This window comes from Oncorhynchus clarkii, chromosome 25 (genome assembly GCF_045791955.1).
Source record: "Oncorhynchus clarkii lewisi isolate Uvic-CL-2024 chromosome 25, UVic_Ocla_1.0, whole genome shotgun sequence".
NCBI classification, from domain to species: Eukaryota; Metazoa; Chordata; class Actinopteri; order Salmoniformes; family Salmonidae; genus Oncorhynchus; species Oncorhynchus clarkii.
The window spans coordinates 22816406-23078965 of NC_092171.1; the positions used below are offsets into that span (position 1 = coordinate 22816406).

Here is a 262560-nt window from a genome sequence, read left to right on the forward strand (position 1 = left end):
AAAACCCAGTCAACTGCCCGAAGCGGAAATGACCCCCCTCCCTAAGGAGAGCGAGGGGAATGTCACATCCTTGGGTCAGGAAGAGACGGGCTCTGAGTTCTCAGCAGCCCCCTCCGCGCTCTGACTTTAAAGGACTCATTGAGCGGGCCACCTAGAGATTACACTGCCCCCTATTCCCCCCAACCCGGAGGTGGATATGATGGTGGGCGGCCCTTAATCTAGACCGAGACCGGAGGCTGTGCCTTTGGCACCTGCCATGCCCTCACTGGCGAAATATGTGGAGGGTGCAGTGTGGACGGAAAACAGCCTAAGGAGATCCCTAGGCTAGAGGACGCCCTAGCCGCGTACCTCGTCCCAGGTTAGAGCTCCTGGCCGTCGTTCCGGAAACCCACATTACCTACGGCAGACTCACAGCCCAGCTGATAGGGAAGTCCTTCGCTCTAGGTGTACAAGCTGTAGCAGCAGCTGATAATATTGCGTTCCTGGCAGCCTCCCTCTCCCGTCTCACCATGGGTAAGACTGAGCTGTCGGGAGAGAAGAAAGAGGAAGCATCAAGGATTTCCGGTGCCATCCTCTGGCTGTATGCGCAGGGAGGATGTAGTTAAGGGTTTAAAGAGCAGCGTACACACACAGTCCCATGTTGACCCATGATGACGCAATCGCTGTTGGGGGCCGGCGCACTAACTCAGGCAGGCGCCTCAGTTAGTGCAGCTCAGGCCCATGCTGTGTTCACGGAGGGCTGGAACCACAAGGTTACACATATAACCAAAGTGTCGGCACCCCCGTTTCTCACAGAATGCTCCAATATTTCCTCCCCCTTTCGAGGGGGGCCCACCCTGGGCTATCCCAGCACTTCAGTGTCGAGGGACAGCGGTGGCTTGGGCCATAGAGGAATACAGATCCTTTCTACTGTCTGTACCACAGCTTCACGCTCTCAGAGCATTACTCGGAGTGGCAGCGAAGCTGCACCCTCTCCCCCTGGCTAAGTTGGACCCTGCAGAAGGGTTATGCCATCCAATTCCACCAAACTTCTCCCCCGTTTTTGGGCGTGGTGGAGGCGGTGATGAAGACGCCAGAGAAAGTAGCCACTCTTGTAAGAGAGTTTACGGAAATTTTGGTGAAGGAGGCAGTCACAGTAGTTCCCCAAGAGCAAAGGAACAGCGGGCTATATTCACCCTACTTCCTAGTGCCAAAAAAGACTGGGGGAGAACGAGGCCAAACGGCCCTTTCTAATGTTTACGACAAAACGTCTGCTGGACGTATCCACACCAATACTTTTGTATAAGCATAGATCTAAAGGACGCATTCGAGTCACAGGAAGTTTCTGCATTTCGCCTTCCAAGGGGTGCCGCGCGAGTATGCCATTAGAGGTACGCCACGGCACCTCATACCTTTTCCAAATGCATGGAGGCAGCATTGGAACCGCTGCTTTGTCAACGGATAAGGCTACTAGCCTACCTAGACAACCTACTGGTTCTCGCCCCGTCAGCAGAGCTGGAGATCGCACACACGACAGACAGTGACCACACGTCTGGGATTCGCTATGAATTGGAAAAAGAGCACGCCTTGGCCCAGTCATCAGATTGTCTACCTGGGATTACAGCTAGACACTGACTATGAAGGCTCAAATTTCGGATCCTCTACGGGATGTCTTGTTGCAAGCCCTACGAAGGTTTATCCGAATCATATGGTGATGACGCATTCCGTCATGACACTCCCATGTCGTCTGCCCACTCCGTGGTTCCGCTGGGACTTCTGCACATGCACAGAGATGGTTTGCCCAAATACGACTGGACCCAGTGAAGCACTTTCGTCGTGCGTCCTGACGTAAAGGGGTCCCAATAGGCAGTGTCCTCCTACAGTTTGTACGTTTGCCCACTGACAAAGAAATGATCCGTCTATAATTTTAATGGTAGGTTTATTTGAACAGTGAGACAGAATAACAAAAAAATACAGAAAAACACATGTCAAAATTGTTATAAATTGATTTGCATTTTAATGAGGGAAATAAGTATTTGACCCCTCTGCAAAACATGACTTAGTACTTGGTGGAAAAACCCTTGTTGGCAATCACAGAGGTCAGACGTTTCTTGTAGTTGGCCACCAGGTTTGCACACATCTCAGGAGGGATTTTGTCCCACTCCTCTTTGCAAGTCATTAAGGTTTCAAGGCTGACGTTTGGCAACTCGAACCTTCAGCTCCCTCTACAGATTTTCTATGGAATTAAGGTCTCGAGACTGGCTAGGCCACTCCAGGACCTTAATGTGCTTCTTCTTGAGCCACTCCTTTGTTGCCTTGGCCGTGTGTTTTGGGTCATTGTCATGCTGAAAAACCCATCCACGACCCATTTTTAATGCCCTGGCTGAGGGAAGGAGGTTCTCACCCAAGATTTGACGGTACATGGCCCCGTCCATTGTCCCTTTGATGCGGTGAAGTTGTCCTGTCCCCTTAGCAGAAAAACACCCCCAAAGCATAATGTTTCCACCTCTATGTTTGATGGTGGGGATGGTGTTCTTGGGGTCATAGGCAGCATTCCTCTTCCTCCAAACACGGCGAGTTGAGTTGATACTTATTGCCCTTGTTAAAATGCGTTTGACATTTGACATGCGTTTTTTCTGGATTTCTTTGTTGTTATTCTGTCTCAAGGTTCAAATAAACCTACCATTAAAATGATAGACTGATCATTTCTTTGTCCGTGGGCAAACATACAAAATCAGCAGGGGATCAAATACATTTTTCCCCTCACTGTACATTCCAGTGTTTACAGAAGCTTATCTGACTGGATGGGGAGGGACATGTCAGGCTCGGGATGCCACAACCTCCTGGAGTTGGAGACCGTTTTACTGGTTCTGACCCACTTCGTGTCTACCCTATGGGGTCAGGATGTGCTGGTCTGGTCAGACAACCGAACAACAGTATCCTACATAAATCGCTGAGGAGTCAGGTCTCCTGCACTAAACCGGCTGGCGGAGAAATTGTGGCTGTGGGCTCACGAGCACATTCGCTCGTTGACAGCAGCACACATTCAGAACGTCGGAGCAGACCTTATGTCTTGAGGGGGTCCCCGAGACGGCGATTGGCAGCTGCACCCCGACATTGTTCTCTAAATATGGGAACGGCTCGGGAGAGTCGAGGTGAACCTGTTCACGTCACGTGTGAACGCGCAGTGTCCCCTATGGTTTTCCCTACGAGCCCAGGACGAACCGCCACTAAGGATTTTTTTTGCGCACCAACCATGGCCAGATGTTCTCCTGTACGCATTTCCACCGCTGTCCTGCATTCTCCCACTGCTAGCCCGCATGAGAACAGCAGGGCTGTCAATCATATTGATAGCTCTCAATCGCCCAGGTGCTCCGTGGTACGTGGAGATGACTCAAATGTTGATTGCGCCGTCATGGCCAATTCCAGAGAGAGGATGCACTGTCTCAGGCAGAGGCCATGATAAAAAGTTCCACATCCATGATGTATGCCAGCAGATGGAACGTGTTTTCACAATGGTGTGCCACAGAGAATGTAGATCCCGTGTGCGGCCAGGTCGAGAGCGTGCTCTCTTTCCTACAGTTCATGTTTGACAAGCAGCGCTCACCCGCCACCATTAAGGTGTTCATGGCAGTGATTCCAGCTTGTCATTAAGGGTTTGGCAGAGACAGTCTTCAGCCACCCTCTAGTGAAACGGTTTCTATTGGGAACGCGGCGGCTTAGGCCAGCAGCTAGAGCCACGCTGCTCCAGTGGGATTTAACTTTGGTACTCGAGGCGCTCCGTGAGATGCCGTTCGAGCCATTGAATCAAATTCCCCTCATGATGTTGTCTCTGAAGACGGCACTGTTGCTTGCCTTGACTACAGCCAAGGGTGTCAGTGATTTGTGTGCTCTTTTGACGAGACATGCCTGCCTTGCCATCAATGGCGACTTGAGCAGAACGGTGTCACATCCTAACCCGGGATTTATGCTGAAGATTATTAAGAGCCCATATAGGTCACAGTCCGTTGAGTTATGGGCCTTCTCCCCCATGCGGAGCAGAGAGGAGAGGCTTCATCGCCTGTGCCCGGTGTGCGCCTTCGTGTGCTAAGTGCAGCACACGGCGATAATTAGGTCATCGCCTCAGCTGTTTGTGTCACGGTGCTAGTATACTTGGTAGACAACTTTCAAAACAGCGGTTGTCTCATTGGCTTTGCGAAGGCATTGAGATGGCTTATGAGGCGACAGGGTGGGCACTGCCTCAGGGCGTCAGAGCCCACTCCACTCATGGAGTAACGGAGTCTACGGCCCTTTTCAGAGGAACAGCAGCGGTAGAGGATATTTGAGCAGCGGCGTCGGGGTCGTCACCGTCTCCTTTTATCCAACTCTACCGGTTAGACATGTCGTCTAGCTTTCTAGCTCGTTCTGTGCTCAGCATGGCTGAAGGGAGAACTTCAGTTAAGAAAAGATGCAGGACGATTGGGCAGGGTTCCCATTAGGTCCACTCTTTTTTGTCAGGGAGTGAGACACGTACGACATGACCTTTGTCTGACACTGTCAGTACAGCAGGGAATGTTTAGACTGCACACCAGTGTATCACTGTATAGGGGCAGAGTGATGAGGGAAATAGTGCTGTAACTAGTATTACTTTACTATTAAACTGGTCACTGAAATTTATGGAATATCGAGGTATCATCTATCTGCTTAGGCAGAGTAGTTGGCCCATATTCTATTATCTGCCCACAAATCATTGGCTTTGCCTATGGATTGAGTGTGGCGGGTTACACTGAGAAATCAGTGAGTAGGTCTTCTAAATTGGTTCAGCCTGTACTCATCTTTTCTGATGGGAAGGCTAGAACTAAGGCGGGAAACGTAGGATCAATGGACAGGGTTTCCATCAGGTCTGCTTTCTCTTATTAGAATGACTACATGACATGACTCCTGGCTGGGGGTTCATGTGTTGTATCTTACCCACAAGTCTATGACTATGTTTGGGCAGAAGGATTAGGGATATCGTTTCTGTAACTGGTGTTACAGTACTATTTGACCAATCTTTAATACTTAGAGTTTGAGTTCATCGATCTGCTTGTACAGATTAGTATAGCTCATTCTGTTTTATCTGCCCACTAGTCATTGGCAGTGTCTCTGGACTGAGTAGGGTGGATTAGACCTATTAGGTCTATGAGTGGAGCGGAGCCCCATAGGACTTAAGGCCCTGCCAACCCCCATTCTCGCTGAAGATAATTTTTCAGGAGGCTGTTTGTGGGGAAGCATCCCCTTATATTGGGACACCTGTACTCCTATTAGCTGCAGGTGTGTGCATCATTTCTCAGGCTGTTCGCTGCCTAGGCAGCGGGGTAATCCACTAGGAGCAGAGCTCCCCTATGGGGCTCCGCTCCACTCATAGAACTGGAGTTAAAAACCGATAGTTACCGGAGTTGTAAGTGCTGATATCTACTCTGCCGCTTGAGCATGCTGTTGGGGCAGTCGATAGTGCTCTGGACTTCGGGCTAGAAGGCAGAGGGTTCGAGACCTGCTCCCTGCCTGTTTCCAGCAAAGTGGTTACGTGAAACTTTACCAAATAGGGGGAAAAAACAACCATATGAATTTAAAAAACAATGACCTGAACTTGGGCTAATTCAGGCCAAACTTCAGAACCGGACATATTTCGAAGCCTTTTACCAAACTTCGCAGCCTATTATTTTGAAAGCTGGTTTGCCCCTTAGGGCCACTGTAAGAAGGGGAGTGGGTGATATTAATCCTAAACCTGTTTCACAAAGATTACTTGACAGGGCGGCCATTTTACATATCATAAAACAGTACATCAGATGAGGTCGTAAAATTATACTGAAAAAAGCTGAAAAATAGCTTACGCTCCAGGCTTTGATGGCTCTGGAGGAGTTAAATGTGATATCTACACACAATGGTGCTGTAAAGCCCCCATCTGAGTGGGAGGTTGGGTTCAGCTGGCAATGAAGAGAGAAGAGGATGACGTGCCTCTGAGGTGAGGTGTGGTAATGTTCTAACATGTCAGCCCAGCCCAGACAGACCAGACCCTCTCAGTGACAGGGTTTGATGGGCAGGGGCGAGGAGACCCAGACCTCTCCATAAAGTTAACTGTTCTCCTCTGCCAAGGGTGATATCTGATAGCCTTGAAAACCAACACCACTATAAAAAGGACAGGAAAAAAATGGAATAAGACACCTTACTTTCTCTAAACCTTGCTTTATCCATTTGGAGATGCTAGGATGAGGATGCCTTTTAGCCAGCAGCTAAGTTACTGTACCATTTAACTCTGTTGATGTCACAATTAGAGGAGACTGGTCACTAAACCCTGTTGTTTCATGTACTCATGTCAAAAGCAGTTCTTACACTTATATCAATACACGACGAAAAGATGATAGTAGACAAATTAGAAAAGAGAATAAGAACAAAGGTTTCCTGTTGGTAGGAGCTTTACTGAGACAGTCAATGCAAAACAAGTAACCTTCAACACAGACGGGTTAGTTGACGTCACGAAAAAGATGCGCACACTTCAAAATGGGGCAGAAGTCTGTTGTGATTCTGGATGGCCAGATAGCTAGCAACAATGACAAGAAACTGCCATGTGGGGAAATGTCGGTGGCTTGTTCAGCTAGTTTTACTTAATTCTTGATACCATGTCTTGTTTTTAGGTGTTTTCACATCTATGCTAATATGGCCAAAAATGTGCTAGCTAGCTAACCAACGACGTAGTGATCATTGTGCAAATGTATTTATGTTTTCAATAACACTGTAGACAAAATATAGTTTGTCAACAATCTAAGCCAACCTTGTTTTTCCCCATAGTTTTGCACGCGTCGGTTTTGTTGCTAATCAACCAACCCGTCTATATACAGTAGCAGCAAAGTGGAAGGAGAGGCTGTGAACATTAGCCACATCCTAACTTCTCCTTAAATACAGTTGTGTCAACACAGTGAACAAACCACCAGTGATCCTCCCAGTCAACATTTTCCAAATAAAATTCTAAAAGCGCATTTACAAAATAAATCCATAACACAATGTCATTCATTTGGAATGGATAACATTGCATAGTTGATCATCAACAATGAATATATTTGGCAGCTTTTTGTACAATTAATTAAAGCTAAGATGTGCGGTAGGCGCAACAAGCAATCCTGCATCATGGTAGAAAAAAGAAAAGAAACGCAGTACATACTATGCTGTTCTATCGCACGTGCAATGAAAAGTGTTGTTTGACGTAATGTCTTTGTTGTTGTAATACCCCAAACGGACGTGGCAGTATCACCGCTATGGATTCCAGCTTTAACACTTTAGTGATTATCCAGTCCAAAATAGTTTGCAGAATTCTTCTCCATAAAACAAATAATGAGAAATCATACCACATTAAATAAATAGCAGCTGTTGAAAAAGAAATCCAAAACCAAATCAAAATGCTACCAGTTCAAATTTAGCTAATCCTATAATACAGGTTTCAAGACTTCATTGGCTGAATGCAACTTCATCACCTTGATTAACATGAGCATTTAAACTGAAACATACTCCATATGATTTGACATATTCAAGGCATGATTATAGCAATATTTTGGCTTCAGACGCAAGCTTGCATACAGCTTCTTTCATACATGATTTTTGAAATACTGATTGGACTAATACCTATCTGTTATGACTGTTCCCAACACATTAGGTAGTGTACTTCACTTTCATGTAATTACAGACATACTTATCCATGATAGAGGGGGGGGGGGGGGGTCAACAAGCTAAGGCAAAGTTAACATACACTACCGTTCAAAAGTTTGGGGCCACTATCTACAATAGTCATTTACAACAATAATGCCTACTCTGTATTTCTGATCATTTTGATGTTATTTTAATGGGGAAAAAATGTGTTTTTCTTTCAAAAACAAGGACATTTCGAAGTGACCACAATCTTTTGAATGGTAGTGTATACTTGAGTGACGTGAAATGTAGGATGAGACATTGCGGTTAGTCTCTTTGTTCGATCCAGCTCAATACTACCCATAATCTCTTTTCTAGATAAAGGAGATATCCTGAGAAGAAATGGATCCTGTCATCATCTCCATCCTCTTCACCATTCTGCGAGCATGAAAGGTGTCTCCGCCGTCTCAATCAATGAGTCACTCTCTCCAAATGGGACAGGGGGTTGGAATAGCACAACGGTCCAGACAAACAGGCCAAACCCAGTAGTGCTAGAAACCATCATCATCATCACATCCATACTCTGGAGTAAAAGAAGACCAAATGATTACTCAACTGCTCTCAAAATACATGATTTCAAACATATGTAGACACCCTGGTAGCCAGACAACATGGCAACCCAACCAATGCAAGATGAGTTGGATAATGCCGATCAAGAGATCTGGCTAACAGGCTAGTTTGAAGTATCTATCTTACTGACCGTTGCCTCCCAGCAGCTCCATGGCGCTGACGCAGGGCTCCTCCTCATCCTCCTCTTCCTCATCTGCCACATCGTCATAGACCACAGGCCCACTCTCGACCAGCACAGAGTGGGGCGACACCTCAGAGGCCACTGGCAGGGGGATGGCTATCTAAGGAAACAATAAGGAAAAATCCACTAAATCAGTCCAACTAGTAATATGATTCTGCACACTGAGCCTGAAAGCCTGAATAGATGTTTAATACGGAGGTTATAGCTAGCCTGATCCCCCCCCCATCCGAGTCCTACTGCATGTGGGTGTGGGAGAGGCAGGTGGGGGATCCATTTCAGCTCCCTCTGCAGCAGTGTGTTTAAGCTCCTGCTGGGCTCTCTTCCCTCCCTCTCTCCATCCCTTCATGGTCACCCTGCTGGGCCTAGCCTCCCAGTGCGGAAAATGTCTCCTCATAATAGGAGCTGGAAGTCTCATTAATTATCATCAAAAGGAGGAAGAAAAAATTATATAAATTATTCTCCAGACTAATTAGTGGGTGGGTGGCCACTGGGTGGTGAGGAAGGGTCTGAGTCCTGGGAAGGAGCTACAGTGCCTTGCGAAAGTATTCGGCCCCCTTGAACTTTGCGACCTTTTGCCACATTTCAGGCTTCAAACATAAAGATATACAACTGTATTTTTTTGTGAAGAATCAACAACAAGTGGGACACAATCATGAAGTGGAACGACATTTATTGGATATTTCAAACTTTTTTAACAAATCAAAGACTGAAAAATTGGGCGTGCAAAATTATTCAGCTCCTTTACTTTCAGTGCAGCAAACTCTCTCCAGAAGTTCAGTGAGGATCTCTGAATGATCCAATGTTGACCTAAATGACTAATGATGATAAATACAATCCACCTGTGTGTAATCAAGTCTCCGTATAAATGCACCTGCACTGTGATAGTCTCAGAGGTACGTTAAAAGCGCAGAGAGCATCATGAAGAACAAGGAACACACCAGGCAGGTCCGAGATACTGTTGTGAAGAAGTTTAAAGCCGGATTTGGATACAAAAAGATTTCCCAAGCTTTAAACATCCCAAGGAGCACTGTGCAAGCGATAATATTGAAATGGAAGGAGTATCAGACCACTGCAAATCTACCAAGACCTGGCTGTCCCTCTAAACTTTCAGCTCATACAAGGAGAAGACTTGGCTGCATCTCTGATCAGAGGCCCATGATCACTCTGGATGAACTGCAGAGATCTACAGCTGAGGTGGGAGACTCTGTCCATAGGACAACAATCAGTCGTATATTGCACAAATCTAGCCTTTATGGAAGAGTGGCAAGAAGAAAGCCATTTCTTAAAGATATCCATAAAAAGTGTTGTTTAAAGTTTGCCACAAGCCACCTGGGAGACACACCAAACATGTGGAAGAAGGTGCTCTGGTCAGATGAAACCAAAATTGAACTTTTTGGCAACAATGCAAAACGTTATGTTTGGCGTAAAAGCAACACAGCTGAACACACCATCCCCACTGTCAAACATGGTGGTGGCAGCATCATGGTTTGGGCCTGCTTTTCTTCAGCAGGGACAGGGAAGATGGTTAAAATTGATGGGAAGATGGATGGAGCCAAATACAGGACCATTCTGGAAGAAAACCTGATGGAGTCTGCAAAAGACCTGAGACTGGGACGGAGATTTGTCTTCCAACAAGACAATGATCCAAAACATAAAGCAAAATCTACAATGGAATGGTTCAAAAATAAACATATCCAGGTGTTAGAATGGCCAAGTCAAAGTCCAGACCTGAATCCAATCGAATCTGTGGAAAGAACTGAAAACTGCTGTTCACAAATGCTCTCCATCCAACCTCACTGAGCTCGAGCTGTTTTGCAAGGAGGAATGGGAAAAAATTTCAGTCTCTCGATGTGCAAAACTGATAGAGACATACCCCAAGCGACTTACAGCTGTAATCGCAGCAAAAGGTGGCGCTACAAAGTATTAACTTAAGGGGGCTGAATAATTTTGCACGCCCAATTTTTCAGTTTTTGATTTGTTAAAAAAGTTTGAAATATCCAATAAATGTCGTTCCACTTCATGATTGTGTCCCACTTGTTGTTGATTCTTCACAAAAAAATACAGTTTTATATCTTCATGTTTGAAGCCTGAAATGTGGCAAAAGGTCGCAAAGTTCAAGGGGGCCGAATACTTTCGCAAGGCACTGTATAGGAGAGGCAGGGAGTGTTGAAAGACCCTTTCAGAGGGAATGAGAAGACATACTGATTCAACAATCTTGACCCCGGACAGTTTTAAAGGTGAGAGAACTGGGTGACCTTGGTGGAATCAGGTCAGTCATAACAGTGTGATGAGTCAGTGGTTCTCTGCCATAGCTTACACTGGGGGAAGGGCTTGATGAACTTGACTAGCCTCTCAGCTTTAAAGCCAGGAACAGTGAAATTAGGCTAGTCTCTATTCTATTGCAGAGGTTTATCACAGGAGCCTGCCAGTTTCTCTGAGCTTGACATTGAAACAGACATTTATTGCCAAGACTGTCAGGCAGAAGCACTGCACTGGGTAACTCAAAGTGCCATTTACTCCTAGGACATTTGTTTTGGAAATACAAAGAGAACCACAAAAACTGCCAGGCAACAGCAAAGCACACATCTCCTTTCTCTCTTCTGTGCTCCTTTTCCTTTCCTTACATAACATGAATTCCAAGCAAACCCGGACCCAACCAATCAGAGAAGCCATTTGATGCCAGTTCCCAGGGGGTGGTGAGGGGTTGCTTAGTAACAAGCTTTGTTGACCCAGCCCCTCGTGGCAAATGTTTTCTTCCTGGTTGCTGTAGCCTGCACTGGGAGATTCCATTCATGGCTGCCAACACCACATGAGTGAGAGAGAGCGAGCAAAAGAAGGGAATGGAGCGAGACACAGCAGCAGACGGATGAAGAGTGGGTGCAGGAGAAAGTGAGGCTCCCTCCTGTACTTTCCAGCCCACACCGCTTGAATGCATGTGAACAACTCAGCGGGACATGGCCGCAGTCCTCTCCCATTAGTGAGCCTGCTGCTGAAGAAAGTCTCTTCCCCCCCGGTCCATAGGAGACTAAAGGGTTGGTTAAAGAAAAGACTCACCCAATTTAAATATTATATCGTATTTGTGCATCTCTGAGCAATGTTCTATCGATTCCCGGGGTCATTTCATGTTTTCATGTGTATCTGAGCCATCATCGTGCAAGCAGGCAGAAATACAGCCCGTAAGATGAGTTTTGCATCCTATGAAGATATAACATTCAAAATGGGTGAAAACCATAGGTCATGATTCCTTTCCCCCCTTTTTTTCTCAAGATATAGTGTTAGCGATAGTAGGCTTGGGCGGTATACCGTATATAGCCTTTCGAAAAAGCCAAGGAATGGTTTTTCAATACAGGCAAAACTATTCTTATACAGCTTCTTTCTTTAAAATTTTACCCCGTTTTTTTCTCCCCAATTTCGTGGTATCCAATTGTTAGTAATTACTATCTTGTCTCATCGCTGCAACTCCCGTACGGGCTCGGGAGAGACAAAGGTCTAAAGCCACGCGTCTTCCGAAACACAACTTAACACAGTGCGCATCCAACCCGAAAGCCAGCCGCACCAATGTGTCAGAGGAAACACCGTGCACCTGGCTACCTTGGTTAGCGTGCACTGCACCACAGGAGTCGCTGGTGCGCGATGAGACAAGGATATCCCTACCAGCCAAACCCTCCCTAGGCCAATTGCGCGTCACCCCACAGACCTCCCGGTCGCGGCCGGCTGCGACAGAGCCTGTCAGCTATATCACTTATAAATTAACTAAGATGTGCCAAATAAATTATCTCTAACTGGGTTTTGCTAACGTTGCTAACTTGCAAGATCAAGCTTCTTGGTAACAGCAGCAGAGACAATCCCCTCCTGGATTAAGATTCCTGCTGCCTAATATATGTTTTGTGTGTGCTGCAAACAGCGTTTTGAGATACTTGCATAACTTTATGAGCTGGGTTGTCTGTCTTAGTAGTAAATGTTTGCAAGTGCTCGTTACCATTTACCTTGCATCTGCTATGAGAACTTCTTAGTACTTCTTAGCATTCTGGTAAGTGACTTTTTTACGTTTATATCTTTTTCAATAGCACCCCTTGTGTGCACTACCGGTAATACCGTATATCCCGGGATGGCACAGACACAGTATGGAAATCTGGATACCCTTATCGATAGTAAAAGTGTATGTAAGAGACAAAAGCATGTGTAACATCTTACCTGGTCTAGAGCCAGCTTCTTAGGGGGGTGTCCTGATATGAAGGGCCGTAACCTGAGAGAAACAAAAACTTTGAAGAACAGACCACGTGGCTGCAATGAATGGCAGAGATGACCGTTCAGAAAAAGGACATAAAGGCTGGAGCGACAGACCGACACAGAGGGAGAGAGAGAGATATTCTAACAGACAGAACACAGAGAGAGATGCAGTTGAAGTCGGAAGTTTACATACACTTAGGTTGGAGTCATTAAAACTTGTTTTTCAACTCCACAAAACTCCACAAATTTCTTGTTAAACTATAGTTTCGGCAAGTCGGTTAGGACATCTACTTTGTGCATGACAAGTAATTTTTTCCAACAATTGTTTACGGAGAGATTATTTCACTGTATCAAAATTCCAGTGGGTCAGAAGTTTACATACACTAAGTTGACTGCCTTTAAACAGCTTGTAAAATTCCAGAAAAATATGTCATGGCTTTAGAAGCTTCTGATAGGCTAACTGACATCATTTGAGTCAATTGGAGGTGTATCTGTGGATGTATTTCAAGGCCTACCTTCAAACTCAGTGCCTCTTTGCTTGACATCATGAGAAAAATCAAAAGAAATCAGCCAAGACTTCAGAAACAAATTTTTTGGGACCTACGCAAGTCTGGTTCATCCTTGGGAGTTATTTCCAAACGCCTGAAGGTACCACATTCATCTGTACAACCAATAGTACGCAAGTATAAACACCATGGGACCACGCAGCCTTCATACCGCTTAGGAAGGAGACGTGTCCTGTTTCCTAGAGGTTAACGTACTTGTGTGAAAAGTGCAAATCCATCCCAGAACAACAGCAAAGGACCATGTGAAGATGCTGGAGGAAACAGGTACAAAAGTGGGGGCAGCAGGTAACCTAGTGGTTAGAGCGTTGGACTTGTAACCGAAAGGTTGCAAGATTGAGTCCCCGAGCTCACAAGGCAAAACAAATCTGTCGTTCTGCCCCTGAACAAGGCAGTTAACCCACTGTTCCTAGGCCGTCATTTAAAATAAGAATTTGTTCTTAACTGACTTGCCTAGTTAAATAAGGTAAAATAAAATAGTATCTATATCCACTAGAGGTCGACCGATTATGATTTTTCAACGCCGATACCGATTATTGGAGGACCAAAAAAAGCCGATACCGATTAATCAGACAATTTTTTTAAATGTATTTGTAATAATGAAAATTACAACAATACCGAATGAACACTTATTAAGTTAAAATATAATACATCAAAATCAATTTAGCCTCAAATAATGAAACATGTTCAATATGGTTTAAATAAGTGCAATATGTGCCATGTAAAAAAACTAAGGTTTAAGTTCCTTGCTCAGAACATGAGAACATATGAAAGCTGGTGGTTCCTTTTAACATGAGTCTTCAATATTCCCAGGTAAGAAGTTTTAGGTTGTAGTTATTATAGGAATTATAGGACTATTTCTCGCTATACCATTTGTATTTCATTAACCTTTGACTATTGGGTGTTCTTATAGGCACTTTAGTATTGCCAGTATAGCTTCCTTCCCTCTCCTCGCTCCTACCTGGGCTCGAACCAGGAACACAACAGCCACCCTCGAAGCAGCGTTACCCATGCAGAGCAAGGGGAACAACGACTGCAAGTCTCAGAGCGAGTGACGTCTGAAACGCTATTAGAGCGCACCCCGCTAACTAGCTAGCCATTTCACATCGGTTACACCAGCCTAATCTCAGGAGTTGATAGGCTTGAAGTCATAAACAGCTGCTGGCAAACGCACGAAAGTGCTGTTTGAATGAATGCTTACGAGCCTGCTGCTGCCTACTATCGCTCAGTCAGACTGCTCTATCAAATCATAGACTTAGTTATAACATGATAACACACAGAAATACGAGCCTTGGGTCATTAATATGGTCGAATCCGGAAACTATCTCGAAAACAAGACGTTTATTCTTTCAGAACCGTTCCGTATTTTATCTCATAAATCTATTGCACAACCTTCAATGTTATGTCATAATTACGTAAAATTATGGCAAATTAGGCAGCCCACACTGTTGCATATACCCTGACTCTGCGTGCAATGAACGCAAGAGAAGTGACAATTTCACCTGGTTAATATTGCCTGCTAACCTGGATTTCTTTTAGCTAAATATGCAGGTTTAAAAATATATACTTCTGTGTATTGATTTTAAGAAAGGCATTGATGTTTATGGTTAGGTACACATTGGAGAAAAGATACGCACTGCATCGATTATATGCAACACAAAGACTAGCTAGATAAACTAGTAATAACATCAACCATGTGTAGTTAACTAGTGATTATGATTGATTGATAGTTTTTTATAAGATAAGTCTAATGCTAGCTAGCAACTTACCTTGGCTTACTGCATTCGCGTAACAGGCAGTGTCCTCGTGGAGTGCAATGTAATCAGGTGGTTAGAGCGTTGGACTAGTTAACTGTAAGGTTGAATCCCCCGAGCTGACAGGGTAAAAATCTGTCGTTCTGCCCCTGAACGAGGCAGTTAACCCACCGTTCCTAGGCAGTCATTGAAAATAAGAATGTGTTTTTAACTGACTTGCCTAGTTAAATAAAAGGTGTACATTTTATTTTTTAAATCGGCCAAATCGGTGTCCAAAAATACCGATTTCTGATTGTTATGAAAACCTGAAATCGGCCCTAATTAATCGGTCGACCTCTAATATCAACAGTAAAACGAGTCCTAAATCGACACAACCTGAAGGAAGAAGCCACGGCTCCAAAACCACCATAAAAAAAGCAACTGCACATGGGGACAAAGATCGTACATTGGAGAAAAGTCCCCTGTTCTGATGAAACAAAAATAGAACTGTTTGGCCATAATTACCATCATTATGTTTGGAGGAAGGGGGAGGATTGCAAGCTGACGAACACCATCCCAACCGTGAAGCATGGGGGTGGCAGCATCATGTTGAGGGAGTGCTTTGCTGCAGGGGGCACTGGTGCACATCACAAAATAGATGGCATCATGATGCAGGAAAATTATGTGGATATATTGAAGCAACATCAAGACATCAGTCAGGAAGTTAAAGCTTGATCGCAAATGGGTCTTCCAAATGGACAATGACCCCAAGCATACTTCCAAAATTGTGGCAAAATGGCTTAAGGACAACAAAGTCAAGGTATTGGAGTGGCCATCACAAAGCCCTGACCTCAATCCCATAGAAAATTTAGAGGCAGAACTGAAAAAGCATGTGCGAGCAAGGAGGCCTACAAACCTGACTCAGTTACACCAGCTCAGTCAGGAGGAATGGGCCAAAATTCACCCAACTTATTGTGGGAAACTTGTGGAAGGCTACCCTTTGACCCAAGTTAAACAATTTAAAGGCAATGCTACCAAATACGAATTGAGTGTATGTAAACTTCTGACCCACTGGGAATGTGATGAAAGAAATAAAAGCTGAAATGAAGCAATCATTCTCTGTTATTATTCTGATATTTCACATTCTTAAAATAAAGTAGTGTTCCTAACTGACCTAAAACAGGGAATTTTTACTAGGATTAAATGCCAGGAATTGTGAAAAACTGAGTTTAAATGTATTTGGCTAAGGTGTATTTAAACTTCCAACTTCAACTGTATATTCTAACAGACAGGCAGAAATAAATATAATTACTTAACACATTGGAAAGAATTAACAAAAACAGAGAAGATTAGAATGCTATTTGGCCCTAAACCGAGAGTACACAGAGGCAGAATACCTGAATTAAGATAAGCTTGACTATGTAGACTCCGTGACCATAGCCTTGCTATTGAGAGAGGCCGCCGTAGGCAGACCTGGCTCTCAAGACAGGCTGTGCACACCGCCCACAAAATTAGGTGGAAACTGAGCTGCACTTCGTACACATTTCCCATTCCAATAAAGCCCTATGAATTGACTTCAATTCTAAGAGGGCAAGAGACTAACAGGCAGAAGAGTGCCAACAGCAGCAGTAATTCCTGGGGAAGAATATCTCCAGTGGATGAAATTAGAATCTCTTGGAGGCTCTCTGCCCCCCCTGCCTGCCCACCCTCTGCCCCCCCTGGTGAGACCCACACCCCTGGGGGCTTACTGTAAGTGCCTTACTCACACTGATAAGAGTGGAGAGAGCACTTTTAATTAATCTGCTTCACAAGGAGGAGGGTGGAGGAGAGGGTGTGTGTGTTCACTGTTCAGCAAGCATGGCATCTTCACTCCCTTTGTCAGAGCTTATTAGAAAAGCATCCAGCAGCACCAGCCTATTCTGGGCTTAGTGGTGCTAGCCTACAGACCTTGTACTAGACAGGACTGGGTGAGCAGGGTTCCCCAATAGGTCCCTTCCACAAACACAGGATCTTAGAGGTACCAGCACACACAGTTATACACAAGGTAATCTATTCACTGTTGTGAGATGGAAAATGCATTAGTTAAATTAGTAGTATGAGGAAGCTATGGTATAAATATATGGACTATGATAAAAAAAAAAGTAAAAAATTAAATCAGGGCTTAAAACTACATTTTCCAGGCTGGGCCTGAAGTCTGAGGCAAAGTACCTCCCTCCTCACCATCAAACTATGCATAAAGATAAACTACCCACAAAAACACTGTTTCTCCCAGTTTCTACTTTGGCAGGGCAGGCTGAGCGCAGTCCATTCACCCTAAAGTGGATTATGGGACAGACATGCTGCCAAGCTCTGCTCTGAGACACTGATAGGGTCAAAAGAAGCTCCACATGGCACTGACACCATTCATACTCTACTCTAGCATCTCACTACAACACACTCAAACAGAAACATCTCCCACACACCAAAATACCTGCTTGAGTAAGAACACAAACTCATACAGTGTATGAGGGTCCAATGTTTATGATTGTTTAGGCTAGAAGACCAGCCTTGTTTGTTACAAAACAGACATGGCATTTATGAAAGGGAGATCATGGGCTTTATGAAAGGGAGATCATTCTGCGTGGCCCTGGGGAATTCTGACCTCTAAAGAGGATGTTGGAGACATATTGGGTCATATGTGGCCTTTTTTTTATGTCATGTGTGGCCTGGAGATTGGCCCTGCATTCCCATGTGCCTCTGGGTCTGGGCTAGATACACACACACACACACACACCAGAGGGATGTGGTCGGGGCTCAGGATGGTGGCATTAGCCAGTAGAGTGACGGCATCTGTCTGACCATGCCCACCAGGGGGAGGATCACAGGCTGATCACACAGACAGGATCAAAATGCTACTACTGTACTACAGGTTCACTACTACCATCCTGGCTTTGAGTATCACAGGCTCAGTATGATCACAGACAGCCTGGGAGGATCAGACACACACTACTACTGCATTAATATCATACTAATAACACACTACATGGACACTACTACCACGCTGACAAGGAGGATCACACAAAACACAGACAATGCGGTCAAAAAAGAGGAGCAGACTGTCTCACACCAAAAGGCAGGCAGAGACAATGTCAGAAATACCAAACAGTCCATTTACTCATTATTAGTGACGAAGGGTATACCGAAACATCGCTACTTTTTAAATACAACATAAAAAACGATTTGATATTAGAATTTGTGTTGCTTTCGGTACCCCAAATGTGTCCCACGGATCAAAAGCCTGTATCAGTGAAGGTGATGTCCCCCTAATAATGCCAGCCCACACTGCCTATTCCACTTAGCCCAGCACTGGGAGTCTGGGCTGCATCATGTTAGCTCCCCACTCATGCTGCACACTTGAATAATGTGACACGGCATTTAGAAATGTTGAAACCATTACTGTTGCAAAACAATGTCAATACAGGCTAGAACACTTTACAACGCAAGAAGATACCAGTAGCTTCCAGCTTTATAGGCAAACTTTCCTTGCTAGATTACAGCTAAAGCTGACATCAGTTCACCTCCCTAGTACTTTGTTTGTGATAATATGCCAACCATAACATAATATGCTGATTTTAAAGATAATTGCCACCAAAACTTTATTAATTCACTTTATTGGCCACTCACATTTCTCCCAAAGATAATTTATTGTCTCAAACAAGTAGGGTCTATCTGCAGACCGTGTTAACTACATGCCTCAGCACTACACTACAATTCAATTGATTGGACATGATATATTAGGTCTCACAGTTGGCAGTGGATGTCAGAGCGAAAAACAAGCAATGAGGTCATAGGAATTGTCCGTAGAGCTCCGAGACAGAATTGTGTCGAGGAACAGATCTTGGGAAGGCTACCACATAATTTCTGCAGCATTGAATGTCCCCCAAGAATACAGTGGCCTCCATTATTCTTCAATGGAAGAAGTTTGGAAGCACCATGACTCTTCCTAGAGCTGGCCACCTGGCCAAACTGAGCAATCGGAGGAGAAGGGCCTTGGTCAGGGAGGTGACCAAGAGCCCGATGGTCACTCTAACAGAGCTCCAGAGTTTCTGTGGAGATAGTTGTTCTTCTGGAAGTTTCTCCTACCTCTGCAGCACTCCACCAATCAGGCATTTATGGCAGAGAGGCCAGACGGAAGCCACTCCTCAGTGAATTGCACAACAGCCCACTTGGGAGTTAGACAAAAGGAACCTAAAGGAATCTCAGGCCATGATAAACAAGATTCTCTGGTCTGATGAAACCATGATTGCCAAGCGTCAGGTCTGGAGGAAACCTGGCACCATCCCTACGGTGAAGCATGGTGGTGGCAGCATGCTGTGGGGTGTTTTTCAGCGGCAGGGACTGGGAGACTAGTCAGGATCGAGGGAAAGATGAACGGAGCAAAGTACAAAGAGATGAAAATCTGCTCCAGATGCACACAGGACCTTAGACTGGGGCAAAGGTTTACCTTCCAACAGGACAATTTAACATTTTATTTAACTAGGCAAGTCAGTTAAGAACAAATTCTTATTTACAATGACGGCCTAGGAACAATGGGTTAACTGCCTTGTTCAGGGGCAGAACAACAGATTCTTACCTTGTCAGCTCGGGGATTCGATCTAGAAAAATGTTTGGTTACTAGTCCAATGCTCTAACCAACAGGCTACCTGCCCAATGACCCTAAGCACACAGCCAAGACAACGCATGAGTGGCTTTGGGACAAGTCGCTGAATGTCCTCGACGAGCCCGTACTTGAACTCGCCATAACATTTCTGGAGAGACCTGAAAATAGCTTTGCAGCAACGCTCCCCATCCAACCTGACAGAGCTTGAGAGGATCTGCAGAGAAGAACATGAGAAACACCCCAAATACAGGTGTGCCAAGCTTGTAGCATCATACCCAAGAAGAATCAAGGCTGTAATCACTGCCAAAAAGTGCTTCAACAAAGTACTGAGTAAAGGGTCTGAATACTTACAGTACCAGTCAAAAGTTCAGACCCACCAACTCATTCCAAGGTTGTTCTTTATTTTTTACAATTTTATACATTGTAGAATACAGTGGAGACATCAAAACTATTAAATAACATATGGAATCATGTAGTAACCAACAACAAAAAGGGTTAAACAAACCTAAATATATTTTGACAGCTTTGCACGCTCTTGGCACTCTCAACCAGCTTCATGAGGTAGTCACCTGGAATGCATTTCAATTAAGAGGTGAGCCTTGTTTAAAGTTAATTTGTGGAATTTCCTTCCTTCTTAATGCATTTGAGCCAATCAGTTGTGTTGTGACAAGGTAGGGGTGGTATACAGAAGATGCCCTTTTACCAAATAGGGCTGTCCATACTATGGCAAGAAAAGCTCAAATAAGTGAAGAGAAACGACAGTCCATCATTACTTTAAGACATTAAAGTAGAGGATAAGAGGATGCAGAGGATAAGTTCATTAGAGTTACCCGCCTCAGAAATTGGAGCCCAAATAAATGCTACAGACTTCAAGTAACAGACATCTCAACATCAGCTGTTCAGAGGAGACTGCGTGAATCAGGCCTTCATGGTTGAATTGCTGCAAAGAAACCACTACTAAAGGACACCAATGAGAAGAAGACTTGCTTGGGCCAAGAAACACAAGCAAAAGAGATTAGACAGAGTCCAAATTTGAGATTTTTTGTTCCAACCGCCTTGTCTTTGTGAGACAGAGTAGACGAACGGATGATCTCCGCATGTGTGGTTCCCACCGTAAAGCATGGAGGATGAGGTGTGATGGTGCTTTGCTGGTGACACTGTCAGTGATTTATTTAGAATTCAAGGCACACTTAACCAGCATGGCTACCACAGCATTCTGCAGCAATACGCCATCCCATCTAGTTTGCGCTTAGTGGGACTATCATTTGTTTTTCAACAGGACAATGACCCAAAACACTTTAAGGCTGTGTAAGGGCTATTTGAGCAAGAAGGCGGGTGATGGAGTGCTGCATCAGATGACCTGGCCACCACAATCACCTGACCTCAACCCAATTGAAATGGTTTGGGATGATTTGGACCGCAGAGTGAAGGAAAAGCAGCCAACAAGTGCTCAGCATATGTGGGAACTCCTTCAAGACTTTTGGAAAAGCATTCCAGGTTAAGCTGGTTGAGAGAATTCCAAGAATGTGCAAAGCTGTCATCGAAGCAAAGGTTGGCTTCTTTAAAGAACCTAAAATATATTTTGATTTGTTTAACACTTTTTTGGTGACTACATGATTCCATATGTGTTAGTTCATATTTTTATGTCTTCAATATTATTCTACAATGTAGAAAATAATAAAAATAAAGAAAAATCTTTGAATGAGTAGATGTCCAAACTTTTGACTGGTACTGTAAGTGATATTTCAGTTAAATTTTTTTATGAATTTGCAAAAATGTGTCATTATGGGGTATTGTGTGTATATCGATGAGGAAAAATAAATGTAATCAATTTTAGAATAAGGCTGTAACATAACAAAATGTGGAAAAATCAAGGGGTCTGAATACTTTCCGAATGCACTGCAAGTCCCAAATATAAGGGAAACAAATTGTCATATGTAGCCCCATCCCATGAAATCAGCCAAACAAGCTCAATAACTCAATGCATGCACACTGTTGAATATACATCAACCTGTATTGTGAATAGGCCTTGGCTACATCTAGATTTACCCAGTTTATCAATAGAGATTACCATTCAGATGTAGATAGATTGTTTTTACCAGTCAAATTGATTGTATAATTGATTAATTAATGCATACATGTTTGTCTCTGAAAATGTTTGAGGTAAAACAATTATAATGTAATAATACTGAACTCAAAAGATGCCCAACGATTGAACAGAGCAGTAGCTGAGTCTCACTGTCTGGATCAAGAGCCATTCTGTGACTTTGGCTAATATGTGTTTTTTTTTGCCGTGGGATTGTTTTGTTATTGAGTATCATGATACACAACCTGGTATCTAAGTCAAAATTATGGTATCGTGACAACACTACTCATTATTGCGACACCACCTCAGCTAGAACAGTGAACATGTTCTAAAAATCTACTTCCCCCTCACAGAAGAAAACATGTCTGACGTCTCCTCTCTAATGAGGGCAGGGGTGGTGTAGGTGTGACAGGAGTGACAGAGATGCCTGCACAGACCAGACCCGCTCCATCCTTCCTCCCATGGCATGTCCCCTCTCACACCTCATCCCCCATGAGCTCACACCTTGGACTGGAGTAAGCATGGACACAGCTCAGCTCATTTTGGGGAGACACACAGTAACACTGCTCTTTCATTAGGGAGCTGTACCACACCACCACCACACACCTCCATACTGTCAGATGTCACAGTGACAATCTATACATAGCCTTTGAGAAAGCCCAGAGGACATCAACATTAGCCGTGGCTCCTAAACCTCACAGAAAAATACATCTGTCTGGCTAAAATCTAAGGCTACAGATGTTCCATAAAAGCTTACATCCAAAGACAAACTACTTATCGACTTGTTGGTCCCCAGTGTGTCAATATTTCCATAGTAACCGTCTGTAGTTATTCTACATCCCAAATAGAAAAGCTTCATTCTGATTAAGCAGTGATCACTTTAAGCCTCATTAACCCAAAATATGCAGGCACTATCCTAGATCCTAGCTCCTCCTCCTGCAAGGGGACAGATCTTGTCTTAAAGTTCAGAGGTCAAACTGCTGTTCGAAATTGAGCCGGCTGCCAATAACGACAGCCTCCTAGGGAGCCCTTTCCCTCTGAACATTGATATCAGCAGTGGGGAGCGGCTCCTTGGACAGAGGAGATGTGACATGTATAAATCACCTCTCCAAAGACAATGGGACACCCCCCTCCACCTCTCTAAAAAGGTCAGACAGGAGACACTTGGGGAGACTTCAACACTCTCCCACTTTCACTCCCTCTCTTACTGCCTCAGTCTTTCCCCCACCACTGCTGTCCATCTCCAACTCTCTCTCTGTTAGACTATTAGTCTCTGCTGGGCTTAACACATTTCTAATCAGCTTACTGCCAATGAGACTAAGCCGGAGCTGAAAAGGCGATTGACGGAGAGCGTCTAGCCAGTGGCTGGCAACTGGTTAGAGCTGGGGGATGGCAACTATATAATTAGAAGAAAATCGTTAAAGCCAAGAGTGAGAGGAGCGAGACTAAAAGAGATGGAACCCTTGAGGATAATGTTAAGGTTACATCAGTAATATAACAAATTTAATGGGGAGATGATTACAGTGAATGAGAAACAAAGAAAGCATTTACCCTACATATGAATGTATAATCTGAGATGTTTGTGTACGGCCCAGTACATCACTGGGGCCAAGCTTCCTGCCATCCAGGACCTCTATACCAGGTGGTGTCAAAGTTATTTTCAACTTTCCCTTACGGTACTTGTCGACTATCGGTCTTGTGCCGGTATTTAGCCTTAGATGGAGTTTACCACACGCTTTGGGCTGCATTCCCAAACAAAGACTCCAGCCACCCCAGTCATAGACTGTTCTCTCAGCTACCGCACAGCAAGCGGTACCGGAGTGCCAAGTCTAGGTCCAAGAGGCTTCTGAACAGCTTCTACCCCACCACCTTTAAAAAAAAGATATGCTGCTGCTACTCTCTGTTTATTATCTATGCATAGTCAATTTACCCCTACCTACATGTACATATTTCCTCAATTACCTTGACTAACCTGTACTCCCGCACATTGACTCAGGACCGGTACCACCTGTAAATAGCCTTGTTATTGTTATTTTATTGTCCTTTTTTTACTTCTTAACATTCCATTGTTGGTTAAGGGTTTGTAAGTAAGCATTTCACGGTAAGGTCTACACCGGTTGTATTCGGCGCATGTGACAAATAACATTTGATTCTGTCACTATGTGATGATGAGCACTTCACACTGGCTGGCAGAGGGTGAGAAACCAGCAGTAGTGAGAAAAGGATTTGGCTGGTGCCAACAGTCAGTCCTTCTCCTCTGGGATCTCCAGACAGACCACTCTGGTTCAGACACTTTCACTGTTTAGTATGCCCCTGGGCTCACAGAACTGAAAGAATAATTGTCTGAGTGCTTTGATACAAGATGGCTCCCTTTGTCACCAAGGCAGGTGCTAATACATGAGTGGTGAGTATAAAACAATGTATAGTGAGAAAGGCACTCAGTGCATCCGTCAGTCCATGCGTTACTACTCAAGAGCGACTATTTGACTGGTTCAGGCTGTGGAACAATGAACTACGACTAATATAAACTCTGCCCATCTCAACGGTTCCCGTGGTGCTTCTTGGGCTGTAGATGGATATACTGTGGGATGGAGTCCAAACGGCCCACTTTGGAGCTCTAGTCCAAAAATGTCCAACCTTCATTGGCCCATTAGTTGTGGTAAAGCGTTAGTAGAACAAAGGTTTGGCTGTAGACAACTGTTTGAAAATCTAGAAGAGAGAAAGCTACTGCGAGCGGAGCTGGATGTCCAACAGAGAAAAATATGCAGTTTCCCAGCAGTCTATTGTCCTCCTGTCCAGCCCAACGTATGCCTCACGTAGGATGGGATCCCCTCTGGTCTGTAGCATTGTAACGGGTGGAGACTGCCTGGCAGTGGCACCCAAAGAGTTGGTTCCTGTGAGAAGCAAATCAAGAGAAATCCCATGGAAATACTTAGTGGTCACAGTCAGTCAGGGGTTGCAGGGCAGTGGGGGAGATCAGAGAGAGGCCAGGGAAGGGCTGGAAACCAGAGGGAGATTATACTCTCCCAATAGAGCTGCTATTATTAGTAGAAAAACAATTCTTTAGAGTGGACTGAAAATAAAGTGTGAAACATATTGGTCCATGTGGGGATGATCTGATGTCACTACTCTGCCGATGACACCTGCTCTGAGAGGCTGAATAGAAATGCAGAGAAAGTTGTTAATTCTTCACAGGCAGCAGAGAGAAAATCGATGGTCAAAAACTCTTGCCACAACCCTCTCCATTAGACCAGACTGTGGATCAGAGCTTCCACTAGAACTTTAGGGTTAGATTTACACTTCTGAAACCCAACACAGACCGAAACCATACAACCCCCTCCCCTTGGTGAAATATGCAGTCAAGTATTCCTCCCCAAAAAGTTGAATGGGGAAAAGGGCTTTAAAAAGAGAGAAGAAAGAAAAACAGCTTTGAATGGGAACAGATTAAGGAGGGAGAAGAGGGAAGAAAAAAAAGCACTGGAGGGCAATTATCTGGGCTATTTCTGGAAGAGTGCTTTTCCATCCTCCAGTCGGAATGAAGGGAACAGGGAGGCCCTGTTTGGCAGCTGGCTGGAGAGGCGTGGAGGAATATGGAGGGAGAGGGATGGAGGGATTGAAGGACTGTCGGGTGGGAGTCCTGTAAAGTACAGGCCTGTGACCGGGTGAAGGGCTGGGGAAAGGGGGAGCTCAGAGGCCTTCCCTGGAGGCCAGGCTGGCCATGACCGAGGATGGGAGACCCTGTATAAAGCAGGCTTGAGACTGTGCAGGAACGGGCCGGTTCCTACAGGGAAGAACCTTTAAGTGGAGTGGAGTGTGGGGGAGCAGAGCAGTGGTTGGAGGAAGGTGAGAAGGAGCACAATGCTTCAGTGTAGCAGTCAGTAAGGTCTGGAAGCAGGCAGCACAATGGACTTATTGTCAGCCACCGCTCTCCACTTTTCTAGTTCTCCCTGACTCGCCTTTTAAATAACCATACAGCAACCTTTTCAGGGCCCCAGTAAGGGTGTACTCGTCAAACAACCAGTGAAAGGACTCTTTCTGCAGTCAATGGGCAAGTCATGTTTTCATTTGAATGTCACCATTTCTGAGGTACAGCAAAGATGTCAAATTATCAACATAGTGATATAGAAAAAGTAACTGTTTGGATAAACCATGGTGTGATCCCGTCCTGTGGTTAAAACTATTTTTGTTGAGCAAGCAGAACTAAAGTGCAAAGTTCCGATTTTTCTCAGTCTTAAAAGCTACCTGCTAGCAAAAGCACTGTTCCATTCAGGAAAAACAAGTGTTGAAAGTGTACAATGAATGATTCAATAACCATAATGTACATGAATCATTTACTGACATGAATGCATTTTTTTTTTTAAATGTACGGGTGGACAGTTGGAGGGAAAATTGTAATTCTTAAAGGGGGGAAAGGTTCATCCATGAAGCCCTCTTCAACAGCAGAAAAAAAACACGTAACTGGAGATGTCTTGAGTGTGTAAACTACAGTAAACGTCAGCTTTCTAAAGAAGTGCTAGGCTACTCTGATTGGTGCAACTATACTGAACAAAAATATAAAAACGCAACATACTATATTTCAACACTTCTACTGAGTTACAGTTCATAAAGGCCCACCCACTGAGGAGCCAGGCCCAGTCAATCAGAATGAGTTTTCCCCCACAAAAGGGCTTTATTACAGACAGAAATACGAATCAGGTTGCTGGTCTCAGATGATCCCGCAGGTGAAGTAGCAAGATGTGGAGGTCCTGGGCTGGTGTGGTTACATGTGATCTGCGGTTGTGAGGCCGGTTGGACGTACTGACAAATTCTCAAAAATGACAATGGAGGTGGTTTATGGTAGAGAAATAAAGATTAAATTCTCTGGAAACAGCTCTTGACAACTGAAAAATGCTCACTAACAGGGATGTAAACACATTTGTGCACAACTTTTTTGAGAAATAAGCTTTTTGTGTGTATGGAATATTTCTGCAATCTTTTATTTCAGCTCATGAAAATGGGTTGAGAGGGTAGGATAAAGGGAGGAGCTGCAACCAGATGACTCCAGTAAAACTTACTGCACTAAGAAGAGGGGGGGGGGCTCTCCTGGATGTCACTAAAAGGCTGGCTGGGTCTAGGCTGAGCTGGGTCTAGGCTGAGCTGGGTCTAGGCTGAGCTGGGTCTAGGCTGAGCTGGGTCTAGGCTGAGCTGGGTCTAGGCTGAGCTGGGTCTAAGACTTGTACACCTGCAAGACGGTTCCACACAAATTAGATTTATTGAGTGTTTTTGAGGAGGTTTTTTTTATGGAAAGTTGGGAAACCAATTTCAGTAATACCAAGCAAACAGAAAAGTCAAAACTCAAAACTGAAGAAACTGATTAACTTCAGAAGAAAGCCTCACAGTGGATCATAACATACTGAATGTGTGTGTTGAGAAAGCGGTAAAGAAAGAGAGAATGAGATCAAGCAAATCCTGGCAGAAAGAAAAGGTAAATCTCAGGGAAGCACATGGGAGTGAGTGGCGGTCTGAGTGAGTCCACAGCCTTCCAGAAAAACTAAAAAAAGGAACGCGAGCATCTGTCTGGTTGTCGCTGGTGATTATTCCAGGCTAGAGGAAATGTGCAGCCTCATCATTATTGAGAAGAGCAGCAACATCGCTTCAACAGGCTGGGAAGTGGGCATGTTGCCCCTAGTGACAGACAGGAGGCTCAGAGAAGGACAAAAATACTGTTGCATCACTCACATTTCCATTCATCTCCCATTTATTCAACACTGCTGCCATCAGTCAGTCTTGAAGCTTAATCAGCCAATACTGAATATATTGAACAATATATGACAGTGAACAGCAGTGGTATTATTAGATAGACTGAGTCACCCTGTGGTTCTGATTCACCCACCTCTTGCCCAGGCTGCTGAGTGGTGTGCCCAGGCTCAGAGGGACATTGGTGGGTTTGCGGTATCGTCCAGTCAGCCTCTGGGCTCCAGGGGTGGCTCCTTTCGGAGACTCTGCTGTCTGGCGGGCTGGACTGGCGCATGGCTTGACATTCAGCTCCTTCAGGATATCGTAGTTGATCTTAGTGGAGATCTTCTTCTGCTCCAGCATCTTCTCTATGGCCTCGTCGGCTGTGTTGGCATGGATCGGAGCCCGCTTCTTGGAGGTCTTGGGCTGCAGGGCACATAGTGGGGTTTCAAATCACTCAGTATCCAGTCAAATGCAATTACTTATGCAAATTAGTGCTTTAGCTTAATGTACATTTGTAACTATACTTTGCACAACAAAGCGATGCTCTAGCTATGCGGCAGTATTATGGGAGGGGGCTGATTGTGAATTTGGACAACATGGCATAAGGTGGTTGGATCAGTGCTGTCAAAGACTCCACACCTCATTAGGTATCTATTGCGCTGCAGTTAATCCAGCTAGTGAAAACCAGAGAGCAGATGTTGGACCTAACAAGGAGGCTGGGCCTTGCCAAATACTGACGTGAAATGATAAACCCACTAGAGTGGAAAACATGCACACACATTGACACACCACAGCTTAGCATATATCCAGGCCACCCCAAGATCACTGCTTCTTTATACCAGTGGTTCTCAACTGGTTTAGTCTCGGGACCCAAATTGAACCAGGTTGTCTATCGCGATCCAATAATCCTGTCACGATTTTTTGTTGTTGCCAAAATGCAATCTGGAAAATGTTTAATGCTATATTGACAGTAAATGCACCAATTATATGACAAAGGAACAACAGTCCCACTTTTTTCCATTGCCAATAATTCCACTTCGCCCATATTCTTGATGAAGAATGTTAATCTCACTGGTGTGAGATTTTTTTTTAACCAAATCCACTAAAGGCACTGCTAATAATTCTAAATTGAGAACTGATTGAAAAAAAAAAAAATACATAAAAAAAAAATAGGTGCATTGTCATTTATACACACTTTCTACCTGATTTTAGTAGTTTAAGTTCAGACTGGTTTATTTTGACAAAAAAATTAAGTGTTTATTTGTATTATTCAGACACTCGCAACACATTCAAAACCTCCCAAGACCCAAATTTGGGTTGCAACCCACCAGTTGAGAATCGCTGCTTTAGATTGTCAGGATTTACCTTCTTGTCCTTGTAAATCCCCAGCTCCTTCTCTTTCGCTATCCGCTCTTCCTTTTCTGAAAGTATAAATGGATTGGGGGAATTCAATTGTAAATATAGTTATTTGTAAAGAGTCAATACAAAACAGTTTATTACAATATGTGCCTGGTGTGTTGTGGCCACAGGGGCTCTCTAAATAAATGCTAATTTAACCATTCTTCTAGTTGTTTAAAATGCAGTGGTAAATATGAAAATAAAAGCTTCCAATGAAATTAACATCCCCACCTGTCATGATTTATTTCTATGTGGTGGCACTGTCCACTCAGTTGTGCTGAATTTTGACCTCAGCTGAGCTCCTTCATGCATAGATTTTTCTTTGCACTTCCTCATTTTCACCATGCGTTTGTGATTAAAATAGCCTTTATTCCAATGCATTTAATTTATCGTTTGCTTTTGTCAGTCAGCTGTTCAGAGCGCACACTGCTTTGTTTTTCAGGTGTGTACAGATATCATGTTCTCCGTACCATCCGGGGCCAGAAGTAGGCCATTTATTTTGCTTTATTATTGTCTATCAATATTTGTTTTCTTTCCTGGATCAGCTGACGGTCGACAATATCACTAGCCTAGAGCTAGACACCAATGTACATCCAATAGGTATACGTTAATGATACTATGCCGATAGTTTCGGTTAGAAGCATTTGATTTTGCAATGACATAAGATTACATTGTCTGGGATTTGTGTGCCCATGGGAACTGTTTCCACGGCGAAACAAATCCAATTTAATTGGTCACATACACGTGTTTAGCAGATGTTATTGCGGGCGTGCTTCTAGTTCCGACAGTGCAGCAATATCTAACAAGTAATATATAAAACAATTTCACAACAAATACCTAATACACATCTAAGTAAATTAATGAAATCAAGAAAATATAAATATATGGATGAGCAATGTCAGAGCGGCATAGACTAAGATACAGTAGATAGCATAGAATACAGTATATACAGTTGCGGAAGTTTACAAGTCGGAAGTTTACATACACTTTAGCCAAATACATTTAAACTCAGTTTCACAATTCCTGACATTTAATCCTAGTAATAATTCCCTGTCTTAGGTCAGTTAGGTTTACCACTTTATTTTAAGAATGTGAAATGTCAGAATAATATTAGAATGATTTATTTCAGCTTTTATTTCTTTCATCACATTCCCAGTGGGTCAGAAGTTTACATACACTCAATTAGTATTTGGTAGCATTGCCTTTAAATGGTTTAACTTGAGTCAAACACGTCGGGTAGCCTTCCACATTCTTCCCACAATAAGTTAGGTGAATTTTGGCCCATTCCTCCTGACTGAGCTGGTGTAACTGAGTCAGGTTTGTAGGCCGCCTTGCTCGCACACGCTTTTTCAGTTCTGCCCACCAATGATGTGGGCAGATGTTGCTTCAATATATCCACGTAATTTTCACCACATAAAGTGCACCAGTCCCTCCTGCAGCAAAGGACCCCCACAATATGATGCTGCCAACCCCATGCTTCACAGTTGTGTTCTTGGGCTTGCAAGCCTCCCCCTTTTTCCTCCAAACATAACGATGGTCATTACGGCCAAACAGTTCTATTCTTGTTTCATCAGACCAGAGAACATTTCTCCAAAAAGTACGATCTTTGTCCCCATGTGCAGTTTCAAACCGTAGTCTGGCTTTTTTATGGTGGTTTTGGAGCAGTGGCTTCTTCCTTGCTGAGTGGTCTTTCAGGTTATGTTGATATAGGACTCGTTTTACTGTTGATATAGACAATTTTGTACCCGTTTCCTCCAGCATCTTCACAAGGTCCTTTGCTGTTGTTCTCGGATTGATTTGCACTTTTCGCAAAGTACATTCATCTTCTAGGAGACAGAGAACATCTCCTTCCTGAGCGGTATGACGGCTGCGTGGTCCCATGGTGTTTATACTTGCGTACAATTGCTTGTACAGATGAACGTGGTACCTTCAGGCGTTTGGAAATTGCAACCAAGGATGAACCAGACTTGTGTAGGTCTACAATTATTTTATGAGGTCTTGGCTGACTTCTTTTGATTTTCCCATGATGTCAAGCAAAGAGGCACTGAGTTTAAAGGTAGGCCTTGAAATACATCCACAGGTACACCTCAAATTGACTCAAATTATGTCAATTAGCTTATCAGAAGCATCAAAAGCCATGACATCTTTTTCTGGAATGTTACACTAAGTTGACTGTGCCTTTAAACAGCCTGTATGTAAACTTCTGACCCACTGGAATTGTGATACAGTGAATTATAAGTGAAATAATCTGTCTGTAAACAATTGTTGGAAAAATTACTTGTGTCATTCAAAGTAGATGTCCTAACCGACTTGCCAAAACTATAGTTTGTTAACAAGAAATGTGTGGAGTGGTTGAAAAACAAGTTAATGACTCCAACCTAAGTCTATGTAAATTTCCAACTTCAACTGTACATGTGAGATGAGTAATTCAAGATATGTAAACATTAAAGTGACGAGTGTTCCATTTATTAAAGTGGCCAATGATTTAAAGTCTGTGTGTAGGCAGCATCCTCTCTGTGCTAGTGATGGCCATTTAACAGTCTGATGGCCCTGAGATAGAAGCTGTTTTTCAGTCTCTCGGTCCCAGCTTTGATGCACCTGTACTGACCTCTCCTTCTGGATGATAGCAGGGTGAACAGGCGGTAGCTCGGGTGGTTGTTGTCCTTGATGATCTTTTTGGCCTTCCTGTGATTTTGGGTGCTGTAGGTGTCCTGGAGGGCAAGTAGTTTGCCCCCAGTGATGCGTTGCGTAGACCGCACCACCCTCTGGAGAGCCCTGCGGTTGTAGGCGGTGCAGTTGCCGTACCAGGCGGTGATAGTTTGAGGGTTTTAGCTGACAGGACAAAATTCTTCAGCCTGCTGAGGTTGAAGAGGCGTTGTTGTGCCTTCACCACACTGTGTGGCTGGACCATTTCAGTTTGTCAATGATATGTACGCAGAGAAACGTAAAAAAAAACGTTCCACCTTCTCCACTGCTGTCCTATTGATGTGGATAGGGGGTTCTCCCTCTGGTGTTTCCTGAAGTCCACAATCATGTCCTTTGTTTTGTTGGCGTTGATTGAGGTTATTTTCCTGACACCACACTCCCAGAGCCCTCACCTCCTCATGTAGGCTGTCTCGTCGTTGTTGGTAATCAAGCCTACTACTGTCTTGTGTGTAAACTTGATAAGTGAGTTGGAGGTGTGAATGGCCATGCAGTCATGGGTGAACAGGAAGTACAGGAGGGGGCTGAGCACGCACCTTTGTGGGGCCCCAGTGATGAGGATCAGCAAAGTGGAGATGTTGTTTCCTACCTTCACCACCTGGGGGTGGCCCTTCAGGAAGTCCACGACTCAGTTGCACAGAGCGGAGTTCAGAACCAGGGCCCAGAGCTTAATGATGAGCTTGGAGGGTACTATGGTGTTGAATGCTAAGCTATAGTCAATTAACAGCATTCTTGCATAGGTATTCCTCCTGTCCAGATGGGATAGGGCAGTGTGCAGTGTGATGGCGATTGCATCGTATGTGGACCTATTGGGGTGGTAAGCAAATTGAAGTGGGTCTAGGGTGACAGTTAAGTTGGAGGTAATATGACCCTTGACTAGTCTCTCAAAGCACTTCATGATGATAGAAGTGAATGCTATGGGGAAATAGTAATTTAGTTCAGTTACCTTTGCATTCTTGGGTACAGGAACAATGGTGGCCATCAATTTCACATAATGAAAAGTTACGTTGACAGTTACACTTACAGCGCATTTTCCAAGATCTCCAAGATCCATGATTTGTACAGGGTTTAAGTTCATGGTTCTAATTCAATTGTTAAATGCTTAATAATGACAAATAACTGTCATGTCATTGATGTAAGAAAAGGTAGTGCTATGTAAAAAATAATAATATTCAACTCATGTATTATATTGAATGCTTCCTAATCAGCGTGTGTTCATGAGTTTAAAATTGCCTTGACTGAGAGGGTAGGCTACTGGCAGTAGTGTAGGCCTAGCGAGGGTAAACTCAAGTAAATGCCGTTTACCCACCTTTTTTCAGAAAAATGCATTGAAATTACCGGGAGCATTACTTTTTTCACCGTTTACGACCTATAGATTTTTTTACTACTACACACTGGCTACCGGTAAGGCCTATTTGAAGTTTATGGTAATACACATTGTAGCCTAGTCTAGAAAGTTGACCGTGTGTGTTAGGGAGACGGTCCCGTTTTTCCCGGGACAGTTTAAGCCCCATTTCAACTGTCCCGAAATTTCAGGCTACAAGAAAGGCTCAATTTGTCAGCAAGACGCATCAATTAATTTATGCCTAATCAATGGCAATCGCTGAATGTCATTAGGCACACATTTTGGTGTTTTGTAACAGATGTTTATTTCCATTAATCAAATAGAGTGAGTAGGCTGTACATGCAGTTTGGATGCTGGAATTATTTGAGTGGGCGAACAAGCACAGGTAGCTACTTTGACGTGATTTATTTGACAGATAAAAATATCATGACTAGTTGTATTCCTGCCACATTAAAAGGTAATGTACAGTTCAAATGACGTCTATTACTAAGCACATGAATTTTGCAATACAGAGACCCCCTGGGTGTGGCTGTACCTTTCTGCTCTTTCAAGTAGTCTTCATTCTGTTTCAGCCAAAGCTCAGTCTTGATTTTCACCTCTTTGTCATTCAGGAGATACTGCAGAGAAGGGTACATAAATGACCTTAGTTATGCATTTCCAGGCTTTATTTGCTGGCAATCCTGTAAAGTCAGAATGAATAGATGGTTCAATATTAGGTGCAACGTAAATTAAAATACAGTACATACCAGCTCAATCTCATCATCATCAATACCACTCAAGTCCAGCTCTCCATTTTCAGCATCCTCATCTGAAAAATAAATTCAACATTATTATTATAAATGTTAAGTATTGTAGGTTCTCAGGTACGCCAACCCACTCTGGGAGAAAGATATCAATTCCACAGCAGATAACACTTTACAAAATTCATCCAGTGTGTTTCTGCAAAAACAATTGTGCCTGAAGTTTCAGTAAATAATAAGCACCACAAATGTAAAAAACAAAACAATAAGTAATAGGTTTAAGCCTGATTTAAGCAGATCTGCCTGTACAGATTGTCTTTTCAATTACAATACGCTTTCAAGATTGTGGTACGCTTTATTTTCATGGAGTTGCTGAAACGTCAATTTGCATTTTGATGCGAGACAATGGATTCCTAAGCCTCATTTCCATTTTTACCCTCCTTCCTCTGGTGATTGTTCAGGTTGTCTGAGAAGAAACAGCCACCTTTATGCCGAGACAAGACGTCTTGGAGTGTTCTCAAATCCCAGGGAACTCAACACTTCAATGATGGACTGGGAAGAAAAACGTTCTCACAAAGGAAAAGTCTGATTACCTTTGATAACAGAGACAAAATGATTGAGGGTTTGACTTCGGCAAGAAAAAAATGAATACAACAGCTTTCACACAGATGAATCTCCTTGATTAGCCATTTTCTAATAAAGTGAGACTCCTTCGCCTGCCTACACACAGACAGTCTCAGTCAAAGGGAAGAGAATCGCGTCTTAAGGGGCAACGTGTGACAGGTTTATGGGAGCCGTTTAACTTCTGTCACCTCTCTGTTTGACGTGTTCAGAGAGCCATGCTTCCCTAGGTTAACACACTCACCACAGAAGCACACTTCAAAGCCGTGCCACACACATCCAGACAGGCTTCCCAGATAATTAAGGAGAGACAGGTGCTCAGGACACGCCACACACACACCTGCAATATTACAGAAGTTGCAATCCAGTCAGTCGTGTTCAGTAAGTCCCAATAGGTCTGGCCCAGCCCTCTCAAAACTTCCCTTCAGTGAAGTGTGAGGGGAATTTTTTAAATTTAACTCGGTGAGTCAGTTAAGAACAAATTCTTATTTACAATGACGGCCTACACCGGACAAACCCGGGCGATGCTTGGCCAATTATGAGCCACCCTATGGGACTTCCAATCACGGCCGGTTGTGATATAGCCTGGATTCTAACCATGGTGTCTGTAGTGACGCCTCAAGCACTGAGATGCAGTGCCTTAGACAGCTGCGCCACAGACAGGAGACGGACAGAGAACACGCTATTCATCCAGAGGAGCATGAGAACAGGGCTGGTGACAAGTTCAATTCATTTCCTTAAACTAGGAGAATTACATTGCTTTTATCAAAACAAATTATTCAAGTAAATAATGATACTCTATGTGATGTGGAAAAAAACAAAGAAAATAAGAATGTACCGGAGAGTATAAAAAAATTCAAATAGGCAGTAAATCGAGACAAGCTGCAAATGAATTAAAGTGTTGTTTGCAGCAGGATAAAAGGCAGTGCAGTTTACATTATATTCTCCTTTAATAAAACCCTCTTAAAAATGACATCATGGTGGGAGATGGGCTTCTACAGTTTTTGTTCACACACTCTTGCACAGCACACCCTGCGTATCAATGCCACGAGCCCCAGGATTCCTTAGGCCTTTCCTTTCCCAATGAACACTTCTTTACCAGTAGATCCCCCTCCCCTGGAGCACTCTAGAACGCACTCCAAATCCACCACGGAGGGGAGGAACTAAGGGTAGACCACTGTCAGATCATCAACTGTGGGGGCTGTCCAGAAGCTAAAAACACCCAATTCTGATGTGATGTCAGAGATTAGATGCTATACCGCAGAGCTTCACTTTTGTGTGTGAGTGAGAGAGAGAGAGATGGAGAGTCGCTGGGCTCCTTGAGCCTATATTTCAGAGAGAGAAAAAGACAGGGGAGAAAGAAAAAAAGTATGGTCTAGCAAATTAGAAGGGAGCATCGGTGCTTCGAACCTGCGTCCTCCTCCCTTCTCCGCGCTCTGCCCAGAAACACTCTCCAGAGTTTGTGATCGTCAGGATGAATCAGCTTGTGGCATGGTGCTGCTCACGGTGGATCACTATTACCTAAACATCAAGACTCCCTTGAGGTCCCCAACAACACCGCTGTTCCAAACACAAGGCTTTCCCTTAACCTGAGAACATGACAAGTCTCATCATCATGCAAAACCAGCCCAGTGGTAAAGTCAAGCAGACTACATGGCAGCTCTGTGCTGAAGACAACCAAACAGAGCAGAGGAAATAAATAAAGTGTAATATTCTCCGACTGACATGGGCAGGCTGGTTCACCATGTTGAGCACATCTCTAGCACTAACCTTGGGACAGGGACCCACCAAGCATTACAGCCCACTTCATTATCTGTTCCAACCCTACCACATACATCAAACAGCATTCAGATATGTTATCATGGTGCCTTGACAGTCCTTATGACATAATCCTGTGTTTGTGCTCCCTCGTTTCCACCATGCTAAATCAATAAACAGGTGTTAGCCCTGATGCACGCACAGCGAGTTAAAACCCTATGTGTGTGTGTGTGAGTGAGAGAAAGTAACAGCCTGAGGCACAGGACTTCCTGCTCCTCCGTGGTAAACGGCAGCTGTCATCTCCACTCAGGCTGGGAGCTACAGACAGAGCATCTCCTTTTCCTCCCCAGTCCACGGAGACGGATCATGTCCAGTCACAAATCGCTCATATGACATGTGTCACAGACTATGATGCAGCATCTCACCAAGCCTAGGAGACACTACTGCAGCTCTTGAGAAACACATAATCAGCCTGGTTTTACATTTGAAATCACAAAGGAGCTTTGTGAGACTTCCTGACAAAGTGCAATAGGCCTGCAGAGATTAAAATACATACTAGAATGTTTTTATCCTAATCTTCCCGCTTTCGACATATGCATATCTTTATGATGTCATCAGTAGTCACCTTACCCCACCTTCCTCCGAGGGGCTGGCCATCCGGCCATCTGTCATGCTGGCCCTGGCCCTACAGACTGTACTGCCCCTAGGCATTGTAAAACACCCCACATCTCCGCCTCCTCACTGTGGAATTGAGGCATCTCCAGATGTCAGGCAGAGGATGTAAATGACAGAGCGGAGGACCTTTGTGTGTGTGTGTAGCTTCATCTGACCTCTATGATTGCCATTTTGTTAAATGTGAAGGAAGATAAACACCACAGTTTAAAGGCTAGCCCAGGTAGGTAGGTCGGATGGGTAGAGTGGTGCTGCTGCTGACTCAGTGAACATTTCATTCTATTCCACCTTGAATAGCTTCTAAATAGACCTTTAAACAGCCTAAAATTAGCAACTAGAGATGTTCTCACTGTTCACTTGGATCTGCCTTAAGACATTCACACACCAGAGGTCGTTATGCTCTCTGAATTATATTATGTTTAGCTGTAAGTTTACAGAGTAGTAACTGTAGTCTTAGAATTGGAGAGTCAGGAGCCATGCTTAGGTAAGCAGGAGCCTACTTATTTACCAATGACTTTAAGCACTGGCAGTGGACAACTCCAGTCCTTGAGCGCTTGGTTGTCCAATGATTGATTGACTTTCAAATCAAAACCTAGTATGTGGGGGAAAATAAGGCACAAGTTTGTTTTCTGCGCAAACATCTGAAATGGTTCAGGAAAGTGCCAAGATTCACCTAAATCCAGAGGCCCAACACCTTTAAATGGCCCTTGCTGAGTGCTGACATTCTCAGCCCATAAAAGCAGAGCCGTTTAAAAAGTGCCAGAGGCTGACTGTGCTCAGTGATGCTGTTAAGGTCAGGCCCAAAGTCATTGATTGGACTAAGTGCCTGGATGAAAACACAGGCCTTCAATCAATGCCTGCTCTAATGGTAAAGGACAGTGCTCCCTGAAGACAAAACTATATAGACGTTTGCGACAGAGTTATCATGTGGTTGCCGAGTCGCAAAGCATTGCCAAGACTGGCTGCTCTCTCCCTGACTCAAGTGTAAATTAATATGCCATTACTCAGAGACTAGAGCATCTAAACTACAGCACACCTATTGTAACAATCTCTAGTCATGCCTCTGGTTTCCACCCTTCAATTAGAAGTAATCTGTACCAGAGACCGGATCTGGGAGCAGAGAGGGTTCCAATCGAGATTTCTAAATAAAACCACGGGTCTGGGTCGGATCCGATATGATTGTCACGGGTCTCAGGTATGTGCAATTTTAACTGACTTGTCCGGAAGGGCCCATACAGATCCAAACACAACTGCTGCAGTATAGTGAAAGAGACATTTTATCATTCATGCTGCTGCTCTTGCTTTTCATGGATTGGAGCATGGCGCATGTTGGCCAATCATGAATCAAAGTGGCACAAGGCGACAGGTATAAAACCTGTGCGTGTGGCAAAAGTTAGAAGATATTTAATCAATGGAAGATGGAATAAATTACAGAATAAAAAAGTTATTGGAGAAGGATGGGCACCAATGACCAAGAACCACAACAGGTAGGCTGCTACTTAATATTCTGAACAGAGGTAACTGTAGGATGAGAAGGCATATTCACTGCAGCCTCAATTAGCCTAGCTAGTTAACTCCCGGGTTAATGCTGTCAAGACAGGTACTACATAATCATATTGGATGATAAATAACCTAACTATGGCAACTATTAGTCTACTATAGCGCGAGTCTGCTTGTTTGGTTGCAGTCTCATCTCTCATCTGCTCACAGTATGGCCCCTCCCTGCCTGCTAGAGCAGCACCCCTCTCTCCCTTTATCAGCTCCAGTTAATAAAGTAGCATAAATTACTTTCCCCACACTCTAGCTGTCTCTATGTTTTAAGAATTAATTTATGCATATCAGGTCCGGGTGGCAAAGCCCCAGGTCCATTTCGAAACGGGTCCAACATTTTGGACTCATGAAGATCCTCTCTACCTTCAATACAGGCATTAGGGATGAATGACAGATTGGTTTAGTCTACTCAACTCCATCTTTAGTATCTTAAACACATGAACAGACTCAAAAAGGACCCCTCCTCCCTTTCCTCTTAAGCCGTGCCCAAACCAACAGTGCACAAAAACATAACTGATCACACACACACACACACAGATGAAAGACACCGTACTAATGACAAGGTCCTACTCTGTCCACTTAATGCTTCAAACATTGAGCTGGGGACCCTTGAACCTCCGCTCCTCCCAAACCCGCCAGTTTTGGAGAAGCTACTCTAAAAATATAGTTTACCAAGCTACCAATTACTTCACACCGGAAGAAGTTAAGCTACACTAAAGCTACCCTTACGAAAAATCTAGTTTACTAATTAGAAAAATATAGTTTAAAAAAAATAACAAAAATATTTGGTTGAATTTTACCCCTTTTCTCCCCAATTTCGTGGTATCCAATTGTTTAGTAGCTACTATCTTGTCTCTTCGCTACAACTCCCGTACGGGCTCGGGAGAGACAAAGGTTGAAAGTCATACGTCCTCCGATACACAACCCAACCAAGCCGCACTGCTTCTTAACACAGCGCCATCCAACCCGGAAGCCAGCCGCACCAATGTGCCAGGCAACCAACACCGTGCACCTGGCAACCTTGGTTAGCGCGCACTGCGCCCGGCCCGGCACAGGAGTCGCTGGTGCGCGATGAGACAAGGGTTTCCCTACCGGCCAAACCCTCCCTAACCCGGATGACGCTAGGCCAATTGTGCGTCGCCCCACGGACACGACAGAGCCTGGGTGCGAACCCAGAGTCTCTGGTGGCACAGCTGGCGCTGCAGTACAGCGCCCTTAACCACTGCACCACCCGGGAGGCACCTAGTTAACTAAAGTTAATTAGAAAAATAGTTCACTACTTCCAAACTACATTGTGGAAAAAATATCCAAATCTGAAATGTCATAGACTTCAAAAGAACCATCGCTCTGTAGTCAGATGTTAACAGAATGTGTGATTTAGCCAATTAAAACACAAAGCGAGCATTAGGTTTCAAGTGTGAATTGGGCAGATCTGATGCCAAAAAAGGAAATTCTTGCCTACGTCGCACATTTTTAGGAAAAAAAAGTGATTATAGTTTTATTTCATTTAACCTTTATTTAACTAGGCAAGTCAGTTAATAAGAACACATTTTTGTTTACAATGACGGCCTACCCACGCCAAACCCGGACAACGCTGGGCCAATTGTGCGCCGCCGTACTCCCAATCACGGATGTGATGCAGCCTGGATTCGAACCAGGGACTGCAGTGACGCCTCTTGCATTAAGATGCAGAGCCTTAGACCTTATTAACCTGGCAGTCCTAATTCCAGCAGTTAGCTACACCAATGTGGCATTAAATAAATTATTAACTACTGAAAAAAACTACCAAGATTTTAATAAATTTCAACCACCACCAAGATAATGCAATATGTAATTCAAATATTAGTTGAACTACAGGTAGTTCACTACTCCAACACTACAATTAGCCAGGCCTGAGACACCACTGGCAGACTGCATCCATGACACAACCATTGCAGACACACAGCTCCATGAAAGCAGCCCCAAGAGGTACACACACCAACACTGACTTGCTGTAAATGATCCTCTGACTAGATCAGCCACATATTAAAAAGTATTCTATTAGAATGAGTCAAAAGGTCAGCCAATGTACAGTACCAGTCAAAGTCAATTCAAGGGTTCACTATTATTTCTATGTTGTAGAATAATATTGAAAACACAAAAACTAACACATGTAATCATGTAGTAACCAAGAAAAAAGGGCTATACAAATTAAAATATATTTTATATTTGAGATTTACAAAGTAGCCACCCTTCACCTTTTTGACAACTTTACACACTATAGGCACTCTCTCAACCAGCTTCACCTGGAATGCTTTTCCAACAGTCTTGAAGGAGTTCCCACATATGCTGAGCACTTGTTGGCTGCTTTTCTTTTACTCTGTGGTCCAACTCATCCCAAACCATCTCAGTTGGGTTGAGATTGGGTGATTGTGGAGGACAGGTCATATGATGCAGCACTCCATCACTCTCCTTCTTGGTCAAATAGCCATTACACAGCAATGACAGTGTTGGGTCATTGTCATGTTGAAAAATAAATGCCAGTGGGTCTAAGCGCAACCCAGATAGGATGGCGTATCGCTGCAGAATGCTGTGGTAGCCATGCTGGTTAAGTGTGCTTTGAATTCTAAATAAATCACCTACAGTGTCACCAGCAAAGCACCATCACACCTCCTCCTCCAAGCTTCACGGTGAGAACCACACATGCAGAGATCATCCGTTCACCAACTCTGCATCTCACAAAGACAAGGAGGTTGGAACAAAAAAATCTCAAATTCAGACTCATCAGATCAAAAGGACAGATTTCCACCGGTCTAATGTCCATTGCTCGTGTTTCTTGGCCCAAGCAAGTCTCTTCTCTTATTGGTGGTTTATTTGCTTATTTGAGCTGTTCTTGCCATAATATGGACTTTTACCAAATAGGGTTATCTTCTATATACCACCTCTACTTTGTCACAACACAACTGATTGTCTCAAACGCATAAAGGAAAGAAATTACACAAATGAACTTTTAACAAGGCACACCTGTTAATTGAAATGCATTCCAGGTGACTACCTCATGGCACTGGTTGAGAGAATGCCAAGAGTGTGCAAAGTTGTCAAAGGCAAAGGGTGGCTACTTTGAAGAATCTAAAATATATATTCATTCAACACTTTTTTGGTTACTAGATGATTCTTTATGTGTTATTTCATAGTTTGTCTTCACTAATATTCTACAATGTAGAAAATAGCAAAAATAAAGAAACACCCTTGAAGGAGTAGGCGTGTCCAAACTTTTGACTGGTACTCTATATCTTTCCCTTTCACGGACATGGAGGATGAGATCCACATGACAAATGTACATTGAGATAACTCAAACTCACATCAGTCAATAAAGCCTTTTGATACATTAATTTGAGAAGCATTATAAACTCAGCAAAAAAAAGAAACGTCCCTTTTTGAGGACCCATCTTTCAAAGATAATTCGTAAAAATCTAAATAACTTCACAGATCTTCATTGTAAAGGGTTTAAACACTGTTTCCCATGTTTGTTCAATGAACGTTAAACAATTAATGAACATAAACCTGTGGAACGGTCGTTAAGACACTAACATCTTACAGACGGTAGGCAATTAAGGTCACAGTTATGAAAACTTAGGACACTAAAGAGGCCTTTCTACTGACTCTGAAAAACACCAAAAGAAAGATGCCCAGGGTCCCTGCTCATCTGCGTGAACGTGCCTTTGGCATGCTGCAAGAAGGAGGCATGAGGACTGCAGATGTGGCCAGGGCAATAAATTGCAAAGTCCGTGCTGTGAGACGCCTCTACAGGACGGACAGCTGATCGTCCTCACAGTGGCAGACCATGTGTAATAACACCTGCACAGGATCGGTACATCCAAACATATTTTTATTTCACCTCTATTTATCCAGGTAGGCTAGTTGAGAACAAGTTCTCGTTTGCAACTGCGACCTGGCCAAGATAAAGCAAAGCAGTTCGACACAGTTACACATGGAATAAACAAACAATCAATAATACAGTAGAAAAATATATACAGCATGTGCAAATGAGGTAGGATAAGAGAGGTAAGGCAATAAATAGGCCATGGTGAAGTAATTACAATATAGCAATTAAACACTGGAATGGTAGGATGTACAGAAGATGAATGTGCAAGTAGAGATACTGGGGTGCAAAGGATCAAGGTAAATAAATAAATACAGAATGGGGATGAGGTAGATTGGATGGGCTATTTACAGATGAGCTATGTACAGGTGCAGTGATCTGTAAGCTGCTCTGACAGCTGGTGCTTAAAGTTAGTGAGGGAGGTAAGAGTCTCCAGCTTCAGAGATTTTTGCAGCTAGTTCCAGTCATTGGCAGCAGAGAACTGGAAGGAGAGGAGGCCAAAGGAAGAATTGGCTTTGGGGGTGACCAGTGAAATATACCTTTTGGAGCGTGTGCTACGGGTGGGTCCTGCTATGGTGACCAGTGAGCTGCAATAAGGTGGGGCTTTATACCTAACAGAGACTTGTAGATGACCAGGAGCCAGTGGGTTTGACGCCGAGTATGAAGCGAGGGCCAGCCAACGAAAGCATACAGGTCGCAGTGGTGGGTAGTATATGGGGCTTTGGTGACAAAACTGATTGCACTGTGATAGACTGCATCCAATTTGTTGAGTAGAGTGTCGGAGGCTATTTTGTACATCACACCTGCGGGACAGGTACAGGATGGCAACAACAACTGCCCAAGTCACACCAGGAACGCACAATCCCTCCATCAGTGCTCAGACTGTCCACAATAGGCTGAGAGAGGCTGGACTGAGGGCTTGTAGGCCTGTTGAAAAGGCAGGTCCTCACCAGACATCACCGGCAACAACGTCTCCTGTGGGCACAAACCCAACGTCGCTGGACCAGACAGGACTGGCAAAAAGTGCTCCTTACTGACGAGTCGCGTTGTCGTTTCATGGTTGGATTTGCATTTATCGTCAAAGGAATGAGCGTTACACCGAGGCCTGTACTCTGGAGCGGGATCGAGTTGGAGGTGGAGGGTCCGTCATGGTCTGGGGCGATGTGTCACAGCATCATCGGACTGAGCTTGTCGTCATTGCAGGCAATCTCAACGATGTGCGTTACAGGGAAGATATCCTCCTCCCTCATGTGGTACCCTTCCTGCAGGATCATCCTTACATGACCCTCCAGCATGACAATGCCACCAGCCATTCTGCTTGTTCTGTGCGTGATTTCCTGCAAGACAGGAATGTCAGTGTTCTGCCATGGCCAGCGAAGAGCCCAGATCTCAATCCTATTGAGCACGTCTGGGACCTGTTGGATCGGAGGGTGAGGGCTAGGGCCATTACAGCCAGAAATGTCCGGAAACTTGCAGGTGCCTTGGTGGAAGAGTGGGGTAACATCTCACAGCAAGAACTGGAAAATCTGGTGCAGTCCATGAGGAGGAGATGCACTGCAGTACTTAACACTGCTGGTGGCCACACCAGATACTGACTGACTTGATTTTGACCCCCCCCCCTGAGTTTATGTCTCAGTTGTTGAATCTTATGTTCATACAAATATTTACACGTTAAGTTTGCTGAAAATAAATGCAATTGACAGTGAGAGGACGTTTCTTTTTTTGCTGAGTTTATGATTCAAGCCGATGACTCATTTTAAATCACATAATGGTGAGTCTTAAAACCAACCCCATCTAATAATCTATTCTTCTGACATTAGATTATGTTTTGTCCTTAGTGGCTACACTGATCCTTCCATAGAGATTGACTCGGTTAGTTTTGAAACTCATTCCCGTCTATGACTAGATTTTCTTCACCTTCTCTCTACACTCCCCAGATGCCCACTACCATGAAAACCAATCTGCTTCACCACATCAGGACATAAAGTCAACATCCTCCCCATCTCTTACACCTTTGAAATCCCCCACACCTTGACATTTCTAGATATGAAGTAGAGGGAGAAGTGAGAGACAGTGGAATATCAAAATTAAGAAGGAGGAGTAAGGAATATTTCCGATGCAAACTAACAGCAGGACAAAAAGCATCTAGACAAGCAACAGGTTTGCTAACCGTTCTCCTTCTCCTCTCCGATGCACTTGCTGATAGACTCTGGGAGGCCGAGGCTGGCTGCGGTGGGCATGGGCCCCAGGAGGGAGGCCAGTGATGGGCCTCTGCGTGGAGGTCTCTCCTCCTGCCCGTCTCCATCCTCCTCTCCAGAGATCACCTGGTCACACAGCTCCTTATTGAGGTGCTGGGCCACAGCCTTTAGCTCCTCGTCCTCCCCATCAGGAAGAGATATTTCATCGTCCTCTTCCTCCTGGGGGCCTAGGAGAGGTGGAGAGAAAGAGCAAGACATCCAAATAAAATCCTATAAATCCTACATGCAATGACATTTCTTAATTAAACTGATAAAAACTAAATGATGCAGAGAACAAGTAAAGAGACTGACATTGCATTTCAAGGCAGATTGATTTAGTCGCTGTTGTGGCTGATTATGAGAATAATTTAAACTGTATGACATCTGTGTTTTCAATTAAGTCAAGAGTCCTTCATGTAGTTATGGGTGAATCTATCAACCCGGCTAATGAGACAAGGCACCTTATAAAAGAAGCACCTGGTTTAATTCTACGGTACCATCAAGCTGTCAGCCCTCTTAGTGTTGATAAAAGCCCAGTGTGTGTGTGTTATAATTGTGCTTCCCAGGCCAGGCAGAAGAGCAACAGGCCTACATCACGCTGACAGACAGCCAGCCAGCGGCCCCTCTACAGAGGGCGTGCAGAGATTAAGAATGAAATGCAACACAATCAGCTAGGGGGGCACAGATGGTTGGAGGGGGTTTAGCGCATCACAGTTAGATGGCAAATGTGCGTCATCATAACATTCTCATTTGCATTGAGTGAACAATTGTTTTGTTTTTTTCTGAGTATTTAGATAAATGGAAGTTTCAGGCTCTAGCGACAGACTGGCAGCATAGTGAGATAGGACCCCCTGGGAGGGGGGGGGCTGTAACTAGAGAACTTGCATGGCTGCTGAGCACGACCCCTGTGTCGTACCGGGTTTTGCATAGGAGGCGTACATCCCTCTCAACTTGGGCCGGCTCTGCTCCAGCTCCATCTCAATCTCATCTTGGTACTCATGGATTTCACCTGTTGAGATAAAATCCAGACAACTCTGTAAAGTCAGAGTGGAGTCGGCAATCTTTGCACATTTATCTTTTTAAATAGTTTTTTGGTTGGCACTTGACTAGACATTTTTCATAACCGTACCTTGAACATCATCAATCTTCTTCTCCAATTCTTCCTCAAGCTAGAAGGGAAAAAACTAAATATCAGGGTGTGAATGTAAAAAACAGCAGTGCCATATTGAGACAAAGCACCAGTTAAAACATAGGACAAGATAAATAAGGGTGGTACGGTTGTATCCTTCCTACAGTTCCTCACCAGCTTCATTCTTTTCTTCCTCTGGCCAGCGATGAAAGAGGGCGGGTCACACTCCTGGTCAAGATCCACTTTCATAAATTCCTCAATGGTCAGCTGGCTGGTGGGCGTGTCCTCAAACTCATTCAATCTGAACCATGAGAAGGAAAAGATTCAGCATACTCTTCATATAGATGACGGAGAACATGCCAGGCTAATCCGATTTCATTTGGAAGATGCTGTAATGTGCTTTTCAAGCAGCGCTCACCTCTTTCGTAGTGTGGCCTCGCACACCTTCACTACACTAATGATTTCTTTGATGGTACGGCGGAACTCGTGCATGCGAGCAGCGACCAACAGGGCTGAGAACAAAAACACACACAGGTGAAATACTCCGTCACAGAAACAAACTTTGCCGAAAAGTTTAATATCCACATATATTTTTCAATTTACCTACCAATTGTTGTAATATTCACGTTATAATAATCTATTAATGTTGGTAGAACATGTAGAGCTTGCAACGCCAGGTTTGTTGTTTCAATTCCCACGAGGGAACAGTGTGAAAATGAATGCACTCACTCTGGATACGAGCGTCTTCTAAATTACTAAAATGTAAATAATCTAAGCCATTAGATAAATCATCAATTCAGTAGTACTGTAACCCATGTTTTATGTAACTGACAGTAGCAAGGTCTGTTTGAAGATGGATGTAAGGTTATGTTCTTACGCAAGTAGTTTGAATGGTCTTTGAAGTTCTAGTAGCCTGCTTTTAGAAATCCCATGGTCTATCTCACACATTCACTTAATATTGAGTAACAAGTTCTAAACTTCTCTTCCCTCTATGTAAGTGAATCCTCTACATGATTAATGATAAGCAATTCATTCATCTGATATTGCAGCTGAGGAAAAGCAAGGCAGAAAAGTGGAACCAGGAACATAAATGTCCACATGCCTGGGGAAGTTGGTTCTTCAGTTTCAGGATGTCTTGCCAGTAATACATCTAAGCAGGGAGTGTTCTGTTCAGGTCAAGTAAGTAGGGAACAGACTGTAGTACATTGTCACTAATTGGAGCCTCTGTGGTTACTTATGAGTGTTACCTGTGATTCGGGGGTCACCTATGATCGAAGCTCGCATGATCTGAGCTATGATTACAGATCCCTGTGGTGAGCGATACCAGTGGACATGGTTACCCTGTAGTTTCTGTTATTCATGATAAGGACTAGCCTACCTGCGATTGTGGTGGTAACCTGTGGTGTGGTTTACCTGAGCTCATTGTTACCTGCGCCACACAGTCCTGAGGGTCTCCGTCCTGTGTGCATCCAGTCCCTTTTCATCCTCTGCAGCAGTCGCAGTGCTGTCATGGACACCTCATGGTTCTTCTCTCCAAACTCCAGCATGTGGGCAAAGCGAGGGATGTACAGGCAGGGGTCTGGAATGGGAGATTGAGAAACTGAGATCCAACCCAGACAAGCAACATTATTATGCTAATATATGAATTGCAGATGTCTAAATGGTGTACAGCAGGGTACTGTTTACAACTCTGTAGACATTGATCAGAAAGTGATGTGTCTTCTTTAATGAAAAGGTCAATATTATTGGATATACTCATATTATTCCCAGTGGAACACATTGTGACCAATAAGGACGAATACTTCTACACTGCATTTGCAATCCAAACTACCTTAACTCCTGCCTTTCCATCATCCGAGGCAAACTAGTGATATTCAATCTCCATCATGTCAATTTAAATGTGTTGTTTCTCCTTTTTATGCACTTTGTGATTATTTTCTGTAATGAAAAGCACTATACAAGTTAAGATCATTACTGTAGAATCAAATGACCCATTTGGCAGTGGCAGATCCTTCTGTTGGAAAGCTGGAATACATTCAGTTGCCAAACATTGCATATAAAAATGCCATGAATAGAGCTGACATGATTCCTTATTCTACTTGTCAGGGAGGAATATTTTTCTCTACAAAGAAATAGGCTATATCTGAACGTTCCAAAACGTTGCATCCTGCTGAATGCACTCCGGGTAGAGCAGGCTGCTGGTAATAGGATATGGTAGGAGCCCAACCCCCATCTCCAAATCTAACATGTCTCCTGTGCTGGCTCTAGTCAAGTCTCTACAAAGCAAACTTCAGGAACGGTCCCCTCTAATCTAACGCGCCAACATTCAGCCAAGGTAAACAGAAGTGCGGTCTTCTGCTGTCAAAGCTTTTGCTCGTGGCTTGCATCCAGTGGAAATAAAGTGGTGCGGCTGATGTTACTTAAACAATGCAAAACAGGATCAAACAAAGCTCAACTAATTCTGCATCAAACTTTCTCATTTCTGACGAGTGGAGATATTACAAAAGTAAACCAATCGGACATTAAATTACGAATGGTTTAAATCCAAATTAAGCAGTGATTACGCATAGGCTATAATCGGTCATTTAAATACATGTATCATTTATATCAGAAACAAGGACGTGGATATATATTTTTTTGAGTTGGAAATAGAAACAATATTTTCACTAAGAGTTTGTGCGATCTCAGTCCGATGCTTAATGTCCATATTTGGACTTCGCATTGAATTAATGCTGCATTCGTAACCAAGTGGGAATTGACCATATATGACAGGAAAATTTCAATAGAAAAATCCTCCAACTGGTAATTACTAGTTGAGAACTATCATCCTGAGCTCCCACTTCTCCTACATGCTAACATCACCTACTAAGGAAATTAGCTTGCACGCCTCCAACTCAATCATCAAGTTTGCGGACGACACCACAGTGGTAGGCTTGATTACCAACAACGACGAGACGGCCTACAGGGAGGAGGTGAGGGCCCTCGGAGTGTAGTGTCAGGAAAATAACCTGACACTCAACGTCAACAAAACAAAGGAGATGATTGTGGACTTCAGGCAACAGCAGAGGGAGCACCCCCCTATCCACATCGACGGGACAGTAGTGGAGAGGGTAGTAAGTTTTAAGTTCCTCGGCGTACACATCACGGACAAACTGAATTGGTCCACCCACACAGACAGCGTTGTGAAGAAGGCGCAGCAGCGCCTCTTCAACCTCAGGAGGCTGAAGAAGTTTGGTTTGTCACCAAAAGCACTCACAAACTTTTACAGATGCACAATCGAGAGCATCCTGTCGGGCTATATCACCGCCTGGTACGGCAACTGCTCCGCCCACAACCGTAAGGCTCTCCAGAGGATAGTGCACAACGCATCACCGGGGGCAAACTACCTGCCCTCCAGGACACCGACACCACCCGATGTCACAGGAAGGCCATAAAGATCATCAAGGACAACAACCACCCGAGCCACTGCCTGTTCACCCCGCTATCATCCAGAAGGCGAGGTCAGTACAGGTGCATCAAAGCAGGGACCGAGAGACTGAAAAACAGCTTCTATCTCAAGGCCATCAGACTGTTAAACAGCCACCAATAACATTGAGTGGCTGCTGCCAACATACTGACTCAACACCAGCCACTTTAATAATGGAAATTGATGTAAAAAAAATGTATCCCTAGCCACTTTAAACAATTCCACTTAATATGTTTACATACCCTATATTACTAATCTCATATGTATATGTATATACTGTAATCTATATCATCTACTGCATCTTTATGTAATACATGTATCACTAGCCACTTTAAACTCTGCCACTTTGTTTACATACCCTACATTACTCATCTCATATGTATATACTGTACTCGATACCATCTACTGCATCTTGCCTATGCCGTTCTGTACCATCACTCATTCATATATCTTTATGTACATATTCTTTATCCCTTTAAACTTGTGTGTATAAGGTAGTAGTTGTGGAATTGTTAGGTTAGATTACTCATTGGTTATTACTGCATTGTCGGAACTAGAAGCACAAGCATTTCGCTACACTCGCATTAACATCTGCTGTGACAAATAAAATGTGAGCTTGATAACAGCATTTTCGGCAGTTAAATACAACAAAACATTTATACAAACCAATCTATTAATATGGTATTTTAACTCTAATTTGTTTACAAAGATGATAGGTGTACTTTTAGTTCATGGTTTATATTGCTTGTTGGCCATTAGCCAATTGGCGTTTCTCAATTACTTCATAGCACATGAATGCATCCAACTGGTATTTACGACTTCACAACTGGTAAATTACCACCTCCCACTTAGTTACAAACGCAGCATTAGCGAGAGCTGGTCAGAGGCTTGGAGGAGGCGCTTCTGACGTTGACGGTATGCGTAAATCTGATTTGTTGTTGGCAGCGAGCTGGGCGTCCGAGATGATTATATCAAATAAAATAAAAAAAATTCACTGCAACTAAAACGCCAGACCCGACAAATTACAATTCACATCGTATCCACACATCAGCTAAGGAGGAACCCGCGCCTTTTCCTCGTTGATAAGTAGCTTTTGGAGAAAAACATCTGCCAGGATTTGCGCAGGAAAACAGCGAACTCCAAGCGAGCAACGATGATCTGTATTTACCATCAGCACAAAAAAGGGAAACAATACGTTTCGGGGAGAGCTCAGTGGCAATAGAGGATGAAATGAGAAAGGAGTATACTGCTTGAACTTGTTATACAACCTCAATCACTGGACGGATATTTTGTATGTTTCTCTTACAATTGATTCGGGGTTCGTAAGACTTCTTAATCGCTGAATTTATGCAACATTTGCATCTAAAGGTCACGATTTGTGTATCAATTGTCAACGCAGATTAATAGTAGATCCTGGAGTTCGTGGTTTATTTTTAGGGAAAGGGCCAACGCTTTGTGTGCCGATGCCAACGGCAGATTGCAGGTTGCTCCATCATGGTCGGATCATGAAGTGTCTGACTTTTTTACTCTTACTTCCAGAAACACTGAAAAAGTCTAAAACGACTGGGAAACACACAAGCAGGTTACCAGTATGCTATGAGATTCTAACCCTGTCCTTGAAGAAGAAGATGGCTGCAGAACTGTACCCTGCGACCAACAACGGTACTACGGTGACCGGCACTGACAAGAAAAGCAATGTGCAGGTCACCCAGTCAACAACCACTGCAACAACACCGACCACCCAGCAAAACATAAACAACAACAACGTCGAACCTCCGAGCTGGCAGTCCTCGCACCCCACGCTACGGGAGAGGTACTCAGCTTCTTACTTAGATCAAATTATTTCGATTTAGTTCAAATATGGCTATTGTAAACCAAGTCAATGTCCATAATTGGAATCACACTTTATAATGCTCCATTGTGTAGGGCAGGTTATAATATTGTCTTGCAAAATACTTTTATGGAATAGCCCAAGTTGTCATATCTTATTGACAAATTTCCTCCCTTCTAGGAACGCCTTGATGTTCAACAATGAACTCATGGCCGATATCCATTTCATTGTTGGTCCCTTCGGTGAATCTAAGAAAGTGCCAGCGCACAAGGTAATCTCCCTCTCTATTTGGAGAAATAAGTTGACTTTTCTGAACCATCACGCCTATGATGAGTGACTAATCATGTGTCCGTTTTCTTTCCCTCCAGTATGTGCTGGCAGTGGGTAGCTCAGTCTTCTGTGCCATGTTTTACGGGGATCTTGCAGAGGAGTCGTCCGAAATCCATATCCCAGATGTAGAACCTGCTGCTTTTCTAATTCTGCTGAAGTAAGCCACTCACTCCTCATATTAAACATGACCAGCACAATGTCACTTCAAAATAAATTCAAAGCAAGACAAGTGCCAAAATGCTAGATCAAAGGGCACGGGGAGCACTGTAGAGAACTGTAATTGCTTGTTTCTTTGCTCATCTTGAAACATTTCTTATTCAAAGCCAATGATTTACCCAGAAGGAATAAGCAGTCTAGAGGATAATGACTTTTTGTTGATACTATAACAATTCGTCATCCACGCCAATGCAATGAAACGTTGCTGCTTTTTATCCACTTGGGAGAATAGTGGAAGCTGTGCCAAGTCCACATCCTATTTTCCTAGAAGGAATAGCCGTCATGAATTCTCCACGTGCTGATTTGCCTTCTTTACTAAACTAGAATCTCATTCTATTCCTCCATTTTGTCCCCTTCAGGTACATGTACAGTGATGCAATAGACCTGGAGGCTGACACCGTGCTGGCCACCCTGTACGCTGCCAAGAAGTACATTGTACCCGCCCTGGCCAAGGCCTGCGTCAGCTTCCTGGAGACTAGCCTGGAGGCCAAGAACGCCTGTGTGCTGCTGTCCCAGAGCCGTCTGTTTGAGGAGCCTGAGCTGACGCGGCGCTGCTGGGAGGTGATTGATGCGCAGGCAGAGCTGGCCCTGGGCGCAGAGGGCTTCTGTGAGATTGACCTGCAGACCCTGGAGATCATCCTGCAGAGAGAGACCCTCAACACCAAGGAGGTGGTGGTCTTTGATGCTGTTATGAGTTGGGCCACAGCAGAGTGTAAGAGGCAAGGACTGGGAGAAACCACCCGCAACAAGAGATCTGTCCTGGGCAAGGCACTCTACCTGGTGCGCATCCCCACTATGACCCTGGAAGAGTTCGCTGATGGGGCAGCCCAGTCAGACATCCTGACACTGGAGGAGACGCATGACGTCTTCCTGTGGTACACAGCGGCCACCAAGCCCAAATTGGACTTCCCACTGGCACAGAGGCAGGGCCTGGCACCCCAGAAGTGCCACCGGTTCCAGTCGTCAGCCTACCGGAGCAACCAGTGGCGCTACAGGGGCCGCTGTGACAGCATCCAGTTCGCAGTGGACAAGCGGATCTTTATTGCTGGACTGGGCCTGTATGGGTCAAGTGGTGGGAAGGCAGAGTACAGCGTCAAGATTGAACTGAAGCGTCAACGGGTGACCCTAGCACAGAACCTGACCAAGTTTGTATCGGACGGATCAAGCAGTACATTTTCTGTATGGTTTGAAAACCCGGTTCAGGTGGAGCAGGATGTCTTCTATACGGTGAGTGCCGTGCTGGACGGGAATGAGCTGAGCTATTTCGGCCAGGAGGGCATGACAGAGGTACAGTGTGGAAAAGTGACATTTCAGTTCCAGTGCTCCTCGGACAGTACCAACGGGACTGGGGTGCAGGGGGGACAGATCCCAGAGCTGGTATTCTATGCATAAACTGAACTGGTCATAACGGACAAGTAGAGGACATATGGACTGTACATCCATGTGTTTAAGCCTTCTAAATAATGTAGCATTAAGACACTACGGTATGTCACTAAACAAAATACTATTTTTAAGTGAAGGAATGCTGTTATTTATTTTAAACTTATTTTAATTATTAACTGCAAAAAGCAGTCCCTTGTAAAAAGTCGTATTGCACTTGTGGACAGCCTCTGCAATGTTTTTTTTGTACATAAAGTACGGTTATATGGTGTGCAGCTTGATGCTGATCAATCCTGATGTTCTGTGCGAGAGCTTATGAACCTGCAGAAAATCATAAAAGTTATGCGAGATAAGCCACAGATGTTGCTGCTCATCATTATATAACTCGCTTGCATGTGTGAAATTTGTTTGCAGGGTTATTTTGTTGTTAAGAGCACCCTCTAGGTACACAGATGAGTGCTACAGGCAGGTTGGTAAAAGTGATGTGGTCAAACCTTCATGACGCCTTTGTTGGAGCAAAGTCACTAATTTGACCACTTTTAATAAGTGGTAAATAGGTTTGGTTCTCAGTGGCAAGACAACACTTAAAACAACAGCATTTCTCCAAAAAAATACATTCAACAGTATGGTCCTTTGTTTACAATAACACAGGGAGTATTGCAGGGAGACGGTAGGTACCTATGGCGGGGGCATTGATGCAGAGCTCTCTGGCCAGGACCAGGAAGGTTCTACCCAGGACGTAAACATTTACCTGAGGGAGGGAAAAGAGAATTAAGAGCAGAAATACAGGAGGGTAGTGCAACTTTCACTGAAACCCACCCTGTCAAGTCCACAATGTCCTCATAACATGATCCAGAGTTACTTAACAATTGAGTAGCTCGTGATCAAATCTGGTCTAGTAAGTGTAACTCAATGCTAAACTGGCGTACTATCTAGAAAGCCCATCGATTCTCCAGAACAGGGGCAGACTAAAGCTCTAGTTTGATCTCCGACCATCTCATTCTTTCCGGCTAACGCTCCAGACCTTAGGGCAGCGTTTCCCAAACAAGTCCTGGGGCCCACCCTGGGTGCATGTTTTGGTTCTGCAGCAGCAGATTCATAGCTTGATGAGTTGATGGGAGGTGGGTCACAATGCCTTCCCGTGGGAGAGGAGGGCAGTGATCACTGGCCTGGGTGGGGCACCACAAACTGGATTTGTGGAATATCTACCCATAGCACACTGATCCTTGACCGGATAGCACACTCCTACCCTTCAAATACCAGGGGGTAGGTTCAGCTCTTCCAAGGACAGCTGAGAGCATAAAAATACAACTGACCAGCTGTGTCTGAGAAATGTCCCTCCACCCTAACACTGACTTTATACACAGAAAAAAATGTGGGCCTATATTTATACAGTCCTTGGCTTTAGTTAAAAAGCTCAACATACTGCATAAGCCAACTTCCATCTTGTTGGATGTTATATCATGGTCAGTGTGGGGATGGGATTGTGTATACTTAAAAAATAAAAATAAACATCCTTGATGTATCGGACTGTTCAATTATATTTCAGAAGAGGTTTTTATTAATAAAACATATTTAAAAAGGGCTAAATGTCAACGTCGTGGTGCAAACACTCAGAGTTGAAAAAAAGATGGAGAAAAATTAGTGTAGGCCTACTCATTGGAAACTCACCTGCAGGAGGTCACTGAGGTCAAGCAGCATGTCTGTAAAGGGGGGGGGGGGGGTTAAATCAAAACCACAGGATAGTACACAATTACATAATTTGGGTTTCCATTCTCTGCAAATGGTACAGCCAAGTGTGTTTGTTATTTTCAATAAAAAGTATTTCAAACTTCCTAACCAGCATTCATTAATACAATATTACAGACGTTGGTGCAGTCAACAGTGTACATTAATTGAACGTGTCACCTCAGGCCAGCAGCATTTCTACATATACTGAGCAACAGCTTCTGGAGAATGAGCCACCCCCTTTAACCTCTGAACCCCCCCCCCCTGCATCAGTCTCTGTGGAGACACTCGTCTCCTGGTGACCAACACAGCCCCTGCATCAGTCTCTGTGGCGACAGGTGCACGTGTCCGGGGGCGGGTAAAGTGGATTAGCGACAACCCTTTTTAAAAGGCCTCACAATGGGATTATGGTCACCACTGAAATGGAAAAGATAATCATACAGTCTCGATATGAGATTACAGACAAGTCATCATAATAATGAAAACAAGTCCCTCTGTGCAGCTGATTTTCTCTGAGATAACAGTTGCCACAAGCATCCTGTTTTACCATTTCAGTAGTATGGGGAAGGAGTGAGGGAGGTTACTTCCTAGCCCTGCATGTAAAACGTGTGGAGGTTTCATTTTGACGTGAATACTTGGCTGTAATTCATCAAGGTCATGAATGTGACCATAACCTGGCCCTTCCCAACAACAACACCTGTGGGAATGATCCCATTAAATGTATTAACTAGCATTTAATTGAGGGCCCCCTGAGCAATCATTGCAAATATCCAGATGTCCCTTCACTGAGTGCCATGCCATTTCAGCTGCTAGACACTGAACAATGTTTGCCTCTTGATTCCTTTTTCTCTACTCATCATTCCAGTTCTCTGTGAAAGTTCTACAGATCGTTTTCCCCAACTGTGGAAAAGGAAGTGGAGTGGAGCCATGGTTACTTTATCCAACCCTCACCCACGACCCATGTAAACAATGTAATGGGAAAGGCTTTGCTCTGCTCCCTCCATCCTCTTGTTCTAGCAGATAAAACTGTCCCCTGCCCTTCCTGTGAAACCACCGGCTGTTACATAACCACATCATACTCAGTCAATGACAGGAAACGATAAACCAACAGCCGTACAAATGGGATATAAAAAGCTGATCTGCTTAACATTAGGACAGTACAGAAACGGGTATTGAGTGAAACACATGACCACAAGTCATGTCGAACTCCTGGAGATTGATGCTACAGCTACATATATACACTACATACAGTGCATTCTAGGGCTGTCCCCGACTAAAAAATAAATCTTAGTCGACCAAGAGTCGTCTGTTCTTTCAACTCTTTATACTCAGGTCTGTGAGTATAACAGAACTCATATGGCAGGTGAAAACCTGAGACAAATCCAACCAGGAAGTGGTAAATCTGAGGCTTGTAGTTATTTTTTTTTAACTGAGCCCCTATTGCAGATACAGCGAGATATTGGTTATGTTGCACTTCCTAAGGATCCACTAGATGTCAACCGTCTTTAGAAACTTGAATGAGGATTCTACTATAAAAGGAGGGGCTCATAAAAGCAGTTTGAGTAAGTGGTCTGGCAGAGAGCCTCGGTCTCATGACGCGCGGTCACGAGAGAGCTCTCGTTCCATTGCATTTCAACAGACAAAGGAATTCTCCGGTTGGAACATTGTTGATGTTTTATGTTAAAAACATCCTAAAGATGGATTCCAATCTTAGTTTGGCATGTTTCTATGGGCTGTAACGGAACTTTTTGAACTTTTCATCCGACGTTCGGCGCGAAAAGCGCTTTTGGATTTGTTTATCGAACAAATCAAACATTTATGGTGGAACTGGGATTCCTGGGAGTGCATTCTGATGAAGATCAAAAAAAGGTAAGTGAATATTTAAAATGCTATTTCTGAGTAATGTTGACTACCCAATATGGCAGATATCTTTTTGGCTACTTTGTTGTCTAAAGGCTTTACTCAGATTATTGCATGGTTTGCATTAAGGAGAAGTTTATCTAAAGTTCCATGTATAACAGTCGTATCTTTATCAATATTTATGAGTATTTCTCTAATTTGATGTGGCTCTCTGCACAATCACTGCATGTTTTAGAACTACTGATCGTAACGCGCCAATGTAAACTCAGATTTTTTTAATATAAATATGAACTTTATCAAACAAAACATACATGTCTTGTGTAACATGAAGTCCTATGAGTGTCATCTGATGAAGATCATCAAAAGGTTAGTGATTCATTTTTATCTCTATTTCTGCTTTTTGTGACTCCTATCTTTGGCTGGAAAAATTGCTGTTTTTCTGTGGCTTGGTGGTGACCTAACATAATCATTTGTGTTGCTTTCGCTGTAAAGCCTTTTTGAAGTAGGACACTGTGGCTGGATTAATGAGAATTGTATCTTTAAAATGGTGTAAAATACTTGTATGCTTGAAGAATTTTAAGTATGAGATTTTTGTTGTTTTGAATTTGGCGCCCTGCACTTTTACTGGCCGTTGGCGAGGGGTTCCGCTAGACAGGTTAATCAAATCAACTATATTCACATTCACTATATTGTCTGATGCTTTAAGCATACGGTTTGATTAATTGACTTGATTGTGCTGGGCCAGGCTCAGACTTGCTGCATTGTTAAAAAAAAAAAAAAAATGAAGACTGACTGGCACCCGTTGTCTCGCTCCCCTCCCTGCTGCAGCGACCACCAAAGACCAAAGTGTTTATCGCACTGTCCTTGTTGCTGAAGATGCAATATAATTACAGCCATTTCTGACAAAAAAGTTCTGTTACCGAAATTCCTAATTTGTTTAGGAAAAACTATATTCTCTCAACCCTGGCTCTTTATGTGACACGTATGCATTGCATGCACGTGTCCAAAGACCTATTCACACAGGACTAGTATTACTAGAACGTTGGTTATGTAATTATTACTCAAAAATGTCAGTTATTCCAGAGGATGATTCGTTTTTTTTCAAACTGCCCCCTGTAATTCTTTATTTTCTTCCCAATGAATTGACAGTTATGACGCAAGCCTGGAGGTTTTTATTCTAGGCGTGAAGATACAGTATTTCAACATGTCAAGGTGATAGGGCCACACTGATAACTCAAGCTTGGATCCCAAGTTTCTAAATCATACCAAACCATCTCCTCACTCTGCAGCTGCCTCCGGCATTGTTCTCAACACCAATATGCTGGTTAACTTTGCTATTATGCACAAAGCAACCTGGTCTAGGCGCCAATTCAACAGCGCACTGATGTGTTTCAGAACCGTGGACATCGAACTCTATCCAACAAAAGCGCATGTTATAAAATAATCTTATTTTTATTAGTGTTGCACCATTGTTCTTATGTAATATAACCATATACAATTTCAGTAGCCCATCTTAGACTGGACTGTTTCATTCCCACGACCTCCACAATGGATCAGTCAACAGCGCGAATCAGACATATCTTGTACACCATGAGAGAATATCTATATATTTATTTTTGCTCCTGCTCGACTAAATACTTTTGAATGCACTGGGGTCAGCCCTAGTACATTCGGAAAGTATTCAGACCCCTTCCCTTTTTCCACATTTTGTTACGTTACAGCCCGATTCTAAAATTGATTCAATTGTTTTTCCCCCTCAATCTACACACAACACCCCATAATGACAAAGCAAAAACAGTTTAATTTAAAAATAAAAAAATATATATATTAGAGTAAGGCTGTAACGTAACAAAAATGGGCAAAAAGGAAAGGAGTCTGAATAGTTTTCAAATGCACTGTGGACAAGAAGTATGTGGACACTCCTTCAAATAAGTGGATTTGGCTATTTCAGCCACACCATTTGCGGACAGGTGTATAAAATTGAGCAAACAGTCATGCCATCTCCAAAGACAAACATAGGCAGTAGAATGGCCTTACTGAAGAGCTCAGTGACTTTCGACGTGGCACGGTCATAGGATGCCACCTTTCCAACAAGTCAGCTCGTCAAATTTCTGTCCCGGTCAACTGTAAGTGCTGTTATTGTGAAGTGGAAACATCTACGAGCATCAACGGCACAGCCGATAAGTGGTAGGCCACACAAGCTCACAAAACTGGACCGCTGAGTGCTGAAACACGTAGCGCGCAAAAATGGTCTGTCCTCACTACCGAGTTCCAAACTGCCTCTGGAAGCAACGTCAGCAAAATAACTGTTCATCGGGAGCTTAATGAAATAGGTTTCCATGACTGAGCAGCTGCACACAAGCCTAAGATTACCATGTGCAATGCCACATGTTGGCTGGAGTAGTGTAAAGCTCGATGACATTGGAGCAGTGGAAACGCGTTCTCTGGAGTGATGAATCGCGCTTAATCATCTGGCAGGCCGACAGATGATTCTGAGTTTGGCGGATGCCAGGAGAACGCTACCTGCTCGAATGCATAGTGACAACTGTAAAGTTTGGTGGAGGAGGAATAGTAGTCTGGGGCTGTTTTTCATGGTTCGGGCTAAGCCCTTTAGTTCCAGTGAAGGGAAATCTTAATGCTACAGCATACAATTACATTCTAGACAACTCTATGCTTCCAACTGTGTGGCAACAGTTTGGGAACGGCCCTTTCCTGTATCAGCATGACGATGCCATGCCCCATGCACAAAGCAAAGTGCATACAGAAATGGTTTGTCGAGATTGGTGTGGAAGAACTTGACTGGCCTGCACAGAGCCCTGACCTCAATCCCATTGGGATGAATTGGAACGCCATCTAATCAACAAACATCAGTGCCCGACCTCACTAATTGTCTTGTGGCTGAATGGAAGCAAGTCTCCACAGCAAATGTTCCAACATCTAGTGGAAAGCCTTCCCAGAAGAGTGGAGGCTGTTATACCAGCAAAGGGGGGGACCAACTCCATATCAATGCCCATGAGTTTGGAATGAGATGTTCGACAAGCAGGTGTCCACATACTTTTGGTCGTATAGTGTATAATGGTAACAACTATTTGGTTGTAGCATAAACATTTTGCATTCCCCTTTTTTCAAATCAACCCCTTCCCTCCTTCCTCTGTTACTCCACCATCCCTCTCTGCAGTGTGTAAGGATACGAGGTGTTCCTTCCGTCCTGCAGACCAGGTAGAGGCATGCGGCCACCACGTGGGCCACCCTTCGGCCCCGTGTCAGGCGTTTACACACGGCCATCTTGTAGAAGTTGAAGGCCGTGTCCAGGCAGTGCTGGTTCAGCTGCAGCTGGTGGCCCAGTGTGTTGATCTGACGTCTCCCTGGAGACAAACACAGACATGTTATTACACACAGTTCGAAGTCGTACACACTCAGACGCACAATCATATGCACTTAAGACATATAATAAACAGAGTAGACAAAGATCCACACACGACAGGGATTGCAAATTACCCTGACGTTCAGGTCAGGTGTTTCGAAATCAGTGTGTCCTTTGCTCTCCTGATTAACTTTGCATGAAAACACTCAGACATTATACACAATCAGATGTCCCAGTGAATACACACAGGTACTGTAAGATGTGTGTGGCAAACAACTGCTTCTGAGGTAATGCAACATCTTAGTGATTAAATATTCCCCCTGCTTTGCTGAACAGATTGCTTCAGATTATAGGGCAGCCGCACATCACCAGCATTAGTCATACCTAGGGTTGTACATTTTGGGGAATATTCAGAGGTGGAAACTTTCTGTAGGAATATATGCAAATTAATATTACTACCATTTAAAATGTAGATTTTTTTTTGCATTGGATATATTTACCATATAACATGGAGACAGAAACATAAACCGTTTACCTAATAAGTAGACAATTTCAAATGATTAAATCCTGCCAATAGAAATAAAAAAAAGTTTAGTTACGAATTGACCTTAAATGAGTTGACTTCACATGGGAGGATTTCACTGAACAACAAAAGGGAATATTGAATGATCCCCAATGACCCATCGCATCTCCCAAAAACGTTTTCAACATACATCTGTAAAATGATAGTCTAGAAACTAAAGCTTTGGTTGTCTTCCTCTCAGGGTTCCATGTCTTTTCCCTGGACCTCCTCAATGTCCACCTCTTGAACATCAGACTCTGAGGCCTCATCTTCACTGTCACTTTCCAACCTTGAGGATGGCTCGTTGTCAGGCTCAAAAAGCCAAAAATTTGCCCGGATGGCCACCAATTTTTCAACCCTTGTATTGGTCAGCCTGTTGCGTGCTTTGGTGTGTGTGTTCCCAAACAAGGACCAGTTGCGCCCTGAGGGCAGAAGTCAGGCAGAAGTCTTCACGCTTTTTGATGCATTTCAGAACTGCAGTTTCCTCTGCTTGGAGCAACAGTGAAGTGGGCAGGGCAGTACGGATGTCTTCTCTTACATCTGCAAGCAGAGTCTGAACATCATACAGGATGGCATTGTATCCCTCAATCCGTGCAATGGCTACTGCTATAGGTTTCAGGAGTTTCAGGCTGTTTACCACTCCCTCCCGAAATGCATCATCCAGGAGGATCCTCTTGATGGGCCTATCCATATCGGCAGACTGTGATATGGCCATTTCTTGGAGAGACTCCTTCCCCTCCAGGAGACTGTCAAACATGATGACAACACCACCCCAATGGGTGTTACTGGGCAGCTTCAATGTGGTGCTATAAATCTTCTCACTTTGCTTGGTGAGGTAGATTGCTGCTATAACTTTATAACCCTTCACATACCTAACCATTTCCAAGGCTCTCTTGTAGAATGTGTCCATTGTTTTCAATGCCATGATGTCCTTGAACAACAGATTCAATGCACATGAGCAGCACAGCCAATGGGTGTGATGTGAGGGTAGGACTCCACTTTAGACCAAGCAGCCTTCATGTTCACAGCATTGTCTGTCACCAGTGCTAATACCTTCTGTGGTCCAACGTCATTGATGACTGCATTCAGCTCATCTGCAATGTAGAGACCCGTGTGTCGGTTGTCCCTTGTAGAATACTGGTTGAAGGGTGGAGATGTAGTTAATTTTTTCTTCCCCACAAACAATTGACCACCCATCAGAGATGACTGCAATCCAGTCTGCTTTCTCTATGATTTGCTTGACCTTCACTTGAACTCTGCATTCAGCAAATGAGTAGGTCAAGCATGTCTGGTTGGATGGGTGTATGCTGGGTGAAGAACATTCAGAAATCTCTTCCAATACACATTGCCTGTGAGCATCAGAGGTTAACCAGTTGCATACACAGCTCGAGCAAGACATTCATCAGCATTTCTCTGACTACGTTCCGCCATTGAGTAAAAAAAAAAAAAAATGTTTCCAGGAGGATCATGAGCTGTTGCTATGGATAAGGTGTCTGATTAATCTTTTTCACCTCGAATAGAAGTAGGGGGACTTTTGTCAGAGGTTGCTTGTTGTGAGTGCTGAGGGAACTTTATGCATTTGGCCAGATGATTCTGCATCTTTGTTGCATTCCTCACATATGATTTGGCACAGTATTTTCAAATGTACACAGCTTTTCCTCCTACATTAGCTGCAGTGAAATGTATCCACACATCAGATGTGGCATTTTCCTGTAAAGATTAGAAAAAATATAAATAGTTAAGTAGTTAGATTAAACAACTCCTTTGTAAGATAACTGTTTTCAAATTAAACATGTATGGAAACAGGTGAATTAACACTCAGTTAGCAGGCTCAAGCAAGCTAAAAACCCACATGGTAGCCAAAACTAACTAGCAGAAATTGTTAACAAGTTAGATATGATTTAAACACACTTTGCTGTAGGCTACTATTTACTAGTTAACAAAAAATCATGCATGTCATAAAATATATTAACCCCACCCAGTATTGTAAACAAAACTTACCAGAAAGCATGTAGTCCTTGGCTCAGACAGTGTAGTAGTGTGGGCTCAATAACATATAATTTGTGTGCAAGATCTTGAGAATCAGCTGTGATGGAAGAATGCACTGTGCATGTAGAGGGTTGCAATTCCATTGAATTAGGGATAGTTTGACCAAAATATGCCACAAGACCTAGAATTGCCTTGTGTATCCAACAAAGGTTCACTGTTATAAGCTAACTTTGATGAATTTAAGCAAAATTCCCTTAACTTCCCATGGCAAATTTCCGGAAAAAGTCCAGAAATTTACCGGAAAGTTTCCGACCCTTTGCAACCCTACTCATACCACTCCCTCCTCATTCCCCTCTCCTCCTCAAGTTGTGACAAACTAAATATCCTGATTTCTATACAGCTTTGTCTATGCATCTTCCAAACCCCAACCAGCATCATCATCCGGTACATTTATTGTGACAGCTGGATACAATTGGAAAGCCCAACACTAGCGATATATTGAGGCAGTTTGGGTCAAATGCAGGACATATGAGATTTCTCCAGTAATGGGAAAAGGAACCTGTGTTGGTCATTGTGAGGAGACGTGTTGAGTTAGAGTGGGGGTAGGGACGGGGGAGGCGGGAGCCGTGCCGGTGGGGAAGGATGATTGCATTAATCAGAGTGTGGGTGGGTGGGTTGGAGAGCAGAGGGTGGCCTGGCCAGACACTTGGGATGTTTATGGAGGAGAGCATTCCCTCACAGCACCACTCTTGTTCTCTCAGAGCTCCATAGACACTATATATCTCCCCGCAGCATGACAGACCTATTACCCCATACAAACTCACACCCGGCTGTATCTATATATGTCTGTTCTTCTCAGACACATATATTAGTCATCGTCCACAAAGTCTGACTAACATCTGTCTCATCCCTACAGACACACTCTGACAGTGCTATGTTTGCAAGCCCCCACACACACACACACACACTCCTGCTTAGCAGTTAGCCAGCACTATATTGATCATCAGGACCATGGGAGTAGCAGGAGCCACAGACGACTACTCACATTAGGTTACTGGGAGATAACTGACATTTTACGGCCGAGTAAAAGTAACTTCCAAATAAACGTGACTAAACAAGCAGGAAATCATCAAAACTAGGCAACACAGACTGAATGTGTCCGACCAGACAAAGGAAACGTATGACATCAGCCCTTTCCTGAGGCATTCAAGCATGCGATGGATGTTTGCTTGTGCCAACCAAGCAATGCTGTAGACACACCCTGTTAATCTCTCATTGGACATTAAAGGAAATGGGTTGTCCCTACCAAGTTTGTTGTGCTTCTGAAATAAGGTCCCGATACAGATGCCACTTTACGAGGGGATGAGGACCATGTAAAGCAGATGGCATCAGTTTAATCTGTCTAGTATAAGACTAAATGCTTTACTTTCAAGACATCATGAAACACAGCATTAAAAACAAAGGTTAATATCCTAGCGCACCCACATTTGAGGATTAGGCCTGCTGTAAGTATGATGCATGCACGCCAATGCTTTAGGAATGCAAGTGGTGACCCCTAATGTTAACTCACCGTTCTGCAGGGTCTGGGCCCGGGACTCCCTTCCAACGCCCGTATAGAGCCCTTCCCCAAAAGTGGGGTTCCTTCCAGAGGCTATAAATACAGGAGAAAGAGAGAAGCGTTACATCACGACACCAGGAGTGCAATCTTTAACATTTACAAAACAGTAGGGCTGTGACGATACTTCCTTTAAAATCCTGCTGTATGTAAGATATTGTGTGCAATAGCTTGGAAAATAAATACATATGAGACTGGATGACATAATGACATTAGGGCTGTTTTCCTAAATAAGTTAAATCTGCTTCATGTTTTGTTTCTTTTCCACGGTACTAGCGAGTTTCACGATACTGGTATCACACAATTTAGCAGATCTTATAGCAGGTCCAGCAAAATGCTTAGTGCCTTCAAAGTATTCACAACCCTTTACCTTTTCCACATTTTGTTGTGATTAAAATGGATTGAATTGTCTTTTTTTTGTCAACGATTTATAGAAAATAAATTCAAACATTTGTTAAAAATGTATGAAAAATTAAACACTAATATCTTGATTAGATAACTATTCAACCCTCTGAGTCAATACATGTTAGAATCACCTTTGGCAGCGTGAGTTTTTCTGGGTAAATCTCAAAGAGTTCTTCACTCCTGGATTGTGCAACATTTGCCCATTATTCCATTTAACATTTTTCAAGCTCTGTCAAATTGGTTGTTGATCCTTGCTAAACAACCACTTTCAGGTCTTGCCATAGATTTTCAACCAGATTTAAGTCAAAATTGTCACTTGGCCACTCAGGAACATTCACTGTCTTCTTGGTAAGCTACTCCAGTGTAGATTTGGCCTTGTATTTTAGGTTATTGTCCTGCTGAAAGCTGAATTTCCTCTCCCAATGACTGGTGGAAAGCAGACAACCAGTCATTCCTCTAGGATTTTTCCCGTGCATTCGGTTTCTTTCTTATCCTGAAAAACTCCCCAATAGTTAACAATTACAAGCACACCCATAACATGATGCAGCCACCACAATGCTTGAAATGGAGAATGGTACTCAGTAATGTGTTGTATTTGCCCCAAACTTAACACGTTATATTCAGGACAAAAGGTTAATTGCTTTGCCACATTTTTTGCAGTATTACTCGTGTGCCTTGTTGCAAACAAGATGCAGGTTTTCAAATATTTTTGTTATATACAGGCTTCCTTCTGTTAATTGGGTTAGTATTGTGGAGTAACTATAATGCTGTTGACCCATACTCAATTCTCTATTGCAGCCATTAAAATGCTGTTTTAAAGTCACCATTGGCCTCATGGTGAAATTTCAGTTTCCTTCCTCTCCGGCAACTGAGTAAGGAAGGACGCCTGCATCTATGTAGTGACTGGCTGTACTGATACACCATCCAAAGTGTAATTAATAACTTCATTATTTATATTTATTTAACTAGGCGTCAGTTAAAAACAAATTCTTATTTACAAAGAAGGCTAAAATACTCAAAGGGATATTCAATGACTGCTTTTTATTTTTATTATCCCCCCAATCTACCAATACGTGCCTTCTTCGCGAAACATTTGAAAACGTCCTTGGTCTTTGTGGTTGAATCTGTGCTTGAAATTCACTGCTCGACTGAGGGACCTTACAGATAATTGTATGTGTGAGGTACAGAGATGAGGTGGTCATTAAAGAAATCACGTTAAACACTATTATTGCACACAGAGCAAGTCCATGGAACTTGTGACTCAAGCACATATTTACTCCTGAACTTATTTAGGTTTACCATAACAAAAGGGGTTGAATACTTGACTAAAGACATTAAAGCTTTTCATTTTTAATACATTAAAAAAAAATGCAAACCATAATTCCACTTTGACATTATGGGGTATAGTGTAAAAAAGTAGACTTTGAGCATTGGCTTGCGAGAGCCAGAACAGCTCATAGGGCAGGATGCCTGTTTCTGTAGTGCAAGGCAGCTTGATGTACAAGTACACCACCTGGAGAGGACGCTAGTCTATCACAGGGCCTTACCACCAATCTATCTAAAAAAATAATAAAACATTTTAAATTCAGGCTGTTACAACAAAATGTGGAAAAAGTCAAGTCATGGATTGAGATTGGACTTCTGGTTTTTACTTAATTCTCTGTACAGGCCAATGATTATGACAACGATTCTGATCTAACCATAAATTAATATATTGCAGCACTGGCCTGAGAAGATTGAAGTTCAATATCTAGCCTAGAATTAGTCTAGTAGGCTCACGTTAACTAAACTGAACAAAAAATATAAACCCAACGCGCAACAATTTCAAAGATTTTTCTGAGTTACAGTTCATGGAAGGAAATCAGTCAATTGAAATAAATTAGGCCCTAATTTATGGATTTCACATGACTGGGCAGGGGCACTGCCATGGGTAGGTCTGGAAGGGCAGGCCCACCCACTGGGGAGGCAGGCCCAGCCAATCAGAATTAGTTTTTCCGCACAAAATGGCTTTATTACAGACAGAAATAAACCTCCTTCCCCCTCAGACAATCCCACAGGTGATCCCGAGCTGGCGTGGTTACACGTGGTCTGGGGTTGTGAGGCCGGTTGGACATACTGCCAAATTCTCTAAGAAGACATTGGAGGCAGCTTATGGGAGAGAAATTAACATTCAATTCTCTGGCAAAAGCTCTGTTGGACATTCCTGCAGTCAGCATGCCAATTGCACGCTCCTTCAAAACTTGAGACATCTATGGCATTGTTTTGTGTGACAAAACTGCACAATTTAGAGTGGCTTTATATTGTTCCAGCACAAGATGCACCTGTAATATCAGCTTCTTGATATGCTACACCTGTCAGGTGGATGGATTATCTTGGCAAAGAAGAATTGCTCACTAACAGGGATGTAGACAAATTTGTACACTAAATTTGAGATAAATAATCTATCCGTATAGAACATTTCTGGGATCTGTTATTTCAGCTCATGACACCAACATTACATGTTTTGTTTATATTTTTGTTCAGTATAGCTAGCTAACTCAGGTCCATTGTTGCCCATGCGAGGAAGTTAGGCTAGCAAGCATTTTAGCTAGGTAGCCTATGACAAAATGTAAGTGTACCGTATGAGCCATAGACCGTTTTGCCAACATGAAAGAGGAGGATGGCATTGGCGTAGGGTGAGTCCAAAAACATTTTGCGCATCCACAAAGAAATAAGTACCATGGACAAGCACATGATATTTAGCTAAATTGATTGGAATAAATTGTTTTTGGTAATTGGCATCTTTAAGTTTGTTTTCAGTGTATTAAACTTAGTATATATATAGCCTTGTTTTCATGATGTTTAAATGTTTAAGTTGAAATAGTGGTGGAATAGCGGATGCAGTGCTCCTGTTGTCTTTGTGCCGACTTGCCAACTCAGTGGTTCTAAATCAGTAGTTGTTTAGTAAACTGTCGAAAACATTAACTTAAACATGCTGCAGGTCATATAACTGTTTGGAACATGCAATATTTGCTTTGTGGACTGCTTTGTGGTTTTGTGATGAAACAAATATGTAGTTGAATTTACCACAGTGGCGTATGAACGAATGGGTTAGAGCAAACAATGCAAATATGACAACAACGGTTGTAATATGGCTTTCTTACTGGCTTAGCTTCCTCAGAGATATCACCCACGCACAGCTACTGGAAAGACTAGCCAGGGCCATGTACTCTGCAAAAAATACCATTCTGAAATCCAAGTGACTAACTTAATGTCATGAAAAACTGCAGGAATAAAGGGATATAAAAGTGTTTTATACTTCTTATAAGCAATGTCTCTTAGCTCTCAAAAACCTTTCTCTCCATAAGGTTCCACGGCTGGCTCTGTGTGAACTACAATTCCAATGCTGTGTTTTAACGTTTAGAAACTTCAATAATCATTGCTTGCTAAACGCTTTTGAAACATAACCCTTCTTTCATATCAGCAAGAAATATTATTTGAAATAAAAAAGACATGCTTACTGTATCTGATTTGCACAGATCCATACGCTGTGTGTGCCTCCAGTTGACAAACTACACTTCCTTCAGAGTTAAGCTAACACACAGGTGTTCAGAGCATTAGCACAGGTGGTCACTGGCTGTTTTTCGTAAACAAGTGCTGTAACATGGAGATCTGGCCATGTGGAAACACTAACCCTATAAAAGGTGTGTAGTAATTATTTTGTGCTGATTTGAAAGACATGTTCCTTATGCTTCCAAAAGGTACCGCGAGTGATGCGTGTTAACGTCTAGAGCAAGCATCAGGGCTCTTAAAAAAAGAAGATACCGTCATCAATAGGCACTAAAAGGTAGTCATCTATCTACCTCTCAGAATAATGTAGCTCTTGTCATTATAACCAACCTACAATCCATCTGCACATACCATCTCCAGCTACAAACTGTCCCACAGCAGAGGAGCCGCCCCCTCCTGTCTCCATGAACTGGACCTCGGACACGATAATGTTGTCCTCCAGGACCGAGCCACAGCCCACACACACCGCATCGCCTCTGGCCTGGTCCACATCGATGTCTGTGCCCCCACAGTTCTTACACACTCTTGAACTCATGGTGAAGTCTGCTCACACTGCTCAGCCTGGGGAACAGAGAAAAAAAAATGGGCCACATTTTTGTGGAAGTCCCATTTTGTAAGAGTTGCATTTATTGGCTACATAAAAATCTACACATGTCATGTATTCTTCCAGCCAAAAGGTGGTGGCCTACAAGCATAACCTACTGCCAACAACAATTAAATCAACTGAAACTGCATATCACGTTTGGAAATAATTACTATCACAATAATATGATAGCCTAACTAACACTTTCATAAATCCTCTGTAACCTGACCCTGGACGCTTGGGGTATAAATGCGCCACTACACCCCTAGCTAACGTTACGTGGCATAGAGTGGTGATCATTTATCTAACTAGTTTGCTGTACATTTAAGTGTCATTTGTGTCAAATGCGCTTGTACTGGTCTAATGCGCTTGACATTTCCGTCAATGATTGTTCCGCATGTTTAATCTCGTACCTAGATTAATGAAATAACGACCCCGTCTTAAATCTTTAATAGCCGTGAGGGTTGGAATCACTGACCGCAAACTTTCTACAATCTACTAGGTTAGGTTTTGGTATTAAAAAGAATTCTGTGTAGCCTAATGGGTAACATGGTTTCCAAAAGGTGGTGATGAATTGTTGAGAAAATACTGGATAATGAATACGCACCAGCCAATTCAAAGGCGATGCTGCTGACAGCGATGTGGCTAGCAAACTTTAGCTGATAGCAAGTCTCCCGAGTAGATTTCCAAGCCAGTGCGTCAGCTAAATCTATTTAAATGTTTTGTAGTGACTAGACAATGTATATAGCCTAAATGTACTGTTATTTGGATTCTAAACCACACATTATTTACTGTAATGAGGTAACAAGATAGACAGACTACCATGCATGCAATCCTTCTTGTAACCTCATTGCCAAGCCCACATGTGCGTTTTCATGCTTGACAAATGGATTGGTCCAAACTGATTTTCGAGGGTGATATGCCCAGTAGTGATAATTCTATATCCCTTTCTTACAGAAATATGTCATCAGAGAATGTTCCTGCCTCGTACGTGATTGGTAATGATATTTGTTGATCCAGTATATGAAGATAAAAATACTCAAAATCTAAAAAAATATCAAACTGCTACTACAAACACCCCCTTTTAGCTCCACATGATAGCGACCCATGTACACAGTTATATCGCTGAACGCAATGGACTGACATTTTTAAAGAGACACGACCCTAAATCCTTGTCTTGTGACTTGACATCTTTCTTTTCGGTGTCATCATAACCTCATTCTAAACATAAGATATACTTTTTGGACACCACACTCCACAAATCAATCTTGCAGGCTCCAGTTTTATATTTTTTTTATTGATTATTATCCAGTCATAGGAACAAGTGCTGAAAAGAATGATCTAGTATTTACATTTATTTTTAAAAAATTACCTTTCTTTAATTAGGCAAGTCAGTAAAGAACAAATTCTTATTTAGAATTCCGCCCACCCTGGTCAAACCCGGACGATGCTGGGCCAATTGTGCGCCGCCCTATGGGACTCCCAATAACAGCCGGGTGTGATACAGCCTGGATTCGAAACAGGTTGTCTGTAGTGATGCCTCTAGCACTGAAATGCAGTGCCTTAGACCACTGCGCCACTCGGGAGCTCAGAACTGCAGCTGGCCCATAACAGAGCCACAAGTCTATGTATTTATTTGTTCAAAGTGTGGTTTACATTTCTGTATTGATCTGACTTCATTGTAATCAGAGGGCTAATTTTAATACTATGCATGCGAGTCTCTCTTTGCTAAGAGCTGAGGAAAGACTGACTGCGTCACTTCTTGTTTTAATGAGAAACATTGTGTTGGAAATTCCAAATTGTTTGCATAGTCAACTTGCACACAACACTGACACACACACTTACCCCACCAAACATGCCACCTGGGGTCTTTTCACAGTCCCCAGGATAAGAACAAATTCACTACATGTTCATATTTTAAAATGTATGTCAATTGTAGTCTTTTGTCTGTAGTCTTTTCATTATGCGTCGACCCCAGTACAACTTGCTGTCGGCATCGGCTAACGGGATCCCCAAAAAATCCAAGTCTTTGAAGACTTTCCAGTCTTTAAAGTTAACATCCTAGTTTTTTTTTACTTAAAAAATAATTAATTAAAAAACGAGTTTTTGCATCATTACCCCAAGTTTTCATATGTGGGCCAAATATGACCCGTATGTATTTCCTATGGAATTCACTGCATTGCAATCGTCAAACTGACCTTTCAAATTTGCAAGTAGTCTGGGTAGCCATTTGATTAGATGTTCAGTAGTCTTATGGCTTGGGGGTAGAAGCTGTTTAGAAGCCTCTTGGACCTAGACTTGGCGCTCTGGTACCGCTTGCCGTGCAGTAGCAGAGAGAACAATCTATGACTAGGGTGACTGGAGCCTTTGACAATTTTTAGGGCCTTCCTCTGACACCACCTGGTATAGAGGTCTTGGATGGCAGGAAGTTTGGCCCCAGTGATATACTAGGCCGTACGCACTACCCTCTGTAGTGCCTTGCGTTCAGAAGCCAAGCAGTTGCCTTACCAGGCAACCATGCTCTCGATGGTGCAGCTGTAAAACCTTTTGAGGATCTGAAGACCCATGTCAAATTTTTCAGTCTCCTGAGGGGGAATAGGCTTTGTTGTGCCCTCTTCACGACTGTCTTGGTGTGCTTGGACCATGTTAGTTTGTTGGTGATGTGGACACCAAGAAACTTGAAGCTCTCAATCTGCTCCACTACAGCCCCGTCGAAGAGAATGGGGGTGTGCTCAGTCCTCCTTTTCCTGTAGTCCACAATCATCTCCTTTGTCTTGATCATGTTGAGGGAGAGGTTGTTGTCCTAACATCACACGGCCAAGGTGTCTGACCTCCTCCCTATATGCGGTCTCATCGTTGTTGGTGATCAGGCCTACCACTGTTGTGTCATCAGCAAACTTAGTGATGGCGTTGGAGTCGTGCCTTGCCGTGCAGTCATGAGTGAACAGGGAGTACAGGATGGGACTGAGCACGCATCCCTGAGGGGCCCCCGTGTTGAGGATCAGAGTGGCAGATGTGTTGTTACCTACCCTTACCACCTGGGGGCGGCCCGTCAGGAAGTCCAGGATCCAGTTGCAGAGGGAGGTGTTTAGTCCCAGGGTACATAGCTTAGTGATGAACTTTCAGGGCACTATGTTGTTGAATGCTGAGCTGTAGTCAATGAATAGCATTCTCACATAGGTGTTCCTTTTGTCCTGGTGGGAAAGGGCAGTGTGTAGAGATTGCATAATCTGTGTATCTGTTGGGGCAGTATGCAAATTGAAGTGGGTCTAGGGTTTCTGTGATAATGGTGTTGATGTGAGCCATGACCAGCCTTTCAAAGCACTTCATTTTTTATATTTTTAATTTTATTTAACCAGTTCTCATTTACAACTGCGACCTGGCCAAGTGTTATGAATAAACAATATCCCCATTTTAAATAGAACTGTAACTAAGTAAACTTATACTCTGTTTTATTATATCTGATTAACAATATGAGTTCATAAAGTGGGATTGTGAGACACGGACAAGGAGTAATTAAAGTTAATGAACACCATTCCAACTAGGAAGAAACGAATGGGTTGTGGACTGTGTAAACACATAAGGTCATTAACCTATGATCTAACCTACAGAAACTTAGCTCTGGGGGTTTTAGATAAGACAGTGAGTGCATTCCTAGGTTTTCTGTTAATTAGAACTGTCAGCTCAGTGGTGATCGATAATATTGAGGGGTCAAAAGTTACCTGGGAGTGTGTTATTAAGTTAGAATGAACTTTTCACCTCACTTTGTCCCGGTCGAGAGGAGGGGATTCTGTTAAAACAATGAAATAACGTCATGATTTGTATATAAACCGTTGCTCGTGGTAAAGTGGCAGCGCGCTCAGAGAATAAATTCTGTTACCTATTATTAAAAAGACTGGTCTCCGTCTATTTTATGAAAACAAGAATCTTACAAATTCTCATAAAATAGATTAAGGGTTTTCAATTAATGAAAGCACATTGGCATAATTAAATTACAGTAACACCAAGATAAAGCATAGCAGTGTGAACAGACAACAACACAGAGTTACACATGGAGTAAACAATAAACAAGTCAATAACACAGTAGAAAAAAAAGAAAGAGTCTATATACATTGTGTGCAAAAGGCATGAGGAGGTAGGCGAAAAATGACAATTTAGCGATTAACACTGGAGTGATAAATGATCAGATGGTCATGTGCAGGTAGAGATACTGGTGTGCAAAAGAGCAGAAAAGTAAATAAATAAAAACAGTATGGGTATGAGGTAGGTAAAATGGGTGGGCTATTTACCGATGGACTATGTACAGCTGCAGCGATCAGTTAGCTGCTTAGATAGCATATGTTTAAAGTTGGTGAGGGAGATAAAAGACTCCAACTTCAGCGATTTTTGCAATTCGTTCCAGTCACAGGCAGCAGAGAACTGGAAGGAAAGGCGGCCAAATGAGGTGTTGGCTTTAGGGATGATCAGTGAGATACACCTGCTGGAGCGCGTGCTACGGGTGGGTGTTGCCATCGTGACCAGTGAACTGAGATAAGGCAGAGCTTTACCTAGCATGGACTTGTAGATGACCTGGAGCCAGTGGGTCTGGCGACGAATATGTAGCGAGGACCAGCCGACTAGAGCATACAGGTCGCAGTGGTGGGTGGTATAAGGTGCTTTAGTAACAAAACGGATGGCACTGTGATAAACTGCATCCAGTTTGCTGAGTAGAGTATTGGAAGCTATTTTGTAGATGACACCGCCGAAGTCGAGGATCGGTAGGATAGTCAGTTTTACTAGGGTAAGTTTGGCGGTGTGAGTGAAGGAGGCTTTGTTGCGGAATAGAAAGCCGACTCTAGATTTGATTTTAGATTGGAGATGTTTGATATGAGTCTGGAAGGACAATTTTACTAGCGTTTAAGAGCAGTTGGAGGCCACGGAAGGAGTGTTGTATGGCATTGAAGCTCGTTTGGAGGTTAGATAGCACAGTGTCCAAGGAAGGGCCAGAAGTATACAGAATGGTGTCGTCTGTGTAGAAGTGGATCAGGGAATCGCCCGCAGCAAGAGCAACATCATTGATATATACAGAGAAAAGAGTCGGCCCGAGAATTGAACCCTGTGGCACCCCCATAGAGACTGCCAGAGGACCGGACAACATGCCCTCCGATTTGACACACTGAACTCTGTCTGCAAAGTAGTTGGTGAACCAGGCAAGGCAGTCATTAGAAAAACCGAGGCTACTGAGTCTGCCGATAAGAATATGGTGATTGACAGAGTCGAAAGCCTTGGCAAGGTCGATGAAGACGGCTGCACAGTACTGTCTTTTATCGATGGAGGTTATGATATCGTTTAGTACCTTGAGCGTGGCTGAGGTGCACCCGTGACCGGCTCGGAAACCAGATTGCACAGCGGAGAAGGTACGGTGGGATTCGAGATGGTCAGTGATCTGTTTGTTGACTAGGCTTTCGAAGACCTTAGATAGGCAGGGCAGGATGGATATAGGTCTGTAACAGTTTGGATCCAGGGTGTCTCCCCCTTTGAAGAGGGGGGTGACCGCGGCAGCTTTCCAATCCTTGGGGATCTCAGACGATATGAAAGAGAGGTTGAACAGGCTGGTAATAGGGGTTGCGACAATGGCGGCGGATAGTTTCAGAAATAGAGTGTCCAGGTTGTCAAGACCAGCTGATTTGTACGGCTCCAGGTTTTGCAGCTCTTTCAGAACATCTGCTATCTGGATTTGGGAAAAGGAGAAGCTGGGGAGGCTTGGGCGAGAAGCTGCGGGGGAGAGCGGAGCTGTTGGCCGAGGTTGGAGTAGCCAGGAGGAAGGCATGGCCAGCCGTTGAGAAATGCTTGTTGAAGTTTTCGATTATCATGGATTTATCAGTGGTGACCGTGTTACCTAGCCTCAGTGCAGTGGGCAGCTGGGAGGAGGTGCTCTTGTTCTCCATGGACTTTACAGTGTCCCAGAACTTTTGGGAGTTAGAGCTACAGGATGCAAATTTCTGCTTGAAAAAGCTGGCCTTTGCTTTCCTGACTGACTGCGTGTATTGGTTCCTGACTTCCCTGAACAGTTGCATATCGCGGGGACTATTCGATGCTATTGCAGTCCGCCACAGGATGTTTTTGTGCTGGTCGAGGGCAGTCAGGTCCGGAGTGAACCAAGGTCTATATCTGTTCTTAGTTCTGCATTTCTTTGAACGGAGCATGCTTATCTAAGATGGTGAGGAAGTTACTTTTAAAGAATGACCAGGCATCCTCAACTGACGGGATGAGGTCAATATCCTTCCAGGATACCCGGGCCAGGTCGATTAGAAAGGCCTGCTCGCAGAAGTGTTTTAGGGAGCATTTGACAGTGATGAGGGGTGGTTGTTTGACTGCGGGCCCGTAGCAGATACAGGCAATGAGGCAGTGATCGCTGAGATCCTGATTGAAGACAGCGGAGGTGTATTTGGAGGGGCAGTTGGTCAGGATAACGTCTATGAGGGTGCCCTTGTTTACAGATTTAGGGTTGTACCTGGTGGGTTCCTTGATGATTTGGGTGAGATTGAGGGCATCTAGCTTAGATTGTAGGACTGCCGGGGTGTTAAGCATATCCAAGTTTAGGTCACCTAACAGAACAAACTCTGAAGCTAGATGGAGGGCGATCAATTCGCAAATGGTGTCCAGGGCACAGCTGGGAGCTGAGGGGGGTCGGTAGCAGGCGGCAACAGTGAGAGACTTATTTCTGGAGAGAGTAATTTTTTTAAATAGTAGTTCGAACTGTTTGGGTATGGACCTGGAAAGTATGACATTACTTTGCAAGCTCTCTGCAGTAGACTGCAACTCCGCCCCCTTTGACGGAAAATGTTATAGTTGGGTATGGAAATCTCTGAATTTTTGGTGGCCTTCCTATGCCAGGATTCAGACACGGCAAGGACATCAGGGTTGTCATGGCTACAGACGTGAGTGCTATGGGTTGGTAGTAATTTAGGCAGGTTACCTTAGTGTTCTTGATCACAGGGACAATGGTGGTCTGCTTGAAACATGATGGTATTACAGACTCAGACACGGAGAGTTTGAAAATGTCAGTGAAGACACTTGCCAGTTGGTCAGCACAAGCTCAGAGAGTACACTTCCTGGTTATCAGTCTGGCCCTGCGGCCTTGTGAATGTTGGCCTGTTTAAAAAGGTCTTACTCGCATCAGCTGTGGAGAACGTGAATACGCAGTCACCCGGAACAGCTGGTGCTCTCATGCATGTTTCAGTGTTACTTGCCTCGAAGCGAGCATAGAAGTAATTTAGCTCGTCTGGTAGACTCATGTCAGTGGGCAGCTCTCGGCTGTGCTTCCCTTTGCAGTCTATAATAGTTTGCAAGGCCTGCCACATCCGACGAGCGTCGGCGCCGGTGTTGTACGATTTGATCTTAGTTCTATATTGACGCTTTGCCTGTTTGATGGTTCGTTGGAGGGCATAGCGGGATTTCTTATAAGCTTCCGGGTTAGAGTCCCACTCCTTGAAAGCGGCAGCTCTACCCTTTAGCTCAATGCGGATGTTCAAAGAAAATCAAAGCACTTATTGATGAAGCCAGTGACTGATGTGGTGTACTCCTCAATGCCATCGGAAGAATCGCGGAACATATTCCAGTCTGTGCTAGCAAAACAGTCCTGTAGCTTAGCATCTGCTTCATCTTACCACTTTTTTATTGACCGAGTCACTGGTGCTTCCTGCTTTAATTTTTGCTTGTAAGCAGGAATCAGAAGGATAAAATGAGGGTCAGATTTGCCAAATGAGGGGGAAGGGAGAGCTTTGTATGCATATGTGTGTGGAGTAAAGGTGGTCCCGAGTTTTTTATCCCTCTGGTTGCACATTTAACATACTAATAGAAATTCGGTAAAACAGATAAGTTTCCCTGCATTAAATTCCCGGCCACTAGGAGAGCCATCTCTGAATTAGCGTTTTCCCATTTGCTTATGGTGGTATACAGCTCATACATATACAGCTCAGCAAAACCTTGAGACTTCCTAAGATATCGTTCATTAGCTGTTGTTTACAAATATACATAGACCACCACCCCTTGTCTTACCAAAGGCTGCTGTTCCATCCTGGTGATACAGTGTATAACCCGCCAGCTGTGTTATTCATGCCGTTGTTCAGCCACGACTCGGTGCAACATAAGATATAAAAAATGTTTATGTCCCGTTGGTAGGATATACGTGCTTTTAGTTCGTCCAATTTATTATCCAGCGATTGTACATTGGCCAGTAGTATGGATGGCAAGGGCAGATTAGCCACTCATCGGCGGATCCTCACAAAGGCACCCCGATCTCTTTCCGCAATACCCCTTGCGTCTTTTTCTCCTGCAAATGACAGGGATGAGGGCCTGTTCAGGTGTCTGGAGTAAATCCCCCTATTTCGACTCATTAAAGAGAAATTCTTCATCCAGTTCAAGGTGAGTAATCGCTGTTATGATTTCCAGAAGCTCTTTTCGGTGATAAGAGACGGTAGCAGCAACATTATGTACAAAATAAGTTTTTTTTTAAACAACTAAATAGCATGGTTGGTTAAGAGCCCATGAAATGGCAGCCATCCTCGCCGGCGCCATCTTACAGTCCATCCAATATATAAGGACACCATGTCGGTCGGAAGATATCCATCGCTACCTGAGGCTTGATGACAAGAGGACCAGTGTTCAGAAAGGCAACAGACCACCTGGCAGCCTTCTGGTATTTATGGGACCTTTTCCTAGCAAACTGTAGTGAAAGGTTCATCCCCAGCGACTGTGTCACAGTGGATGAGCAGCTTTCCTACGGACCTGACACTTGGCATTCAGACCAAGTTCAATCTTGGTTTCATCAGACCAGAGAATCTTGTTTCTCATGGTCGTGAGAGTCCTTTAGGTGCGTTTTGGCAAACTCAATTGTTAGCGTTGTCATTTATATTGATGATGAACTTTGGATTTTCAAAAATGTTTTTAAATATTATAAAACATGCTTAAGGTGGATTTATTTTGTTGTTCACACAAAGGTTTAATGTGAAACTCTGTAATATTGATTGTAAGAAAAATGATATTATTTTTAATAGCCGTTATGAATTTATGTTATCATTCGTGCGAGTGTAGTATTTCACTACTCTCACATTAACATCTGCTAACCATGTATGTGACCAATAAATTGGATTGAAATGTGTATCAAACCGTTGAGACTAAAAACATTTCAAACAAAATATTGAAAAAGGTCAAAAACACTCAAAATAATGTCTCACAAAATGTATAATATTTCAGAGCCATATAAATAATACAGATATTACAGTAGGGGGTCATTTTGACCCAGCCTATGCATTCTTGGGCCGCCATGTTTACTATGCATCCTAGGGTTAAAATTATTATTGACCATTCATTTAATAATGCAACAATCATTGTCATGATTTGTAAATACAATTGATGAGAAAAGAGTTACAATTTAATGAGTTAAAATAATGGACATTTCTTGACACATATTATTAGATATTGTAATAGGATTACTATTAAGACAGTGGCAGTAAAAAGGGAGACCATAAAGAGCAGTGGTACTTACCAGAACTGCTAAACGTGTCATTTTGACAATGCCATCTAGTGCAAAACTACCAATTTCAACTTGAGTGAGTACTGAATGTAGATAACATAAATAATTGAATCTGGCCATCACAAATACTGATGCATCATGCAGAAACAGTTTATATGTCCAGCATTGGGGCATTAAAATAAGCCTGAACCGTAGGGCAAGGATATATACAAAATTTAGTGAATTCAGATAGTGGACATGAGGCATAAGATGCATTACTGAGTTCCGGCAGAAGTGATTCATTGTCAACGGAGCAGTCCCCAATGCTACGTTGGGGGGGGTACCACACTAGGCTGCGGTGAGTTCTGCGGTACGCATGCGTTTAATATTTTTAACTCGTTCGTGGCTTTACAGTGCGGTTGTACAAACGGAAGTACAACTAGATAAAAGCTAGCTAGTTGTACTTTGCTTTTCACAGACTCCATGTGTGTTAAGTACGGTAAATGCGGGCAAGACTTCCGGAAAAACAAAACGCATATGCATTTGGTGGACATCGGGCATTAGACAACATTCTTGTGAACTAAGCAAGGACTATCAAAGGTCCTCAAAGTGAATAGCCATAGTATGCATTTTTCTTGACACAATGCATCGTACAAACACATTCAGCAAACACCATGTCAACAGGCCTGTTACCATATTAATACAATTGATTAGAGTGCACCCTACTTGGGAGCAGTCCTGATACAAAAAATATATATATAAAACCTTCTAGATTCCGGCTAAATGTCCACAGTTCTCTGGTTTGATAATACAAATAATATTTCGTCAAAAATGAAAACCTGTCTTAAGTATTTTATTTGGTATGTGAAGCATAATACGTTGGATATAAGCCAACAAAACAGAAGAGTAAAAGTGTTACATTAAACAGCATATTGTACCCTTAGATTAAGGGTTAGATTGTTGGTGTTGTGGCTGTGCAATTCATTTATAAAAAGTAAAGCAACCAAACATGAAAACAAAATGTTTAAGTCATCTTGTAGTGTAGGAATAAACATTTTGTTATACAAGTGCTACAAAAACTATACTAAATATTTTAGCTGTAAAAAGTACATACACCGCATTGTGTTAAAATAGGAATATTTAACAAAATAGTTTATACAAAAATTCTATGTATGGGACTACATTTAAAGAATTTAATAAACTGTGTACACACACACACACACACACACACTTATGTGGAAACCTGCTCGTCGAACATCTCATTCCAAAATCAGGCATTAATATGGAGTTGGTCCCCCCTTTGCTTCTATAACAGCCTCTTCTGGGAAGGCTTTCAACTAGATGTTGGAACATTGCTGGGGGAACTCGCTTCCATTTAGCCACAAGCATTAGCGATGTCAGGCACTGATGTTCGGTGATTTGGCCTGGCTCGCAGTTAGCGTTCCAATCCATCCCAATGGTGTTCAATGGGGTTGAGGTCAGGGCTCTCTGCAGGTCAGTCAAGTTCTTCCACACTGATCTCAACAAACCCATTTCTGTATGGACCTCACTTTGTGCATGAGGGCATTTTTATGCTGAAACAGGAAAGGGCCTTCTCCAAACTGTTGCCACAAAGTCGGAAGCACAGAATAGTCTAGAATGTCCTTGTATGCTGTCGTGTTAAGATTTCCCTTCACTGGAACTAAGGGGCCTAGCCAGAACCATGAAAAACAGCCCCAGACCATTATTCCTCCTCAACCAAACTTCACAGTTGGCACTATGCATTGGGGAAGGTAGAGTTCTCCTGGCATTTGCCAAACCCAGATTCGTCCAACGGACTGCCAGATGGTGAAGCGTGATTCATCATTCCAGACAACGCTTTCCACTGCTTCAGAGTTCAATGGTAGCAAGCTTTACACCACTCCAGCCAACACTTGGCATTGCGCATGGTGATCTGTTCAGACACCCATTTCATGAAGCTTCCGACGAACAGTTGTTGTGCTGACGTTGCTTCCAGAGGCAGTTTGGAACTCGATAGTGAATGTTGCAACAGAGGACAGATGATTTTTATGCGCTTCAGCACTCATCGGTCCAGTTCTGTGAGCTTGTGTGGCCTACCACTTTGTGACTGAGCCGCTGTTGCTCCTAGACGTTTCACAACAGCACTTACAGTTGACTGGGGCCGCTCTAGCAGGGCAGAAATTTGACGAACTGACTTGTTGGAAAGGTGGCAATCCTATGACAGTTCCACGTTGAAAGTCACTGGGCTTTAGTAAGGCCATTCTACTGCCAATGTTTGTCTATGGCGATTGTATGGCTGTGCGCTCAATTTTATACACCGGTCAGCAATGGGTGTGGATGTAATAGCCAAATCCACTTATTTGAAGGGGTGTCCACATACGTGTGTGTGTATATATACCACTAGAATCAGTGACTAATCTGTGGATCCCTAAGGAAGGGGTAATGATCCAAATCTGCCAGCACTGAAAGTAGAGTATAGACAGCATGAACAAAGAAACTTAACTTGAACTATGTCACAGATCACATAAAAAAAATGACCTTAAAAGCGTTACGTGAAGGGAAATGGTTATGTCAAAGATAACATTAAGAATAGCAGCATTAGATGGGTGGTTGGCCAAATAGTTCAATGGATTGTTACTGAAATGCACTCTCAGCATTTAGAGAATGTGAGACGGAAGGGTAGGAAAGAAAACACTTGGTCTGTGCCATCACTCTCAGGCTCTGGGCATCTTAGCAATGAGTCACCGGTCCCGAGCTTCATACAGCAGTTTGGCAGCCTGTCAGAGAATAGACATAGTACAGGCAGAACTATTCAACCACATGCACAGTACGTAATGGCAGGTCTGAAGCTTGGATATCACAACATAAATTCCAGTAGTATCAAATATAATCTTCCTTTTAAAACACAAGCCAGCCTGTTAATGTGGTGTACCTTGTGCATGGCAGCCAGCCATGAGGAGGCAGTCTTCTTGTCATCTGCTGCCTCCATGCGTAACTGCTGAGGGTCCTGAGAGCCAGTGGGTTTGTAGTGGAGCAACATGCCACTGGCTCTGGAGTTTCCCCCTGGACACAACACACAGTTAAGCACAGCCTGGTCTCAGACCAGACGTAACATAGTAAATATGTTATGTATGGTTACATAAGACAGATGGTTACTTAGGGTGGTTGGTCGGGGTGGGTGAGCATATAACACAAACATCTACCAACCCAAATCTCATCACGTACAACTTTAGCATTTTAGCAACTACTGACTACTTTTTAGCATGTTGGCTAACCCTTTAACCTATCTCCTGAACTTAACCCCAACCCCTAGCTAACATTCACCACCTAGCTAGAATTCGTAACATATTCCACATTTTGCAAATTTGTAAAATATAATACAAATTATAATTCGTAACATATCATATGAAATGGGTGATGGACATCCACAAATATTTACCATACGAAACACAACATATAATACTAAATGGAGCGTCTCGGATTTTCGTACAGAATAATAGAAAATGCTATAAGACCAGGTTGTTAAGTAAGGTACAGTAACAACACTCACTATCTTGGGATGTACTCTAAAAGCTTCAGCTCAGACTTTGTAAACCAAAACTGCTACCTGGCTGGTGTTCAAACTAATGACCTTGGTGAAAAGAAAAAAAAAGTAACCTTACAACATATCTCAAAAGGACACAATAACAAACATTGATTAAAGAAAACATGCAAGTGCTTCTTTGTTAACGACTGGCATGTACCATAAATCACTAAGAAATCTATAGACTTGAAAAAATAAACAACATATCAGACGTTCACAGAAGAAGTTGATAGGAATGAGGGAATATGTTTGGATGTCTTGAGCTGTGAACTGGGTTGTGTTCAGTAGGCACAAAGTGGAAGAAAACAGCCCAAACAGAGAGAAACAGGAAGGTGCCACATGGCAACTGTCAAATCAAGTGTTTTGATATGGTGTTGCCTAATGGACACCAGCCTGGTCACAGTTAGAGGGGCAATGAGACTCACTCTGGGTGTTTAGTTACACACAATCCCCCCCATGGAAGCATGCATGGGACACGGATTTGAAGGACGTTGCCTTTGTTCTACCACTGATATAAAATGCATGTACAATGATAACAAAGGCATCCTTATCAAAAGCAGGGCAACAAACTCTGGAGGCAGGTGAATTTAAGATGGAGAGGAATAAGGGAGAGAGGGACGAGGGAGTATAACAGTGCTAACCTTCAGAGATATACTGACTGTCCAGCAGACTTGGGTAAGTGTGAATGTCATTCTCTAAAGTCATAAGGAGAAAGGCCAGGCCGCCCAGGGAGAGAGGGAGAGAGTGTTTTAATATTAAAGCAGAGAGGAAACAGTCAGGCACAACCACCACCTCAGTATACTTACCATGCTGTTAGATCAGTTAAGGGTTTTCAAATCAATACAATGAAAAGACAGTCAACAGAATTTTACTGTGGATTTGTGATTATACTTCCGGTCATAAAGAGGAGATGGAGCTAGTTCCTCCACCCACAGGAATCCATGTCTCTTAAATCAATAAGTGTTCAAGGAGCTGCACAGTATCGCTGCTGTACGGTCATACTGCTCTCTGTACTGAGAGCAATCCAGCCAGAGAACATCTGATCCAGAGCTTTACCTTCAGGAGTGGACTCCTCCGTCAACACCTGCATACTGGAGATCCGAGACAGTTCCACCTCAAAATGGCTCTCCCCATCAAAGAAAATATACCTGAGTGGAGAGGGAGATAAGAGACCAAGAGAGGTGAGAGTGATGTACTGAAAGTCGTTCAACTGGAAAATGTACATATTCTAAAGTGGTTCTATCAAAGCACAGATACAGTATATGTACTTCCAGCATTAACCTAAATAACTCCATTCTAGATACTTTCCCTTTGTGTAAAATGTAAAACACTCACGATACCTGTGGTTGTTGGAGAGACGACACATCATGGTCTCAGACGTCTTTGAGGTGCCCAAAGTGACAATAAAAGAACCACCTGAGTATGACAGAGAAGTCATTACCAGTGAGTGAAATTAAAAAAGTATACCAATCAAAAATCCCTCTATAAATTCATCCAACTGTAGATACCTCCCAGTCCACTGGTGTTGTACTAAAGGATAATCTTGGTTAACCCAGAACTAAAATCTATCTTAATTTGGTTGTTTACATAGTATAATCTCTAGTGGACAGACAAATGATACAGCATTGTTTGACCATGCTATCTGGCTAACATGACCCCATTAGTCCAAAATGCTACAAGGCTTTCTCTCCAGGTCCCTGCCACTGCAGCAGACCCTTGCCCTGGAGCTCACCATGCTGCAAATGGATTTTTAATTACGGGCCTGGCTGAGTGGAAGGGGCCTATTTATAACCACACTGGTCTGCACCAACACTCTTCACTAGCCAGGAGGGGGTAGAGCGGGGCAGGACAGCATCACCTCAGACCTAGCCCTGCTCACTAACCGCCCTAATAAATAGATAGATAGATAGATAGATAGATAGATAGATAGATAGATAGATAGATAGATAGATAGATAGATAGATAGATAGATAGATAGATAGATAGATAGATAGATAGATAGATAGATAGATAGATAGATAGATAGATAGATAGATAGATAGATAGATAGATAGATAGATAGATAGATAGATAGATAGATAGATATGATTCATTCCTTTGAACTCACCTCCCATAAGCACTTTGAGCTGTTTGTCGTAGAACTCCATTTCCTTCTGGGAGACCAGGCTGCACTCACCACACTGCCGGACTGGGTCGACGAAGCACATCCTGGGCAGAGCCACCTTCTTACTGCAGCACTTATCACAGAAACACCGGCCACACCGCCGACAGTGGTGCTAAACATCAACAGAACAAGAGGAAGGGAAGCAAAGGTCATAATAGGCAAAACTATGTATCCTATTGGCAAAAGTAACATTTTGGCTCAAAGTCAGGTAAAAAAAATTTTAAAAAAATACAGTTATCTGATACAATACATGACCAAAAGTATGTGGACACCAGCTTGTCGAACATCTCATTCCAAAATTATGGGCATTAATATGGAGTTGGTCCCCCCTTTGCTTCTATAACAGCCTCCATTCTTCTGTGAAGACTTTCAACTAGATGTTGGAAGAAAGACCCCACATCATTCAGCCACAATGGCATTAATGAGGTGGGGCACTGATGTTGGGCGATTAGGCCTGGCTCGCAGTCAGTGTTCAACTTAATCCCAAAGGTGTTCGATGGAGTTGAGGTCAGGGCTCTGTGCAGGCCAGTCAAGTTCTTACACACCGATCTTAGAAAACAATTTCTGTATGGACCTCACTTTGTGCACAAGGGAATTGTCATGCTGGAACAGGAAAGGGCCTTTCCCAAACTGTTGCCACAATTGGAAGCACAGAATTGTCTAGAATGCCACCGTATGCTGTGCGTTAAGATTTCCCTTCAATGTAACTAAGGGGCCTAGACCGAACTACGAAAAACAGCCCTAGAGCACTATTCCTCCTCCACCAAACTTTAGTTGGCACTATGCAGTCGGGCAGGTAGCGTTCTCCTGGCATCCACCAAACCCATATTTGTTCTTTGGACTTCATCACTCCAGAGAACGCTTTCCACTGCTCCAGACTCCAGTGGCGGCGAGCTTTACACCATTCCAGCCGACGCTTGGCATTGTGACCTTAGGCTTGTGTACGGCTGCTTGGCAAACACATTTCATGAAGCTCCAGATGAACAGTTATTGTGCTAACGTTGCTTCAAGAGGCAGTTTGGAACTCCGTAGTGAGTGTTGCAACCTAGGACAAACGATTTGTATGCGCTAAGCGCTTCAGCTCTCGATGGTCCCGTTCTGTGAGCTTATGTGGCCTACCAGTTCACGGCTGAGCAGTTGTTGCTCCTAGATGTTCCACTTCACAATAACAGCACTTACAGTTGAACGGGGCAGCTCTAGCAGGCCAGAAATTTCACAAACTGACTTGTTGGAAAGGTGGCAATTCTATGAACCGTGCCACTTTGAAAAGTCACTGAGCTCTTCAGTAAGGCCCTTCTACTGCCAATGTTTGTCTATGGAGATTGCATGGCTGTGTGCTCGATTTTATACACCTGCCAGCAACAGGTGTGCCTGAACTAGCCAAATACACTCATTTGAAGGCGTGTCCACATACTTATGTATATTATGGGATCATAGTAAATCAAACCTTTCTTGTAAGGAAGTCATATTTTTTGTCACACTGCATACAGCTTGGGCACTGAAAGAGGAAAAGGACATACTTTTGGTTCACTCAATTTCAAACATGGACACAACAATTTGATTCACAGTTTAAATGGATTACCAAAATGCCTCTCCTTTACACTAAGATGATCACAAACCTAAGGCTTACAGTAACATACCCACAGACTTTATTTATTTAACTAGGCAAGTTCTTATGTACAATGACGGCCTACCAGAAGGCAAAAGACCACTTGCAGGGACAGGGGCTGGGATTAAATATAAAATAAAAAATATAGGACAACACATAGCACAACAAGAGAGATGCTACATAAAGAGAGACCCAAGTAAAAGTTAGCCTAACACTGACTGTTTTAATGCCACCACGTCACAGCATCTTAAAGATCAGTGTACCATTCAAATACATGGGTGAAGAGGCAGTGGTGTGACAAGCTGCTGGACAGGTTTACTGTAAGGTTCACACACAGCTATGACTCATGGCCATCCCCCACTCAAGTGTTTTCCAAAGTGGACCCATGTCATAATCATGATTAGCCTGGGTAGCCGCTCGTGGTCTTTATGGATCTCGACTATCGTCTGGGCTTGATGTGCACAGCCTGTCCCCCAGCGACTGGTTTGTACATAAAACATTCTCCATTAAGGCAGCAAAGGCTTCGATTACCTCAACTTGATTTTTTTTTTTTATAAAAAAAAAAAAAAAAAAAAGTGTACTTTCTTTATGAAACACATTTTCCACCACCATACCAGTGGCTAATTAATAACTAGAATTATAGGAATGATACTTTCTGATGTTGTATGAACTAGGCAAGTCAGGTTGCATCAGACCAGTGGAGGCTGCTTGGGGGAGGACAGCTCATAATAAATGGCTGGAGTGGAGCATTTCATTAAATCCACTCCAGCCCTTACCATGAGCCCTTCCTCCCCAATTAAGGTGCCATCAGTCTGTTGTTTACCCCTGGCTGAATGCAGGGCACAACATCAAGAAGTAGCATTCGTACGCATTAGACACTAGCATGGTGGTGGATAATCAAATCCCCCCCCCAAAACATTTATTGGTCACGCACACATATTTCGCAAGTGTTACGAAATGCTTATGCTCCTAGATCCAAAAGTGCATTGATCCCTAACAATACATGCAAATCCCAAATATTAAAAAGGAAATATGTATACTGAACAAAAATATAAAATGCAACCATTTTAAAGATTTTACTGAATTAAACACAGTTCACATAAGGAAAATCTATGGATTTCATGACTCAGAATATAGATATGCATCTGTTGGTCACAGATACCTTAAAAAAAGAAAGGTAAAGGTGTGGATCAGAAAACCAGTCAGTATCTAGTGTGACTACTATTTGCCTAATGCAGCACATCTCCTTCGCATAGAGTTGATCAGGCTGTTGATTGTGGCCTGTGGAGGTCCTGGGCTGGCATGGTTACACATAGTCTGTGGTGGTGAGGCCAGTTGGAAGTACTGACAAATTCTCTAAAGTTACATTGGAGGCAGTTTATGGTAGAGAAATGAACATTTAATGATCTGAAACAGCGATGTTGGACATTCCAGCATGCCAATTGCATGCTCTTCCAAAACTTGAGACATCTGTGGTATTGTGTTGTGTGAAAAAACTGCACATTTCAGTGGCCTTTTATTGTCCCCAGCACAAGCTGCACCTGTGTAATATCCACTTCATGATATGCCACACATGTCAGGTGGATGGATTATCTTGGAAATGCTCACTAACAGAGTGGTAAACAAATTTGTGCACAACATTTCAGAGAAATAAGCTTTTTGTGCATTTGGAACATTTCTGGGATCTTTTATTTCAGCTCATGAAACCCACACTTCACATATTGCGTTTAAATGTTTTGTTCAGAGTATATCACGTGTATAAACATTATTGATATTATATGAATAGAAACATTTGTATACTATATAGAAAAGCAGTAGTTATATAGGATGAACCTTGACAAGAATACAATATATACATATGAAGTGGGTAAAACAGTATGGCTCATGTGGGGGAGGTCCTTGATGATATTCTTGGCCTTCCTGTGACACCGGGTGCTGTAGATGTCCTGAAGGACAGGCAGTCAGTCCCCGGTGATGTGATGGGCTGACTGCACCACCCCTGTGGTTGCGGATGGTGCAGTTGCCGTACCAGGCGGTGATACAGCCCGACAGAATGCTCTTAATGGTGCATCCGTAGAGGGTCTTAGGGGCCAAGCCAAATTTCTTCAGCCTCCTGAAGTTGAAGAGGTGCTGTTGGCGGTGTGGATGGACCATTTCACGTTGTCAGTGATGTGCACGCCAAGGAACTTTTCCCCTACAGCCCCCTTCGATGTGGATGGGGGGTGCTCCCTCTGCTGTCTCCTGAAGTCCACGATCAGCTCCTTCGTTTTGTTTACGTTGAGGGAGAGGTTATTTTCCTGACACCACTCCGCCAGGGCCCTCACCTCCTCCCTGTTGGCAGCCTCATCAGTAATCAGGCCTACCACTGTTGTGTCATCTGCAAACTTGATGATTGAGTAGGAGATGTGCATAGCCACACAGTCATGGGTGAACGTCAATAAAGTGTGCATATTTTCCACGCTTTTTTTTGCCTTCTCTTCATTAAATCTAGTTAAGGAGGAAATTGAAGCCTTTGGAGCCTGAATGAAAAATGTTTTACGTATGAACCGGATGCCGGTGGGCACAAGTGTTTCATCCGGTTGTGCACATCGAGCCCAATGGTGGCTGCCCAGGCTAGATCATGATGCATGTGAACATCTCGAAGAGACGGAGAGAAAAAAACAACTTCTAATTAACAGCAGTGACTTGCTGAGGCAACTTTGGTTCTGTATTTTGGTGGCACCTGATGCAAAGCAGCTAACGTTAGCTACTTGACAACGTAGTTACCTAACTAGTTACTGTATTGACGGCTCCATGTTGTCTAACTAACTTAACGTTACTAGCGAGAACACTACAGGCAGCTTTGGCATTTATAGCTGAACAAGCCACTTCGATACAACTACCACCCGAATGTATTTTTTTCGTAACAGATTAGGAGAATTAACCTAGTACTTTAGGAAAAGGGTTAGTGAAAATGCTCTCCTAACCTAGCTAAATTACATAGGAAAAGTCACTTCGCGACGTAGTTGTATCGAAGGAAGAGGCGTGTTTTTAGGGAATCACATTTACAGCTAGCAAACTGCTGAACATTGTTAAAAACAACACATGCCAAATGAAGTAGCTAGGCAGTTATAAAACAATGTTTAAAAAAAAAAAGCACACGTATATCTTTTTAATACTAATAATCATACGCCTTTTGGCATTCACTCGTGGGATAAGTAACGTTAGCTGGCTACTGTCCCGTACAGACATTATCAAGTCCGAGCGGCGTTGCCCTATTGTAATTTCCTCTCCAATAGTCTCTTACCTCTTTGTCCGGGACCCACTGGGGTTCATCTAACGAAAAAGGGCTGTTAAACGCTCCATTCTCCGGGACCATTCGAAGTCCACTTGGGCTTCGGACCAATTTCTTGCCATCAGGCACTGTAGACATTTTTTCAGAACCTCTTTTTTTAGCTCATACTGAAAAACATTCATATCGTATTTGATGGACAGAGCCGTTGTCCAATATAAATGCGTGGAGTATAATCACTGATGTCATGTGATGAACCGCAGCAAACGAAAAGCAATGTTGTTTTGGTTTTCTGATCCCACCCACATTTTTTCATGACATTTTAGGAAAAACATCTACACAAACTAGAGCTGTGTTCGAATACCCATACTAACATACTGTATAGTATATACTACATACTATTAGTTCAGCCGTGCGAGAGAGGCAAGTTGAGTTTTCCAGGGTTAGAGTAGTGCTGAAGTTGTCATGCTGAGGCAGTGAAGAAGGGTTAAGGGGTAGGAGTGGTGAGAGTAGCAGAGATATACCCGTACAGAAGGATAGGCCAAAAAGTGTTATAAGTTTCAGCAAGATTGGATTTTTAGTATTTATAGCAATGCTTATCGGCTGTACTACAGGGATGAAACGGAAGTCGCATAAAATGGAGGTTGCGGTGGCAGCTGCAGAGAGGTATTTGGGTGTGCGAGACTTGAAATCAGAAGAGTTCAAGGGTGTGGTGATGTCCCATCCTTTCAGAATGATGGCATGAGGTAGAAATAAATACATTTAATTAGTGGAGTAGGGTGGTGTTAATTTTATATAATTTTGAAATTAGTGAATGTAGTGTTAGATGGTAGGGTATTTATTTAGTACATTTTTATGTATCAAGCAAAGTATAAGGGAGTTGTACTCCGGTCTAGTAGGTGGCGGTAATGCAACAAATTGGATGCCAACCGCCGTTAAACCTCATAGAAGAAGACTATTAGTTAATTTTAGTACACTGTAAACAAACCGTATCCTTTCAGTTGAGCGCTTTGCCTGTCTTCCGGAAGTTTATGCAGTCTATATGCAACCTCTTGCTAGATTGTTAGCATAACAAATTACTAGCTAGACATTTTACGACGGTTGTGTTCTTATATTCAATCTGGAGTGCCAGAGCGCACGCTGGACGCTCTGGCCGAGGAGTAGGGTTGATTCCAGCGTTCTGACCTTAAAACCACAGTCACGCACCCAAGCTAACTGGCTAACTACTTCCAGAAGACACAAATGAGAACACCTCACTCTGACCATTCTACTCGCCCTGGCAGAGGTGGTTTGGCAGTTTTCATGTTATCCAGAGCGTTGGTGACTGTAACTACTACGGGCAACAACTTAATTACGCATTTTGCCGAGGTTTACTGACACCGGCCATATTCAACGGGTGTTGAACGTTGTACCGGTAAATCCATCAGTTGTTCTGCGCTCTGGTACATTGACGAGTGTTCTGAAATCGGAGTAGCTATTAGAGCGAATTTATGAAACCACCCAAATGTCCATTGACAACGCAGAAGGCACTTAGCTAAGAATGACGGGAATAATAAAGTCAATAAACGTTGGATAGTTAGTAAGCATATAGTTAATATACTGGCAATTTTGATGTATTAGTAGCCAGGTAACGTTAGCTAGCTAACATACCGGTACATACTTCTGTAATGATAAGGTATGTAAGGATAGCGTCGCTAACAAATTGTCAGACAACATAACGTGTAAGGTAACTTATTTGAAAAGTCCTGACTTTATTACATTACTTAACATTTGTCATAAATAGTTCAAGCAATGAATTTGTATCCGCTTTCGTTGGACTTCGGCTGCACATTTTCCGCCTTTTTCTTCAAAGCTGTGAAGCTACGCCCATTTCCCGAAATAATTGCATTATCGGCCCTAAAAGCACGGAAATAGTCTCCTCTTTTATACTTCGTATTTTGGCTTTTAATCGGCAGGGTTTCTTGTCATGGATCTTCAATTATAAGCATTTTTTTTTCTCCACACACATTATATATGGAATAATCTAGACACTTCTTTGTTTTTAGAATATTGGTTCAGCAATAATATCCTATTGGTGAGCCAACTTCTTTTATTTATTATAAGGAATTCTTATCACTTTACACCTAAATATTTTGCAATTGTTTTAGATACCATTCCCTCATGTGTTGCTTTATTATTCAGGAACGTGTCAAGACCTGACCCTTAGAACATACCTACAATTAATCCTGTTGAATCAGTAGGAAACATTTGTTTTTCTTTAGGTCCATTCAACAACAATAGAGCCATTCAAGCCTTGTTTCAGCAGGATGTTGTATCTATCTATACCTTACTGGAACGGTTTTATTGATATCTGTTGGAAAAAAAGTTTGGATGTTGCCACACACATACCTACTAATTAACAAAATTAAGGAAGTGTCTTTTAAAATTATTCATAAATATTATCCTGCCAACCACTATATGAAGAAGTTTTAAGAAAAACATAAATTCAAATTGTACCTTTTGTAATGACCACCCAGAAATGGTGTTGCATCTTTTTGTCATTGTATTCATGTAAGGAATCTGTGGCGAGACATCAGTAGATTTATAATTGAACACATTTATAAAGATGTTACACTATTATGGAGAGATGTACTGCTTGGATTATTTACCTACGATATAAATAAATTGAAACGATGTTATGAAAATAATTTAATTATTTTGGCCAAATTTCATATTAAAAAATTTACATTTACAAACAAAACACCACATTTCCTTACCTTACTAAAATAAATGTAACTATGTTTTAATACAATTAAATACTCTACCAACAACAAAGATGTTAGAATCTTTGGCATAATAACTATATCTATACTATGACCAATAAGCAAACTATATACTCAATTTACGTAACAAATAGTGTGGTTAGTATGAGTATTGAAACACAGTTTAGGTTTCCATCTAATTAGCAACAGATTTCCATGCGAAATTGCGAATATTAAAAAATCCGAATAAAAACGATATGCGCATTTCCCCACCAGAGATGTTTGCATCAAATTGAATTGTTGCAATTAAAAGGCTGTGAGTGATGACATAATACATAAACATACATTTTGATGTTAAGTTCTCATGTACCGAATAAAAAAACAAGTTAAATGGGTTTCCATCGCATTTTCAACTCAGCTGATGGTTTTCTCGCCATATAGCAAGTGTGCCCACTCTGGTATTAGCACGTGCGCTCTAATCAAGAGCGCGATCTCCTGTTAAATTCATTATAATTTATTTAATCTGTAGCCTAATAACTGCATTCTTTCCCGACGTGTCGTAGTGGGAGGACCACACAACATGTCATTGCGTGACTCCACGTTTACTTCGATATGGTTATTATATCAATATTTACGCATAAAAGCCTTTCCACCAATATTTCCCGCATAATTCAATATACCGACACAAAAAAAGATCCACATTGTCTATCTAGCGAATTTTGTTTTGTCGACATTTTTAAAGTTTATCGAAACATTTGTTTCCATTCGGCATGTCATTACTTACTCGCATAAAAAGGTTGGATGGAAACCTGCTTACATTTAGGAAAAAGTAGGAATAGTAACATTGATTTGCAATGGATAACACTACAGATTATTTTGATATGACATAGCAACAAACAACAATTGCTTCACCTATATGATTTCTAATCTTGTATCTTTAAAAAAAAAAATCAAGACTCATTAAAGATTTTAGATTCACTAAACAAGATCAGTTTTTGAAAGTTTATTAATTGATTGATTACAGATACAGTATGTATAGTCTACTTAAAATCCAGTAGGGGGCGCTGAGGGAATGATCATTATCCTGTATGTCTATCTCCCCTGTCATGCTATGATCCAATGCTCCTTTATCAGACCCAAAAATTATAGAGGGACTAAGAAAAACATTTGTATTATTTTATTCATACAATATATTTTTGAAGGGCAAACACTTCACCACTGTTTATGGGCTGATCCAGCCAGCACAGCAGGCAGCCTAAAGGAGAGAGGCTGGGAGTTTGATCCTATCTTCAGTGCATCTCAGGACATCCCCACACATACACACTCCAGGCCAACCCCAAACAAACAAACATTTCACTTTCAAAAACAAAGGAATAGATGGACAGTAGAGAGGCTGGTGCATTGACTGTTAAGACCCACTAACAATATGGTAATGTCATCATGAAGATTTCCCAACAGTGTTTCACTGGTGGAGTTAGTTTTGCATGGCCTGTTGCACCAGGTGGGTTGAGATTTCCCTTAAGAACCATTGGAATGGTCTAAAAGGATCAAGCGGGGGCACCTGGCCATGCAAAACGAATTCGACCATTAGTTCAGGGCTTGTTGCCCTTCTCCATAGGAATATGTGCATCACCTCAACAGTGACTCAAGAGTACCACTGCTCATAGGATTACTAATTTCAAATAATTAACCACAACGGTCTTTGAGTTTAAGAATAGGATTCATTATCGTTACTGTTTTGCCAGTAAAGCAAAATACGTCAGGATCAATACTTTGAAGAACAAATAATATCTGCCCAGGCATTTGAGGGATTTCATGATTATTTAAGTTTGTAAAAATATGGTCATAAACACAGGGTCAGGGGGTGATTACATTTCAGAAATTAGGGTCCTATTTTCTCTCAACACAGTATACTTGAATTAATGCTTCTGATATAAAGCATACATTTTGTCCTCAATAATTCAATGTCTAGCCCTATGAATTGATGTGCCTTTCTAATCAATTGGACACTGTAGTACCTTACCAGTAATTCTGAGCGAACACATAATGGAGAAAACACAAATAAAGCAGGTTGATGATTGACAGACAAACTGATCAACAGTCAAATGGGAGCATCCAACACATATTTAGCTTACAGGTTTGTGCTTAAATCAACGTTCCTTGCATTTGTATATTCTATTCTGACAAGCACAATGTTACCACAATGTTTTAAGAGTATGATGTTATATATACACATAACAAGGTAAGGCTAAAAGTTTGCACAAGTTAATCACATGCTTCGTTGTGTTACACATGTAAAAGTTTTTCAAATTACCAACTGCATTCTGCATAGAAAAGCCTATGCCCGTTACTGAGCCACTAAATATATATATTTTTTACAAACTGCAGTATAAAGTTAACTATACCACAGACCTCTGCTTGAAATGCTCAAACAATTTCTGGTATTTACTAAGCAAATTACTCACTACACTGTGGTTCACTCTGTTCATGACAGTTAGCTTGTTCATCATTAAAATAAGTCCTGTTCCTTGGACAGTCTAACTGGTGTTTTCCCTTTATCCCTAACTAGTGTTGTTCCTGGTGAGGGACTGGGGTCGACCCTGGTCCTATGCTTTCTAAAGTCAAATGTTAGTCACCTTCCTTACATAAGAGAACGATATCACACATCCCCATCAACAGCCCACATTAACACAGTCCACCAAACAAGCAGTCCACACCCATGTCAAGGGTCAGTAGGGTGATGACTGTGAACCAAAATAAAGCATGCTCCAGAAACAAAAAATCACTAATTTTAAAGTTTTGAGAACAAAGTAAAACGATGCAAATGTGGTGGTGACAGACCTGCAATAGATCTATTAAAAATGTTCACTTTTTGGTTGGCTATTCATAAAGTACAAGTCCTTTAAGATTAATTTCACTCTTTATACACAGTCTTACTCTTAATTCATCATTTAACATCCAGAAACAGACTGGTACAAATTGTTAAACAATGTTTCTACTCTAGATTGTAACAATGTTATTCACCTATTACTGGAAATTGCATTTGACCGTAACAGGTTGGTGTTAAATATCTTGTGCAGTCAGTGTATAATATCAAAACTAGCCTGGTTAGTGATCTTCTGTTCTGTGACAATCCTGAGAAATCGACAAGATATACTTCATGTGCCAACACAACGCTCCTGCCTCATAACTTCATATACATGGAGCAGTTTCTTCAATTGCAGTAAGTAATATCACTTTAAAAAGAGGCAGAACTATCAGTTTCTAGAACTCTGATGCCAAGAAACAAAAGATTCCCCCAGAGCAGCGTAGGAAATACAATAAAACAATTTACACAACCCAAATGTAAACATTAAACTTCATATAAGCACAGCTATCACTTCAATAAAGACACACAGGACATCATTTTGGACGTAAAGGGGAATGAGATACTATATTGCGACCTCCTGAACTGCTCACCTATTCCATTAAAGTGATAACCAAATTATTATTCTTTAGATCTGTGGAGGAAAGGTAGAAAAAAGCAACCACACAGAAAATAAAAATGAATGTTCTCTCTCATGAGCACTCAATCACAAAAATATATGTGCACACTTACATCCACTCACACTTGACTTAGCATTATACACTTGTCCTTCATTATAACTAATCTCATGTTGCAAAAATATATTTTGATATTAAGAGAAAACATTTCAATAAAAACACCCTCTAAGAAAACCAGCGACTAGATCAAAGTGCAATGAGATTGTTAAACCTACGTGCTGTAGCCAGCTGTAGTGAGCAGATGGACGGTTGTGTGTGGTTTAGGAAGGGTTTGTTTGGTTTAACCTGGGGGGGGGGGGGGGGGGGTAACAGTTAGTCAGCTATGTACAGGATTATATTGGAGGGGGATAGCTCATAGGGGGAGGCAGGATCTGAAGGTTGGGGGGGTGGGGGTCAGGAGACTGATCCCACGACCTCTTTCACCTCTCCACTCAGTTCTAATCTTCAATGTGCCAGGTCATTGTGGCTGGCACTCAGGTCACGACTGTTTGTCAGATGATTATTTTGCTCCTAGAGAAGACAACAGAGGGAATAGGATTCAGAATAGGTTGAAGAAATACAACAAAAAAACTATTCATGTAGAGGGTCCAACATCACAGATAAAACATCCTTCACATTACCATGAAGAAAGTGTTTTTCTTGAATATGGAATATTTACATTTGATTTAACTAGGCAAGTCAGTTAAGAACAAATTCTTATTTTCAATGACGGCCTAGGAACAGATTCAATATATATAGATTCAGTGCCTTGAAAACGTATTTATACCCCTTGACATTGTGTTACAGCCTGATTCAAAACCGATTAATTTAGTTTTTTTCCTCAACCATCTACATACAATAATACCCCATGATGGCAAAGTAAAAACATGTTTTTAGAATTTCTGCAAATTTATTGAAAATGAAATACAGAAATCTCTCATATACACAATTATTCACACCCCTGAGTCAATACATGTTAGAATCACCTTTGGGTAAGTCTACGAGCTTTGCACACCTCGATTTTACAATATTTGCACATTATTCTTTTAAAAATTATTCAACCTCTGTCACATTGGTTGTGGATCATTGCTAGACAACCATTTTCAGTTCTTGCCATAGATTTAAGCAGATTTAAGTAAAACTCGGCCACTCAGGGACATTTACAGTCTTCTTCGTAAGAAAGCATAGATTTGGCCTTGTGTTTTAGATTATTGTCCTGCTGAAAGGTGAATTCATCTCCCAGTGTCTGGTGGAAAGCAGACTGAACCAGGTTTTCCTCTTGGATTTTGCTTGTGCTTGGCTCCATTCCGTTTATTTTTTATCCTGAAAAACTCCCCAGTCCTTAACGATTACAAGCCTATCCATAACATGATGCAGCCACCAATATGCTTGAAAATATGGTGTGATAACTCAGTAATGTGATGTATTCGATTTGCCCCAAAAACATAACGCTTTGTATTCAGGACAAAAAGTGAATTGCTTTGCTAAAATCGTTGCAGTATTATTGTAGTGCCTTGTTGCAAACAGGATGCATGTTTTGGAATACTTTGATGTACAGGCTTCCTTTTCACTCTGTCATTTAGGTTAGTATTGAGGAGTAACTACAATGTTGATCCATCTTCAGTTTTTTCCTATTATAGCCATTAAACTCCAACTGTTTTAAAGTCACCATTGGCCTCATGGTGAGATCCCTGAGCGGTTTCCTTCCTATCCGGCAACCGTGTTAGGAAGGACGCCTGTATCTTTGTAGTAACTGGTGTATTGGCACACAAGTGTAATTAATAACTTCACCATGCTCAAAGTGATATTCAGCATCCGTTTTTATTGTATTTTTTACCAATCTACCAATAGGTGGCCTTTGCGAGACATTGGAAAACCTCCCTGGTCTTTGTGGTTGAATCGGTTTTTGAAATTCACTGCTCGACTGAGGGGCCTTACAGATAATTGTATGTGTGGGGTACAGAGATGAGTTAGTCATTTAAAATCATGTTAACCCTATTGCACACAGAGTGAGTTCATGCAACTTGTTAAGCTCATTTTTACTCCTGAACATATTTTGGTTTACCGTAACAATGGGGTTGAATACTTGACTCAATACATTTCAGCTTTTCATTTTTAATGAATTAGTACAAATAAAAAATAAACATAATTCCCCTTTGACATTTAATCAATGTTAAATTCAGGCTGTAATACATAACATGGAAAAAGTCAAGGGGCGTGAATACTTTCTGAAGGCACTGTTGAGTTTCGCTATTGAGTATTTGGGGAATGTGGTACATATTATAAATGAGATGTCAAAATCTGGAGCTTGGTGACAGTGATGAGTGGTGCACAGACCGGCACTGTATTCTGGAGTCACACCCTTATCGTATGGTGGGTTGGCAAAACCAGTATATCACCATGTAGAAAGGTCCCATTGTCCAGTGATGCATATTCTCAAATCAAACCATTCAGATGAATCTTTCTGAACAATTGATACAAGTCAGTTAATAACAGGAGTAAAACTTTTAAAAAAGGTTGCTGTTGATCATCCGGTTGCACACTATTATCCCTGGTTCATCTTTGATCTCATTTCTTCACTCATCATACAGCCACAGAAATCAACTGTCAAAAGGTGTTATTTCCCACATCTACCTTGCACATCATTCATTATTGCAAGTTGTGACTAAGGGGTTATAAATGAGAGAGAACACCATGAAAAACATGTTAGTCTGTGAACCACTGATGTTACCACACACATGTTCACCATTTCATTAGTGACCAATTTCTGAGATGACTGCCCAGGTGAAGAGGGGCAAGGGCCAGTTTGATCACAGATCACAACCAAGAGGACCATTGGGAATTTGAGTTTCATAAAGTGAGGTCTCAGAGAGTAGTGTAAGAAAATGAGATAAACAAACAAAGGGGAGGATGAGCGAGGAGAGACCCAGAAAACAATGGGGCAAGATTGGGTGATGTGAAAGATGGAAAGATGGAGAGGGGGAGATACAGTTGAGCTCCTTACTTGGTAGAGGTCTCCGGCAGCATTGTCCACCACGTTTAGAACACCTAGTGAACTGGCTCGCTTCATGCTGCATCCAGAACAGTGACATGCAAGGAGATGTCGGTGAGGGGTCGAGGGTCAGGGGTGAGGAGAAGGACATGTGGCCAATGGAGATGGTATGTGGGTTAATAACTATAATGAGACCCACTCACATGTTAGTTTCCCCAGACAATGCCCCCACACAAATACATAAAGCATGAGCTAAATCATACTCTTTAACCCTGGTTAAATTGGTGGTACCACACCTGTACATTTGTAAGTAGAATCTTTGAAGCCGAATGCGCTGGAAAGCACAGCAGACTTTTTTACAAAATATCCAAATCAGTAGTTCAGTCAAATGCCATTTTTTGGCTTTTCTTTACCCTATAACATGTAGGACATACTTAACAAAAGTTCATGAGTGTGACAAAGCAATTGATTAAAGGGAGTATTTTGAGTCAAATTAATTTGTGCCTGTTGCAAGGGGAAGAATATTGTTTTGTATTGATCAATACAGAGTTCTCTACTGTCTCCTGGATTAGAGAGAAGTCATCATAATGGGGTTAATTCAACATCGAAGAGTTAGAAGCAAAAAGAGGAAAATGAATCAAAGAATACAGAATTCCAGCAAACAGATGAGGCATGCTGTAGCCATTCGCTTGGAAAAGTTTATTTGTCGATAAAAGCACAACACAGCACAGCACAGAATATTAGAATATTAAAATAAAAGATGCCCATGCAGAAAAAAATAAGTTATGACAAAAAATTCTCCAAGAAACTATTGAAAATTAACACTAGGTGCTAATATTTGCACCTTCTTAAAATGTAGTTTAAAAATGGTGAAAAAAACAGAAGACAATATGGCAAGAAAATAAATAAAATACACATTTCAAAGCAGACAATGAGTAGTAGTAGTGTGGTTATCTAAAGCGCTCAGCCATTCTCTTTAGTCTCCAGATTGTCCATCACAGCTGATTGAGAGTACTCTGTGTACAACAGAATAAACTAGGCAGAGCAGCAGATGTGACTTTTTATACAAATTATAAGGACATTAAATAGAGAAGCTGCTGACTGAGGCACTTTGTGTCCTACTACTCTGCCCAACTCTCTCTGCCAGTCAGCTCGAAGCACTTCCTACACTGGACATATCCACACAGGCAACATAGTCTGGAATACTACCCTGCTTCTAGAGAGTGATATTGTGCCAGTGAGAGTCAGTACCAGTCACAATATGTGGCATTCATAGTGTATGCCAGTGAAAGTGCACAAGTATCAGCCGCTTGAATGTGTTAGTGCAACCCCCAGTGATTCATGACTTGTGCCAAACAGGACTCAGAGATACACAGTTAACCCACAGCAGAGTAGAGATCCCTCCAGCAGAGGGGTGGCTTAGTCTTTTCTAGGCAGATCTAGTGGCAGCACACCAATCCAGTGGAGCGAGGTGGAGAGGAAGGGCCTCACCCATGGGGCCCTCTGTGCATTAGGGGTCAAGGGTTCAAAGGTGAGGTGGATAGTTACCCAGGGTTTTTGGGCTCGCTCTCCCGTGAGCCACCGCCCTTCAGCTTGCGGACCAGTTTCTCGCTGCTGCGGCGAATAGAGGCACGGAGTTTACTGAAGGAGCCGCTCCGCTTCAGAGAACCAGAACCGTCCTGATGAGAGAGGCCAGAGGGTTACACTCTCACGCACACACAGAGATCTGGTTCAGTAAATTATTTTCATAGACATGTGTCTGCATGTGTGATGGACTGTGCATTTGAGAGTGTGCTTGTCATGTGCATCTGATTAGACTCTCTATTCAGACAAAATGTCATCCTAAGTGTGCTATTCAGAAATGATGCTATAAAGAAATCAGAGAAGCCCTCCAAACACCTCTTATGAGGTCATGCTGTCACAATAGTTCTCTTGGGTCAACAGAGCACAGCAATTAAATTCCTTCAATAATCTACTTTCATCCAAAGGCAGACATGTTGCTTTGCCTGCCTTATCTTCGAGAGGGAACAAACAAAGAGGCTACAGGCAAAGATCTGGGTGAGCAAAGAGTTAAGTTTTATTAGAAGTTAAGAAAGACAGTGTAAGATCTGATGCACAGACAGACAGACACGACAGAGTAGATTAGTAGAGCAGATTCCGCACTGCAGAGCAAGGCTTGTCCCACTCCTCTGTCCTTTACCCTCCCACCCATTCCACATTTGTCTATGTATATACAGTAATATACAGGAGCTGCCATGTCTTCTGATGCCCTCTCGTGATCATGACATCACAACACTTAAGTTAGACATCAATAGGAGCATATGGAGCACAGGATCTAACACTAAAGAAATCCGACAGTAGCCTGGTGCCACCATGGTGCACTGAGAGAGCATACAGTATGATTATCATGCCACCAGCTCATAGTATTTACAGTATGTTAGTTAAATCACTACGAGCAAGCGCAGTCCGGTATGCATCGGTCAGTATTAGTAAATGCTAAACACTCAACACCACCACACAGAGATAGTTAGAAACTCCTCAAGCGAGAGAGCGAGGAGACAGAGTATTTAAGTACAGTAAAGAGTAAGATAAGGTAATGGCAGGAAAGGCTTGGAATGGTTCTGGGACAGAGCCCAGAACCCCTGTCCCATTGACATTGGATAGAGCTGGGGTCAGCTTGGCCCAATGTGTCCCTGTAGAGTAACCAGACAGACAGCCCAGAGGAGAGCAGGGGACCAGAGTCTGAAGAGAGGACAACTGCAAAGCTGGAGGGGTGGCAGGCGAACAGGCGTCCATCATGCAGAAGACAAGTTTTTAGAACCACAACAAGGTATCTGGAGTTATGCCTGCCAGTCAGACATGGATGGAGAGAGAGGTAGACAGAATGAAAGAGACAGAGGGTATTGAAAAATAGAGATGAAGAGGGAGGTAGAATAAAGTGAGATGGGGAGAGAAAAATGTGGAGTTGGTAAAAGGAAACGAGAGGAAGTCAGACAGACAGAAGCAGTAAGCCAAAGGGTTTCCTCCTCAGAGACATTATTTCTCCACATAGAGTTGTGGATGTGCTTTACTACTGCAGAAGAAATCAACACTCAACAGTTGCAACAACTAAGGAGCATAACAGGAGAAAGGAATCTTAAAGCAACAAAATTTAAAAATAAAAATTGACCCAGGTAAAAGTAAGAGTGAAAAATCATGAATGAATGAATTAAAGAAGCCTTAATACATCAACTGATCATAAACATCCAACCCCCTCAAATATAGGCTGAGTGCATCCAACTGAAGCAAAGGTAGCATGGATCTGGGGTTTTAACTGCTGTTCCCAGTCTGACCTCAGAGCCTTAATGGCCAGTTAAAGAATCTCTCATAATATATAAAACACGGAGTTAACCAGTATGAGCTAACCAGTATGAGCTGGCCAGTATGAGTTAACCAGTATGAGCTGGCCAGTATGAGCTGGCCAGTATGAGCTGGCCAGTGTGAGCTAACCAGTATGAGGTGGCCAGTATGAGCTAACCAGTATGAGGTGGCCAGTATGAGCTAACCAGTATGAGCTGGCCAGTATGAGCTGGCCAGTATGAGCTGGCCAGTATGAGCTAACCAGTATGAGCTAACCAGTATGAGCTGGCCAGTATGAGCTGGCCAGTATGAGCTGCCCAGTATGCTGATCAATTTGGTAGTTATGTCATTTTTAAAGCAAATGAATAGAACTTCACTTAATGACTATAACAGACTTTTACTCAATTCAGTATATTAAAAAAAATTATATACACAAAACAGCCAACATGACTATTTACCCAAAATAAAAACCATTTAGATTCTTCAACTCCAACCAGCTTGTATATTCTAACCCTGTTTGGTTTCTATAAAAAAAATCTAGTCAATTCCCTGTACAAAGCCATCGGCCATTTTCCACAGCCAAGTTCAGAAGGCCTGAGGTTCAACCATAGGCAAATCAAATCACCGGAAAAAATGGAAAAGAGGAGAGATACTGTGTCTGGAGAACAGTCCGTCTTCACACAGTTATATCATAGTTGCACACACAATAGCACAGGTTTTACTCAGACAGGAGACAAGTTAGCCCACCACAGAATGCACAGACAAGGGGATGCAGACAGTAGACAATTAGAATCACTCAGAGTAATGGGACAGGCCCAGGGCGGGATGCTGCCCCACCTCTACCTGGTAACAAGCTGCCACTGGATGCAGATGAAAAGACAGCAGGAGTACTGTATCACAATCAACATGCATGTATAAGTCTGCCAATCTAGTATGTATTATGCCTCTGACAGAGGATACAGCTGTACAGGTCACAAACACATACTGTAGGTGCTTGAGCACACACACACACACACACACCTAAGCAGACACCAATAGGCAGGTAAGTACAGACAGTACAATAATGACATCCCACACCCAAACACACACATGATGAAAGTGTCAGAGGGACTCTGAAGATGTACAGTACAGAGCCCACATGCATCAGTAGTGATGAGAACATGAATAAGTCACCATGGCAACATTAGAGGTGTGGTTTACTGGATAGTGTGAGTGTCTGACAGACGCAGTCCAATAGGTGTGCAGTACAGTAGAGAACACAGTTTAAGAATGTGTCTGAGCCCAGTCACCCCGGAGCCTTGAGGTGCAGACCAGGCAGGCAAGGGACTCCCAGGAGGAGATGCTGATTGGTTATCTTGGACACTACAGTTACTGTTGCTACGGGAGCAGGAAAGTTCTGAATAGCAGACTACAGCAGTGAATGTTGTGTAGTTCGCAAACATACACTGTGACCAAGTGGACTTTACTGCAGTAATCAGATAAAGACAGAGGGAATAGCTGCTGCATGGAGAGAATGTGTTAGTTGTGAGTAAAATACTGCTGCTGCAAGCATAAAAGAAGCATAAAAAAACATATTGCTGACACAGAGGTCTGGGAAGAAATACGTTTTCCATAAGCAGCTGGAGTGTTCACTCCGTTAGTTGAGGACTATAAGCATCGGTGTAGACTACAAGCATTAATGTAGAGCTGAGGTGATTATTATCACATTCAATCAGCATTACAACTTATAACTAGCTTTCACACCAACAATAGGGAGTCATAGAGAATCTAGGAGAGTTCCCATCAATGATACCACTGGCAACTCAGCCCTCATCAAATAATTTACAATTTGAAGAGGATATGCACTTTAAGAATAGGTAAGAAATAACTTTTTCTCTAAGGGGTGTGTGTCTGTACCCCCTCCCTACACCGTGTGTGGCCTGGGCTGTGTACTGTACTTACCCCGTTCCACTCCACGCTCATACTCACTTCCTCGCCCCTATCCGGGCCACTCTCGTACTTGACCGTGGTGTCGGAGGTCAGACTCTCACGGCTCCGCTGCTTCTCCTGCTCCTCCGGCTCGCTCAGAACATCCGCCACACGCTGCTTGTGCACTGTGTCCAGACCCTGGCCACATTGACAGGAGACACACACATTAACAAACACATACAGACACATTATGAACCAAATAAACACGTACAAAGATGATAAAGACAGCAAAATAAAAAAAATCTGGAGCATTTTCATGAGCCATCTACAGTGATCAACATCATGTGTTGGATTTTGTTATGGATTTGTTTACAATAGTTGAAAGGCAGGACCTGCTAATTTCAGTTAAGCTGCTGGACCAATGATACTCCAACAGTGCGTTCACCTTGAGTTTCATATGACCCTGGCCTGGCAAATCTTATTCAAGCATGTGAGTGTCAGAAGAGGACAGTGGTCACGTCACACCTGTTTTCTGGAGCGCTTGGCTGCCTCCTCCAGTGTCTCTGCCGCCTCAAATTTACCCTGCCGCCTGTAGAGGGCGCCCAGATTCTTCAGGGTGGTGGTTACTGTGGGGCTGGGGGCAGACATTATAAACACATCATGAACTAATGATGTAATCACCTACAGAACAGTCCATGAGTTTCCAGACTCAACACAGACCTGTCTACTTTACAGGCCTTGTACCAGCCTCCATACTCTCCGAACAGGGAGCCGTCCTGCTGCTTTCCCTAGAGAAGAGAAGAACCACCACATCCATCAGTTGTCAGGATTTAAGGAATTCAAACGCTAATGACAAACACCCACCCCTATTCATGCGTTGCACGTTTGTGAGCATTCTACTCAATGCATCCTCATTGGGCGATAATTATTTGGTCTAAAGAAGATAAATAATTAGTAGGAAAAACCTTTGTCAACATTTTGATGTCGCCAGATTGACTTTAGATGCAGTATAACATTAGCTAACGTAAACTCACCCCATTCCGTACAAATGTGCGCAACCGCAACATTCAAACGAGGCTACAAAGAAAACTAATGGGACTGTAGCGACTGTGTTGACGTCAAAATCAGGGGTGTGAACTAGGTTTCTATTCAAGAGTTGATCCACATGGTAATGGCTCTATAGTATTGGAGAAAAGTTGAAAAGGACTGACCCTCCTCCGTTACATCTTGACGTGTCATGTCGTAACGTACAGCACGCATAAAGAAACTATTTCTGTCTTACAATCTCTCTCCACCAGGTGTAGCACTTCTCTCATCATTTAAAAACAAGAAATGGACAGTGACGGGGGTAAGGGGGAGATACCTAGTCATTTGTTGCGTCATCACTGCATGCGATCATCATTCTCAAAGCCGCTGTTTACTTCTAAGATCACTTTAGCACCGCCCTAAAAACCCGATTCAAATTCGACACAAACCTTCAAATAGGTATGTAATGACACATTATATAAACTATTTATAGTGTTTTATTTACATTTTAGAGGCGATAAGGTGATAAATTGGACAGATTGAAAAAAAGCAATTTTCCCACACAACATCTCTCCTTCTCACTAACACGCAGTAGTTTTGCTTCCCCACCCGCCATTTTTTAAAACGACCCGACGGGGCTCATTGCCGTCTTGAATTGGTGCGGCAAGGTAGCCTAGTGGTTAGAGCGTTGGACTAGTAACCGGAAGGTTGCAAGTTCAAATCCCCGAGCTGACATGGTACAAATCTGTCGTTCTGCCCCTGAACAGGCAGTTAACCCACTGTTCCTAGGCCGTCATTGAAAATAAGAATTTGTTCTTAACTGACTAGTAAAATAAAATGCAGAAACGGGTCATGTTATTGATTCTGTTCATGTTATTGATTCTGTTGGAAAGGGGAGAAATTGTGCTTTACAATGGTATTGACATTACCGTTGATCTGGAAGTATTACGTTTTTGAGGCGCTAAAATAAGGGCAACGGACCAAGGCGATGTACAAAAGTGAGTGAGTTTACCTTAGTTAGCTAAGATAGGTAACAAAAATCTGGAGGTCTCCTCTAATGTTAGCATTGCTAGCTATTATCTGACAAACTTTGCTAGCTAATGACAACATTGGCATCTGTCTAAAAGTACATTTGCCAACATAATGATAAAGTTGCTTCCTACTAAATATGTGCCTACTTTATCAATGCCATCGTATTCCCAAGCCCCTAGAGTGTAATTTAGACGACAGTCATTCGCCCCGGTTCAAATTCATTAGCCCCCTTTCTACTTTTGAGCATCAATATGGCTGCAGCATCTGTATAACATTGATAACAATGGCAACGACGCGACCGAGGTGCAACACATTAATAGCAAAACTGTTGGTCACAAAGAACTTGCCTAAATATTCCAGCTAATTCTGGACAAATTATACAGAAGCGTAAAATGAGATCTAGAGTAAATTAACCGATCTGAGACATGTCAATGTAACCTAATATACATAAGTGCCTAAAGAGAGAGGTGGAAAATTGAGAGATTACAGTTCATCACAATTTCTTCAGCAGTCTAAATTGATGACCCTTTCATACCGTGACTGAAACACTTTTCCCTGTCAGTTGTGAAAGTTCAGCCACAAGTCAGTAGTGACACATGCCATGCCCATTAGTGAAAGTGGACCCTCTATCATCCCCCTCACAAACACACACTCTCTCACCTTGCTATGTTCCTCTCTCTCCTCAGCATGCATCCAAATGGGTTTGTTCTCATCTGCAGAGCCAGAGACCAAAAACAACAATCAGACACATGCAGGTCTAAAAAGATATTGACAGACAGTCAGGCAGTCACCCAGGCAGCAGGGTGCTCGACCTGGTCTGTCTCAAAGTATTAGAACATTCAACTGAAAGGTCACTGTTGTTTTCAGAAGCGCATTTCCACTAAAATGATGACAGCAGCCTGAAAACATTAACTTTTACATGTATTTATTATTTAACTTCTTGGTGACAGGGGGGCAGTACTGAGTAGCTTGGATGAATAAGGTGCCCAGAGTAAACTGCCTGCTACTCTGTCCCAGATGCTAATATATGCATATTATTAGTAGTATTGGATAGAAAACACTGAAGTTTCTAAAACTGTTTAAATGATGTCTGTGAGTATAACAGAACTTATATGGCAGGAGAAAACCTGAGACAAATCCAACCAGGAAGTGGGAAATCTGAGGTTTGTAGTTTCATTTAAGTGATTGCCTATCCAATATGCTGTGTCTATGGGGTCAGATTGCACTTCCCAAGGCTTCCAGCAGATGTCAATAGCCTTTAGAAAGTTGTTTGAAGCTTCTATTGTGGAAGGGTGTCGAATAAGAGCTGTTTCAACAAGTGAACTAGGCCGAGGCCAATAGGTTGATTACTGCGCGGTAACGCGGGCGCGCCGTTCCTTCTTTTTCCTCTGTAATGAATACGCTATTGTCCGGTTGGAATATTATTGAAGATGTATTATAAAAAGACCCTAACGATTGATTGTAAACATCGTTTGACATGTTTCTACAAACTGTAATGGAACTCTTGACTTTTCGTGTGGATTTTGCGCTCGCGCATTGTGCCTTTGGAATAGTGAACTAAACGCGCAAACAAAATGGAGGTATTTGGACATAAATATGGACGTAATCGAACAAAACAAACATTTGTGGAAGTGGGAATCCTGGGAGTGCATTCCGACGAAGATCAGCAAAGGTAAGTGAAGATTTATAATGCTATTTATGACTTTTGTTAACTCCACAATTTGGCGGGTAACTGTATGGCTTGCTTTTGTGGCTGAACCTGTTCTCAGATTATTGAATATTGTGCTTTTGCCATAAAGCTTTTTTGAAATCTGACACAGCGGTTGCATTAAGAACAAGTTTATCTTTAATTCTATGTAAAACATGTATCTTTCATCAAAGTTTATGATGAGTATTTCTGTTATTTGATGTGGCTCTGAAATTTCTCTGGATGTTTGAGGCATTTCTGAACATTGCGCCAATGTAAACTGAGGTTTTTGGACATAAATATGAACTTGATCGAACAAAACATACATGTATTGTGTAACATTGAGTCCTGGGAGTGTCATCTGATGAAGATCGTCAAAGGTTAGTGATTCATTTGATCTATATTTCTGCTTTTTGTGACACCTCTCTTTGGTTGGAAAATGCTTTCTGTGACTAGTTGCTGACCTAACATAATGATATATGTTGTTCTGCTTTCACCAAAAAGCCTTTTTGAAATTGGACACTGTGGTTGGACTAACGAGAAGTATATCTTTAAAATGGTGTAAAATACTTGTATAGTTGAGGAATTTTAATTAAGAGATTTGTTGTTTTGAATTTGGCGCACTGCAATGAACAATCCCAGAGAGGTTAACTAGGCGAGTCAGTTAAGAACAAATTGTTATTTACAATAACGGCCTACCCTCCGACACCACGGTGCTCGACCTGGTCTGTCTCAAAGTATTAGAACATTCAACTGAAAGGTCACTGTTGTTTTCAGAAGCGCATTTCCACTAAAATGATGACAGCAGCCTGAAAACATTAACTTTTACATGTATTTATTATTTAACTTCTTGGTGACAGGGGGGCAGTACTGAGTAGCTTGGATGAATAAGGTGCCCAGAGTAAACTGCCTGCTACTCTGTCCCAGATGCTAATATATGCATATTATTAGTAGTATTGGATAGAAAACACTGAAGTTTCTAAAACTGTTTGAATGATGTCTGTGAGTATAACAGAACTTATATGGCAGGAGAAAACCTGAGACAAATCCAACCAGGAAGTGGGAAATCTGAGGTTTGTAGTTTCATTTAAGTGATTGCCTATCCAATATGCTGTGTCTATGGGGTCAGATTGCACTTCCCAAGGCTTCCAGCAGATGTCAATAGCCTTTAGAAAGTTGTTTGAGGCTTCTATTGTGGAAGGGTGTCGAATAAGAGCTGTTTCAACAAGTGAACTAGGCCGAGGCCAATAGGTTGATTACTGCGCGGTAACGCGGGCGCGCCGTTCCTTCTTTTTCCTCTGTAATGAATACGCTATTGTCCGGTTGGAATATTATTGAAGATGTATTATAAAAAGACCCTAACGATTGATTGTAAACATCGTTTGACATGTTTCTACAAACTGTAATGGAACTCTTGACTTTTCGTGTGGATTTTGCGCTCGCGCATTGTGCCTTTGGAATAGTGAACTAAACGCGCAAACAAAATGGAGGTATTTGGACATAAATATGGACGTAATCGAACAAAACAAACATTTGTGGAAGTGGGAATCCTGGGAGTGCATTCCGACGAAGATCAGCAAAGGTAAGTGAAGATTTATAATGCTATTTATGACTTTTGTTAACTCCACAATTTGGCGGGTAACTGTATGGCTTGCTTTTGTGGCTGAACCTGTTCTCAGATTATTGAATATTGTGCTTTTGCCATAAAGCTTTTTTGAAATCTGACACAGCGGTTGCATTAAGAACAAGTTTATCTTTAATTCTATGTAAAACATGTATCTTTCATCAAAGTTTATGATGAGTATTTCTGTTATTTGATGTGGCTCTGAAATTTCTCTGGATGTTTGAGGCATTTCTGAACATTGCGCCAATGTAAACTGAGGTTTTTGGACATAAATATGAACTTGATCGAACAAAACATACATGTATTGTGTAACATTGAGTCCTGGGAGTGTCATCTGATGAAGATCGTCAAAGGTTAGTGATTCATTTGATCTATATTTCTGCTTTTTGTGACACCTCTCTTTGGTTGGAAAATGCTTTCTGTGACTAGTTGCTGACCTAACATAATGATATATATATGTTGTTCTGCTTTCACCAAAAAGCCTTTTTGAAATTGGACACTGTGGTTGGACTAACGAGAAGTATATCTTTAAAATGGTGTAAAATACTTGTATAGTTGAGGAATTTTAATTAAGAGATTTCTGTTGTTTTGAATTTGGCGCACTGCAATGAACAATCCCAGAGAGGTTAACTAGGCGAGTCAGTTAAGAACAAATTGTTATTTACAATAACGGCCTACCCTGGCCAAACCGGGACAACTCTGGGCCAATTGTGCACCGCCCTACGGGACTCCCAATCACAGCCGGAAGTGATGCAGCCTGGATTCGTGTTGCCTCTTGCACTGAGATGCAGTGCCTTAGACCACTGAACCACTCGGGCGCCCATCAAACAATAGATTGTGTGTGTGTGTGTGTGTGTGTCCGTGGGTACCAGAAATCACCACAAATATAGTAAAACAAAGAAAATTCTCGCTCGTGGGGACATTTCCCAGGTCCCCACAAGGACAAAGGCTATTTTAGGTTTGGGGGTTAGGTTTTAGAGAAATATTATTTTGAATGGAAATCAATTTAATGGCCCCACAAAGATAGCAAAACATATGCTTTGTGAGAGAGTGTCTTACCGTCTACAGAGCCAAACTCCCTCTCATGTGCGCGGGTAAGGATCTCTTTGTACAGAGTTTCAGCCTGCTTGAACTTCCCCTGCTTCAGGTAACAGGACGCCTTGGAGAGGAAGAGAGAGAATGTAAGAATATGATCTTCAAAAAGTAAGAAAATCTTCTCATAACTCATTAGAAAATGTGCAGTCATTTTTCGAAGCCAGTGATCTCTTAACCCCTATGTGACCCTCTTACCAGATTGTTTTTGGTCTTGGCCACATTGGGGTCGTCAGGGCCCAGTTTGGTCTGGTAGATCTCCAGGGCCCGCTGGTAGTAGTACTCCACCTCCTCATACTTGCCCTGGTTCTGACACAGCAGGGCAAGGTTGTTCAGCTGCTTGGCAACGTCTGGGTGGTCCTTACCCAGAACCTGGACAGGAGGTGAGATGGGGAGGCCATGTAAATATAACAAAACAGTGGGCAATAAAGCAATAATGGGTCAGCTTCTCAAAGTAAGGGGGCAAGAAAGGAGTTTATCACAACAAAAAGAGACGGCCGGTGTTTTCCACAAGTACATAGAGTAGCCAAATAGAGAAAGTAGCCAGCCAGGCAGCCCTGGGCCGTTTTTTTCTTTCCCCACTGGGTAAATTCCTTTTTTTTTGCAGAAGGAGCTCTATTTTGGTGGCCTCTGGTACATTCAAATGCTTTAATTCCATCAAAACATTCTAATACCTTGATTCCATTTTTTTTCCTTCCATTTTTTTTTTTACCTTTATTTAACTAGGCAAGTCAGTTTAAGAACAAATTCTTATTTTCAATGAACAGTGGGCAGAACGACAGATTTGTACCTTGTCAGCTCGGGGATTTGAACTTGCAACCTTTAAGTTACTAGTCTAACACTCTAACCACTAGGCTACCCTGCCGCCCCATTTTAGTCGTTTAGTAGACGCTCTTATCCAGAACGTCTTAAAGTTAGTGCATTCATCTTAAGATAACTAGATAGGGGACAACCACATATCACAGACATAGAAATTATTGTTTTTTTTTTGAGGTGGCAGAACGAAGTGCTCGCATTGGGGTGTAGGAAGGTAGGGAGGGGCAGTTCCTCTTGTGTTCCATAGGTAAGCACCATGGTCTTGTAGTGGATGTGAGCTTCAACTGGAAGACAGTGGCGTGTGCGAAGGAGCAGGGTGACAGAACTTGGAAAGGTTGAAAACCAGGCCGGCTGCAGCATTCTGGATAAGTTGCAGGGGTTGGATGGCACAAGTGGGGAGCCCAGCCAACAGCGAGTTGCAGTAGTCCAGACGGGACAGGACAATTGCCTGGAGTAGGACCTGCGCCACTTCCTGTGTGAGGTAGGGTTGTACTCTGCGGATGTTGTAGAGCATGAACCTGCAGGAGCGAGTCACTGCTAGAACCGAGCCCTGTGGGACACCAGTAGTGAGAGTATGTGGCGCAGACACAGATCCACATCCCCTTGTAGGAGGGCCAGGTAGGATGCAATCCAAGAGTGTGCAGTGCCTGAGACGTCCAGCCCTGAGAGGGTGGAGAGGAGGATCTAATGGTTCAGTGTCGAAGACAGCGGATAGATCTAGGAGGATGAGAACAGAGAGAGAGTCAGATTTGGCAGTGTGGAGAGCCTGAGACGTCCAGCCCTGAGAGGGTTGAGTGGAGGATCTGATGTTTCACGGTGTCAAAGGCAGGAGATAGATCTAGGAGGATGAGAACAGAGGAGAGTGTGTCAACTTTGGCAGTGCGGAGAGTCTCCGTGACACAGAAGAGAGCAGCCTTGGTTGATTGACCCGTCTTGAAACTTGACCGGTTATGGCCAAAAAGATAGTTCAGAGAGATATAAGGAGAAAGTTGATCAGAGACGGAACGCTCAAGTGTTTTGGAAAGAAAAGAAAGGGATAGTGTATTTCAGATTCCATTTTCCATCTGAAATACAAAGCAAAATTGTTTACCTCTCATATCGGAAAAATGTGTTGTGGCATTGTGTAGAAATACATGACTAACATTTTAACTACTGGAATATTATAATATCTAAGTCTATATGACCAGGACTATTTTTAAGTAAGACAACATTAAACCTTTAACAGTCTTCTCTTGAGATTAAAGGCTTATTTATAGTGTTAATGCAAGATATGAATTGCCACAATATTTGTTCTTCATTATGTACAGTATCAGGTTTGGACACACCTACTCATTCAAGAGTTTTTCTTTATTTTTTATAATTTTCTACATTGTAGAATAATAGTGAAGACATAACTATGAAATAACACATATGGAATCATGTAGTAACCAAAAACATGTTAAACAAATAAAAATAGTCACCCTTTGCATTGATGACAGCACTCTTAGAATTCTCTCAACCAGCCTCATAAGGTCACCTGGAATGCATTTCAATTAACAGGTGTACCTTTGGGGTGGCAGGTAGCCTAGTGGTTAAAGCGTTGGGCCAGTAACCGAAAGGTTTCTGGATCGAATCACCGAGCTGACAAGGTAAAAATCTGTTGTTTTGCCTCTCCCCAGTAGGCCGTCATTGTAATTAAGAATTAGTTCTTAACTGACTTGCCTAGTTGAAGGTTAAATGAACAAAAAAAATGTAAGTTAATTTGTAAAATGTCTTTCTTGTGTTGTGACAAGGTAGGGGTGTTATACAGAAGATGGTCTTTTACCAAATAGGGCTAAGTCCATATTATGGCAAGAACAGCTCAAATAAGGAAAGAGAAACAGTCCATTATTTTAAGACATGAAGGTCAGTCAATCTGGAAAATTTCAAGAACTTTGAAAGTTTCTTCAAGTGCAGTTGCAAAAACAATCAGGCGCTATGATGAAACTGGCTCTTAGGAAGACCGCCACAGGAAAGGAAGACCCAGAATTACCTCTGCTGCAGAGGATAAGTTCATTAGTTACCAGCCTCAGAATGTAGCCAAAATAAAATGTTCAGACGACATCAACTGTTCAGAGGAGACTGTGACATTAGGCCTTCATGGTCGAGATGCTACAAAGAAACCACTGCTAAAGGACACCAATGAGAAGAGACCTTCTTGGGCCAAGAAACACGAGCAATGGACATTAGAAATCTGTACTTTGGTCTGATGAGTCCAAATGAGATCTTTGTGTCTTTGTGAGACGCAGAGTAGGTGAACGTGTGATCTCCGCATGCGTGGTTCCCACAGTGAAGCATGGAGGTGGTGGTGTGATGGTGCTTTGCTGGTGACACTATCAGTGATTTTTTTTAAATTCAAGAAACACTTAACCATCATGGCTACCACAGCATTCTGCAGTGATACGCCATCCCATTTGGTTTGCGCTTAGTGGGACATTAATTTGTTTTTCAACAGGACAAAGGACCCAAAACACACCTCCAGGCTGTGTAAGGGCTATTTGACCAAGGAGGAGAGTGATGGAGTGCTGCATCAGATGACCTGGCCTCCACAATCACCCGACCTCAATCCAATTGAGATGGTTTGGGATGAGTTGGACCACAGAGTGAAGGCAAAGCAGCGAACAAGTGCTCAGCATATGTGCAACTCCTTCAAGACTGTTGGAAAAGCATTGCTCATGAACCTGGTTGAGAGAGGGCCAAGAGTATGCAAAGCTACTTTGAAGAATATAAAATCTAAAATGTATTTTGATTTGTTTAACACTTCTTTGGTTACTACATGATTCAATGTGATATTTCATAGTTTGATGTCTTCACTATGATTCTTTAATGTAGACAATAGTAAAAAATTATTGAATGAGTAGGAGCCCAAACGTTTGACTGGTACTGTACTTTATTAAAACAGAAAAAATAAGTAAACAATATTTTGAAAACAAATTAAAGGATATAGTTTTCCAGGTTTCCGTTTTTATTACGTTACAGCCTTATTCTAAAATATTTTTTTTTGTTTTAATTAAAAAAAAGCTCCTCAACCTACACACACACACAATGCAAAAACAGGTTTAGACATTTTGCAAATGTATTAAAAATAAAAAACAGAAATGCCTCATTTACATAAGTATTCAGAACCTTGCTATGAAACTCGAAATTAAGCTCAGGTACATCCTGTTTCCATTGATCATCCTTGAGATGTTTCTACAACTTGATTGGAGTCCATCTGTTGTAAATTCAATTGATTGGACATGATTTGGAAAAGCACACACACCTGTCTATATAAGGTCCCACAGTTGACAGTGCATATCAGAGCAAAAACCAAGCCATGAGGTAGAAGAATTGTCCGTAGAGCTTCGAGACAGGAATGTGTCGAGGCACAGATATGGGGAAGGGTACCAAAATATTTCGGCAGCATTGAAGGTCCCCAAGAACACAGTGGCCTCCATCATTCTTAAATGGAAGAAGTTTGGAACCACCAAGACTCTTCCTAGAGCGCCAGGGTTCCTCTGAGGAGATGGACAACCATCTCTGCAGCACTCTACCAATCAGCCCTTTACGGTATTGGCCAGACAGAAGCCACTCTTCAGTAAAAGGCAAATGTCAGCCCACTTGGAGTTTGCCAAAAGGAACCTAAAGGACTCTGACCATGAGAAACAAGATGCTCTGGTCTGATTAAACCAAGATTGAACTATTTGGCATAAACCTTGAACTTGTCTGGCATAAACCTGGCACCCTCCCTTCGGTGAAGCATGGTGGTGGCAAGATCATGCTGTGGGGATGTTTTTCAGCGGCAGGGACTAGGACTCTGGTCGGGATCGAAGAAAAAAAAGGAAAGGCTCAAAGTACAGAGCGTTCCTAAGCACACAGCCGAGACAACAAAGGGGTGGCTTCGGGACAAGTCTCTGAATGCCCCTGAGTGGCCCAGCCAGAACCCGGACTTGAACCTGATTAAACATCTCTGGAGAGACCTAAAAATAGCTGAGCAGCGACGCTCCCCATTCAACCTGACAGAGCTTGAGGATCTGCAAAGAATGGAAGAAACTCCCCAAATACAGTTGTGCCAAGCTTGTAGCGTCATACCCAAGAAGATTCAAGGCTATAATAACTGCCAAATGTGCTTCAACAAAGTACTGAACAAAGGGTCTGAATACTTATGTAACTGTGATTGTTTTCAAATGTATTAAAATGTAAAAAACTATTCTAAAAAAAACAGTTTTTGCTTTGTCATTATGGGGTATTGTGTTTAGATTGATGGGGGGGGGGGAACTATTTAATCCAATATTTAATCAATTTTAGGCTAACGTAACAAAATGTGAAAAGTCAAGGGGTCCGAATACTTTCTGAATGCACTGTACATTACATGGGACGTGCATATTCACGAGCTTCATGCTTCCTCTCCCTCCTCCATGTAAAGGAATTTGACTGCAACCAGAGATCTGGATATAATGACAAGATACTCATGTCTCCACCCTAACAATGGGAGTCGTTGTCCCAAAGGCGGGAAGGCAGGCGACAAGCTTAGGTCCACCATAAACCCATAGAAACGTACTGGGCTTATTCCGGATATATTTTGGCGCGATTGAAACCTCTCGCTTCGCCTCTTCCTCTCTGCTGCGTTTCCCTGTCATTGCTCGCTTTGTGAGCGACAGGCGCCTGTCCCATCAATAGATCGCTAGAAGATGCATATAGTTCATTTTAGCGGGAGAGGGCTCAACGGACTAGTGAATTCAAACTTTTAAATGAGAAGTAGCCTAGTTCAAATGAAGAAGTGGAAAATGTAGCTGGCTGAAAATGGGTCTGTAACCGGCTGATTAGCCGACAGCCGGTGCTTATGGGAAACACTGGACGCCATCCCCATTACTTAGGATTGAATAACAATCTCACTTCTGTCCTTTGTTTACTGGCTAGGCTAAATATCATAAGAGAATAAGAGGGTGAAGTCAGAGCAGAGCTGGAGGAGAGGCATCACAAATGGGTTGGGTGAGGACAGAGAATGGAGCAGAGGGCTAACGCTGTCTCTCTGTCTGACTCAGAAAGAGAGAGACTGGGAGTTAGGAGTGAGACACACTGCTCATTAGCAGGGAAAGAGTTCCCTCCCTTCTATGCAGTGACCGACAGAGGCTTACTGATGAGGTAGACTTGAGTCTCTGATTGATGGTTTCTGTCTGAATGATCAATAGTAAGAGGTTTTCAAAGCAACCTGTGCTGCTGGATGTGTACAAATCTCACTCCTCCTCCTCTCTCCTGTGAAGTTTCTAGGTAAATTTGAAGAGTTTACTGTAAACATCATTAAAAGTATAGGATTTCAACAGGGAATACAAGACAGCAAGGTCTGGGTGATATATTGATTGAGTTTTATTGAGGAGTGATGCCTTTGAACTCGAGCCAGGGTTAGTGCCTGTTACTGGGGTACTCTAGAGAGAGACCCTCCGTCCGCCTCCTCCTTCTAGTCTTCACCCATAGGGATAAACCAAGGACTCAGGCAGCTCATACAGTGGGAAAAGCAAAAGCTATAAAAAGAAAGAACTGCCAGGAAAATTCCTCCTACATCAGCAAAGCTGTCTTCCTTCCTCTGTTGCGAAAGCTGGGTGGCAAATCTCTAACCTTGAGAGAGAGCTTTATCAGAGTTGAAGTGGAAATATAAATAAAATGTCTCAGCTGTCTTTAAGCTCTGTGCTCTCCAACACAGGAGTCGACATGTCAATCTTAGCATGAGGGAGCATGAGGGGAAAAGGCACAGGGCGAGAAAGAGAGAGAACGCGAAACAGAAAGGGAGATGGATAAATAGAGAGACAGCACTTTGTATCTCTAGGACTGCTGAGCTTCTCCTTTATAAACATCCAATTCTGCAGTCAAATATCATGAACCCCTTCCAGGACTCAACTCTCTCCAAAGTCACAGTTCCTCTGAACAACACAAAACTATAGGGAGGCTTGGGAGAGGAGGGGGTGATTACAGGCGGGAACATACACAGAAGATAAGTAAAACATTTTTTTAAATGTTTGACAAAGAAGAAAACTTTCCAAAGAAATGAAAAGTCCTTTGAAACTTGAGCAAGATTTACTTGGAGAGGAGCAGGAATCCAGATCATTCTGCAGTATTAGCACTCCATACCCACAATGCCTTGTGGTGACATATGCCCTCTGACCCACCTTCTCCCGGATCTCCAGAGCCCGCTTGCAAAGGGGCTCCGCTTCCTTGTACTTCCCCCGTTTCCCGTAGAGCACAGCCAGGTTGTTGAGTGTAGCAGCCACCTGAGACAGACACACACACACACACACACAGTAATATACAAAGATCATGCTTGAGACAGCCTCAATCATTAGTGCCCGTGTGTAGTAGTGAGTGACCGCAAGACTCAACCATGGCAGCAGAGTGCAATTGATTTGGTGAATTAGAGGTGTGACCGACCGACGAGAGGAAGACAAACAGGGGAAACAGGAAGTGATTACTGCTCTGTAATTATATCCCAAATCAGCAGGATGAATCTCCACAACGTGCACATCACTCAGCCCACCAGACCACAGAGGTGCACACAGTGACCTTTAACTGGAATGGTCTGATGCCCACATGGAGGCTGAAAGGGGATAGAGAGCCTAACCTCTGCTGCTCTGAGTCTGCACTGAGGGAACTGGATGTCCAGGGAGAGTCAGAGACACAAGCCTGTTGGGGTCGACACAGTTAGTGGACCTGCCTGCATGGCTGGTTACAGACATACTGCTGAGACACAGAGATTGATGAGAAACATCACTCACCGCTGGATGGTCCCTGCCCAGAGTCTTCTCCCTGATGGCCAGGGCGTCGTTCAGCAGGTTGGCTGCCTCTTTGTATTTATTCTGGTCCCTGAAAGAGGAGAACGAGAAAGAGAGAGAGAAGCCATAAAGCATGTTAACGTTGTTTCTCTGACAATGAGGTCAATTACCAGTGTATTATAATGACTACAATTGATTCACACCGAATACCAACCATCCCCACCCCAGAGCCCCTCCTCCAAGCTGACCTGTAGACCAGGGCCAGGATGTTGAGCATGGTGGCCACGTCTGGGTGGTTGTGTCCGGAGGTCTTCTCCAGGTCCTCCAGGGCCTGTTTGCAGAGGGGCACGGCCACCTCGTAGCGGCCCTGGGAGGCGTACTGGATCACCAGGTTGTGAAGGGTCCTGAGGCGGGCCGGGATCTCATAGCCTCCCTGCTGGGCTGCTGCTGCTGCTGCACTACCGTGGGGCTGCTGGACTGGAGACACAGAGCAGGGGGGTGAGGGGTTAACATTTAAATTACTCACATGGACTATTCACTCAAACACACACTATTAATGTTGGACTGGAGAAACAGACACTGGAAGTGTCTCATTAGACGCCCACAGCTCTGTATCACCTCTGAAGGAGGGACAGTGGGCTGAAGAAGGAGTTGTCCTCTGCAGTAAGAACACTCTCCACCACACAGGAAAAGGGCCGGTATGATGCCAGTATGGCGATACTAGTTAGAATCACCACAAAGAAACAAAACGCAGTGGATTTCACTTCTTTAGGAAAACAGCCGTGATGTTGGAAACAAACATTATGTTGTCATCTAGAGTCACATTTACTTTCCAAGCTAAAGTACCAAATATTTTACATACAGCAGGTTTTTAAAGGACAAAAAAGTTTGGTCTGCTTCGTGTTTTCATTTTTGCCACAGGAAAAAATATTTAGATACTGATATCATCCTGGCCCTACACAGGAAGTATAAAAAATGTCTCGCCGGAAAAACTGATCCCAGGTGTTCAGTCGACTCGCACTAGAGTGACGAATCCTATCGACATGCATGGCCAAACCAAAGATATCCACTTGAAAAATCAGTGCACATACAGCACACTGCAACTATGTAAAAACATACAATCCACCTTTAGCCAGGGCCCATTGTACCAACTCCAGCACCGCACTGATAGGGACCTAAGAGCCTATCAAGGAGGTAGCAGTCTGGACAGTAGAGGAGTCTAACCCACTTCACTATAACAGTACCAGCCTAGGGTCATGTCATACAGACACAGAAGGCTATCTCAGTCAGCTCTGCTTCATGTGGCAGCTGGATTAATGTGAGCATACTCAGGATCATTTGATGATGTGTTCCTCCCCCGCTCTCTGGAGAGCTTCCTGGCACTACCCACTCTTCCCTTTGATCCTCTCTCTCCCCCCTCAGAAACACAGATTAAAATAAAGTAATAATATCCCCAATACAAACACAACAAAGGACTAGAGATCCTGCTCCCATCTCCCTCCCTCCTCCACAGCCCTATCTGCATCTCATTAGTTCTCTATGCGGTGGAGCAATTCCTGGAGATGTATCAAATTGCAAAGATTTAAAGTGCACTAATGTAGATATGTACTGATTTGGCTTACTTCATTTGTTGGATGTGGTTCTGTGTGGGATCATTATACAATATGGTAATGTACGTAGGATCCCTTTTGTTTAATTTTGTCCATAATGATCTGCTTAAATGGGGAGTGGTTGTCTGTCTCTGTGCCTCAGATCCTCTCCTATAAATGCTGGTTGCTAGAGTGAACCCAACCTGATGCCTGTGTGATCTGGCTAACTGGGTCCATTTCCATTTGGCCTGCTTCAACACTCAACCAGCTCAGTCTAATAGCACTGTAAAGCTCAAAGTGATCAGGCCTTTCAGACCAACAGGAGGAGAAAGTAGTTAGAGGGACCAGTCAATGTATTGAGGGAGTGGGGAGGGAAAGTGGGAACGAGGAGAGAGAATGGGAGGGGTGGAACGGAGAGACATGGGGATATGAAGAAGACACTCACTGCCAGGAGGTTGGTCATCCTGGTCGTCTGGGAACAGATCATCCAGATTCTCTTTACTGGAGTCAGAGTCCTTCTCCTCCTAACAGAGGAAAACAGAGAGGGCAGATGATTGTTATTTTCATTTAGAGTAAACCAGGCAGATGAAAAGCAGTGGGGTGTGTGTGTGTTTGCATCAGCCTGCTTGCGCGTGGGCATGTTGTGTATGGTGTGGGTTATCTCACCGATGGCAACAGATCCTCGTCGTACTTCTTGAGCTGTTTCATGAACTCCAGGTGTTTCTTCTCCTCCTCCAGCTGAGCCACGCTCTGCTCACTCTTCTGCAGCTTCTGCTGGGTGCCCGCCAGTTCGTCCCTCAGCCACTGGTTCTCCTGGCACAGCCGACGAACCTGTGCCCGCAGCTTCTGCTTTTCCGACTCCACAGAGCTCAGGTGGCCCGACAGCGCCATCATCACCTGGGACAAACACAACAGGGGAACAGGGGTAGTGGTGAGGCAAGGGGTCGAGGAAGAACACTGAGAACACTGGAGGTAAATTCATGAATAATCCTCTGTTTCAGACTAGTTTACTGACACTCAGACCATTGAAGTAGTAGATGGCTGTGGTTTCTCCATCTAGCTGTCTAATTTGAAGGTTAATTCGATCAGATCCCAGAGGGCTCTATCTCCAGCTCTCCCAGGTCCAGAGGTGTGTAGCAGACAAACAGTGTACTGACCTGTGCCTCGCTCAGGCCCAGCTCCAGCATCTCCAGGGACTTGCGGATCATGAGGGACTTCTCCTCCACCAGGACACCCTGGTTTTCCTGCTTCAGGCAGCGCAGCGTTCCCAGCAAGCCCTCCAAGATAGAGTTGTGCTCCTGCTTCAGAGCCTCCAGGCCCTGGATCACCTGCTTGGTCCTGGAGATGATCTCATCCTGGGACAGCTTCTCCCCAGGGTCTTCCTCCTCCTTCAAGCACACCATGGTGGACATGTTCTCACGCATCCTGTACCAGACACAAAGAAGAGGAATGGATTTAGTTGTCAGAAGTACAGATACCCTGGCCTAAGTACATTATAAATATGCTGTCCCTTTAATTCAGTGTCACTAAATGCATTAGCCCTACACTATATTTGTTTACATTTGACCTGTATCCATTGTGTTAGAGACTCAGACACTTTTGCTTAAAATAACTTCTGTCCAGGGCCTCCCGGGTGGCGCAGTGGTTAAGGGCGCTGTACTGCAGCGCCAGCTGTGCCACCAGAGACTCTGGGTTCACGCCCAGGCTCTGTCGTAACCGGCCGTGACCGGGAGGTCCGTGGGGCGACGCACAATTGGCCTAGCGTCGTCCGGGTTAGGGAGGGTTTGGCCGGTAGGGAAATCCTTGTCTCATCGCGCACCAGCGACTCCTGTGGCGGGCCGGGCACAGTGCAACCAAGGTTGCCATGGTTTCCTCCGACACATTGGTGCGGCTGGCTTCCGGGTTGGATGGCGCTGTGTTAAGAAGCAGTGGTTGGGTTGTGTATCGGAGGACGCATGACTTTCAACCTCCGTCTCTCCCGAGCCCGTATGGGAGTTGTTGCGATGAGACAAGATAGTAGCTACTAAAAAACAATTGGATACCATGAAATTGGGGAGAAAAAGGGGTAAATTTCAAAAAAAAAAAAATTAACATTTTAAAAATAACTTCTGTCCTCGCGGCTTTCCAACATCCACTTTAGTCTAGCCCATCTCAATCAATATGCTCCTCCGTGTGTCTGCATCGGGGAAATCACTAGTTGTGTTGAACAAAGCGTGCTTATCAACCAATGACACACATACAGGCAGGGCTTTTGTGCTGAAGACAGACCTCGAAAAAGAAAGAAGAGTGTGGGCAATGTATTTGAAGACCTTCTGCTCTGACTTCTGCCTGTTCAAACACAGAGCCAAGCTGAGGTATTGATGACGTAAATAACCTTGGACAGAGGGAGCAGTGGAGCATTCTGAACCACAATGTTTGAGAAATACGCTGTCACTGGCAATTCCAGGCCCCTCCCAAATCATTCTCCCACCTGGCGAATAAACTTTTAGAACGCTCAATAAATAGACGTAAAGGTCCAACTCAAAGACTATCACCACATACATTGATTTACATTGTGCATTTTAGTCATTATGCAGACGCGCCAAATGCAATTAGGGTTAAGTACCTTGCTCACGGGCATAGACAGATTTTTTTACCTAGTCGGCTAGGATTCGAACCAGCAACCTTACGCATGATTCACACATCAGAAACCCGAATGAATAAATCAAAAAATATATAAACACTAGGCCTATAGGCTATGCCTACGCTGTGTTGTATGCCACTGCCTCGTAAATATGAGCTGAAAAAACATAGGCTTTTCCGTTAAAATAACTACAGCCTATGTGCATGTTGTCATCAAAATTCTAATCTTAAGTCGCGGATTTTCAAACTATCCTTTTGTGAGGCGCAGCCAGGAACTATGTAGATGGCGAGTGGTGGGATCGATAAACCAGAATTGGAGGATCCATCATCTTTACATTTTGGGAACATTTAATAGTACGTCAACAGTGAAGAGACCACTCCGGGATACTGGCCTTCTAGGCAGAGTTGCAACAAAAAAAAGCCATATCTCAGACTGGCCAATAAAAATTTAAAATTAAGATGGGCAAAAGAACAGACACTGGACAGAGGAACTCTGCCTAGAAGGCCAGCATCCCAGAGTGGTCTTTTCACTGTTGACGTTGAGACTGGTGTATTGCAGGTACTATTTAATGAAGCTGCCAGTTGAGGACTTGTGAGGCGTCTGTTTCTCAATCTAGACACTCTAATGTACTTGTCCTCTTGCTCAGTTGTGCACCGGATAGAGCCAGTTTGCTCTGTTCTGTGAAGGGAGTAGTACACAGCATTGTACGAGATCTTCAGTTTCTTGGCAATTTCTCACATGGAATAGCCGTCATTACTCAGAACAAGAATAGACTGACGAGTTTCAGAAGAAATGTCTTTGTTTCTGGCCATTTTACGCCTCTAATCGAACCCACAAATGCTGATGCTCCAGATACACAACTAGTCTAAATAAGGCCAGTTTTATTGCTTCTTTAATAAGCACAACAGTTTTCAGCTGTGCTAACATAATTGCAAAAGGGTTTTCCCACGATCAATTAGCCTTTTAAAATTACAAACTTGGATTAGCTAACACCACTTGCCATTGGAACACAGGAGTGATGGTTGCTGATAATGGGCCTCTGTACTAATCGGCATGGCCGATTAATTAGGGGCGATTTCAAGTTCTCACAACAATTGGTAATCTGCCTTTTTGGATGCCGATTACATAGCAATCCACGAAGAAACTGGGTGGCAGGCTGACCACCTGTTACACGAGTGCAGCGTCAAAAGGACCTTGTGGCTGCAATGAGCCAGGGTAAGTTGCTAGCTAGCATTAAACTTATCTTATAAAAATTAAAAAATCTTCACATAATCACTAGTTAACTACACATGGTTGATGATATTACTAGATTAACTAGCTTGTCCTGCGTTGCATATAATCAATGCGGTGCCTGTTAATTTATCATCGAATCACAGCCTAATTCAACTTTGCCAAACGGGTGAAGACTTAACAAAAGCATATTCCCGAAAAAAGCACAATTGTAGCACAAATGTACCTAACCATAAACATCAATGCCTTTCTTAAAATCAATACAAATAAGTATTTTTTTTTAACCTGCATATTAAGTTAAAATAAATGCATGTTAGCAGGCAATATTAACTAGGGAAATTGTGTCGCTTCTCTTGTGCTCAGTGCAAGCAGAGTCAGGGTATATGCAGCAGTTTGGGTCGCCTGGCTCGTTGCGAACTGTGTTTCTTCCTAACAAAGACCTTAATTAATTTGCCAGAATTTTACATAATTATGACATAACATTGAAGTTTGTGCAATGTAACAGCAATATTTAGACTTAGGGTTGCCACTCATTCGACAAAATACGAAATGGTTCCGAATTTCACTGAAAGAATAACCGTTTTGTTTTCGAAATGACAGTTTTCAGATATAACCATATTAAATGATCAAAGGCTCGTATTTGTGTGTTTATTATAATTAAGTCCATGGTTTGATATTTGATAGAGCAATCTTACAGCGGCGGTAGGCAGCAGCAGGCGCGTAAGCATTCATTCAAACAGCACTTTACTGCGTTTGCGAGCAGCTCTTAGCAATGCTTGAAGCACAGCGCTGTTAATGACTTCAAGCCTATCAAGTCCCGAGATAAGGCTGGAAATAGTAGTGATTATAAGAACATCCAATAGTCAAAGGTATATGAAATACAAATGGTAGAGAGAGAAATAGTCGACGCGTCATAATTCCTATAATAACTACAACCTAAAACTTCTTAACTGGGAATATTGAAGAAGTTGGAATATTGAACCACCAGCTTTCATATGTTCTCATGTTCTGAGCAAGGAACTTAAACGTTAGCTTTTTTACATGGCACATATTGCACTTTTACTTCTCCAACACTGTGTTTTTGCATTATTTAAACCAAATTGAACATGTTTCATTATTTATTTGAGACTAAATAGATTTTATTTATGTATTATATTAAGCTAAAATAAAAGGGTTCATTGAGTATTGTTGTAATTGTTACTACAAATACATTAAAAATGAAATAAAAATAATAAAATCATCCGATTAATCGGAATCAGCTTTTTTTGGTACTCCAATAAATCGGTATCTGTGTTCAAAAATCAAACTCGGTGGACCTCTACTCTGTACGCCTATGTAGATATTCCATTTTTTTTTAAATCAGCCGTTTCTATCTACAGTAGTCATTTACAACATTAACAATGTCTACACTGTATTTCTGATCAATTTGATGTTATTTTAAATGGACAAAAAAGCTTTTCTTTCAAAAACAAGGACATTTCGAAGTGACCCCAAACTTTTGAACAGTGGTGTAAATACCACAGTACTCTTACATTTGGGAACTTTACAGTCCTATGGATCAAACAACCATGAAAAAAGGTAGGCTCTCCCCCCTCAGTTACGCACATCAACAACAAGATCAACAACGAATGCTAGCCAGAGCAAGATTAGCTCAAATCTAACAAGGAAATTAGATAAACCCTTTCAAACATTTTCAGATAGTTGGTCGTCAAAATTGCACTGATTAACGATGGGGAATAGTAGCCTGCTTGTCCTTCTGCTGCTTGCCTGCCAATGCATGCTTGTCCCAACCCACATTTTCACAACTGAATGGGAACTCTCCTGCCTGCACGCCCATTTGATCAATACCAAATACATTTGATTGGCAACTAAGGGTGCGTTCGTAAATTGCCTCAAGTGTGTCAGAGTACGCTGTTCGTAAATTCCGAGAGTTCAGAGCACACACTGCACTATTGACACTGGATGCTCTCGACGAGAGGTAGGGTTGATACGAGCGTTCCTTACAATGGCAGTCATGCACCCAAGCTAACTAGCTAAAGTTGGCTAGCTTGCTAGCTACTTTCAGACACAAATGAGAGAACACCTCACTCTGACCCTTTGGTGGTGGACACCACATGACTTACAAAACTCAGCGACGTTAGGATTTAGAGTGTGTTGCCAACGTAGTGTTGCGTACACTAAACGATGTGGCACATCCTGTTATGGTTTGTTTGTAAGTTGTACGTTTCGGTGTTCCTCAAGGTTCCGTTTTAGGACCACTATTGTTTTCACAATATATTCTACCTCTTGGTGATGTCATTTGGAAACACAATGTCAACTTTCACTGCTATGAGGGATGCTAGTTATAGGTCCCAAGAAACAAAGAGATCTGATGTTGGATCTAACAATTAATCGTGATGGTTGTACAGTCATCTCAAATAAAACTGAAGGACCTAGGCATTATTCTGGACCATGATCTCTCTTTGGACGAACATATCAAGAATATTTCAAGGACAGCTTTTTTCCATCTTGGTAACATTGCAAAAATAATTAACTTTGTCCAAAAATGATGCAGAAAAGCTAATCCATGCTTTTGTCACTTCTAGATTAGACTACTACAATGCTCTACTCTCCGGCTACCCAGATCAGGCACTACAAAACTTCAGTTAGTGCTAAACACGGCTGCTAGAATCTTGACTAGAACCCCAAAACTTGATCATATTACTCCAGTGCTAGCCTCTCTACACTGGCGTCCTGTTAAGGCTAGTGATGATTAAGGTTTTATTGCTAACCTACAAAGCATTACATGGGCTTGCTCCTACCCATCTCTCCGATTTGGTCCTGCAGTACATACCTACAAGTACGGTACGATCAGACGGAGGCCTCATTGTCCCTAGCATTTCTAAGCAAACAGCTAAAGGAAGGGCTTTCTCCTACAGAGCTCCATTTCTATGGAATGGTCTGCCTATCCATGTGAGAGACGCAGACTCTGTCTTGACCTTTAAGTCTTTATTGAAGACTCATCTCTTCAGTAGGTCCTATGATTGAGTGTGATCTGGCCCAGGGGTGAGAAGGTAAACGGAAAGGCTCTGGAGCGACAAACCGCCATTGCTGTCTCTCCACTGGGATTCACTGCCTGTAACCCCATTACGGGGGCTGAGTCACTGACTTACTGGTGCTCTTCCATCCCATCCATAGGAGGGGTGCGTCACTTGAGTGGGTTGAGTCACTGACGTGATCATCCTGTACGGGTTTGGCGCCCCCATGGCTCGTGCGGTGGAGGAACTCTTCATCTCAGGGTAGCAAGTTGGTGGTCTGTTGAGATCACTCTAGTGGTATGGGGGCTGTGCTTTGGCAAAGTGGGTATGGTTATATCCTGCCTGGTTGGCCTTGTCAGAGGGTATCATCCACAGTGTCTCCCGGCCCCCCCAGTATCTATGCTGCAATAGTATATGTGCCGGGGGGGCTAGGGCCAGTCTTCTTTCTCTCTCTCTCATAACTCGTGGTTGTCCCCAGTCCACTTGGTCATGCTGCTGTTTGGGGTAGACTGGGTTTCTATATACAGTGGGGCAAAAAAGTATTTAGTCAGCCACTAATTGTGCAAGTTCTCCCACTGAAAATTATGAGAGAGGCCTGTAATTTTCATCATAGGTACACTTCAACTATGACAGACAAAATGAGAATAAAAAAAATCCAGAAAAATCACACTGTAGGATTTTTAATGAATTTATTTGCAAATGATGGTGGAAAATAAGTATTTGGTCAATAACAAAAGTTTATCTCAATACTTTGTTATATACCCTATGTTGGCAATGACAGAGGTCAAACGTTTTCTGTAAGTCTTCACACGGTTTTCACACACTGTTGCTGGTATTTTGGCCCATTCCTCCATGCAGATCTCCTCTAGAGCAGTGATGTTTTGGGGCTGTTGCTGGGCAACACAGACTTTCAACTCCCTCCAAAGATTTTCTATGGGGTTGAGATCTGGAGACTGGCTAGGCCACTCCAGGACCTTGAAATGCTTCTTACGAAGCCACTCCTTCGTTGCCCGGGCGGTGTGTTTGGGATCATTGTCATGCTGAAAGACCCAGCCACGTTTCATCTTCAATGCCCTTGCTGATGGTAGGCTTTGTTACTTTGGTCCCAGCTCTCTGCAGGTCATTCACTAGGTCCCCCCGTGTGGTTCTGGGATTTTTGCTCACCGTTCTTGTGATCATTTTGACCCCACAGAGTGAGATCTTGCGTGGAGCCCCAGATCGAGGGAGATTATCAGTGGTCTTGTATGTCTTCCATTTCCTAATAATTGCTCCCACAGTTGATTTCTTCAAACCAAGCTGCTTACCTATTGCAGATTCAGTCTTCCCAACCTGGTGCAGGTCCACAATTTTGTTTCTGGTGTCCTTTGACAGCTTTTTGGTCTTGGCCATAGTGGAGTTTGGAGTGTGACTGTTTGAGGTTGTGGACAGGTGTCTTTTATACTGATAAGTTCAAACAGGTGCCATTAATACAAGTAACGAGTGGAGGACAGAAGAGCCTCTTAAAGAAGAAGTTACAAGTCTGTGAGAGCCAGAAATCTTGCTTGTTTGTAGGTGACCAAATACTTATTTTCCACCCTAATTTGCAAATAAATTCATAAAAAATCCTACAATGTGATTTTCTGGAGAGAAAAAAAAAATCAATTTTGTTTGTCATAGTTGAAGTGTACCTATGATGAAAATTATAGGCCTCTCTCATCTTAAGTGGGAGAACTTGCACAATTGGTGGCTGACTAAATACTTTTTTGCCCCACTGTAGATGCTTTTGTACCTGTTTACTCCAGCATCTTCAAAAGGTCCTTTGCTGTTGTTCTGGGATTGATTTGCACTTTTTGCACCAAAGTACGTTCATCTCTAGGACACAGAACGAGTCTCCTTCCTGAGCGGTATGACGGATGCATGATCCAATGGTGTTTATACTTGCATACTATTGTTTGTACAGATGAACGTGGTACCTTCAGGCGTTTGGGAATTGCTCCCAAGGATGAACCAGACTTGTGGAGGTCTACAATTTTTTCTGAGGTCTTGGCTGATTTCTTTTAATTTTCCCATGATGTCAAGCAAAGAGGCAGAGTTTGAAGGTAGGCCTTGAAATACATCCACAGGTACACCTTCAAATGACGTCAATTAGCCTCTCAGAAGCTTCTAAAGCAATTACATATTTTTCTGGAATTTTCCAAGCTGTTTAAAGGCACAGTCAACTTAGTGTATGTTAACTTCTGACCCACTGGAATTGTGATGCAGTGAATTATAAGTGAAATAATCTGTCTGTAAACAATTGTTGGAAAAATGACTTGTGTCATGCACAAAGTAGATGTCCTAACCGACTTGGCAAACTGTAGTTTGTCAACAAGAAATGTGGTGTGGTTGAAAAACAAGTTTTAATGACTCCAACGTATGTAAACTTCCGACTTCAACTGTAACTGTCAACAACTTAATAATAAAACATCTGATTGGCTCCGTATATGTTTAAGCAAAATAACACCGCATGAGGCGTAGAAAAATGCATAGAACTGCAGGAAATTAGCTTTAAAACTGCAACAAAAAAATCAACTCCATTGAAAAATGTATAGAATGGCAGAAAATATGCTTAAAATGCAAAAATGTCTCAATATCGCCAAGATGGGGGCCTCTAAAATTCTCTACAATTAGCCGCGTTGATGGGCCGGTGACATTTATTCAATATATTTGCATGTATTTACACCCCCAAAATTAAATGCTAATTAGCTTCTAATTAGCATCATAAAGAACTACAAATGCCATGACCTGGACAAGACTGCCAAATCTCTGGATTAAACTAATGTTAGCTAAATGTAGTAATGAATAAATTGGCTACATTTCTTTAAAAGGACAATTATGTGAACTATCTTGTGCAAGTTTAAATTGACACAATACCTGTTAGCAATGGTGTGAAGATGTGCAGGATGTGCAGGAGCTTGCTGGGATTTTTAGTTTTGCATGATACCTACTTTGATGCTAATTAATATTTTCAAATCTGTGAGTAAATAGATCCGGATATATTGATAAAAGTCCCCTTGTCCAAGAGAGTTTTACATGGTTATCAAAACATCACGCCAGGGTAAGCCTACACGAAAAACAGTCCTTATTTTAAGTGATTCTAAAATCCACTATGGGAAATATTAATGATGGAAAAACAATTGGAACCATTTCCCTGCTTGATGGCTAGGTTTTATAACAAACACCTCCACTATAGCAGAGAAAGCAAAAACCAATCAGTGAAAAAGAGGAACATACACAGTGCTTGTACTGGCGAACATTCTTGCATTAAAATGAAGAGATTATGTAAGATTACTCATAGGGAGCAAGGATATTGAGAGAAACGTTCCCACCCAACACTGACCACAACAGTGTCTAAAACAACAGGCAGGGCCTTCAGTGTGTGTGTGTGTCATTGTTCTATGCAGCATCCACAATTTATAGATGGCAGCTTCCCTTGGGCTCCAGTCTAAGGGATTTGCATGGTTACTTTGCCCTGGGGCATCTTCACACTGAGGACAGAATCTAACAAGGCCATTTGACTGCACTGGCCCTGTCCTCCTCACACTGACACCCAGGCCAGGACATAATCAGCTTCAAAATCCAATGCTGCTTGAGAAGCAAGAAATTAAGGGTGGGTACTGATGGGGTGGGGTAGGTACAGTGAGTGTGTGTGTGTGTATAGTATTACTTCAGCTGTGCTATTCATCCAAAAATGATGAAAAAAAATACACAAAACATCTGCCAGCTCTGAGACTCCATGATAGTGGCAAGTTCCTCAGTTCCACGCAGCCTAGTAGAATTCACATTCACAGCCACCTGACTTTCAAACCCCCAGCTGCCAACCCAAATACACTGGGTTCAGTATCCCTAGTCACCACAACGTCTACATACTCCTGATCAACACAGACACACTTTCAGAGGGCACAAGAGTCCTCCTACAGAACAGCCCTCCTGAATTTCAATGACAACCATCAACGCTTGGCAAGCAGTCACAGAAAAAAACAGTAGCTCAGAGGTTGAGGAGAACATATCTAGCTACTGTAGTCACAGATACTTGGCCAACTGAACTGTTGTTTTCATTAAGGTCCCCTTCTCGGTTATCTAATGAACTATTCGTATTCTATAAATGGAGTAATCGGTAGTACCTGTTAAGTGTGCTCAAACCTAGATAGCTGCAGTTTTAGTGCGTGGTTTCTGTTTATAACAGATAAATTACTGTAGTTAGCTAGCATAAACTTCCTGAATACTCCTAACAACCTAATCTTAGGATAAATCCATAACAAGTGTACTGTAGCTAGCTAGCCACATGCTGTGCGCAACATGTTATAATTTCTCAGATTAATTTACTTCTGTTAATTGAAAGAAAGATTGCTTTAACTAGATGCAATGATATCGGTAACAGCCTGTTCGGCATCTAACTAGCTAACGTTAGCTGCTTGTCAACATTAGCTGCCACTGACAGACAATCCCAGCCAGTCAATCTTACCGTTCTATTGAACATCCGTTGCCCCAAAGTAAAGTGTTAGTCCGACTTCAATCCGATTCAAAACTGAAATGTTGTATACCTCAAAGACCAAATTATTAACTGTTTATAAACTTAGCTCAGCTAACCTAGCGAACTATTTAATATCTTGCCCTTGTCTTCCTTACTGACCGGAGATACCTAAACCAATGCAGTTTAGCTAGCTAACCTTTACATAGCTGTCACGCCGCGAATTTGATTGCTTATCGCTGCATCATCGGTGACTACATACCAAAGTAAATCAAGAGATTGCGAAACAAAAAGGACATATTCGCCTGTGTTACATGCTCTTTCAAGTTAGCTAAATACACGAGCTACTTTTAATTTAACTACCCAGCTAGGTCTAACATCACTAGAGACTAATTTAGTAGGACTAACGCTGTGCGAAAATGGCGTTGCCTTCCTCGCCACCCAGCTCCCTTCCTTGATCATGATGTCATCATATTTAGATTAAAGCGGCAATCAGGAGTAGAAACAATTACAAAACGTATCAAACGCCACTGTTCTTGTAAAAAAGATGAGTGATGGGGCTGGAGAAATGTACCACTCTCAAATTCATAAACAAAGCTATGGATGCAAGGACCGAACAGCCATGATTTCAAAATTACAGTTTTAATCATGTTTTGAGGTTTTATAGTGTTCGTTTACTTTGTTTATAAAACTTGTAGTAAACAACTTATATTTTGAGTTCTGATTTGGTAGGACAGTTGAAATAAGCTCATGAGTCAGTCAAGACTCAATGGGTACATATCATTAATTTGGAAGTCCAAAAACGGATGTATAAACTGCTGATTGCTCCTTTAAAGGGGAAGCGACAATAACATTGCGACAATGCCATCGATTGTTTACTGTAGCACATATATATATATATTGATTAATAAAGTGTCGTCATCAACATGTTGAATTAATAAAATGTATATGCAAAAAAAGCTCTATCATACAATCAATCAACTCCATAATTTTGATTCGATTCAGTACCAGTCAAAAGTTTGGACACACCTACTCATTCAAGGGTTTTTCTTTATTTTTTCCAATTTTCTACATTGTAGAATAATAGTGAAGACATCAAAACTATGAAATAGCATATATTGAATCATGTAGTAACCAAAAATGTAAAAGACATATTTTATATTTGAGATTCTTCAAAGCAGCCACCCTTTGCCTTGATGACAGCTTTGCACACTCTTGGCATTCTCTCAACCAGCTTCATGAATTAGTCACCTTGTTAAAAGTTCATTTGTGGAATTTCTTTCCTTCTTAATGCATTTGAGCCAATCAGTTGTGTTGTGACAAGGTAAGTGTGGTACACAAAAATAGCCCTATTTGGTAAAAGACCAGGTCCATTATAAGGCAAGAACAGCAACAAATAAACAAGGAGAAACTATAGTCCATCATTACTTTAAGACATGAAGGTCAGTCAATACAGAAAACTTCAGGAACTTTGAAAGTTTCTTCAAGTGCACTCGCAAAAACCATCAAGCCCTATGATGAAACTGGCTCTCATGAGGACCGCCACAGAAAAGGAAGACCCAGAATTACTTCTGCTGCATTGTATAAGTTCATTAGAGTTACCAGCCTAAGAAATTGCAGCCCAAATAAATGCTTCACAGTGTTCAAGTAACAGACACATCTCAACATCAACTGTTCAGACGAGACTGCGTGAATCAGGTTTTAATTTATTATTTTCCTTTTATTTAACATTTATTTAACTAGGTGTAACCGATGTGAAATGACTAGCTAGTTAGCGGGGTGTGCGCTAATAGCGTTTCAATCGGTGATGTCACTCGCTCTGAGACCTTGAAGTAGTTGTTCCCCTTGCACTGCAAGGGCCGTGGATTTTGTGGAGCGATGGGTAACGATGCTTTGAGGGTGGCTGTTGTCTATGTGTGCAGAGGGTCCCTGGTTCGAGCCCAGGTAGGGGCTTCCCTTTGCTCTGCAAGGGCCATGGCTTTTGTGGAGCGATGGGTTACGATGCTTCGAGTGTGGCTGTTGTCGATGTGTGCAGAGGATCCCTGGTTCGAGCCCAGGTAGGGGCGAGGAGAGGGACGAAAGCTAAAATGTTACATAGGCAAGTCAGTTAAGAACAAATTCTTATTTACAATGACGGCCTACCAAAAGGCAAACGTTTGGACAAAACACACATCACGACAAGAAAGACAACACTACATAAAGAGAGACCTAAGACAACAACATAGCAAGGCAGCAACACAACATGACAACAATATGGTTGCAAAACAACATGGCAGCAGCACAAAATGGTAGCAGCACAAAACATGGTACAAACATTATTGGGCACAGACAACAGCACAAAGGGAAAGAAGGTAGAGACAACAGTACATCACGCAAAGCAGCCACAGCTGTCAGTAAGAGTGTCCATGATTGAGTCTTTGAATGAAGAGATTGAGATAAAAGTGTCCAGTTTGAGTGTTTGTTGCAGCTCGTTCCAGTCACTAGCTGAAGCGAACTGAAAAGACGAGTGACCCAGGGACGTGTGTGCTTTGGGGACCTTTAACAGAATGTGACTAGCAGAACAGGTGTTGTATGTGGAGGATGAGGGCTGTAGTCGATATCTCAGATAGGGGAGAGTGAGGCCTAAGAGGGTTTTATAAATAAGCATGAACCAGTGGGTCTTGCGACGGGTATACAGAGATGACCAGTTTACAGAGGAGTACAAAGTGCAGTGATGTGTCCTATAAGGAGCATTGGTGGCAAATCTGATGGCCGAATGGTGACAAACTAAAAAACATGGTTGAATTTCTGCAAAGAAACCACTACTAAAGGACACAAATAAGAAGAGACTAGCTTGGGCTAGTATATTAGACCGGTGGAAATCTGTCGTTTGTCTGACGAGTCCAATTCTGAGATTTTTGGTTCCATCCGCTGTGTCTTTGTGAGACGCAGAGTAGATGAACGGATGATCTCTGCATGTGTGGTTCTCATCATGAAGCATGGAGGATGAGGTGTTATGGTGTGAGGGTGCTTTGCTGGTGACACTGTCAGTGATTTATTTAGAATTCAAGGCACACTAAACCAGCATGGCTACCACAGCATTCTGCAGCAATATGCCATTCCATCTGGTTTGCGCTTAGTGGGACTATCATTTGTTTTTCAACAGGACAATGACCAAACACACCTCCAGGCTGTGTAAGGGCTATTTGACCAAGAAGGAGAGTGATGGAGTGCTGCATCAGATGACCTGACCTCCACAATCACCCGACCTAAACCTAATTGAGATGGCTTGGGATGAGTTGGTCCGCAGAGTGAAGGAGAAGCAGCCAACAAGTGCTCAGCATATATGGGAACTCCTTCAAGACTGTTGGAAAAGCATTCCTCATAAAGCTAGTTGAGAGAATGCCAAGAGTGTGCAAAGTTGTCATCAAGGTAAAGGGTGGCTACTTTGAAGAATCTAAAATATATTTTGATTTGTTTAACACTTTTTTGGTTATGACATGATTCCATATTTGTTATTTCATGTTTCATTCTACAATGTAGAAAATAGTAAAAATAAAGAAAATCCCTTTAATGAGTAAGTGTATCCAAACTTTTGACTGGTACTGTATGTCTAACACTACTCTGATCTTTTATAAGCCCAGATCATAAGAACTAGTGACTCAATATATCACTGTTGGTAAAAGGATTATCATGACGGGTGCTGGGAGTGCTGTGTTCCTAACTATGGTTTCTACGCTCACTCAACTGTTACACCAAATAAAGACTGAACACTAAGGTGATCATGGAACAGAATAGACACACATATTTATTGAGTATTTTGTATTTATATTTATTATGGATCCCCATTAGCTGCTGCCAAAGCAGCAGCTACTCTTCCTTGGGTCCAGCAAAATTAAGGCAGGTTATACAATTTTAAAAACATTACAATACATTCACAGATTTCACAACACACTGTGTGCCCTCAGGGCCCTACTGCACCACTACCACATACAGTGCCTTGCGAAAGTATTCGGCCCTCTTGAACTTTGCGACCTTTTGCCACATTTCAGGCTTCAAACATAAAGATATAAAACTGTATTTTTTTGTGAAGAATCAACAACAAGTGGGACACAATCATGAAGTGGAACGACATTTATTGGATATTTCAAACTTTTTTAACAAATCAAAAACTGAAAAATTGGGCGTGCAAAATTATTCAGCCCCTTAAGTTAATACTTTGTAGCGCCACCTTTTGCTGCGATTACAGCTGTAAGTCGCTTGGGGTATGTCTCTATCAGTTTTGCACATCGAGAGACTGAAATTTTTTCCCATTCCTCCTTGCAAAACAGCTCGAGCTCAGTGAGGTTGGATGGAGAGCATTTGTGAACAGCAGTTTTCAGTTCTTTCCACAGATTCGATTGGATTCAGGTCTGGACTTTGACTTGGCCATTCTAACACCTGGATATGTTTATTTTTGAACCATTCCATTGTAGATTTTGCTTTATGTTTTGGATCATTGTCTTGTTGGAAGACAAATCTCCGTCCCAGTCTCAGGTCTTTTGCAGACTCCATCAGATTTTCTTCCAGAATGGTCCTGTATTTGGCTCCATCCATCTTCCCATCAATTTTAACCATCTTCCCTGTCCCTGCTGAAGAAAAGCAGGTCCAAACTATGATGCTGCCACCACCATGTTTGACAGTGGGGATGGTGTGTTCAGCTGTGTTGCTTTTACGCCAAACATAACGTTTTGCATTGTTGCCAAAAAGTTCAATTTTGGTTTCATCTGACCAGTGCACCTTCTTCCACATGTTTGGTGTGTCTCCCAGGTGGCTCTTGGCAAACTTTAAACAACACTTTTTATGGATATCTTTAAGAAATGGCTTTCTTCTTGCCACTCTTCCATAAAGGCCAGATTTGTGCAATATACAACTGATTGTTGTCCTATGGACAGAGTCTCCCACCTCAGCTGTAGATCTCTGCATTTCATCCAGAGTGATCATGGGCCTCTTGGCTGCATCTCTGATCAGTCTTCTCCTTGTATGAGCTGAAAGTTTAGAGGGACGGCCAGGTCTTGGTAGATTTGCAGTGGTCTGATACTCCTTCCATTTCAATATTATCGCTTGCACAGTGCTCCTTGGGATGTTTAAAGCTTGGGAAATCTTTTTGCATCCAAATCCGGCTTTAAACTTCTTCACAACAGTATCTCGGACCTGCCTGGTGTGTTCCTTGTTCTTCATGATGCTCTCTGTGCTTTTAACGGACCTCTGAGACTATCACAGTGCAGGTGCATTTATACGGAGACTTGATTACACACAGGTGGATTGTATTTATCATCATTAGTCATTTAGGTCAACATTGGATCATTCAGAGATCCTCACTGAACTTCTGGAGAGAGTTTGCTGCACTGAAAGTAAAGGAGCTGAATAATTTTGCACAACCAATTTTTCAGTTTTTGATTTGTTAAAAAAGTTTGAAATATCCAATAAATGTCGTTCCACTTCATGATTGTGTCCCACTTGTTGTTGATTCTTCACAAAAAAATACAGTTTTATATCTTTATGTTTGAAGCCTGAAATGTGGCAAAAGGTCGCAAAGTTCAAGGGGGCCGAATACTTTCGCAAGGCACTGTATCTACAGTACTAAATCCATGTGTTTGTAGAGTACGTATGTTATCGTGTGTGTGTGTGTGCATGTGTCTTTGCCAATGTTTGTGTTGCTTCACAGTCCCTGCTGTTCCATATTGTTTTTTTATCTGTTTTTTAAATCTAATTTTACTGCTTGTGTCAGTTACTTTATGTGGAATAGAGTTCCATGTAGTACTGTGTGCCTCCCATAGTCTGTTCCGGACTTGGGGACTGTGAAGAGACCTCTTGTGGCATGTCTTGTGGGGTATGCGTGGGTGTCCGAGCTGTGTGCCAGTAGTGTGCACTCAACATGTCAATACCTCTCATGTTTTTATTTTTATTTTTTATTTCACCTTTATTTAACCAGGTAGGCCCGTTGAGAACAAGTTCTCATTTACAAATGCGACTTGGCCAAGATAAAGCAAAGCATTGCGACAAAAACAACAGCACAGAGTTACACATGGGATAAACATATATACAGTCAATAACACAATAGAAAAAGTCTATGTACAGTGTGTTCAAATGGAGTAAGATTAGGGAGGTAAGGCAATAAATAGGCCATAGAGGCAAAATAATGACAATTTAGCATTAACACTGGAGTGATAGATGTGCAGATGATGATGTGCAAGTAGAGATACTGGGGTGCAAAATAGCAAAAAAATAAATTATAATATGGGGATGCGGTCGTTGGGTGTGCTATTTACAGATGGGCTGTGTACAGGTACAGTGATCGATAAGCTGTTCTGACAGATGATGCTTAAAGTTTGAGAGGGAGATTTAACTCTCCAGCTTCAGTGACTTTTGCAATTCATTCCAGTCATTGGTAGCAGAAAACTGGAAGGAAAGAGGTGTTAGCTTTGGGGATCACCAGTGAAATATACCTGCTGAGGCCTCCCGGGTGGCGCAGTGGTTAAGGGCGCTGTACTGCAGCGCCAGCTGTGCCATCAGAGTCCCTGGGTTTGCGCCCAGGCTCTGTCGTAACCGGCCGCGACCGGGAGGTCCGTGGGGCGACGCACAATTGGCCTAGCGTCGTCCGGGTTAGGGAGGGATTGGTCGGTAGGGATCTCCTTGTCTCATTGTGCACCAGCGACTCCTGTGGCGGGCCGGGCGCAGTGCGCGCTAACCAAGGTTGCCAGGTGCACGGTGTAGCCTCCGACACATTGGTACGGCTGGCTTCCGGGTTGGATGCGCACTGTGTTAAGAAGCAGTACGGCTGGTTGGGTTGTGTATCGGAGGACGCATGACATTCAACCTTCGTCTCTCTCGAGCCTGTACGGGAGTTGTAGCAATGAGACAAGATAGTAGCTACTACAACAATTGGATACCACGAAATTGGGGAGAAAAAGGGGTAAAATTAAAAAACAAAAAAAAGAAGAAAAAAAATATATATATATACCTGCGCGTGCTACGAGTGGGTGTTGCTATGATGACCGCTGAGATAAGGCGAGTCAAATACAAATATAAATATTTAGGGCTAACTTATTCCTTGCCACCCACTAGCAAAGACTTATAGATGACCTGGAGCCAGTGGGTTTGGCGACGAATATGTAGCGAGGGTCAGCCAACAAGAGCATACAGGTCGCAGTAGTGATGAAGTCAATCTCTCCTACTTTCAGCCAGGAGAGATTGACATGCATATTATTAATATTAGTTCTCTGTGTACATCCAAGGGCCAGCCGTGCTGCCCTGTTTTGTGGCACCTAACCACACAACTGAACAGTCGTCAAGGTGCGACAAAACTAGGGCCTGTAGAACCTGCCTTGTTGAAAGTGTTGTTAAGAAGACAGAGCATCGCTTTATTATAGACAGACTTCTCCCCATTTTAGCTACTGCTGCATCAATATGTTTTGACCATGACAGATTACAATCTAGGGTTACTCCAAGCAGTAGCTAAGATTGCTCAATTACCACATTATTTATTACAAGATCTAGTTCAGGTTTAGGGTTTAGTGAGTGTTTTGTTCCAAATACAATGCTTTTAGTTTTATAAATATTTAGGGCTAACTTATTCCTTGCCACCCACTCTGAAACTAACTTCAGCTCTTTGTTGAGTGTTGCAGTCATTTCAGTCGCTGTAGAATCTGACATGTATAGTGTTGAGTCATCCGCATACATAGACACTCTGGCTTTACTCAAAGTCAGTGACATGTCGTTGGTAGGAATTGAAAAAAAGCAAGGGGCCTAAACAGTTACCCTGGGGAATTCCTGATTCTAACTGGATTATATTTGAGAGGCTTCCATTAAAGAACACCCTCTGTGTTCTGTTAGACAAGTAACTCTTTATCCACATTATAGCAGGGTGTGTAAAGCCATAACACATGTTTTTCCAACAGCAGACTATTATCAATAATGTCGAAAGTTGCACTGAAGTCTAACAAGACAGCCCCCACAATTTCTCTCAGCCAATCATCAGTCATTTGTGTAAGTGCTGTGCTTGTTGAGTGTCCTTCCCTATAAGCATGCTGACATTCTGTTGTCAATTTGTTTACTGTAAAATAGCATTGTATCTGGTCAAACATTTTTTTCCAGAAGTTTACTGAGGGTTGGTAACAGGCTGATTGATCAGCTATTTGAGCCAGTAAAGGGGGCTTTACTATTCGTGGGTAGCAGAATGACTTTAGCTTCCCTCCAGGCCTGAGGGAACATGCTCTCTAGTAGGCTTAAATTGAAGATGTGGCAAATAGGATTATCATATGGTAGGGCTTCCTTTCTTCCAGCCTCTTCTCTCTGTAAGCGTGATCCAGATGTCGTGGAAAGCCACTCTGCCCGTAAGCTAGGTGATTTTGAAGTTACGTCTGTACCAGTCCCTGTCAATGAGGGGAGGGATGAGAAAGACAACAATAAAGCAATAAATAGGAGAGAACTCATTATCATATTCACATATTCCTTTTGCACCCGTTTGATCATTTCTAAGTCATAGTTCCTAACGTACTTATTGCAACGTAAAAAAGGTTTTAGTAAGACGGCCTCTAAACAGTGAAAAATAAACAACAACATCAAGACACATTTCACCCATCCCCTGTCATCAATCAGTTTGATATCCTTTATACTTTCAGAGCACAATATCAGCTTACCTTTCTCATCTCTCTCAATCAAGACTTTCTGTGTTGTGAGAGGATGAAGGTATCCTTTTCCTAAATGGAGAAACAGAAAAAGCCTTAGAACACAACACAGTTTTAAAAAAAGAATACACTACTACAGTACTGTATTACATATTCACTTGAATATTTGAGAAACAGTGCAGTGCTGCCATCTGGTGGGTAAAATGTGTTGTCTATATTTATTATAGCTCACTCAAAACACACATTTTCTAATAGGTTCCTGCTTAGCTTGGCTGTTGCTACATAGGATATTTCATTTAATGGCCAAGAGGCTTATGCTAGCCAGATGCTGTGGAAATTAAGTAAAATAACCAGGAAACACAGTAAAAGTGTATCACAACACGATTGTTCCCTCCAAGCTCGACACCAAGCTCAGAGCCCTACGTCTGGACACCACCCTCTGCAACTGGATCCTGGACTTCCTGACAGACAGACCACAGGTTGTGAGGTTTGACAACAACACCTTCTCCACACTGACTCTTAATACAGGTGCCCCCCAGGGGTGTGTCCTCAGCCCTCTTCATTACTTCCTGTTCACCCACGATTGCGTGGCCACAGATAGATGAGACAGATATTTCACTGGATGTATAAATGTGAGACATCCGGTTGGCGTTTCCTCTCACTCCCATATGGACGGCAGTGGGAGAAAATTGAGCTAGATGGATTTTGGCCGACATTCTGCTAATTTTCTCATAAAGGAAACATTTGATCTCCATACAGTTTACTGTTTCCAAAACTAGACTCTACAACAAACAGAGTACACTAAGTAGACTTGACTTACCTAATTGTTTATAGAGATTATTTTGTTTAGGACGAGTGCACTAGATAGTGGCCGTTTTCCTAATGAACGTTATGCATATTCAGTAAGGCACAAATGGTCTTCATCCTCTTCTTGGCGGTAGCTACCTTGTCCCAAGTAGATATCTAGCTGGCTAGCTAATTCACACACAAAAAAGTACTTGGCTTTGCAAGTTTTCCCACTACTAGTACTCCTTCTGCGAATCAACTTGTTTACTGTAAAATTGAAGGGAGGAAAATCCTTGTTCTAGTTTCCAACAGACGTTAAAAGGTATGTCATAAATAATGAGAAGATGCATTTGGAGTAATTATTGCATGGTGAGGCACGTCGTTGGCTGTGTAATCAGTAGTGTGCTGTATCCATGACTACCCATCGAATCAATCACCAAAGCAATGATCACTGATAGATAAAACATGCTAGCTACCAGTAATGAAACAAATCTATAGCTTGGTTTAACACAACTAGCATGAGGCAGCATGTCTAGCTAGTTAGTTTACTAATGTGCCCAGCCATATTACATCCAAGGCCATCCCAGGGTATGCTGCATAATCAATAGAAGCCATAATTTATGACACTGGGTCATTGCAAAGTAATTTATAGAGTTGTAGAACACCATTAAATACCTCTTAAATTATGGTAGATGTCTGTAAAACATTGTATAGGCAACTACTTATGTTCTGTAAGAATACCACAAAATATAGTCTACTATAATTATATGCATCAAACTCAAAAGGCTGTACATTTATTAAATGCCTGTTAACATAGTGAAACATATAGAACATATCGAACCCATGAAAGTAGAGCATTTGATCACAACCTGGAAGAGCACATTGTGCATGCATCCCCTCAATAGGAAAATGGTCTAAAAAAGAAAGACATACACCATGTGCAGCATTAGAGCAGAGCTTCAAAAGATCAATCAGGTTTAAGAGGGCAGCAACTGAAAATGTTTCATAGGACAAAGTGTGGGTCATCATCCTTTTGTTTCATAGGACAGGATAAAGTCTGTGTCTTTATTCTATGTTTCATAGGACAGGATAAAGTCTGGGTCTTTATTTTATAATATTTTCTCCGTTATTGGGGGATGTTGCTAATCATGTTGCTAAGAATGCTGTTCATCGACTGCAGCTAAGCATTTACCATAACACCCTCCAACTCAATCATCAAGTTTGAAGACGACACTACAGTGTTAGGCTTGATTACCAACAACGACGAGACGGCCTACAGGGAGGAGGTGAGGGCCCTTGGAGTGTGGTGTCGGGAAAATAACCTCACACTCAATGTCAACAAAACAAAGGAGATGATCGTGGACTTCAGGAAACAGCAGAGGGAGCAGCCCTCAATCCACATTGACGGGACAATAGTGGTGAAGGTGAAAAGTTTTAAGTTCCTCGGCGTACACATCATGGACAAACTGAAATGGTCCACCCACACGGACAGCGTGGTGAAGAAGGCGAAGCAGCGCCTCTTCAACCTCAGGAGGCTGAAGAAATTCTGCTTGTCACCAAAAATACTCACAAACTTTTACAGATGCACAATCAAGAGCTTCCTGTCGGGCTGTATCCCCGCCTGGTACGGCAACTGCTCCGCCCTCAACCGTAAGGCTCTCCAGAGGGTAGTGAGGTCTGCACAACGCATCACCGGGGGCAAACTATCTGCCCTCCAGGACAACTACACCACCCGATGTCACAGGAAGGCCAAAAAAATCATCAAGGACAACAACCACCCGAGCCACTGCCTGTTCACCCCGCTATCATCCAGAAGGCGAGGTCAGTACAGGTGCATCAAAACGGGGACCGAGAGACTGAAAAACAGCTTCTATCTAAAGGCCATCAGACTGTTAAACAGCCATCACTAATATTGAGTGGCTGCTGCGAACATACTGACTCATCTCTAGCCACTTTAATAATGAAAAGATTGATGTAATAAATGTATCACTAGCCACTTTAAACAATGCCACTTTATATCATGTTTACATACCCTACATTACTCATCTCATATGTATATACTGCACTCTATACCATCTACTGTATCTTGCCAATATCGTTCGGCCATCGCTCATTCATATATTTTTATGTACATATTCTTATTAATTCCTTTACACTTGTGTGTATAAGATAGTTGTTGTGAAATTGTTAGGTTAGATTACTTGTTAGATATTACTGCATGGTCGGAACTAGAAGCACAAGCATTTTGCTACACTCGCATTAACATCTGCTAACCATGTGTATGTGACAAATAATGATTTGGTTTGAAGTCCATATACACTACTAGTCCATATACACTACTAACTATAGCAGGACACGATCAGTAAGAATGTAAGGTCCTCATTTGGGTACTGGTCACAGGAGTAGCAAGAAAGGCTGCCTTTCTTATGACTTCTGGAGTCTGTCACACTCCTCTTACACATACAGAGAGAAAAACAACGGGGCTGCTGTTTAAATTAACTGTAGAGTATTCTTTTTTTTTAAATCAGGCTGAATAACAGGGGTAGAGGACATAACCATAAACTATTATCTACAAACTACAATGTACAACCACAGATGTTATACAACCATTACACTACTAAATGAACTATAAAACAGGAGACCTTTAGCATAGACCAACATCCAGCTGAATTCAATCAAATCTGAGATTAAACCTTACACACTTTTGTAATTACTCAGGAGGAAGATGTGGCTGAGAAACATCAGGCGTAGGGACATCAGTCTGCAGAAGTCCTTTGAGGACGTGAAGAAAGGGGGTTACGCTGTGTGCGAGGAGCACTTTGAAGAGTGTTTTATTTAGATTATTGACTATCTTTGTCAATAAAAATAAATTTCAGTCATATGATACTTTTCTGGTAAAAATTTATTTCAACAGGGTCCACGGAAGACACTGTCCTCTGAGGCAGAACCTACCAGAATAAATTGCATGAATCCACCCCCTCAATCTGAAACAGATGCATGGTGTAGTAGAAAAAGAAGTGGGTCAATCACAAAGTTTGTAGCAATTAAAGATGCATCGACATTGTTTTATATCAACAGGTTTAAAGTCTTCAATTGGCTATTTTTGAAGGAGAGGACAGGGAAGCAGATGTAGGAGTTTTAGGTGAGAAAGACAGAGAGAACAAGAGGGTGAAGGAGAGGTGCACATTGAGGAGTGCCCCTATCCTTCACTCTAGACCCAGCTCCAACTGAGGAAGCAGCAGATGCTGAATTTAGTTCAGGTGGTCTGCAGGAGGTGGTCTGTCAGGTGACAGAGGTGGCAGGAGGCTTCCTCACAGGCATACAAGAGGAGGCTCATGAGACAGAGGTGGCGGAAAGAGTCGTCCTCGCGAGCATACAGGAAGCTCAAGTGACAAAGGAAGCAGCATGTAGCAGGTGTCATGCAGGAAGAGGCTGTGCCTGTATTTAGTTTTCATGCTAGTGAGGGCCGAGAATCCACTCTCACATAGGTGCGTGGTTGCAAACGGCATCAGTGTCGTAAAAGCTCGATTTTCCAAGGCAGGATACTCTAAGCGTATCCCAATCCAGAAATCTGTTGGTGGTTTCTGATTAAATTCAATTTTCACAGAACCGCTCGTTGCAATTTCGATGAGGCTCTCTTGTTCAGATATCGGTAAGTGGACTGAAGTCAGGGCATGAAAGGGATAACGAATCCTGTTGTTTGTGTCATCCATTTCGGGAAAATACCTGCGTAATTGCGCACCCAACTACACGAGGGTTCAGGGGCCTTGCTTTAACAAAGTTAACCATTTTCTCTGTTGTGTCCAAAACATCTTTCAAGCTGTCAGGCATTCCCTAGGCAGCAAGAGCGTCTCGGTGGATGCTGCAGTGTACCCAAGTGGCTTCGGGAGCAACTGCTTGCGCGAGCGTTACCACTCCACTATGTCTCCCTGTCATGGCTTTTGCGCCATCAGTACAGATACCAACATGAGCAGCAGCAATGTTTGGCGACATAAGGACCGTTAGTGGAATTGCTGCGAGAGAGTAACGGTTAATGTGATTGGATGTCAATTATTTGACTAGGCTACCTGTATTTGACATTGTGTCATTATTTTGCTGAACACTAGATGGTTGGAAAATATAAATGGACTGTTTGAAAATGTGAAGAAAAAAAATATATATATATATATATATATATCTTTCTATTTAAAAAAAATGGAAATATATATATATTTTTTTTCTTCACATTTTCAAACAGTCCATTTCAATTTTCCAACCATCTAGTGTCCAGCAAAAAAACAACACAATGTCAAATACAGTTTGGGAACCACTTTTCTAAACAACCTGAAAAGTTGATGAAGCGCTCTCCCCCTCTCTCTCCCAATGTGATAATGTTTTTCTTTCATAAAATGAATTTGCTATCAGCGTTGCTAGCTTCATTAAAAATTATTAATCTGATGGATTTTGGATATCCTTGGTCTTATTTGTTTGTCCGTGGCCTATACATGAGGTCAACTTTACCATATTATCCTGGAGGCACACTCCCTATACAGTCCCTTACTTTGCATGAATGATATCTCTCAACTTTAAACAATGTGAAATTCTAATGGAAAATCATGTTTATTTTTTTTCCTATTCTGTGGCTGCATGAAATAGCAAACAACGTGAATTTAGCGATTATATTTGTTTACTTCATCTTTGTGGCTCCCTGATGAAACAGTAACATCCATTACAAAACCAATAAACTACAGGAAATATGGTTGTTTAATGTGAGAGGCTCAGCGATTTTAGGATTTTGGAAGTGGACTACCACAGTATGAGTCATAATACCCATAAAAACGTTTTTTATTTCACCTTTATTTAACCAGGTAGGCTAGTTGAGAACAAGTTCTCATTTACAACTGCGACCTGGCCAAGATAAAGCATAGCAGTGTGAACAGACAACAACACAGAGTTACACATGGAGTAAACAATAAACAAGTCAATAACACAGTAGAAAAAAAAGAAAGAGTCTATATACATTGTGTGCAAAAGGCATGAGGAGGTAGGCGAAAAATTACAATTTAGCGATTAACACTGGAGTGATAAATGATCAGATGGTCATGTGCAGGTAGAGATACTGGTGTGCAAAAGAGCAGAAAAGTAAATAAATAAAAACAGTATGGGGATGAGGTAGGTAAAGTGGGTGGGCTATTTACTGCTGCTCAGATAGCAGATGTTTAAAGTTGGTGAGGGAGATAAAAGTCTCCAACTTCAGCGATTTTTGCAATTCGTTCCAGTCACATTTGGGTCCAGTGTTTTCCTGGGACCCAAATTAACTTTCTTCTGTCGATTCTTGTTTTTTTTAATGTTACAATTCCAACCCTCCTCCTTTATCCGGGCTTGGGACAAGCAAAAGTGACTCAAAACTGGCGATCAAACAGAGAAATGCTTCCAATCGTTTTTCCACCATTCCTCTTGGGCAGGGGTTCTTAAACTTTTTCAGCCTAGGACCCAAATTACGTTAGCTATTAGCTGTGTACAAGGCCAGGGAATTGTTTGAAAGAGAAACTCACTTATACTACTATGAGATAGTACTCCCTTATTTCTGCGTATTATTGCCTTTTATAAAATGATAACAATGCCTTGCTAGCTGGCTTACTTTTCCAGTGTCAAAGCACTGTTTCCTGAAGTATTCCCTGTGTATATGTCATGCTGTGGGTGTTTGGTCAGGACGTGTCGTTATATGAATTTGTTCATTTTGATTGGCTCATTACTAAGCACTTCCCCGCACAAAACACATTGAGGGAGCTCCTCGTTAATTCTCAAAGTTTGTATGAAAGAGAGAAACTCATTGGTGTATTGGCTTTCTATGACGATTGATCTCAGTCAGAACTTGTTGCGAGCATGGGTCCATTTGGCGAGTGGGAATGACAAGTCAGTGGCTTACAGACACTGTTTCCAACTCCTCAGTAAGGAAAGTAGCTATTGGTTGTCCTAAAAGTCGCTAAATGACGCCATAACCTAATTTGTATAATAGGATGTTCATGTAATTGTGATGGACGCTGTATAACGTCGTGGGAGAGTCAAAAAGTGAGTAAAAAACACCCTAAATATGTTTAGAACTACAAATTAACTTTCTTCTGTCGATTCTTGTTTTTGTTTATGTCACAATTCCAACCCTCTTCCTTTATCCGGGCTTGGGACCGGCAAAAGTGGCCCAAAAGAGACACTCTGGCAGAGTTACTTAGTTTTTTTTTTTTTACATTTACATCCCGCCCTGAATGTAAGCCAGGGTGGGATCAGCCAGCAGCGGCATCCTCGATTAATTTGCAGTCTGGACGGGAGGGATGAACATCTTCTGCTCTGACTGCAGCTGGTAGGGACTGCTGCGGAGGACTGGGCCACCTGTGAGTGCGTTGGGACGGGGGTGTGGCCCATGGCAGCACCCGCTGATCGTTGAGAAGAGTAAGAACGATACGTGCTTTCACGTCAGTCTCTAAAAGTCTCCAAGAACACCAGAAAAAGTCGCTAGATTTGTCGCTAGTCGCTTTAAAAAAAAATGTGTCTCTAGAGGGGTCTGAATACTCGCTAAATATAGCGACAAAGTCGCTTTGTTGGCAACACTGCACAGCGCATCATCTGCTGTTGAACGACAGCACTGCAGCGTGTGTAGCGGAATTATCTTCAAGAAAACTCCAGAGAAAAAGATCTGGTAAACCGCGAAGCAAACAGGCATCTATCTCCCTCTCACGCAGCTGCCAACCTGAGCAGAGAGCGAACTGAACAGATACCGCAGTTGCACTTGGCCAAATCAATTCATTAATTAATTATACATTTACTCTGACACGTCGCGACCCACCATTAACAGGTTCGCGACCCAAACCCATACTTTAAGAAAGGCTGCTCTAGGACAAGGTGTCTTTATGATGCAAGATGATTTGTACAATCATCGAGTTTCTAAACCCAGAGGTGCAACATCGGAAGACTTCCCGGAACGCTTGCGAAACTGACCAAACAGATCAGCCTGGGGTTAAGGGTTTGAAAAGTCAATGAGAGAAGTGAACAATTCTTCCATAATTGTTAATTTTATCAATCTAATCGCACAACCTAGATTCGAGCCTTAAGTCGTTGAAATTGTTATCACTCCAAACTTATGAGAGTGACAAATTGACACGTTTTCATTTTCGTCAAAAACAATTTTATATGAGGACATGCACAGTTCGGCGCGAGTCGACCGTTAGACCTGATGACGTGTTATCTAACCAACATTGCCATGACATTGCCTACAAGTTTGATCGGGGATGTCTATAGGAGAAGCCGTTTGGACTGCCAGATGGCGAAGCGTGATTCATCACTCCAGAGAACGCGTTTCCACCTCTCCAGTGTCCAATGGTGGCAAGAAATTTAACAAACTGACTTGTTGGAAAGGTCGCATCCTATGAAGCACTTGAATGTCACTGAGCTCTTCAGTATGGGCCATTCAACTACCAATGTTTGTCTATGGAGATTGCATGGCAGTCTGCTCGATTTTATACACCTGACAGCAACAGTTGTGGCTGAAATAGCCACTAATTTGAAGGGGTGTCCCCTTGACTTATTCCCCATTTTGTTGTGTTACAGCCTGAATTCAAAATAGATTAAATATATATTTTTCTCACCCATCTACAAACAATACCCCATTATGGCAAAGTGAAAACACGTTTTTAGACATTTTTGGAAACTTATTGAAAATTAAATACAGAAATATCTAATTTACATACAGTACCAAGGGTTTTTCTTTTACTAATACTCTTGGCTTTCTCTCAACCAGCTTCACCTGGAATGCTTTTCCAACACTCTTGGAGGAATATGCTGAGCACTTGTTGGCTGCTTTTCCTTCACTCTGCGGTCTCATCCCAAACCGTCTCAATTGGGTTGAGGTCAGGTGATTGTGGAGGCCAGGTCTTCTGATGAAGCACTCCATCGCTCTCTTTCTTGGTCAAATAGCCCTTACACAGCCTGGAGGTGTGTTTTGGGTCATTGTCCTGTTGAAAAACAAATTATAGTCCCATTAAGCGCAAACCAGATGGGATGGCGTATCGCTGTAGCCATGCTGGTTAAGTGTGCCTTGAATTCTAAATACATCACTGACAGTGTCACCAGCACACCTCTTACCATCACACCTCTTACTCCATGTTTCATGGTGGGAACCACACATGCGGAAATCATCCGTTCACCAATTCCACGTCTTACAAAGACACGGCGGTTGGAACCAAACATCTCAAGTTTGGACTCATCAGATCAAAGGACAGATTTCCACCGGTCTAATGTCCATTGCTCGTGTTTCTTGACCCAAGCAAGTCTCTTCTTATTATTGGTGTCCTTTAGTAGTGATTTCTTTGCAGCAATTCGACCACGAAGGCCTGATTCACACAGTCTCCTCTGCACAGTGGATGTTGAGATGTGTATGTTACTTGAACTCTGTGAAGCATTTATTTGGGCTGCAATTTCTGAGGCTGGTACCTCTAATGAACTTATCCTCTGCAGGAGAGTTAACTCTGAGTCGTCCTTTCCTGTGGCGGTCCTCATGAGAGCCAGTTTCATCATAGCTCTTGATGGTTTCATCATTGTGCTTGATGGTTTTTGCGAGTGCACTTGAAGAAACTTTAAAAGTTCTTAATTTTCCAGATTGACTGACCTTCATGACTTAACGTAATGATGGAATGTCGTTTTTCTTTGCTTTATTTGAGCTGTTCTTGCCATAATATGGACTTGGTCTTTCACCAAATAGGGCTATCTTGTCACAACACAGCTAATTGGCTCAAACGCATTAAGAAGGAAAGAATTTCCACAATTTAACTGTAAACAAGGCACACCTGTTAATTGAAAGGCATTCCAGGTTACTATCTCATAAAGCAGGTTGAGATAATGCCAAGAGTGTGCAAAGTTGTTATATGGAATGATGTAGTAACCAAAAAAGTGTTAAACAAATCAAAATATAATCTATATTTGAGCTTCTTCAAAGTAGCCACCACTTTATTTGCCTTGATGTGTTTTTTCATAGTTTTGATGTCTTCACTATTTTTCTGCAATGTAGAAAATAGTAAAAAATAAAGAAAAACCCTTGGATTAGTAGGTGTGTCCAAACTTTTGACTGGTACTGTAAGTATTCACACCCTTGAGTCAATACTTTGTAGAAGCCCCTTTGGCAGTGATTACAGCTGTGAGTCTTTCTTGGTTAGTCTAAGAGCTTTCACACCTGGATTGTGCAACATTTACCCATTAATTATTTTTCAAATTCTTCAAGCTCTGTCAAACTGTTTGTTGATCATTGCTAGACAATAATTTTCAGGTCTTGCCATAGAGTTTCAATTCAAAACTGTAGCTTGGCCACTCAGGAACATTCACTGTCTTCTTGGTAAGCAACTATAGTATAGATTTGGCCTTTTGTTTTAGGTTATTGTCCTGCTGAAAGGTGTATTAATTTCCCAGTGTCTGATGGAAAGCAGACTGAACCAGGTTTTCCTCTAGGATTTTGCCTGTGCTTAGCTCTATTCCGTTATTTTTTATCCTTAAAAATGTGCCAGTCCTTAATGATTACAGGCATACCCATGAACATGATTCACCACTATGCTTGAAAATATGGAGAATGGTACTATGTCATGTGTTGTATTTGCCACAAAACATAACATTTTGTATTCAGGACTAAAAGTTAATTGCTTTGCCAAAAAGTTAATTGCTCACTATTACTTTAGTGCCTTATTGCAGGAAGCATGTTTTGGAATATTTTTATTCTGTACAGGCTTGTTAATTTTCACTCTGTCTATTAGGTTAGTATTGTGGAGTAACTACAATGTTGTCAGTTTTCTCCTATCACAGCCATTAAGCTATGTAACTGTTTTAAAGTCACCTTTGGCTTCATGGGGAAATCCCTAAGTGGTTTCCTTCCTTTCCGGCAACGGAGTTAGGAAGGACACCAGTATATTTGTAGTGACTGGGAGTATTGATACATCATACAAAATGTTATTGTTTGTGGAATTGCTTTAACCACTGTAGTATATTGTCTATTGGTGAAAACAAGATCACATTTTTTTTTAAATGAAATTGTTATACAATAAAATATTTCCATTATCATCTATTAAATGTTGAATAGGCCTTTCTCCATCCACTCATTGTAAAATAATATTTTTCTCTTAATTAGGATCCATCTATTGTTCCAAGTTGGAGTAGTATGCTGAGTAATTAAGGAATTCATGAACATTAATAGTGAGCTGCGACACAAATGCCTCTCTTCACTTTAAATCTATTTATACCATCATGTAACATTCCAATCACCTTTACACATTTTTCACCAAAACCCCAAAAAACATCATCATCAATCATGTCTGTAATAATAGGTCCAGGACACGCCTAATGTTATGTATATGTTATGTTATGTATGTGTCTTCAAGGAATCCAGATGAGTGTTACTTATTATATGCCCTCTTTCATTCTGCTAGCAATCACATGGGTAAACACATTGCAATCTACATTAAGTAATGTCTCAGGGCACCGATTGTCTATATAGTGTATATCTCGTCTTTACCAGGTTTAGGTATAAGAGTTAGGTATCAACAAGTGCAGGCTGCTGAGGGGAGGACGGCTCATAATAATTGCTGGAACGGAGTATTATTGCCGGAATGGAGTGAATGGAATGGTATGTTTGCTATTATTCCATTAACTCTATTCCGACCATTATTATGAGCCATCCTCCCCTCAGCAGCCTCCACTGGTATCAACCCTTGTTTCATAGGTGGCGTTTAGACCGCGTTCAAAATAACTGGGAACTCGGAAATCTCTGACTTCAGTGCATTCAAGACAACTGAGAAAAAGAGGGAAAAAACGAGCTCCGACTGGGAAAACTCGTTTTGAATGATCATCCAAGTCAAAATTCAAAGCGGAAACTCGGGGATCTGTCTGGAGCTCCGACTGTCCGACTCGAAGTTAGTGTTAGTTCGTGTGCGTGACTACTGAGCTATAGGTGTGGCCAACTTGCAAAGATACCACGTGACTGAGGACGGTCCATGTACTTCCTGCATTGAAATTAGGTTGGACGAACAACGTATAACACCGATTAAAGAACAGAACCCTTTGTCTGCGGCAGCACTAGTGTAATATTAGCTGTTTGCATTGTCCGCATGTGTATCGAATTAAACGAATTAAACGCCTAACAAGCCTGTTCATATTCAAAAATGTGGTCATTACGATCCCGCCTGGCCAGCCTGTCACGCCCGGGACGTTATTCCCATTCCAACCCCCTGTGAAAATGTCTTGCCAGCTAGTAGCTATCTACACCTCAGTTTGTGGTTGTGCGTTGTAATGTTTAGTATTGTATCCATCTCTTCACTACTATGGCTGTACGTTGGTTATGCAGGTAAGAATACGGGCATGTAAGCTTATCACATATTCCGTACAGTTTATTATGTGTATTTATTATCAAATGTATGTATTTACCTAGCACCGTTTGGATTTCTACGACGTTAGCTAGCTAGCCTACGTTTAGCTTGTACATAAAATGCAAAAAAATGTTGACGCCACATTGATGATTTCATTAATATATGTGGATTTATTGCACTTCGGCTGACATTATGGTGTCAGTCATGGGACCAGTGACTGGGAGTCCCTTGTTAACCAGCAGTGTCCCTGGCCCAAAGAGGCTTCATTGTCCTCCAACAACTGGGGCCCCGTTGGAACTCTACAAAAAGTAGTATTTCCTTTCCTCTTCATTTACTGATTCGAATTTCGAAATGACTGGGCAAGTGAAAGCCATCTGGTGGAGCCCTTGCGTTTACCAGTGTCCAATCTTGGCATCAGTGATTACTGAGGAAGGAAAGTGCACTTTTTTAAAGGAATTCGAATGGGGCCCTGTGACTTTTAAATGTAGACTCGGCAATATGAAAGCGCTGCGACTTCTTGCGCACAACTACATGAACTTGTCCAATAAGAAAATATAGTTGGCTGTGTTGTACTACTGAACACGACCCCCCCCCCCCCCCCCCAGGTTCCTCAGATTGAGGTCTAATAGGCCTGTAGATGATCCTTTGAGATAGGGGCTAGCTATAAGGTCACAGTTAGTGACGTAGTTACAGAAAAATAGGTGGCTTAAGCTGACCGTGGTGCATTTACCCTCCACTGTACCACCGGTCATAGTGTTTACAAATATGACCATTGGCCAGGGTCACACCATCTCACATTCAGTAGGCAGCCAATGAAGAAGACACCCGGGGCCTATTCAGGCTCAACATGTTACAAATATTGGCTAAATATGAAATGACCTTTTATTTTTTTTAAAGCCATACAATTAGCATTATCTTACTTCCACTTGCGCTACAACCCGCACTGCAGCTATAATGAATGAGTAGGAAAGTGTATCTAAAGGCTTGCACTGTTATTATTAGCGGCTTGAGTCTTATTTTTTATTTATTTAATATATATCTAGGAATATTTCACTTTCTCTGTTCACACTTGTGAGAACATGAATTTCTGCACGAGGCAGAAATAATGCAGTGCGACTTGAGTTAAGCTATCACCTGGAAGACATTGTCCCTTTTTGGTCAATGTCAGCTAAAGAAGGGGAGAGTGGAGGGGACATTTAGAGGCGAACCCTGAGTCTGCTGCCCTCCGCTGAGACTGACCATCAGATGCAAGCACCATCAGCCCAGTAAAATAAAAAGCAAATTATTTAAATGTACTCACAAGTAATACAACAGCTGATCTATTACCGGTGAAATCATAGAGCCAATCTCAAATTTCGAAATTGAATATAAAAAATGTCAGGGCAATTCATGCAAAGCCAATAGGTGTCGATAATGTATTGGGCCTATAGTCTACTGCTTGGACCAAATTGGTACAGCACTGTTTTTAATAGGTTAATGTTGCATAGGCTTACGTTTTTTTTAGTCATGTTAAAAAAAATCTTAGCAGTATATATCGGCTTGCATTTTGACTCAGTGAGCTTGACTTAGTGCAGTAGTCACCAACCTTTTCTAATGTATTTTCTGTGAAGGAATACTATAGTTGCATGCGCCTGATTACTCTGGAAGCAAAACAGCGGACTTTCAATATGAAACGCAAGTGAAAGTGTTTAAAATGCAAAAATTTTGATGGTTTGCATTTTGAAAATGCCAATTTCTAAACTCTAAAGCGACCCCTGCATAAGTATGGGACCCAGGTTATCGGTTTATTCAGTGGCCAACCATCCTCCACAGTCCCCACGAACACCGTTGCCAGTTGTTGGTTATGAATCATGGCCAAATTTCCAGATTGTACATGTCATGGCTGACCATCACTAAATCATTTTTGTCTGTTCTAGGGCTATACACTTCTGTCTGAATATTATGTAATGTTATATTCTCATGAGTTTAAGCCCCTGAACCAATCAATTTTGTGTATAGGCAGGCTTATCTCCCAAATACTCTTCATGGATATGGAAGTTGGCAATGCATGATACAGTTGTGAAAATTGAATCTTTGTCATAGTGGTATAGCAGCACCAGTTGGTCTCAACTTGCTGCCAGGTGCCAATTAGAGATCTTATTTTGTAGTTCAATGTAAATAGAATGTATTTTTAATTGGGTTTAATAGTGATTACAAGTTACAACGTATCATGTTGACAATAGCAGACTATCAAACTGCTAAAATATGGCCACGATCCCGTTTTACAGTTCACTGAAGCCTAGTTTATGACGCGCGTGAACAAACCCTCTGAATTGGTGCTTGGGAGGGGCGACAAAGCACGCAGTGCTTAATGCTGTACGACAGTACTGTACCGAGGTGAATCAGCCATTGAAAACGAAATAGCCGGCATAGCTACATAAAGACAAACAATATTAATTTGGATTACACACTACAGCGCGTACGATCATAGTTGGTTAGCTGATGGAAACGGACATCTTTAGAAATGTGCGCAAAAGTCTTTGGCGCTTTGAAAAGGTGAGACATTTCATGCGCAGCTGGGAAGGTAGTGAGACATTGCTGGCGTTTGTTACATTGAAACAGGAACCTAGCAACTGGCAGATTGAAAATGCGTTTTGTTTGCGAGATAGTGGCAGCACTGCAAGCCTAAATGATTAGAGTGTCTGTTTACAATGACAATGCTTAATAAAGCCCTTTTGTAGGTATGTAGAACTACTATGTATGAACAGTATTTATTTGCTCAGTGGGTTGCTACGCGTTTGAAGAGGGACTGTTCTAGAACGCTTTTTGGAGAATGGGGTCTCTCAGACATGGAGCATCACCATACACTATGTTAATCAATTCTAGACTACAGGTATCAATAGATAAATACACTACGTAAACGTATAAGTCAAGTTGGTGGCCCTAAGGAGACATCAATTTTGATGTGTTCTTTCGGATCGCGTTCTCTGTCAGGCAATTTTTTTATTTGTAAGCTATTGGCCTCACAGGTAGCCTTGCCCCATTGTGTCCAGAAAAGGGGCATTCGCTGGTAGCATCCTGGATTGGAGCCCTTTCTAAAACCAGGATGCCATAACAATATCTGTCTACTCCCTACACATCTGGGAGGCTTGACTAGCCATTTTAGTTTTATTTAGGCTCCTTTGCTCATCCTAAACTGACAACAAAATTAAATGTAGGCAGTTTTATTCAACGTTCCAAGCATAAACAATGTTTTTGGTGGTTGTGTAATCATGCACTCCTGTCAATAGGATTTTGTTATGAAAGTCTACTTGTCAATTGAGTGGATTCAGCCCATGGTCGTCACCATTCTTTTAGAAGTACAATAGCAACACAGTATTGTCTAAGATGGTCTTTCTAACTATTGTGTCTCATATTAAAGGCCCAATGCAGCTATTTCTGGGTAACAATTAAGTTCCTCATTATAATGGATGTCCATTATAATGAGCTTTTGAGCAAAACTGTTTCTCAATCAAGAATTTTATCTTGGACTGACTTGGAGTGGTCTGAGTGGGGATGGGGAAAAATAAAAACTAGCGGTTATGGCAGAGAGGTTTGGAAACCTCTTTGTTATTGCCCAATGCAACTGTTTTTATATCAATGTCATATCACAATGTCACATCTCCCTTTCTGGTTAACAATTAAGTATCTTACTGTTATATTTTTCAATTTTTAAAATGTACAAAAATTGCCTGTCACCAGAAAAGCCGAGATTCCCATCCATGCAAACAGGCTGATTCGAAGGTCCTGTGTAGATAGTTGCTGGTTGAAAAACAATCAGGAAATAACACTGATCAAATAGTTTCACACTTTTACAGTGTTCGTTTCATTACCTGTTGTACAATATGACATAAAACACATGAAAAACTGAATTTTGACTGCAATTGGCCTTTAATTCAAAAGACAAGTAACCTAGTGGCTAAGTGTCTGATTCTCCCATGAGGCCTGTTGTCTTTAATTTTTCTGTTAACCCTCAGTTATAGGCTGCTTGTTGTCCTTTCTGACAAATGTGTGTGAATAGGGTAATACTATAGACCCTAGGCCTAAATTGTCTCAACCTTTTCCAATGGCTCCCCTGAGGCAACACTAAAGATTTAGGCTAAAGACCAAGGGGGGTGCAAAGTACGGCCCGCCAGGCACTTCAAATGCTTTTACACACCTTTTTTCGCCTCAATTTTGTAGTATCCAATTGGTAGTTACAGTCTTGTCCCATCGCTGCAACTCCAGTATGGACTCGGGAGAGGCGGAGTTCGAGAGCCTTGCGTCACCCGAAACACGACCCAGCCAAGCTGCACTGCTTCTTGACACAATGCCCACTTAACCCGGAAGCCAGCCACACCAATGTGTCGGAGGAAACACCGTACACCTGACCACTGTGTCAGCATATATTGTGCCCGGCCCACCACAGGAGTCGCTAGAGCGCGATGGGACAAGGAAATCTCTGCCTGCCAAACCCTCTCCTAACCCGGACGATGCTGGGCCAATTGTGCGCCGCCTCATGGGTCTCCCAGTCACGGCCAGCTGTGACACAGCCTGGGATCGAACCCGGGTCTGTAGTGACGCAGGAGGCCCCTGCAAATTGATTTAGAAAAAATTAAAAAACATTTGCCCACACCGGCTATAAACTGTCACACCGACAGTATTTTAGGCTTCTAATTTGGGTTTATTTTCTGAATGGTATTGCAATGTTACCAATAGTCTGAATTAAAAAAATTCTATCTGAATATGGTTTAAATGGACCCTAGTAACCCCATAATGACTTCTCAATCCAGACTCTTTCTCACCATAATCCCCTTTGGAAAATCCCCAACATACAGTTACGCACTGGGTGCATTCATATATTCACTGGAGTGCCAGAGTTCAGATTGTCCATTTGTAAATTCGGAGTGTTTTGTTCTCGGACCGTTCAGAGCACACATTGGACTCTGGCTGGAGAGTAGGGTTGATCCGAGCGTTCTGACCTCACAACGGCAGTCAAGCACCCAAGCTAACTGGCTAGCTACTTTCAGACACAAATGAGAACACCTCACTCTGACCATGTTATTCGCCCCAGCAGGGCTGGTTAGGCGGTTTTTATGTCTAGAGCGTTGGTGACTGTAACTGTGCTACTGGCAACCATTAAATAAAAAATAATTGCTGACGTTTACTGACCCCGGTCATATTCAACGGATGTTGCTCGTTCGTAAATTTAATCAGTTATTCTGAAATCGGAGTAGATAGACCGAGTGAGTTTACAAACTTCATCTTTAAGAATGAGAAGAATGCCCTGTATATTGTGACATCACAGACACATCACTGTGGAACAGCAGCAGTAAATATTTTGAGAGCCTCCCAATCTGCTGTGTCTGGAGCCTGGATGCCGATGGCATAGAATTTAGGCTACTTGTGTGTTCTCTTACCGGAGCCAGCTTGATATTATTCATTCCCTCTGGAGTTTTTGTAAGTAGTGATGTTGACTATTTGATACAATTATGCCAACAGTCATCTTTGAGTGAGGGAATTAATTCTGTGTGGTGCCCTTCTTTTGTCAGGTCAGACTTTCTCTGAAGAATTTAACTCGATTAGGGTTATTTCTGACCTGGGGTGTTAAGACAGCTTTGTTGCAGTAATTAGACTTAGTTCAGTGGTGTTCATTAGACAGTCTTGGACAACTGAAATAGTAGCCGGCACTGAGCCTAGATCTATAGCCTACGTTCAGTAATGAGTTGAATGATTGTCATGCTCGTGTTATCATTGAAAGTTGAATTAATTTATTGCCTGTTTTTAGGACATGCCTGCATGGTTCTTGTTGTTTAAGCGGTCACTAACAAATTAGGATTGTACACTTCCAGTAGCTCATTGGAGGAAATAAGTGGACAAAGGCTGCTTGTTCAAGTTTGTTTTTATTTTGTAAAATATAATAAATAGTTTACAAAATAGTGAAATATTAAAGTTTTCCTTTTATAGATAAAACTATAATACAATATTCAAATGTTGTCCACCTAATCAAATGATCTGAGAATGAATATGCTACTGAAAGCATAAGCTATTGCTAGCTAGCACTGCAGTGCATAGTTGAACAGTTTTGAACAAGTTAATTTCTTAAAAAATGAAGGAGAAGCAAGAGATATTTAGTTGTATTTTTTTCACCTAGCTAGCAAATGCAGCTTGCTAGTTTAGCCTACTCAAACAGAGAGGGATGCTATGTTAGCTAGCTAGTTATGGCTATCCAACACTGGTACTCTTCCAAGTCAAGGTAAGCTTTTGGTTTTAATGATAAAAGATAATGCAGAAGAGGATGGCTGACGTTTTACATGCTCCATGCTAACCAACTTGCTAACCATGCTAACTAACTTTTGTTAGTTTTTTTTGTGTTGTTTAACTTATTTTGTACATAATGTTGCTGCTACCGTCTCTTATGACCGAAAATCACTTCAGGACATCAGAACAGTGATTACTCACCATGAACTGGAAGAAGCTTTTTCCTTTAACGAGATGGATATACTGCTCTCCCGGGAACAGGACCAAATCCCTGTCATTTGCGTGAAGAAAAGACTGAGAAAAAGGGGGCGCAGGTCAGGCTGCCTTCTGAGACTCTGTAGGCGAGCGAGAACTCCCACTGCCATCCGTTCTACTGGCTAACATGCAATTATTGGAAAATAAAATTGGTGACTTACAATTATCCTACCAACGGGACATTAAGAAATGTAATATCATATGTTCACCGAGTCGTGGCTGAACGACGACACGGATAATATAGAGCTGCCGGGATTTTCCATGCACCGGCAGAACAGAGAAGAAGCTACGTCTGGTAAGACGAGGGGTGGGGGTGTGTGTCTATTTGTCAATAACAGCTGGTGTGCAATGTCTAATATTAAAGAAGTCTCAAGGTATTGCTCGCCTGAGGTAGAGTACCTTATCATAAGCTGTAGACCACACCATCTACCAAGAGAGTTCTCATCCTTATTATTCGTAGCCGTCTATTTACCACCCCAAACCGATGCAGGCACTAAGACCGCACTCAAAAAGTTGTTTAAGGCCATAAGCAAACAAGAAAATGTTCATCCAGAAGCGACACTCCTAGTGGTTGGGGACTTTAATGCAGGCAAACTTAAATCAGTTTTACAAAAATTTTACCAGCATGTCACGTGCAACCAGAGGGGGGGAAAAAAACTCCAGACCACCTTTACTCCACACACAGAGATGCATACAAAGCACTCCCCCACCCTCCATTTGGCAAATCTGGACATAATTCTAAACTCCTGATTCCAGCTTACCTACAAAAACTAAAGCAGGAAGTACCAGTGACATCAACATCTCCCTCAATGTGAGCAAGACAAAGGAGCTACAGGAAAAGGCGGGCCGAACAGGCCCCATTAACATTTGATGGGGCTGTAGAGGAGTGGGTCGAGAGTTTTTCAAGTTCCTTGGTGTCCACATCACCAACGAATTATCATGGTCCAAACACACCAAGCCAGTTTTGAAGAGGGCACGACAAAACCTTTTCCCCCTCAGGAGACTGAAAAGATATGGCATGGGTCCCCAGATCCTCAAAATGTTCTACAGCTGCACCATCGAGAGCATCCTGACCGGTTGCATCACCGCCTGGTATGGCAACTGCTCGGCATCTGACTGTAAGGCGCTACAGAGGGTAGTGCGTACGGCCCAGTACATCACTGGGGCCAATCTTCCTGCCATCCAGGACCTATATAATAGGCGGTGTCAGAGGAAAGCCCATAAAATTGTCAGAGACTCCAGTCACCCAAGTCATGCTGTTTTCTCTGCTACCGCACGACAAGCTCCTTAACAGCTTCTACCCCCAAGCCACAAGACTGCTGAACAATTAATCAAATGGCCACCGGACTATTTTAAATTGACATTTACATTTGTTACTTTTTATAATTATTTTATTTTTTACTTTTAGTTTATTTGGTAAATGTTTTCTTAACCAACAGTGCAGTTCAAGAGTTAAGGGCTTGTATGTAAGCATTTCACAGTAAGGTCAACACTTGTTGTATTCGGTTTGATTTGAAACTGCTTGCTGACTGTACACTACTACATGATTGTAGTGGGTTTACTAACGCGTTAGTTCTGGTAGTTGTGTTGACGTTAGCTAATATGGTGACAACGGTGTAGCAGTTATGATATGAAGGTTTGGCCTGGTCACAGACAGCTGATGTGTTGTGCACTGAACTCCACAAGTGAAGGAAAAAGGTGAGAGGAGGCTAGCATGTAGATGCGTGAAGGAATTATACAACGATCAAAGGGATCATGCTGTTTGTAGGTGGCTGCTATGAAAGTGAACTGTGTTTGTGTGTGATCAGGGGTGTCTTCGTTCCGCTGATTCTGTTAAAACGTTTCTTAAATGGAAACAAACAAAACGAGGATAAACATACCAGAATTTGTCCAATAGAAACTCTCGTTTGCAACTGTTGGACTAATGATTACACCCTAGATCAGCTAGATGCAGGCAAGAGTGTGCAAAGCGGTATTGAATGTGTCAATGTCTGTCACATTTCTCTCAACATATGTACCCATGTTGTAAACTTTCAATCATAGGCTTAGGTTGTAGCAACCTCATGATGGGTGTAGGGACAATTCGAGTATCATGTAGTAGCCTAAACCTAGCCGTGTTACATTGCGCTGGGTGAATGCAATATGAATGACAGTCATGCTCATAAAAAATATATTGTCCTCATCTTAAAATGCACCGACCGCCAATGCCTTAGGTCAACATTTACATAATGGAAATAAGGACACCTGGCCTAACATATGGAATTGACAAGCCTCCATACTGGAGCTTTGTTTTTTTTTCTTAATATTTTCTTATTTTAAGGATGAACAATTAAAAAAAATATATATATATATATATATATATATATAATATATATATAATACACACACAGTACCAGTCAAGTTTGGACACCTACTCATTCAAGGGTTTTTCTTTATTTTTGCTATTTTCCACCTTGCAGAATAATAGTGAAGACATCAAAACCTATGAAGTAACACATATGGAATCATGTAGTAACCAAAAAAGTAAAAATATATTTGAGATTCTTCAAAGCAGCCACCCTTTGCCTTGATGACAGCTTTGTACACTCTTGGCATTCTCTCAACCAGTTTCATGAGGTGGTCACCTGGAATGCATTTCAATTAACAGTTAATTTGTGTAATTTATTTCCTTAATGTGTTTGAACCAATCAGACTGTAGATCAATGTGTTTTTAGCTTTGAACTTTTGTTAATGTATTAGTGCTGTGCCTTATTTACAGCTTGTTTGGGAAGCCCTTTGATGGTGGGAAGAGGATGGACAATGGCAGCCAGCAGCAGCACCCAGCCATGAATAGGCTCTATGAGGTCCAGGGGGAGGTTCAGTCTCTGGGCCCTCAAGTGTGCACCTTCAGCGGGCTAAAGAACGAGCGGGAGTACCGGCGGCTGGAGCGCGAGCTGACCCAGCTGCTCCTGGAAGTGGACCAGGTGGACACGGAGGGCAGGGCAGACCTACAGGGGGCACGCAAGAGAGCAGCCCAAGAAGTAGAGGGGCTGTTGCGCTACCTGGAGGAGAACGCCACCCACCCGTCCCGCCTGGCCATCGAGGAGCTGAGCAGGGAGGCCCAGAGGCTGGTGGAGCAGGGTGTGGTGGAGCCTCAGCAGGCTGGGGGCACAGCAGAGATCAGTGATGAGCTGGTGGATGCCGTGCAGGAGCTGATACTGAGGCTCACCCAGGTGAAGACAGGAGGGAGGGTACCCCTCCGCAAGGCTCGCTACCGGGCCCTGACACGACTGTGTGCCGTGCAGGACGTGATCGAGGGTCGCACGCGCCAGCAGACCCTTCCCCTTTCGGAAGACACACATGTGGCCGTGCAGAGGATCAACCAGGTGATGGTGCAGGTGAGTGGGGCACGCAGCCAGCTGGTGGCACTGCTGATGGGGCTGAGTGGGAGGGATAGCTGTGCCCACCTCTCCCGCGTGCTCACTGAGCTCCTAGTGGAGCTGGATGCCCTGGACGTGTCGGGGAACGCAGCGGTCAGAAACTACCGGAAACAGGTGGTGGAGGAGATCAACAGCCTGCTCAAACACCTGGACCTGGAGGGAGAGGGAGACGATACGCGCAGGTACTCAGCTTTACTAGAATTACAAATGCTCTGGAGTAATAATACAGAAGGGAAATACAGTATGCGTGTGTTTGCATGCTTTCAGATACAACTTGGCTCAAAAATTTGATTGTGTTCTATATATCTTTCCTCAGGTATGACTTGGGGCAAAATGACTCTATCCGTCAGATTGAGGCGGTGCGTGGTCGGGTGGGCCAGCTGCAGGGGGAGGTCCTTCGACACTGTGGGGTGGGTGACCTCTTCAGGCCCAAGCCTGAGCTCCAGAGTCTCCTCACACATCTGGACCAGGTAGACACAGCCCGTAACCCCTGTATCCGTGAAGCCCGGCGGCGTGCCGTGCTGGAGGTCCAGGCTGTCATCACCTTCCTGGACCTCCGTGAGGCCCTGATCTGCCGCCAGCCCAGCCCCAACGAGCCCTCACAACACCGGGCTGTGTGGATAGTCCTTGGCAGCCTGTCAGACCTCCAGGCCCAGGTACTCTGCTTCAATGGCAAGCAGGCCGACAAGAGCTACAGGCTGCTGGAGGAGCTTCTGACCAAACAGCTGCTGGCTCTGGACGCAGTTGACCCACAGGGCGATGAGATGACCAAGGTGGCCCGCAAGCAAGCAGTCAAGTTTGCCCAGAACATCCTCAGCTTTCTGGACATGAAGACAGATGAGTGGGAATACTGATCCACTGGAAAAGACTGGACATAGCTGTAGGATGCCCTATGGAATTGTATATAAACTGGTGCATCATCACTCTAAGAGAGTTGGGGTGTGTAAATATTGTCTAAATCCCAGAATGCACGGCAGCAGCGCTTTTCTCTTTGTCATTGTTGCTGGCCTGTGGGGGGTGGGGGGAACAACCCAAGAACATTTTTGTGAAATAGAATTTGGAGAATAGTGTTCTGACATACAATGTGCTTTTTAAAGTTTACAGAGCATCTTTTTGAAATCTACTGTATGTGTGTGCGTTTTGATCAATGTTGTTGTTGGGTTGTGGTTGCAAAGCCTGCGGCCAAAAGCACTGAAGCCTGTTATAGTGGTGGTCAGAGTAGTTAAGATAGTCACTTCGTCTGTTTTTCAAAAGCAGGAGTGGGACTAGAGTAATTACATCTCGATGGTATCCATGTTTAGCTTGATTACTTTGGAGGTCAGTTGTAAATTTACTCAGCCAAATGATGTACATGATGTCTCAAAATACTTCTTTACTGAGATGAACCGAGTTTACATCAGTACTGTGAGACAAGATCTTCCTCTGTTCATGTTGCTTCTCCACTTCCATTTGCTCTGTGTCTCTTCCTGGTAATGCTTTAATCAACACTTCTGGGGCAAACTACCCTAACCCTGGACGTACACAGCTGTTTCTGGCAACCATTCAGATGACAAATGAAAAGGAGAGCTTCTTTACGGCTTTAACCACTGTCCTACAATAATGAGGAGAAGGAGGATGTAGAGTTAAAGGGCCTGTGAGAACATTTGTCAATAGCAGGGTATGTTATTAAAGGCCTCCTTGTATAGAATGAATATTTGTGGACCTGATAATTGCCCTGTTTGTAATTTGTAGCTAAATGTTGATTGTGTGTTTGCGAGGCTAGTGAAGGGGAAAAACAGTGTGAAGGTGGTTTAGGTTTCATTTTTGTCTGTGGCTTTCTATTGTCAGAGGAATGTGTCTGAGAGCCCCGTAGAGAAGGTCACTGATTTGGTGTTGCGTGTATTATTATAGCTGGTGACAGTGTTCTCAGTGGACAGAGCAGTCTAAAACCTCTGCAGAGTTAGGAAGCTATTAGTTAAAAAGCCCAAATCTGTGCCTTTCTTTTCATCATATTTTTCACCATCCCGAGCACTTACACTCTGAGATGTGCATGTGCACTTTTTACTGATTCTCAGCGCTGCAACTGACAGCTCTTTGTAAACTGACCATGGCGGTGTCTGGCAGATAGTGCATAGGGCTAACAAAGCTTGAACAGTCGTCGGATAGCTCCCACAGAACTCACACACTCTCAAAATGACAGAGGTTATTCAAACCTTCTCTGCTGCTATAGAAAAACATATGGCATGCAAACAGGGAAATCCAGCATCACAATCATGGGTCATCTGAAGTGAGATGATTCGATTACACTGTGTTCAGTGCGGCCCTCATGCAATGGAGCGGTGTTCACACAGCAAGCTTAATGCTCTCTCAAACTAACCAATACAAAATAAGGTACCATTCTGTCAATTTTTGTTGATTTGAAGTAATGTTCTTTGCCAATAACCATACAATCTCATTCCTTCCTAGGCATTATACAGTGCATTCGGAAAGTATTCAGACCCCTTGACTTTTTCAGCCTTATTCTATAAAGGATTACATTGTTTTTTTTCATCGTCAATCTACACACAATACCCCATAATGACAAAGCAAAAACAGGTTTTTAGACGTTTTTGCAAATGTATATAAAAGTATTCAGACCCTTTACTCAGTACTTTGTTGAAGTACTTTTGGCAGCCATTACAGCCTTGATTCTTCTTCGGTATGATGCTACAAGCTTGGCACACCTGTATTTGGGGAGTTTCTCCCATTCGTCTCTGCAGATCCTCTCAAGCTCTGTCAGTTTGGGTGGAGAGCGTCGCTGCACATCTCTTTTCAGGTCTCCAGAGATGTTCGATTGGGTTCAAATCCGGGCTCCGGCTAGGCCACTCAAGGACATTGAGGCGTGTCCTTAAGCGACTCCTGCATTGTCTTGGCTGTGTGCTTAGGGTCATTGTTCTGTTGGAAGGTGAACCTTTGTCCCAGTCGAAGGTCCTGAGGAGGTTTTCATCAAGGGTCTCTCTCTACTTTGCTCCGTTCATCTTTCCCTCGATCCTGACTAGTCCCAGTCCCTGAAAAACATCCCCACAGCATGATGCTGCCACCACCATGCTTCACTGTAGGGATGGTGCCAGGTTTCCTCCAGACGTGACACTTGGCTTTCAGGCCAAAGAGTTCAATCTTGGTTTCATCAGACCAGAGATTCTTGTTTCTCATGGTCTGAGTCCTTTTGGTGCCTTTTGGCAAACTCCCAAGTGGGCTGTCTTCCCAAGTGGGCTGCCTTTTACTGAGTGGCTTCCGTCTGGCCACTCTACCATAAAGGCCTAATTATTTCTGGAGTGTTGCAGAGATGGTTGTCCTTCTGGAGGGTTCTCCCATCTCCACAGAAGAACTATGGAGCTCTGTCAGAGTGACCATCGGGTTCTTGGTCACCTCCCTGACCAAGGCACTTCTTCCACGATTGCTCAGTTTGGCCGGGCGGCCAGCTCTAGGAAGAGTCTTGGTGGTTCCAAATGTCTTCCATTTAAGAATTATGGGGACCTTCAATGCTGCAGAATTTTTTTGGTACACCTCACCAGATCTGTGCCTCAACACAATCATGTCTCGGAACTCTACGGACAATTCCTTTGACCTCATGGCTTGGTTTTTGCTCTGACTTGCACTGTCAACTGTGGGACCTTTTATATAGACAGGTGTATGTGTGTGTGTGTGTGTGTGTGCCTTTCCAAATAATGCCCAATCAATTTAATTTAACACAGGTGGTCTCCAAGTTGTAGAAACATCTCAAGGATGATCAATGGGAACAGGATGCACCTGAGCTCAATTTCAAGTCTCATAGCAAAGGGTCTAAATACTTATGTAAATAAGGTATTTCTGTTTTTTATTTTTTATATATTTGAAAAAATGTCTAAACCTATTCACTTTTTCATTATGGTGTGTTGTGTGTAGATTGAGGAAAAAATATAATTAATACATTTTAGAATAAGGCTAACAACAAAATGTGGAAAAGGGTAAGGGGTCTGAATACTTTCCGAATGCACTGTACATCGTGGTGAATTTACTAAGATATCTATAGTATCTTCAGTATATTATTGTTGGTTGCTCTATCAATGCGGTCTGTTGTGTTGGATGGGAACCCCTGTGTGAAGGGGTCATTTGTCAGCCAAACCCCTTTTTAAGATTACAAGGCCAGATCATAGGCTAACACTATCTGTTCTAATTCTAGTCCTCTTTCTCTGTGTAGCGGACATGAGTCAGTCATGGTTGCTCATGGTAACGTGATGAGGTAGCCTTGCCTGCAACTTCATTATCAGTGCCACCTGTCGGGCCCAACTTTGCAAAAATAGAACAGCGCTCATATCGGAAAGTAGTGCGAGGTGTTCTATCTGAACTATATATGCATCAGTTACATCCATGTGAACATGACTTCGGTGTTGGTTGAGCAAACAACAAATTACATATGATTTTAGGGGTAGAATGTACAATTTTGTCAAAAAACAATGTTTTATTTATGACTTACCAAAATGTATTTTTAAATCTATATTTTGTTATATATAGCACATATTTTATCTTAGCTTTATCTTGGCCAGGTCGCAATTGTAAATGAGAACTTGTTCTCAACTTGTCTACCTGGTTAAATAAAGGTGAAATAAAATAAATACATTTTGGGTTTCTCACTGTGTGGAACATTTTTGTTTGCCTACTTTGCATATGGCAGGAATGTGTCTAAGGTACAGTATTAAATGTTTTAATTTGACTATCTGTTTCTCCAGTCTGCTTTGACTAAGTTGATTGTGGCAGACTTTGCTGTGTTTTTCATACAAGATGCACATGTACAAAAGCACACTGAGGTTGAAATGATGTGTGAGTGCTTCAATAATAGGTTTGTTAGACCTTTTATTACGCTCTTTATTTTGGAGGGGGATGTCCTGACTCTATTTGTGTAAAGACCTTTTTTCCCCTTAATTTTATTTCTGGATCGTGCTGTCATATGCACGTCACAGCACTATCATATGAGTAGACAGGTAAAAAAAAACAACTCCATGTATGAACACAACTGGAATCTGTTAACCTTCAAGAAGAAATATAATAATAACTATTAATAAATAACTTAATTATTTATTAATCTAACTAAATCAAATTTTATTTGTCACGTGCCAAATACAACGGGTGAAATGCTTACAAGCCCTTTAACCAACAATTCAGTTTTAAGAAAATACCTAAAACAATTAAGAGAAGAATTAAAGGGCAGCAGTAAATAACAATAGCGGGGCTATATACAGGGGGTACCGGTACAGAGTCAATGTTTGGGGGCACCGGTATTGATGTAATATATACATGTAGGTAAAGTGACCATGCATAGATAATAAGAGAGTAGCGGGGGGGGGGGGGGGGGGGTCAATGCATTTCATTAGCTGTTCAGGAGTCTTATGGCTTGGAGGTAGAAGCTGTTTAGGAGCCTCTTGGACCTAGGCTTGGTGCTCCAGTACCGCTTCCCGTGCGGTAGCAGAGAGAACAGTCTGACTAAGGTGGGTGGAGTCTTTGACAATTTTTAGGGCCTTCCTCTGACACCGCCTGGAATAGAGGTCCTGGATGTCAGGACGCTTGGCCCCGGTGATGTACTGGGCCGTACACGCTACCCTCTGTAGTGCCTTGTGGTCAGAGGCCAAGCAACTGCCATACCAGGCAGTGATGCTACCTGTCAGGATGCTCTCGATGGTGCAGCTGTAAAACCTTTTGAGGATCTGAGGACCCTTTTCACATATTTTCAGTCTCCTGAGGGAGAATAGGTTTTGTCGTGCCCTCCTTTTATTTTTTTATTTTTTTCACCTTTATTTAACCAGGTAGGCTAGTTGAGAACAAGTTCTCATTTACAACTGCGACCTGGCCAAGATAAAGCATAGCAGTGTGAACAGACAACACAGAGTTACACATGGAGTAAACAATTAACAAGTCAATAATACAGTAGAAAAAGGAGAGTGTGCAAAAGGCATGAGGAGGTAGGCAAATAATTACAATTATGCAGATTAACACTGGAGTGATAAATGATCACCATAGTGTCATGGTGTGCTTGGACCATGTTAGTTTGTTGGTGATGTGGACACCAAGGAACTTGAAGCTCTCAACCTGCTCCACTACAGCCCTGTCGATGAGAATGGGGGTGTGCTAGGTCCTCCTTTTCCTGTAGTCCACAATCATCTCCTTTGTCTTAATCACATTGAGACAGGATCTCGACCTCCCTATAGGCTGTCTCATTGTTGACGGTGATCAGGCCTACTACTTGTGTCATCGGCAAACTTAATGATGGTTTTGGAGTTGTGCATGGCCGTGCGGTCATGAGTGAACAGGGAATACAGGACGGGACTGAGTACGCACCCCTGAAGGGCCCCCGTGTTGAGGATCAGTTTGGCGGATGTGTTGTCACCTACCTTTACCACCTGGGGACTGCCCGTCAAGAATTCCAGGATCCAGTTGCAGAGGGAGGTGTTTAGTCCCAGGGGTCATAGCTTTAGTGATGAGCTCTAAGGGCACTATGGTGTTGAATGCTGAGCTGTAGTCAGTGAATAGCATTCTCACATAGGTGTTCCTTTTGTCCAGGTATGAAAGGGCAGTGTGGAGTGCAATAGAGACTGCATCATCTGTGGATCTGTTGGGGCGTTATGCAAATTGGAGTGGGTCTAGGGTTTCTGGGATAATGGTGTTGATGTCATGACCAGCCTTTGAGTCATGAGTCATGACCAGCCTTTCAAAGCATTTCATGTCTACAGACGTGAGTGCTATGGGTCGGTAGTCATTTAGGCAGGTTACCTTAGTGTTCATGGGCACAGGGACTATGGTGGTCTGCTTGAAACATGTTGGTATTACAGACTCTGTCAGAGAGAAGTTGAAAATGTCAGTGAAGACACTTGCCAGTTGGTCAGCGCATGCTCGGAGTACACGTCCTGGTCTTACATTGGCTGCGAAGAGCGTGATCACACAGTCGTCCAGAACAGCTGATGTTCTCATGCATGTTTCAGTGTTACTTGCCTCGACGCGAGCATAGAAGCTATTTAGCTCATATGGTAGGCTCGTGTCTCTGGGCAGCTCTCAGCTGTGCTTCCCTTTTGTAGTAGTTTGCAAACCCTGCCACATCCACTAGCGTCAGATCCGGTGTAGTATGATTCGATCTTACTCCTGTATTGACCCTTTGCCTTTTTGATGGTTCGTCGGAAAGCATGGCGGGATATCTTATAAGCTTCCGGGTTAGAGTGCCGTTCCTTGAAAGCGGCAGCTCTACCCTTCAGCTCAGTGCGAATGTTGCCTGTAATCCATGGCTTCTGTTAGGGGTATGTACGTACAGTCACTGTGGGGACGACGTCATCGATGCGCTTATTGATGAAGCCAGTGACTGATGTGGTGTACTCCTCAATGTCATTGAAAGAATCCCGGAACATATTCCAGTCTGCGTTAGCAAAACAGTCCTGTAGTTTGGCATCTGCTTCATCTGACCACTTTTTCATAGACCGAGTCACTGGTGCTTCCTGCTTTAATTTTTGCTTGTAAGCAGGAATCGGGAGGCTAGAATTATGGTCAGATTTGCCAAATGGAGGGAGAGCTTTGTACGCGTCTCTGTTTGTGGAGGAAAGGTGCTCTACAATTTTTTTCCCCCTCTGATTGCACATTTAACATGATTTCAGTTTCCCTGCATTAAAGTCCTCTGCCACTGGAAGCGCCGCATCTGGATGAGCGTTTTTCTGTTTGGTTTTGGAGGTATACCTCTCATTTGAGTGCGGTTTTAGTGTCAGCATCAGTCTGTGGTGGTATATAGACGGCTACGAAAAATACAGATGAAAACTAGGTAGGTAGTGTGGTCTACAGCTTATCATGAGATACTCTACTTCAGGCGAGCTAAACCTCAATATTTCCTTAGATATTGTGCACCAGCTGTTGTTTACAAATATACACTACCGTTCAAAAGTTTGGGGTCACTTAGAAATGTCCTTGTTTTTGAAAGAAAAGCTTTTTTTTGTCCATTTAAAATAACATCAAATTGATCAGAAATACAGTGTAGACATTGTTAATGTTATAAATTACTATTGTAGCTGGACAAGGCAGAGTTTTTATGGAATATCTACATAGGCTTACATAGGCCCATTATCAGCAACCATCTCTCCTGTGTTCCAATGGCATGTCGTGTTAGCTAATCCGAGTTTATAATTTTAAAAGGCTAATTGATCATTAGAAAACCCTTTTGCAGTTATGTTAGCACAGCTGAAAACTGTTGTTCTGATTTAAAGAAGCAATAAAACCGGCCTTCCTTAGACTAGTTGAGTATCTGGAGCATCAGCGTTTGTGGGTTCGATTACAGGCTCAAAATGGCCAGAAACAAAGACCTTAATTCTGAAACTCGTCAGTGTATTCTTGTTCTGAGAAATTAAGGCTATTCCATGTGAGAAATTGCCAAGAAACTGAAGATCTCGTACAACGCTGTGTACGTCTCCCTTCACAGAACAGTGCAAACTGGCTCTAATGAGAATAGAAAGAGTGGGAAGTCCCGGTGCACAACTGAGCAAGAGGACAAGTGCATTAGAGTGTTTAGTTTGAGAAACAGACGTCTCACAAGTCCTCAACTGGCAGCTTCATTAAATAGTACCTGCAAAACACCCGTCTCAACCTAAACAGTGAAGAGATGACTCCGGGATGCCTTCTAGGCAGAGTTGCAAAGAAAAAGCCATATCTTAGACTGGCCAATAAAATATTAAGATGGGCAAAAGAACACAGACACTGGACAGAGGAGATTGGAAAAAAGTGTTATGGACAGACAAATCTAAGTTTGACGTCTTTGGATCACAAAGAGGAACATTCGTGAGATGCAGAAAAAAATGAAAATATGTTGGAGGAGTGCTTGATGCCATCTCTCAAGCATGGTGGAGACGATGTGATAGTCTTGGGGTGCTTTGGTGGCAGTAAAGTGGGAGATTTGTACAGGGTAAAAGAGCCTTTCTTCTTCAAGATCCATCACTCCATTTTGCAATGCCATGCCATACCCTGTGGACAGCGCTTAATTGGAGCCAATTTCATCCTACAGCAGGACAATGATCCAAAGCACAGCTCCAAACTATGCTAGAACTATTAAAACCTGTTGGTGATAGGGGGCAGTATTTTCATTTTTGAAAAAAAAAATAATAATCCCGTTTTAAACGTTTTAATTGACAGCTTTCGATAGAAAACACTCTAACGTTTCCAAAACTGTAAAGATAGTGTCTGTGAGTATAACAGAACTGATGTTGCAAGCGAAAGCCTGAGAAAAATCCAATCCGGAAGTGCCCCAGGTTTTGAAAGGCTGCGTTCCAATGACTCCCTATTTGGCTGTGAATGTACCATCAACGAGCTTACGCTTTCTACGTATACCCCGGTGTCTACAGCATTGTGAAGTAGTTTTACGCATTTCTGTTGAAGAGTAGCCGTATGCGGGCACATTGCGTAAGTGGTCACATGGTGGCTCCGAGGGAGATTCTCGAGTAAAGTACAGAGGTAGCCATTACTCCAATCGGTCCTAGAGAAAAACGAATTGTCCCGACGGATATATTAGCGAATAGATATTAGAAAAACACTTTGAGGATGGATTCTCAACAATGTTTGCCATGTTTCTGTCGATATTAAGGAGCTAATTTGGAATATTTTTCGGTGTTGTGGTGACCGCAATTTCCGGGCGATTTCTCAGCCAAACATGAAGAACAAACGGAGCTGTTTCGCCTACAAAAATAATATTTTGGGGAAAAATTAACTTTGTCTATCTACCTGGGAGTCTCGTGAGTGAAAATATTCGAAGTTCATCAAAGGTAAACCATTTAATTTGATTGCTTTTGCTGCTAGCAAGGCATAATGCTATGCTAGGCTATGATAAATGTACACAAATGCTTGTCTAGCGTTGGCTGTAAAGCATATTTTGAAAATCTGAGATGACAGGGTGATTAACAAAAGGCTAAGCTGTGTCAATATATTTAATTTGTGATTTTCATGAATAGGAATATTTTCTAGGGATATTTATGTCCGTTGCGCTATGCTAATTATTGTCAGGCGATGATTACGCTACCCCATGCGGGTTTGGGAATATCAAGAGGTTTTAAGGGAAGAAGCCGCCAGCTGGTATTCTGTCTATATTGGAGTGGCCAGCACAGTCACCGGACCTCAACCCTATTGAGCTGTTGTGGGAGCAGCTTGACCGAATGGTAGGTACCCATCAGGCCAATCTAAGGAAAACATGGACATTTCTAAGTGACCCCAAACTTTTCAACAGTAGTATGTAAAATGTGTGTGTCTATCTATCTATCTATCTATCTATCTATCTATCTATCTATATATATGACACACACACACACACAGTAAGTAAAATGTTTGGACACACCTACTCATTCAAGGGTGTTTCTTTATTTTTTACTATTTTCTACATTGTATAATAATAGTGAAGACATCAAAACTATGAAATAACACAAATGGAATCATGTAGTAACCAAAAAAGAGTTAAACAAATATATTTGAGATTCTTCAAAGTAACCACCCTTTGCCTTGATGACAGCTTTGCACACTCTTGGCATTCTCTCAACCAGCTTCATGAGGTGGTCACCTGTAATGCATTTCAATTAACAGGTGTGCCTTGTTAAACGTTCATTTGTGGAATTTCTTTCCTTAATGTGTTTGAGCCAATCAGTTGTGTTGTGACAAGGAAGGGGTGGTATACAGAAGATAGCCCTATTTTTGTTAAAGACCAAGTCCATATTATGGCAAGAACAGCTCAAATAAGCAAAGAGAAATGACAGTCCGTCATTACTTTAAGACATGAAGGTCAGTCAATTCGGAAAATGTCAAGAACTTTGAAAGTTATTTAAAGTGCTGTCGCAAAAACCTTCAAACTCTATGATGAAACTGGCTCGTATGAGTATCGCCACAGGAAAAGAAGACCCAGACATATGTTCATTAGTGTTAGTTATCAGCCTCAGAAATTGCAGCCCAAATAAATGCTTCACAGAGTTCAAGTAACAGACACATCTCAACATCAACTGTTCATAGGAGAGTGCATGAATCAGGCCTTCATGGATTAATTGCTGCAAAGAAACCACTACTAAAGGACACCATTAAGAAGTAGACTTGCTTGGGCCAAGAAACACAAGTAATGGGAATCGGTCCTTTGGTCTGAGTCCAAATTTGAGATTTTTGGTTCCATCCGCCGTGTCTTTGTGAGACGCAGAGTAGACGGACGGATAATCTCTGCATGTGTGGTTCCCACCGTGAAGCATGAGGAGGAGTGATCATGTGGGGGTGCTTTGGTGACCCTGTCAGTGATTTATTTAGAATTCAAGGCATACTTAATCAGCATGGCTACCACAGCAATCTGCAGCGATACACCCTCTCATCTGGTTTATACTTAGTCCCACTATCATTTGTTTTTCAACAGGACAATGACCCAACACACCTCCAGGCGGTGTAAGGGCTATTTGACCAAGAAGGAGAGTGATTGAGTGCTGCGTCAGATGACCTGGCCTCCACAATCACCCGACCTCAACCCAATTGAGATGGTTTGGGATGAGTTGGACCGCAGAGTGACGGAAAAGCAGCCAACAAGTGCTCAGCATTCATTTGAAGTCGGAAGTTTACATGCACCTTAGCCAAATACATTTAAACTCAGTATTTCACAATTCCTGACATTTAATCCTAGTACAAATTCCCTGTCTTAGGATCACCACTTTATTTTAAGAATGTGAAATGTCAGAATAATAGTAGAGAGAATAATTTATTTCATCACATTCCCAGTGGGTCTGAAGTTTACATACACTCAATTAGTAGTTGGTAGCATTGCCTTTAAATTGTTTGACTTGGGTCAAATGTTTTGGGTAGCCTTCCACAAGCATCCCACAATAAGTTGGGGGAATTTTGGCCCATTCCTCCTGATAGAGCTGGTGTAACTGAGTCAGGTTTGTAGGCCTCCTTGCTCGCACATGCTTTTTCAGTTCTGCCTCTAAATTTTCTATGGGATTGAGGTCAGGGCTTTGTGATGGCCACTCCAATACCTTGACTTTGTTGTCCTTAAGCCATTTTGCCACATCTTTTGAAGTATGCTTGGGGTCATTGTCCATTTGGAAGTATGCTTGAAGTATGCTTGGTGTCATTGACCCATTTGCGACCAAGCTTTAACTTCCTGACTGATGTCTTGATGTTGCTTCAATATGTCCACATACGTTTTCTTCCTCATGATGCAATCTATTTTGTGAAGTTCACCAGTCCCTCCTGCAGCAAAGCACCCCCACAACATGATGCTGCCACCCTCGTTCTTCACGGTTGTGATGGTGTTCTTCGGCTTGCAAGCATCCCCCTTTCTCCTCCAAACATAACAATGGTCATTATGGCCAAACAGTTCCATTTTTGTTTCATCAGACCAGAGGACATTTCTCCAAAAAGAATTACCTTCGTCTCCATGTGCAGTTGCAAACCGTAGTCTGTCTTTTTTTTATGGCAGTTTTTGAGCATTGGCTTCTTCCTTGCTAAGCTGCCTTTCAGGTTATGTCAATACAGGACTCGTTTTACTGTGGATATAGATACTTTTGTACCTGTTTCCTCCAGCATCTTCACAAGGTCCTTTGCTGTTGTTCTGGGATTGATTTTCACTTCGCACCAAAGTACGTTCATCTCTAAGAGACAGAACGCGTCTCCTTCCTGAGCGGTATGACAGCTGTGTGGTCCCATGGTGTTTATACTTGCGTACTGTTGTTTGTGCAGATGAACGTGGTACCTTCAGGTGTTTGGAAATTGCTCCCAAGGAGGTCTTGGCTGATTTTCTTTTGATTTTCCCATGATGTCAAGCAAAGAGGCACTTAGTTTGAAGGTAGGCCTTGAAATACATCTACAGGTACACCTCCAATTGACTCAAATTATGTCAATCAGAAGCTTCTAAAGCCATGACATCATTTTCTGGACTTTTCCAAGCTTTTTAAAGGCACAGTCAACTTAGTGTATGTATACTTCTGACCCACTGGATTTGTGATACAGTGAAATAATCTGTCTCTAAACAATACTCTTAGCTTTCCATAAAGACTGAGATAGGAGCTATGCTATATGCTGATGGAGTGTGACCATACCAGTTCGTTCGTTCATTCATTCATTCATTCATACATACATACATACATACATACATACAGTGCCTTGCGAAAGTATTCGGCCCCCTTGAACTTTGCGACCTTTTGCCACATTTCAGGCTTCAAACAGATATAAAACTGTATTTTTTTGTGAAGAATCAACAACAAGTGGGACACAATCATGAAGTGGAACGACATTTATTGGATATTTCAAACTTTTTTTAACAAATCAAAAACTGAAAAATTGGGCGTGCAAAATTATTCAGCCCCTTTACTTTCAGTGCAGCAAACTCTCTCCAGAAGTTCAGTGAGGATCTCTGAATGATCCAATGTTGACCTAAATGACTAATGATGATAAATACAATCCACCTGTGTGTAATCAAGTCTCCGTATAAATGCACCTGCACTGTGATAGTCTCAGAGGTCCGTTAAAAGCGCAGATAGCATCATGAAGAACAAGGAACACACCAGGCAGGTCCGAGATACTGTTGTGAAGAAGTTTAAAGCCGGATTTGGATACAAAAAGATTTCCCAAGCTTTAAACATCCCAAGGAGCACTGTGCAAGCGATAATATTGAAATGGAAGGAGTATCAGACCACTGCAAATCTACCTGGCCGTCCCTCTAAACTTTCAGCTCATACAAGGAGAAGACTGATCAGAGATGCAGCCAAGAGGCCCATGATCACTCTGGATGAAATGCAGAGATCTACAGCTGAGGTGGGAGACTCTGTCCATAGGACAACAATCAGTCGTATATTGCACAAATCTGGCCTTTATGGAAGAGTGGCAAGAAGAAAGCCATTTCTTAAAGATATCCATAAAAAGTGTTGTTTAAAGTTTGCCACAAGCCACCTGGGAGACACACCAAACATGTGGAAGAAGGTGCTCTGGTCAGATGAAACCAAAATTGAACTTTTTGGCAACAATGCAAAATGTTATGTTTGGCGTAAAAGCAACACAGCTCATCACCCTGAACACACCATCCCCACTGTCAAACATGGTGGTGGCAGCATCATGGTTTGGGCCTGCTTTTCTTCAGCAGGGACAGGGAAGATGGTTAAAATTGATGGGAAGATGGATGGAGCCAAATACAGGACCATTCTGGAAGAAAACCTGATGGAGTCTGCAAAAGACCTGAGACTGGGACGGAGATTTGTCTTCCAACAAGACAATGATCCAAAACATAAAGCAAAATCTACAATGGAATGGTTCAAAAATAAACATATCCAGGTGTTAGAATGGCCAAGTCAAAGTCCAGACCTGAATCCAATCGAGAATCTGTGGAAAGAACTGAAAACTGCTGTTCACAAATGCTCTCCATCCAACCTCACTGAGCTCGAGCTGTTTTGCAAGGATGAATGGGAAAAAAATTCAGTCTCTCGATGTGCAAAACTGATAGAGACATACCCCAAGCGACTTACAGCTGTAATCGCAGCAAAAGGTGGCGCTACAAAGTATTAACTTAAGGGGGCTGAATCATTTTGCACGCCCAATTTTTCAGTTTTTGATTTGTTAAAAAAGTTTGAAATATCCACTAAATTTCGTTCCACTTCATGATTGTGTCCCACTTGTTGTTGATTCTTCACAAAAAAATACAGTTTTATATCTTTATGTTTGAAGCCTGAAATGTGGCAAAAGGTCGCAAAGTTCAAGGGGGCCGAATACTTTCGCAAGGCACTGTACATACATACATACATACATACATACAGTGGGGCAAAAAAGTAATTAGTCAGCCACCAATTGTGCAAGTTCTTCCACTTAAAAAGATGAGATAGGCCTGTAATAGGTACACTTCAACTACGACAGACAAAATGAGAAAAAGAATCCAGAAAATCACATTGTAGGATTTTTTATGAATTTATTTGTAAATTATGGTGGAATTATGGTGGCTGACTAAATACTTTTTTGCCCCACTGTACATACAGTACTTGGGTGATACAGAGGGCTTTATTTAGATGGCCTTTCAAATCTGTAGAAGACAACAGATAAAATGTACATTGGCAGTACAAATCTAGCTGGATATACAGAGCCTTCAGAATGTATTCACACCCCTTGACTTTTTTCACATTTTGTTGTTTCAAAGTGAGAGTAAAATGGATTTGTCATTTTTTGTCAACAGTCTACACAAAGTACTCTAATGCAAATGTATTTTTTATCTGATGTCTTCTACAGATTTGAAAGGCCATCCAAATAAAGCCCTCTGTATCACCCAAGTACTGTATGTATGTATGTATGTATGTATGTATGTATGTATGTATGTTATGTATGTATGTTAGTACGAACTAACTAACTAGCATAGTCACATTCCATCAGCATATAGCATAGCTTTCCATAAAGACTGAGATAGGAGCTAAGGGTAGAGAAGCTAAGAATTGAAGTGTAGACAGTTGAGTGGTATGAGCTCTGGAGCTCTAAAGTGCCTGTTGCCTCAGCTAGCAATGACCTCTACATAAACCCAGAGTATCCAAGCAACCCCAGTACGAAATTCCTCCCAGCCCAACACTTCATCAAGACGTCAGGGTCTTTGACCCCAACACACACACACAGAGGCTGGTTGTTGGATTTCAGAAAAGTCCCCAGAGGTCAATATTAAAAGTCCATAAAATAGAGGCTTTTCAGAGCATTGACTCAGAAAGCAGAACTCTGAGAGGAACAGAGAGACTGGCCACGGAACACTTCAAAACGTAAACCCCTGGACCCTGTCCATCTGTCCCAGAGCACTGACTGCCAGAACAGCTGATCAAAGTCATGACCCTTCACATGACAGGGTCTCTCTCAGCATGAGCTCACGCTCTATCACCTGCAGTACAGTATCAGTACAGTGTTTACTATTTGTTCTGCAAGGCAAGCATGTTGAGAGTTCCTGCCAGCTTCAACACTGGGTTATTTCATAGGTAGTGTGCCAAGTGTTTTATATCTTTCCACTGTAATTACAGTGAGCTGTGGCCATAAGGCACAACTGTTCCTACGTATGACCACTAGAGAGCGCTAGATAACAGGCCCCGCAGACACTGACCCTGTCAACGTCCAGAGAGAGAGAGAGCGTGTGTGTGCTGTTAATCAGGGCGAGGCCCTCTCACACATATCGATTGCACCCTGCGGTGCCTCACAACATGGATCACTGCTGCTACAAGTGAACACTGTGTAACCTATTAATGACAACGTTTTATAAGATGTTTACATGCACCTTTGATATCTGCTCATGAGTATCCCTGTGTCCAATGGTTGTGGAGGGTATATGCAGGTAGACGCCGTATACCCACACATTTGTCAGTGGACATTGCATATACTCACTTCCTAATCCCCACTGATACGTATCAAAGTAGTGTAGTGGAGGTATACGCCGTATCAATTAATATGACTGATGAAACAGATCGGAATGTTTAGCTTAAAATGTAAATAATCGTACATTTTTTTCACAATTTAGCCACAGCAATATACACATGGCAGTAAGCCTACGCGTGAATGTTCCAAAATGCAATTTGCGGGAAAACACCATTCTAAAATGTGGAAACATCCGTAAGAAAGAGGGGGGATTAAAAATGCAATAACTATCATGGGTTGCTAATATGATTAGGATAATGCCTTTACTGCTAGACAATGAAAGAATACCAATAGAAGAGAGAGGAAAACATAATGAGTCTTTATATAGCAAAAACTTGCCCCCACGTTTCTATGGTGGGATTTTGGCTATAGGCTACTTTGAAGCAAGGTAAAATATGCCTCATAATATGAAGTAAAACATCCAGGTTGCAAACATTTAAGGACCAGGAAAAATCTAGTGATGCTAATGTTAGGCCTAACCATCTTTTGGTAGAATGGAAGGCTTTCCAAAAAAAACTCAATTTAATGCCTGAGATGCCAGTGTTTGGAGGATATATTGGCATGGTGGTGTTAGGCCCGAGAGGAAGTCTAATTTGAATTTTGAAACAATGTTGCAAATGTCGGAGAGATGGACAGTAAGGTTTTATACAAATCTCCGCTGTTGAAAAATACATTTTAGTCTAAAAGAAATGTGAGTTAATGTCTAGATGCTTTTTTATAGTGGAGATTAAGTTTATAACTTCCCTGCCTGGGCTGATGAGGCAGTGGATTGCGCAGTCAGATAGAACAAAGTAAATAGGCATTTTAAGGTCATAGCCCGTGTTAACTTGTGGAATAGACACCGGCTGGAATGCAATTTTAACCAATCAACATTCAGGATTAGACCCACCCATTGTATAATAAATGTTAACTAGCTATCATGAATGCTATCATGATTATTTGCATCAATCCAGTGGCCATTTATTTTGCAAACAACTTCCCATGTGCTACAGAAACACTGCTAATCAAACAATAGTGCTAGGTGCCTATAAACCTGCATTAAAGGGTCAGTACTTTAAAAAATCTGAAAATATCTTAAAAGTTGTCTCCCGATGTGGTTTAAGCATTGCTAGCTGTTTAGTCTAATCAATCCCCGTCTCCCTCTCCGCTCCTCCCTCCAACCCCTCCCCAGGGTCAGTGCTCTCCTAGTGGTGGGCTCTTTGTAGGAAGGCCAGGTTACATAACATTCTTCCCTTCTGCACCATTACTCATGCTTACATAGAGACCCTGCTGGATGACATAACCATCCACACATAAACACATTGTCCTTCCCCCTTCATCACTGTTTGTCTCAGCTCTTCTTCTCTCCATCCTTTTGTATTCAACTTGGATGGGTAGTGTGTGGGTGCTCTATGTTGGTTTGCTCTCTGTGTTTATAAACAAATTGAGAAAGGCGCTTGGCTAGCTATATAGATACAATGTATTATGATTCTGTATAGGCAGACAGCCAGGGAGGTCCCTGGGTAACGAGGTTCCATGATCATCCAGTGAATTATCTTCATTGGCCCGGGTCCGCGCCGCATCTGTCTGTAAGTAGGTAATGGTGAGTTGAGTTTGCTCCGAACCTCGCCAAATAAACACGTAACTCAAGGACGACAGCTGTGAAATTCATTCACCCCCCACATGGTCACTGTGAGAAATTCTGTGGGTTTACAGAGATGATTACACCACCCACGGTGAGGTCACAACGAACAGACTGGAGGAGCGTGGGGGAGCTGGAGGGAGACAGTCAGAGGAAATAGATTCTGCTCTGATTTAAAATGAAATGTACATAACCCACCCAGCAGCAGGGCAGCCAGACACTATCTAGAACCACTGGGACTGCTGATGTCTGTTGGATCCCGGTTCAATTCACTGATCGGAGTAATCTCCGGACAGAACTGCTAGTCCCTGAAATGATGGGAGTGCAGCAGTTGGCTGCTTGCCACAGCAATGAGAATGACTCACTCCTCCATGGAAGCTGGCCTTGTTTGCACTGTGGATGTGGTTCTGTTCTTCCACTCCCACAAATGTACTTCTGCCCATCCCTCGATCACCCCCACTTCAAGGAATCAAACTAAACACATCATTACACACATCATTAAATCCCCCTTCAAAACAGAGCAAGCATGAACTATGCATTATTCCATTTGGCATTATCTACCACAGCATAACTGTCCTGTGAGGTAATAGGGTAGAGAGTGGACTAAGCACTTAGGTTCAGTGGCTCTACACAGCCTGTCTTGCTTCTGCTGCATGTTTTGCTGTGTTTACACTCTGGTGAGCATCAATCTATGTTTGAAACATTTGTAAATAGAACTTCCCCTGGTTTTAGCAGCAAGACTTAAACCAAGCCCTACACTCTCAGTTCCCTTAAAACACATGCTCAAGGTTGAGAGCACATACAAGACATGCCACACCTATTTACACTAACTGGAATTTGAGCAGTGTCTTATCTTCATTCATGCTCTAGGTGGCAGTCGATCATCGTGGCATCCCTATGACTGTCAGGCCAGGGCAACCCTTTCACCTTGGACAGAGAGTGCTTTGGAATGGAGAAGGCAACAGTGTCTTGATGTGTTAGCTACTGTATGTCATGGGCCATTGTTCCCCGAACCTGAAATGCTCTCAATTGTCTCAAAAGATATGGAAAGGTTTCAGATCCTCTTCCCTCTACTGTGTTCGCCTGCCCTCCAGCACATTCTGCTGGACACGGTCATAGCCTGCTGTCTGCCTAGGAATACTTAAAGGAATGTGACACACCTTGCTTTCTGTTCAAATGGAGAAATAAAATAAAATCCTTCAGCCCAACCCTCATGCTAGACAAATGGTGGTTCTGTTCTTAGCAGGGGGTTAGCTGTCTCAGTATGGAATCTGTCAGAGTTTGTCTCTGTGTCTCTTTTCTGAGAACAGAGAAGTGGCTGGTGCTCTAAGTTCCCATGACTCAGTGACTTACACATTCATGTCTACATAGCTGTCTCAGATGAGATGTGTAAGGCTGGGTGGACCACACTGGTTACCTGACTTATTGTATGAAGCAGTATTTAAAACAGTTACGTGCAGTTTGTGGATACCCTTCAGCCTTCACCTGTGGTAGACTTTCTCATAAATGCAGTAGCAAGGGAGAGAGCTGCCTGGAGCGAATGCTATATTAAAACAGCAGGCTAAAGTCCACCAACCACTGTCTTATCATATCAACAGATCTTGTGACAGCCGGGAGTTGTAGGTAGGTGGGGACAAGGGTCACTGTATGGAGGACGACCAGGGCCGGCTTCAGGCATAAGCGACATAAGTAGTTGCTTTGGACCCCTACCGTTCAAAAGTTTGGGGTCACTTAGAAATGTCCTTGTTTTTTTTTAAAGAAAAACACATTTTTTGTCCATTAAATAACATCAAATTGATCAGAAAGACAGTGTAGACATTGTTAATGTTGTAAATGACTATTGTAGCTGGAAACAGTTGATTTTTAATGGAATATCTACATAGGTGTACAGAGCCTCAGTATCAGCAACCTTCACTCCTGTGTTCCAATGGCACATTGTGTTAGCTAATCCAAGTTTATCATTTTAAAAGGCTAATTGATCATTAGAAAACGTTTTGCAATTATGTTAGCACAGCTGAAAACTGTAGTTCTGATTAAAGAAGCCATAAAACTGTCCTTCTTCAGACTAGTCTGGAGCATCAGCATTTGGGTGTTCGATTACAGGTTCAAAATGGCCAGAAAAAAACGACTTTCTTCTGAAACTCGTCAGTCTATTCTTGTTCTGTGAAATGAAGGCTATTCCATGCGAGAAACTGCCAAGAAACTGAAGATCTCGTACAACGCTGTGTACTACTCCCTTCACAGAACAGCGCAAACTGTCTCTAACCAGAATAGAAAGAGTGGGAGGACCCGGTGCACAACTGAGCAAGAGGACAAGTACATTAGAGTGTTTAGTTTGGGAAACAGACGCCTCACAAGTCCTCAACTGGCAGCTTCATTAAATAGTACCCGCAAAACACCCGTCTGTCTCAAAGTCAACAGTGAAGAGGTGATGCTGGTGTTTTCCGGGTAATATTTAATGAAGGTGCCAGTTGAAGACTTGTGAGGCGTCTGTTTCCCCAATGGAAGTATTTGTATTTTCCTCAGGGGTTGGACACAGATGTTTGAGAGAGTATGAGACTCTGTCCAGCTCTGAAACAGGCACACAGTAAACCGAGTGCACAACATCCATCAGAGAGGAATGGGCTGCCACAGCCACAGGCTAGCTATATGGATGTCAGGGGGTATAGAACAATACCAATGTCCTTGCATACAAATAATCATAGACCTTACCAGTCAGAAGTTAGGAGGGCAAACGCAAATGCCCTTTTATAAAGACCAGTGGCGACCACAGTAGTGGTCTGAAGGTTGGTCACATTCAAACAAAGCTTTTAAAACCTGGTGATTAAGCTGATAGTGAGTGGGTGTGTGTGACATAAGGCTCATGTTTGATATGAGCTTTATGACTTTTCCTCCTGAAGAGTACAACGTCCAACCATAATTCCTATGACATCATTGGCAAGCTATTTGCCTGGCATGAAGCCTTTATAATAACATGTTTCCTATTTATGTGTGATAGTCAAATATGTCATGTAAAACACTGACCTAGGAACCAAAGGAAAAATACACTGGTAATATACACTGCTCAAAAAAATAAAGGGAACACTTAAACAACACAATGTAACTCCATGTTGCACCACAGACTGTCCAGGAGTTGGCAGATGCTTTAGTCCAGGTCTGGGCGGAGATCCCTCAGGAGACCATCCGTCACCTCATCAGGAGCATGCCCAGGCGTTGTAGGGAGGTCATACAGGCACGTGGAGGCCACACACACTACTGAGCCTAATTTTGACTTGTTTTAAGGACATTACATTAAAGTTGGATCAGCCTGTAGTGTGGTTTTCCACTTTAATTTTGAGTGTGACTCCAAATCCAGACCTCCATGGGTTGATACATTTGATTTCCATTGATCATTTTTGTGTGATTTTGTTGTCAGCACATTCAACTATGTAAAGAAAAAAGTATTTAATAAGAATATTTCATTCATTCAGATCTAGCATGTGTTATTTTAGTGTTCCCTTTATTTTTTGGAGCAGTGTATTATCTTTCCAAACTGTATGACTGGGTAGCTTGTACGCCCAGGCAGCCAGAGTACATATAATAACAGATATGTTTGTCCAAAACAGGGCACCATAATCTTTTATAGCCCTACTCAATGAAATGTCTTGTTATTTTCATTAGGACTCATTGAGATTATGACTGCCAAGTAGTCCTCTATAGAAGAGCTCCTCTGTGTGACCTGTTTATACTTCAAATCTGTCACATTATTTCCAAAGTTGTTGCAGACAAATGTTCCATACAACCCATGGCTAATAAGTCATATGGCTTTCTATTCTTGTGGTGAGGAACAGGCAGCGTGTGGAAGTTTTGTGGTGTGCTCCTGGAAACAAAAGTAAAATGGTGGACCATGATGGTCAGTTTCATTGTTTTCAGTTGTTACAGTAACATAGATCATTTTAATAATCATTTTAATAAAAAGTAAACGTTTGTCACTAGATCACAGGGATCAACCAGGCCAGGAGTCACAGATCACACCACCACCATGTCCCTCCTGCTGCAGAGCCATGATCTTATCACATTTCCGCCAAGCCGGTGCCCCTCCCTGATCACTGAGCTAATATAATGCAGCCCTGCGTATTAACCCAGTGTATTATCCCTGCCCTGCTTGGATGTGTCCTGGAGGCCTCAGAGCCCTCAGCTGGAAGAGGGTCCATAAGATCTGAGAGTACTATCAGCGTTCAGCTGCATGAGATCATACCATAGCGTCTCTCTCGCATTCTTTATATCTGCAGGTCACCAGCAGCACCCGACCCCGATGCCCTGCTGTGTGTGCAGCAGTGTGTGAAGTGGAGGAGCTGAGTTGTTTTATAATGGCTGTGTAATGATGTTAGTGAACTGATAATGTGTTTGGGAATCGGTGCGGGACACTCGTAGTAGCTGCAAAAATCTATTTTCTATTACAGCTCTTATATAGGCAGCCATAACTCATCATGGATGGGATTTAAATCTGGGAAAGGGTTAGGAGTACACTTAGTGGACACTAACTGGTAAGAGAAAAACAAAGATAATGGGGATTGAAAGAGAAATGGCAACGAGGTTGGCTGACGGGATGTTTTTACAACAGAGATATAGGAATAGTTTCTACTGTACCTGTTTGGCTATCATCCTTGGTGAATGGCCTTTGGGCAGGGGCAAACAGTTATTGGCTTTTCATCACAAAACCAATCAATTATAATTTACAGAGGGCTTGAAAATCAATCTCTTTCCGAACTAAAATTCCTATCACCTCGCATACAAAATATGGATGTACGGAGGCCACGTGTTTGCCTGTTGGGAGAGCTAATCAGCAGGAAGAACACTGCAGCACTGTTGGAGTCAGGCTTATCTAATCAAGTGACCAGGAGTGTTTGACACCCTCAAACTGAGAGACCACTCACAAATCACCTCTGATTCCGTTTAAAATATGCAATTGAGTGAGAAATGTAAGAATTCATAAATCAATCATACATCACATTTAGAAATAATGTGGCTTATGATCTGTGGATTTGACAGGCATTCACTGTAAGTAAATAGTAGTAGTAAGATGGTCGTATGACACTTACTAATTGTCTTATGAGATGAGTGACCAAGCAGTTCCCTATTTTATATTTGGTTTGGATTGTTCTTATGACCAATGATCCGATGTCTGTATCTGCTATTTGGACCGTATTTATATCATTATCTATGGGAAAAAGCTGCTCTACAACCATGGTCCAGTTCCCCTCTGGCATTACCCACAAAAATAGACCCTGAAGCAGTGCTTTCCATCCCTGTTCCTGGAGAGCTACCGTCCTGTAGGTTTTCGCTCCAACCCAAATCTAACGCACCTGATTCTTATAATTAGCTGGTTGTTAAGCTGAATCTGGTTAGTTACAACTGGGGTTGGAGCGAAAACCTACAGGACGAAAGCTCTCCAGGAACAGGGTTGGAAAGCACTGCCCTTAAGCAACCCCCTATCCCTCCAGCACCAAAGGGCTCAGGACTTATTGTTATTGTATGCAAAGTTGTAATATAAATCATACAGCTTTTTCATGGAGGTGTCCACCGTATTTTTTTGTAAACCTATGCAACACTTTTCAGATACAGTATCAGGCTTAGTATTAGTATTATGACCATTATGACCAACTATACTGAACAAAAATATAAATACAACATGTAAATTGTTGGTCCCATGTTTCATGAGCTGAAATCAAATATCCCCGAAATTTTCCAAATGCACAAAAATGTTATTTCTCTCAAATGTTGTACACAAATGTGCTTACATCCCTGTTAGTGAGCATTTCGCCATTGCCAAGATACAGTGCCTTCGGAAAGTATTCAGACCCCTTGACTTTTTCCACATTTTGTTACGTTACAGCCTTATTCAATGTATTACATTGTTTTCCCCCTCATCAATATCACACAATACCCCCTAATGACGAAGCAAAAACAGGTTTTTATATTTTTTGTGAAAAATCACATTTACATAAGTATTCAGACCCTTTATTCAGTACTTTGTTGAAGCACCTTTGGCAGCGATTACAGCCTCGAGTCCGCTTGGGTATGACGCTACAAGCTTGACACACCTGTATTTGGGGAGTTTCTTCCATTCTTCTCTGCAGATCCTGTCAAGCTCTGTCAGGTTGGATGGGGAGCGTCACTGCACAGCTATTTTCAGGTCTCTCCAGAGATGTTTGATCAGGTTCAAGTCCGAGCTCTGGCTGGGCCACTCAAGGACATTCAGAGACTTGTCCCGAAGCCATTCCTGCATTTTCTTGGCTGTATGCTTAGGGTCGTTGTTCTGTTGGTAGGTGAACCTTCGCACCAATCTGAGGTCCTGAGAACTCTGGAGCAGGTTTTCGCAAGGAATCTCTCTGTACTTTTCTCCGTTCATCTTTGACTCAATCCTGACTAGTCTCCCAGTCCATGGTGCTGAAGAACAACCCCACAGCATGATGCTGCCACCACCATGCTTCACCGTAGGGATGGTGCCAGGGCAAAGAGTTTCATCATTGGTTTCATCCAAATCTTGTTTCTCATGGTCTGAGAGTCTTTCAGTGCCTTTTTGGCAAACTCCAAGTGGGCTGTCATGTGCCTTTTAGTGAAGAGTGGCTTCCGTCTGGTCACTCTACCATAAAGGCCTGATTGGTGGAGTGCTGCAGAGATGGTTGTCCTTCTGGAAGTTTCTCCTATCTCCACAGAGGAACTCTAGAGCTCTGTCAGAGTGACCATCGGGTTCTTGGTCACCTCCCTGACCAAGACCCTTCTCCCCCAATTGCTCAGTTTGGCCAGGCGGCCAGCTCTAGGAAGAGTCTGTGGTTCCAAACTTCTTCCATTTAAGAATGATGAGGGCCACTGTGTTCTTCGGGACAATTAATTCTGCAGACATTTTTGGATACCCTTCCCCAGATCTGTGCCTCGACACAATCCTGTCTTGGAGCTCTACGGACAATTCCTTCAACCTCATGGCTTGTTTTTTTGCTCTGACATGCACTGTCAAATGTGGGACCTTAAAAGACAGTTGTGGGCCTTTCCAAATCATGTCCAATGAATTGAATTTACCACCGGTGGACTCCAATCAAGTTGCAGAAACATCTCAAGGATGATCAATGGAAACAGGATGCACCTGAGCTCAGTGTTGAGTTTCATAGCAAAAATAATTATGAGAAGGTATTTCTGTTTTTTATTTTTAAAACATTTGCAAAAATTTACAAAAAAAACCTGTTTGCTTTGTCATTATGGGGTATGGTGTGTAGATTCCTAAGGATTGTTTTTTATTTAATCCATTTTAAAATAAGGCTGTAACGTAACAAAATGTGGAAAAGGTCAAGGGGTCTGAATATTTTCCGAAGGCACTGCAATCTATCCACCTGAAAGGTGTGGCATATCAAGAAACTGAATAAAGGTGTGGCATATCAAGAAACTGATCACTTCAGTCATCATAAAGTGCTTTGAGAGGCTAGTTAAGGATCATATCACCTCCACCTTACCTGACACCTTAGACGCACTTCAATTTGCACACCGCTCCAATAGATAAACAGACGATTCAACCCCCATCGCACTGCACACTGCCCTATCCAATCTGGACAAGAGCAATACCTATGTAAGAATGCTGTTCATTGACTACAGCTCAGCCTACAACACCATAGTAACTTCCAAACTCATCATTAAGCTCGGGGCTCCGGGTCTGAGCCCCGCCATGTGCAAATGGGTCCTGGACTTCCTGACGGGCCGCCCCCAGGTGGTGAAGGTAAGAAACAACACTTCCACTACACTGATCCTCAACACAGGGGCCCAACAAGCGTGCGTGCTCCCAGTACTCCCGGTTCACCAATGACTGCGTGACCACGCATGCCTCCAACTTTTTCCTAAAGTTTTCAAATGACAGTTGTAGGCCTGATTACCAACAATGACGAGACAGCCTACAGAGATTTTTGGTTCCAACCGCCATGTCTTTGTGAGATGCAGAGTAGGTGAACGGATGGATGATCTCCGCATGTGTGGTTCCCACCGTAAAGCATTGAGGAGGTGTGATGGTGCTTCGCTGGTGACAATGTCTGTGATATATTTTGAATTCAAGACACACTTAACCAGCATGACTACCACAGCATTCTGCAGGGATACGCCATCCCATCTGGTTGCACTTAGTAGGACTATAATTTGTTTCTCAACAGGACAATGACCCCAAACACACCTCCAGGCTGTGTATTTGACCAAGAAGGAGAGTGATGTCAATGAACTATAGTCAATTAACTAACCACTGATCATAATCTTGATGTGATTGGCCTGACTTTTGAGCTTCTTGTCATGAAATCTATGCAGCCTACTCAATCACTTTTCATAGCTACTGTTTACAGGCCTCCTGGGCCATATATAGCGTTCCTCATTGTGTTCCCTGAATTCCTATCGGACCTTGTAGTCATAGCAGATAATATTCTCATTTTTGGTGACTTTAATATTCACATGGAAAAGTCCACAGACCCACTCCAAAAGGCTTTTGGAGCCATCATCGACTCAGTGGGTTTTGTCCAACATGTCTCTGGACCTACTCACTGTCACAGTCATACTCTGGACCTAGTTTTGTCCCATGGAATAAATGTTGTGGATCTTAATGTTTTTCCTCATAATCCTGGACTATCGGACCACCATTTTATTACGTTTGCAAATGCAACAAATAATCTGCTCAGACCCCAACCAAGGAGCATCAAAAGACGTGCTATAAATTCACAGACAACACAAAGATTCCTTGATGCCTTTCCAGACTCCCTCTATCTACCCAAGGACGTCAGAGGACAAAAATCAGTTAACCACCTAACTGAGGAACTCAATTTAACCTTGCGCAATACCCTAGATGCAGTTGCGCCCCTAAAAAAAAACTAAAAACATTTCTCATAAGAAACTAGCTTATGAGAAATGTCCGTGGGGCGACGCACAATTGGCATAGCGTCGTCCGGGTTAGGGAGGGTTTGGCCGGTAGGGATGTCCTTGTCTCATCGCGCACCAGCGACTCCTGTGGCGGGCCTGGCGCATTGCGCGCTAACCAAGGTTGCCTTCCGGGTTGGATGCGCGCTGTGTTAAGAAGCAGTGCGGCTTGGTTGGGTTGTGTATCGGAGGGCGCATGACTTCGTCTCTCCCGAGCCCGTACGGGAGTTGTAGCGATGAGACAAGATAGTGGCTACTAACAATTGGGGAGAAAAAGAGGGTAAAATTCACACAAAAAAAAAAAAAAAAAAAAAAAAGATATCAGCTGATGTACGAAGGGCTATATAAATACATTTGATTTGATGGAGTGCTGGCCTCCACAATCACCCGACCTCAACCCAATTGAGATGGTGTGGGATGAGTTGGACTGCAGTGTGAAGGTAAAGCAGCCAACTAGTGCTCACTATATGTGGGAACAAGACTGTTGGAAAAGCATTCTTCCTGAAGCTGGTTGAGAGAATGCCAAGAGTGTGCAAAGTTGTCAAGGCAAAGGGTGGCTACTAAAATATATTTTGATTTGTTTACAATTTTTTGGGTTCTAAATGTAATCCGTGTTATTTCATAGTTTTGATGTAGTCTATTATTCTACAATGTAGAAAATAAAGAAAAACCCTTGAATGAGTAGATGTTCTCAAGCTTTTGACCGGTATATATGTGTTTGTGTGTGTGTACTTCTGCATAAATTGGTCATAAAATGTTATCTGATCTTCATCTAAGTCACAACAATAGACAAACACAGTCTGCTTAAAACGAATAACAAACAATTATACATTTTCATGTCTTTATTGAACACACAGTGTAAACATTCACAGTGCAGGGTGGGAAAAGTATGTGAACCCTTGGATTTAATAACTGGTTGAATCTCCTTTGGAAGCAATAACCTCAACCAAATGTTTTCTGTAGTTGCAGATCATCCTGCACAATGGTCAGGAGGAATTTTGGACAGTGCCTCTATACAAAACTGTTTCAGTTCAGCAATATTCTTGGGATGTCTGGTGTGAACCGCTCTCTTGAGGTCATGCCACAGCATCTCAAATCGGGTTGAGAACAGGACTCCAGAAGACATATATTCTTCTGTTGAATCCATTCTAATGTTGTTGATTTACTTCTGTGCTTTGGGTTTTTGTCCTGTTGCATCACCCAACTTCTGTTGAGCTTCAATTGGCGGACAGATAGCCTTACATTTTCCTGCAAAATGTCTTGATAAACTTGGGAATTCATTTTTCCGTCGATGATAGCAAGCTGTCCAGGCCCTGAGGCAGCACCAAACCATGATGCTCCCTTCACCATACTTTACAGTTGGGATGAGGTTTTGATGTTGGTGCGCTGTGCCTTTTTTTCTCTTTACATAGTGTTGTGTGTTCCTTCCAAACAACTGAACTTTAGTTTCATTTGTCCACAGACTATTTTTCCAGTAGCGCTGTGGAACATCCAGGTACTCTTTTGCGAACTTCAGACTTGCAGCAATATTTTTTGGACAGCAGTGGCTTCTTCTGTGGTGTCCTCCCATGAACACCATTCTTGTTTAGTGTTTTACATATTGTAGACTCGTCAACAGAGATGTTAGCATGGTCCAGAGATTTCTGTAAGTCTTTAGCTGACACTCTTGGATTCTTCTTAACCTCATTGAGTATTCTGCTCTGTGCTCTTGCAGTCATCTTTGCAGGACGACCACTCCCAGGGAGAGTAGCAACAATGCTGAACTTTCTCCATTTCTAGACAATTTGTCTTACCGTGGACTGATGAACATCAAGGCTTTTAGAGATACTTTTGTAACCCTTTCCAGCTTTAATCAAGTCAACAATTCTTAATCTTGGATCTTCTGAGATCTCTTTTGTTCGAGGCATGGTTCACATCAGGCAATGCTTCTTGTGAATAGCAAACTTAAATAGCAAACTTAAAGGGCAGGGCAGCTCTAACCAACATCTCTAATCTTGTCTCATTGATTGGACTCCACGTTAGCTGACTCCTGACTCCAATTAGCTTTTGGAAAAGTCATTAGCCTAGAGGTTCACATACCTTTTCCCAACCTGCACTGTGAATGTTTAAATTATGTATTCAATATAGACAAGAAACATACCATCGTTTGTATGTTATGTTATGCAGACTGCGTTTGTCTGTTTTTGTAACTCATCAAACAGGGATTCATCAAACACATTTGGTGTCATCATAGTGGTCTCTGACTTGTGGACAGACTCGCTCAGAAGGAAAAAACTTAATCTGCACCTTTTTTCAATGCTGAGTTGAATGTCATTCAGAAATGTAAAAGTAATCCCAGAAGTAAACTCGTTTTTCAAAAGTATCTGTAATCCGAATACAATATTTTAGCTGGTAATGTAACCGATTAGTTAGTACCACAACTCAGCTCAGCAGGGCAAATGACAAGCTGATTAAGGGCAGGATTTCCAGGGGCTCAGAGCTGCTATTCCCAGTTTCTGTCCTCCAGATTAGACCTTCTTTAGCTGGGGACAGGCGGATGACACCAGACTGCAGGTGAGACAATGCTCTCATTTGGATTGACAATGATTTATTGTTTAAAATACATATGACTGAGCTTAATAAGAAATTAAGATTTATATAAACAGATTTAGTCTCTCTCTAGTTAGCAGATTGTGCAGCCAACCTTTCTATAAATTCTTGATTATGCTTAAACAGTTGGCAGCCGTTTTTCATAGCACCCTTCATTTTATCACAGGAGTTTTATTACTCATCACTGTATTCTTTACATAAAGGTTGGGTGGACCTCTTTGAAGTCATGTAGATCACTACACTCTCTTTTTGTTTCAAAGTCCTGCTCCACAAACTTCCGATTGACCTAACATCACTGTTAAGATTTAAAATGTCAAGTTACCAAACCCGTTCAAAGGGCTGGTTAACTCTAGAAGGGCTGGTTAACTCACCTTCGGTGTCTAGATGAGTTAGGCAAATCAGACTTCAATTTCCTGGAATGATCTACAATACAAATATTGCCTCTAGGGCATTTCAGGTTGTTAGGGGACCTTTTTACAGAAGAATGTATTTTTTATGATTGTGTTTTGCTTTTCGTGTATAATAACATGTATTTTGTATATATGAATGTGTAGTTTAATGTTTGTGTATTGTGGTGCTATACTGGGCTAATATGGAAAAGAGACCTTGGTTCAATAAAAAAATATCCCACCAATCAAAGAGTGAGGTTCACAGTCTCTCACAAAGAGAAAGAGAGCAGTGGAGAACATCTCCTCCTCCCAGCCTAGAACGGCTGCCATTTCTCTGCCTTTTTTGGTCTGGAGCCACCGGCCATCCAGCAATGACGATAATAGCAGACCATAGTTAAAGAAAACGTCACAAGCAGAGGGAAGTAGGAAGAATGGTAAGGTGTTTATTTAGCCTTGTTACAGCATCCCCCTCAGCTGAGACAAAACACAATTTCTCCCACCATTCTACAAATGTAAAAATTGCAAAAAAAAAAAAAAAAAAGAACTGTCCTCGAGAGAGAGAAACTGGGTAACAATGGGGGATAAGATAATATTATTTCAATTCTGAATGATGCAAGAACATATCAGTAGCGTGATTAGAGCGACTGTACATGACAGACTAAGAGCGAAACTCTCAGACAGCTCTTCACAGCCCTGTGTAGAGACCCTCAGCAATCAGCAGCCTATTTATAGAATCCCACTTAGCCCGCTCTTCCTCCCTCTGTTAAAGTGTGTTAGGGATGTGTGAGTTTGTGTGTATACATTCATCAAAGTCTACGAAAGACACTGGAAATAGCCTAAAACAGCAGCAATTTCTCAATCATGTCTCTCTCCAAAAGGATGTCAGCTGTCGACTGAAATGTAGAGTTTTAGCTGAGCAGTGGAGAGGAAGGTAAAGTACAGGAAATCAGTCTGAGCAGGTTTTCCACCCGAGTCAGGTTAGGTCTCAAGTCATCAGCACTGCATTTAGACCTTGTGTAGTTCCCCAGCCATAGTCTCCTAGACAACAGTCTCTGCCCACTCCAACCTCCAGCAGTCAGTCCTCTACACAGAGGGTTTGGTGGCGAAGGTAAGGTAGCCAGTGTGCCCTGCCATGTCCCTGGGTGGCGTGGTTGTCTTACAGAGAACAGAAGCATTGCTAGGGACTGGGGTGTCAGTCGGGGTCTCCAAGGGCTGGTCGGACCCAAAGTCCGGCAAGGGGAGTGTGATTGAGCGCACGTCATGCACCCTCAGCAGAACCTCTAGAGTGCTGATCTCCTGGAAACCCTCATCAGCCAGCGCCTCAACAGTCTTCTGCACCTGCTCAATACACGGGGAGAAGGAGCACACACGACCCCCTGCAGAGAGAGAGAGGTGGGGACAGAAGGAGATGACAGGATAGAGAAAGGGGTGGGGACAGGATAGAGAAAGGGGTGGGGACATAGAGAGGACAAATAAGCAGAGAAAAGGAGAGACAGTTATTGAGTCAGTTATTCTGTTTCAATCTCACACACTTTACTTTTGGCAGTATCTATGTAAACTTCCAGAGTTTGGTTTATTCATCCCTAATGGAGATTTTGGACACTCCTCTAGCCACCTTTAAGAGGCATATTGTGATTCAGAAGACAGACTCGGCTGGTGAATTGGATTCCAATGCTGATATCAAACACGTCAAGAGATTTACAAAGCCAAAGATTTTTTAGATATCCACAACAATGAGATATTGGCCTAATCATAAACATCTTATTGTTCTTGTGTGTTATGTTGAACACCGAAGAAGCAAGTCAACCATTTTAAAAGCAAGGAATAAAATGCTATACACATGACCCGTGTTGAGTTTAAAGAAGAACACATTGAAATGTTCCACTGGTTGCTCAAGTCATTGTAGTTGCTATGGTGATGACCCTTGTTGACCATTGGTTGATTGAGAGAAGCAGAAGAGGTGGAGCTAGTGGTGACCAGGTTGTCTACAACACAAATCCAGAAAGTGTGTGAGAGCTATTGTTCAAGGCATTCGACAACTAGCTAGTCAAAATATCTGAGATAGCCTTGCATTCTGACCAAGGCTGCCTAGCCTCAGATGTTTTGACCATAGCTAGTGCATTTTGAAAATAAATATCTATATCTATTTTTTTACATTATATTTTATCTCATAAAAGTCTTCAAGGAAGGGTAGGCCAGCCAATAAAGATGAGTCAATGGTGCAATATGCAGAAATTGCTCCACCAATTCCTGGTTGCTAAGATTCTAAAACAGTTCACCTAATTTCAGTTTATGTGACAAAACAAGCATGTAGAGTGTAGAGAATCATTGTACCATCTAAACCACTAAACCACTGTGAAATATATTTTACATAACAAACATTTTATTTTCAGCTGGTGTAGAAAACCGAAAGTAAAAGAAGTAAAAACTAAAGTTAGGAATGGGAAACATAGAAATGGCGCACAAAAAACAAATGTACTGCTTAGACTTTTCAGCTTTAAGGCCTGCTTTAAAAGCCCCAACAGTCTGAGCAGTCCTGAGACTGTCAGGAATTGTCAAGTGCCCTCATCATTAAACAGGGACGTTGTGTGCGTTCTGTGTGGCCAGGCCTAATAAGGATAACAGAGGGTTGTGTAAGGACAGATAGAGTAAAGCAGTTGGACTAGGACAGGTGGAGTGGGAGAGAGGGACAGCCCTGCCACTCATTAGTGTAGTTTAACAGGATCACAGCAGATCCACTTAACCCAGGGTCACTAGAATCATCTCATCCTCCTGCTCTCTAGTCTACCTCCACCACCTCCTCCTCTCTGGCCAAAACCTGGACGTGCAACACTCAGGCTCCAGGGAGGAGATTGTGTTTGTGCGCATGTTTTGCTTCTATGGTGACAAGAAATCAGTCACAGGACCAGTGTTGTAATACATAGATCTGAAAGATGAAGCAGAATGCAATACGAGTGGGTAGAATCACAAACACAGAAGACTATGCATGCGTTTCCACTGGGCTAAAGTATCCAGAGAAACAGCCTACACACATCATTAAATATCTTCAAGAACCTTGACAGACTTGAGGAAAGAATGTTGTCTAATTCACATGTCTATTACACAAGCCAAAATCTAAGAATTTATCATTAAATCTACAAAGTGAGGTGGCTTTTTAGCCTAACGAGTCCAGCAAGCAACACATGCAGACATTTACTAGTATGTGCCAAGCACACACACACACACACACACACACACACACCAAAGTCGAAGTAAAGTAAGATATTCCTTACTAGACAAGCCCTTACAAAAACTAGTGGCCGCGTCTGAATACCTGTACTTGCATTACAAATAGCAGGCATTTTGGATATGCGAAAAAATAAATGTTTATGGTATGTGAAATTCTGAAACTGTAGTATGCTTTAAATGCCAGTATGTCATACTGCACACTATTGAGAATTTGCTGCACACTATTGAGAATTTACTGCACACTATTGAGAATTTGCTGCACACTATTGAGGAAGAGAACAGTCTTTCGAGACCCATGTTTGTCTGACACCAGCTGAGGGGTTACACTGTACTAAAAATCAACGAATGGCGGGAATCAACGCAATTGTGCATTAAAACCCAAACCGGCTGCGCGCGCCATCGTGCATAAATGTATTTTGTCCCCCTACACCAAACGCGATCACGACACGCAGGTTAAAATATCAAAACAAACTCTGAACCATTTATATTAATTTGGGAACAGGTCGAAAGGCATGAAACATTTATGGCAATTTAGCTAGTTAGCTTGCACTTGCTAGCTAATTTGTCCTATTTAGTTAGCTTGCTGGTGCTAGTTAATTTTTCCTGCGCTATCAACATTAGGTTGTTTAGGTCTTCTACTCCGACAATTAATCCACACATAAAACGGTCAACCAAATCGTTTCTAGTCATCTCTCCTTCCAGGCTTTTTCGATCTTTGACCTTATATTGTGATTGGCATCTAAACTGTCATAGTATTACCACAACACCGGCAACACAGTTTGTCTTTCAATCACCCACATGGGTATAACCAATGAGGAGATGCCACGTGGGTACCTGATTCTATAAACCAATGAGGAGATGGGAGAGGCAGGACTTGCAGAGCGATCTGCGTCAGGAATAGAAAGGACTTCTATTTTAGCCCTTGGCATCGCAGATGCTCGTTGACGCGCGCGAGCAGTGTGGGTGCAATAATTGAGTAACAGATTTCTAAATGTGTTTTGCGTCGCTCGCGTCGTGTAGTCAGGGTATAAGATGACGTATTCTCAGAAGGATGAGCCTAGTATGCTGATATTCCTTGCTTACTGCATTCGATTTCACTAAACAGTATGTTCTAAATGGTATGTAGTACGATTAGTACAGTACGCAGTTTAAGTAAGTAATAGACAAGCCAGATTTCGGACACAGCCAATGTCTAGTGTTGGAAACTTGGGATCTCTCAGATAAGACGTTCCATTGACAAATAGGAGTAGCACTTCTCTCTGGAAAGCTCAAAACACAGCCACAATCGGCCCCATGTCTTTGGCAAACAGAGGGGGTGTGTGGGGGGCAGGAGGGTTTGTGCCAGGATCTAGGGTCCTCTGAGCACAGCTTCTCTAAATAAAAGGTGCAGGCCACTGGCCAAATAATGAAAAGAATTAGAGAAAAAAAGGCAGCCATTTCCTCTGCTCCACATTCTTCCCCTTACCCTGGTTCCCAGATACTACAGACCAAATATAAAGCAGGGAAAGGAAAATGCACGGAAATCTCCTTTATTAGTGGTTACACAAGACTGTACAGGAGCATGTGAAGCTCACAAGGGCAGTATAATTGACAGGTCAAATGCTAGATGCCCTTGGCTGAAGCATGGAGAGAGACGGCTCCATAGTGTCCAGTCCTCTAGAGGAGTGTGAGATAGAGACTGGGACTCCAGTGTCTCAGCCCTGAAGAGAGGGAACAAAATTGTGCCTTGCCTAAAGGAGACTCACACTACCTCCTTGCAGCACATAACCCTGTATGGTCATGAGACTGATTCTACATCCAGATATCTGTCTGTTTGCTTGTGGCTCTGTGTGTAAGGGGGAGTCAGATAGCTAGAGAGGAAAACGCAGACGTGAAAACCATAGAAGGGAGGACTGAACAGTCTACCACGGGAGAGAAGGTAGGAAAGGGTGCTGGAGTCTCTCTGCACCGTTACTAGTCCATGTCCCACATTCCATCTGTTTATGCACCTTGGGATTATACAAATATTTTATAAAGCTGTTTATAAACCAGTGATCCTAAGTAAGTAACTGTACTAGCCTAGGGCACTATGTGAATAATTCATAACCTTGTGATGTATTCTACCCATGTCCCACCTTTAGCCTATACAGTCACGCACACACACATACTGACCACCCCACAAAGCTGCCAACTTGCCCAGGCTTGTCCCCACTGTACATGGGTCCTGATCTCTATGGAGACCACTGCATGCTCTTTAGTCAGGTCACGTTATTCTGCATCCATGTGACAAGGAAGTAACAGAGAGGAACAAGCATGAGCTGAGCCAAGGGCACATTTAATGAGAGCTCTGCTGACCCGGATCAATATCCAATATGGCACTGACTGTACTACATTGCACAGCCAGAGAACAAAGGCTGGCTGGGATTCATGAGTGGACAAGCCAAAGTCATGTTCTCTGGAATAAGTTCCTTGCTGCTTCTACACATGCACACCCCTTCTTACCCTGCCTCTTCATGGCATTCTTGGCATGTTTGACGGCCTCCCAGGGGGAGGGGATGTCCAGGAAGACAGCGTCTGCAACCCCCGTCACTCCAAAGCCCTCCTTGCAGACGTCCTGGTTGCGGACGGTGACCAGGTGGCCTACGCGGTGCTCCCTGAACTCCTCAGCCGCCTTCTCAGCACGCTGCTGGTGGAACTCCACAGTGTGTAGATGACCAGTAGGAGCGATGGTGCGCAGGATGGCGTGGGACAGAGAGCCGCTGCCCGTGCCTACAAACAAAACATACAGGGAATGGGTTATGAGACTAGTAGCAGTGGTGGTGTCATGAATCAGGGTTTCCCAAACTCAGTCCTGCCCTGCCCCCCCCCCCTCCCCTCCCCGGGTGCACGTTTTGGTTTTTGCCCTAGCACACAGCTGATTCAAATTACCAACTCATCATCAAGCTTTGATTATTTGAATCTGCTATGTAGTGCTAGGGCAAAAGGTCAGGACTGAGTTTGGGAAATCCTGTTATAGATGACTGGGGCGTTCACAACAACTGAGAAAAATGTAGAAAACAGATCCATACAGAAGTGGTTCCATTTTCATGTCATTATACTCAAATCAACGTGTCTGATGTACAGTAGTACAGTTGTGCAAGCATCAAAAGTGTAATCAAACCTTGGAGTGTCATATAACCACAACAACTGCAGTTGTGTCTGATCGCATCTGAAGTGATCATGTGACAAGGCAGGGGAACATGGTGATGGGCTACAGTGCTGCTGAAATTGCGTCACTGCTGCTTTTGTTCTCATGGCAACAATGGGGGCAATGTTTACCCCACACCGGTACATTGACTTGCTAACGCCACAGCAGTCGACTAACCGGATGACTGACAGAGCCAGGGGCACAGCAGAGGGGCTGAGAGCTGTACTACTGAGTCTCTCCTGGACCTTCAACTGGATCACAAGTGTCTGGTCTAAACAACAACTTTATGAAGGGTCGGAAGGAAAGGATACTACTCATTTTAGTATGATGCTGTGTGTGGGTAGTGCTGCATGGTAAACCATTTCCAAGGCTTTGTATACTGAACAAAAATATAAAACATGCAACAATTTCAAAAGATTCTACTGAGTTACAGTTCATATAAGGAAATCAGTCAATTGAAATAAATGCATTAGTCTATGGATTTCACATGACTGGGAATAAAGATATGCATCTGTTGGTCAGAAACACTTAAAAACAAAAAATATTTTATTTTTTTAAAGTTGGGGTGTGGATCGACCACCATTTGCCTCATGCAGCCCAACATCTCCTTTGCATAGAGTTGATCAGGCTGTTGATTGTGGCCAGTGGAATGTTGACCCACTCCTCTTCAATGTCTAGGGAAGTTGCTGGATATTGGCGGAAACTGGAACACGCTGTCATACACGATAATCAGAGCGTTCCAAACTTGCTCAATTGGTGACATGCCTGGTGAGCATGTAGGCCATGGAAGAACTGGGATATTTTCAGCTTCCAGGAATTGTGTACATATCATGAGGTGATGGAGGTGGATGAATGACACAACAATGAGCCTCAGGATCTTGTCACATATCTATGTGCATTCAAATTGCCATCGATAAAATGTCTTTGATGTCCGTAGTTTACAGTGCATTCAGAAAGTATTCAGACCCCTTGAATTTTTCCACATTTTGTTAAGTTACAGCCTTATTCTAAAAAGTATTCCCTCATTAATGTACACACAATACCCCATAATGACAAAGTGAAAACAGGTTTAGGCATTTTTGCCAATTTATAAAAAATATATTTACATAAGTATTCAGACTCTTTGCTATGAGACGCGAAATTGAGCTCAGGTGCATCCTGTTTCCATTGATCATCCTTGAGATGTTTCTACAACTTGATTGAAGTCCACCTGTGGTAAATTCAATTGATTGGACATGATTTGGAAAGGCACACACCTGTCTATATAAGGTCCCACAGTTGACAGTGCATATCAGAGCAAAAACCAAGCCATGAGGTCGAAGGAATTGTCCATAGAGCTTCGAGACAGGATTGTGTCGAGGCACAGATCTGGGGAAGGGTACCAAATACTGTCTACAGAATTGAAGGTCCCCAAGAAAACAGTGGCCTCCATCATTCTTAAATGGAGGAAATTTGGAACCACCAAGACTCTTGAGCTGGCCACCCGACCAAACTGAGCATTCTGGGGAGAACGGCCTTGGTCAGGGAGGTGACCAAGAACCCAATGGTCACTGACAGTGCTTCAGAGTTCCTCTGTGGAAATGGGCGAACCTTCCAGAAGGACAACCATCTCCGCAGCACTCCACGGAAGCCACTCCTCAGTAAAAGGCACATGACAGCCCGCTTGGAGTTTGCCAAAAGGCACCTAAAGGAAACTCAGACCATGAGAAACAAGATTCTTTGGTCTGATGAAACCAAGATGGAACTCTTTGGCCTGAAAGCCAAGCGTCACTTCTGGAAAGAAACTTGCCACCATCCACGGCAGCATCATGCTGTGGAGATGTTTTCGGCGGCAGGGACTGGGAGACTCGCCAGGATCGAGGGAAAGAAAAAAAGAGCAAAGTACAGAGAGATCCTTGTGAAAACCTGCTCCAGAGCACTCAGGACCTCAGACAGGGGCGAATATTCCCCTTCCAACAGGACAACGACCCTAAGCACACAGCCAAGACAACACAGGAGTGGCTTCGGGCCAAGCCTCTGAATGTCCTTGGAGTGGCCCAGCCAGAGCCCAGACTTGAACCCGATCAAACATCTCTGGAGAGACCTGAAAATAGCTGTGCAGCAACACTCCCCATACAACCTAACAGAGCTTGAGAGGATCTGCAGAGAAGAATGGAAGAAACTCCCCAAATACTGATGTGCCAAGCTTGTACCGTCATACCCAAGAAGACGAGGCTGTAATCGCTGCCAAAGGTGCTTTAACAAAGTAATGCAACAACAAAAAAACCTACAAAAACTATTTTTGCTTTGCCATTATGGGGTATTGTGTGTAGATTGATAAGGGAAAAAAAATGCATACATTTTAGAATAAGGCTGCAACATAAAATGTGTCAAGGGGTCTGAATACTTTCCAAAGGCACTGTATGCCTGCCCATACCATAAACCCACCACGGGGCACTCGGTTCAAAATGTAAAAGGACATTGGTGGCAGCTTATGGTAGAGAAATGAACATTCAATTATGTGGCAACTGCTCCGGTGGACATTCCTTCAATCAGCATGCTAATTGCACACTCTCTCAAAACATGAGACATCTGTGGCTTGTGTTGTGTGACAAAACTGCACATTTTAGTGGCCTTTTATTGTCCCGAGCACAAGGTTCACCTGTGTAATGATCATGCTGTTTAATCAGCTTATTGATATGCCACACCTGTCAGGTGGATGGATTATCTTGGCAAAGGAGAAATGCTCACTAACAGGGATGTAAACAAAATTGTGCACAATATTTGAGAGAAATAAGCTTTTCTTCCATATGGAACATTTTTGGGATCTTTTATTTCAGCTCGTGAAACCAACGCTTTATGTGTTGTGTTTATATTTTTGTTCAGTCTAGTTTACTGCCTAATTTCATTCACAACTCTTTGCTATTTGCTCAAATCCTATTCAAGTGTGTGTGTGATGTTGTACTATGACAATTCTTACGCACTAAGGTGCTTCAAATCGCAAATATCTAAAACATCTAGTCACCTTCCATGGTACTACCAAGCAGGAACATTCCTCACAAAGTACATGTGAAGGCCTATTTGTTCTGCAAATTGTAGCATGGCATGCACCGAGGACATGCCATTTCTATCTTCCACTGGTTACAAGAGCTTATTCAGAATCTGAGAGTGGCCTTGTTAATTTAATAAGCCTGCCATGTGAAAGCCAGAGACAGACTGAATGAGAGCGAAAGAGGTCAAAACCGAGGGATAGAGCACCATCTGTGAGTATGGTTTGCTGATGTGTGAAATTGACTGTCCAGGCACTTGTCATCTCCCGTCTTGACTACTGCAACTCGCTGTTGACTGCTTGTGCCATCAACCTCCTGCAACTTATCCAGAACGCAGAACCCATGTCACCCCACTCCTCCGCACACTCCACTGGCTTCCAGTCAAAGCTCGCATCCACTACAAGACCATGGTGCTTGCCTGCGGAGCAGCAAGAGGAACTGCCCCTCCTTACCTTCAGGCTATGCTCAAACCCTACACCCCAAATCGAGCACTCCGTTCTGCCACCGCTGGTCTCTTGGCCCTCATACCCCTATGGGAGGGCAGCTCCTACTCAGCTCAGTCCAAGCTTTTCTCTGTCCTGGCACCACAATGGTGGAACCAGCTTCCCCCTGAAGCTAGGACAGCAGAGTCCCTGCCTATCTTCCGAAAGCACCTGAAACCCTACCTCTTCACAGCGTATCTTAAATAATCACCACACCCTTCTAGCTCTGACTTTGCTGATAGCTACTTTATTGAGAAAAAATGTACTTACTATGCCTGTGATGTGGGTGTCCCACCTAGATATATTAAGATGAATGCACAAAGTCACTCTGAATAAGAGTGTCTGCTAAATAACTCAAATGTAAATGAAGAGACATTGCACATTTCTGCTGCCTGAGGAGGATGAGCGGCAGGACAAGAGCCCAAAGTCTCTCCCCATCTCACAAAACGGCCATTAGCACTGGCACTCAGCCCATCACGAGGGTGCCACCTGATTGGATAACAAGGCAGCCGCATTTGGCATGTTCTTCAGAGGCTCTGAGCAGTGAGAACCCATTAGCTCTCCCATAAAGCCAGCGTTGATGAAAACAGCCCTGACCTGGGACTCCTATCAAAAGTTCTAATCTATCCCTGGCAGCAGGATGGAGCCTGGTCAGCGAAGAAATTAAACAATGACATGTGAAGGAGCAGAACATGAGACCTTCTGCTAGGGCTGGGGCTAGAGTGGCGACCTTCAACACAATCTAGATGATTCCTCTATGTGACTGTGCATTTCCCCTACAACACATGCTGTGCTCAGAACAGCCAACTGATAAATCACTCCCTGTTTACATAGCTCATTCAAAGTCACTCAGGACACAAAATATAAGTCACCCCTGAGATTGGACAAGTAATCGCTTAGATAGGCTTATTGTCGTCATCCAGTGTTCATGTATTAGCAGGTAATAAAGTAGATTTTTACATATAATCAGTTGATAAGCTTCCAGTCTTGTCAGCCATTATAATCAACATTTAGGAATAACATCTGACCAGACATCCAATAAGTATTTATTTTCTACAGATTGAAACATGGTTTCAATGTCAGAAAAATAATGAAAATCTAATGAGAGGGCAGGTGATACTCAGGTTGGTACATTAGGGGTTTTTCATCACTCAATTAGGCTACATTATATTACACAAGTTCAAAACCAACCAACAAAAATGACTCGGCATGCAATGGTGCATTGTAGTAATGCCTTAGCTTTTTGCTCCCTGTGTATGTGTTTGGGAACCAGACCTTTTTCAAAGCAAAGTAAACACCCACATGAAGAGGCTAATAAATGTGACAACACTGCAGACATGTTGCAGCTCCCCATTATGTCAGGGGCTGACCAAGCAGTTTTGTTCATCGATACGCCATCTGGGAATTCGCACAAGTTTACTGGTGTTCCATCTATGACCCGTGAATCGGGAAGGAAGGAACAGCACAGCAGTTAAACATGATGAAGCACTGCAGCAAAAGCAGCCATCTGCCCCCAGACCCTCCAAGCCAGACACGTACACAGCCCAGGCTGCGTCAACATCCATTAACCACCCACACACAATCACTTTACCTCTGCATTGAATTCAACCAGTTCACCCTCCTTACTTGGGGAATATTTCTAGATGGTACTACTGTGGTGTAACATCGCAAGTCTAGTTCAGATCAGGTTATTGTCATAAATTACTGACCGCTTAACTGAATAGGTTAATAATGGGATGTAAAACCACAATAGTAATTTCTCTCTGCTTTAAAAGAGCATAACTTCAACAGGCCTTAATGTAAATGTGATGCTGTGACCCAATGAAAACAGACATATTTTTTAAACTCTTGATAATCATGACAACTTGGCATGCATCACCAAAAGCCAAGTGTGATGTTGTCCCAACCACTTCCCTCGGCTCTTGAGCGGGAGCTTTTGCTTACCGACCTCTGTTCGAAGAATAATTGGCGTCACATTTATCCTTTTGTTTTTGAGTGGCTTACCACTAGTCTATGACAAATACTTCCTCCAGATGTTTTCTCATTATCTGTGTCCCTCTCTTACAGGGAACATGAAACATGTAATATTTCTACTTTATGAGTATGCTAAGCAATTATTCAGTGCAATGGGTGAAGTTTTGGAAAGATTAAAATAACTCATGTCCTCAGATAAAGTAGCTTACATAAAGTTGTAAAACAGCTGGTTTTGTCCCTCTCACCTGATTCACAGACAACAGAGCCAGGCTTGAGCTCCAGCATCATGGTGATGTTGGCAATGTCTGTTGTGTAGAGGATCTGGGTGCGGTGGGGCAGGTTGAGGGTCCACAATTCAGGAGTGGGGTGCAGCACATAGACCCAGCCACCTTTGCTGCAGGTGACCTTGGTGCCAAAGCGCTGGCCTATCAGGTCTTTGGAGTGGCGGATGACTCCGTAGCGTGTTTGTGTTTGGGCACCCTGCTGCACCTTGACCGGCATCATTGAGTCATGACCGAGGAAGATAATTGCAACGTCGCCCTCCTGGATGAACTCTGAATACTCTACAAAACTCATGGCCGGCCTTGTTTGACTCCTATCACGGGGGTCTACAAGAGGGAACCAAAGTGAAAAGTTTCAGGTGTTTTCACTGCAAAGAAATTAAGTCAAAAGGAGTGGAAACTAGTGAAGATTTCCCATATGACAACCAGAACATCCTTTTCACAAATTAATACAAATACAATGTATTGGGCTACATTAGCTTATAGTTTAGGTGAAATCAGACCTGCCTCTTCTATGCGAGTTGAAAATTTACTTTTAAATGGACATTTGTGGTCTGTCAAATATGATCCAAACCAACCTCCAAATGGGTTTGTTTACTTTCATACTCATTCAAATGCTCATGTGTACTTTTAGATGTGTGTGTATTGTTAGATACTACTGCACTGTTGGAGCTAGGAACACAAGCATTTCGCTACACCAGCAATAACATCTGCTAAATATTTTTGTTATGTGACCATTGCGATTTGATGTGCGTGCACTGTATCAGCGTTTGTTATTTGTTGTGAAAACAAGTATGATTTAATAATTCTAAACTGTTTGTTTATTGTCGAATAAGAACAGTGGAGAGACACTTCAGTGTGACTGGCGGACAATAATATGGAGAAACTAAGTGGAAAGTCGTTTGTGAATTTTTAAATATATAACAACGTTAGTTATGATACTTTGTTAGCTCGCTAGTAAGTTAATATATCAATCTAGGTAGCTACTGTAGCTAGCTAACGTTAGATAAATTACATTTTAAACCGTTAACTAGCAAACTAAGGTTAGTCAATGTGGCTAACGTTAACCAACTAAGTTAACGATAGTTTAACTTAACAACAACAAATATACCTAGCTAATCTTGATTTTGCAAGTCCGCTATTCGGCAACTTCACTGTGGAAAAAGTATATCAATGGTTAACTAGCTCGCTACGTTAGCTAGCTACCTATGGAAACACGGTTGGGCGCTAAATCTGACCCCATTCGTTAGTCAATGAACAGTCACGGCGAGCAAACGCTGACATACCTTATCAAATGTAGCTAGGTACTTGAAACTATAAAGCAAAATTGAATTAGATGTGAGAAGTGACTTCTATCTATGTTGAGAGGTTTGATGATCAGTTAAGACTTGTTACTTGCTGTTCAAATGCTGCAGAGCTCACGTGTGGATTTGTCATCAGACTGACCAGACGAGGCTCCTGTTCACAAATATTTAAACTATTCACTTTCACAGTAATCATGAATCCTGCAATGAATGAGGCAGTTTAGATGATATATAAATCTGTGGAAACGCGCAAATGCGGCGCTTTAAATTATTCTCAAACTGAGATGCGCAGGCTCCAGTTGATGACGTATGGCATTTCTTAAAAAGACAGAACATAATCTGCATTATTGCTTAATTATCTGTGACTGCATATTATACTTTTTATGTATTTTTATTATTTGATTTTTTTTCTGTGTATGTTTGGTTGTTATTTTTGTTGTCTCTTTGGGTTTGGGTGGGGGGGGGGGGGGGGTATATATGTGTAAAAGAAAAGAAAGAAGAAGAAAGGCCGAACAATCAATTTATTGTAAATCATAATTTTTCACACGATGGCCCTACATTTGTTTATGAATCTCTAGGAATTGCAAACAGTTTTAGCAAAGAACAGTTATTTAGGCCCAGAGTCTGTGTATATACACGCTCCAGCCGGTATATCTCACTGGTCACCCCCAAAGCCAATTCCTACTTTGGTCGCCTTTCCTTCCAGTTCTCTGCTGCCAATGACACGAACGATCTGCAAAAATCACTGAAGCTGGAGACTCATATCTCCCTCACTAGCTTTAAGCACCAGCTGTCAGAGCAGCTCACAGATTACTGCACCTGTACATAGCCCATCTGTAAACAGCCCATCTATCTACCTCATCCCCATACTGTATTTATTGATTTATCTTGCTTCTTTGCACCCCAGTATCTCTACTTGCACATTCATCTTCTGCACATCTACCATTCCAGTGTTTAATTGCTATATTGTAATTACTTCGCCACCATGGCCAATTTATTGCCTTAACTCCCTTATCTTACCTCATTTGCACTCACTGTATATATACTTTTTTTTTTCTACTGTATTATTGACTGTATGTTTTGTTTATTCCATGTGTGTTGTTGTATGTGTCGAATTGCTATGCTTTATCTTGGCCAGGTCGCAGTTGCAAATGAGAACTTGTTCTCAACTAGCCTACCTGGTTAAATAAAGGTGAAATAAAATGTTACAAATTTAAAAATATATATGGCTCTAGTTAGGCCAAAGTTCATATAATTTAACATTGTGGAAAAAATCCCACATTTAAATTCAACTGTTGTTATATGATATCCGTAGCCAGGCTATACAATAAGAGAAAATGTGTAATTACCAATGATTTATATACACACTAGATTACTTATAAGGGGCGCTATGTTGAAGCCACCGCACCACTATCTCCGCACTCCTCCTCTACACCGTTGTAAAACATATTTGTTTTTGCCACATGTAATATATTACAGACACCTTAAGGCATACTTAAAAATTATATTATGTGAGCTAAACTTAAAAATAACAAATACAAATATTTTCCTTAAAGTATTTCGTTTTTAGATTACTAATGTTACTGTCCCCACTATAACAATAATAAATACTTAAATACGTGTAATTTTGTCCATTTAATTGAAATACTGTAGAATTCCATTCATTCCTATGGAGGCCATTCTGACCATTCTGAAGTGCCAATATGGCCGACCGCTGGCTTCAAAACCTCTCAATGGCCAATACATAGCACCAGCAGCAATCCAGGGTAGATTTAGGCTACATCATTAGTAAAGAAAGACCAAAGGAACATATGAACTGCAATCTCGTATAGCCTAATAATCGACAAATAGATGGACTACAAATACTGACCAATGGGAGCAGAGTTCGCCTACTATAAAGAACCATCTCCAAGCACATTTTTCACGGGAGAGCCAAATAACGTCAGTGATTGCTCGCCACGGTCGGAAAAATAGGTCTCGTTGTGTCTTGCCCCCTAGTAGTGACCAGCCTCGGCAGCAGGTAGGACCACTATTTCTACTCGTTCAGGATGACATTCATTGATCAGAATGGCATAAGTCGTTTTAACCCCAAATCAGCTCATTGTGACTAAGCAAATACTTGGTTTTTAACAGAGGCGAAATTGTATTGGCTATTTGTGGCCATCCATATATATTTTTCATATTCCGTGAACATTTTGATAACAATAGACAATGAAAACAATTGTATAACGCCCGTAGCCGTGTTCGAGCGCGAGACCCCGTTATTTTGAATATCTTGCTTTGGTCTGTTACAATCTCGCATAGCCTACCCTACATTTTCTTCTTTCAGGGGCTGAGTGATTTGGTTATGATTTCCAACATGATCACACGCATTTACCACTCCAGTCTAGAGCTCTATAAAATAGTTATTCGGATTGGAATGACGATACTGCGCAATCTTTGGCATTTGACTGGAGTTCCATCACTCCACCTCTCCAGAGGACAAAGCATCATTTTTCCTTTATCAACTGCCTGTCGACATCTGCCTATACTCGTCTGATTGTCGTTCAGTGCGGTCGGACATCATTGGTGCGGTCGCTACTTTGCATTGCGCATATTCAGCCTTGCACTCGCACGCACCTGATAAAAACCAAGTATTTGACTGAGTTATGTCGTATGCCTATTTGTAGTATTTTCAAGATCACATTCACCAGTTTTTACGCCACTCCGTGTTGCGTCCAGGGATCAGCCATGCCGTTCGGAAACACCCACAACGCGCTAAAGATGAAGTACGCTTCCAGTGAGGAGTACCCAGATCTCAGCCAGCACAATAATCATATGGCCAAGATCTTGACTCCTGCCATCTACGAGCGTCTGAGGAGCAAACAAACGCCCAGTGGTTTTACATTGGATGATGTCATTCAAACCGGCATTGATAACCCAGGTAAAGACCCAAGCAGCTTTCAACCATTAAGCCATCTGTTCTGCCTCTTAAATGTGTGTTTAGTGAGGGCATGCCATTTTGTTCTGCACGGTAACCTTGCCGATGGGTAATATAAGCCTATGAAAGTATGTCTTCAAGTGGAATGTTGCAGGTATTCCATTGGCCTGCATCAGTACCAAACTCTCAAAGCACAATGTGGCATTGATTTGTTTCAGATAACCTTTTCATTTCTGCTGTTATCCAGCAGGGGTCAAGCATCACTTAGGAATAATGCTTATTGGTCAAGCATACCATACTAATAACTTAGCAATATGGAAATCATCATAGGTTGTCACTGCAATTAGTGATGATCTGGTGACTCCATATGAACTGAAATAGTATAGCCTAACCATTTTTGAAGGGAAATGAGTAGTGTCCATATTACTTTTTAAGCATAGCAGGTGGCTTCCCCTTACCCTGTAGAATGTGTTTTGTTATTGTTCAGCAATGATAAAATGGTCAAACAGACCATCAAGAGGCTGTCTGTCGCCTGAGGAGTTCCCTGACCTAGGCCAGCACAACAACCATATGGCCAAGGTCTTAACCCAGAACATGTTCACCAAACTCAGAGACCGTGCCACCGCCAACGGCTTCACCATAAATGGTGTCATTCAGACGGGGGTTGATATTCCTGGTAAAACTAACCCATCCGGAGTCTGTCGACTCCGCCTGTATAGAGCTTGATGAAATGCAAACTATTGAGTGAGGTTGTCACTGTTTAATCTGTCATGCTCTACAATTTGTTTCCTAATTGAATCCATCCCGGATTAATTTTTCTCCCCCCATTCCAGGCCATCCCTTCATCATGACTGTGGGATGTGTGGCTGGAGATGAGGAGACATACGAGGTCTTCAAGGAGCTGCTGGATCCCATCATTGAGGACAGACATGGAGGATACAAGCCTACAGACAAGCACAAGACCGACCTCAACCCAAACAACCTGAAGGTACTGCCCTTTAAATAGGTCCCTGGTTGACAGTGGTTTGAGACTCATGTTCAACAGTGTACACTGCAGGGAAGTTGACCAGTATTGGTAAGTCACAGAGAATTCAGAACTCAACTTTGGTGTCTGTTTTCACAGGGTGGAGATGACCTGGACCCCAACTACGTCCTTAGCTCCCGTGTCCGAACAGGAAGGAGCATCCGGGGGTTCTGTCTGCCCCCACACTGCAGCCGTGGAGAGCGAAGGGGCGTTGAGAAAATGTCTGTTGAAGGTACTCACCTAAACCCACCCAAAGGGGGCTGGGTCTCTGAGTGGATGCCATTCTAGAACGATGCCTGGTCCCTGATGCAACATTACTGCGTAAAGAGTCCCCTCTAGTGGTGAACTATGTGAATGTATTTCTACATCTGCCACTGACCGGAAAGGATTGCTTTAGACCAGGGGTGTCCGTCATTTTGCCCGGGAGCTGCATTTGGTTATATTTCCCAGCCGTCAACATTTGGAAAAGTTGGTCCTCTATCGTTTTTGGAATTTGATGCTCCCTGAATGAATGTTTAGCTTCAATTTTGGTGAATATTAGCGAGCTGGACACAGTCTCAGACCACTGTCATTTCTATTTGGTTAGTTTTCCCCACCCGCAGGTGGTTTTATTCAAACCACCCGTGGTCCGGATTGGGCCCCATCGCTAGTTGTATGGTTGTAACGTGGTTGTAACGTGATCATCAAATTCGCGAAATCCATGTAATGGAGTCTCATCCAGTAACCTCAGACAATGTATCTGACATCTGTTCCTCTGCAGCTCTGGACTCCCTGTCCGGTGACCTGAAGGGGAAGTACTACGCCCTGAAAAACATGACAGATGCCGAGCAGCAGCAGCTGATTGATGACCACTTCCTGTTTGATAAGCCAGTGTCTCCTCTGCTGCTGGCCTCTGGCATGGCCCGGGACTGGCCCGATGGCAGGGGGATCTGGTAAGTGATTTCCCATTCCCAAACTTGATGTCCTCAAAGGCATTACAATTTGGTTTTGTTCTTACTCACTGAAGTCATTCTTACTTTCTACCCTCTCCAACCTATTCAAGTAAATGACTGCCAAAAGGGATAGGAAATGTAGTTGCCCTCAAACTAGGTGTTCCTAAATCTTTGCTAAGTCGAAGGGAAAAAGTTCATAATAGTTTATATGCTGGCGGTGGCTTCATAAGCCACTGTCCATGACCTTGTCAGAGGACCATAGAACATTTATTTATTCTAATCTTCAAGGCACAATGATACCAAGACCTTCCTGGTTTGGGTCAACGAGGAGGACCACCTGCGTGTCATCTCCATGCAGAAGGGTGGCAACATGAAGGAGGTGTTCAACCGTTTCTGTACTGGCCTCACAAAGGTGAGAGGGAATATCTGAGGAATACATTCATAAGGCTTTGATAATGAAATATGAATCCTAATTTGCCATATTCATGTGTGAAAACATGCTGGCAACGATCAATCAATGTTTGTCTTCTTTTTCTTCTTAATTTGACCCCCAAATCTCTTCCTCAGATTGAAACCCTGTTCAAAGATAAGGGCACTTCATTCATGTGGAACGAGCACTTAGGCTACGTGCTCACCTGCCCATCCAACCTGGGAACAGGGCTGCGTGCTGGAGTCCACGTCAAGATCCCCAACATGAGCAAGCACGCCAAATTCGAGGAGGTACTCAAGAGGCTAAGGCTTCAGAAACGTGGAACAGGTACAGAAAATGTTTCATTACTGAACCAGATACCTAATTGTGTTTGTTTGCTGTTCTGTTGCTCAGGGTAACTTACAAGCACAATAAGACTGTAAAATGACCAACACTAGCAATAGTTCTAGCATTCCTCTAAAATGACTATTGTAGCTATGTTAAAGGAGGAAATATTCACCCATTTGGAATTGTATGTCCTCATATGATGCAAAACTCATCATACCGGCTGTATTTCTGCCTGCTTGCACAGTGATGGCTCCGATACACATGGAAACATGAAATGACCCCAGGAATCGATAGAGCATTGCTCAGATGCACCAAAACAATGCAATGTTCAAAATGGGTGAATCTTTCTTCAGTCCCTCTTCTGATGTCTCTATTTCAGGTGGAGTGGACACCGCAGCCGTGGGTGGCACCTTCGACATCTCCAATGCTGATCGCCTGGGCTTCTCCGAGGTGGAGCTGGTGCAGATGGTTGTGGATGGAGTTAAGCTGCTGGTTGAGATGGAGAAGAAGCTGGAGAAAGGCCAGTCTATCGACAACATCATGCCCGCCCAGAAGTGAAAACTCTTGTGATTGCTTCCCTTTGCCATCTGAATGAATGTGTGACACTATCCCGGAATGCACTTACTCTCTCACAAGGTCCTCTATCATTGTGATAGTGGATCTGAAAATTAAAAAAACTGTTTCAATCCATGTTTCTTTCTTTCCCATCTTTGATGAAGTTGCACATCCTCAGATTAGAACTTAAATATGCCACGAGTCAAGCTTACAGAATTTTATTGAGACACTGGTGATCCTACCATGTAAGCATTTACATGAACTCCATCTCTTATACACAATTTCTTTAACTTCAAAGAATATATAACAATGTGTGGCTGTCTTGAAAGTCAGATTCATGACTGACTCTGAAAAGGTTAACTTTCATGAGATGACAAATAATATCAAAGACAAATGCTATTTTGGTCAATTTTCTCAGTATGACAAACCATATACAACTCCTGATGACCAGATTATATACTGTAGTTATTAGTAATTCAGTGATTATTGCCACACTCATTCAATACATACTCAGTATTTTGTAAAAAAAAAAAAAGATTGTACAGCTTATACTTTCTAGATATAGTTTTACCCTTTTTGTTCATAGCTTTAACTCATTGGCGACTTTGGAAGCAATGTTTTTAAAAGCGATTGATGAGCCTGATATCCTCTTGAATCTCACGCCATTGAGGGAGAGGCGGGGCAGCTTGCACACCTCCATCACCCATTGGACCAGGTTCTCAGCATCGCCATGGACACAGAGCAGCAGGAAACACTCTTGCTGTTCGTAGTCACAATTGTTGGCCTCGAGCACCTTGCGTATCTCCCGCATGATGTCACAAGGCTCCATGGAGCTGGTGGTCCTCATACTCCAAGTGAATCTGAGGGAGCGGGGTTCACTGTCTTTACTTTCCCCTTTCTGATCCCCAGGTACATGGCAACTGGTAGGAAGAAGATAGGAAAAAGTTGAATTCACTAAAGCTGTGCAGTTTCCTATCTGTATAACAGAGTATTTACTTCAATCTGCTTTAAAGGGTCTTCCATGAATATGCAAGGTGTTGATCAAAGGGTCAATTAGCAGAGCATGCAATAAACAGATGGTCATGAAGCACCATGCACATTAGGAGTAGCACAACCACAGCAGGGCACAACAATGATCTGAAATAACCACACCCAGAGACCACAGAAAAGGTGAGGCATGGGTAAACCCTATGAATTGACAGAGTGAACAGAGCTGGGCCTGGGAGTGAAGTGATATCAAGCCTAAAGTCACAGGAATATCAGGCTGAGAAAGCAACAACCTAAACCTCACCTTGAGCTCTCAAATCTCCCGTTTCTTTCAAACTCGGTTGAGACTCTGTGACAGTTGAGGGAGCAGAGCAAGATTAGAAGAAAAGTGAAAAAACACTAAATGTGAACTTCCAAAGAGAGTATTTGTCATTTCAAGAACAACAGATAACACTGATATATACTGTGAATATATATTGAAAGATACAGCATGTATATTATACGGACTTATAAAAACAAGAAAGCCACCAAGGTTACTATAACCTCCTTATGGAAGTATTGACATGAAACCTGTGCAACTGATCAGTCTCGTTGGTGTTCAAACTTTCTTGCTTCTTTAACACAAAATAAAAACGAGAGCAAAGGAACAAAAAAAGTGCTTAAACAGATGACAGAGCAAGGGGATACAGGAATGGAAATGTGTTGAATGATGGTATGACAGCTTGGTGACGAAGAGATTCACCCCAACATGACAAAAACAAAATCATACAGTGGAACTACATTCCACACACCCACACGTTTGCACACACAATTATGCTGTGTTCGTAGCCAAGTGGGAAGTGGGAATTTACCACATACGACTGGAAAAAATCCACTTCAACAGACCTCAAACTGGAAATTACTAGTGGGAAACCCGTCTATCATCCTGAGGTCACTTCTCTCATTCTGACATCACCTTCTAAATAAATGACCTCGATAACAGCAGTTAAATGCAACAAAACATTATTTATAAAAAGCTATGTTTTTTTAACACTATAATTTGTTTATGATTTACACAGCTTGATGGCCATTAGCCAATCAGTGTTTCTCAATTAGTTAAAATCATGTGAATGATCCAACTGTTTACGACTTCACAACTGGTAAATTCCACTTTGTTACGAACGCAGCATTTGGGTCAGTGCATGCAGACTGGGGCTATTGTGGGAGGACTCATGCGGTCTACTCTAGAGGTTGACAGACAGCAGAACAGTCCTATGTTTCTTCTCTCGGCGTGACACTGGATATGTTTAAAGAATTCATATTTGTATTTTTTTAAATTTAATATTTGTTTAACTAGTCAGTTAAGAATACATTCTTATGTACAATGATGGCCTAGGAACAGTGGGTTAACTGCCTTGTTCAGGGGCAGAACGACAGATTTTTACCTTGTCAGCTCGGGGATTCGATCTACCAACCTTTCGGTTACTGGCCCAACTAGGCTACCTGCCACCCCAAAGAAGAGGGGGGTTGGTTAAAAAGACAACCAGGCAACCAGTCATAGGGCCATTGTAGACAGGGACTGCATACCAGGTCCACAGACCCTAATGAGTTTTGGGCTCCACACATGCAGACTAGCCTTGAAATGATTCTACAGGAGGGTAGAGGAAGTTAGATTCCTGGATGGGTATTAGTTAGTGGGCAAGATAGCAGCCTCAAGCCAGGGGGATGAGGGACACAAAAAGGTCTGAGACTTTATCTGGGACAGGGAGAGGGGGGTTGGGAGTGTCTGTCACATACACATACTGGAGAGAAGGGAATGTGACTATGTTGGGGTGTGTATACAAATTCCTTCTTTCCACACAGAACTCTGACACACTAACTCTTGTGGGGACATAAGGGTTGAAATGATCCCTTACTCTAGGTCTCCATCTGCGACTTCCTACAATTCTCTATATCTTCCGCTGCTGAATCTGGAAGAAAAAATGGATTCTGAAAAAAGCTTGTATTTTTTTACGGATACATGAAAAGAGAAAGAAACTTGATGTACGACATGATCACAGGCCGATGATGCCAGGATGACAAGGAAGAAGAAAAAGGGGGAGAAAAGAGGGGGAGAGGTGGGTGAACAGAAGACTTACTAAGAGTCTTTGCTCCCTGGGCAGAAGGGACGGCAGGCCCTGATTTGGCCGTCTGCCGTTTGGTCGGGTCAATACTGACCCTGAAGGGAGGAAGAGCAGTGAAAAGGTCCAAGGTTAAAGGGCACAGAAAGGTCAGGGAAACATTGGCACACAGCAATACAATAGTGAGGAGAAGAGTGAAGGGAGGGAACAGAGACCAAAGCGCATTGCCTACTACTGAGACAAGAGACTTCCTTCCCTATACTTAAACCAATCGTTTCCAAGATGTTACTCTGTGCAGAAATAAGAATCAACAGAGAAATGAAATGAGTGACAAGGACCTGGCGAATGAAGAAATATGGAAGGGTTGCAAAAGGTGACAACTTCCCAAGATGTAGAACTCCTGGTAGCCACTAGATGTCAGTGTGTCACTTAATCAGACTGAAGAACAGAAGGTTATGTCTGAAGAGGTGGTATGGTGGGAGAGCTTTGCCTTTTGTCCCAGCTTTGTAAACAACATATCCTGAACTGCCAGAACATCTGCTTGTAAATGTTTACAAATTGATGTATCAAGACATAAATCCCTCTGATCTTGCTCATCAGAACGCCTGGTTCACAAAAAGTATTTCACAACCCTCTCGGTTCCCAACAAGAGAACACGACTCCACAAACCAATATTACAAATTGAAGTTCCCAAAGCCTTATAAACAATAATTCGTATCTTTACACTCTATATCCTGCATCGCCACATCACAAAGTCGATCACATTCCTACCAGCCAGCAAAGTTATTATCGGGAGCATTGGTCACAACTAATAAGATACAGCAAAATCCAATTATGGACATGGATAAAGACAAGTTAGAATAGACAAATAGAATTTGTCTACCTTTCAAGCACAGATCTGTCTACATAAAAAACACAAACTTACCTGGAACAACAGTTCAATACAGAACAATCATTACTTTGTGAAAATCAAATCCGAATCAACAGGACCGTCCCCACCACATGCATTGGAAATTGATTAGTGTCAAGCTTTCTGTTGGCTGTTGATGGATTTTTTAACTGACCGATCGAGAGGGCAACACTGCCCTTACAATCTAACCCATCGTTAACTCCAGAAGCCTAAGGCCAATCACTGTCACAAAACAGAGGTTCTAAGCAGTATGTCAGCTCCAGCTTGTCCTAGTACTGGTTTTAGTTGATTAATTGCACACACTGAAGGTAATAGGGGGTCCTACCTTTTCGTAAACCCAAATGAAATGTTTCTACAACAGAATCAGCAAACACACAGAAACAGTGAAATGAGGCAAGAAACTGAAAGAAGATGATTGGTTGAAACTTGAAATGAGTGAACAGAAACAGGGTGGTTGGAATCAATGGCGAGGAGGAGAAGGTTCAAATAACAGATGTTGATTTCTATTCCTCATGTCAGGTTAGTCTCGGGACAACCCCGAATTGTTGACAGTAGCCTGGCTGCCTGTCTGAGATGTGTTCAATCTACTCAGTCTGGACAAAAATTCAAGTGGGTTTTCCCTGCTGGTTTACACTTGAGGCATGTTTAATTTGATGTCTTTCTCAGACTGGCACTCAGGCTACGTTATCAGTGCTTCTGGAACAATCTATTGTTAGTAGGACTGTGGATGTTCCACTCAATGTGACTCATGATACTAAAAAGCACACCTTTCAAAGACCACTCAGAAATATTAAAAACAAACCATATAACTAGATATAGTCATAGTATATTTTAGGGGCTTGGACTCATAGTTGAATTGAGTGGCATGGAGCTGTAGTCCCTGACACCTACCTGCGTGTGAGTTTGGAGGTGAGTTTGGAGAAGAGGTTACTGGAGCCGCGGCTGCGGGTCTGGGAAAGGGGCGCTGTGTCTTGGGACAGGGTGGGTGAGGCTGGGGGCCCGTTGTAGGTGGCCGTGCGGCGCTCCTTCAGCTGACCACTGTGGAAGGTGCTGCGGCTCGCCGTGCCTCGAGGGAAACGTAGTCTGTCTGGCGTGGTGGCGCTGGTGATGCTGTGGGTGGATGCCACGGGGTTCCGCTGGCCAGGAGACACAGCCACACTGCAGGGAGGACGGAGGGAAGAGATCAGACGGAGAAGAAAGACAAACACCTGGCTGTACATACCAGTTCTATACATAGAATCACCAGCTGGGCCATTATCATATCAACAGAACCTTACCTTCAAGTACTAAATTCTAAAATGACATCTGATCTGTGTCAATAATGTTAATTTAGAGTTATTCTAGTAGTTCACTATAGTGTGATATTGTTGAAGTGAGTTGGAGTCCTAATATCCAGATAGAATATTGTTTGGTGAAACATGGAGTGACTAATACAGGTTTGGATAGTCAAGCCAGAGGTAGGTAGTAGAGCTGCCAGTGCTAGACCAGGACAAGGGCCAGACCAGGGCCAGACCAGGGATCACAGGTCCAAGCAGATGATGAAGGAAAAATTGGGGAACAGAGGAGTGTGTATAATAAAGGGTGGGGCTGTCTCCTACAAGAGGTTAGAGAGAGGGAGAGATGACATCACAACGGTTAGAGATGGAGTCCATGAAAGGGATGCATGTGGGAGCCTTGTCGTGGGTTAGAGAGGGCCTGAGACAGTGAGACAGGTCTACACATAGGAGGTGAGAGGCCAGACAGACAGTTGGAGGCCCTGCCTGCCATCTTACAGAAGTCCAGAGTGCAGTGGGAGTGGGGCAGTGTGGCCCAGTCTGAGTCTGAGGGGAAGGCAGACAGGGGTCAGAGCCCTGGTACATCAGCTGGACCGAGGTGGACGAGCCAGCCAACACGGGGGCAAAGCCAGAGGACGAGCCAGTCAACACGGGGGCAAAGCCAGAGGGCGGGCTAATCATCACACAGGCATACGTCTCAATCATACTGGGACACGACCAGACCACGAAGAAACCAGAAAGATAGGAGATAGGAAAAAGGGGCCAAAAAAGAGAAGCGATGGGGAGGAAGTAGAGAAGCGATGGGGGGGGAAGTAGAGAAGCGGTGGTGAGGAAGAAGAGAAGCGGTGGTGAGGAAGTAGAGGAGCGGTGGTGAGGAAGTAGAGAAGCGACGGTGAGTAAGTAGAGAAGCGACGGGGAGGAAGTAGAGAAGCGACGGGGGGGAAGTAGAGAAGCGACGGGGGGAAGTAAAGAAGCGACGGGGGGAAGTAAAGAAGCGACGGGGGGGAAGTAGAGAAGCGACGGTGAGGAAGTAGAGAAGCGACGGGGGGGAAGTAGAGAAGCGACGGGGGGGAAGTAGAGAAGCGACGGGGGGAAGTAGAGAAGCGACGGTGAGGAAGTAGAGAAGCGACGGTGAGGAAGTAGAGAAGCGACGGTGAGGAAGTAGAGAAGCGACGGTGAGGAAGTAGAGAAGCGACGAGGGGGAAGTAGAGAAGCGACGGGGGGGAAGTAGAGAAGCGACGGGGGGAAGTAGAGAAGCGACGGGGGGAAGTAGAGAAGCGACGGTGAGGAAGTAGAGAAGCGACGGGGGGGAAGTAGAGAAGCGACGGGGGGGAAGTAGAGAAGCGACGGGGGGGAAGTAGAGAAGCGACGGGGGGGAAGTAGAGAAGCGACGGGGGGGAAGTAGAGAAGCGACGGTGAGGAAGTAGAGAAGCGACGGTGGGGAAGGAGAGAAGCGACGGGGGGGAAGTAGAGAAGCGACGGGGTGGAAGTAGAGAAGCGATGGGGGGGAAGTATAGAAGCGATGGGGGGGAAGTAGAGAAGCGACGGGGGGAAGTAGAGAAGCGACGGGGGGAAGTAGAGAAGCGACAGGGGGAAGTAGAGAAGCGACGGGGGGGAAGTAGAGAAGCGACGGGGGGGAAGTAGAGAAGCGACGGGGGGGGAAGTAGAGAAGCGACGGGGGGGGAAGTAGAGAAGCGACGGGGGGAAGTAGAGAAGCGGTGGTGAGGAAGTAGAGAAGCGACGGGGGGGAAGTAGAGAAGCGACGGGGGGGAAGTAGAGAAGCGACGGGGGGGAAGTAGAGAAGCGACGGGGGGGAAGTAGAGAAGCGACGGTGAGGAAGTAGAGAAGCGACGGGGGGGGAAGTAGAGAAGCGACGGGGGGGAAGTAGAGAAGCGACGGGGGGGGAAGTAGAGAAGCGACGGGGGGGGAAGTAGAGAAGCGACGGGGGGGAAGTAGAGAAGCGACGGGGGGGAAGTAGAGAAGCGACGGGGGGGAAGTAGAGAAGCGACGGGGGGGAAGTAGAGAAGCGACGGTGAGGAAGTAGAGAAGCGACGGTGAGGAAGTAGAGAAGCGACGGTGAGGAAGTAGAGAAGCGACGAGGGGGAAGTAGAGAAGCGACGGGGGGGAAGTAGAGAAGCGACGGGGGGGAAGTAGAGAAGCGACGGGGGGGAAGTAGAGAAGCGACGGGGGGAAGTAGAGAAGCGACGGTGAGGAAGTAGAGAAGCGACGGTGAGGAAGTAGAGAAGCGACGGGGGAGAAGTAGAGAAGCGACGGGGGGAAGTAGAGAAGCTATGGTGAGGAAGTAGAGAAGCGATGGTGAGGAAGTAGAGAAGCGACGGTGAGGAAGTAGAGAAGCGATGGGTGGAAGTAGAGAAGCGATGGGGGGGAAGTAGAGAAGCGATGGGGGGGAAGTAGAGAAGCGACGGGGGGGAAGTAGAGAAGCGACAGGGGGGAAGTAGAGAAGCGACGGGGTGGAAGTAGAGAAGCGATGGGGGGGAAGTATAGAAGCGATGGGGGGGAAGTAGAGAAGCGACGGGGGGAAGTAGAGAAGCGACGGGGGGAAGTAGAGAAGCGACGGGGGGGAAGTAGAGAAGCGACGGGGGGGAAGTAGAGAAGCGACGGGGGGGGAAGTAGAGAAGCGACGGGGGGAAGTAGAGAAGCGGTGGTGAGGAAGTAGAGAAGCGACGGGGGGAAGTAGAGAAGCGGTGGTGAGGAAGTAGAGAAGCGATGGGGGGGTAAGTAGAGAAGCGATGGTGAGGAAGTAGAGAAGCGATGGGGGGGTAAGTAGAGAAGCGATGGTGAGGAAGTAGAGAAGCGATGGGGGGGTAAGTAGAGAAGCGATGGTGAGGAAGTAGAGAAGCGATGGGGGGAAGTAGAGAAGCGACGGTGAGGAAGTAGAGAAGCGACGGGGGGGAAGTAGAGAAGCGACGGGGGGGAAGTAGAGAAGCGACGGGGGGGAAGTAGAGAAGCGACGGGGGGGAAGTAGAGAAGCGACGGGGGGGAAGTAGAGAAGCGACGGTGAGGAAGTAGAGAAGCGACGGTGGGGAAGGAGAGAAGCGACGGGGGGGAAGTAGAGAAGCGACGGGGTGGAAGTAGAGAAGCGATGGGGGGGAAGTATAGAAGCGATGGGGGGGAAGTAGAGAAGCGACGGGGGGAAGTAGAGAAGCGACGGGGGGAAGTAGAGAAGCGACGGGGGGGAAGTAGAGAAGCGACGGGGGGGAAGTAGAGAAGCGACGGGGGGGGAAGTAGAGAAGCGACGGGGGGGGAAGTAGAGAAGCGACGGGGGGAAGTAGAGAAGCGGTGGTGAGGAAGTAGAGAAGCGACGGGGGGGAAGTAGAGAAGCGACGGGGGGGAAGTAGAGAAGCGACGGGGGGGAAGTAGAGAAGCGACGGGGGGGAAGTAGAGAAGCGACGGTGAGGAAGTAGAGAAGCGACGGGGGGGGAAGTAGAGAAGCGACGGGGGGGAAGTAGAGAAGCGACGGGGGGGGAAGTAGAGAAGCGACGGGGGGGGAAGTAGAGAAGCGACGGGGGGGAAGTAGAGAAGCGACGGGGGGGAAGTAGAGAAGCGACGGGGGGGAAGTAGAGAAGCGACGGGGGGGAAGTAGAGAAGCGACGGTGAGGAAGTAGAGAAGCGACGGTGAGGAAGTAGAGAAGCGACGGTGAGGAAGTAGAGAAGCGACGAGGGGGAAGTAGAGAAGCGACGAGGGGGAAGTAGAGAAGCGACGGGGGGGAAGTAGAGAAGCGACGGGGGGGAAGTAGAGAAGCGACGGGGGGGAAGTAGAGAAGCGACGGGGGGAAGTAGAGAAGCGACGGTGAGGAAGTAGAGAAGCGACGGTGAGGAAGTAGAGAAGCGACGGGGGAGAAGTAGAGAAGCGACGGGGGGAAGTAGAGAAGCTATGGTGAGGAAGTAGAGAAGCGATGGTGAGGAAGTAGAGAAGCGACGGTGAGGAAGTAGAGAAGCGATGGGTGGAAGTAGAGAAGCGATGGGGGGGAAGTAGAGAAGCGATGGGGGGGAAGTAGAGAAGCGACGGGGGGGAAGTAGAGAAGCGACAGGGGGGAAGTAGAGAAGCGACGGGGTGGAAGTAGAGAAGCGATGGGGGGGAAGTATAGAAGCGATGGGGGGGAAGTAGAGAAGCGACGGGGGGAAGTAGAGAAGCGACGGGGGGAAGTAGAGAAGCGACGGGGGGGAAGTAGAGAAGCGACGGGGGGGAAGTAGAGAAGCGACGGGGGGGGGAAGTAGAGAAGCGACGGGGGGAAGTAGAGAAGCGGTGGTGAGGAAGTAGAGAAGCGACGGGGGGAAGTAGAGAAGCGGTGGTGAGGAAGTAGAGAAGCGATGGGGGGGTAAGTAGAGAAGCGATGGTGAGGAAGTAGAGAAGCGATGGGGGGGTAAGTAGAGAAGCGATGGTGAGGAAGTAGAGAAGCGATGGGGGGGTAAGTAGAGAAGCGATGGTGAGGAAGTAGAGAAGCGATGGGGGGGTAAGTAGAGAAGCGATGGTGAGGAAGTAGAGAAGCGATGGGGGGGTAAGTAGAGAAGCGATGGTGAGGAAGTAGAGAAGCGATGGGGGGGTAAGTAGAGAAGCGGTGGTGAGGAAGTAGAGAAGCGGTGGTGAGGAAGTAGAGAAGCGGTGGTGAGGAAGTAGAGAAGCGGTGGTGAGGAAGTAGAGAAGCGGTGGTGAGGAAGTAGAGAAGCGGTGGTGAGGACGTAGAGAAGCGGTGGTGAGGAAGTAGAGAAGCGGTGGTGAGGAAGTAGAGAAGCGACGGGGGGAAGTAGAGAAGCGGTGGTGAGGAAGTAGAGAAGCGGTGGTGAGGAAGTAGAGGAGCGGTGGTGAGGAAGTAGAGAAGCGACGGTGAGTAAGTAGAGAAGCGACGGGGAGGAAGTAGAGAAGCGACGGGGAGGAAGTAGAGAAGCGACGGGGAGGAAGTAGAGAAGCGACGGGGGGGAAGTAAAGAAGCGACGGTGAGGAAGTAGAGACGCGACGGTGAGGAAGTAGAGAAGCGACGAGGGGGAAGTAGAGAAGCGACGGGGGGGAAGTAGAGAAGCGACGGGGGGAATTAGAGAAGCGACGGGGGGAAGTAGAGAAGCGACGGTGAGGAAGTAGAGAAGCGACGGTGAGGAAGTAGAGAAGCGACGGGGGGGAAGTAGAGAAGCGACGGGGGGAAGTAGAGAAGCTATGTTGAGGAAGTAGAGAAGCGATGGTGAGGAAGTAGAGAAGCGACGGTGAGGAAGTAGAGAAGCGATGGGTGGAAGTAGAGAAGCGATGGGGGGGAAGTAGAGAAGCGATGGGGGGGAAGTAGAGAAGCGACGGGGGGGAAGTAGAGAAGTGACGGGGGGAAGTAGAGAAGCGACGGGGGGAAGTAGAGAAGCGACGGGGGGAAGTAGAGAAGCGACGGGGGGAAGTAGAGAAGCGACGGGGGGGAAGTAGAGAAGCGACGGGGGGGAAGTAGAGAAGCGACGGGGGGGGGAAGTAGAGAAGCGATGGGGGGAAGTAGAGAAGTGGTGGTGAGGAAGTAGAGAAGCGACGGGGGGAAGTAGAGAAGCGTTGGTGAGGAAGTAGAGAAGCGATGGGGGGGTAAGTAGAGAAGCGATGGTGAGGAAGTAGAGAAGCGATGGGGGTAAGTAGAGAAGCGATGGGGGGGTAAGTAGAGAAGCGATGGTGAGGAAGTAGAGAAGCGATGGGGGGGTAAGTAGAGAAGCGATGGTGAGGAAGTAGAGAAGCGATGGGGGGGTAAGTAGAGAAGCGATGGTGAGGAAGTAGAGAAGCGATGGGGGGGTAAGTAGAGAAGCGGTGGTGAGGAAGTAGAGAAGCGGTGGTGAGGAAGTAGAGAAGCGGTGGTGAGGAAGTAGAGAAGCGGTGGTGAGGAAGTAGAGAAGCGGTGGTGAGGAAGTAGAGAAGCGGTGGTGAGGACGTAGAGAAGCGGTGGTGAGGACGTAGAGAAGCGGTGGTGAGGAAGTAGAGAAGCGGTGGTGAGGAAGTAGAGAAGCGACGGGGGGAAGTAGAGAAGCGGTGGTGAGGAAGTAGAGAAGCGATGTGGGGATGTAGAGAAGCGATGGGGGGGGAGTAGAAGAAGAGCACCACATTGAGGATATTTCTCCCCTGGAGGCCTGGTCTTGTTTTTCTTCAATAAATTATCTCAATATTAACAGTATTGATACACATAGTTCCCTCCTCTGTGCCCCTGGGGGGAGGAACAGTGAAGGTGCTGTGTTGAATGCTGATTCCATGTGGAAAACACGGGGAACACAGTCAAATTCTAGCCTGTTTCTTACCTGTTCTCCTTCCCATTGGGAATGACAGAGAGACAGTCCATAGCGTTCCTGTCGCTGCACACATACGTGTTTCTCCTCGTCATCCCGTCAGAGCCAGTGTTATTCTGCGGGGTGGAACAGAAACTCTGAAATCACAAATCATCAAATCGGAATTGAGGATTCATCCCCACTCCAAGTGTAAGAATATGTTATACAATTGATAATGGGATGGAATAGCAGACACTCACGTTGGGAACAGTGGGAACCCCCTTCCTGCCATTGGGAATATCAGCCTTGTTGGGGTTGTTGGCGTTCCCCAGCAAGGGGCTGGGTGGGGGGACACAGCGCCCCCCGGGGACATTGCGCCCTCCCTCCTCTTTGATGTTGTTTTCGGCCGTGCTGGTCTGACTCCTCTTAGGGTGTTCTGAACCTGGGGGAACATTCTGACCCACTGGAGAAGAGAGAGAAAACGAGGAAGAGAGGAAATGGTAGAGCTGAAACACATTTGTCAAAGATGAGAATTCCCTCTAAATGGTTGTTAATGACTGACTGATAGAGTGTCTCACCCTGGTCACTGTAGCGTCCCTGTTTCTGGTTGGAGGAGATGCTCCGCTGGACTTTGAGGTGTGAGGGGGACTGGCCATTGAGCTCGCTGGTGGGCCGGGGTTTAGCCAGGGACAGGTTGCTGCTGGAGGTTGAAACACTGGGCTCCAGCTAGGTCAAAGGTCACACACACACACACACACACACACACATTAAAAAGATTGGACACTAATGGATATACTAAGCACTAGACCACAACTATCCATAGTGTTGCTCTGACCTCAGAAGACTTCCTCCCCAGCAGTAGGTAGGTGGCAGTGATCTCGTCATACTTCATCTTGGCCAGAGACTCCTGGATCTCCTCTGGAGAGAAGCCCATCCCCACCATTACATCTGGAACAGTACAGAGACATGAGTTCACATATACAGCCCTGGCCTCCACAAGCATTGTCAACAACTGTCTTATTTTAAGGGACCTTTCATTTAAATGAATTGACCCCAATCCTGCAGCCCAAAATGGTTGCCATAATACCAGAAAGGTCTTTATTCGCCAGTATCAGCAACCAATCGCAGCCCACATCCTTAGTGTGTTCTACATAGATATAAACAATTCATAAGCAATTATGCACACTTGCTCCTCTGACTCATTTAAAGCAAACATATTAGATTTTCCTTTTTCACCATAACGACAAGAGATCTTTCACCACTTAATAAATGTAGCAGCAACCTCATCATGCGAGTGAGTCATTGCATTCTAGCTCAGGTGTCATCACCCGGCCCCCCTCCTCCCTCTCGCCCCATCCGTCAGCAGAGGAGGACAGGTGATGCAAGCAGCACAGCGGGAGTGGAAGTGATTGGTTGGGAGGCAGAGGAAGATGGGGAGTGATTACACCCCCACTGCGCTACTTGCATCACATTGAGAGGAGCATGCCAGGTGGGGAAGCTCCCGGAGCGGCAGTTCCACCAGACATCAGCTCCCTCTATCCATCTGTGCTCCACAATCAATGTGTTCAGGCAGACCAGGCTTCACCAAACCCAGAGGAGTCAGTGCTTCTCCACTGGGTGAATGAGATGGGGAACGCCCTGAAACGTGATCTCTCTCCACTAGACTACAGAGCCCTCAGTGAAACATGTGCTCCATTTCATCTCTCCCTCCCGCCCGCTCTCTTTCTCTCTGTGCTAGGTGACTGGCAGCTCCCTCTAACCAACGTGCTCTGACAGAGATCCCAGCTGCTGTTATGCAATACCCCCACACTCCAGAGGACATCTTTCAGCATGTACACCCTCTCTCCCCCTACCCCTTAGTGCTTTTATCCAGGCCAAGATGTGGAGGTTCTCTCTGTCTCGTGTCTCTCCCTCTCGGAGGCTCCTGCAGAAGTAGTTTTTATGCTGCGTTTTATCTTTTCCTTTTGAAAACTGTAAAGTGCTTAAATACTGAGAGCGATTATGTTGCAGTGCTGCTGCCTACACACGTTAGAGTTCGTGAAGCTCAAAAACAAGAGTCGTTTTCTCCTCTTAGTACCTATTCTCTTCTGATCTGCGATGTCCTGTTCTGGTTCTACGAAAGGCTTGAGCTCGTCCTCCTCCGATCCCGCATTGATCCAGCGGTCTTTCATGATTTGCTGAAATAAAATGTTAAAAAAAGAGTCCTCATAGAACAGGGTCCTTTTCCTACAGGGTCCTATCCTCATGATCACAGGGTGGGTGGGGGGGGGGGTTCTTTTCTTAAATACACTTAAAGGTTCACTTATTTCACCTCATTGCACTCAAAAAACAAATTGAATTGTTATTTCCCCTAAAAATAAGAATTGGAAAAGAGATTTTGATTTGAATCAATGCTACACTGTTTGAAAGCTGAATCGTCATTTAAAGTCAGTCTAATCTAATTCTCAAACAAACTCACCAATCAATTGGGCGGTCGTGTACGATGGGTTTACAAGATAATGATAATAGGAAATGTTCAACCACGAGGCCGATATCTGTTCTAAATTACATCTTTAGATGCAGGACTGTATGTAATCTGAACTTCTAGTGAGAAGAGGGATGAGGATGGATATGAGCACACAATGTGAACATACAGAAACCAAGACAACTATGTGCTGTGCCTGCATTTCGCTCTGCCTAAAACTCAGAAAACAAGAAAGATAAAAACAAGAGGGATCATGAATTATGTATTGTGCCAACAGAGGAGAGAAAGAGAATGGAGAATATATAATCAGCACAAAAAGAGAGCAGTGTGATGAGTGTCGAGCAGATGCCGGCCCAAGGAATGGAGAGGTGGATGGATGGACAGATGGCAGGCAGGCGGATGGAGAGTTGGCAGGCAGGCGGATGGAGAGATGGCAGGTAGGCGGATGGAGAGATGGCAGGCAGGCGGATGGAGAGATGGCAGGCAGGCGGATGGAGAGATGGCAGGCAGGCGGATGGAGAGATGGCAGGCAGGCGGATGGAGAGATGGCAGGCAGGCGGATGGAGAGTTGGCAGGCAGGCGGATGGAGAGATGGCAGGCAGGCGGATGGAGAGATGGCAGGCAGGCGGATGGAGAGATGGCAGGCAGGCGGATGGAGAGATGGCAGGCAGGCCGATGGAGAGATGGCAGGCAGGCCGATGGAGAGATGGCAGGCAGGCCGATGGAGAGATGGCAGGCAGGCCGATGGAGAGATGGCAGGCAGGCCGATGGAGAGATGGCAGGCAGGCGGATGGACAGATGGCAGGCAGGCGGATGGAGAGATGGCAGGCAGGCGGATGGAGAGATGGCAGGCAGGCGGATGGAGAGATGGCAGGCAGGCGGATGGACAGATGGCAGGCAGGCGGATCGACAGATGGCAGATGGATGGAGAGAATAAAGTGTTGAATATTTACATTTTCGCTGTCCTCCCTCACCTCGAGAGTCCCCCGCTTGGCCGGGTTGAGCACCAGGAAGCGCTTGAGGAGGTTCTCGCAGTCTGTGGACATGTAGAAGGGGATACGATATTTCCCCCTCAGAACCCTCTCCCTAAGCTCCTACAGAGAGACGGAAAGGGAGAAAGAGTGAGTGAGGACATCTTATCTCAAGTTTTACCCCTATGTTTCACTGACTATGAATCTCCCACAGACAAAGGAACTGAGTATGGAAGTATTTCTATGAGTCTTACTACATACCTTAAGGTTCTGCCCATCGAAGGGCAGAGAGCCGCTGACCAGTGTGTAGAGGATGACCCCCAGGCTCCAGACGTCCACCTCGGGCCCATCGTACTTCTTCCCCTGAAACAGCTCCGGGGCGGCGTAGGGTGGGGAGCCACAGAACGTGTCCAGCTTGTTCCCCATGGTGAACTCATTACTAAAGCCAAAGTCCGCTATCTTAATGTTCATGTCTGCATCCAGCAGCAGGTTCTCTGCCTAGAGACACAGGAGGGGAATTGGAGAAGAATGGGGTGATGAGGTGAGAGATGGCTGGGACGTCAGATTGAAAGACAGAGGTAACAGACTACCTAGGCCACAGGTAAAAGCATAACACATTTGAATAACCCACAAAGATCCATGCTGACAGTAGAGTTCCAATCAGAGATAGAGATGTCAAAGGCACAACAAATATCTACTGATCCCTCCACAGAAAACCCCCTCACAAAACAAAGTGCTCTACAAGTCAAAGTAAGTGTCAAACACACAGGGGGAGACAGCTGCTCTCTGCTCTTACATCTCAGTCCTCATGGATCATTCATGAAGCTCTACAGCGTAAACACTGTATGGACACGCTGCTGATGGAAAGGAGATGGGAGCTCTGAACAGAGTAACTCCCACTGAGGTCGACCCCCTCACGCTAACCGAGATAAAAATACAGGAGCATCAATATTTATTCTACATGTGGCAGCATAATTTTTTAAGTGAGTATGTGGTGCAATGGAGAACATGTGAGCAGGGAAAAGCACCGCCTTTGGCCACTTTAGTTCACCCCCCCCCCCCCCCCCACACACACACACACACACACACGCACACACACACGCACACACACACACACACACACACACACACACACACACACCCCCTCACTGGGTCCTTACCTTCAGGTCTCTATGAACAATGCGCTTCTGGTGGCAGTACTGCACAGCAGAAACGATCTACAGAGAAACACACATACAGAGTGTAGACATGAAGCTTGGAGAAAACTGAGTCTCCTCTTCCTGTGTGAGCAGGAAGAGCATCTGCTCGAGGTTTATCAGAGCTCCCAATGAAACTCTGCAGTAAGATGAACCTGCGGTCAGACCAGGGAAGTAGTTAGCTATAGCCTCGACATTGCTGAGTGTGCCTGCCTATCCTCCCACTGCAGAGAGCTGTGTGGAGGCAGCACATCCCCAGTGTATCACTGTCAGTGGGAGAGAGATAAGCGATGAGGGCAGCTCTGTGTTTTGCCATTTCTCATAACTTTACAGTAACAGCAGACTATCCTGGGTGGTTTAGGACACTGACCAATGAGGAATCGGCAGGCAGACAGGCAAGGCAGGGTGAGAATCCAGCACACTGCGGGTAAAGTCCTGTACCTACCTGTCTAAATTTAGCCCTGGCCTCTTTTTCCTTCATCCTTCCGTGTGCAACAAGGTAGTCGAAGACCTCTCCTGCATGAGAAAGAAGACAACAGTAAGGATATTAAATTGCATGAGAAAGAAGACAACAGTAAGGATATTCAATTGCATGAGAAAGAAGACAACAGTAAGGATATTAAATTGAAGGCTGTGTATTTCAAAGGGAAAACGGTACGAAAACACTTTGTACATCAAATAAGGTCAAGGTTTAGAGCAGGGCTGTTCAATTCCGGTTCTGGAGGGCCAAAATACTTCCGTGTCTTGTTTCTACCTGGTAGTTAATGGCACACACCTGGTGCCCCAAGTCTGAATTAAACCCTTATTAGGAGAGGATGAAAATCAGAAGTGTTTCGGCCCTCCAGGACTGACATTGAACAGCCCTAGTTTAGAGAATAATCCAAATCAAATCAAGAACTACTTTAAAACACAGTATGAGGAGGATGTGAACCTAACTGTTCCTCACGCCTACAGAGAGACACAGAACTCTAATTCCTTTACTGTAGTACTGTCCTGAAGGCACACGCTTCTGAGTATGGCAACAACATCAGATGCTTTCTTCAGCCCACGCAGCTGTGTTGTGTTCTCTCAAACCCGTCCATGCTAAAACGTGACACAGCTCTCTCGTGTGCTAACAGCAGCTGAGATGTTAGTGGGCGAGAAGGGGGGGGGGTCCAGCATTAACAACTTGCCCCATAAAACCTTTTGTTCTGCATCCCCGAAACCCTCCCACACACAATCAGTGTTCATCTGCGGTGGCAGCAAGTGAGCGTGTGACTATGTGCGCAAAAGAGAGTCACCAGTGCCCTCCAACTCTGCTCTAAATGCAGGACGTGTCAACACACATTTCAGATTTCCTAGAAGTAGGTTGCAATGTACTGAATATGATATATTTCCTGTAGGGCTGACCCCGTTTTGTTGACTGGTCGTTTGTTTGGTCAATAGGCTTTTGGTTGACTGAGATTTATTTAGTCGGGCAGTAGTACATAAAAAAATAAAAAAATGTTCATGGTGTACAAGACACCTGTCTAATTGGCACCTGCCTGAGTGGACTAATCCATTATAGAGGCCGTGGGGATGGCACAGTCCATCACTCTAAGACATGTGCTACTGAAATTGTATATGGTTATATTACATTGGAACAATGGTGCAACACTAATAAAAAATAATATTTTATAACAGATGTGCGCTTTCTCCCACGTTGGATAGCAGTCGCTGTCAGTGGTTCTGAAACACATCAGTGCACTGTTGGCGCCTAGACCATGTTGCTTTGTGCATAATAGCAAAGTTAACCAGCATATTGGTGTTGAGAACAATGCTGTGGAGGCAGCAGCAGAATGAGGAGATGAGAAAAACAGCCTTTTGACTTAATTGTCTAAGAGAAGTAGCCTAACTGTTAAATGTGCCTGGCTTTATAAATCATCAATATATCTACAGAAATAAGACATATCCTGCTTCTGTTGCCTGTTTGTTTAATAGCCTACTGATTCCATGAGCACCAAGCCTTCGTAAGCACCAAACCCCACACAACATGTCAGGATAAGCAATTTCACAAATTCGTCTGTTTGCTATACTGTAATAAAGGCTTAATCTTGTTTTTCGTTAGAACAGCCTGTCGGGTATTATTTATCATTTATTTAGTGTTACTTACACTGTTCCAAATTGTCCGAAAAATATTTATAATAACCCTCCTTTTTCTTGATCTCATTATTGTTGTGACTATTATTGTTATGATTGTCATTGTTATAATAATAAGTAATGTCATTATCATTAGTAGGCTTAGTATAGCTGCATCGCATAACCGCCATTGAGCTGTAGGCCTAAGAGCGCATCCTGTTTATTCTTAATACTGAAACTTACTTTGGTCTATATATATATCTTACAGTACTGTAACAATCAATCACTCATTCATAAATGTCATCACACAGCATGAGTCATTCATGATTTGAAATGCAATCAAGCATTGACCCTTGAATAATTAGTGTGAACAATAAATAAACCGTTCCATTTTGCTGTAATAAAGACTTTACAAAAAAAAAGTTGTTTACATTGTTCCAAACAGTGAGATAAATTATATTGTAATCTAACAGAACCTGTTTGGCACACATAATATGCACGGAGTGCTTGCTCCTTACCTTACGAGCTAAACTACTTCTATGCTTGCGTCGAGGCAAATAACACTTAAACATGCATGAGAGCACCAGCTGTACCGGAACACTGTGTGATCACCCTCTCCGCAGCCGATGTGAGTATGACCTTTAGACAGGTCAACATTTACAAGGCAGCTGGGCCAGACGGATTACCAGGACGTGTACTGCAATCATGCGCTGACCAACTGTATTCACTGACATTTTCAACATCTCCCTGTCCGAGTCTGTAATACCAACATGTTTTAAGCAGACTACCATAGTGCCTGTGCCCAAGAACACGAAGGTAACCTGCCTAAATGACTACCAACCCGTAGCACTCACGTCTGTAGCCATGAAGTGCTTTGAAAGGCTGGTCATGGCTCACATCAACACCAGCATCCCAGAAACCCTAGACCCACTCCAATTTGCATACCGCCCCAACAGATCCACAGATGATGCAGTCTCAATTGCACTCCACACTGCCCTTTCCCACCTGGACAAAAGGAACATCTATGTGAGAATGCTATTCATTGACTACAGCTCAGTGTTCAACACCATAGCGCCCTCAAAGCTCATCAATAAGCTAAGGACCCAGGGACTAAACACCTCCCTCTGCAACTGGATCCTGGACTTCCTGACGGGCCGCCCCTAGGTGGTAAGGGTAATAATGACAATTACAACAATACTGAATGAACATTTATTTTAACTTAATATAATACATTAATAAAAATACATTTAGCCCTAAATAAATAATGAAACATGTTCAATTTGGTTCAAATAATACAAAAACTAAGTGTTGGAGAAGTAAAAGTGCAATATGTGCCATGTAAAAAAGCTAACTTTTGAGTTCCTTGCTCAGAACAGGAGAACATATGAAAGTTGGTGGTTCCTTTTAACATGAGACTTCAATATTTCAAGGTAAGAGGTTTTAGGTTGTAGTTAATATAGTATTTATAGGACTATTTCTCTCTATACCATTTGTATTTTATATACCTTTGACTATTGGATGTTCTTATAGGCACTATAGTATTGCCAGTGTAACAGTATAGCTTCCGTCCCTCTCCTCGCCCCTACCTGGGCTCGAACTAGGAACACATCGACAACAGCCACACTCAAAGCAGCGTTACCCATCGCCCACAAAAGCCGCGGCCCTTGCAGAGCAAGGAGAATAACTACTCCAAGTCTCAGAGCGAGTGATGTTTGAAACGCTGTTAGCGCTCACCCCGCTAACTAGCTAGCCATTTCACATCGGTTACACCAGCCATTAGGCTGATAGGCTTGAAGTCATAAACAGCGCTGTGCTTGCGAAGAGCTGCTGGTAAAAATTACAAAAGTGCTGTTTGAATGAATGCTTACGAGCCTGCTGCTGCCTACCATCGCTCAGTCAGACTGCTCTATCAAATCAGACTTAATTATAACATAACACACAGAAATACGAGCCTTTGGTCATTAATATGGTTGAATCCGGAAACTATCATTTCAAAAACAAAATGTTTATTATTTCAGTGAAATACGGAACCGTTCGGTATTTTATCTAATGGGTGGCATCCCTAAGTCTAAATATTCGTGTTACATTGAACAACCTTCAATGTTACGTCATAATTACGTACAATTCTGGTAAATTAGTTCGCAATGAGCCAGGCTGCCCAAACTGTTGCATATACCCTGACTCTGCGTGCAATGAACGCAAGAGAAGTGACACAATTTCACCTTAATATTGCCTGCTAACCTGGATTTCTTTTAGCAAAATATGCAGGTTTAAAAATATATACTTCTGTGTATTGATTTTAAGAAAGGCTGTAATTATGTTGCAGCTTTAGCAGCACGAACAGCGCAATAAACACTGTGGTGGTCGCTGCAGCAGGGAGGAGAGAGCGACAATGGATGCTAGTCACACAGTCACTCACTGTCATTTTTTTTTTTAACACATCAAGTCTGAGCCCGGCTCGGCACAATCAAATCAATTGCGGTCAGACTTCCTCTAGTCATGTGTGTCTTAATTATTTCATCAAACAGTGCACTTAACGCATCAGACAAGCTCAGTGAATATACTGTAGTTGATTTGATTAAACACATAGGATTTGTCTACATATGGAAAAATACACTTATGAAAATGTAGACCAATTGATGGGTCGAAAGAACCGAGATGACTCTCGGTCGACCATGATTTTTTTCAGTCGGGGACAGCCCTAGTTTCCTGTATGGCTCTTCACCATGCCCTATGCCATCACAGCAGTTACGGGGGCTGAGAAGCCGAGGCATAACATACTACTCACCTCCACTGGCATACTCCATCACCAGGTACAGCGTCCTCTCTGTCTCGATCACCTCAAACAGCTTGACTATGTAGAAAAGAGAAAGATCTGTCCTTGAATTCAGGCCCACACTCAAAAACAATTAAGAATGTCATCTTTCTGGCTCAACTGTGTAAAAATGGGTGTCCTGGATAGCTGACGGCATTGTCAGGGACCAGCGGTGTAAATGGATCCTGGTAAGAGAGAGACTCTGTACGCCTGACACTGAACTGCTTTCTGTGTCACTGCGACCCTACTACCTGCCCCGTGAGTTCCCCCAATTGTTTGTTACCGTTGTGTACATTCAACCTAAAGCTAATACAACAAAGGCATCAGAGATGATTTATAATCTGTCACAGAAACTGGAATCCATCTCCCCCGATGCACCCAAATTTATTTTAGGTGATTTTAACAACTGTACCTTGCAAAGTCCTGCGCACATACCACCAGTATGTGAAATGTCACAATAGGAAAAATAGGACTCTTGACTTGTGCTATGGGACAATACCAAATGCATTTTCTGCCACCACCAGACCACCCCTGGGGACATCAGACCACAATGTGGTCTACCTCAGGCCAACCTACTGTCAGCTCCTGGAGAGGGAGAAACCCACAGTTAAAACTGTCCAGATCTGGAATGACAAGGGTATCACTTGTCTCCAGGGGTGTTTTGACTGTACTATGTGGGAGGTATTCGGTCTCCAGGGGTGTTTTGACTGTACTATGTGGGAGGTATTTGAGGACAGCAGCTCTGATCTTGATGAACTCACAGATGTTGTTTCAGACTATGTAATCTTCTGTGTTGAGTCAGTTGTGCCTACTAAAACCTGTAAAATCTTCCCCAACAATAAGCCTTGGGTATCAAAACATCTAAAATCACTACTTGATAGGAAGAAGGCAGTTTATGCCAAGGGTGATAGACAGGCTTTAAGAGATGTACAATGTGAGATCAAAAGACAGATACAGTGGGGCAAAAAAGTATTTAGTCAGCCACCAATTGTGCAAGTTCTCCCACTTAAAAAGATGATGCCTGTAATTTTCACCATAGGTACACTTCAACTATGAGACAAAATGAGAGAAAAAAAATCTAGAAAATCACATTGTAGGATTTTTAATGAATTTATTTGCAAATTATGGTGGAAAATAAGTATTTGGTCACCTACAAACAAGCAAGATTTCTGGCTCTCACAGACCTGTAACTTCTTCTTTAAGAGGCTCCTCTGTCCTCCACTCCTTACCTGTATTAATGGCACCTGTTTGAACTTGTTATCAGTATAAAAGACACCTGTCCACAACCTCAAACAGTCACACTCCAAACTCCACTATGGCCAAGACCAAAGAGCTGTCAAAGGACACCAGAAACAAAATTGTAGACCTGCACCAGGCTGGGAAGACTGAATCTGCAATTCGTAAGCAGCTTGGTTTGAAGAAATCAACTGTGGGAGCAATTATTAGGAAATGGAAGACATACAAGACCACTGATGATCTCCCTCGATCTGGGGCTCCACGCAAGATCTCACCCCGAGGGGTCAAAATGTACACAAGAACGGTGAGCAAAAATCCCAGAACCACACGGGGGACCTAGTGAATGACCTGCAGAGAGCTGAGACCAAAGTAACAAAGCCTACATTCAGTAACACACTACGCCGCCAGGGACTCAAATCCTGCTTAAGCCAGTACATGCCCAGGCCCGTCTGAAGTTTGCTAGAGAGCATTTGGATGATCCAGAAGAAGATTGGGAGAATGTCATATGGTCAGATGAAACCAAAATATAACTTTTTGGTAAAAACTCAACTCATCGTGTTTGGAGGACAAAGAATGCTGAGTTGCATCCAAAGAACACCATACCTACTGTGAAGCATGGGGGTGGACACATCATGCTTTGGGGCTGTTTTTCTGCAAAGGGACCAGGACGACTGATCCGTGTAAAGGAAAGAATGAATGGGGCCATGTATCGTGAGATTTGAGTGAAAACCTCCTTACATCAGCAAGGGCATTGAAGATGAAACGTGGCTGGGTCTTTCAGCATGACAATGATCCCAAACACACCGCCCGGGCAACGAAGGAGTGGCTTCGTAAGAAGCATTTCAAGGTCCTGGAGTGGCCTAGCCAGTCTCGAGATCTCAACCCCATAGAAAATCTTTGGAGGGAGTTGAAAGTCTGTGTTAGCCAGCAACAGCCCCAAAACATCACTGCTCTAGAGGAGATCTGCATGGAGAAATGGGCCAAAATACCAGCAACAGTGTGTGAAAACCTTGTGAAGACTTACAGAAAATGTTTGACCTCTGTCATTGCCAACAAAGGGTATATAACAAAGTACTGAGATAAACTTTTGTTATTGACCAAATACTTATTTTCCACCATAAATTTGCAAATAAATTCATTAAAAATCCTACAATGTGATTTTCTGGATTTTTTTACTCATTTTGTCTGTCATAGTTGAAGTGTACCTATGATGAAAATTACAGGCCTCTTTCATCTTTTTAAGTGGGAGAACTTGCACAATTGGTGGCTGACTAAATACTTTTTTGTCCCACTGTAATGGTGAACAAGGAGGCATACAAGCAAAGGGTGGAGAGGACCCCTCTCCCCAGGAAACGCAAGGGTGGCCTGGCCAAGGGATTAAATCCATGACTAGTGCCCCCACATAGGCAGGGGGAAAACCAGTGCTGACCATGGGAGATGTTTTCTTCTCAAGAGTTGAATCAGACAACTTTGTGTTGGAGGTAAAACAAACGGAAGCACCATTACAAATGTTTGTGAGAGTTGTTAAACAGTCTGATGTTATAAAGTTGTTCAGGGGATGTAACACAGACAAAAGCCCAGGCCCAGACAAAATAAGTGGACATGTGTTGAATGACTACCGCCCTGTCGCCTTGACATCCTTAGTAATGAAATTCCTTGAGAAACTTGTGGAAAGTAATATTCTCAGCATCACCCAGAAGCTTCTCGACCCATTTCAGTCTGCCTATCAACCTAGCAGAGGAGTTGATGATACCATTCTTACTCTCCTTAACATGGTCTATAGACATCTAGAGGATGCCAAATCCCATGTTAGGGTTCTGTTTGTTGACTTTTCTTCAGCGTTCAACACAATCCAGCCCTACATTCTGGCACAGAGACTCATTCAGGACTACTCCTTAGATGGGGGGCTGGTTTTGGGGCTGTTGGGACTTCCTGAGCCAACGCTCACAGCGAGTCAAAATTAGGTCTCCATGTGTCGGACATACGCAATAGCAACACAGGCTCTCCTCAGGGATGTGTTTTGTCCCTACTCCTGTACACTAATAGTTGTACTAGTTCCCATCCTGACAGACACCTCGTTAAGTTCGCTGATGACACTGCCTTGATCAGCCTGTTGCATGATGACGAGGAACATCATGGCCCGGTCCTAGATGGCTTTGTAGAGTGGTGTGAGGAATCACACTTGGTCCTCAATACCATCAAGACCAAAGAGATGTGCATAGATTTCAGGAAGTGTACAACACCTCTGCAACATCTATCAGTGGTCAGAATATAGAGATTGTAGAGGAATACAAATACCTGGGTGTCCTCTTGGACAATAAGCTTCAGTGGAGTAAATGTACAGACCTGATCTACAAAAAGAGCCAACAGAGACTGTACTTTCTCAAAAAGCTGGGATCTTTTAATGTAGACTGTACTATACTGACTCTGTTTTACAAATATTTAATTGAGAGTATTTTAACTTTTTGCATTGTTTGTTGGTTTGGCAATGCCACTGTCAGCCAGAGAAATATGCTGAGAAGGATTATCACCACAGCAAGCAAAGTACTTGGAGTCAAACAGACAGGCCTGGATGAGATCTTTAAGGTCAGGGCCCTCCGCAAGGCTCACAAAATCATTTTAGACCCAAGCCATCCCCTGTACCCGGACTTTGAACTACTCCCCTCTGGGAGCAGGTATAGGACAACCCTCAGCAGGAAAAATAGAACTAGACAATAATTTGTGCCAGGTGTGATATCCCTCCTAAATAGCTTGGGCTAATGTTCCTATCGACTCAGTAAGGCCAGCAGGCTAGTCTATTGGTATGTAACTGTTATGAAAGTTGTATTGTCAATTCTGTTTTGTATTTAAACTGATCTTAAAACGTGTACATGACACTACAACAACAACATTTCCCCATGCGGACAACAAAGTCAGTAAGTAAGTAAGAAAGATGGTTCTAGGGAGTTTATGTTCCTCAGTATCCAGAGCAAACAATCGTAGTTTAGAGCAAGGAATCCAGTTTACAATCATTCACATGTTCTACTGCTGAAGTCAGAAGTTTACATATACTTAGGTTGGAGCTCCACAAATTTCTTGTTAACTAACTATAGTTTGGCAAGTCGGTTAGGACATCTACTTTGTGCATGATACAAGTAATTTTTCCAACAATTATTTACAGACAGATTATTTCACTTATAATTCACTGTATCACAATTCCAGTGGGTCAGAAGTTTACATATACTAAGTTGACTGTGCCTTTAAACAGCTTGGAAAATTCCAGAAAATTATGTCATGGCTTTAGAAGCTTCTGATAGGCTAATTTACATCATTTGATTCAATTGGAGGTGTACCTGTGGATGTATTTCAAGGCCTACCTTCAAACTCAGCTTGACATCATGGGAAAATCAAAAGAAATCAGCCAAGTCTGGTTCATCCTTGGGAGCTATTTCCAAATGCCTGAAGGTACCACGTTCATCTGTACAAACATCAGTACGCAAGTATAAACAACATGGGACCACGCAGCTGTCATACCGCTCAGGAAGGAGACGCGTTCTGTTTCCTATAGATGAACGTACTTTGATGTGAAAAGTGCAAATCAATACCAGAACAACAGCAGCACATGTTTTCAACTGCACATGGGGACAAAGATCGTACTTTTTGGAGAAATGTCCTTTGGTCTGATGAAACAAAAATAGAACTGTTTGGCCATAACGACCATCGTTATGTTTGGAGGAAAAAGGGGGAGGCTTACAAGCCGAAGAACACCATCCCAACCGTGAAGCACGGGGGTGGCAGCATCATGTTGTGGGGGTGCTTTGCTGCAGGAGGGACTGTTACACTTTACAATATAGATGGCATCATGAGGGACGAAAATGATGTAGATATATTGAAGCAACATCTCAAGACATCAGTCAGGAAGTTAAAGCTTGGTCGCAAATGGGTCTTCCAAATGGACAATGACCCCAAACATACTTCCAAAGTTGTGGCAAAATGGCTTAAGGACAACCAAGTCAAGGTATTGGAGTGGCCATCACAAAGCCCTGACCTCAATCCCATAGAAAATTTGTGGCAGAACTGATAAAGTGTGTGCGAGCACGGTGGCCTACAAACCTGACTCAGTTACACCAGCTCTGTCAGGAGGAATGGGCCAAAATTCACCCAACTTATTGTGGGAAGCTTGTGGAAGGCCACCCGAAACGATTGACCCAAGTGAAACAATTTAAAGGCAATGCTACCAAAAGTACTAATTGGGCGTATGCAAACTTCTGACCCACTGGGAATGTGATGAAAGAAATAAAAGCTGAAACAAATCATTCTCTCTACAATTATTCTGACATTTCACATTCTTAAAATAAAGTGGTGATCCTAAATGACCAAAGACAGGGAATTTTTACTAGGATTAAATGTCAGGGATTGTGAAAAACAGAATTTAAATGTATTTGGCTAAGGTGTATGTAGACTTCCGACTTCAACTGTAGCCTTGAAGAGCTTGAGGAAACTGAATAAATGTATTTCTCATTTCCTTTGATCACTCCTCCAACTAACCTCTCCACTCCCTCATCTTAGAATGGTGCGTGTGTTGCTGCATACACTCTCTGGCCTACCATTTCTCACATGTGGGCATATTATACAGGGCCCTCGTGCTTATTGGGTATACAGTGTAAAATCAGCCTCCCTGCAGTCTTTTCAGTGAGCTGATCTAACAGTCTCTGGATGAGTGGCTGAGAGCTCCATGGCTATATATAGTGGAGGTGGGATGGAGAAGAGGCTCCCTCTCGCTCTTTTAAATGGTTATCATTGCACATTTAATTATAACCACATTTGAGCAGAGGAAATCATGACGTACGCGGGGTACAAAATTAAACGCAATTAACAACATATCCTGTCTCCATCTGTAAGGTGGTGTGTAGTGTATGGTGGTGTGTAGTGTATGGTATTGTGTGGTGTATGGAGGTGTATGTGTGTGTTCTGCTTACCTATATTTGGGTGGTTTAAAATCTTCATTATTCTTACTTCTCTGAAGAGCTGCAGGGAGAGAAAATGTATTAATTGTTCGATGTTGGACTGGATGTGTCAGAAAAGAGAGACAGTAGGGAACTGTTAGAGGTGGAATTGTATTTATATATATATATATATATCTATATATATAAAATTCCACCTCACTGCCGATTTTGCAGGTTTTCATACAAAGCATGTAGAGGTCTGTAATTTTTATCATAGGTACACTTCAACTGTGAGAGACGGAATCTAAAACAAAAACCCAGAAAATCACATTGTATGATTTTTAAGTAATTAATTTGCATTTTATTGCATGACATAAGTATTTGATCACCTACCAACCAGTAGGTGATCTGTTTGAAATTGTTACCTGTATAAAAGACACCTGTCCTCCCACTCAATCAAACAGACTCCAACCTCTCCACAATGGCCAAGACCAGCGAGCTGTGTAAGGACTTCAGGGATAAAATTGTAGACCTGCACAAGGTAGGGATGGGCTACAGGACAATATGCAAGCAGCTTGGTGAGAAGGCAACAACTGTTGGAGCAATAATTAGAAAATGGAAGAAGTTCAAGATGACGGTCAATCACCCTCAGTCTGGGGCTCCATGCAAGATCTCACCTTGTGGGGCATCAATGATCATGAGGAAAGTGAGGGATCAGCCCAGAACTACACAGCAGGACCTGGTCAATGACCTGAAGAGAGCTGGGACCACAGCCTCAAAGAAAACCATTAGTAACACTACGCCGTCATGGATTAAAATCCTGCAGCGCACGTAAGGTCCCCCTGCTCAAGCCAGCGCATGTCCAGGCCCGTCTGAAGTTTGCCAATGACCATCTGGATGATCCAGAGGAGGAATAGGAGAAGGTCATGTGGTCTGATGAGTCAAAAATAGAGCTTTTTGGTCTAAACTCCACTCGCCGTGTTTGGAGGAAGAAGAAGGATGAGTACAACCCCAAGAACACCATCCCAACCGTGAAGCATGGAGGTGGAAACATCATTCTTTGGGGATGCTTTTCTGCAAAGGGGACAGGACGACTGTACCGTATTGAGGGGAGGATGATGGGGCCATGTATCGCGAGATCTTGGCCAACAACCTCCTTCCCTCAGTAAGAGCATTGAAGATGGGTCGTGGCTGGGTCTTCCAGCATGACAACAACCCGAAACACACAGCCAGGACAACTAAGGAGTGGCTCCGTAAGAAGCATCTCAAGGTCATGGAGTGGCCTAGCCAGTCTCCAGACCTGAACCCAATAGAAAATCTTTGGAGGGAGCTGAAAGTCTGTATTGCCCAGTGACAGCCCCGAAACCTGAAGGATCTGGAGAAGGTCTGTATGGAGGAGTGGGCCAAAATCCCTGCTGCAGTGTGTGCAAACCTGGTCAAGAACTACAGGCAACGTATGATCTCTGTAATTGCAAACAAAGGTTTCTGTACCAAATATTAAATTCTTCTTTTCTGATGTATCAAATACTTATGTCATGCAATAAAATGCAAATTAATTACTTAAAAATCACACAATGTGATTTTCTGGATTTTTGTTTTAGATTCCGTCTCTCACAGTTGAAGTGTACTTATGATAAAAAATTGCAGACCTCTACATGCTTTGTAAGTCAGAAAACCTGCAAAATCGTCAGTGTATCAAATACTTGTTCTCCACACATATATATATATATATATATATATACATACAGTGCCTTGCGAAAGTATTCGGCCCCCTTGAACTTTGTGACCTTTTGCCACATTTCAGGCTTCAAACATAAAGATATAAAACTGTATTTTTTTTGTGAAGAATCAACAACAAGTGGGACACAATCATGAAGTGGAACAACATTTATTGGATATTTCAAACTTTAACAAATCAAAAACTGAAAAATAGGGCGTGCAAAATGATTCAGCCCCTTTACTTTCAGTGCAGCAAACTCTCTCCAGAAGTTCAGTGAGGATCTCTGAATGATCCAATGTTGACCTAAATGACTAATGATGATAAATACAATCCACCTGTGTGTAATCAAGTCTCCGTATAAATGCACCTGCACTGTGATAAGTCTCAGAGGTCCGTTAAAAGCGCAGAGAGCATCATGAAGAACAAGGAACACACCAGGCAGGTCCGAGATACTGTTGTGAAGAAGTTTAAAGCCGGATTTGGATACAAAAATATTTCCCAAGCTTTAAACATCCCAAGGAGCACTGTGCAAGCGATAATATTGAAATGGAAGGAGTATCAGACCACCGCAAATCTACTAAGACCTGGCCGTCCCTCTAAACTTTCAGCTCATACAAGGAGAAGACTGATCAGAGATGCAGCCAAGAGGCCCATGATCACTCTGGATGAACTGCAGAGATCTACAGCTGAGGTGGGAGACTCTGTCCATAGGACAACAATCAGTCGTATATTGCACAAATCTGGCCTTTATGGAAGAGTGGCAAGAAGAAAGCCATTTCTTAAAGATATCCATAAAAAGTGTCGTTTAAAGTTTGCCACAAGCCACCTGGGAGACACACCAAACATGTGGAAGAAGGTGCTCTGGTCAGATGAAACCAAAATTGAACTTTTGGGCAACAATGCAAAATGTTATGTTTGGCGTAAAAGCAACACAGCTGAACACACCATCCCCACTGTCAAACATGGTGGTGGCAGCATCATGGTTTGGGCCTGCTTTTCTTCAGCAGGGACAGGGAAGATGGTTAAAATTGATGGGAAGATGGATGGAGCCAAATACAGGACCATTCTGGAAGAAAACCTGATGGAGTCTGCAAAAGACCTGAGACTGGGACGGAGATTTGTCTTCCAACAAGACAATGATCCAAAACATAAAGCAAAATCTACAATGGAATGGTTCAAAAATAAACATATCCAGGTGTTAGAATGGCCAAGTCAAAGTCCAGACCTGAATTCAATCGAGACTCTGCGGAAAGAACTGAAAACTGCTGTTCACAAATGCTCTCCATCTAGAGACATACCCCAAACGACCCCAAAGGTGGCGCTACAAAGTATTAACTTAAGGGGGCTGAATAATTTTGCACGCCCAATTTTTCAGTTTTTGATTTGTTAAAAAAGTTTGAAATATCCAATAAATGTCGTTCCACTTCATGATTGTGTCCCACTTGTTGTTGATTCTTCACAAAAAAAATACAGTTTTATATCTTTATGTTTGAAGCCTGAAATGTGGCAAAAGGTCGCAAAGTTCAAGGGGGCCGAATACTTTCGCAAGGCACTGTATGTATATGTATATGCATGTATATGTATATATCTCTCTCACACACACACACATACACTGAAAAAAGATATAAATACAACAATTTCAAAGATTTTACTGAGCTACAGCTCATAAGGAAATCAGTCAATTTAAATAATTAATTAGGCCCTAATCTATGGATTTCACATGACTGGGAATACAGATATGCATCTGTTGGTCACAGATACCGTAAAGAGTAGGGGCGTGGATCAGAAAACCTGTCGGTCCCTGTTGTGACCACCATTTGCCTCATACATCTCCTTCACAGATATGATCTGGCTGTTGATTGTGGATCGTTGTCCCACTGCTCTTCAATGGCTGGATATTGGAGGGAACTGGAACACGCTGTCATAGACCTCGATCCAGAGCATCCCAAACACGCTCAATGGGTGACATGTCTAGTAAGTATGCAGGCCACGGAAGAACTGGGACTTTTTCAGCTTCCAGGAATTGTGTACAGATCCTTGCGACATGCTGAAACATGAGGTGATGGCGGTGGATGAATGGCACGACAATGGGCCTCAGGATCTCGTCACAGTATCGCTGTGCATTCAAATTGCCATCGATAAAATGCAATTGTGTTCATTGTTGTAACTTATGCCTTCCCATACCATAACCCCACCATGGGGCACTCAGTTCACAACGTTGACATCAGTAAATCACACACCCACATGACGCCATATACGTACGTGGTCTGCGGTTGTGCGGCCAGTACTGCCAAATTCTCTAAAACGCAGTTGGAGGCAGCTTATGGTATTGAAACATTAAATTATCTGGCAACAGCTCTGGTGGACATTCTTGCAGTCAGCATGCCATTGCACGCTCTCTCACTCAAAACTTGCGACACCTGTGGCATTGTGTTGTGACAAAATGTTACATTTTAGAGATCCCTTTTATTGTCCCCAGCACAAGGTGTACCTGTGTCTTGATATGCCACACCTGTCAGATAAACTAATTTGTGCACAACATTTGAGAGAAATAAGCTTTTTGTGCATATGGAACATTTCTGGGATATTTTATTTCAGCTCATTAAACATGGGATCAACACTTTACATTTTACATTTTTGTTCAGTCTATATGCTTTATATGTCTTAAATAATACAATAGTCACTTCCACATACCGAGTGATATTGTTGGGGAATGTTACTATTAGTTAACATGCAATATTTTGTACTAATAATGACCTATATTAATTGAGTGACTATGACATATGATAACCAACTAATACCCAGGGCCGATCAGGCTTTACAAAAACAGGATGATACTAACACTTACAGTAGTAGTAGTAGTAGTAGTAAGAAAGGCAACATGTAGGAAAGACAGTTGGCTGACATAGGAAGAAAAGTTCACTGACACGTGATGACAGACACTGATGTGGTTTTCGCTGACAGAGCAGTTCTCTGAGAAAATGTATCTCTGCCCAAATATTTCCCAAGCACTAGTCTGGTTTTTACAAACATCTAGAATACATTGTTGTGCTATTAAAGAAGTTGAAGTGAAGTTCCGATTATTGTCCTCGCCTATCTTTCAGAACCTTAGACTTTACCGGTTTCAACGTTATTTGAGCAAGACACCTGCACACACAGAAACAAGACAAATGTTCCATAACCATTAGAGAGTGATCTGAGTTGTGTCAGAGCCAAAAATGCTCTTTAGGGTTCAATCTCAGTGGGAATAAAATAACTAAGTGCTATTTATTATTGATCCTCCTTTACGACAGCTCACTGTGCTCCCATCCCCCCTTCCGCCCATAAAATAATAAAAGTCATCCATATTTAAAAGAGCAGGAGCAGGTGCCTGATGCTGTGCCATGTACTGGCCTTTCTAGCTTCTACTGTGCCTCCTGGCATTACCCAATACAAGGTGCTGCAGCAGTCAATGCATAGGAGGAAATATATCACCATGTCTGGAACATACAGCTTAATGCCATCCTAACTGTTCACCCATCAAGAAACACAGACACGACACACTCTATTCTGGGGAAGCCAGGATGTTGAGGATGACAGACCAGGGTAGTGTTCACATTGAAACCCAACCTGAACATCGTTCATCTCCAAGTCTCTCAACTGAATAGTATGATTTCCGGTTTAGCTAAAATACTAAAGGGTTAATTAAACTTCAACAGAAAATCACTCTGAACATGATAGTAACAAACAAGCGTAGATTCGACTTGGTTCTTCCTTGCTAGGGGAAGAGAAGTCTTAGCCTTGGCTTGAGGTCTAGCTCACTTTCATTACACTCTTCCCATTATACCCCTCTACCCATTTTAATAGCAAAATATTCTCAGAGTGCTGTGTAAATATAGAGAAATAAGTGTTGTATTTGCATTTATTAGGGATCCCCATTAGAGCTACTCTTCCTGGGGTCCAAACACATTAAGGCACCTACATCACACAAAACAAAAATATAAAACAGTACATGATATAACATTATTACACCACTACAATACAAAATGTATAACACCAACGCAAAGTGTCAAATCTGGAGGAAACCTGGCACCATCCCTACGGTGAAGCATGGTGGTGGCAGCATCATGGTGTGGGGATGTTTTTCAGGGACTGGGAGACTAGTCAGGATCGAGGGAATGATGAACGGAGCAACGTACAGAGAGATCCTTGATGAAAACTTGCTCCAGAGTGCTCAGAGCCTCAGACTGGGGCGAAGATTCACCTTCCAAGAGGACAATGACCCTAAGCACACAGCCAAGACAATGCAGAAGTGGCTTTGGGACAAGTCTCAATGTCCTTGAGCGGCCCAGCCAGAGCCCGGACTTTAACCCGATCTAACATCTCTGGAGAGACCTGAAAACAGCTGTGCAGCAACCCTCCCCATACAACCTGACAGAGCTTGAGAGGATCTGCAAAGAAGAATGGGGGAAAACCCCAAATACAGGTGTGCCAAGCTTGTAGTGTCATATTCAAGAAGCCTCAAGGTTGTAATCGCTGCCAAATGTGCTTCAACAAAGTATTGAGTAAACGGTCTGAATAACTAACAAATGTTTTTGCTTTGTCGTTATTGGGTATTGTGTGTAGATTGATGAGGGATAAAAACCATTTAAGACATTTTAGGATAAGGCTGTTAGGGTAACAAAATCTGGAAAAAGTCAAGGGGTCTGAATCATTTCCAAATGCACTGTACCTGATGTGGAGTAGAGTTCCATGTAGTCATGGCTCTATGTAGTACTGTGCGCCTCCCATAGTCTGTTCTGGACCATTTTCCATGTCATGGATAGGCAGGCAGACAGACTTATCATTGTTTCGTAAAAAACTGAGATCCCCTATGTGTGGTTGCTGGATGGGTTTTGTGGTGTTCTCTAGAGAAAACCATAGGGAACAGACAACACTATCCTTACAGCAGTATTGACAGGCTTATGTAGTGACAAAGAGTGGAACCGGTCAGTTCTTGCACACACACACACACAAACAGACCACACGGGAACCACCAGGCTAAGGCACCATAACAAAACATCACAATAGACACAACACTTCTATGTAGATTGTGTTGCCAACAATCCAGGCTTACCAGTAAGGCTGGCAATTGTCAGGGACCTCACTATACCATATTATCACAATACTTCAGTTTCGATACGATATGTATTGCATTTCTCACGATTCTATATCTATTGCAATTCGATATTGTGATTTTATTACATTTCGATATTCCAAATATATTGCTCACCATACGTCTTCTGCAGAGGGACAAGAGAAAATTAATTTTGGTCAGTCATGGAATTAAAAGTGCTGAAAACAAATTGGCTCCCTATTTAAAAAGAAGATGGAGAACAATCTATGAATGACAAATACTGGAGTTTTGGTGCAGGTACAGCCAGTCAAAAACAATATTGCAATATTGTCAAAACTATACAATATAGTGTCATAAACCGTATGGATTTTTCCCCCATCACTACTTACCAGTGCACTAATATATGGATCAGTAACCTTTACTTATGCTACAAGGCTAATTTTCACAGCAGGTCCCATTTCAACAGTCAGTTCGACATTTATTTGTGAGCACTGCTTCTGCTCTCATTAGCCTATACTGAACTTAAAACAGGTTTAGTGCTGCTCTGTGGTAACTTTATGAGAAGGGAGTAGGAGAGCAGTAGAAGAAGAGGCCACACCACACCAGACTCCAAACATCTGAGAATCAACTGTTTACATTTAATCAAAGGCTTTGGCCATTTCCCTAACCTTGAGCTGAGCTTGTCACGGATGTGAGCTCTTCCAAACTATTAAAAACCGAGGATGAAAACAAAGATTTCGGCTTAAGACCATTTTTTGATTTACTGTCCCAATAACAGAACCACGCACATTTTGCAGTCTCCTCTTCTCAGTGTACCTGGACTTCTCAGATTTGTTGGTGCTGAAGAGGTAGAGTTCCTTTTGTTCACAAATCATCGCCTAAGTCAGACAAGGGGATTTCAATAGGCAAAGGCAACATTTAAAGAAGATATTGATAGCTTTGTAATACTAAAAATGAGTTACATCAAGTACCCAACACAACATGACTATTCCTAGGGGCTATTACTAAATTGTTAACAGAAGCTCCATGTGTTGTGTGTTTCCAACAAGCCACCTCATAAAGAGCCTCATGATTCAGATAGGGCTCAATGAAATTTGTTTTAATCAAATCACATTTTATCTGTCACATGCGCTGAATAAAACAGGTGTAGACCTTACCGTGAAATGCTTACTTACGAGCCCTTAACCAACAACGCAGTTCAACAAATAAGAGTTTAGTAAAAACATTTACTAAAAACATTTACTAAATAAACTAAAGCAAAAAATACAATAAAAAGTAACACAATAATAGTAACACAATGGGGGAACCGGCACCGATTCAATGTGTGGGGGTACAGGTTAGTCGAGGTCATTTGTACATGTAGGTAGGGGTAAAGTGACTATGCAAAGAAAATAAGCAGCGAGTCGCAGCAGTGTGAAAAAACAGATTGGGGGGGGGGGGGGGGGGGGTTACTTTTGGACCTAGATTTGGCGCTCCGGTACCGCTTGCCGTGGGGTAGCAGAGAGAACAGTCTATGACTTATGTGACTGGAGTCTTTGACCATTTCTGGGGCCTTTCTCTGACACTGCCTAGTAGATACAGTTGCAGTCGGAAGTTTACATACACTTACATGCTGATCAGACCGGACACGTGGCAAAATACATTTAGAAACCCATGTTATTCAATTATTGCGCGCGCGCCAACGAGCGTCTGCGATGCCAAGGGCTAAAATAGAACTCCTTTTTATTTCTGACGCAGATCGCGCTGAAAGTACTGCCTCTCCCATCTCCTCATTGGTTTATAGAAGCAGGTACCCACGTGCCATCTCCTCATTGGTCATACCCACGTGGGTGATAGAAAGACGAACTGTTTTGCCGTTCGTCGTGGTAATACTATGAAAGTTTGATGCGATCACCATATAAGTTCAAAGATGAAAAAGCCTGGAAGGAGGAGAGATGACAAGAAACAATTCAGTTGACTGTGTGGATTAATTGTCGGAGTAGAGGTCCTTGTGCATTTCAGGTAAAACAACAACTCAATGTGTATATCTCAGAACAAATTAGCTAGCACCAGCAAGCTAGCTAAATAGGACACATCAGTTTAGCAAGTGCAAGCTAACTAGCTAAATTGTCATACATGTTTAATGCTTTTCGACCTGTCCCCAAATTAATGTCATTGTTTCAGAGTTTGTTTTGACATTTTCACCTGCGTGTCGTGATCGCGTTTGGTGTAGGGGGACAAAATAAATGTATGCACGATAGCGCACGCGCACAGCCGGATTGGGTTCCGTATTAGGTTGGAGTCAAAACTCATTTTTCAACCATTCTACAAATTTCTTGTTAATTAACTATAGTTTTGGCAAGTCGGTTAGGACTTCAACTTTGTGCATGACAAGTAATTTTTCCAACAATTGTTTACAGATAGACTCACTGTATCACAATTCCAGTGGGTCAGAAGTTTACATACACTAAGTTGACTGTGCCTTTAAACAGCTTGGAAGATTCCAGATAATGATGCCATGGCTTTAAAAGCTTCCGATAGGCTAATTGACATAATTTGAGTCAATTGGAGGTGTACCTGTGAATGTATTTCAAGGCCAATCTTCAAACTCAGTCAAACTTTAAACTAACCACGACTCGGTGAAACATGATATTATAGTTTTTAATGTCCAGTTGGTAGGACAGTCGCGAATGGATATCCAGTTTATTTTCCAGTGATTGCATGTTGGCCAATAGAACGGATGGTAGAGGTGGGTTACCCATCTGCCGACAAATTATAACAAGGCACCCTGATCGCCACCCCCTGTATTTCCGTATTTTCTTCACACGAATGACAGGGATTTGGGCCTGGTCTCGGAGAAACATTTTATCCTTCACAATGGGTGAGTAATGGCTGTTCTGATATCCATAAGCTATTTTTGTTCATATGAGACGGTAGCAGCAGCATTATGTACAAAATAAGTTACAAACAATGCGAAAACCCCCCCACAAAATAACACAGTTGGTTAGAAGCCCATAAAACGGCAGCCATCCCCTCTGGCGCCATTGTAAGATATATTTTTGTAATCTTTGCATGCTTCTGTTCTCTGTTTTGTTTTTCCAGGTTTTCAACAAAATTGGATGTTCTAAGTCCACAAAAATGCTTAAAACACATCAGGAGACCACTTTTGAGGTCTGGAAAAATCTACGGAATTTAGATTTTTGGGTGTAGTTACCCTTTATTTCAAGTACGCACCAGCCAGTGACCGTTGTTTGGTTAATGATGTTTCTGTAGCGCTCATGTGATTGCAGTTTGCAAAACAAACGGCCATTGGATTGATGCAAATAATCATATCATTCTGCCAGGTAGGGATAGGCCACTTTGTAGTTAGCATTTCATTGAAGATTTTTGGGAAAGACTTTCTATCTCTACCAGAAGGTCATCATTAGCATCATTAAAATCACTGATGCATTTTGTCTTATTACTAAAATGGGCAAATTAATGAATTTTAGAATAAATGCAATATATTTATACTGAATAAAAATATAAACGCAACATGTAAAGTGTTTCATGAGCTGAAAAAAAAGAAGAAAAAAAAATTCACATAAATGTTCCATACGCACGAAAAGCTCATTTATCTCAAATTATGTGCACAAATGTGTTTACATTTCTCCTTTGCCAATTTAATCCATCCACCTGACAGGTTGGGCATAAGCAAGGAGCTGATTAAACAGCACGGTCATTACACAGGTGCAACTTGTGCTGGGGACAATAAAAGGCCACTTTAAAATGTGCAGTTTTGTCACACAACACAATTCCACAGATGTCCCAAGTTTTGAGGGAGTGTGCAATTGGCATACTGACTGCAGGAATGTCCACCGCAGAGCCCAGGACCCCCACATCTGGCTTCTTCACCTGCGGGATGTCGGAGGAGGGGTGGGTTGATGAAAAGTATTTCTGTCTGTAATAAAGCCCTTTTATAGGGAAACTCATTATGATTGGCTGGGCCTGGCTCCCCAGTGAGTGGGCCTATGCTCTCCCAGGCGAACCATTGGCTGCGCCCCTGCCCAGTCATGTGAAATCCACAGATTAGGGCCTAATTTATTTATTTAAAATTGACTGATTTCTTTATATGAACTGTAACTCAGGAAAATCTTTGAAATTGCTGCATGTTGAGTTTATATTTTTGTTCAGTGGTTGATTTCCTACTGAAGTTCAATAATTTTTTTTACATTGTTGGATTCCATTTTAATGTCTGGATTCCGTGATTCTGTCCACAACACTGATTTTATAGGGCCCTACTCAGAGTTTCTGTTGACTTAGCACAGCCTATGTCAAAGGACCTGTCTTGAAATACAAAGCACTGAATCAATGGTGCTTTGGAAAAACAGATGGAAACTACAGCTAAGCAGCGAGTGAGAGAGATGCTTACTCTGAGTCTCAGTGGGGCAGGCAGAATACCAACGACCACCCCAGCACCCTGGGTAAGCCCTGGTCATGCTCTCTGTCGGTCTGTCAAACCCTGCCTGCTGCAGCACATCAGTCATATCAATAATGCCCTCTGACTGGCAAAAACCACCACCAGGGCACAGGCACAGGGCCAAAACTACACAGATCAGTGGTTACACAGCCACGATAAAAAATGATCTAGTTTGCCACACAACCTCAATAAGTGCACTGGGAATCACAGCCACACAGGGAGGATCCTTACCTTTTGAAGGCTGTTTGGGTTCAGTTGTGTCTTATCGATAATCTTTATCGCCACCTGAGGAGAGAGCAAAAACAAAGTGTGTAAACAATTATGCTCGGAGGACCCTTCACTGGGATCAACACAGCACACACATATATAACTTATCTTTTATTTTTATGTCCCCCACTTATGAACAAGATACAATTCATATTTGCACAACAAGAACAATGCTATTGAGAGGGGAAAGAATAGACTAGTGAAGCTAGGTAAACCAGAAAGGGGCTACAGCAGCCTGTCCTGCTGCAGGCCTAGTCTCTCCTCTCACCTCTCTGCCAGTGAGGATGTGGCGGGCCAGCTTGACCTTGGCGAAGTTGCCCTTCCCAATGGTCTTCAGGAGTCGGTAGTTCCCCACATGAGGCTGCTCGTCGGCACCAGAGTTCCGGGTGCGGACCCCTGAGCGGACAGAGCGAGCGGTGACCTCCTGGCGCCCATTGCTGTGAGACGTGTGCTGTGGACATACACAGACAGACATGAGTAGAACAGCGCGCTGTGGATGGACTCAAGGACGGACAGACAGACAAAAGAGTGGAACATCTCTGCACTAGCAGTGGCTCATGCTTGGGATTCCATCCACTGTAAGGTTCCAAAACAACTCTCCTATTAATTAAATCTTTACTGAACAGATTATAATCAAGCTAACCAAGCGGGTAAAGAAAGGTTAGTGTAGGTGACTGACTAATGCAGCCTGATTATCAAGTGTATGTACAGCATACTGATGTTCTGACCCTGGTTAAAAGCCCACAACAGCCCACCCCAAAATCAGATAGATACTTTTCTATGGGTCAGTATCGACTCCAACCCAGGTCAGCTCCATTAGCAGGGCCTGCTCTGTTCTCTAACTCCGCCCTAACAACCCCACCCCTAACCTGAGCATCAGTGGTTACTTGGCCGCACAGCTACACCACAGACAGTTGGAGTTGTGGGAAAGATGTACAGCGCTGAACTGGATGAAAAGGAAAAACATAGATTCAAATGATTGTGATGTTTGCACTGATCAGGATGTTACCAGTAAGAATGCATTAGATTCAGCAGATGTCCAAAGGTCTCGTAAACCAGACAGAACGCTGCGCTCCTCAGTCTGTTGGACAAGGCTAGACTTCCACTATAGCCAACTATAACACTGGGTTACAGTGCTGTTATCACTCGAGGGGAATGTCAGGGATGCTTTATTTTCTGTTGTGATCCACTAACAACCTATCTAAATGTGAGAACAATTCACCTCTTATAAACTGCATTAAGTAGGTCACACTTGAAAAATATATATATACCCTGGGCATATGTTTCAATATAATATTCCTTTATGAACCAGAATGGATGACAGGATACAGAGTATTAGAGCATCTAGATACAACTGCATGACATCAAAATCTAATTAACAATTTGGCTAAATTAAAATTACTGGTAGCCTACTGAGATTTTTATTAAAATGTCCTTACTTACTACACTGATGGGGGTGTCTTTTCATTGCTTGCCGGATTACTCTGAGCAAGAATGAAAACTGTCAGACGATTGTCATTAAACTAAAGTGGTGGGAAATATCAGTGTAAGCCTATATCATTGATAGCAAGCAATTGAACTTGAAAACCAGTCAGAACCTAGTCTAACAGGTAAGGTTGTTTGGATGGAGATACAAATGAGTAGGCTATGTATCACTATCCACAGTCCAAACAGAGCATCTGGCGTGACATCAGGTAACATAAGATTACAGCCAGGGCGTGCACGGTAGATGATTTTGTTTGTGCCGAACATATGCCTGTCTCCCGCGTGACACAATGTATCGAACACTCAGATACAATGTAACCAGTATGTAAAACCATATGATACAATGTAAGATAAATAGTTTCGTGGTTAGGCCTACTTTCTATTGTCAGAGACAACACACCTCTAACTGGCTAATAATAACAGTTTACTTACGCTCTCCGTCTCTTTCTCATTGACTGTAGGTAGAGGAGTTTTTGTTGACATTTTCTCGTTGAAATGTTGTCTATTTCCCTATATTCTGCACCTCCTTTGGCAATACGAGGGGAGGCGATTGTATTCTTGCATTTGGACACAAACCATGAATTCGGCAACTGTCTCAACATCGGTCCATCCAATCCAAATGTGTCTCAAGATGTCCCGAAGACGCAGACAGAATTGAATGACATGTATTTCCCTATAACGCTCCTCGGCAGCAGGGCAACCGCCCTATCGTTCGTTGTGTTCAGAATTAAGTATGTTAACTATTTTTTATTGCAAAAAATACAATACATTAGCTGTTAAATTGAACTAAGCTGAGGCTGATCGACTCCAATCTAGGCTACTCAGAGTGGTTCAGATGTCACCGCTCCCCAAATCGCAATTTTGTTGTGATGTTATCCGTGTGTGCCTTGATATCCGTCTGTATTCCTGGGTTTCAGAATTGTTGAGATGTTGGACTTGCTGTCGGTTCTATTTCTTCCATCTTCGATTCCGAATGAAACTAGTGTTTTAGGTGGGAGCAAAATGGCTACCACCCACGGGCTCTGTTGGATCGGCCCAAATCCTGTCTGATAGTGATGGGTCGTTCGCGAACGGCTCTTTTTGGCGAACGTTAGGAACCGAATCGCATCGGCTAAAGGGCCTTTTATTTGGCTCCCCGATTTGCGTACTGCTACTGCTTTTTTAAGCGTCAAAACGATAATCTGCAAATAAATTACAAAATCATTCTCTGAAGAGGATTCATTGCAGAAACAAAGTGAGCACGTCAATCTAGTCCATTTGGCAAACAAATGAAGGCGATCAAAATTTGTCCAGGTAAATTTTTTATTTCAACGTGCATATCACGACCTGACAATGGTAGACGACTTTTTTGGTTTTATGTGCACGTTTACCCCTGGTTCTTGGGCTATTTTCAAGCATTTAATCGAAGAGCCGTTTGGGAGCCAAAGAATGCAGCTCACCGAAAATACTTGGTCCGAAATGCCATCGCCGCCTCATCGATCACTACTGTCTAATGGCAGACGTGAGGAAACAAGCGACCCCATGGTGCTCAGTAGACAGTGATGGCAGCACTATCACTGCTCAGTGATTCACAATGACAGATTGGAATTAAAGTTTATGCCTTACCTACAGAAACCATGAGTCAGGGCTCATGCTTCCAAAATTAGCTTTATGACTGGATGGGCTGTTGCAATATACAATATACTGAAAACAACTGGGATAAGGAGTCACCCTGATGTGTCATAATTCCAGTGTTTTCTGTGCTCTCCTTTTTCAAAACAGTTTTGTATTCAATATCTGCAGAGATGGCACTGCTGACTTGTCAAGGAGGGAATACCAATGCAGTGTTTAGTGACATCCCTAGTGGGCATGTAGTTTACACATACACCACTTCTCAGACAAGTTCAAGAATCCCATTAACAATTAACCAAAGGTTGTTTATCTGTGACTAAATTGAAAAAAAAAAATGTAACAGTTGTGGATAGCAAAACATTATTTAATGACTGGACAAAAAATACAACAGAAAAACTACAAAAATTAATGTGCAGTCAAGTAAATCCCCAAAATACACCAATATCGCATAAATCAAATGTCTCAAAATTACAGAGTTAATGTGCAGTGACTAATAGCACTATGTTAACAAAAGCAGTGAGGTTGTGGGAAAAGGAGAGTAGGGCTGGCAATTTGGCAGGATGAGAAAATATGATTCAAAACTACAACTTCTCAAAATGGTCTCCTTGTTTAAATTGCATCAATATCAAAGTAGTCCTCTTCCTCGTCAGGCTTGTCCGGTTTTACGGTCTCCACTTTCAGTTCCCGAGCAGAAGAATCATATACAACCTGAGAGAGCAGGATGGAAAATAAGAGCGTTTATTTGTGCATTATACTGGCGTCAAAACTCAAACCTTTATCTCCACAATTTTGTGATATCCAAAATGGTAGTTAGTCTTGTCCCATCGCTGCAACTCCCGTACAGACTCGGGACAGGCAAAGGTCGAGAGCCATGCGTCCTCCAAAACACGACCCTGCCAAGCCGCACTGCTTCTTGACACACTGCTTGCTTAACCCGGAAGCCAGCCCCACCAATGTGTCTGATGAAACACCGTCCAGCTGGCGATCAGAGTCAGCTTGCAGGTGCCCGGCCCGCCACAAGGAGTCACTAGAGTACGATGGGAAAATGAAATCCCGGCCAGCCAAACCCTTCCTAACCTTGTCGACGCTAGGCCAATTGTGCACTGCCTCACAGGTCTCCCGGTCACGGTCAGTAGTGACACAGCCTGGGATTGAACCTGGGTCTGTAGCGACACCTTAGACCGCTGCGCCACTCAGTAATTATCATTTAATTTTATCTGATGTGGAATAGAGTTCCATGTAGCCATGGCTCTATGTAGTACTGTGCACCTTCCATAGTCTGTTCTTGACTTGGGGATTGTGAAGAGACCTTTGGTGGCATATCTTGTTGGGTATGCATGGATGTCCGAGCTGTGTGCTAGTAGTTTAAACAGACAGCTCGGTGCATTCAACATGTCAACACTTCTTACAAAAACAAGTAGTGATGAAGTCAATCTCACCACCACTTTGAGCTTTACATGCATATTAATGTTAACGCTCAGTGTACATTTAAGGGCCAGCCGGGGTGCCTTGTTCTGAATCAATTGTAATTTTACAAGGTCCCTTTGTGGCACCTGACCACACGACTGAACAGTAGTCCAGATGTGACAAACCTAGAGCCTGTAGGCCCTGCCTTGTTGATAGTTGTTAGAAAGGCATAGTAGCACTTTATTATGGTCAGACTTCTCCCTATTTTACATACTGTTGTATCAACATGTTTTGACCATGACAGTCAACTTGCTCAATTTCTACATTTATTGCAAGAAATAGTTGAGGTTTAGAGTTTAGTGAATGTTGTGTCCCAAATACAATGCTTTTAGTTTTGGAAATATTTAGGGCTAACTTATTCCTTGCCACCCACTCTGAAACTAACTGTAGCTCTGTTGAGTGTTGCAGTCATTTCAGTCGCTGTAGTAGCTGACGTGTATAGTGTTGAGTCATCCGCATACATATACACACTGGCTTACTCAAGGCCCATGGCATGTCGTTAGTAAAGATATTAAAAAGTAAGGGGTCTGGACAGCTACCCTGGGGAATTCCTGATTCTACCTGGATTATGTTGGAGGCTTCCATTAAAGAACACCCTCTGTTCTGTTACAAGAAAATGTTCATCCACAATATAGCAGGGGTTGTAAAGCCAAAACTTGCATTTTTCCCATCAGCAGACTACGATCGTTAATGTCAAAAGCCGCACTGAAGTCTAACAATCTCTCTCAGCCACTCATCAGTCGAGTGGCGCAGCGGTCTAAGGCACTGCATCTCAGTGCTAGAGGCATCACTAGACACCCTGGTTTGAATCCAGACTGTATCACAACCGGCCGTGATTGAGAGTCCCATAGGGCGGTGCACAATTGGCCCAGCGTCGTCCGGGTTTGGCCGGTGTTCACTAAGCATATCCTAGTAGCCCAACTCAAACCACAAAGTAGAAACTGTGCAAGCTATGAAAATATATCAGTGGACAGTCTGACCAGTACCTCCACATTTTCATCCTCTGCCTCTTCTTCCTCACTGCCCTCGCTCTCTTCCTCCGCCTCCTTCAGCCACTTGATGAAAGGAGCTGCCTTCGCATGGATCTCTTTGGCAAGTTCCTTAGAGACATATTTCTTAGACACCTGAAATATATAAAGTAATGAGCAATGACACAAATTTGAATGACAAGAAGTTCTATTTTACAAGAAACTAGGTATTAGGGTGATCAGTCTGACATGCAGCTGTATTGAACCGTGTGTTTGAGCATGTACAAGTTTAACCACACACACCTTCTCTGCCCAGGACAGTATTACATCCTCCTCCACTAGATCAGCATCATACAGGTCTTTGAGTATGACAGGCACACGGGGCAGCAGCTGGGCTTGGTGCAGCTTTACCAGGCACTCAAATCCTCCCAGGAGGTATTTCTGGGCCTTCTTATTATTCACACAGAACTAAAGACAAAAAGTAACAAAACCACAATCAATTTGGCAAGGTTTTGGTCAACTTTGTCCCCTCTTGAACACATTACCACAGTGGTAAGAGGTTATGACTGAGGTCAACTGTAACAATGGGGGTTTGAAAACTCACACGAAGGAAATGGCGTTTGTATTTCTTTATCTGGTCACGGATGTTTTCGTCAAACAGTAGTTCGCTCAGGATCAGCGGTCCCATGGCAGTCACATCCAGACGCTCTGCCTCTGCCAAGATCTCCTTATCTGCTGCATCAATAGCGCCATCCTCCCTTTTTTGCTGGAAAAAATAACCAGTGAGAAAGCTTTTAACATGATTTTCAAAATAGCCCCTAAGAAGCACAAAGATTGCTGTGTTGAATAGGAAAAAAATTACTTATGGCCAGTCAAAACTTCTAGGTCACCATCATAAAACATTCACTCATTGTACCCCTATATCAATGAGAAATTTTCACAATGGATCACTGACTTTCATTGTCCTTATAATTGATTTCAGGCACAACTTACTTTGACAAAGTTATAGAATATGTTGACCCTCTCCTCCAGGGTCTTCTCCAGGTCCTCACTGAGGGTCAGGTTTTTGGCATGGGCACTGATCTCCTCCATTCTTCTTCTCTGTGCCTCCTCCGTGGTCTCCTCTGCCCAATCCTCGTCATCATCATCACCGTCCTGATACACAACACACGTTCTCAAGGGATCAATAGCTGCTAGACAGACCGGCTTGGGTTACTGACAGACTAGTCCTTCAGAACAATAATAGCTTGGAGGGGGGTGATGGAGGTTGGTTCCCCCTATTCAACCACTAGCATTAAGAACTTAAACTGACATGGCTTGCACACATTAATGAGGATACTCACCACGACATCAGGGGCATCTATGTCGTTATGGGTCCCAGCCTCTCCGCTGCCAGAGCCATTTTCCTTGTCCTTCTTACGGTTCTTCTTCTCTTTTTTCTCCTTCACAGATCCAGGTTCATTTTCTGTTGAGAAAAGCCATTGGCGCTTTGTCACTCGACAGGCCACATATCAGACTTGACTTTAAGATAAAAAATTTAAAAAACGGTCATGGGCAAATTCTTATTGTGTACTTACCTGGTGGGTTTTTGAGGATAAACGTGCAGAGCTTGTGTCGAGTGTCTAACATGCCACGGTACCCACAGGCCTTACAGGAGTTACCAATGGTTTGTTTCTTAGGATTGATATGCTGCAATGAAAGGTCAACCAACCTATTAACATAATCACTCTTTATACCACCCATAATAGACAAGCAATCACATACCCAAAACAGACCATAACTGCATTGCAGGAGAAAAAGCCACTCGATCCCAAATGGCTGGCGCATGCACAAGCAGGACCCAAAAAGGCAATTATAGCACAAGTCAAGGTTGGCAGGATGTCAAATAAATCTACATAAAACCAAGTATTTAATATATCTACACGCCTCAGGAAGGACATAACGCACTACACCGGGAGTGAATTAAAAAGACATGATTTAAAAAAAGGAAGAAACACTACCAGGAACATAACTGACCAACATCTGTGGCTTTGATATATAAAAAAAGTCAAATTATTTTGCAAAGTCCCACATATAAATGCACTCAACACATTTAATTCCTGTCCCATTCTTGACAACAATACTCAAACACCCACCACAGAGGACAAATATGTTCATCAAATATTTACCAAATCGGTTTCAGGGTTATCACACTCAGGACACAGCACAAATTTACGGATAAATATGTCAAGCATGTCCTGCAACTTGTTCGCCTCATGGGATCCGTTGACGATGAAGCGGTCATTCTTTGCATCAAACTGGGTCTGCGCACCAAGCTCACAACCAAAAAACTTGGTCGGATCTGCAAAGAGGATTTGAGTTGCAATCAACATTCAGCTAATGGATGGTTATGTACACAACAGATACCTAACATTTAGTGAAGGTAACATATCAATGTATGGTGCGAGTCAACGTAACCATTTTAGAATCAACACTATGGTAGTGGGGAGGTCAACTTACATGTTGGAGGCCGACTCAGTGCCTTTGCAACATCAGTCATGTTGACAATGACCGTCTTGATTCCATTTCCCTTGCCCTCAACCTGGACACAAATCAAACCACAAAAACCATAAATAACTTAACAGAATCATTTTGCAAATGGACCACCATTGAGTCATGCACATTTAATTGGAAAACATACAACTGACCAAGCATGCAAATATCAAGAATGTTGAATGACAATGCTATTTTCCTGACAGGATCATGACAAGATTATACCAGATAATCACCTTAGCAATCAGACGGGGCATCTTGTAGCGATAGAACTGGTCTGCCACGCTGCGGTTGACGTTGACCGACATTTTGACTGGCTACTAGCACTATCAGTAAGATAAAAAGATCTTGAATGGGGATTTTTTGGGATCTTCTGTCTGGAAAAGAGGGGATGACATAAACGACTGCAAGCGTGCTCAGTCTCTGACATGAAAAATAGTTTGCCACTGTGGCCGCAAGCGCCTTGATCGTAGACTAGGTTTCCTCCACACAGGTTCCAACAGCTGCGCAACAGCTCTGAAAAGAGGGGAGAAAGGCATGGACATCAACTCTAGTTCCACAGATTGATAACTTCCTTGATGGCAATGGCTTTTATTGAATACCTAAGTAGCCTATATAATTATCTGACTTGACCTTTTAGTTACAACCTGTATGTATAGTTGTTGGGTATGTTGCTAGCTACCCAATGTGTCAAAAGTTAGTGTGGCTCTTGTGAAATGTCGCCACTGACATTGTCAAACTCAATTACGAGACGAGACCCCGTGTGGCTCAGTTGGTGGCGCTTGCAACGCCTGTGTTGAGTTCGAGTCCCACAGAGGGCCAGTACGAAAACGTATGCACTAGCTAACAGATAGCCAACTGATCTCGCTTTGTCGTGAGCTAATACACAGCAAACGTGTCTAACGTTAACACATGTATGTATACGCATTCTTTCACTTCGACATACAAAGAGATCGGGTTGATTAACAACCGGGAAGCCAGACTGATGAATCTAGGTAAATTTGCGCTGCAGAGTGCGTCATGATTTATCAGATGGCACGAGTGATGGGAGACGCCATTTTGATATTCTTATTTAGCCGAGACATAACTACGCCACGAATTTCACTAGAAAAAAGTAGCTACATCGAAATATACATACAACAAAAACAAAGCGTATATATTTACGACAGCTGCATATTTCTATAGCTGGTCGTTATGCACTCACCGTTTTCGTAAAACAAAGACATAAACAACGATGGTCGTCCAAGAGGCACAGTGAAGCGTTGCCTAGTACTGCTGCTGCCAATAGCTGGTGTGTTGCTGGGATTGTAATTCAATGATGCAAGGTGGCAGAATTTCGGAGGTGATAAACGATCTAGCAGATTCTTGCCCCTGTTGTGAAAATATTCGGGACGCCGTCAGAGTTGGTGTCTAAGAAAAAACAAAAATGAGTTAGTCAGCAGAAACTAGTTCGATACAGCGACTAACGTTAGCTAGCTAAACACGTTTTGATACACTCGCGCTAACGTTAGATAGCTAGCTTTTTGTATGTTGCCGTTAGCTAACTAGCTTTGGCTAAATACAACATGGACTCAACCCAGACATATCATACAACAATTATTAGTTAGCTAGCTAGACATCTAGCTATCAGATGGACGATAGTAAAATTGATTCGCTACCTCTCGAACGTTCTCTCAGACAGGATGATTATTCTGTAGCCAAAGCGTGAACTTCTTCTTCGATTAAGTTTAACGGCGGTTGGCACCCAATAAATGTTGCATTACCGCCACCTACTACTAGACTGTAGTACAACTCCCTTATACTTTGCTTGAAGAAATAAATAAACAAATAACTCTTAACATCTAAGTTAACACTGTACCTACAAAAAAAGGACACCCCCCACTCCACTATTTAAATCTATTTAGTCCTACCTCAGGTCAACAAGCTGAAAGGATGGGACAGCACCACTTAACACACCCTGGAACTCGTATGATGTCAAGTCTCGAACACCCAAATACCTCTCTGCAGCTGACACTACAACCTCAATTTTCTGCAACTTACGTTCCAACCTTGCAGTACAGTTGATAACCATTGCTATAAATGCTAAAAATCCAATCTTACTGAAACATATATTACTTGTTGGCCTATCCTTCTGTACTGGTACAAATCTACTACTCACACCACTCCTCTTAGGATCCCTCCCCCTTGACCCATCTTCCTCTACTTTCTTCACTTCCTCCACATATGAAAACTTCTGCACTATTCTAACCCTGGAAACCTCAACCTGCCTCTCGCACAGGACATTTCTGATCCCCAGCCCCATGGGCACCCCTGCAATTAACACATACCACTACTTTCCCAATGCTACACATTCCTTTGTCTCATGCCCTTATGCACACTTCTCAGACCTAGGAATCTCCCTCCTACACACTGCTGTCACATGCCCATAAGTTTGACACCTGTAACAGCGTAATGTATTCGGCACAAAAGCTCGTACAGGATAACTTATATATCCTAACACCCCTTTGTCAGGCAAAGAATCAACATCAAAACTCAAAAGAACAGACAATGACTCTTCTGTTTCACCACTCACGGCACCCTGTCTGTGTCGCACTAAATGATAAGCATCACAAACGCTGGGAATCTTCCCGTTCAGTTGGTCAACTTTTACATTTACAGCTACGCCAGTAATCACTCCTTTCAATAGTGCCCTTTTCTTGTGAGCAAAACAAATCACATTTCTTGCCCCCATTTGTTTAACACGGAGCGCCTTCTCCCTCTGACCAGCAGAAACACAAACAATTATCACAAGACCACTTCTGGTTACCCTCACCGATTCCACAGCACCCAACTCTGTTTTCACCCACCCTGAAACCACAAATGGATCAGCCAAAAGGCAATGGTCCACTTTTTCCCAAACCTTTACTTTTACTTTCACAGACTCATCTTTATACTGACCCTCGGTGCAAGTCTCAGGCTCTGAGAACTTCACCACACCTACCACCTCCGATACTTCGTCCTCATTCACTTTAATTTATTCCCCAGTCTTCAGCTCACTCTGCTTACATTTTCTACCATTCTTCTTTAATCAAATCTATTTATTTATTTATAAAGCCCTTCTTACATCAGCTGATATCTCAAAGTGCTGTACAGAAACCCAGCCTAAAACCCCAAACAGCAAGCAATGCAGGTGTAGAAGCACGGTGGCTAGGAAAAACTCCCTAGGAAGAAACCTAGAGAGAAACCAGGCTATGAGGGGTGGCCAGTCCTCTTCTGGCTGTGCCGGGTGGAGATTATAACAGAACATCGTCAAGATGTTCAAATATTCATAGATGACGAACAGGGTCAAATAATAATAATCACAGTGGTTGTCGAGGGTGCAACAGATCAGCACCTCAGGAGTAAATGTCAGTTGGCTTTTCATAGTCGATCACATTCAGAGTATCTCGACCGCTCCTGCTGTCTCTAGAGAGTTGAAAACAGCAGTTCTGGGACAGGTAGCACGTCCGGTGAACAGGTCAGGGTTCCATACCCGCAGGCAGAACAGTTGAAACTGGAGCAGCAGCACGGCCAGGTGGACTGGGGACAGCAAGGAGTCATCAGGTCAGGTAGTCCTGAGGCATGGTCCTAGGGCTCTAGGTCCTCCGAGAAAGAGAGAAAGAAAGAAAGAAAGGAGAGAGCATACTTAAATTCACACAGGACACCGGATAACACAGGAGAAAGACTCCAGATATAACAGACTGACACTAGCCCCCCGACACATAAACTACTGCAGCATAAATACTGGAGGCTGAGACAGGAGGGGTCGGGAGACACTGTGGCCCCATCCCGACGACAAACCATCTCCCTTTTTTCTGCCATTTTTAACCGACTCAAGCTCACCCTCTTCCTCCTCTCTCTTAGACCTCCTCTGCCTCTCTTTTTCCATCCATTCCTTCTCCGTATTCCAAGTATACGTCTCCTTATGATAATACTGCACTTCTCCTGACATACATTGTTTTCTTGCCTTCTCAAAGGACGCCATTTAATTGGCTGTCACAATCTTCGTACAATCAGCACGAACCCCTCGGGATGTAGCACTCAACCGTGCATCCCACTTATAATGCAACTACTTCATCTTGATGTTCTTCTTTATCAAAAGTTACCGCAACGCTCTTCCATTTCAAACAAGCATGTTCTTCCAACCACCATCCACCCTCTCGCTTCATGCGCTTCCAAAACGTGAACCAGTTTCTAAACCAGTTTTTACGTGAATTGTCTGCACGATTTTTTGGTTACCCCTGTCCTCCCCTATCACCCATTGGACAAATTCACCTTCTCAGATTAATTGTTCTACATGTATTTGTACATTATGGTGCCACTGGCAGTCATAATGATGACAAAACTGTTGATTTCACCAGATTTCTCTATATTTACACACAGATGAAGGGCCACTCCCTGCAGTCCTCCAACCCAAATATGTATGGCTCAGTGCCCTCAAAAGCATGTTCCCTTCTGATTAGTACTGACGGATGGATACATGTAACATAGTAAACATGGACAATACAATTAGTATGATATGTTACAAATTCAAATTTGTAAGATAGATATGTTACAAATTTGTACACAAATTGCAATTCGTACAATATATTACGCATTTGCTAAACGTATGATATGTTACGAATTCCAATTTAGCTAGGCTGAGTTAAAGTTAGGGTTAAGGTTAGGAGTTAGGTTAAAGGATCAAGGTTAGGGTAGGGGAAGGGTTAGCTAACATGCTAAGTAGTTGCAAAGTAGCTAAAAAGCAGTAAGTGGTTGCAAAATGGATAATCGTCTACCCATCCCCCCAACCAATCACCCTACTTTAGTTTTTGCCATAAGTAACCTTTTGTCTTATGTAACCATACCAAACATAACATATTATACTAATTTAAGATTTTCCGATTTACATTTACTATGTTACGTCTAGTCTATGAGACCAGGCTGGACAAAGATAGCCATATTGTCACGGTGTTCTTCCGTCGAAGGAAAGGCGGACCAAAACGCGGCGTGGTTTGTGTTCATCTTGATATTTAATTAATGACAGAACTGAACACTGAATACAAAAATAACAAACAAATGACGACCGTGAAGCTAAATGAGAACTGTGACGACACAAGCAATCAACATAGACAATCACCCACAAACAAACAGTGCAACCCAGGCTATCTAAGTATGATTCTCAATCAGAGACAACTAATGACACCTGCCTCTGATTGAGAACCATACTAGGCCGAAACATACAAATCCCCAAATCATAGAAAAACAAACATAGACTGCCCACCCAACTCACGCCCTGACCATACTAAATAAATACAAAACAAAGGAAATAAAGGTCAGAACGTGACACATATGGCTTCCCTCTTCCTCTCTGGTACTGATAAAAGTATTGCATCATCATCAGTTCAGCTTTGAATAATCATGATTGTCATGCTAACAAAAAGGAAACGTTTCGAGCTCACTTGGGAAAATTCCCTTTATCCTGACACACAACCACTACCACACCCACTGCCAACACCATCTCTGGTTAGCTGTTGTAAAACAAACAGCCTTTGGTTTGGAACTATATT

The 262560-nt window shown here is 43.1% G+C and overlaps 9 protein-coding genes across 33 annotated transcripts; 3 read left to right on the plus strand and 6 right to left on the minus strand.

Moving 5' to 3' along the window:
• Nucleotides 1-6395: 6395 nt before the first annotated feature.
• Nucleotides 6396-69146, minus strand: LOC139383676 (transcription factor IIIB 90 kDa subunit-like). 2 transcript variants are annotated; one of them, XM_071128209.1, is made up of 19 exons: nt 68899-69146; nt 68060-68269; nt 63710-63790; nt 59416-59589; nt 54308-54339; nt 53315-53387; nt 46843-46992; nt 45832-45925; nt 45588-45714; nt 45414-45453; nt 45201-45293; nt 44218-44472; nt 33590-33651; nt 33379-33460; nt 28763-28818; nt 27552-27820; nt 12623-12674; nt 8378-8528; nt 6396-8200 (listed from the first exon to the last, which is right to left on the minus strand). In XM_071128209.1, the coding sequence occupies exons 2-19, from the start codon at nt 68241-68243 to the stop codon at nt 8169-8171; spliced, it is 2007 nt and encodes a 668-aa protein (XP_070984310.1). In that variant the 5' UTR covers nt 68244-68269; nt 68899-69146; the 3' UTR covers nt 6396-8168. The 2 variants fall into 2 exon arrangements, with proteins under 2 accessions (XP_070984310.1, XP_070984311.1); XM_071128210.1 differs by lacking the exons at nt 6396-8200; nt 12623-12674 and having other exon boundaries at nt 8483-8528.
• LOC139383679 (BTB/POZ domain-containing protein 6-B-like) lies at nt 49791-54218 on the plus strand. The gene is made up of 4 exons (XM_071128221.1): nt 49791-50692; nt 50891-50981; nt 51079-51197; nt 51616-54218. The coding sequence occupies exons 1-4, from the start codon at nt 50343-50345 to the stop codon at nt 52646-52648; spliced, it is 1593 nt and encodes a 530-aa protein (XP_070984322.1). The 5' UTR covers nt 49791-50342; the 3' UTR covers nt 52649-54218.
• A 9479-nt stretch (nt 69147-78625) lies between the features above and the next one.
• On the minus strand, nt 78626-89850 carry LOC139383237 (zinc finger FYVE domain-containing protein 21-like). Of its 6 annotated transcripts, none has more exons than XR_011628717.1 (9): nt 88430-88608; nt 84982-85032; nt 83478-83646; nt 82711-82786; nt 82427-82518; nt 82012-82065; nt 81338-81418; nt 80720-80850; nt 78626-80564 (listed from the first exon to the last, which is right to left on the minus strand). XR_011628717.1 is itself a non-coding variant. In XM_071127679.1 (8 exons), exons 1-8 carry the CDS (start codon nt 88553-88555, stop codon nt 80529-80531), a joined length of 735 nt encoding a protein of 244 aa, XP_070983780.1. In that variant the 5' UTR covers nt 88556-89850; the 3' UTR covers nt 78626-80528. The 6 variants fall into 6 exon arrangements, 4 of the variants coding, with proteins under 4 accessions (XP_070983780.1, XP_070983782.1, XP_070983781.1 ...); XR_011628718.1 differs by having other exon boundaries at nt 80720-80878; XM_071127679.1 differs by lacking the exon at nt 81338-81418 and having other exon boundaries at nt 88430-89850.
• Nucleotides 89851-92122: 2272 nt separating this feature from the next.
• LOC139383677 (kinesin light chain 1) lies at nt 92123-130358 on the minus strand. 10 transcript variants are annotated; one of them, XM_071128214.1, is made up of 16 exons: nt 129897-130358; nt 119701-119968; nt 119210-119440; nt 118989-119067; nt 117203-117431; nt 116958-117045; nt 116355-116456; nt 109576-109749; nt 109345-109444; nt 105635-105687; nt 103637-103704; nt 103442-103550; nt 102977-103114; nt 99218-99348; nt 97682-97748; nt 92123-95208 (listed from the first exon to the last, which is right to left on the minus strand). In XM_071128214.1, the coding sequence occupies exons 2-16, from the start codon at nt 119965-119967 to the stop codon at nt 95143-95145; spliced, it is 1902 nt and encodes a 633-aa protein (XP_070984315.1). In that variant the 5' UTR covers nt 119968; nt 129897-130358; the 3' UTR covers nt 92123-95142. The 10 variants fall into 10 exon arrangements, with proteins under 10 accessions (XP_070984315.1, XP_070984316.1, XP_070984319.1 ...); XM_071128211.1 differs by having other exon boundaries at nt 92318-95208; nt 102950-103114; XM_071128212.1 differs by having other exon boundaries at nt 92318-95208; nt 102950-103114; nt 130311-130332.
• A 20187-nt stretch (nt 130359-150545) lies between these two features.
• On the plus strand, nt 150546-165354 carry LOC139383809 (BAG family molecular chaperone regulator 5-like). 2 transcript variants are annotated; one of them, XM_071128380.1, is made up of 3 exons: nt 150546-150689; nt 159983-160825; nt 160960-165354. In XM_071128380.1, exons 1-3 carry the CDS (start codon nt 150667-150669, stop codon nt 161495-161497), a joined length of 1404 nt encoding a protein of 467 aa, XP_070984481.1. In that variant the 5' UTR covers nt 150546-150666; the 3' UTR covers nt 161498-165354. The 2 variants fall into 2 exon arrangements, with proteins under 2 accessions (XP_070984481.1, XP_070984480.1); XM_071128379.1 differs by lacking the exon at nt 150546-150689 and adding an exon at nt 153045-153246 and having other exon boundaries at nt 160960-162327.
• A 25339-nt stretch (nt 165355-190693) lies between these two features.
• LOC139383277 (tRNA (adenine(58)-N(1))-methyltransferase catalytic subunit TRMT61A-like) lies at nt 190694-204234 on the minus strand. 2 transcript variants are annotated; one of them, XM_071127722.1, is made up of 4 exons: nt 203997-204234; nt 202675-203037; nt 196260-196526; nt 190694-191926 (listed from the first exon to the last, which is right to left on the minus strand). In XM_071127722.1, exons 2-4 carry the CDS (start codon nt 203003-203005, stop codon nt 191634-191636), a joined length of 891 nt encoding a protein of 296 aa, XP_070983823.1. In that variant the 5' UTR covers nt 203006-203037; nt 203997-204234; the 3' UTR covers nt 190694-191633. The 2 variants fall into 2 exon arrangements, with proteins under 2 accessions (XP_070983823.1, XP_070983824.1); XM_071127723.1 differs by having other exon boundaries at nt 190980-191926; nt 202675-203078.
• Nucleotides 204235-205701: 1467 nt separating this feature from the next.
• Nucleotides 205702-210337, plus strand: LOC139383278 (creatine kinase, testis isozyme-like). Of its 2 annotated transcripts, none has more exons than XM_071127724.1 (8): nt 205702-206034; nt 206736-206937; nt 207768-207922; nt 208058-208190; nt 208719-208890; nt 209179-209302; nt 209458-209647; nt 210027-210337. In XM_071127724.1, exons 2-8 carry the CDS (start codon nt 206745-206747, stop codon nt 210203-210205), a joined length of 1146 nt encoding a protein of 381 aa, XP_070983825.1. In that variant the 5' UTR covers nt 205702-206034; nt 206736-206744; the 3' UTR covers nt 210206-210337. The 2 variants fall into 2 exon arrangements, with proteins under 2 accessions (XP_070983825.1, XP_070983826.1); XM_071127725.1 differs by having other exon boundaries at nt 205887-205955.
• A 67-nt stretch (nt 210338-210404) lies between these two features.
• Nucleotides 210405-251487, minus strand: LOC139383933 (MAP/microtubule affinity-regulating kinase 3-like). 6 transcript variants are annotated; one of them, XM_071128553.1, is made up of 19 exons: nt 250848-251458; nt 249199-249381; nt 248895-248948; nt 237444-237492; nt 231223-231288; nt 226783-226853; nt 226302-226358; nt 225403-225639; nt 225124-225264; nt 223784-223883; nt 222542-222654; nt 222285-222432; nt 221967-222169; nt 221740-221843; nt 215090-215356; nt 213307-213386; nt 213085-213138; nt 211494-211538; nt 210405-211122 (listed from the first exon to the last, which is right to left on the minus strand). In XM_071128553.1, exons 1-17 carry the CDS (start codon nt 250896-250898, stop codon nt 213086-213088), a joined length of 1977 nt encoding a protein of 658 aa, XP_070984654.1. In that variant the 5' UTR covers nt 250899-251458; the 3' UTR covers nt 210405-211122; nt 211494-211538; nt 213085. The 6 variants fall into 6 exon arrangements, with proteins under 6 accessions (XP_070984654.1, XP_070984653.1, XP_070984650.1 ...); XM_071128552.1 differs by lacking the exon at nt 213085-213138 and having other exon boundaries at nt 250848-251487; XM_071128549.1 differs by lacking the exons at nt 213085-213138; nt 213307-213386 and adding an exon at nt 214524-214550 and having other exon boundaries at nt 225145-225264; nt 250848-251459.
• A 212-nt stretch (nt 251488-251699) lies between these two features.
• Nucleotides 251700-259134, minus strand: LOC139383935 (eukaryotic translation initiation factor 5-like). 2 transcript variants are annotated; one of them, XM_071128555.1, is made up of 12 exons: nt 259034-259134; nt 258198-258403; nt 257230-257509; nt 256961-257042; nt 256630-256802; nt 256039-256150; nt 255805-255926; nt 255455-255616; nt 255066-255227; nt 254765-254929; nt 254480-254617; nt 251700-252734 (listed from the first exon to the last, which is right to left on the minus strand). In XM_071128555.1, exons 3-12 carry the CDS (start codon nt 257299-257301, stop codon nt 252636-252638), a joined length of 1287 nt encoding a protein of 428 aa, XP_070984656.1. In that variant the 5' UTR covers nt 257302-257509; nt 258198-258403; nt 259034-259134; the 3' UTR covers nt 251700-252635. The 2 variants fall into 2 exon arrangements, with proteins under 2 accessions (XP_070984656.1, XP_070984655.1); XM_071128554.1 differs by lacking the exon at nt 259034-259134 and adding an exon at nt 258652-258871.
• Nucleotides 259135-262560: the final 3426 nt, after the last annotated feature.

Excerpts from the sequence above, each read along its gene's own strand:
- LOC139383278 (XM_071127725.1), top strand. The coding sequence starts at position 205,887 with ATGGGAGCAGAGTTCGCCTACTATAAAGAACCATCTCCAAGCACATTT. Across the intron at positions 206,938-207,767 it reads AACCGGCATTGATAACCCAG|GCCATCCCTTCATCATGACT; the intron begins GTAAAGACCCAA and ends CCCCCATTCCAG. Across the intron at positions 209,648-210,026 it reads GCTTCAGAAACGTGGAACAG|GTGGAGTGGACACCGCAGCC; the intron begins GTACAGAAAATG and ends TCTCTATTTCAG.
- LOC139383677 (XM_071128211.1), bottom strand. The coding sequence starts at position 119,967 with ATGCGTGAGAACATGTCCACCATGGTGTGCTTGAAGGAGGAGGAAGAC. Across the intron at positions 109,750-116,354 it reads CTCTGGAGATCCGGGAGAAG|GTTCTGGGTAAGGACCACCC; the intron begins GTGGGTCAGAGG and ends CCTCCTGTCCAG. Across the intron at positions 97,749-99,217 it reads AGCGAGCCCAAAAACCCTGG|CATGAAGCGAGCCAGTTCAC; the intron begins GTAACTATCCAC and ends TTCTGGATGCAG.
- LOC139383933 (XM_071128548.1), bottom strand. The coding sequence starts at position 250,898 with ATGTCAACAAAAACTCCTCTACCTACAGTCAATGAGAAAGAGACGGAG. Across the intron at positions 231,289-237,443 it reads TTTAAACCACCCAAATATAG|TCAAGCTGTTTGAGGTGATC; the intron begins GTAAGCAGAACA and ends TTTTCTACATAG. Across the intron at positions 226,854-231,222 it reads GATGGAGTATGCCAGTGGAG|GAGAGGTCTTCGACTACCTT; the intron begins GTGAGTAGTATG and ends TTTCTCATGCAG.
- LOC139383679 (XM_071128221.1), top strand. The coding sequence starts at position 50,343 with ATGCCAACGGCAGATTGCAGGTTGCTCCATCATGGTCGGATCATGAAG. Across the intron at positions 50,982-51,078 it reads AGAAAGTGCCAGCGCACAAG|TATGTGCTGGCAGTGGGTAG; the intron begins GTAATCTCCCTC and ends CTTTCCCTCCAG. Across the intron at positions 51,198-51,615 it reads GCTTTTCTAATTCTGCTGAA|GTACATGTACAGTGATGCAA; the intron begins GTAAGCCACTCA and ends TGTCCCCTTCAG.
- LOC139383237 (XM_071127679.1), bottom strand. The coding sequence starts at position 88,555 with ATGTCTACAGTGCCTGATGGCAAGAAATTGGTCCGAAGCCCAAGTGGA. Across the intron at positions 83,647-84,981 it reads ATGACTTCCTTACAAGAAAG|CACCACTGTCGGCGGTGTGG; the intron begins GTTTGATTTACT and ends GTTGATGTTTAG. Across the intron at positions 82,066-82,426 it reads GGAGGAGTCCACTCCTGAAG|AGAATGACATTCACACTTAC; the intron begins GTAAAGCTCTGG and ends TTATGACTTTAG.
- LOC139383809 (XM_071128379.1), top strand. The coding sequence starts at position 153,215 with ATGTGCGCAAAAGTCTTTGGCGCTTTGAAAAG. Across the intron at positions 153,247-159,982 it reads GTCTTTGGCGCTTTGAAAAG|CTTGTTTGGGAAGCCCTTTG; the intron begins GTGAGACATTTC and ends CCTTATTTACAG. Across the intron at positions 160,826-160,959 it reads GAGGGAGACGATACGCGCAG|GTATGACTTGGGGCAAAATG; the intron begins GTACTCAGCTTT and ends ATCTTTCCTCAG.
- LOC139383676 (XM_071128209.1), bottom strand. The coding sequence starts at position 68,243 with ATGAGTTCAAGAGTGTGTAAGAACTGTGGGGGCACAGACATCGATGTG. Across the intron at positions 28,819-33,378 it reads CTACTTGAAAGAGCAGAAAG|AAAAGGAAGAGCGGATAGCG; the intron begins GTACAGCCACAC and ends TTATACTTTCAG. Across the intron at positions 8,201-8,377 it reads GGAGCTGCTGGGAGGCAACG|AGTATGGATGTGATGATGAT; the intron begins GTCAGTAAGATA and ends CTTTTACTCCAG.
- LOC139383935 (XM_071128555.1), bottom strand. The coding sequence starts at position 257,301 with ATGTCGGTCAACGTCAACCGCAGCGTGGCAGACCAGTTCTATCGCTAC. Across the intron at positions 257,043-257,229 it reads TGCCCCGTCTGATTGCTAAG|GTTGAGGGCAAGGGAAATGG; the intron begins GTGATTATCTGG and ends ATTTGTGTCCAG. Across the intron at positions 256,803-256,960 it reads ACTGAGTCGGCCTCCAACAT|ATCCGACCAAGTTTTTTGGT; the intron begins GTAAGTTGACCT and ends TCCTCTTTGCAG.
- LOC139383277 (XM_071127722.1), bottom strand. The coding sequence starts at position 203,005 with ATGAGTTTTGTAGAGTATTCAGAGTTCATCCAGGAGGGCGACGTTGCA. Across the intron at positions 196,527-202,674 it reads CTCTGTTGTCTGTGAATCAG|GCACGGGCAGCGGCTCTCTG; the intron begins GTGAGAGGGACA and ends TTTTGTTTGTAG. Across the intron at positions 191,927-196,259 it reads GAATGCCATGAAGAGGCAGG|GGGGTCGTGTGTGCTCCTTC; the intron begins GTAAGAAGGGGT and ends CTCTCTCTGCAG.